Below are 288,358 nucleotides of genomic sequence, written 5' to 3'. Positions count from 1 at the left end.
TTATGATTTCCTCTAGACATTCCTGGTTTGTAATTTTGTGTTTTCTGTTAATCCCATTTCTTACACGCCTTTATTCCCTGTTACCTGTGTCATTTGCTGCATTTGTACATTTTCTCATATCATCAATCAAATTTAATACCATTAAATTTTTCGTCAGTGGTTCAAATGGTTCAAATGGCTCTGAGCACTATGGGACTTAACATCTGTGGTCATCAGTCCCCTAGAACTTAGAACTACATAAACCTAACTAACCTAAGGACAGCACACAACACCCAGCCATCACGAGGCAGAGAAAATCCCTGACCCCGCCGGGAATCGAACCCGGGAACCCGGGCGTGGGAAGCGAGAACGCTACCGCACGACCACGAGATGCGGGCTTTCGTCAGTGCTTGACAGGACATCACAATGAAACTGTAAACGAAATAACCTCCTGACACTCTGCAGATTTACAGGATATCAGTATAAGATTTCTTTTCTGAACTTAAATTTAATATCTCATGTGTTATCCAATGCCTTGTCTTTTTGTTTTGTTGTTACTCTGGTGTCTTCATTGTTTAATCTCTCAAGTGTATTTCTTTCGGCTATTTCTGTCAGTTGTTGCCTAATGCTCTCTTTCAAACTCTCAGAAGCCTGTGATTGTGTCAACTTATTCAGGACTCAACAGCTTAGTTTACTATATCTATCTATATCCGAATCCCGCTCCAGCTACTGCCGGGTCTGGGTGCTGACGAGTCCTCTCCATTTGGCTCGGTCCTCCCACCACTTTTCTTCCTCCACTTGCTGCCATGTCACACCTCTTCTTTTTACAGATATTCTCACTCCCATTTTCCACCGTGTTCTTGGGCGCCCTCTAGGTCTTTTCCCATCCATCTTTAGTTCTTCCATAATTTTGGGGAGTCTCTGCCCATGCATCCTCTTAACATGCCCATACCATCTTAATCTCTTTCTTTCAATTTCTTCTCTCATACTTTCTTGTTTGAGGTCCTTTCTAATCTCTACATTCCTTACTCTGTCCATTCTTGCTTTTCCCTTAACTGCTCTGAGAAATTTCATTTCCCCTGCTTGCAGTCTGCTCCAGTCCCTTTCTGTCTTTGTTCATGTTTCTCCACCATAGGTGACAATAGGGATGTAATAATTCTTATACACAAGGAGTTTGGCTCTTTCTGTAACTTCATTATTCCAAATCAGATGTTTTATTGTTTGGTAGAAATTGCCTCCCTTCTGTAACCTCCTATTAATTTCTTCCATCCCTAGATGTTTCACTCCCTAAATAAGTGAAACTTTCTACCACTTTGAGGGGTTCTCCATTCAAGGTAATATTTCCGTTGATTCCTTTCTCTCTTCCAAATACCATTACTTCACTCTTATCTTTATTTATTTTTAATCCATACCTTTTCATTATTTCCTTCCACGCATCGAGCTGTAACTGTACATCTACCTCTTTATCACCCCATATTACCATATCATCTGCAAAAATCATCTTTTTGTCTTTTTCTTTTACTATATCTTTAACTGCCCTATTCATTCCCTCCTTCACAACATTAAAAAGCGCAGGAGATAGAATACTTCCTTGCTTAAGTCCTTGTCTTATTTCGAAGTATTCAGAGTTCCCCAATGGTGTTCTAATTCTACAATTGTGGCCTCTGTACATTGTCTTTATAACATTAATGTATCCATCTTCTATATCTATCTTCTTCAGTTCTTCCCAGAGTCTTTCCCTGTCAACTGAGTCATATGCCTTTTCTATGTCTATAAAAACCATTATCACCCTTTTGTTATACTCCCAACTTTTTTCCATCAGTTGACGGATAGAAAATATCAGGTCGATCGTGCTCCTTCATTTCCTAAACCCATGCTGTTCTTCACTCAGCTCCTTTTCTATCTTTTCACTTATTCGATTTAGTAAAATTCTTTCAAAAATCTTGGCTGTATGACTCATGAGGGTTATTCCTCTGTAGTTTTTACAAAGTCTTTCATTGCCTTTCTTAAAGATGGGAACAATGTCTCCTGTTCTCCAGTCGTCAGGTATTTTACTATTTCTCCACACGCTTGATAGTACTCTATATAGCCACTGCATTCCCACTGGACCTGCTGCTCTTATCATGTCCACTGATACTTCATCAGGTCCTGTGGCTTCCCCCCCCCCCCCCCCATTCATCTTCTTCACAGCTTTTTCCATTTCTTGCCGTGTAATTTGTCCTAATTCTGCTTCCCAGCTTCTCTTAATTTCTCCATGATTTGTTGTTTCCTCATGTACCTGCTCCTCAGCGTTTAACAGCTTCTTAAAATGTTCTTTCCAGAGATCTTTTATATTCCCTGGATCTTCAATAATGGTACCGTCCTCTGTTTCCATCTTTACTGGTACTTCAGAAGCCTTCCTTTTATTTTTCATCATTTTATAGAACATTTTCTTATTGCTCTTCACATCTTCTTCAAGTTTTTTTGTAAACTCTTCCCATGCCTTTTTCTTTGCTGTTTCCACTATTTCTTTGCACTTCTTCTTTTCCTCTATATATCTTTTATGGTCTTCGTCATTTTTAGTTTTCCACCATTTTCTCCATGCTCCATTTTTTCTTCTAACTGCTTGGATTGTGGTATCATCCCACCAACTTGTCTGTCTTATTTTTTCCTTTCCAGATGTTCGGCCACATACTTTTTGTGCTGCTTCGACTAAAGTGCCTAAAGTGCCTTTTTCTACATCGCAGAAAACTTCTTTTGGAAATTTTTGTGTTATTAATTCTCTGTACTTCTCAGCACATTCACTCTCCTTCAATTTCCAATCCCGTATCCTCATCACTTTCTTCTGTTTTATATTTTTCACACACTGATTCATTTTCCATTGTCCCACCAGTAATCTATGGTCTCCATCTGCACTCACACTTTGAATTATCTTCACATTTGTTACTTTCTCTCCCCATTCCCTATCTACTAGAATATAATCAATTACACTCTTCGTTCTTCCATCCCAACTGTATCTGGTGATAACATGACTTTCTCTCTTCATAAACCAGCTGTTTGCTACTTTCATTCCATTCCTCTGGCACAAATCCAGGAGTCTTTCCCCTTCTTCATTTCTGCCTCCATATCCACAACATCCCAATACTTGCCCAAATCCCTTTCTGTCTTTGCCTACCTGTGCATTAAAATCTCCCATCACTATATTAGCACTCTCTATATGGTTTTCTAACACATTTTCAAAGTCCATCTTCTCTTCTTCGCTACATCCCACTTGAGGTGCATAAATCTGGATTACTTTTAGTGTTTCTTTTTGGAATCTCGGGTTTAAGATTATGATCCTGTCTGATATATTATGAGCCAGGTTAATGATTGTGTATGGTGCCACAATCAAAGGGTACATTTTTATCAGTCTCTTAATCATCTGCGGAATTAGTAGGTACTTGTGCTACTGTTCTGGATCGTAAATTTGTGTCTGCTTTGGCTGTGATGATCCGTTCACTCTGCTGTTTGTAGTAGTTTACCAGCATTCTTTTTTCTCTGGTTTACTGCTGGATATTCTCCTGCCTTAACTCTACTTGATTTTGAGTTGACAATATGCGCTTATCTGACTGGAAATCCTGTTCCTTCTACCACCGCACTTGACCTAGCAGCAAACTACCCATTTCTCCAACCTACCTACCGGAGTAAAGGATCTAACGTTCCACACTCCGATCCTTAGAGCACCAGTTTGGTTTTTCCCGAACAGAAGATGCTCGAAAAGCCATCGCCTAGAGATCCGAATGGGAGACTGTTTTATTTCCCGAGTATTTTAGTCCTGAAGATGTTGTCATGATTGAACCACACAGCATAGCTGTGTGTCACCGGGAAATTTTCGTTCCTCCACGCACAATGGCCACTACCCACGGAAAATGTCATACAGACGGTTCCGTAGATAGCAAAAGCGGAAAAGTACGAGAATTATAGCACAATCAGCTTCATAATACATGCATCTATGTTTCTGACAAGAATAATATACGGAAGAATGGAAAATTAACATCTGTTAGATGTCGATCAGTTGGGATTTAGAAAAGGTAAAGGCATCAGAGAGGCAGTCTTGACGTTACGGTTGACAATGAAAGCAAGATTAAAGAAAAATCAAGACACGTTCGTATGATTTGTCGACCTGGAAAAAACGTTCGACAGCGTATAATTGTGCAAAATATTCGAAATTTTGAGAAAAGTAAGGGTACGCTATAGGGAAAGATGGGTAATATACAATATGTACTAGAACCAAGAGGCAATAACAAGACTGGAAGATCAAAAATGAAATACTTGAATTAAAAGTGGTATAAGGAAGGGATGTAGTCTTTTACCCCTGCTGTTCAAGCTATTCGTCGAAGAAGCAAAGACAGAAATAAAATCATGGTTCAAAGTGGAATTAAGATTCAAGGTGAAAGGATATCAATGATAAGATTCGCTGATGACATTGCCTTCCCCATGAAAGTGAAGAAGAATTACAGGATGTGCTGAATGGAAAAAAAAACAATCTAAGGGTTCAAAATGGCTCTGGGCACTAAGGGACTTAACATCTGTCGTCATCAGTCCCCTAGAACTTAGAACTACTTAAACCTAACTAACGTAAGAACATCACACACATCCATCCCTGAGGCAGGATTCGAACCTGCGACCGTAGCGGTCACGCGGCTCCGGACTGAAGCGCCTAGAACGCTCTGCCACACCGGCCGGCAGAGTAATAGAAGGCAGATTTCAGACTACCTAATAGATCAAAAGGAAAATTTCTGTTCCCACACCGGCCGGCACAATCTAAGGAATATAGAATATGGATTGAAAGTAAATCGAAGATAGACGAAAGTAATGAGAACCAGCCGAAACAGGAACAGCAGGAAACTTAACATCAGAACTGGAGATCGAGAAGCAGATGAAGGTAAGGAATTCTGCTACCTAGGCAGCAAAATAATCCATGATGGTCGGAGCAAGGAGGATATAAAATGTAGACTATCACCGGCAGAAATGTCATTCCTGGCCAAGACAAGTCTACTGGTATCAAAAATAGGACTTAATTTTAAGACGAAATTTTGGGACTGTACGTTTGGAACATAGCATGGTACGGTAGTGAAACATGGACTGTGGAGAAACCAGAACACAAGAGAATAGAAGCATCTGAGACGTGGTGCCACAAGAGAATGTTGACAATTAGGGGGACTGATAAGGGATGAGGAGATTCTCCGCAGAATCGGACAGGAAAGGAATGCATGGAAATGAGTGACAATAAGAAGGGAAAGGGTGATAAGATTTCTGTTACGACATCAGGGAATAACTTCCACCGTAGTGCAAGGAGCTGTAGAGGGTAAAAACTGTAGAGGAAGACAGAGATTAGAATACATCCAGCAAATAATGGACGATGTAGGTTTCAGTTGCTACGCTGAAACGAAAAGATTGGCATAGGCGCAGGATTCGTGGCGGGCCCCATCGAACCAGGAATCAGTCAGAGGACTGAATCAATGGGGCCGCCGAGTAGAAAGCCGAATAACAGTCAACAGTATCACATGCTGTCACCCCGTGAGTCACTGCTAACAGATAAGGACACTGAAGCAAAGTATTGTGATCAGAAAACTTACGCCCCCACCTTTCCTCCCCTTGTCGCCCAAGTATAGAGGTCCACTAAAAAACTTTGCTTCAGTTACAAGAACAATATACACAGTTTCTGGAATTCTTGCTTGAATCCAGATCTAATCTCTGGAGCGACCTCAGTTTTCATGTAACAATAATAGTTTTTGTAAATGTTTGCGGCCATGGGATTCTGCAGACATTTATCCCGAGGGGATTAATTCCCATTTTTGATGTAAATGAATTAGTCAGTTTCGAGATGTGTCATGACAGAAGAACTAAATTTTATAGGTTAAAAAAAGGTTATTATACGTCCAAGAAACTGATGGTTATCTATAATTCATGAGAATTATATAGTGAATAAAAACTTTGTATTTCAGATTTAAGGAGTGGGGGTCATGTGTCCCCTCCTGCGCACTATTGTGGACACCTATTGTTGCAACGATCTTTGTGTTTCATATATGTGAAAAAATGACACGCTCGTAACAAAGCTTCCAAAAGCAAGCAGATGAATATAATTTGTCACTAATAAAGGAATCAAATATACGAGAAACAATGTAAACAAAAGTAAAGTAACATAGTTACTTATAGTCTGCCTATGTATGCAGAGGAAATGCGGATACGAGACAGTGTAGAGCAGGGGCGGGCAGGAATCCTGCACATGCGCGGTGCACTTGCACACGTGCAGTTAACAGGTGTTCCGCGTGCACACAGGGGCAAGCTGGCCACCCGCTTATCTCCCATCCCCACCATACCTTCTGTCCGCTCCTTCCTCTGTAATGCGTTTTGTTTCCTAGCTTGCTTTATTGAGTGAATCAATAAGGTTAGTAGGAGTGCTTGAAAGAAATCATGGTTTGAAAGAGTACCTATTACCTACGATACGTTTTATTTAATTATCACAGGTGGAGTTTACAATACGTTTAATATCTGGAACAAAATTTCTACATACAGACAAACACAAACAGTTATGTAAATTTTCATCACTGATGTTTGCTCTTAACCGAGACTTATTAATTCAGCAAATGGTTTTCCAGCTCTCGCTATATTAAGCGCAGTCTTATAACTTGCACATACCGCTGGGCTATTATTCTTGTCGTCCTGAAAACTTGAAAACAGTGCTCCATAAAATGTTAGATCAGTTAGATGAGAGACATGACGAGAGAAAGTCGCAGATCTCTCGTGACAACAGCAACTACGACAAATTCAAATGGCTCTGAGCACTATGGGACTTAACTGCTGTGGTCATCAGTCCCCTAGAACTTAGAACTACTTAAACCTAACTAACCTAAGGACATCACACACATCCATGCCCGAGGCAAGATTCGAACCTGCGGCCATAGCGGTCGCGCGGTTCCAGACTGTAGTGCCTAGAACCGCTCGGTCACTCCGGCCGGCCAACTACGACAGATTCATGTGGTATCGTCAGATCTGTCTTCTTAAGCTCAGTCAATTCCCCATCTGCTCAGAATCCGACAATAAATTGTACTCGTCCTTGTGAAATTTATTATAATGGCCTTCAATACTAAACTTCCGTTGACCAGCGAGAATACTGCCACATATTAAACATTTCGAATTTTCACGTTTTTGCACAAAGAAAAAATGATTCTCCCATTACTTTTTAAAAGATAGCAAATCTCCACTTCTCCGTTTCTTGAAATACAACGTTCACTACATATTGCTTGCTTCGCATCAACGTCCGCAGCTTAGCCTGGCACTACACTGCCGCAACCTGCCGGCTGTCGCCACAGCCCCGGTCGACGCCTGCACGCGAGCAGCACACGTGCAGCGCTGTGCGCTCATGAGCCGCGTGCAACGTTTGCCCGCCCCTGGTGTAGAGTATGCTAGATTACTTCATGTAGACTACTGCTTAGAATTGCACAGAGACGAATAACGAAACTGTTTCTCCTGGAAGTAAAGCGGATTACTGAAGTAGATATTGGATCTTTGGAAATTTATTTTTAAATATTCAAACTGGACGCAGAACTACTGTAAAATCATTTCGAATTGGTCTAAATGTGCTACGTACAAATGCAAATTCATAATCTAGAAAATTGATAATAATAAGTAATACATAAAAATACATGGGCTTCTCACATTAATGTGATCACTGCCTACGTTTGGCGTCAACGTACAGTAATCACAGATGACAGGTGGCGGCACTAGATATGGAGGGTATGAAAAGCGTTTTGGGTGACATGGAAAGCCGGCCGCTGTGGCCGAGCGGTTCTAGGCGCTTCAGTCTAGAACCGCGCGACCGCTACGGTGGCAGGTTCGAATCCTGCCTCGGGAATGGATGTGTGTGATGTCCTTAGGTTAGTTAGGTTTAAGTAGTTCTAAGTTCTAGGAGATTGATGACAGACGTTAAGTCCCATAGTGCTCGAAGCTATTTGAACCATTTTTGAGGCGGAAAATATTGCAATCGTCGTCGCAATACGGAAACGGAGCAACTTATCTGACGTCCAAAAGGGTATGAGCATTGGCTTTCGTGCCAAGATAGGAAACATTTCTGGACCGAAAAAATTTATAAGCTATTCACGTGCTGCTATCCTCAAAGTATACCGTGTATGGCAAAATGGCGCTATCCAAAACTGGCATTGGTGGAATTGTGCTGCACCACGGGCCATAGATGACAGGGGTGAACGCCTGCTGCGGATATGGTGAAGAGACGTGCAACTGTTGAGCAGCCGGCGGCCCAAATGACCTAAAGGACTACCAACAGTGTCTCATCAACGGCCGTTCAGAGAACGTTGTTGCGTATGAGCCTCCGGTGCGGGTGCCTGGTTCATGCACCTTTACTAACTAGAGTTCAATGACGACGAAGGATGGAATTTGCACGCCAGTTCCGAAACTGGACGTCCACTGAGTGTCAATTGGTAACCTTTTCATATCAATCAAGTTTTATGCTCCATCGGCCGTTGGCGTATACGACGGGAAGTATGCGGGCCGGAGGAGGCAGCGGTATGGTCTGGATAATGTTTCCCTGCGTGCTCTCCATTATGGAAGGTGCAATGGATCAATCTATCCTTGGGACCACGTCCACACCCACAAGCAGTCGGTTTTTCTCGCCAGCATGGCGTCAACCAGTAGGACAACGCAACGTGTCACACAGCTCGCAGGGTACGTGCGTGGTTCGAAGAGAACAGGGATGAGTGTACTGTACTCCTCTGGCCACCAAAATCCCTGAATTTAAATCCAATCTAGAATCTGTGAGACCATCTCCATCGGGCTGTACGCTTGATGGATACTCAAAGGAGAAATCTATGCAGCTCGCCACGGCACTGGAGTCAGCATGTCCCCACATCCCTGTCGGTACAGTACCTTCCAGGACCTCACTGATTCTCGCAGCGATCCGCTCTGCAAAAAGTGGCTGTGCAGACTTTTGACAAGTGGTCACATTAATGTGACTAGACACTCTAAGTGACGCACGTAAAACCAATTCATAAAAGTAACAAACATGTATAAGGGAAACTGAAGATGTGTTTTTTATTCATATAATCATCTCTGTCTCGTACGAACAATGACCTTTCTTCCTCGGACACTATGCCTTCTTCGTTTCCTTTTTTTAGGGGGAATCATTAGTCATTTTACTGGTTTGATGAGTTCCGGCATGACCTCCTCTCCAGTGCCAATATCTTCATCTCAAACTGTGGTGTCACCGCCAGACACCACACTTGCTAGGTGGTAGCATTTAACTCGGCCGCGGTCCGCTAGTATACGTCGGACCCGCGTGTCGCCACTATCAGTGACTGCAGACCGAGCGCCGCCACACGGCAGGTCTAGAGAGACTCCCTAGCACTCGCCCCAGTTGTACAGCCGACTTTGCTAGCGATGGTTCACTATCTACATACGCTCTCATTTGCAGAGACGACAGTTCAGCATAGCCTTCAGCTACGTCATTTGCTACGACCTAGCAAGGCACCATATTCAGTTACTTCCAGAATGTATTCTGAACAGATAAGATTGTGAATCATGTACCGTCAAGCGCTACGTTCATCACTAATGGATTAAAGTTAAGTATAAAACTGATTACGTCCGCTTTCTGAATTCTAATTCCTTGTCATGTTCCAGACCTCACGTCAGTATAGTCCTTCCCCCCTCACGCCAGCCTGCGTGAGCTAAAACGCATGCATTTCGGCCTCATCTCGTAACACGGTGTTGGCTCTTGTGCCAACACAACGCAAACTGCTTTTGCACCAAGCGTAAACAGTTGTTTGTTTCGTATATTCCTATCCCTGTCTTCCATTACAATTTTCGAAATCTACTGCTCCCTGTAGGACTGTACAAGCTATTTCGTGATATCTCAGCACACGCCATATCATCCTGTACACTTTTATAATGAATATTCTACACACATTCACACCTTTTTCGTCGCCGTGTCTGTGGGGAACCTTATTTCTCATCTTGCCAGTCCATCCAATTTTTAGCATCCTCCTGTAATACCGCTTCCTAAAAGCATCGGTTCTCTTCTTTTCCGATTGTCTCACAGTGCAGCGACCCCGCACGCATTGACAGAACTCTGAGCTTCTACGGTCGCGTGATTACTAAAACAAATGTTCAAATTAGTTTTTGTACGCAGGTCCTGCATTGTATACGTGTGAAGTTCCGGCTTGTCCGATTTGCTGTGAGAGGCGCTTCACGGCGATTCGTGGATGTTTTCTCGGCCGGCTCGTGACCTCCCGGCTCTGTTTCGCTCGTGACTGGTTCGCTGCGCTTCTCAGTTGGCTGGACACATCCGCGCCGCTGCCGGCCTCGCTCGCTTTGTTTCTCACACTACGGTGCGAACGCCTGCCGCACGGGACTTCTGTGGATACCGCTGTCGTGCTGGTTCATCAGATGACTCCTGTGGAGTATATTTAGTACGGGAAGAAAGCATGAAAGAGACAATGAAAAAGGACTGCAGGAACACCTATTGTAAATATCTGCTGAAAGCTACTTACAGGCGGTGTGGCAGAATATCTGGTGCTACATAAGAATAGCATCTAAATCTGCAGGTACATGACTACTTTGGAATTAACAATTAGGTGCCTGGCAGAGGCCTTATCTTTCTATGTGAGCTCTGATTTCTTTTAGTTTATTACAATGATCATTCTTCCATATTTAGGCGGTAGCTAACAAAATATTTTCGAATTCGGAGGAGAAAGCTGGTGATTGAAATTTCGTGAAAGACCCCTGGAAAAGAAAAACTGTAAATCAGATGATAATTCAATAAAACAGTGTACTGAGCACATTGCTTGCGTAAAACATGCCCCAATATATGAAAATATCAAAGATAGCTGTAAAGAACTAGAAGGAGTTAAGGTAAGAAAATAACTGAAGAAGCATAAAAGACAGCTGGGGCCTAATTCACAATTCTGTCTACGGCAGTCAGGATTTCGTCTATAAAGTACCAAATTTTGAAAGCGGAGTAAGTTAGATACAGCAAGAAAAGATATGATATATAAAGATCAGTGGGTGTAACAACGCAAAGAACTTTATTCCCGGGAGGGAGAACGAGAGGGCGTTTCAGGATAAGACGATGGTGAATATAATGTTTAAAATGAATTTTAAAATGCGAAACATCCGTACGAGACGAAATAACAGTAGAGAAATTATTGAAATATGGTGTGGAAAACAGCAAAACTAATATCTTTGTTCAAGAAAGCAACTGCGAACATCATAAAATACACAGAGCTATAAGTACCCTTCCCTCAAGGTATGAATTGTATGTAAGAATAATTAATAGCAGGCGTAAAATAATTTCAGAAATTCTCGTTGATGAAGATCGCAAAAAATTACAAGTAAGTTATTCCTCACAAATAACAGAGTAAAGGCAAGACTTGCAAAGAGACACATCTCCTGCAGTCTTTGCAAAATTATTTGATAACGCAAAGAGAATAAAACTTTTGACCGTAGTGGAAAATAGCGTATATCCTTCGAATCTACAAAAAACCCTAGAAAGCCTTTGAAAGGAACTGAACAATATAAGAAACTAAGTTTATATCGTTTTATATCCTGCGCTCAAGTTCAGGAAAGTTTCTGCCAAAATATTTTTGTTTAAAAGACAAGTTCTTCTTTAAAAGAATCCATTGCGCTGGTGCTATGAACACTTCTGGACTTATTTAATAAACCATATTCATTAATCTTATCTTTTATACCGAAATCGTGTCATTCTATTGTATCATATCTTGAAATCTACCCCAATTTGTGCTTACTGAGGATTTCACTCATACACATACGTTACGTGCGTAAGGAAGCCAGATCTGAAATAGTTAAGCAAAAATGATTAAGCTAATTTTAGACATCTCACATCAGGTTGTCACCTTTTTCGTCGCAAAGTAAGTGTAGACAGACGAGATACCTCAGGATATTTATCTGATTGTTTTACTGTTGGATTATTTCTGATATATTGTTTCCATTCTGGTTCATTGATCGTTGGAATTAAGAGCCAAACTCAGTGCCAAATTCGACTGCTTGAGCATTGAAATAATATGCAAATCTCTCATTACCCTCCTGGGAAGGCTCCGATGCAGATCAGTTTTCTTTGCTTAATTGCCGGTCGGGGTGGCCGAGCGGTTCTAGGCACTACAGTCTGGAGCCGCGCGACCACTGCGGTCGCAGGTTCGAATCCTGCCTCGGGCATGGATGTGTGTGATGTCCCTAGGTTAGTTAGGTTTAAGTAGTTCTAAGTTCTAGGGGACTGATGACCTCAGATTTTAAGTCCCATAGTGCTCATAGCCATCTGAACCATTTAACCGGTTTCGGTTGATTAACAACCATCCATCAATTAACAGAAACACACAGAAAAATTGTCTTTCATTTTATGTGAAGACCTCCTAACAACATTAAAGAAATGATTTTTCTTACAAAAATATCAAAACATTAAAGTAGTAAAATATCTACTGTGCGTACACTGTAATTGGTGCTTAAACACGCGACCACCGTGGCTTGCCTGTTGTAACTGACAGTTGGTACACGAGGACACACACCTACAATTTTGAGAAACAAACGGAAAAAGAAATATCGTTATCATGATACTTATAAAACAATGGAGACAAGCAGAAAAACGTACATGTAACTTACGACTCAGGTAGGTATAAAAAATCACTGGTTAAAATGTTTTTTACGAACGATGTATTCCAAGTAAAGATGGAAACTTATTTAATGCAATTCTTAACCAGCGTTATAGCTCTAAGATCAATCAATAAACTGAGCTTCCACAAGTTTTTGACACTACGGCGGTCGCTTCAAAAGATGGTGACAGTCCCTTCCTTTAAGTGATGATCTGATGCGGTAGTGACAGCTGTACTTACTTAGAAGACTTGTACCCGTCTAATCCATGCAGGGTCAAATAGAGCCTGACGCTGCGCCCTACACCGGACCGCAACGAACATCTGCTGTCCGCTACTGTCTCCCCGTGCGTCGCCCACACAGTGCTGAGACTCCGCGCCTGCCAACCGTCAGCCTGCTTCTGTCTGACAAACGATCCTCCTCTCTCGCGTCTCTTTCAACACTCGCTGGCCCCACCAAGAAACGCTTCACTAGTCAGTCCTCTTCCACCCTCCTTATTTACGTTAATACCTTAGATCCTTGGGTGGTTCAAATTTGTACAAAAACCTTATAAGTTAAGTCCCATAGTGCTCAGAGCCATTTGAACCATTTTTCTTAATTCTAGCGCTATGAAATGCGTAGTACCACGTGGATATCGATGATAAGTGCTTGAACAGTGCAGTGTTGTGTTAATGAAGGTGATTATGGGAATGAGAAGAAACTGCCTTAGTCAAGGTCAACACCCCAACCTATGGACCACCGTTTGCAGTGGCAAGTCCTTTCGCTCCACGAGACCTGTGGAATGAGGTGGAATTAAACCCAGGGCTCGACCTGCCCACTGCCCACTGCCCACCGCGCGATAAAATACCATCTGGTTGAGCTGCAGCCACGTGATGTGGCACTGAAATTATAAGAGCGGAGCAGAGAAACGAATGAAGAAATTCTAGCAACGATAAGGGCTGCAAGAGGGGAAATTCACTTTCATAGACAACTTAAAGGGCAGATTGTTATGACACGGCGCCTTGTAACGACCGTCTCGTTGACGTCAAAACTGGCTGTCTGTTTGCGTACTAACGTCGTGAGCGTGTATGAAAAGTCGTTGATGGATGTAGAAACCACGAATCAGCGACTAGGTGTCTGATGTCCACGCCTCATCACGGAATGTGGACGTAGGCGGCGTATCTGCTCAAAGCAGGACAGGCGGTGATCTCTGGCAGATCTGACGACAGATTATAATGCTGTGCAGGCAGAAATGGGGGAACATACCGTTCGGCGCACATTATTGACTAGGGGATTCACAGCAGATGACCCCTACGTGTTCTCCTTGTTGACACAACGAAACATTTTTTTTATGGCTACAGTTGGCACAGGATCGTCGAGATTGGACGGTTGAGCAGTGGGGACGTGTTGCCTAAAGGGATGAATCACTTGTCTTGTTACACCAGGTCTGTGGTCGTGTCCAGATATACCATCAACCTGGCGAACAAATGTTGCACCATGGACGCTTGCCAGGAGGAGGGATCGTAACAGTAACTAAGTGTCCGTGACTATTGATCGAGGAACATAAGAGTGAACTTTTGTCTATATCTTGGCCACCAAATTCCCCTGATCTGAAGCCGACAGAACACATCTGGGGTGCTACCGGATGCCGTCTCTGCCCTCACAAACCGCTGGTCCGTAATTTACGGGAGTTGCGTGTCTTCTCAAATTCGTGCTACGCAGAATCGCCGATGTATTGTGTTCCAGAGATGTAGCAGCACGCTGTTAATTAGGCGGTCATGAAGTTTTCGCTCATCAGAGCTGGTCAAAAAGAAGTTAAGCCTGAAATAGCAAACGATTAGTACTCACCACCTTATCATCCTCTGCCCGTGCCGTCAGATGTGATCAGCACACTCCTTTCTCTTAATCTTAGAGGCTCTACTTTGTCTCCAAATAGTTCTCAGGGGTCCGAGTACGCCTTCTTCGAACCCTCCGACCTAGGAAACAGCCGTGACAGCATCAGGAAATGAATGCGACACGACGTTCAGACATATAATCCGATCAGCTACTAAGTTGGATCCCAAATACTGATGATAAAAAGAATACATTTTTTTAATTTATTGGCTTTCGGAACGTGTTCATACAACCATCTCAACACTGGAAATGTTATTCTGCAGCCTGTTTTGACAGTTCATATCTCACATTAGCTTAAGTCGTTCTCTTGTATGAAGTAACATAAGCTTAACAAAGGACAGGTTCCGATATTATACAAATTTGACGTCCACGTATACCGAAACGAGTAAACAAAGCGAGTATGTAACAGTATACACAGTGGTAGTTTGCTATAAAAATCCTAGTGGTAACACAATAAGAAACGATAAATCGCCGTTTATACACTTCAATCCATGTTAATGATTATGTATCTAAAACAGCAATAAATGTTCCTTTGTTCTCGTAAGAACTGTTTCAAAGCTTGCGTTACAGCCTTGAATACATGCGCTAGTCAATAAGTACCATCTAACAGAACATGAGAACAGTTTACAAGAAACACGTTTGGGTATTACAGCTTTACACGTACGTACACCAGTATTCAGACCCATACGTATAGGAAGTGAATCGTGACAAACATTCATAGACTGAGCGTTCCATCTCCTGCTGAGTACCAAGTGAGAATACAGTTAATTAATTGTGCTTAGATTTTCTCCTGGCATCTAATTACCAAGAGCATTAGATCTGCACAGCAGGAAGCTGTATAGGGATGTCGGCACTGATGACGTAGAATAAAATTGTTTGCCACTAAATTTAGAATTACCTGCCTATTGATTGGGGGTCGCCTTCTGACACATATCTAATATTATATAAATATCTTGTACTTTCTGTTATTACTTTGGTATTTAGATCACAAAAGACATCTACAGTTTCACACACTAACCAACCGGGTCATGACTGGCAGGTCACAATTAACTCGCAGTAGATTGACTGAAAACTTCCAAGACAAATTCGTATTACATCATTATCCTTTAAATTAAGTCCACGGTATGAAATTCGTTGCGTATTGTGAACTTACTAGTTAAAGCTGGCTTTGGCTGAAAGACTTGGCAACTATCGAGCTCTCGGCAGCCCAAATCAGGTGAGTCCCCCCTAGTCTGCAGAATGCCCCTGGGCTGAAGAATGCTATAAGAGGAAGGGTATACGGTTGTGGTTATTCTGAATGAGTCAGATTCAGCTATCACAATATATTATACTGACACCCTCAACTTTCATTAAGAGTGGTGAGGGAAGTAATACTTCCACTTCTACTACATATGCTCGAGCATCGCTTGCTTGAGGACAATTCTTTCAAATAATCTATATCTATCATTTGCAACAAGCTTACAGTAGCTTCTTTCCATATATAACCAGAACTAGGAGGAGCATGCTTTCAGAGATATGAGCGAAGGTGCTGGATTCCGAGAGACGAGGAAAGATGGAGAGGACGACCTGAAGTATTAGAAACAATACAGAAAAACACGGCTGAAGACCGCAAATCAGGCAAAAGCCTAAGAGAAATCTTTATCCAGCAGTGGATATTTAATGACGTGTTACACCTGTTCAACATTAACAACAATTTTAAAAACAATTAAGCAGTTGGTTCAAATGGCTCTGAGCACTATGGGACTGAACATCTGAGGTCATCAGTCCCCTAGAACTTAGGACTACTTAAACCTAACTAACCTAAGGACATCACACACATCCATGCCAGAGGCAGGATTCGGACCTGCGACCGTAGCGGTCGCGCGGTTCCAGACTATAGCGCCTAGACCCGCTCGGCCACCCTGACCGGCCATTAAGCAGTTGTCTACATTTGAAAGTTATTCGCAAGACTGAAAATCCACGACTCTGAGGCACTTGGCGAAAAGGACGAACTGTACTGTACTGTGTAACTGCGTCGTATGCCTGAAATGTTACAGTCGTACACACAATAATTTCTGTTTATATAGTACCAGCTGCTTCCGACCAACCTATACCTAAAGGAAGACGACGGAGAAGTAATATTACCGCCAATCTGGCCGATACACCAGACAAGAGGATGTAACAGTTACCGTTTACCACTGACGGATCTTCTATGACTTCGCCACCACCACCACACAGCTGCTGACAACATCGTGCATAACCTGACACGCGTGGATAAATTCCCTCTCTCGGTAAAAGTTCGAGAAACTATTTCAACCATTTTAAATATAATTTCGTTTACCAAACGAGGGTGACTTTCAACAAACGTTGTTTGCATTAATTGACACTTTGAAACGTCCCCTTACAACAATTATTCTTGACTGTGCTTAAACTGACACACAATATTTTTAGCGCAACGCAATCTGACTTTCAAAAATCTCTACAAAAGAATGGCCCTGACTAACATTAACCTATACCTTTCACAAATCGCTTACCTCACAAAAAACTTGGTTACTCGAACTACTGCAATACAGTGAGCGCCACTACTGCCAGCTAAATAAAAGTTTCAAACTACGGAAGGCACTAACTACTGATAGGGATAGTTAGCAAATGAAAGATTTTAATAGAGAACAAACAATGTATTTACCTTAATAGTGTTGAAAAATCATAATATACATAACAGTTCATGACGTACAGTCTTACAAATTTCAAAACTCCGCCATCTCTCTCCTTACATCCACCACTGCTGGCGGCTCACCTCCAACTGCGCAACGCTACGCGCTGTTCACATCCAGCTGCCGCTGCCCAACACTACAATGGCAGACAACAATGCAAACTAGCCACAGACTGCACACAGCACAGCCAGTGATTTTCATACAGAGCGCTACGTAACGTTGCCAATAAGAAAACATAAACAGCCTACTTACATAGCCCCCACGCTCCCCACAAGAAATTTTACAAATTGTTTTGGGCAGTGGCCAATAATGATTTGATAAAATTTTTCATAGTTACAATAACAAAGAAATCAACACTTATTGATACAATGTTGGTCAAAAGCTAAAATTTTCTCACAGTCCATAAAGACAGTCCTGATCATTCATCACAGTAACATTGCAGTGTTTTTCTCAAAGTCTGAGCAGTAAAAGAAAATGCACACGGAAGTAGTGGATTTCCATGCAATCTTGAAGAAGTAGTGTTGTCCTTCCAACGGAAAGACAGTGCTGACTCTTGACATGCAGACAGGTATTGGTCCACAACAGAGCAAACCCACAGCAGAGTCAGTCGAAATTTTGAAGAGTATTGGTAGGTAGGTCATCACAGAGCTGACCCACTGTAGTCCTGGTAGAGATTGCGGTACTGGTGGGCCACCAGAGGTGCAGACCCACTTCAGTCCTTGTAGAAATAATGGTACTGGTGAGTCAGCAAAGGCGTAGACCCACTGTAGTCCCTGTAGAAATGGCCAGCAGCCATCTGTTGTGACTGTGCAGGTGCACAATCACCATTGAAGAGTCTTGCGGATAATATAGCAAGTCCATAAACCACCACTTGTGCACTCACAAAAAAAATTTTTTTTTTAATTGTCCTTAAAACCAGCAATGCTGTTATCCAGTCCCTTGCTGAATTATTAACACACGTGCAAACACTATGAGTCCCTACTTCTCACATATTGTCCATATACTGTGACCAACAGAAACGTGTGCACTGAAATGGAACTTACAAGTTAATAATATGATGAACTGGTGTCAATTAGAATTTTATAACATAAGAATACAATTAAAAAGGTACAAAATACATCATTAAAGAACATAAAAATACAGATAAATCTGTAGTAGTACAGGCTTTACAAAAGAATAGAAATAAACAGATACATCAGTGTTACAGGAATTATGACATACATACATGCATAAAGGTCAGAATAACTTTTGAAACATCAACTTCACACATGAGCATTAAAACAAAACAGAATAAATAATGTCTAAACATCTTTACAAAGTAAATAACATATTATTAGAAAAATTCTACAACATAACTCTTATTAGCTAAACACATAAAGACAGGAAAAACACAAATATAGAAGAGTACACAAACACATATGGGGATAATACAATGGAAAGGACAGGGTTCGTTTTCGGTGTAACATTTGGTACTGCAGTCCAACCCAAAACTTCATTCCATATATCGTCCCTCTTATTTCAACATTTGCTCCAGCCAAAAAAAAAAAAAAAAAAAAAAAAAAAATCCTATCCAAGCATGCTTTCTGTATTCTGTTCACATCCTCTTTCAAAAATAGTTTTTCTCCACTGGGCACTACTTTTTTGGCCAAACCATTTTCTTATAGCTTCTCAATGCATTTCTTCCGATTCATCATAGTTAGTTTCTTATATAGTCTACCCCCTCTTAAGCTAACTTAAATCTACTGAGCTCAGATATATATACCAAGGGACGAGGCAATGCAGCAGCACATACAAATTAACACAAACAGCAAGGACAAAAAAATACAAATTGGCAAAGTAAGCAACAATATTACAACAAATATAAGGCAATGAGCGGCAAACAAGAAAAATAAATCAGTAGTAAACTGGCTTAGCAGAGTAACACAATGTCAAATTCAGTAACACTATGCCTGGCAAACAGCAGCAGCAAATGCAATAACTTATATCTAAACATGACATAGCCCAAGCAGAAAAAATATTACACTAAAGACAACAATGCAGACAAGGGAAATGTATATTCACATCTTAATGTCTATGTAATTAAAGTGGTGCACCACAAGAAGTTATTCTACCAAAAAAATTACCAAGTAGTTGAAAAGAAAATTCCGTAAGCAATTCCTGTGAAGGGAAATGTCTTTTTATGCTCCTTCGTTTTTTTGAATAGATCATAAAATTATTTCCTGGATCTGTAGGCATAAAATATTTATATTAGTACACCTATTAAATTTTATTTTAACCAATGCTGCAGTGCAGCTAGAAACTAGATATTAAACAAAACGAGTAAATAAATACATAAAGCAAGCCACATGGCATTTCTCTCAACTAGCAAGACAATAGCCGTGAAATGTTTCTCATCGTTTCATTAGGCATTTTAGTAAATATCATAAATTAAGAGTTCCACAGTATAATCATATGTTTTCAAGTTTGAGCGTGTCGTATTTGCGATGCTTTCTACAAAGGAATGTCAATAGCGAGGATAATGGCCACCCCTTTTTTTTTTCTACCTGTGCCTCTGAAAAGGCACACACTAATGGCTTTTTCTCCAGGCGTCTGACACAGCTGGATGCCGACGACACATTACGTGCAGGTGGTCACTTAACTTTCTTACGGAAATATTTACGGCAGCAGTTTCCGCTACAGTGACAGTCTCATATAAAAATATTTCACAGGTCAAGAATTTGCGTTACAAATCTGTAGAAACAAAATCCTATTGACATAACAGAGTCCAAAAAATTTTCGTCGGCATTGTAATACATTCACGCATTTACATACATTTCATAACTCTTAAAGTACGATTCTTGGTTTCCAACAACCTTTTTCACAAATCAGAGTCCCTAAACACTACTCATTATTCCTTACCTTATTCGTCGACACTTCTTCAATATTTCATCATAACAGATAAGTAGCATACTCAAATAACTCATATAGCATCAGCTTATTGATCATAAACATACCTCAACAGCATAATACACATCATCATCGTAATAATAACATCATAACACCTCAGCCAAATCTCAAAATCGTTGTAGCTTCCTCCAATAGTTTCAAAACCTAAAAAAATTCTCTGCTCATGTCAGTAGTGTCATTTACCTCAAACTTACTTTAAAAATCATGCTCCCTTGCCAAATACATCATTCAAAGCTCTCATAGTATCACAATGGTTCCAAAAAAATATGAACAGTTCACAAAGTACAGACAAAATACAATTTCATAAATGTGAAGTTACCCAACTGTGTAATTGCGTAAACATGTGTCACTGATGTAGTAAAAAAATGTTTATCTCTCAGTTAAATGATCAGATAGCTGTGTAATTTGTGTGTTAGAGAAATATGGTACCGATGTGTAAAGTTGTATAAGCAAATCCCATATTAGCTAGGGCTCCTTGTGCTTGCCGAACACATGGTACACAAAGTAGGCATGTACCCCCCTGAGGATTGATGTAATTATACCTTCAAGTGTTACAGATTACAGCAATGGAATGAAATGTATCACGGAAAACTTTCTTTGTAATTAAAAAATCTTAAAAAATAAATGTTTTAAGTACAAAATTAATCACTCAAATGCGTGTCCTGTATCGCTAAATGTGCGTCTTGCTGTAAGATAATTCTGTGGAAGTGTCGTAGTTATCGTCCTCTGTACGCAAAGTTCTGTTGAAGTAATGTACTTACCTCATCATAAACGAAAGTGAAATTCTTTGCGTATAGATATCGTGGTTATTACGTACCTTACCGTGAACAAGAAAGTACTATAATGCAACGTATTGTTGTGCTACAGAAAAGGCTGTCTCATTGTAGCTATACCACAAACGTTACTACTAAAACATGTTTTACTTTCCAGAATAATACAGAAAAACTGTGCAGATATAAAACAGAAACACTGAAAAAGCAACATTGTAAATTGTCACTCATTAGTAGCATCGTGATAAAATCGTGTAGCTGTCAAATATACCAAATACTATGTCATCTTTAACCTCACAGAAAGTATTTCAAATCCAGAATGTATTTTCAAGTAAACCAAAATGTTGCATTAAAATCTCATTAGCAGTAGTGGTAAATGTTCTAAGTATGTGAACCTTATAGTCGTTACGTAATCGTGCAACTAACAAGCAAGAATGTGCAAATAACAACACTGTGTCGTCTGTTCACTATAACAATGCATTCGTAATTACTGTCTAAAAATGTTCCCTAGGTTCTAGACTGGATAGTTAACTTCAAAACATTGTTGCATGTTAACAGTTTCTCAGTGTGACAAATTGTACTAGTAACATGAAGTGAAAAATTTTATGGCAAAGACTAAGTTAAAAAGCATATTATCTCTCGATAAACGGATTTACACGTGAAATGTGGTGCAATCCTTTACTCTTCATAGTACTCAGAGTTTCAACTTGAACGCAGTTATCATGCGGTATACGTCGGTAAAGAATACTGGAATTTTTCTCAAGGTTAGCGTGTATGTTATTTTTCTCTTAGCCAGCCAGCGCACGCGGCTGCCTGGGGTGCGAGTCATTGTCTGTTTCTTTGTTGGCGCGCGTCGTTATTGGGATTAGGAGACCTAACTTCTACAAATTCACCTTGTCGAGCGTGCCCTGCTCTGTTTGAATACCGCCAGTTCTGATGGAATTCAGGTCTGTCGTTACGATCATATCGTCTGTCGACATGTCGGTAGATTCCATTGTTTCTTTCTTGTCGGTCACGTGGTGGAGAACTTCTCCCTGAATCGTAACTGCGCGCTGGTCCGTTGCGTCTAAAGTTATTCTGTCTCCCTTGATAATAGTTGTTTTTGTTCCCATATTGTCTGTTTCTATGGTAATCTCTGTCATATTCACTACTACGGAAATGCGATTCTTCTCTGTAACTATTATTACTCTGCCAGTGGTTGTCATATGGGTGGTGTCTGCTTTGGTCACGATTTACGTTGTAAGAATAGCCTTGTCGTGTCCAGCTATTATTTCTGTCATCGCGGAATTGTGACAGATGTGACCTGTAATTGTTGTGTTCCTGTTTTCGCGTTCCGCGATTGTCAGTGTCAATTTCCAGTTCTTGTAACACTCCCTGAAAAGTTTCAATGTCGTCTTTGCAACGTCCTGCTAAAATAATATGTCGTAAATGTTCAGGCAGTTTGATTAAGCAAATGCGGATGAGTTCTGAGGGGCTGTATGGGTTTGAAAGATACTGATTCTTAAGCAACATGTCTTCAAAATATTTCATAAGACTGAAAATTCAGATTATTCGAAACGTTTCATCATTGTGATGCTATGTTTTACTCGGTCTTGTGTAGCTTGAGACCAATACGCTGAAAGGAAGGCATGATAAAATTCTCCTTCACTGTGACAATCGTGAATGACCGATCGCATTCTTACAGCTGGTTCATTCTCCAAGTAGCCACACATAAACTCTAATCTGTGCTCTAATGACCAGTTGGGAGGAAATCAATGAGAGAATTGATGAAGCCACGCTTGTGGATGAATGTCGTTGCCGGAATTCTTAAATGTTTTGAATTTACGTGTAGTAATGAACAGCTTATAGTCAAAATCATCATGTCGACGAGTCGCATATCGGTCATTGTTACTTCGTGTCGGCGGTTCCATCTCAAAATTCGGTGCACCTTGCCAATTTCTTTCATAACTTCCGAAATGCCCTGTGTTATTATTTTGTAGCTGTTCCGTATTTCTATGTCCCTCTTCCCGTATTGGAGCGCGAGTGTCCTCTGAAATATGTAATTCTTGTATTACTTGTGCCAACTGATCTTGTACATCCCGGATTACTCTTTTGTATTGCCTATTAATTTGATTCTGATTTTGTTTGAATTTCTTAATTTGTTCATACTCTTCTGTGTCAGTGATGGCTACAGGTCTTGTGTCATTCAGATCATCATCTACCTTTGCAAATAAGTTAGTGAACTGATCCGAAAGTTCGGCTACTTTCTCTGATAGTGTACTTATTTCCTCAGTGTGTTTTTCTGAACCAAGTTTCAGAGTGTCCATTTGTGTTGAAATCGTATCTACTGTGTCCTTTAAGTTTTCCTGAGTTTTTGCAAGTTGTGTAACCGAATCGGTAGATGCAACTGAGTCAATTTTAGCTTGCAAGGTCTCATGATTTTCATGAACAATAATTTGCAGTTCTTTTATGGCTGCTTCGTGATTCTGTAATGCATTTTCATACCGCGAAAAAATAGGTTGAAAATGCTCACAAATTTGTGTTTTTACGTCATTACAGGCTTTTTGACATTTCGATTCAATGTTATGTAACTCAGTAGTTAAATCTTCACGTGTTTGTTCAAGCGTGGTGTGAAGATTTTGTTCCATTGCATCTAACTGTTGCTGTGTTTGTCTCTGATTTTGTTCCATTGTGTCTTAATTTAGAAGCTTTTGCTGTGTTTGTCTCTGATTTTGTTCCATTTGTTGCATTAATTGCAATAATAATGTATTAGTGTCTCGAATGTGTTTCTCTCTGCTTTTTGGCAGTACATTTTCACCGGCAACATTCACGTTTTGACAAGCAGAAAATGTGTCTTAACTCATTTGAGAAAACGGTTAGGACCCAAAACCTGAGTCTACAGTATTTGCAATATTGTGTTCTGTCATTTCGGATTCCTGAGGCGAGCTGTTGCCGACCGATCGATCGATAATGCTTCCCTGTTCACTTATTGTTTCACTGCCTGCACCATTATTTGCAGCCCGCTCCATTTCCCTATGCACAATTACCATATTAATACTTTGAACATTAGTTAATTCATTACTCTGCGGCGCTAACACACTGCTTTCGTCTTCACTGTCATTACTCAGTTTACTTTGAAGCCTATGCCTACTACAGTAGTACAAGTTTATATGCCAACTAGCTCTGCAGATGATGAAGAAATTGATGAAATGTATGACGAGATAAAAGAAATTATTCAGATACTGAAGGGAGACGAAAATTTAATAGTCATGGGTGACTGGAATTCGTCAGTAGGAAAAGGGAGAGAAGGAAACATAGTAGGTGAATATGGATTGGGGCTAAGAAATGAAAGAGGAAGCCGCCTTGTAGAATTTTGGACTGAGCATAACTTAATCATAGCTAACACTTGGTTCAAGAATCATAAAAGAAGGTTGTATACCTGGAAGAATTCTTGAGATACTAAAAGGTATCAGATAGATTATATAATGGTAAGACAGAGATTTAGGAACCAGGTTTTAAATTGTAAGACATTTCCAGGGGCAGATGTGGATTCTGACCACAATCTATTGGTTATGAACTGCAGATTGAAACTGAAGAAACTGCAAAAAGATGGGAATTTAAGGAAATGGGACCTGGATAAACTGAAAGAACCAGAGGTTGTACAGAGTTTCAGGGAGAGCATAAGGGAAGAATTGACAGGAATGGGGGAAAGAAATACAGTAGAAGAAGAATGGGTAGCTCTGAGGGATGAAGTAGTGAAGGCAGCAGAGGATCAAGTAGGTAAAAAGACGAGGGCTAATAGAAATCCTTGGGTAACAGAAGAAATATTGAATTTAATTGATGAAAGGAGAAAATATAAAAATGCAGTAAATGATGCAGGCAAAAAGGAATACAAACGTCTCAAAAATGAGATCGACAGAAAGTGCAAAATGGCTAAGCAGGGATGGCTAGAGGACAAATGTAAGGATGTAGAGGCTTGTCTCACTAGGGGTACGATAGATACTGCCTACAGGAAAATTAAAGAGACCTTTGGAGAGAAGAGAACCACTTGTATGAATATCAAGAGCTCAGATGGCAACCCAGTTCTAAGCAAAGAAGGGAAGGCAGAAAATTGGAAGGAGTATATAGAGGGTTTATGCAAGGGCGATGTACTTCAGGACAATATTATGGAAATGGAAGAGGCTGTAGATGAAGATGAAATGGGAGATACGATACTGCGTGAAGAGTTTGACAGAGCACTAAAAGACCTGAGTCGAAACAAGGCCCCGGGAGTAGACAACATTCCATTAGAACTACTGATGGCCTTGGGAGAGCCAGTCATGACAAAACTCTACCATCTGGTGAGCAAGATGTATGAGACAGGCGAAATACCACACAGACTTCAAGAAGAATATAATAATTCCAATCCCAAACAAAGCAGGTGTTGACAGATGTGAAAATTACCGAACTATCAGTTTAATAAGTCACAGCTGCAAAATACTAACGCGAATTCTTTACAGAAGAATGGAAAAACTGGTAGAAGCGGACCTCGGGGAAGATCAGTTTGGATTCCGTAGAAATGTTGTAACACGTGAGGCAATACTAACCTTACGACTTATCTTAGAAGAAAGATTAAGAAAAGGCAAACCTACGTTTCTAGCATTTGTAGACTTAGAGAAAGCTTTTGACAACGTTAACTGGAATACTCTCTTTCAAATTCTGAAGGTGGCAGGGGTAAAATACAAGGAACGAAAGGCTATTTACAATTTGTACAGAAACCAGATGGCAGTTATAAGAGTCGAGGGACATGAAAGGGAAGCAGTGGTTGGGAAAGGAATGAGACAGGGTTGTAGCCTCTCCCCGATGTTATTCAATCTGTATATTGAGCAAGCAGTAAAGGAAACAAAAGAAAAATTCGGAGTAGGTATTAAAATTCATGGAGAAGAAGTAAAAACTTTGAGGTTCGCCGATGACATTGTAATTTTGTCAGAGACAGCAAAGGACTTGGAAGAGCAGTTGAACGGAATGGACAGTGTCTTGAAAGGAGGATATAAGATGAACATCAACATAAGCAAAACGAGGATAATGGAATGTAGTCAAATTAAATCGGGTGATGCTGAGGGGATTAGATTAGGAAATGAGACACTTAAAGTAGTAAAGGAGTTTTGCTATTTAGGGAGTAAAAGTACTGATGATGGTCGAAGTAGAGAGGATGTAAAATGTAGACTGGCAATGCCAAGGAAATCGTTTCTGAAGAAGAGAGATTTGTTAACATCTAGTATAGATTTAAGTGTCAGGAAGTCGTTTCTGAAAGTATTTGTATGGAGTGTAGCCATGTATGGAAGTGAAACATGGACGATAACCAGTTTGGACAAGAAGAGAATAGAAGCTTTCGAAATGTGGTGCTACAGAAGAATGCTGAAGATAAGGTGCGTAGATCACATAACTAATGAGGAGGTATTGAATAGGATCGGGGAGAAGAGAAGTTTGTGGCACAACTTGACTAGAAGAAGGGATCGGTTGGTAGGACATGTTTTGAGGCATCAAGGGATCACAAATTTAGCATTGGAGGGCAGTGTGGGGGGTAAAAATCGTAGAGGGAGACCAAGAGATGAATACACTAAGCAGATTCAGAAGGATGTAGGTTGCAGTAGGTACTGGGAGATGAAGAAGCTTGCACAGGATAGAGTAGCATGGAGAGCTGCATAAAACCAGTCTCAGGACTGAAGACCACCACCACAACAACAACAACAACAACAACAACACTAATTACACAAACTACAAGAAAAAATCAGAAGATTCCAGTGAGTTAACCTGGCAGGGTCGCCATATGAAACGTCCCCTTACAGCAATTATTCTTGACTGTGCTTAAACTGACACACCATATTTTTAGCGCAACGCAATCTGACTTTCAAAAATCTCTACAAAAGAATGGCCCTGACTAACATTAACCTATACCTTTCACAAATCGCTTACCTCACAAAAATCTTGGGTTATTCGAACTACTGCAATACAGTGAGCGCCACTACTGCCAGCTAAATAAAAGTTTCAAAACTACGGAAGGCACTAACTACTGATAGGGATAGTTAGCAAATGAAAGATTTTAATAGAGAACAAACAATGTATTTACCTTAATAGTGTTGAAAAATCATAATATACATAGCAGTTCATGACATCCAGTATTACAAATTTCAAAACTCCGCCATTCTCTCCCTACATCCACCACTGCTGGCGGCTCACCTCCAACTGCGCAACGCTACGCGCTGTTCACATCCAGCTGCCGCTGCCCAACACTACAATGGCAGACAACAATGCAAACTAGCCACAGACTGCACACAGCGCAGCCAGTGATTTTCATACAGAATGCTACGTAACGTTGCCAATAAGAAAACATAAACAGCCTACTTAGAACTTCTGTCGATTCTTGATGGAATATTTTATATATTATGAATGAAAAAACACACAACATTGATTCTCAGCTATTACGCCATCGTCAGGCAAAAGATAAATACGTGTAATTGTGAATTTTTTGTGCGATCGAAGATTTTTTAAAAGTCCAACTATAGAGTATCTAAGTTGGTCTCGAAAGATAACAATTGTTAATAGTCTATTTGATTTAGGACCAAAACCAGATGATTAATTTCAGTAAATACGTGATGTAATACAATTAGGTTAAATAAAATATATGATACATTAAATAACAACAAATTACAACAATTGTTCTGAAAAGAAAAATAAGTTGGACAGTACAGCACGTGAAATTTGGTAACGTGTTCCAATAGGGTGACTGAACAAGATAATCTTGTCCTTAAAAGGTCCAATATTACAAACAGTTTCAAATGGTTCAAATGGCTCTAAGCACTATGGGACTTAACATTTTACAAACAGGAACAGTATGACAAGTGAGACTAAGCAGATAAATGAAACATCTAGTAAGACCTCTTTACCAATAATTACTTTTTGTGTGTAAAATTGTCTATATGCTTGTGCAATGGTACATGTAATTGATATTTTGATTGAGGATCAAAGAGTTCATATGCCAATATTTATACTCTCTGTACAAAGAAATGAGGACATGGCCTCCAGTTTTTTAAAGGGCAGGTAGGCGATGCCTGGCTGTTCACTTTTGTCTCTTACTATCCTGATCTTGACATGCAAGCTTCTTTCTCTGTAGCTCTGAATAATTTCTAAGATAGTTAACTAACTTTTATTTGAAATGCGTTTGAATACTTTATTACGCTACCAGTCCACATTTTTATGTCCATCATTGTACTGCTAGTTCCATTTTTCATCTTTTAATTGGGGTGACGCAACATTTCAATGTGGTGTCGATCCACATTGTCGTGTTTTGTCAATATTTTTTTTATTTTACCGTACAGCTTGAACCTGCAGTCATTCGAAGAAGATCTTCGATGATTTTAACTAATTTCAGCACATAGAACGATTATCAGATCGTGATATGCCAACTGCATTTTCAAAAATTCCATCGTTCCACGTCTTTAGTTGCGCTGGTTCCGATACCAGTCCGGGAGAATTAGAACGTCCATTACTTAACTGCTTTGGTACTTATTTAGCGAGCCGAGGTGGAAGCTAACTCACAGTCTGTAATAGTATAACGTACAATTTTAACAGAGCCAGTGGAACTACAGTTACTGAACTAAAGGGAAGAAAAGGACATGTGCGAAGGGTGGGGGTGCGAGAGGTAGTGGGGGGGGGGGGTGTAATTTAAAAAGTTGCCTGAATCGGGCTGTTAGCAGTGTCTGCAGTTAGAAGTGCGAGCAAGGGAATTGCATCTAATCATTCAGTACTGAGCTTGCGATAGTGGATATATGTTAAGCAATTGTAATTACTTGAAGGTATTTCATCTTCCTTGTTTTTAGATGTTAGTAAGACTTAAGCCGGCCGGTGTGGCCGAGCGGCTCAAGGCGCTTCAGTCTGGAACTGATCGACCGCTACGGTCGCAGGTTCGAATCCTGCCTCGGGCATGGATGTGTGTGATGTCCTTAGGTTAGTTAGGTTTAAATAGTTCTAAGTTCTGGGGGACTGATGACCTCAGATGTTAAGTCCCATAGTGCTCAGAGCCAGTAAGACTTAATGTAACACCTTGAAACTGTGGTCTTCTTTAAGCACAGATCTGCAAAAATAGACGCTCCTGTTCTAATCCTCCAACTTGTGTGATGTCCCTTGAAGCGGATGGATGTTTCCCTGCCAAGCAGGCCTATATAAAATTACAAGTGTTTTTTCTATTTTTCACTCTTTTTCCAGGCGTGAAATGCTGTCTTTACTATTGGTAAAAGAATGTTCACTGGTGTTGTCCATGTGAAATTATGGTTTGAAGTTCTGGACTTATTCAGTTAGACTTCTCCTGAATACAGAACTGACAACCTTCTATTAAGGTCTTAAAGTGGTGGGTAAAGAAGAGAGAAGACAGATTGTTGTTGTTTGCTTTCATCTACAACTACATTTTCATCTACATGACTAATCTGCAATGCACACTTAAGAATCTGGCAGAGGAGTCATCGAATTACCTTTAAACTATTTCCTGCCTTTCCACTCTCAAATAACGTGCGGGAAAAACGAACTGTTAAATTTTTCTGTGTGAGCTCTGATTTATCTTATTTTATTATGACGATCGTTTTTCCCGATGTAGATGGGCGTCAACAAAATATTTCACATTCGAAGGATCAACTTGGTGATTGAAATTTGGCCATAACGAAAAACATTTTCGTTTTAATGACTGCGAATAACTCGCGTATAATATCCGTGACCTATTTCGCGATAATACAAAACGAGCTGCCCTTCTTCGAACTTTTCTACGTCCTTCATCCGTACTGCATTCTGGAGATAGCAGTGTAGCCAATGCTTGATGCTACTTGTCTGATTGTATTTAATTCAGTTTAGAAGTTGTCAGCATTCATGGGGATGGGTATTAAGCGATGTACCATTGAACAAAGGACAACACGTTGTGCTGTGATTTTGATAGGTAATTTTACATATTTCGTTGTGGCTTCCAGGCTCCAACTAATCAGAAAGAAGCAGGTTATTTCTCACCGGTGCAAGGTATAAACGAAATGAGAATTTTAAATCTGACATCTACACGTTTACAGGAACTTACGTTTACGTTCTGAAACTCATTATACTGCAGCGTTCTCTAAGGTTACTTGGTTTTGTAGATACAATGGAACGAAATTACAATTTTGTTGATCCTTTTTTCCAAAGATATTCAAGGGAGTTTTGTAAACTACATTTTTCAGGGTTTTGTTTACTACATTCGAACTTGACCTTTAGAGTAATTTTGGTACTAAAACAAGTTCGTCCGAGACTAGAATCTTTAAACTTTACTTCAATATGTCTCCGAGTCAAAAATTAACGGTCAAAATGCTATAGTTAAATCCTTTCAGAGAAGGATTTCGCTATAGATGTGGCCTAATCTCTGATTAACCCTACAGTTTATACTCTCTGCAGCACTGTCTAGTTCAGTCCGGAACCACGCGGCTGCTACCGTCGCAGGTTCGAATCCTGCCTCGGGCATGATTGTGTATGATGTCCTTAGGTTAGTTAGCTTTAAGTAGTTCTAAGTCTAGGGGACTGATTATCTCAAATGCTAAGTCATTTAGTGCTTAGAGCCATTTTTTGGGCACTGTCTCGTACCACAGATGTTATTTCTTGACTTCTGAATATTTCTCCCTTCTTCTTATTAGCATTTTCTATATTTTTCTTTCTTCGCTGATACTGCGGAGAACCTCCTCATTTCTTGTCTCATCAGTTGATCTAATTTTCAACATTCTCCTGTAGCACCACATCACAAACTATTCGATTCGCTTATTTTCCGGTTTTCGCACTATCAGTGATTCACTAATATACGATGATGTGTTCAGAACGTACTTTCTCAGAAATTTCTTCCTCAAGTTAAGGCCAATGTTTGATGCTAGAGGAATTATTTTGGCCAGGAATCCTCTATTTCTCTGTACTATTCTGCTTTTTATGTCCTCTTTGCTTCCGTTATGTGTTATTCCACTTCCAAGGTTGCAGAATTCTTTAACCCTGAGTACTTGGTAGTCACCAATTTTGGTGTTAATCTTATAACTTATCTCATTTCTGCCACTCCTCACTACTTAAGTCATTCTTCGGTTTACTCCCACGCCATAGTTCAATAGCTCCTCCGATTCTTTCTTACTTTCACTCAGTAGAGAAATGTCATAAGCGAGTCTTACCATTGATACCCTTTCATCTTGTACGTTAATTCCACTCTTCAACCTTTCATTTATTTCTGTCATTACTTCTTCGATATACAGACTGAACAGTAGGGGCAAAGACTGGATGCCTGCCTCACAGCCTGTTTAATCCGAGAACGTCATTGTTGGTCTTCCATTCTTATTGTTCTCTAATGGTTCTTGTACGTAACGCATATAACCCTAATTTACCTATAGCTTACTCCTATTTTTTTCAGAACTTCGAATATCTTGCACCATTTTGGTTTGTCAAATACTTTTTGAGGTGAATGTGTCCTCATTTTTCTTCAGCTTTCCTCCCATTATCAAGTACAAAGGAACTGCCTTTCTTGTGCCTTTATCTTTCCCAATGCCAAACTTATCGTCATCTAAAGGTTCCTCAGTTTCTTTTCCAATCTTTTGTATACTATTTTTATGACCAACTTGGATTCAAGAGCTGTTAAACAGACTGTGCCACGGTTCTCACACTTATCTCTTGCCGGCCGGGGTGGCCGAGAGGTTCTAGGCACTACAGTCTGGAAAGCGCGACCACTACGGTCGCAGGTTCGAATCCTGCCTCGGGCATGGATGTGTGTGATGTTCTTAGGTTAGTTAGGTTTAAGTAGTTCTACGTTCTAGGGGTCTGATGACCTCAGAAGTTAAGTCCCATAGTGCTCAGAGCCATTTGAACCATTTTGAACATATCTCTTTTTCCGAAAGTGTGATTGTATGTCTCCAATTTCATAGATTCCGCACCAACTTGAACAGCCCCCTTTTTGACTCCAATGTTGTATTGTCAATGTATTTCGTATCGACTCGAAATTATTCTTGTATCATGTCATTAGACAAGTCCCCCCTCCCCCTCATAGAGCAGTATTTCCATCTATAGGGTGAAAAGAATTTAAACCGACAAACTCTGGGAGGCTATAGGGGACATCAAAACAAATATTTTTCCCTAATGTCATTTTTTCCTATGAGGAGTATTTAAACCGGTAGAGGAAGATTTCTCTGGCGACAAATTAATTAAGCCAACAACCACTTTTCCAATTTCATTTACAGTAGATTTTCAAAAATGCCTCCATTGACACGTAAACAAAGGTTACACCGTCGGATAATGTTCTGCATGACACGGGCAAAAATCCCAGGAGTATCCTGAATTGTTCCTGCTGTTGCCACTATCCGGGCAACCAGATCCTCTTTTGATGCAACAGGAGTTGCATAAACAAGGTTGGGCATCTCTCCCCACACAAAAATGTCCAGAGGGGACATATCTGGGAATCGAGTTCTGAATTGGCAGGACGACCTCTGCCAATCCACGTTTCTGGGAACCGTCGGTCCAGGAATCGATGCACACGACGACTGAAATGTGCCGGCGCCCCGTCATGTTGGAACCACATGCGTTGTCTTGTAGGGAGCGGGACGTCTTCCAGCAATGCTGGCAATGCTCTGGCGATAAAATTGTAATAGTACCTGCCACTTAATGGCCTAGGTAGCAGATACGGTCCAATTAAACAGTCCCCAACAACACCGACCTACACATTATCGAAGAACCGCACTTGATGAGCGCTAGTAACTGTGTGTGGCATGTGGGTTATCCTCACTCCAAACATGCGAATTGTGCATGTTGAAGACTCCATCACGACCGAGCGTTGCTTCATCAGTAAACAACACAGAGGATGGAAATGTAAGTTGTATTTCACACTGTTCCAGGTACCACTGCGAAAACTGTACTCTGGGTGGAATCAACTGGTTCCAGGTTGTGGGCACGCTGTCAGTGAAATGGACGTAACAATTGCTCTCGCGGACTGTTCTTACATTCGTCTGATTCGTCCCCATGTTACGTGCAATTGCACGAGTGCTGATTGAGGGATCCCGCTCCACATGCTGCAAGACAGAGCTTCCTCAAATTGCAGCTTTCTTACCGCGAGACAGCGTCCCTGTCCAGGTAATCTGCTAAATGACCCGCTCTCATGCAGATGTTGGTACACAGCAGCAGAGGTCATATGATGCGGGATACGGCGATTAGGATATTGTTGTTGATAAACCCGCTGTGCATCTCGTCCGTTGTGGTGCGCTACGTAGTACGCACCAACCATATTAGTGTACTCACTCCAGGTGTATCGCTCTATTAGTAAACAGAGGCAACGCACCACTACATTGCCTACAACTGAACAGCGTAATACGCCCTCTAACAACTGAAGAGCGTAATACGGCCTCCACCGGTTTAAATAATCCTCATAGGAAAAAATGACATTACGTAAAAATATTTGTTCTGATGTCCCCTACAACATCCCAGAGTTTGTCGGTTTAAATACTGTTCACCCCGTATACACTCTCTGCTCTGCGTGTAACAGTGGAATTCCTACGCTCTTGTTTTAGTTTCACCTAAAGTTATATCAACATTTCTGTATGAAGAATCAGTCCTTTCGACGCTCATTACTTGTCGTATCCTCACAGTTTCCCTGCAGCTATTTCGCCTTGGTCTGTCTGCACTTCCTATTTATTGTATTCCTAGTGACTTATACTGTTGTATTTCTGTCTTTCCCTGAACATTTTTACAATTCTCTCATTCGTCGATTATCTCAATTTGATCTTCAGTTATCAAGGATTTTTTCGTCATTACCTACGTTGTACAAATGTTTGTCTCTCCAACTTCTGTGATTGCCACTTTTAGAGATGCCTGCTATGGTATCTCATCATTTGTCAGTTGTTCAGCACCTCATTTCTTTTCACAATGATTCTTCGGCATGATTCTCTTAACTTCAGTCTACTATTCATCATTACTAAAATGTGATCCGAGTCTACTTGTTTCTGGGCAAGCACTACATTCCAATATCTGATTTCATGCACTCTTACAAATATAATGGAACAGTGCATTGCCTGGAAGGATGATGCTTTGATCGGCGGCGGTGGTGGCGTGCGTAAGCACGGTTCAGCATTCCAACTGCTGTAATTTATTTCTTCCTTCCATATCCCAACACTATACAGCAATGCCCAAACATTCCACGGTGCATTAACAAGTCGAGTGCCGCACGTTCTTTGATGGATGTTTCACTGTCCGGCCAGGCCGGCGATGGCGGTAGGGGTGAAGCCCTTCTGTGATCTCTAGCGGACACATGGAGTCAGTCTTGCGGATCTGCTGTGACTCTGTAGTCCTTCACCATGTGCGTCTTTTCAGGGGCGCATACGGCCCTGATTTATTTTAATGGAAGACAACGCCCGGTCACTTAAAACAGCGCACGTGGAGAAGCTGCTGGAACGAGAGGATATTGAGCGAATGAACTAGCATGTCCATTTTCCGGACCTAAATCCCGTTGAGCATAAGTGGATTGCTTTTTGGAGACATACTGCCGTATGTCCACATGCACCAACAACCATTCAGGAGTTCTCAACCGCACTGGTGGAGGAGTGGAGCACCTAGTACAAGAACTCCTTACCAACCTTGTAGCCGGCCGCTGTGGCCGAGCGGTTCTAGGCGCTTCAGTCCGGAACCACGCGGCTGCTACGGTCGCAGGTTCGAATCCTGCCTTGGGCATGTATGTGTTTGATATCCTTAGGTTAATTAGGTTTAAGTCTAGGGGACTGATGACCTCAGATGTAAAGTCCCATAGTGCTTATAGGTATTTGAAGCAACCTTTTAGCCAGCGTGGGAGATCGTTGTCCGTGGTGATCACACATGTTCCGCCTTTTGTTATATCCAGGGGACCATCATAAATTGTGGTGCCTTCAAAGTAATTTTTGTCTTTAGTAAAAGTGTCATTTCCGTCGTCTCATTGCGTAATTCTTTCAGTTACTTTCTCTACTATACCCGTAGATGGGATGAACATGGACAGACAAACAAATGATTAAAATTTCAGATGAAATATATGATTTATTCAAGAGAAACAGCTTCACAAATTGGGGAAGACAATAACGCGTTGGTCCATCTCTGGCCGTTACTCAAGCAGTTATTCGGCTTAGCATTGACCGACGGAGTGATTGGATTCCTCTCGAGGAAAATCGTACCACATTCTATATCCAATTAACGCGTTAGGTAGTTCAAAATCCCTAGATGGTTGGAGGACCTGCCCATAATGCTACAAACGTTCTCAACTGGGTACATATCCGGGAACTTACTGGCCAAATCAGAGTTTGCAAGCCCAAAGAGAAGCAGTAGAAACTCTCGCTGTGTGCGGGCGGGCATTATCTTGCTGAAATGTGAGTCCAAGACGGTTTGCCGTAAAGGACAATAAAACAGGGGCAGGATATCGTCGACATACCATTGTGCTGTTAGGATGCCGGGGATAACAACCAAAGGTGTTCTGCTAAGAAACGAATTGGCAATGCAGACCATCACTCATGGCCGTCAGGCTATATGGCAGGCGACGGCCGGGTTGGTATCCCACCACTGTCCATGGCGTCTCCAGACTCGTCTTTGCTGCTCATTGGGGCTCAGTTTGAAGTCTGACTAATCACTGCAGAGCCCGCATCTCGTGGTCGTGCGGTAGCGTTCTCGCTTCCCACGCCCGGGTTCCCGGGTTCGATTCCCGGCGGGGTCAGAGATTTTCTCTGCCTCGTGATGGCTGGGTGTTGTGTGCTGTCCTTAGGTTAGTTAGGTTTAAGTAGTTCTAAGTTCTACGGGACTTATGACCACAGCAGTTGAGTCCCATAGTGCTCAGAGCCATAATCACTGCAGACAATCAGACAATTCTGTTCCAGTCAATGAGATTCCAGGCCTAAGATATGCCTGGAGACGCGCTGGACAGCAGTGGGATACCAACCTGACTGTCGCCTGACAGCCGGCCGCTGTGGCCGAGCGGTTCTAGACGCTTCAGTCTGGAACCGCGCGACCACTACGGTCGCAGGTTCGAGTCTTGCCTCGGGCATGGATGTGTTTGATGTCCTTAGGTTAGTTAGGTTTCAGTAGCTCTAAGTTCTAGGGGACTGATCACCTCCGATGTTAAGTCCCATAGTCCTCAGAGCCATTTCAACCATTTTTTTGCCGCCTGACAACAAGCAAAAGTGAAGGTCCGGATGTCATTTATCTTCATAGCAGAGCCCTTTTGGCTTTCATCAGTGGCACCCTTATAACAAAGCGGTACGTCGACGACATTCTACGCCACGTTTTGTTGCCCTTCATGGCAATCCACCATGGGCTCATATTTCAGCGAGATAATGCCCGCCCGTATAAAACGAGAGTTTCTACTACTGATTGTCTTCGTACTTGTCAAACCCTATCTTGACCACCACTGTCGCCGGATCTATCCCGAATTGAGAACGTTTGGAGCGTTATAGTAGGGCTCTCCAACTACTTCAGAATTTTGACCATCTTACGCACCATCTGGGCAGAATTTGGCGCGATAAAGATCAGGAAGGCATCCAGAAACTCTATTAACCAATCTCTAGACGAATAACTGCCTAGATAAGGCCCAGATACGGACCAATCAGTTACTGACTTGCTCAGTCTGTGAAACTCTTCCTTTTAAATAATTCATACAGTTGTGATGAAGTTGTAATCATTTCTTTGTCTGTCCACGTGCATCACGTCTACCGACTTTTTTTGTCTTGGGATGTTAATGTGCGAAATACAGCTATTTAATATATGTGTATGCAGGTAAAGCCGCAGGCAGAAAGCTCCCAGCGTTTGGATTAAATCTGTAAAAATCCGTTCTCATCACAGAGTCAATTCATATTACATGTTCACAAGGAGGGACAGCCGAAAAATTTACTTGCTTTTGTTGAAGAAATGAGAATCGCAAGAAACTTAACATTAGAACTGGTGATCATAAGCAGATGAAGTTAAGGAATTTTGCTACCCTAGCAGCAAAACGACCTATGATGTGCAGAGCAAGGAGGACATAAAAGGCTGACTAGACCTCGCAAAAAGAGCATTTCTAGTCAAGAGTACTAGCGTCAAACATAGGCCTTATTTTGAGGAAGAAATTTCTGAGAATGTATGTTTGGAACACAGCATTGTGTGGTAGTGAAACATGGGCAGTGGGAAAAACTGTAACACAAGAGAATCGAAGTATTTAAGATGTGATGCTACTGAAGAAAAGGAAATTAGGTGGACTGATAAGGTAAGGAACGAGAAGGTTATCGGCAGAATCGGCAAGGAAATGAACATATGGAAAACACTGAGAAGAAGAAGAAGAAGGGACAGATGGTGGGACATCTGTTAAGACGTCAGGGAAGAACTTCTCTGGTACTAGAGGGAGATGTAAAGGGCAGAAACACTAGAAGAAGACAGAGATTGGCATACTGCAACAGATAATTCAGGACGGATGTTGGAAGGGCTACTCTGAGATAAATATGTTGGCACAGGAGAAATATTTGTGTTTTGCGGGGTCGTATTGAAGCAGTCAGAGAGAATGATGAAAAATAAAAGAACACGAGGAAAGATGATGATTTTTGAATATCCCTAACCAATGCAATAAAGCTTTTCATATCTAATTTACTGCACAAACCATCATTCTTCTTCTGTTATTTTGTACATGTATCTGTGGCTGTTTTGTGTTTGTCACCTACTTAGAAAAAAGAAGAGCCATTATAACGCGTGCCGGGTGCAGTTAGTGGTCAGTAATTGTTTAAGTATCTCTTTCGTGTAGTACTATGTTTCTACCTGTAGTACACTGCGCCGACCACTGCAGAGACGCAAGCCTGACGGTGTGTGTCTTCTCTGGCCTGGCGGTAAACATCCTTCGCCAAGCGCGCAGCAGTCATTGTGTTATTGCAGGGTAGACTGTTTCTGCAATGCTCTGAGGTGTTTGGATATAGAAGGAAGAATTATATTAGAGAAGCTTGCTTGCTGAACCATACTTGCCCAAAGCTAGTGAACGCCATCACCGTCGCAGCTCAATACGTCTTCACCTCCAGGCAGTATACGTTTCATTAGATTTGTAAAATCGGGATCAGTAGCTCCTTTGCTCCGGTCTAATACAATTGTGGAATTTAATCTCATTGCATTACAAGACAGTTATTGACCTTAGTCATGTAACCTGTGCTAGAGTCATATTCCTAATCCATAAGTTATCCGAATGTCAATAAAGTTTAATCTAATTATGCATCAATCCGAGGCTTATTGCTTCTTAAAGTGCAGATAATATAGCCCTGCTTCATCTCCATGGTGTTGACATTCTAAAGGCTAGCGACTGACTGTTGGTTGCTCCTCTACTAGCGCCATTACGGCTTTTACTTTGGTGCGCTAATCACTTGAGGTACAATTAGGGACAGCCCTCCAGTTTTTCGTTCCCGAGTAATATAGTAGTGATAATATAGTGATATACAACAGGCTCTAGATACCGGCTCCCTGGTTGATGCCATGTCTCTCGACTTTCGAAAGGCGTTTGACTCAGTTCCGCACTGTCGCTTGCTACAAAAAGTGCGCGCTTACGGTCTATCCGATGGCATCGATGGCATATGCGGTTGGAGAGAAAGTTTTCTAACAGACAGGAAGCAGTATGTCGTCCTGAACAGGGTGACTTCATCAGAAACAAGCGTAACTTCAGGTGAGCCCCAGGGCAGCGTAATAGGTTCTCTGCTTTTTACGATTTACATAAACGTTCTGGTTGATGGCATTGACAGCGGCCGTAGACTGTTTGCCAATGATGCTGTAGTCTACAGGAAAGTAGTATCACACGAAAGTTGTCAACAAATCAATGAGGATTTGCAGAAAATAAATGCGTGGTGAAATGACTGGCAGTTAACTCTCAATATCAGTAAGTGTAACCTACTGCGCATAACAAGGCGAAAATCACCATTAATGTGCGAGTACAAACTAAATGCCCAGTCTTTGGAAGCGGAAACGTCCGTCAAGTATCTGGGTGTGACTATTCGAAATGATCTCAAATGGATTGATCAGATTACACAAGTAACGGGTAAGGCGAACTCTAGATTACGGTTTATTGGTAGAATCCTGAAGCGATGCAGTCCTTCAACAAAGGAAATAGCTTACAATACGTTAGTTCGTCCAGTCTTGGAGTACTGTTCGTCTGTTACAGTATACCGTTACCAGTTGGGTCTGATTCAAGAGATTGAGAAGGTGCAAAGAAGAGCGGAAAGATTCGTGATTGGTACATATAGGCATCGCGAAAGCGTTTCAATCTCATAGAAAGTTTGAAGTGGGACACTCTTGCAGACAGACGGCGCGCTAACCAGAAGGGGCTGCTCACTAAATTCCGAAATCCCATCTTCACTGAGGATGTAGAGCATATATTATTACTACCAACTTTCAAATCGCGCAATGATCACCATTCAAAGACAAGGGAAATTAGAGCTCATACTGAAGCGTTCAGACAGTCGTTTTTCCCTCGCGCGATCCGCGAGTGGAACAGACTGGGGGGGGGGGAATATGACTCTGGGCCGAATTGTGCCCTCCGCCACACACCGCTCGGTGGCTAGCAGAGAATATATGTAGATATGTAGATGTAATACACATCTACGTGTCGATTCCTATGCATGAATTTGTAATTTCATTCATAAACCACACACAAGAAATATTCATCATTACGACAAATAGTGAAAAATTATATACATTTATAAACAGACAATGATAACAGAGCAATAGCTATATTAGTGACACACTATACTGGTGTTACAGAGTCTCTTTAGCATTTGCGAGAACGTATTATACATTATTAGTATAGTAGCGAATATTTACGATATTATTACAATATGACTATTTTTGCACAAATGCCGTTCCCTGAGTCTTCTGTGTTAGTGATGCAAACACTCAGGTTATTTATTTCGTTTTAGGGAAGCCTGAGCTCTAGCTTTTCTACTTCTGGTAAACAGTATTCCTATACTGCTTCACGGAGTAAGACTTTACTCTTTGTAACTGTATAGGTTGAGATCTTGCTAAGATAAATGTGTAACTGGTTATAAAGTGTTTCCAGCTAATTTTATTCACTTAACATTCTCTGCTTTACCTGTTTCACAGTGTTCAAGATTCTCGAGGAGAGCTTTATGGCGATCATCTTAACTGACGACACAGCATCCTTATCACACCTGTAGTGGTGCACTCTATACGACTCTACAGTTTCTTGACGTGCGTCTTTTGTAATCTCTTCCCTTAGAGGACCCACAGCTTTCCTCAAGATTATTCCTTGCAAGATACCGTACTTGTCATTTTTTTCTTTTGTCAGCAGTCTGTCTATCTGTGTATTGCCGTAAATCATCTCTTCTTAGTTTCTGCTAATCTTGTTATCTCTTTGTCACTACTACTCTCAACATCCTCTAAATCTGTTTCGCCTCTACAAGTTTTACCCACTACCGCTCCTTTCTGAGTACAGTGGCAAATGTCTCACCAACCAGTCCCTCCTTATACTAAAGCCCTTCCATACATGTCTTTCGTCAAGTATTGCCTGCAACACATTTTTAGTTTAATTTATATATTCACTGAATTCTCAACAGGCGTCGATACAATCGCATTCAAATGCTTTCAGTTTCACACTTTCCTCTAGATTTCCCGTGGCTCCCGATTCACTGATGATTTAGTCTACTTTTCGCCCTCTCTATAACTTCATTTCCTACACTGTATCATTTCCAATTTTGTGTACAAAATATACAGCCCGTTCCGTTCGCCGTTTTCTAATTTTAAAATGACTATTTTGTTATTAGTATCTGTTTTCTTTCGAAACGATGTTGCTCATCTGCCACTGTGCATTATCCACAACGTTGTAAGAATTGAGATTGTGTTACTCCAACATACACCTGCCAAGTCTTCACCAGCATCAAAATACGCTTGGAAGTTGGACTTCATAAACCATAATTGCTAGTCCAGTACCTTTTCCTTTCTGAAAGCAAGCCAGTTTTTGTTAAATACTTCTTCGTTTTTCTTCTTCTGGTCTTCAGTCTGCAAGAGTGATATGTCAGACTGATAGTGCGACTGTTTTTACATTTATTCGCTCGTACCTTTATTAGCGACTCGATGATGATAATGTTTTCTGGTGAATGAAGTGACCTTGGGGGTAGGGTGTTTATTACACAGGGTGAACTAAAATTTGCTCACTCAGACACCGCAGTATAGATCCTTGCATACTAAAAATACAAGATTCTTGTCAGACACAGCGTTACAGCGTTGCCATATTACCTTCATTTGACGTCCATCTTCTACCGCAAATATTTATGGGAAGAAATTTCGTAAGCGACCCAGGATGAGCCAAAATTTGTGCACTCGGACGCGGCGATTCCTTGCCAGCTGAAGGTAGAAATCACTTTGGCGTACGAGTGAGCAAATTTTGTTTCACCCTGTATGACCCTCCACGTCACTTCACTCAACAACAAACAATATTATCATGGTGTGAATTGATGAAAGGAGAAAATATAAAAATGCAGTAAATGAAGCAGGCAAAAAGGAATACAAACGTCTCAAAAAGGAAGTGCAAAATGGCTAAGCAGGGATGGCTGGAGGACAAATGTAAGGATGTAGAGGCTTATCTCACTAGGGGTAAGATAGATACTGCCTACAGGAAAATTAGAGAGACCTTTGGAGATAAGAGAACCACTTGTATGAACATAAAGAGCTCAGATGGAAACCCAGTTCTAAGCAAAGAAGGGAAAGCAGAAAGGTGGAAGGATTATATAGAGGGTCTATACAAGGGCGATGTACTTGAGGACAATATTATGGAAATGGAAGATGATGTAGATGAAGATGAAATGGCAGATACGATACTGCATGAAGAGTTTGACAGAGCACTGAAAGACCTGAGTCGAAACAAGTCCCCCGAAGTAGACAACATTGCATTGGAACTACTGACGGCCTAGGGAGAGCCAGTCCTGACAAAACTCTACCATCTGGTGAGCAAGATGTATGAAACAGGCGAAATACCCTCAGGTTTCAAGAAGAATATAATAATTCCAATGCCAAAGAAAGCAGGTGTTGACAGATGTGAAAATTACCGAACAGTCAGTTTAATAAGCCACAGCTGCAAAAAAAAAAAAAAAAAAAAAAAAATACTAACACGAATTCTTTACAGACGAATGGAAAAACTAGTAGAAGCCGACCTCTGGGAAGATCAGTTTGTATTCCGTAGAAATACTGGAACACGTGAGGCAATACTGACCCTACGACTTATCTTAGAAGAAAGATTAAGGAAAGGCAAATCTACGTTTCTAGCATTTGTAGACTTAGAGAAAGCTTTTGACAATGTTGACTGGAATACTCTCTTCCAGATTCTGAAGGTGGCAGAGGTAAAATACAGGGAGCGAAAGGCTATTTACTCGAGGGACATGAAAGGGAAGCAGTTGTTGGGAAGGGAGTAAGACAGGGTTGTAGCCTCTCCCCGATGTTATTCAATCTGTATATTGAGCAAGCAGTAAAGGAAACAAAAGAAAAATTCGGAGTAGGTATTAAAATCCATGGCGAAGAAATAAAAACTTTGAGGTTCGCCGATGACATTGTAATTATGTCAGAGACAGCAAAGGACTTGGAAGAGCAGTTGAACGGAATGGATAGCGTCTTGAAAGGAGGATATAAGATGAACATCAACAAAAGCAAAACGAGGATCATGGAATGTAGTCGAATTAAGTCGGGTGATGCTGAGGGAACTAGATTAGGAAATGAGACACTTAAAGTAGTAAAGGAGTTTTGCTATTTGGGGAGCAAAATAACTGATGATGGTCGAAGTAGAGAGGATATAAAATGGAGACTGGCAATGGCAAGGAAAGCGTTTCTGAAGAAGAGAAATTTGTTAACATCGAGTATAGATTTAAGTGTCAGGAAGTCATTTCTGAAAGTATTTGTATGGAGTGTAGCGAAGTATGGAAGTGAAACATGGAGGATAAATAGTTTGGACAAGAAGAGAATAGAAGCTTTCGAAATGTGGTGCTCCAGAAGAATGCTGAAGATTAGGTGGGTAGATCACATAACTAATGAGGAAGTATTGAATAGGATTGGGGAGAAGAGAAGTTTGTGGAACAACATGACCAGAAGAAGGGATCGGTTTGTAGGACATGTTCTGAGGCATCAAGGGATCACCAATTTAGTATTGGAGGGCAGCGTGGAGGGTAAAAATCGTAGAGGGAGACCAAGAGATGAATACACTAAGCAGATTCAGAAAGATGTAGGTTGCAGTAAGTACTGGGAGATGAAGAAGCTTGCACAGGATAGAGTAGCATGGAGAGCTGCATCAAACCAGTCTCAGGACTGAAGACCACAACAACAACAATAACTGATTGTGACGTTTATCTGTTACCACCTACATGCCTGAGAAATGTCTTCTGTGTTTAACAGGGGGTCGAAGTAACCATAGTGATCCTCATTACACTGATTTTACTTGGGCAGCTGTGGAGAGAATTAACCTAGTCTCGACAATGCACCTTGCAGTTGTTTTCCGCTAAACTACTCTAGATGCTTTTACTGTCTCAAATATTTTTCATTTAATTTCACCAGATTCTGAAATTCAGTTTACCGTTTCATCACATAGTCTTTTTTCTGTAACTTCGTTAACACAAAAAGTACTAAATTATTATCTGATTGTGAGTCTAGGTCTGCACATTGGTAAGCTTCGCAGTCGTGATTACTCCAAGGTGTAATGGACTTTGCAACTACAGAAGAATGTAGTAATTAAATACCAGGTCCTGTAAAACTGTGTTGGATAGTTGCTGATCTTCATTATCTTGCCATTAAATGGTTTTCTGCATTCAAATATGGTAGGCCCAACTTACATTCAAAGTAAATGTCAAGTCTAAGAAATCTGATGTTACAATTACACACCACGTACAAATTTCGTTTACCGTTTCTGTGTGTATTTTCTAGCCACACAGTATTACGTTGTGTACAAAGCAAACTGTCCGTGGCCTGAACAACGTCTGCATCCCCTCTTAGTACATTCAAACATAACATCCTTTAGAAACCACTGTTCTAGGGGGACGTTAAATCCTACTACTTCATTGTGTGTAGACGAAGGACTAGTGAATATAAAGCAGTCAACATCACCAACAAGCTATTCGAACATCATAAAAAGACGTCGCTAATACTACAAACAGTACCGATATACGCGAATATACCTTTTTGACGATAATGTTTGAATATAAATTATATGTGACATTTGTACATTGTCGGTAGTTGCCATTTTAGTTTATACCTTATTACTAACGTATTAAAATTGCTACTGTCTTACTTCTAATGCACTTGCATCATCTGACGGAAACCTGATAGTGACTTGCCACTTGCATCATTTGACGGAAACCTGATAGTGACTTGCCACTAGTTGAAAAGGGTACTGGCAATAGATAGTAATACATCCAGAGGTGCTATTGAAGTACTGTTTTCTAAATATTTGTCTGACTGTGATGTACTGTAGATGATACCTTCTCATAGCTCCTGCTCTTTCCTAATTATACCTGCCTTTGTGACTTGGGACAGGGTCTTCGATATAATGAGGTGAAAGCTATAAGCTCTGTTCTCATTTCTTTTGCCCCAGCCTGAACTCTCCAGTGAGTTTTCCTTCTACCTTCTCCATCACAGTGTTCTGATAATCTAGAACTATCATATTTGCATTCTCTTTCACATCTTTCATCAGTTCAGTTGTTCCTCATATATTCTCACTATCAGCTTATGACTACAGAATGTAAATCTCTTCAGTGACATTTCGAGTCGACTTAAGTCATCAGAAGAATTATATGGTCACTGGGTTGATCACAGTGAATGTTCCTATTACTTGTCTTCTTATTCACACCGCAATATAATTTTTGACAAAGTTTCTAGTATCCTGTAATCATGTGATCAGGAAGCTCTTTTTCTTGATTCCACTTCACTTGGCTTGTTTAGTCTAACTTTGATCTACTCACGTTTTTGAGGGTTTACTTTCTCCCACCAAATTTTGTATTTCCAACATTTCACACTTCATTTTATAGAACGTTAGCATTATTAGTGCTCCTCGTATTCCACTTCTGGACATTCCAACTTCTACAAAAGAGAATTCGGTTTCTTTTCAATTTTTTTGCGAATGGATCAGTTATCGTCAGAGTAACTTATAAGACTGTGCGTCATGTCGGTGCAATTTTGTGTTTCTAGTGTAGTAATCTTCTTTCCTATCCATATCTTCATGTCGCCTTCTTTGGAGCTTTCCCCACCTAAAGACAGGACGGATCTCTGAAGTTTTGTCTGCAGTGTATATTCAATGTACTGAAGGGGAGCTTCTGATGCATAGTGGCGTATATTCTGTGAACTACCCCTTTGTCGAACACCTGTATGGTTCTTGAAGCTGTTTGCCAACCCCCATTTAAAAGTGACTTTGATGTGGTATTGGTTGGAGCAGCTTTCTTTAGAAGTTTCTAGTTCAGTAAGAAATAATGCCTGTTCGTTGAATCATGGGCCTTCAGGATGCCAATTAAAATAATTTAGGTTGTTTTAAGTACAGCTAGTTCTGTGGTTCTGAACTTCCTAAACTTCGATTGGGATTCATCAATGCAAGAGGCCATGTGTATCTCAATTTGTTTGAGTGTTGCATTTGAGAGGAACTCCCTATGTTACCAGTAGTACACGAATCCCTCTGTAGGATTAAGGTCCATTTGTCTCTTTTTTGTGTGTTGGTTGAATGAGGGCAGAGTTTAATTTGTATGTATTATTCCTGTTACGCACATGTGTGATTATTTTTTGAAGATTTACAAGAAATAAGGTAACTCCAAGCCATTATATATAATCTTGGGCCCTAAGGAAAGGATTATGAAGAAAAAAGTAAGCAACTTATGCTTGATGGGAAAGGAAAATAAAGTAGACTTATAAAATAATGCAAAATGAATAATAAAATTTGAGAGAAAACAATAATAATTAAATAAAAGAAATATTTATTACTTCAAAAGTAAAGCTTGGGGATATTTACAATTTTCCTTCTGTTATATACATTTTAAGTTTCTGCCAGATCCTATACATTTATACATTCTTTAACATGTACATGTTGTTACAAGTATTTATTAAAAATAATTACAAACATATAGTAAAAATAAGTTATATTGCAGGTTTAATATCAGCCTTCACTAGGTTTTTGGTAGTCCTTTTTACAAAAATCTGTCAAAAATAATGTTTATTCTTATTCATCAAACTAGTGTCTTTCAAAAGGAATGTGCCCCACTTTTCCTTAAAGATATGTTGGCCATATTTCCCCTGAAATATGCTTCACTAGAGCTGGTTGTATGTGAATGTAATTGTACTTCTGGCACTGACACTTTCTCAGGACATCAATTGTCTACCACTGTTACAGTACTGTTGTTTACTTCATCAGTAATTTAAAAAAAGTACACTCTATTCCCCATTTATTGTCATGTAAACAGATAAATACAGAATTAATTTTCCGGCAGGAGTCCTTTGAACATATGTCATAATCTTACTTCAGAACCAAGCAAGTATAGGTGTTGATTTAATCCCTTAAGATATTGACAAATTTGTCATTGCAGACTAGCACACCAATCTTACTGTAAACAGTGCAAATGTATTTACTGGAGATTATCACATGAGAAGCAAAGACTTTAGACTTGAAGGTTAGCTGCTATATAAGGATACAATAAAGAAGCATCATTTGAGGCATGCATCCTACATATAATGCATATGACTTTACTGAGAAGTGTGTTAGAGAGTAAATGATTGTAAGATATGTTCATGTGGTGAAATGAAAGTAAAGAGCTGGTATGTAAAATCTTAATGATAGACATACTATTTTAGAGATTAAGTTTAAATGGTATAATGATGCAAATACTCTATAAATCAACTCAAGTTTATATCTGTCTGAAAGAAATGATTAACAAATTGTTGGAGATAAGCCTGTTTCTTTTATTTGGTTTTTGTTCTGGTGGATTTTATGAACATTCAATCAATAATAAGAATGGAAATAAGTGATAGCAGAGGCTGTAATGGAGGAAACAACAGGCAGTTTTTTTAAAAAGTCCACATTTCATAAACAGTTAAATTAGTGACTTGACATTGTTTATAATACAGATAAGGACACTGGTCATACATATTTGCCCTTCCACTTCAACAGACATAAGTGTAATTTTTTCTTAATAGTTTCTGTTGTATAGCATTCACAACAAGAAAAAAATTACATAAAATATTTTCGAGACACTTGTATTTACATAAATTCAAAGACAAATAATACATGAAAACTGAAGATTATTTCATCAACTGCTGATAAATCCTGCATTTGTTCTTGGGATAAATGAAACGAAAAATTACTCTGTCTGAGCATAACAAATGTAACTGAGTTCAATTTTCATTACATGTAGCATTAGTATGATGTGTCAATACATATGCAAAATTCTTTTATTGTAATTTATTTATTTCAAACATGGATTTTAAACATTTGTTAAATAAATTACATTGAGTAGTATGGTGTAAAGTACCTTTCCATTTACCCAATTGCTGTAAAAAGCTGACAACTACTGAACAATGGGTAAAATGAAGTAGTTGTTTGATTCTTAATATAAGTCTCTGTTGGTGGTCTCAGTATTAACCTACATCTTCTTGATATAGCTAAAGAGAATAAAGAGAATATCAGATATCTTCTATATCACTTATGGAATCTTTTTCCATTTGAAAACACAGTTTCTCAGTACATAAATAATAACAGCATCAATCATAAATTTGTTAGGGGTGATATAGGTTACGTGTGGCTGCCTAAAACTCAACAGAATTGTCATTACTGACACAAGAGAAAAATGAAACTTGCTTGATGACGACTTCTGTAGCTGGTTTTCAACAAATTTATATCGCTGTAGCTTTTACTTTGCACAATGACAGAGGAACCAGTCCAGTGATACATTACATTGTCTGCACCAAGCCAGAATTCATTGCATGAATCTGGAATTAATAACCACATATTTCTATGTTTATGGATGTGAGTTGATCCAGGGATTCAATTTTGTATTTGCTCAACACACTCAGCGCTGCTGAACAGATTCACTACAGATATGAGCTAAATCATTAAAGAATACAATGATTTATAGGTGTGTTACTGAATCATGGAGATTATTTTTACATTATAGTTTGTTAAAATCAGCAAATATGTAAAATCTCGTCCTCTATTGACTAAATTACTCAAACAACGCCTCAAGAAAAGAAATATGTATACTGTTAACCAGATGCCATCTTATATTTTTGCAGCCTTTGGAAGGCAATCCAACCCTGATGTTAAAAACAGTTTATTAAAAACTCCCACAAATCTTTTGGAACAAGTGCCATAACAGCAAATGTATTTCACACACATGTTTATGTTAAATTGACCAGTGTGTTATCACATTCCATTTGAAATCACACTAGAAGCAACTTTGCTCTTTGTGTCAGAAGTGAAAGTGTATTAGATTTGAACGCTATTAAGTTCAAAGTTATGAAATTGTATGCCTTGTAATACTGTGAAGAAAGGGAGAAGAGTGATAGTTGGCCAATGGACAGTGCACTTGGTTGTGGTGAAAGTAGAACTCGCTTATGCGTTCAATAAAACAGCTATTGTACAGTTTCTTATTTCATTTCCTTGGTTTCAACGATTATTGGCTGAATTTAACTATATTTTTAAATAACTGGATGCATAAGAACCCAGAAACAACGCGCATGATGATGATTCGAATTATTCATAGCATTTGCAATAAACGTAGTCACTATGCCTGCAAGTCCAGTGTCAGTGGCATTATTAATAACCACAACATGGCAATGTACAGAACGTAGACAATCGTTAAATTTTGGTCATTGAGAGTTGGGCGTACTACAGTGTAGATAAAACCACATCCCAGAACACTGCAGATATGTTTCTTCCACGTCAGCTTCCCTGAATAATGATGTTCATCAGATCCGTTGATATATTTAGCCCCTTTCCTCATATGTTATATTCAGCAACACGTCTGTCAGGTTCAAAATCTGTTTTGTTCACTTGCAGTATACTTCTGGGACAGAGAACTCTTTTGAGGATGCTATAGTTTCACAAAGCACCAAATTTAACAAGTGCCAGAGTACTCAGCTTTTTTTTCCTTCCTTTTTTTTAGTGTCTCAGTTTTACAACTGATAATGCTTATCCAAACGAAATCAATAAATTCACTATTGAAGCTCCTTCCTCGTCCTAACAACTGTTTGCTACTCAATGAGCAGCTGAGTTGACAGGGCTCACTCAAAGTCATAATCCTCTGACGGTGATCTCTACCTACCATACTGACGGTAAGATTGTCCTGTTGATCTGCGTGTGAATGTAGTGATGGACTTCTTAGAATAAGTCTAAATTTATCACGTTATGTAATAGTGCTAGGACAAAGTTGTTGGCTGAAAGACTCCATCACTGACGCATTGTAACCAAACGACAGGAGTTTCTCGAGGCTGTCACTGACAACAGCTCATGCTGATGTACACTTAGTGGACCAGACCACAGTTGAGAAGAAGACTGGGGTGGTGTGCTCGATGAAGGGCGTCTGCAATACATCTTTACATGTTTGGAACTTTTTACTGTAATTCTCAAAGTTATCACAGCATTTGATGGGAGGTAGGCTAATGATGTAAGATAGTATGCTTGCCATTCTGCCACTAATAGGTATTGCCCAAGTGACAGGTTATGTATTGGGACAATTAATGGAGCAGTTCTTCAAGGGAGTCCTAGACAGTCGCCAGTGCTGAAGTACATCCATCGCAGCAGAGTGCAGTTCTGAAGAATTCCAGATTGGTGTACTCGATTATGCAGTGTGCTTGCAGTAATTTTGATGGTGTGTGTACTTCTTACAAGGTTATCACAGTACTTGATGGTGACAGGAGAGGGTTTTAGTCTGGTTGCTCTTTATTTTGGCACTGACACCTAGTGCCCAAATGGGAGGTGACGTTCAGCGCCAACTATTAGAACAGCTCCTCGAGTCCTTGACAGTCGCCCATGCTCTCCAGTGGACGAGACCGCGATTCAGAAGAACCCGGGGTTGGTGTGCTCGATGATGCAGCGCTTGCAGTACTTCTTGACAGCGCGGTAGCCCTCGATGGAGATCTGGCAGTCCTGGATGTTGAGCTGCTGGAGGCCGCGGCAGTAGTAGGCGACGCACTGGACGCCGCGGTCGGTGACGAGGTCGCAGCTGCGCAGACTGAGCTTCTTGAGGTTGGGGCAGCTCTCGGCTAGCGCGCGCAGCCCCGCGTCGCTGACGTCGCACTTGCCGATGTCGAGGGCCCGGAGGCGCGGGCACGAGCGCGCCAGCACGGCGATGGCGTCGTCGCTGACGGCCTCGCAGCCGCGCGCGTTCAGGTAGCGCAGCTTGTAGCAGCGGCGCGCCACCACCTTGAGCCCGGCGTCAGACACCTGGTCGCACTTGGCCACCGACAAGTAGCGCAGCGTCGCGCCCAGCTTGGCCAGCTCGTACAGCCCGAAGTCCGTCACCTGCGTGCAGTCCGACACGCTCAGCTCTCGCAGCATCGAGCAGAAGCTCGGCACGTACTTGATGCCCGCGTCTGTAACAAACCAACAGGACAACGTTCCAATTAGCCCTTGGACCTATTGCGGGCTGGTGGCTGTGGAAATGGATTATCTGCGAAGAAGTGTGACAACATCAAGATTCTCAACTACATCCCTACACTGCATTAAGTGCTGAGCAAGAACAGACTCCGTTTACTAACATAAATACACATACACACTCTAGGCTTTCAGATTTTGTCTGTAATATATCGTACAGAAACAAATTAAAAATATTCTTGATCTGTGTGATAAAAGTGGCCAAGGATGTTTCACAATTATTTAAATCCACCTCTGCAAGAAGAAAAACGTGTGCTTTTTATCAAACCCGTTTGCTTTTATTCACTTAAAGCAACTAAGCACCAACACACAGTAAAGGACTGCTTAAAGACCATAGAATTATTGGAAAGTGAACACTATCGAAAAACATCGAACACGTAACACAGAAAAAGAAAATCTTTGCCTGCTACCTTCCCATTTCTCTCTCTCTCTCTCTCTCTCTCTCTCTCTCCCTCTCCCTCCCCCCCCCCCTCTCTCTCTCGTTCACTCTTCCTCCCCTTCAACCCACTGTTCCTTCCCCTAGTTTATGTTCACTGTTCACTGCCTTCAACTAATCTTTGTCACCACCAGCATCAACCATTCTCCAGTTAGATCAGTAACTCCAAACACTACTCCTTCGTGCAACTCATATAGACTGTGCAACAGAATTATTTGCCATACGTTGCGACGCACGAGTTTGAAACTTGGCTCAAAGGTCCCTACAGACTTCCTGTGTAATCGTGCAAAAACACGGCGCCCTTGCGACGTCACACTCGGGCTTGGCATGCTTCAAACAACAAGATGTCGACACAGGCGAAGAAAACACCAAAGCTCAAAAGTTCATGTGAGTGGTAAGTTGGGTCAGTGATGTCTCATTGGCACCAAATTTCATCACAATTCTGCCCAACGTCACCGTGGCCGGGTTACACGATGAAGAGGTCGTTATAGTCCGTCTTACCCACGCTGGGTATCGCTGGTTCTGAATTCCATCGTCCAGACGTCAAAAGAAGGGATGAAATGTGCGTGAGAGGAGCTGCGACGACCTTCTCATGGTAGCATTGAGCAGACTTGTGGCGAAATTTGGTGGCAGTGCGACATCATTAATCCCCTATACAGATCACATGAACTTCTGAGCTGAGACCTTCTTTCGCATGTGTCGACACTTTGCTGTTTGAAGAGTCGAAGAGCCCGAGGGAAGTCACGGAGCTCCACGGTTTCGCACCATTCCAGAGGTAGGTCGTAGGCACCTTTCCACCAAATTTCAAACTTATGCGTCGGAATGGGAGATAATTACGGGTTTCGAAAAAGTAATCTTTTAATTTCGTTGCGCAGTGTACATAAATACAAACATACAACAAATCACAGATTAAAAGAACGTTTTCTTGTTTTTGGATTAAGTGAAAACCAGAAGCAGCAAGTAAGTTTTCAACAATACACAAAACATACAGACATGTTTTTAACAAGGAGAACGGAAGCAAAGATAAGTGGTGCAACATTGGATCGTCAAGAAGTGTGCAATGCTGCACGCTAAACTGAAATTAGGCCAAAAGCTATCAGTGTGAAACGCAAGAATATGCATGCATGCAAAATTCCCAGATGTAAGAGGAAATTAGGCAGATATGCAGCAAGTAAAAATGAAGTTCAATATGTTTTTGAACGCACGTTGCTAGACTACAAAGCAAAACAAAATTATGAACCTGTATCGTTCCATATCATTGTCTATGTTTTAAATAAATAAAATGAACCGCGAGGAATAAACTAAGCATTTTTAGTACCTATGAAGACTGCTTTGAAGTACACTTAATAATTTAAAATAGCTCGGACGCTTCTCGGACGATGTCTAGAGAGGCCCAGAATTCGCTCTCAGCAAATAGTTTACTTCTTGCTCTCACAAAGATCATTTTTTGCGACACTTGAATTCTTATATCAGTTACTTCCCAATATATTTACTGTTTCTCTAGCGGACAATAACAAATTCTGTTTCAGCTGAACTGAAATCTGCGGAAAGACAATCCAAGAAGCAAAAACGGTTTTGCAAGTAGACTTTTCCTCCTCGTCCTGGTTCAGACTGGAGTCTGTCATGCCGTACCCTGTAAGGGTGCCATCCTATTATTGAAGAAGCAGAATTAGGGGAATTAGAGATTAACAGGCCTTTGGGGCTATCACTAAGACTAACTAATTTTGTTGATATAAATTAACTAGTGGTTATATGTGAGTTTCGGTGTTGCATGAGGGGTACCAAGTAGACAGTAACGACGAGCTGGTATAGAGGTACTGCCTATAATTATTGCTGATCGCAATGACGATGAATTCAGAATTTTCGCCAAGATGACTTTCCCCGTTGTTAAGAGCGTCCTACATGCCGTTTGAACGGTGTATGACCACACCAGAGAGATGACACAGAAGTAGATCTGCCCGTTAGAGGTCAGTGTTTTACAACCCAAATCAAGTAAGCAACTTGCCCAAAACTGTGCAAATGGGCATATTAGATTGGCTATGAGAAGTAAAGCCTCTGCGCAGTCGGCCGTATTCTCTGAAACCGCAACTGTTGACTAAACCCCACAGTAAGAAATTTGTGGTAAGGTCTTATGGGACCAAACTGCTGAGGTCATCGGTCCCTAAGCTTACGCACTACTTAATCTAACTTAAACTGACTTACGCTAAGGACGACAACACACAAACACCCATGCCTGACGGAGGACTCGTACCTCCGACCGGGGGAGCCGCGGGGACCGTGACAAGACGCCCTAGACCGCGCGGCTACCCCGCGCGGCCCACATTAAGAGCTCTGCCTTACTGAATCCAGTTTCTTCTGCTACCAAGGCGCGCTTCCGAGCTTGGTACAGTCTCAGAGCACATACTCCTGCTGTTTAGGCGCCATGTGTGACGTTGCAGCTGAGTGCTAAAGGCACCAGAACGGCCGATAATAGATTGTCAGTTAGCCGAAGAAACAGTTAATAATCTCGTTGCCATTCAGCTACAACAATTACAGCATCAGAAATTACGATTGCAACTCATAATTACGATTAACACCCCCATGCCGCCGCTGAGGTAATCTTCCACGTGATACTGCCACGTGCCATCATTACTGTCTCTCTGGTTCGTCCTAAATTACGTGTTCTCTTTCTTTATTTGTGTCCTCTGATTAGTTATGTGGGTAGTTTTGTTTGACTGACGGAGCGTTGTCCACTGGTCAAGTAATAACTTGCCAGTATCCAGCCTCTTTTTTACCTATACCAGAGCCTTTTTATTCTGTTCAGTTCGTAGGTTCGTTCATACTAGGTCAGTAATTTACTCAAGTAGGAAGTGGTTTAACAGCTCTACTTGACGGCTAAACTTCAAGTAAGCAAGTGCGCGTTCTACAAGATTTAGTTGGCAGTCAAGTGTTGGTTGTTGTCGGTGATTCGGAAGTGAGAGTTCGCAGCAATGGTTATACTGTAAGAGGTGAAAGAAGAGACTGAAATTGTAAGGAAGAGAATGAAAAAGTGGGCACGAAAATTAACTGGCCGAAGAGATTAGCAGGTCGCATCAAATGTGCTTCTGAAAGAACTCGCAAATAAAACCTAGTGTAGTGATATTCACCTAAGACAAGCGGTATCTGCAGAAAGTAAACTGCAGGCAGTGTTGTACATTCTTGTTGCTAGGTGTAGTTTAAGGATCCTGACACGTCTGTTTCGACTAGAGATGTCAACTAATCTCCTTTTCCTGGAACTGCGGTATTCCCATCGTCTTTTTCAGTACAGAGGACGTTTCACATTCCAGCAGCCCTTCCTTCTCCACGTACAGAGAAACAAACTGAATCGTTGTATCGTCACTTCAACGAACCATGATTCTGATCCACAGTAAACAGATGAATGAAAAGAGAGAACGGAACGACGACAGATGATAAAGTGTGTCACTAAACAGACAGTATTTACACTCAGTGGCGCGCCAGTGGTAAGTGAACTGGACTGGGAAAAGCTGCTGGACCAGCTGCTATTCAGATTACTTGATCGGGCCGTCCAAACTGTTTTACTTTCCATCTTTGCTAAACAATATTGTTCAGACATATCTGGTTACTAAATTACTCGTCACTTAACTAAATTATTGACCTAGTGTGAATGTGCTTAGTGGTTTATACATTTGAGAGAGTTTAGACCATTATACATATTTAATTGAGTCTGTGGTCGACTCTTTGTCAAGCAGATTTGTGCTACTCCCTTTCCTTCTTAACCTATCATTGTGATTGTGAAGACAACGTCGTATTACGCCTGTAGTTGCAGAACGAACTCGATGCTTTAGGATCGGTCACGGCAGGGAGTAGGATAGTGGGTGCTCGTTTCCAAGTCGCATAGCTGGAAACGCTTTTTCACCTTTTCGCAAATCATGTACTCTGGTGCAAAAGTCTTCGAAAGTTCCCATCTCATTAAGAACGAAGCTGTAAATCGCAAAGAGCACTAAGGAAGTTAGCAACATACGTCTTTAGTGACTATCGCTACAAATTACCTCATTAACAACATTCAACGATTAAAAGTACTTGTTAGCTGGTTGGCAAGTAGCAATGTTCAATGCCAAAACCGGTGAGAAGTAGTTATGTACTATATTTAATGATAGAGCTAGTTAAGCAGTCACGAAAAAACATTGATCACACCCACAGATAAGCAGACTGGTCTCTTTGTAGCGCTATAGGTGGTGTGGAACTTATACCAGACATGTGACCCTTATCCTCATCACAGTGAAGCGATGTGTGTGTGTGTCAGCCTGTTGTACGGAAACAGTGCGGTAAGATGTGGAGGCGTCAGGGAGTTACAGTTACCTCATTATTAATGAAGTTTCCTGGTTTATTATGAGTATCAACGCGGACTGCCCAACGTATCTACAAGGAATGGTGTACCACTCATAACCATAACAAAGTTAAAAAAATGGCAGCATAATATAGTGGCTGGAAGAAGACTCATGGGATATTATTGAACCTCGACTGGGCCGCTAAATCGTCCGATATTTGTCCCTGGGTCTATTTGGAACAGCAGGTGAAGTTCATGGGGTCCCCGGTTCGATTCCCGGCCGGGTTGGCGATTTTCTCTGCCCGGGGACTGGGTGTTTGTGTTGTCCTCAACATTTCATCATCATTATCATCATTCGTGACAGTGGCTACATAGGACTGTGAAAAAATTGGACTGTATAAAAGTGGGGACTTTGTAAGGGCGCTGATGACCGCGCAGTTGAGCGCCACACAAACCAATCATCATCATCATTCCTGAAGTTCGGTAGCTCTAGGAAATGTAATCTTCTAGCAGTGGCTTTAGCTGGATACATCACGGCTGAAGAAACTTGCGTACTCTCCTCCTGAAGGAATCGAGGCGATTATAAAGCCGACAGGCGGCGTCACGCGTTGTTTTTCTCGTGTCTCCTGCTCTACTTGTAAGTGTAATGGTGTAAGAGGTGGGACCGACCTGTGATCTGGACGCAGCGGCGCAGGTAGAGGTAGACGAGCTGCGGGCAGTTGCGCACGATGACGCGCAGGCCCGAGTCCTCGACGGCCTGGCAGTCGGTCAGGTCGAGGTACTGCAGCAGCAGCCGGCGAGGCGGTTCCGGGCCGGGCGTCACGCCGATGCACGACACGCGGCAGCAGCCTGCGGGCAGAGGACATTCTGATAACTTTCTAACCGTATTCTGTTGCGCTGGTTCTACAGGGTTACTCACAAAGAAACACCTGATTTAATTTACTTTTCTTTCATGAACTATACATGTAGGTTGAAGAAACATTCGCACACTCTTAACTTCGCAGCGTGATTCTCCACAAACTGGAAATACAAAAATGTCTCACAAAATTTCATGCTGCACATGTTTCTGGCAGATTCGATTGAGAGTTTGCAAAGTAATCTTTCAGAGCTAGATCAGAAATGTAAGGACTATGGTATGAAGAAAGTAATGTCAGTGGGAAAGAGATATAAACGGATTGAGTGCCAAATAGGAGGAACAAAGTTAGAACAGGTGGACGGTTTCAAGTACTTAGGATGCATATTCTCACAGGATGGCAACATAGTGAAAGAACTGGAAGCGAGGTGTAGCAAAGTTAATGCAGAGAGTGCTCAGCTACGATCTACTCTCTTCTGCAAGAAGGAATTCAGTACCAAGACTAAGTTATGTGTGCACCGTTCAATATTTCGACCAACTTTGTTGTATGGGAGCGAAAGCTGGGTGGATTCAGGTTACCTTATCAATAAGGTTGAGGTTACGGATATGAAAGTAGCTAGGATGATTGCAGGTACTAGTAGATAACAATGGCAGGAGGGTGTCCACAATGAGGAAATCAAAGAAAAACAGGGAATGAACTCTATAGATGTAGCAGTCAGGGGTCATGTTACACGCATGGGAGAAGCAAGGTTACCCAAGAGACTAATGGGTTCAGCAGTAGAGGGTAGGAGGAGTCGGGGCAGACCAAGGAGAAGGTACCTGGATTCGGTTAAGAATGATTTTGAAGTAATAGGCTTAACATCAGAAGAGGCACCAATGTTAGCACTGAATAGGGGATCACGAAGGAATTTTATAAGGGGGACTATGTTCCAGACTGAACGCTGAAAGGCATAATCAGTCTTAAATGATGATGATGATGATGATGATGATGACATGTTTCTGGCAGTAAATTGACATTGCCCCGCGATCTGAGGCGCCTTGTTACGGTCCGTGCGGCTTCCCCCGTCGGAGATTCGAGTCCTCCCTCGGGCATGGGTGTGTGTGTTGCCATAGCGTAAGTTAATTTCAGTTAGATAAAGTAGTGTGTAGGCTTAGGGGCCGATGACCTCAGCAGTTTGGTTCTTTAAGACCTTACTACAAATTTTCAATAAATGGACATTAAAGATTGGCAATCTGGCAACACTGTAATTACATGTGCAGTAACTACCTCTCTCAGGAGACACCTGATTTGCTGTGTTGTTGGTGCGGTGGGTAGTGTTTTGGGTTATCGTGCAGGAGGTCGAGCGTTCGAATCTTAATCGAGTCTTATTTGTTTTTATTTGCTGATAGTAGTCTGCGTGGTACGGTATCTGGCGCCTTAATCGTCATAGAGCAATTACAGTGGGTCTTCTGCAAAACATTTTCATTTACATTCTAGGAACACAGAAATGGAAGTGCAATCGTTTTTATTGGTCAGTTTTTAAATAGACCTTTTTCACGTCGTGGACACCACTGCATCTACTATATTCCAAACCTGTTTTCTGTGTACCGTCCGCCAATGGTCCTGTTGATTAATACCAACTATTATTCTTGCCACGTTCAGGTTCTAAGTTTCTTTACGCCTCACGTCATCAGTAGGGCTAGCAATGTGCTTTGCAAATAATTTCAATGAGACCATTAGGGGAGGGTACTGAGAAAACAGGTTTCGAATCTAGGAGATGCAGAGGGGCGAAACAATTTGTGCACAAGACGTGCAAAATGCTTCTTTAAAAGCTGAGCAATGAAAACAACTGTATTACATTTCTGTGTTCGTAGTACGTAACTGAAAATGTTTTGCAGAAGACCCACCGTAATTGCTGTATGACGATTAAGACTCCATATACCGTACCACGCAGATTACTTTTAGCAAATAAAACCAAATAACCCCGAGCCACAATCGAACCCTCGACTTCCTGCACACTAAACCAAAACGCTATCCACTCTACCAACTGTGTGCATAACATAGGCACTTAGACTCCTTTGGACAAGACAGAACCTGAAGTTTTCATTACCACGTTAACATTCTGATTATTGCGTATATGACCGCTAGAGTGCTCATGGCAACTTTTCTGCGTTCTTCGTGATTTAGAAGTTTCAGTGCAGAGGATTTGTAAAGGAGGCAGTTTAAGTTCCCCTTTTACCAAGAACCCCGAAGAGCCCTGACCAACCTATGGAAACAGATCACAGCTCTGGTGAAATCGGTAACGATAGTGAAAATTTCTCGTGTATGGGACGAGTTCAGATTCGATTTTGGTGTTTGTCGTGCAGCAAAAGGGGGCACAGCGATAACTTATGGACTTGAAAGCTTCTTGTTTCCGTCTGTATACATGTTATTTATATTCAATTTACATTCCAATGAATGATAATTAATTTACTTTCTGAATAATACTGTGGATCTATACAGGGTAGCCAAAAACACTCTGAAAAGCTTCTAAGCCTGTTACAGAATAGGTTCAGCTGAGAAATAGTTGTTAAGAAAAAATTCGATACGTTGCACTGTTTCCGATTTAACTGGGTATGAAGTTGGCCAGTTAGGTCGTCGCACGCGCAAATTCAAGCAGCTTGCCAGAGATGGTGTTGCCAAGCGTATTCTTCATTTTGATTCCTCAAACTGAACTACAGAGCGATACAAAAATTAGGCACTGCACGGTAGCAAGGACTGAACTCACTACCGTCCAATGGTTTCCAGTGTCTTGTGTTTTTCAGTTTCTACAAAGAACACGCTTGGCAACACCGCCTCTGGCTGCTCGGATTTGTGTGCGCAATGACCTAATTGGCTAACTTCCCGTTCCACTACCAGCCGCCCCCACTTTCCTGTTACCTTCCTAATTCACAACTGTGTGGGCGGCAACGACCATTTTATTTAAATAATTATTCAGGATATTAATTTGCGTAGCCTGCCCGAGTTGCCGAAGACTTTTCGTATAAACATATCTTATGATAACGATGATTTTATGATTTTTCCAGTTTAATGGAAATAATAAGAGTAAAAACAATAAGAGAACAAAAATAAAAGTGATTACTAACAAAAATAAAAGAGCAGTAATATAGTATGTTACAATCATGTCCCAGTTATAAAAGGTGTGAGGTATCCATATGAGTGCTAAAAGGAATCCGTTAAACATCGGTTACACGACAAATCAATCAAATCTAAAGGCAGTAAATTCAACTGAATTCCTAGGAATTACTACTACAAACAACTTAGATTGGAAAGGACACACATAAAATCGTGTGGGGAAGGCGAACCAAAGGATGTGTTTTATTGGCATAACAGACGATGCAACAGATCTACTGAAGAGACTGCCTAAACTACACTTGTCGGTCCTCTTTTGGAGTACTGCTACGCCGTGTGGGATCCTTACCAGACAGGGTTAACAGAGTGCATCGAGAAAGTTCAAAGAAGAACAGCGCGTTTTGTATTATCGAGAAATAGGGGAGAGTGTGTCACGGACATTATACAAGATTTGGGGTGGACACCATTAAAATAAAAGCGTTTCTCGTTGTGGTGGGATATTCTCACGAAATTTCAATCACCAACCTGCTGCTCCAATTGCGAAAGCGTTCTGTTGACGCCGACCTAGATAGGAAGAAACTACACACATAAATTCTGCACCGACATCGGTAAAATCTGATTCACGAACCCTGTACAACGCCTGTATAGGATTTTTATTTTATAAATAAAGCCAAATGATTTTACGGGACACGGTAGAGCTCGAACTGCCGTCTCCCATCTCGGTTGCCAGCTGTTAAGTTTTATGATACACATTATACATGTACCAAAGATTATTGGCGTGTCAAATACAATTACAAACAATCGTACAAGAGATGGAAGGAAAATAGAAACAATGTGTTAGGTAACTGTAATTGTATTAAATGTTTGTGTAAGTATCAGTATGAGCTCGTTGGATGTAAGTGAGAAGTAGTCCTGGCGGGGTGTATGAAACTAATTACAAGACTGACGATGCCCCCACCTCCCCGCCGACCACCACAACAAAGTTCGATTTCACAGTAATGACCATTTCGTGAGATGTGTCTGGCAGAAAGAAACGGAATACATGGCTCTTCCTTCTCAGTATGCCCTCGGAATTTTAATGATAAGTCTACGCAACGCATAGCAACTCTTCTGTAGCGTCAACCACTAGAGTATAGCATTCCGTGAGGCTCCCGTGCTTATGACATTAAACAGTGACGAAACGCACAGTTCTTCTTTAGCCTTATGAGTTAACGGTCCCAGAGCGATGAGATGCATTTAAGAGTCGGTCCGATGAGTGTTTTTTAGCCTCTTTCTTTTGTGCATGAATGGTCCTTGTAGTTTTTCTACAAATGAAGTAGCGTGTGTGTATTACAGATTTGGTTCTAGGTAGAAGCTGCGGAAATCGGAGTTGGGCTCGTTTACCTCTCTCTCACGTACTGCTGTCTTCCATGACTGTCGCCATCAAATATGCGAGTTGTCGCAACTAATATCTGCATTTTAGGGGACTTAGCAAATTTCAAAAGGAAAGTTCAACATGGGTGTCCAACTTTGTGCATAACAGACATGAGAAATCCTTTGTAGAAACGGTAGTGCTGAGAAATAGTGATGTCGGCAGTTAAAAAAGTTACTGAGAAAAATAAATATTTTCTCATTCCTCTCCTTTTATTTCCTTGCCCAATCAGCTGCATTTTTTTTTTCAGTTTAAATGCAATCTATTTCGAATCCACAAGGTTTCGTCTTCAGGCGGGAATCACTGAACATTCGCAACACACATCATCTGATGTAGACCGTGAAGAACCTCTGTAACCATCCATATATCCACGACTACTAATATACCTGAAATGACAGATTAGGAAATGAATAAAATTATTTATTTTCCTCGTTGAAATTATAAAAAAATCCATGAGTGTCTAAATTGAAATGACTGATTTGGTAATTACGACAGTCAATCACTAAAATAACATTCATTCAGTCCACTACTGATTGGTTGTAGTGAAAACCATGATCAGATATTCTCAGTTACACAATATAATACAGGTGGTGGAGGGTGTCATTGTGATACAGATGACCATACGAACACAAAAGGATTTCGTGATGATTACTGACTGTCAGAGATAATGGACGAGCGTAAATACATCAATTTGAGGTAAAGGACCCTGTCCGCGAAAGATCGAGTAGAAAGTTATAAGCGAAAATCGTTCTGATACCTCTGACAGTGGAATACATGTACCGATTGTTGCTAATATTGTAGGACAGACAGAGAGTTGGTGGTATGGACCAGAACAAGAAAAAAAGTCTAGTAAACATAGGCTCCAAAATGCATACATTAAGAGCTGTGAGCACTTGTTCATCCTCGTTACTTTGCAATACATCTCTTCTTCTGCAAGCCCTTTAGTTTCCATATTTTTGGGGGAGGTAATACGGACCAAAACGAGAAAAAAGTGTCTGGTGAATATCGATTCTAAAATGCATACCTTAAAAGCTATGGAAAATTGTTCAGTAGAATATTGGCAACAACATCACCAGTAGGTGTATTTCACTGTCAGTGATACGCGGACGATATTCTCTTGTAACTTCCGACTCTAGTTTCCAGACCAGGGTTCCTTACCTCAAATTGATACATTCCTTAACGTCATCACGGAATCACCCTGTAATGTACGAGGGCTATTCGGAAAGTAAGGTCCGATCAGTCGCGCAATGAAATTCACAGTGAAAATCAAAAATATTTTATTTGCAACAGTTTGCTACACCTTCCAGCTACTTCTCTACGTAGTTGGCGCTTCGACTTACATACCTGTCGTGGCGTTGTACCAACTTTCCGTTACCCTCGTCAAAGATGGCAGCCGCATGTACTTCCGCCACTTCTCTACGATGGTCTGCAGCTCGTTGTCTGTCCCAAAATGTTGTCTTTATAGCTGGCGGTTCATATGAGCAGAGAAGAACATCAGAGGGGGGCAAGACTGGGCTGTATTGTGGGTGATCAAGCACTTCCCATCGAAACCACTGCAGGTGCGTCCCATTGCCCCTGTAGTGTGTTGCCGAGAATATTATCGTGAAGAAAAAAGTGCATTACAGGTACGTCATGTGGGGTTGCATAAAATCAGGGAAAACCTTGCGTCGTGAACATATACGAGGGCAGTTCAATAAGTAATGCAACACATTTTTTTTCTCGGCCAATTTTGGTTGAAAGAACCGGAAATTTCTTGTGGAATATTTTCAAACATTCCCGCTTCGTCTCTTATAGTTTCATTGACTTCCGACAGGTGGCAGCGCTGTACGGAGCTGTTAAAATGGCGTCTGTAACGGATGTGCGTTGCAAACAACGGGCAGTGATCGAGTTTCTTTTGGCGGAAAACCAGGGCATCTCAGATATTCATAGGCGCTTGCAGAATGTCTACGGTGATCTGGCAGTGGACAAAAGCACGGTGAGTCGTTGGGCAAAGCGTGTGTCATCATCGCCGCAAGGTCAAGCAAGACTGTCTGATCTCCCGCGTGCGGGCCGGCCGTGCACAGCTGTGACTCCTGCAATGGCGGAGCATGCGAACACACTCGTTCGAGATGATCGACGGATCACCATCAAACAACTCAGTGCTCAACTTGACATCTCTGTTGGTAGTGCTGTCACAATTGTTCACCAGTTGGGATATTCAAAGGTTTGTTCACGCTGGGTCCCTCGTTGTCTAACCGAACACCATAAAGAGCAAAGGAGAACCATCTGTGCGGAATTGCTTGCTCGTCATGTGGCTGAGGGTGACAATTTCTTGTCAAAGATTGTTACAGGCGATGAAACATGGGTTCATCACTTCGAACCTGAAACAAAACGGCAATCAATGGAGTGGCGCCACACCCACTCCCCTACCAAGAAAAAGTTTAAAGCCATACCCTCAGCCGGTAAAGTCATGGTTACAGTCTTCTGGGACGCTGAAGGGGTTATTCTGTTCGATGTCCTTCCCCACGGTCAAACGATCAACTCTGAAGTGTATTGTGCTACTCTTCAGAAATTGAAGAAACGACTTCAGCGTGTTCGTAGGCACAAAAATCTGAACGAACTTCTCCTTCTTCATGACAACGCAAGACCTCACACAAGTCTTCGCACCCGAGAGGAGCTCACAAAACTTCAGTGGACTGTTCTACCTCATGCACCCTACAGCCCCGATCTCGCACCGTCGGATTTCCATATGTTTGGCCCAATGAAGGACGCAATCCGTGGGACGCACTACGCGGATGATGAAGAAGTTATTGATGCAGTACGACGTTGGCTCCGACTTCGACCAGTGGAATAGTACCGTGCAGGCATACAGGCCCTCATTTCAAGGTGGCGTAAGGCCGTAGCATTGAATGGAGATTACGTTGAAAAATAGTGTTGTGTAGCTAAAAGATTGGGGAATAACTTGGTGTATTTCAATGCTGAATAAAACAACCCCTGTTTCAGAAAAAAAATGTGTTGCAATAATTATTGAACTGCCCTCGTAGTTGGCAGGAGACACTATTGTTCTGGGCACCTTGACGTGCTCACTGTGTGCTCAGAATTGAAAAGAGTGATATTACACGATCGACAGGCACACTAGAGGCATTGTCCAACACAACTGTGCAATGCTTCATCGGGTTTTCACTGTCGTTTCCATTTCGCGACCTGTCGGACCTTACTTTCCGAACAGGCCTCGTACCATCCAGTGTTAGTATCATTTGTGCTCAGTTTCCCTCAGATGCCTATCTTTTGGATTAACTCAGTCTACGTACATTTCACGCTGTCTCATCAGTGGACCTTCAGCAGGCAACACTGTCGCTGTCAACCTTCGGATTTTCTTTTTTCCTGGCCTTATCACATACCTTTACTGGGTCGGCATGTTAATTATTAGGTTTGGCGATGCTGATGCTAATGGATGGCTGGATAGGCTTCCTGTAGATGGGGTGGAGTTTGTGTACCCCGCGTCTGGTATTAGCCTGTGCGCAAATGTGCGGGTTTTCTAAATGTTTACGAATCGTGTAACTAAGGCGAGATGTGGGTACCAGCGCAGTATTCACCTAGTCGGATGTGGTAACCGTCTAAAACCTGGCAGCCTTCGTCGTTAATCCAACGAGCGGATTCGGTCTGGGAACGTCATTCAGTTCAATGCAACCAGGCGAGACAGTGCTTTTGCGCTCTCCTAAGACTAAGTTATTTAGATTTTAATAACAGTTGATTCAGTACTGACTGCTCATCAAAATACCTGTATTACTGTGTTATTAAGCGTACAGTTAAAGGTTTCACTTTCATTTATATACACTCCTGGAAATTGAAATAAGAACACCGTGAATTCATTGTCCCAGGAAGGGGAAACTTTATTGACACATTCCTGGGGTCAGATACATCACATGATCACACTGACAGAACCACAGGCACATAGACACAGGCAACAGAGCATGCACAATGTCGGCACTAGTACAGTGTATATCCACCTTTCGCAGCAATGCAGGCTGCTATTCTCCCATGGAGACGATCGTAGAGATGCTGGATGTAGTCCTGTGGAACGGCTTGCCATGCCATTTCCACCTGGCGCCTCAGTTGGACCAGCATTCGTGCTGGACGTGCAAACCGCGTGAGACGACGCTTCATCCAGTCCCAAACATGCTCAATGGGGGACAGATCCGGAGATCTTGCTGGCCAGGGTAGTTGACTTACACCTTCTAGAGCACGTTGGGTGGCACGGGATACATGCGGACGTGCATTGTCCTGTTGGAACAGCAAGTTCCCTTGCCGGTCTAGGAATGGTAGAACGATGGGTTCGATGACGGTTTGGATGTACCGTGCACTATTCAGTGTCCCCTCGACGATTACCAGTGGTGTACGGCCAGTGTACGAGATCGCTCCCCACACCATGATGCCGGGTGTTGGCCCTGTGTGCCTCGGTCGTATGCAGTCCTGATTGTGGCGCTCACCTGCACGGCGCCAAACACGCATACGACCATCATTGGCACCAAGGCAGAAGCGACTCTCATCGCTGAAGACGACACGTCTCCATTCGTCCCTCCATTCACGCCTGTCGCGACACCACTGGAGGCGGGCTGCACGATGTTGGGGCGTGAGCGGAAGACGGCCTAACGGTGTGCGGGACCGTAGCCCAGCTTCATGGAGACGGTTGCGAATGGTCCTCGCCGATACCCCAGGAGCAACAGTGTCCCTAATTTGCTGGGAAGTGGCGGTGCGGTCCCCTACGGCACTGCGTAGGATCCTACGGTCTTGGCGTGCATCCGTGCGTCGCTGCGGTCCGGTCCTAGGTCGACGGGCACGTGCACCTTCCGCCGACCACTGGCGACAACATCGATGTACTGTGGAGACCTCACGCCCCACGTGTTGAGCAATTCGGCGGTACGTCCACCCGGCCTCCCTAATGCCCACTATACGCCCTCGCTCAAAGTCCGTCAACTGCACATACGGTTCACGTCCACGCTGTCGCGGCATGCTACCAGTGTTAAAGACTGCGATGGAGCTCCGTATGCCACGGCAAACTGGCTGACACTGACGGCGGCGGTGCACAAATGCTGCGCAGCTAGCGCCATTCGACGGCCAACACCGCGGTTCCTGGTGTGTCCGCTGTGCCGTGCGTGTGATCATTGCTTGTACAGCCCTCTCGCAGTGTCCGGAGCAAGTATGGTGGGTCTGACACACCGGTGTCAATATGTTCTTTTTTCCATTTCCAGGAGTGTATTATTCCAGAAACCACGAAAAAAACGCAAAGTCACCCTGTCGCATTTTTGTTTATGTTTTGGCGCAGTAAACTTAGAGAACCCGGTTTAATTGTTCTGTTTTTCTTTTGCAGCACTGTAAGTGCCGTATCTCTACTCATCACTGAGTTTATTTTTCTGGAAAGTAGCGTAAATCTTAAGTTGTTTCATTCATAAACATTTGAATTAAAAGTCACATTATATTATGAATAAGATGGTTAACATACTACAATTTAAGAGCAAACAACGAAATTTTTACATTATATCCTACACCAGAAGCGCTTACCTCTAGGACTCATTATTGCAACTCCTAAATAACGAAAATTCGTATAGTGTAAAGTGTGTTAAGTGATTTAATTCTATTCCTAGGGGCTTTAATCTCTGTTGAAAAGCGCAATAAGTGTGGATGGTGTCGTAGGATGGTCAGACACGCAACAGTACGTGTAAATTGTGGGCTGGAGCTTCACTAGGGTGACTAGTGGGGAAATGAATGGGGAACTCAGTGACGATCTCTCATCGATTTTAGGCTCTGCAAACAAGACAAGAGAATAGCTGAGCAGGAGGCAAAGAACTGTGACCTTCAAGCTGAATTAGAACACGCGAACTCTGAAGTGGGTAGGTTGAAGGGAGAAAAAGCTCGTGGAACCGTGTAAAAGTAACAAGCAACGGGCTAAAGGGGAACAACTCTTCCCCATCTTTATCTATATTTCAGCTTACAGTATCGAATAAATTCGACTTGTTACCTGAAGCTAAGAGGGGAAGAGTATCATCGTGCTGTATGTCACAGTGGAGTGCAGCAGAATTTTAGCAAAGGAACTAAGTGTAGGTCAGTATCAAAGGAGAGCATGAAAAGAAAGAGTCTTGTAGATATGTGGTAGCCGTGGTAGGGGCGGTGACCAGGTGGTACAGGACAAATTAGGAATAGGGTACCAGGCCACAAGTACTGTGAAGTCAATACTAGTCTTAGCCAAGTGATGAAAGATATAGGGAAACTGTGCAAAGATTTTGACAAAGAGGATAGGGCTGTTGTAGTACGTGGAGCAGGGAACAGCCTGGCTAAGCACAGTGATGACGGTACTAGGGGTGACCTGGATGAAACAGCAGTAGCAATTACACAAAGAAATGTGTGTCAGGTGGAGTCGGGGAAATTTGTTTTTGTAGTGATCAGCACATAGAATTGTGTTGTGAATTAATACTGAAAAAATTCGGTTCTAACTGTAGCTGTACACAGAGTACTGAATTTTTTATAAGGAATGTGGATTCCTTACTGTGCTATCTGTCAGACGGCATCAAGCTGTTAACAGGCTGTGGTGACTTCAGTGTAGATTTTTCTTAAGGATTTTGATGGGAAAAATGATCTGGAAACAGTATTTGCATCCTACAATTTCATCTCCATAACTAACTTTCCAATACGGGTGGATAAAGACAGTAGGACCCCAACTGATACTGTTTTCTTTGGTGAAGCTCAAAGCAAGAAAATAAGTCTTTACCCAGTAACAAATGTTCTCTCTGATCATGACACACAGTTAGAATAAATAAGATACTTCTCGGTGTAAATCAGTTAGAATAATTAATGACTGAAGGATACATATTTTTAAGAATAGTTTAAAATACATGACCTGGGGTGAACTTCATAATGAACCAAATGCTACTATAAAATTTAATCTAGTGCATGATAAATTGATCTCATTATCTGAAAATAGCTTTCTGCATAACCTTAAAATTTCTCGGGGTCACTAGAAGGATTAAAGTATCTTGTGAATAGAAAAGGAAAATGTATCTGTTGACAAGAACAAGTAATGCTCCTGCTGTAGTTATACATCACAAAACCTACTCAAAATTAATAAGAAACGTATAAAAAAAATCAAGGAACATACACTCGATATCAGAAATCAGTAATTCTGGCAACAGCCGTAAGGCTATGTGGAAGGTAGTGAAATGAGAAACAGGACAACCAGCCACAGAACGGGAAAACATCAGTATTGAACTGAATGAAGAGACTATATAAGTGATGAATCACAAGCATCAAATACACTTAATAATCATTTCTTAAATGTGTTAAAGGATAGGGGCAAACAGTTCAAGAGAAATATCACAGCTGTGTGTTGAAAAAGCAACTCTCATAAAACTGAGTCATATGAATATCACCAACTGCTCACTGTGAAATTAAGAAAATTTTATATTCTCTCAAAAATAATAGCTCATCTGGATTTGACAGTCTTTTCAATACAGCACCAAAGATTTGTTCCCATATAATATACTCTGATTCATCTAAAATATGCAATGCATCACTACTCAAGGCATTTTTCCAGAGGGACTGAAATATGCCATTGTTAAACCCCTTCTTAAGAAAGATGATAGGATAGATGTCAACAACTATCGACCTGTTTCACTACCGACATCATTTTCCAAGATTTTTGGGACGGTATATTCTAGAATAGTATCTCACCTCAGCGACAATAATATCCACAGCAAATCACAGTTTGCATTTTAGAAAAGTTGCTCTACTGAGAATGCCACTTACATGTTCACTCACCAAATTAAACAACAAAATAGTTCCGGCTGGTATTTGCTGCAACCTATCTCAGACATTTGACTGTGTGAATCACAATATTCTCCCGTATAAACAGAAGTTTTATAGGACTGACAGCGTAGCTATCCAACAGGTAATGTCATATATATAACCAAAGGAATGCAGAAAGTTGTACTTATTCGACCTATGTACTTAAGGGACGTTATTCTGACTGGGAACAAGTCACATATGGGGTTCACCAAGCCTCAATCTTAGGTCTATTATTGTTCCTCAACTATGTGAACGATTTTCCTTGTAATGTACAGAAAGCAGAATCAGTTCTTTTAGTAGATGACACTAGTATTGTAATCAGTCCAAGCATATATACCGCAACAGAACATTATTGTTAACCGTGTATTTGACTGGCTTTCTGTAAATGGACTCGGATTTAATTTTTTTTTTAAGTTACAATATATTGATTTCCGTACAGGCAGAAGTACTGCACCAATGATAAGCGCAATGCATGGTAAAGCAACAATACATATGGTGGAAATTTTAAAATTCTTAGGTGGCCATATTTTTGATCAGAATTTAAACCGGAAAAAGCGTATTTTGGAACTCCTAAACGACTTAGTTCAGAGACATTTGCACTGAGAATAATTGAAAATCTTGACGAGATACAAATTAATAATTTGAAGTATTTTGTGCATTTTCAGTCAATAATATCATATGGGGTAACTCATCTGTAAGAAAGAAAGTCTTCATTGCTCAAATTAGTTCTGTACGAATAATATGCAAATTTCACCCAAGATCATTTTGTAGATATCTGTTTGAAGGCGCTAAGCATTTTCACTATGCTTCACATATATTTACTCCCTCATTAAGTTTGTTGTAAATAATTACAGTACGAAAAGAGAAAATAACAATCATTGTGCCACGTTCATGTTGTCTTCAGCTCAGAAAGGGGCTTACAATGCAGCAACCAAAATTTTTGATCGCTTAACCAGCGATTTAAAGTGGCTGACAGTCAGCAAAGTAAAATCTGAAACGAAACTAAAAAATTTCTCCCTGGCAACACATATTCAGCAGAAGAGTTTCTGTGGTGAAAGATGGTGGGTAGGAATTATTAACTCACATCTGTATATTTAATAATAATATTGAAACAAACTTTGTGCAGGATCAGCACGTAGGTATATTTACAAAATAACTGCGATGTGATTGTAATGACTCATTCCACTTCATCCGGTTTATCATACAAATGGTCAAGGGAACGTGAAACTGATTCGTGCCTCCCCGAGTGCGGGAGGCAGCTTGCTAACAGGTCATCAACCTCCTAATTTTCCTTGGAAAATTACAATATACAGGGAGACATCCCGTTGGCAGTTCGGCCTGCGTGCGCTCAGGAATACACAGAAGCGTCTTTTCATTTGGTTGTTATTAGTTTCATGCGAACTTAAGTATCAAGACAATCATGATTCCTAAGATGGTTTCATGATGCAAGGCAGATTACAGATAAGACCGTCAGCGGAACGAAACTTCAATAAGTCAGGAGATTCTCGTCCAGCGGTAACTATGAGATTGCCACCTGCCTTCTGCGAAATAATGAGCCTTTACGACACCGAAGCAATTACAGAAGCTTTATGGTGGCCGTTTCGATAAAAACAAGTCTTGCTTGTAAGGAGGGAGTCTCACATACAAGGAACGTTCGCACACGTAACTGCAGAAGACTGCGAGTGCATGCAGATCCACAGCATCAGTAAATGGCATTCTGTTATATGTGGCGGGGAATGGACAATCAGTAGGTTATATGAGCCGTTGAAGATCAGCTACTGCGGCTTCCCACGGCTGAGGAAACCCTCGCCAGAGACCAGTGTCGCTATCTGGACTCCCATCGATGCTCCAGGTTCGGTATGTTGCCCTCAGTGGTAGGCAATGTCGGAAACCACACTACAGACGGATAACGAAGGTCCGAGCATACGGAATAGGTTACCCTGTATGTAAATGGCTCTAAGACTTTTTAAGTAATGAAGCCCAGTACGCTGTGTTGGACGGCGATTGTTCATCAGAGGTACGGATATCGCGTGAGGAGAGCCCCAGAGAAGTGTTACAGGACCGCTCTCATTTTCTATATACGTAATCACTCTGACGCCGGCCGCGGTGGTCTCGCGGTTCTAGGCGCGCAGTCCGGAACCGTGCGACTGCTACGGTCGCAGGTTCGAATCCTGCCTCGGGCATGGATGTGTGTGATGTCCTTAGGTTAGTTAGGTTTAAGTAGTTCTAAGTTCTAGGGGACTGATGACCATAGCAGTTGAGTCCCATAGTGCTCAGAGCCATTTGAACCAATCACTCTGACGGATAGGGCCAGCAGTAATCTTCGATTGTTTTCAGAAGATGGCATAGTGTCCTAATCAGTGTCATCTTTATTTGACTGTAGGACGGTATAAAGGTGACTTGGACAGAACTGCCATTCGCTTTGATCAATGGCGACTTACTCTGTATGTGCAAAAATGTAAGTTAGTGCTGAAGGGTAGGAAAAACAACCCAAAAAAGGTTCGAAGGCCGTATTAACGGTGTGCTGCTTGAGACAGGTACGTCGATGAAATAGGCATAATGTTGCATGGAATTTAACGAGCACGTTAAGTCGGTAATAGAAAAACAGAGTGTTCGGTATCGGTTTATTGAGAGAATTCTAGGAAAGTGTAGCTCATCTATGAAAGAGACCGCATACAGTTCTTGAGTACTGATCGAGTGTTTGGGATCCCCATCAGATCGGATTAAAAGAAGACACTGAAACAATTCTGAGGCATACTGCTAACTCTATTACCTGTAGGATCGATCAAAACGATGCTCCACGAACTCAAACAGGAATTCCTGAGGGGAAAAAGATGTTCTTTTCGCGAAACGCTATTGTGAAACTTAACCAGGTAGGCATTTGCGACAAACTGCAGGATGAGTCTATTGCCAACAAAGCACATCTCGTGTAAGGAAAGAGATATCACATCTTGTATGGAAGAATATAGACAGTCGTTCTTCACTCCCTCCATTTGCGAGCGGAACAGGAAAGGGAATGACTGGAAGTGGTACGAGGCATCCTCCGCTATACACAGTGGGGTGGCATGATGACTGTGTATGTAGATATGGAAGGACATGTAGTGGCCCAGATTTATTTGAAAAATCCCGGGGCAATGTAAATCACGCACGACAGAGGCCGTTCACGAGACCCCCTTTCGTCAAATTCCTTATAACTGTTCGCCAGTCTGGGATACTTACAAGGTTGAATTGACAGTAGAGACAGAAATGGTCAAACGAGAGCCGCAGGATTCAACACAGGATTGTTTAGTAGGTGTAAATGTGCCAAAGAAATGCTCTGCTAACTGCCGTAGTACATATTGCTGTACATAAATACACTATATGATCAAAACCATCCAGACACTCCCAAAAACATACTTTTTTCATATTAGGTGTATTGCGCTGCCACCTGCAGCCAGGTACCCCATATCAGCGACCTCAGTAGTCATCAGACATCATGAGAGCAGAATGCGGCGCTCCGTGGAACTCTCGAACATCGAACGTGGTCAGGTGACTGGGTGTCACTTGTGTCGTACGTCTGTACGCGATATTTCCATACTCCTAAACATCCCTAGGTCCACTGTTTCCGATGTGATAGTGAAGTGAAACGTGAAGGGACACGTACAGCACAAAAGCGTACGGGCCGACCTCGTCTGTTGACTGACAGAGACCGCCGACAGTTGAAGAGGATCGTAATGTGTAATAGGCAGACATCTATCCATATCATCACACAGGAATTCCAAACTGCATCAGGATCCACTGCAAGTACTATCACAGTTAGTCGGGAGGTGAGAAGATTTGGATTTCATGGTCGTGCAGCTGCTAATAAGCCACACATCACGACGGTAAATGCCAAACGACGTCTCGCTTGGTGTAAGGAGCGTAAACATTGGACGAGGAACAGTGGGAAAACGTTGTGTGGAGTGACGAATCACGGTACAAAATGTCAATGTGGCGATACGATGGTAGTATGTGGTTATGGCGGATGCCCGGTGAATCTCATCTGCCAATGTGTCTAGTGCCAACAGTAAAATTCGGAAGCGGTGGTGTTATGGTGTGGTCGTGTTTTTCATGAGCACCTTGTTGTTTTGTGTGGCAGTATCACAGCACAGGCCTACGTTGATGTTTTAAGCACATACTTGCTTCCCACTGTCGAAGAGCAATTCGGGGATGGCGACTGCATTTTTCAACACGATCCAGCACCTGTTCATAATGCACGGCTTGTGGCGTAGTGGTTGCATGACAGTAACATCCCTGTATTGGACTGGACTGCACAGAGTCCTGACCTGAATCCTACAGAACACCATTAGGATGTTTTGGAACGCCGACTTCGTGCCAGGCCTCACAGACCGACATCGATACCTCTCCTCAGTGCAGCACTCCGTGAAGAATGGGCTCCCATTCCCCAAGAAACCTTCCAGCATCTGATTGAACGTATGCCTGCGAGAGTGGAAGCTGTCATCAAGGCTAAGGGTGGGGAAACACCATACTGAATTCCAGCACTACCGATGGAGGGCGCCACGAACTTGTAAGTAATTTTCAACCAGGTGTCCGGATACTTTTGATGACATTGTGCACATATATTCCATTCTTTTTCTTCAGGCAATATATATACAGGGTGATTTGGTGCCTGTACCGATAGGATTTATGCAACCCGCAACACCTTCAAAAACAGGCGTGAGATTTTCGTATTCTCTCGCTCACTATGCACAAACTATTAGTCGTACAAAAAAATGAAAGTGGCCTTTCTTTAGGAAGATTAATACACTTAAATTTTGTACTTGGATACGTTTTCACTGGAGTCCACGGTTTTCGAGGTATTCAAGAAAACGTACTCTGGTACAGAATTTAACCATATTAAATTTCCTATAAAAAAGTTCTATTCATCTTTTTCTGTCAGACTAATGGTTTGCACGCAGCGAGCGAGAGAATATGAAAATCTTACGCATGGTATTTGAAAATGTTGGAAGGTGTATAAAAACCATGTGTAGGGTCAGCTGAATCACTGTGTAGTACGTATATGGTCCAGTCACATTAATGAAATAACTTCCTATGTTCGACATCAAAGTGGATTAACCAACCATTCACAGATGGCTGGTGGCAGCACTACTAGTGGAGGGTATAATTTGTCACAGGTGGATGTGGACGACAGTGCAGCAATTGTCGTAACACAGAAGAACAGCGATTTATCTGAGTCCAAGAGGGTACGATCATGGCTTTCAGGTCAAGGGTGGAAGCATTTCTGCAATGGCTAGGCATGTAAACTGTTCGTATGGCCACCGTGATTGAAGTGTACCATAGATGGCAAAATGGTACTACCCAAAACTAGCACCGAGACAACTGTGATGCTACAGGAGAATACACGTTCAAGCGTCGACCAACTGACAGCCCAGGTGGGCCAAAGGGCTACCAACAGTGCCTCCTCAATGATCATTCAGCGAACTTTGCTGTGTATGGGCCTTTGCAGCATGCATCCATGCTGTTCATCGACGACGAAGGCTGGAATTTGCAAGCCAGTACCGCAGCTGGACGTATACTGAATAACATCAGGAAACCTTTTCAGCTGAATCACGTTTTATGCTCCATCGGCGTCAAACGTCTGAAAGCAAACACACTCAACAACTGTCAGACGGGTGCAGGCCGGTGGAGGGAGCGTTGTGGGCTGGGGAATGTTTCCGTGGTGATGTCTAGTCATTATGGAAGGCCCAATGGATGAACACAAGACCATGTCCGCTCCTACATACAGTTTGTCTTTCCTCGGCATTATGATACCTACCAGCAGGACATGCTGCTTGCAGTGTAGGAGAGTAGTTCAGAATGATGAGTTTACCGTACTTTCCTAGCCACAAAATTCACCAGATTAAAACCCAATAGACAATCTGTGGGACCACTTCGATCAGGCTGTTCGCGCCGTGGATCCTCATCCGAGGAACGTACCGCAGGTGGCCACGGCGCTGGTGTCGGCATGGCTCCAAATTCCTGTCGGTAGCTTCTAGAACCTCCTTGACTCTCTTCCCGTACGTCTCGCGCTGCGGAAGATGGTTATGCAGTTTTCTCATAGATGGTCGAATTAATGTAACTGGGCAGTATATACATATACACACTGCCTGGCAAAAAAGATGGAACACACAGAAGATATAGTCAGATGTCAACGTAACTCTGTGCAAATACATCCCATCGGAGGGTGTTTAAATGATTAAAGTTGCGGCTCTCTGTGACAGATATGGTTCAGATGGCTCTAAACATTATGGGACTTATCATCTGAGGTCATCAGTCTCCTAGACTTAGAACTACTTAAACCTAACTAACCTAAGGACATCACACACATCCATGCCCGAGGCAGGATTCGAACCTGCGACCGTAGCAGCAGCGCGGTTCCGGATTGAAGCGCCTAGAACCGCTCGGCCACATCGGCCGGCCCTGTGACAGATAGACAGGCAGCATATACACGGGGCGTGCACAGATTCAGATGACGTGTGATCACTGAAGGACAGAGAGATGCCGTGTACTCATGTGAGACAATGTTATTACCTGACAGATTTGGACAGAGGCCTTATTGTAAGTCTTCACAGTAGGCACAGTAGGCAGTTCAGCTGAAGAGGAGTGGGCATCTCTACAAAGGGCAGTCACAGAAGCTGTACAGACAAATGTAGGTACATGTTAGGCAAATGCGAAGAACCTTGGGTAACGGAAGAAACACTTCAGTTGATTGGCGAAAGAAGAAAGTACAAAAGTGTTCAGTGGAAGACAGGACTACAGCAGTATAAATAACCTAGGAGTGCAGTAAATGGAAAATGCGGGGCAGCTAAGACGAAACGGCTGCAGGGACACTGTGAAAAAATCGAAGAAGGAATGGCCATTGGTAAGAAAAAAATGGTTCAAATGGCTCTGAGCACTGTGGGACTTCACATCTCAGGTCATCAGTCCCCTAGAACTCAGAACTACTTAAACCTAACTAACCTAAGGACGTCACACACATCCATGCCCGAGGCAGGATTTGAACCTGCGACCGTAGCGGTCGCGTGGTTCCAGACTGAAGCGCCTAGAACCGCACGGCCACAGCGGCCGGCACCATTAGTAAGACTCTTGCAGAATGTATAAAAGTCAAAACAACAAACGATGAAATTAAAAGGAGGAACATCACGTTAAGAGTGCAAAGGGAATTCCACTGTTAAACCCAAAGGACTCATAGGCAGAAGTAATAAACATAAGGCATCCGACTTGTCGGATGAGATAAAAGAAGAAACTCGGGTCTATAAGAAATGCATAGGCGATCCAGTATTAGGGCCAGCGTGGAACAAAGCTTTGGAAGACCTACTATCGAATAAAGCAGAAAGGATGGATCACACTCCTTCAGAATATCAAAAATCGATGGTGGATGTGGCAACCAAGTTGCTGCTTAGAATCTATGAGACTGGAGACATACCATCATACCTTCGGAAAAATGTCATCCAAACAATTCCGAAGGTGGTAAGAGCAGGTAAGTGTGAGGGCAATCGCACAATCAATTGAACATTTCATGCATCCAAGTTACCAACAACAATAACACGCAGGATAACGGTAAGAAAATTGAGGATCACTTATATGACGATGAATGTGGCTTTGGGAAAGGTAAAGACGCCGGAAAGGCAGTACTGGTGTTGCCCTTGATAGCAGATGTAAGAATTAGGAAAAAAGAAGACACATTCATAGGATCGGTTGACCTAGAAAAAGCGTTCGACAATACATAGTGACGAAAGACGTTCGAAATTCTGAGAAAAATATGAGTCGATACGTTCCATCCGGGTTCCTGCAGGACTATTCAAATGGCTGAAGCTGCTGCAAAAGTACGTGCTCGTCGGTGGGACATGGATGTACCCTAAATTAAATGTTGCACTTACTGTTCACCTCTAAACTCGGTAAAGCTACTGCCTGCTGAGACAAAACAGAGGGCGGACGGACAGACCGCCACGGCGCTGTCTGAGCACCAATGACCATGACACATGAATCACTAACACTAGAACTTCTCAGTATGAACATATTTTCCCGCGCGGGATTAGCCGAGCGGTCTCAGGCGCTGCAGTCATGGACTGTGCGGCGGTCCCGGCGGAGGTTCCAGTTCTCCCTCGGACATGGGTGTGTGTGTCTTTGTCCTTAGGGTAACTTAGGTTAAGTAATATGTAAGCTTAGGGACTGATGACCTTAGCAGTTAAGTCCCATAAGATTTCACACACATCTGAACATTTTTTATGCACATATTGTACCCTGGTGGCACTGAACACAGTCTTCGTGCGAGCGGATTTTTTCCAGCAGTGTAGATGTATTTAGTTAATGATAGGAGTTTATTTCTTTGTTCATTTGTGTAAGTATGCATGAGACTATTGACGCCGCATTATTGTCGCAGCCTGCGTAAATGATTATGTACTCATGTAACTGAAACATTGTGTGTATTTCTTTCATGCCAACATAATGAACTTAGAAGTAGATATCCTCGATATAATGAACCAGCTTAAATCTCTTAATAAGTCCTGTTCGGACAGTATACCAGTCAGGTTCCTTTCAGAGTATCCTGATACAATAGCTCCATACTTCGTAATCACATACAACAACTCACTCGTCGAAAGGTCCGTGGGCAAAGTAGCACAAGCCACACCAATATCTAAGGAAGGAAACATGACTGATCTGCTCTATGACAAACCCATATCACTTACATCGATTTGCAGTAGGATCTTGGAACATTGTTCGATCATTGTGATTTAGGTGGAAGAAAATATTTATTGACAAATGGCCAACACTGATTCAGAAAATATGGTTCCTGTGAAACACAATTACCTCTTTATTGCCGGCAGCTGTAGCCGAGCGGTTCTAGGCGCTTCAATCTGGAACCACGTGGCTGCTGCGGTCGCAGGTTCGAATCCTGCCTCGGGCATCGATGTGTGTGATGTCCTTAGGTTAGTTAGGTTTAAGTAGTTCTAAGTTCTAGGGGACTAATGACCTCAGATGCTAAGTCCCATAGTGCTTAGAGTCATTTGAACCATTTTGAACCTCTTTATTCTCACGAAGTAATGAGTGCTATCGATATTGGTTCAAATGGCTCCGAGCACTATGGGACTTAACATCTGAGGTCATCAGTCCCCTAGAACTTAGAACCACTTAAACCTAACTAACCTAAGGACATCACACACATCCATGCCCGAGGCAGGATTCTAACCTGCGACCGTAGCGGTCTCGCGGTTCCAGACTGAAGCGCCTAGAACCGTTCGGCCACTCCGGCCGGTGGAGAATTGTACTTCGTTGATTTCTTCTCTTGGTCGTCAGAAAACAGTGTTATTGATGTATGTGAAACAGTTAATAACTGTATTGTATCTGAATTAGGTGGTATTTTTAATGTAGATGTGAATGAGAGCCGTGAAATGACCGAGGTTAGTATATCTGAGACTGGTAGCTTATTGCAAATGAATGTAGGTGAGGCACGTGACTTTGATAGTTCAAAAGATGTCCAAATGTGTGTGAAAGCTTATGGGACTTAACTGCTAAGGTCAGCAGTCCATGAGCTTACACACTACTTAACCTAAATTATCCTAAGGACAAATACACACACACCCATGCCCATGGGAGGACTCGAACTTCCGCCGGGAGCAGTCGCACAGTCCATGACTGCAGCTCCCTAGACCGCTCGACTAATCCCGCACGGCTTGTAGTAATGGACGTAAAGTCATCGTGTAAGACAGAAGTCATATCTGACGCTCCCCATGGTAGTGTTATAGACCGTTATATTCTTGATATGCATAAACGATGTAAGGGACAATCTCAGCGATCTTCTTACACTGGCTGCACATGATGCTGTCATTTGCAGTCTTGTAAAGTGAGCAGATGATCAAAACCAATTGCCAAATGATTTAGTTAAGATATCTGTATGGTGCGGAAAGTGGCAATTGACTATAAATAATGAAAAGTGTGAAACCATACTGATGAGTACTAAGGGAATCCGCTAAATTTCGTTTACACGATCTAAAGGCTGTAAATTCAACTAAATACTTAGCTATTACAATTACAAATAACTTAAATGTTGTGGGGAAGCAAAACAAAGACTGAGATTTATTGGTATAGCACATATAAAAAGCAACTAGTCTACTAAAGAGATTGCCTACACTACGCTTGTCCGCCCTCTTCTGGACTACTGCTGTGCTGCATGGGATCCGCATCAAATATGGTTGACGGAGGACATCGGAAAACTTCGAAGAAGGTAAGCTCGTTTTGTATATCGCGAAATAAGGGAGAGGGTGCCACCACGGATATGATACGCGAATTGGGATGGCGGTCATTAAAACAAAGGCGTTTCTCGTTGCGACAGGGTCTTCTCACGAAATTTCAGTCACCTACTTTCTCCTAAGATTGTGAAAATATGTTTTCGTGCCCACTTACAGACAGAGAAATCATCGTCATAATGAAATAAGAAAAATCGTACTTCTCACGGAGAGATTTAAGGTTCGTTTTTCCCACATGATCTTCGAGAGAGGAACGGTGGAGAAATAGTGTGAGGGCTGTTCAATGAACCCTCTGCCATGCACTTCATTGTAAATTGCAGAGTAATCACGGAGGTATTGATACAGACATAAGCTATAGGGAAAACTGGGTAATATATGTAGGACTGTCAAATGAAACCGAGACAGGTGGAAAAAAGAAATTAAAGTGATTACTATTTCAAAAGTGATCACCATTATCGTTGTTGCATTATACTACTGTGAGAAAAGTCGCGCATCACGTTATCAGAAGCAAATCGATGGCCACGAACATCTTTCTTCGGGGCTCCCAAAATACGGTATCGCCTGGGGATAGACAGGACTGTGTGGAGGATAAGTAAGGGATCTCCAGCGAAATTTCTTTAGCGAAGTCGAAACATCAGGTAGGCCAGCTCAGGGAAAGTGTTGATGACCTTTCTCTTTGACTTCAAGGAGCCGCTTCACATTGACTTTATGGAAAACGGCGCCACATTTAACGCACACAGATAGGCTTTCTGTAGACACTCCGTTCCCGATGGGGTGGAGTGTGTGTACCCAACATCTTGTATTAGCCGGTGCACAAGTGTCCGAGTTTTCTAAACATTTACGAATCGTGTAACTAAGGCTTGATGTGGGTACCAGCCCGGTATTCACCTAGTCGGATGTGGTAACCGCCTAAAACCTGGCAGCCTTCGTCGATAATTCAACGAGCGCATTCGATCCGGGAACATCATTCAGTTCAATGCAACTAGGTGAGACGTCAGAGTTTTTGCTCTCTCATAAGGCTAAGTTATTTAGATTTTAATAACAGTTGATTCAGCGCTGACTGCTCATTAACATACGTATATTTGTTCTTAAGCTTACTGTTAATGGTTTCACTTTTATTTATATATTATTCCACAAACCACGAAAAGATCGTAAAGTCAGGCTGTAGTTGCATTTTTGTTTATGTTTTGGCGCAGTAACCTTAGAGAACCTCGTTTAATTGTTCTGTTTTTCTTTTCCAGCACTTTAAGTGCTGTATGTCTATTCATCACTGAGTTTATTTTTCTGGAAAGTAGCGTAAATCTTACATTGTTTCATTGAGAAGCATTTACATTAAAAATCACGTTATATTGTGATTAAGATAATTAACAGACAGTACAATTAAGGTGACGATTGTTTTAAGAGCAAATAATGAAATTTATACATTATATCCTACATCCTAAGCGCTTACCTGTAGGACTACTTCTTGCAACTCGTAAATAACGAAAATTCATGTAGTGTAAAGTGTGTTAAGTGATTTAATTCTATCCTTAGGGGTTTAATCTACGTTGAAACGCGTGATAAGTGTGGTGGGAAATCCGGGTTCGAGTCCTAGTCAGGCACAAATTTTCATTGTCGTCATTCTAATATGCAACCGAATTTGGTTCATATTCGTAACTGCGAATGCATTTCAGGTAAAGACGTTCTCTCAAATGCGAGTCCAGTCTTACCACTGCTTCACATGGAATTTCATTGTCCTAATACCATAGACACGGATTTACAGAGCCCTTTAGCGCTTCTCACATCACCGTTCTTAAGTACTAAATTCAGGAATTTCTGTAGCGAAGTGATCCCGTAGTAAGACGTGGTTCTCGGCTGTCCCCGCTGTCGACCTTTGTACGTCCGGGCCCGTACGCCACGCCACGGCCAGCTCAGCTCGCGTTGTGGGCTGACACGTATCGCACGGCGACGGCGACATTCCTGAGCGCGGCGTTTTGTGCGGAACGCCGAAGGCCGGCTCGGTCCGCCGCTGTGTGGGCGTGGGCCGCCATTATGTCGGATCGCGGCGTCATTACGGAGTGGGGAGTATTAATCGGGCGTAGCCGGCGGGGCATTTAGGACGGCAAGCGCTGTAATTACAGCGGGCAGAGCTGCTAAGTGACACGCCCCGGCCCGGCGCGGCCACGGCAGGCGCCATTGTCGCTTCACACGCCCCCGCACCGGCATCACGCGTGACGGCACGCCTCGGCTCGCGCGGACACGCGCAGGATCGTGGGACGCGGCCTCCTACACAGAAAACCAGCTGTCTGCGCATCTCGCCAGTGAGGGGAAGAAAGGAAATCAATACGAGAGCGGGGAAAATAACAAGGAGATAAGGGTTTGGAATCAAGTGAAATTTGGTGCCTGTTACGTTGCTACACTTTGCCAACGAATAACTGACATCAAGCGTAGAGTTCATGTGTGGAACATTTTTGGTACTGTGACTTGTCTGATATACTTTTACCGCTGGGCAGAAGAGTACTGGTATTGTTGAAGTAGTAATTAGGCCACCAGTGATGATAGGGTGGGGTTGGGAGAGGGAAGATGTGACTGCACATACGCTCCGTTTCACAACGCTACGGACAGTGATGTGGACTGTATCCTTCCACTATCCTTCATACCTACAAAATCTTGATCCGATTTATCCTCTCTGACGCCAACATCGCCCGTGCACTATCTGATGAAAAGTATCCAGACATCTATAATGGACATTAGTGAGGGGTGTTTCGTCCTTCAGCTTTCAACAGCTTCAGCTCTGCTGGGGACACTTTCACTGACGTATTTGAGTGTCTGTGGGGCAATTCTTCAAGAGCCAGAGAAGGTAGTGACGTTGACCGCAGGGATCTGGAGAGAAGACGACGTTCTAACTCATTCCCAAGGTGTTCCATTGGGCTGAGGTCGAGTGGCTGGACAGGTCAGACAATTTCAGGAAAGTTACTGTCCACAGAGAATTGTCTCACAGATGCTGATTCCAAAAAGTTTCAAATGGCTCTGAGCACTATGGGACTTAACTTCTGAAGTCATCAGTCCCCTAGAACTTGTTGTTGTTGTTGTGGTCTTCAGTCCTGAGACTGGTTTGACGCAGCTCTCCATGCTACTCTATCCTGCGCAAGCTGCTTCATCTCCCACTACCTACTGCAACCTACATCCTTCTGAATCTGCTTAGTGTATTCATCTCTTGGTCTTCCTCTACGATTTTTACCCTCCACGTTGCCCTCCAATACTAAATTGGTGATCCCTTGATGCCTCAGAACATGTCCTACCAACCGATCCCTTCTTCTCGTCAAGTTGTGCCACATACTTCTCTTCTCCCCAATCCTATTCAATACTTCCTCAGTAGTTATGTGATCTACCCATCTAATCTTCAGCATTCTTCTGTAGCACCACATTTCGAAAGCTTCTATTCTCTTCTTGTCCAAACTATTTATCCTCCATGTTTCACTTCCATACATGGCTACACTCCATACAAATACTTTCAGAAACGACTTCCTGTACTTAAATCTATACTCGATGTTAACAAATTTCTCTTCTTCAGAAACGATTTCCTTGCCATTGCCAGTCTACATTTTATATCCTCTCTGCTTCGACCATCATCAGTTACTTTGCTCCCCAAATAGCAAAACTCCTTTACTACTTTAATCTAATTCCCTCAGCATCACCCGACTTAATTGGACTACATTCCATTATCCTCGTTTTGCTTTTGTTGATGTTCATCTTATATCCTCCTTTCAAGACACTGTCCATTCCGTTCAACTGCTCTTCCAAGTCCTTTGCTGTCTCTGACAGAATTACAATGTCATCGGCGAACCGCAAAGTTTTTATTTCTTCTCCATGGATTTTCATACCTACTCCGAATTTTTCTTTTGTTTCCTTTACTGCTTGCTCAATATACAGATTGAATAACATCGGGGAGAGGCTACAACCCTTTCTTACTCCCTTCCCAACCACTGCTTCCCTTTCATGTTCCTCAAGTCTTATAACTGCCATCTGGTTTCTCTACAAATTGTAAATAGCCTTTCGCTCCCCGTATTTTACCCCTGCCACCTTTAGAATTTGAAAGAGAGTATTCCAGTCAGCATTGTCAAAAGCTTTCTCTAAGTCTACAAATGCTAGAAACGTAGGTTTGCCTTTCCTTAATCTTTCTTCTAAGGTAAGTCGTAAGGTCAGTATTGCCTCACGTGTTCCAGTATTTCTACGGAATCCAAAATGATCTTCCCCGAGGTCGGCTTCTACTAGTTTTTCCATTCGTCTGTAAAGAATTCGTGTTAGTATTTTGCTGCTGTGGCTTATTAAAATGATTGTTCGGTAATTTTCACATCTGTCAACACCTGCTTTCTTTGGGGTTGGAATTATTATATTCTTCTAGAAGTCTGAGGGTATTTCGCCTGTTTCATACATCTTGCTCACCAGATGGTAGAGTTTTGTCAGGACTGACTCTCCCAAGGCCGTCAGTAGTTCCAATGGAATGTTGTCTACTCCGGGGGCCTTGTTTCGTCTCAGGTCTTTCAGTGCTCTGTCAAACTCTTCACGCAGCATCGTATCTCCCATTTCATCTTCATCTACCTCCTCATCCATTTCCATAATATTGTCCTCAAGTACATCGCCCTTGTATAGACCCTCTATATACTCCTTCCACCTTTCTGCTTTCCCTTCTTTGGTTAGAACTGGGTTTCCATCTGAGCTCTTTATGTTCATACAAGTGGTTCTCTTCTCTCCAAAGGTCTCTTTAATTTTCCTGTAGGCAGTATCTATCTTACCCCTAGTGAGACAAGCCTCTACATCCTTACATTTGACCTCTAGCCATCCCTGCTTAGCCATTTTGCACTTCCTGTCGATCTCATTTTTGAGACGTTTGTATTCCTTTTTGCCTACTTCATTTACTGCATTTTTATATTTTCTCCTTTCATCAATTAAATTCAATATTTCTTCTGTTACCCAAGGATTTCTACTAGCCCTCGTCTTTTTACCTACTAGATCCTCTGCTGTCTTCACTACTACATCCCTCAAAGCTACCCATTCTTCTTCTACTGTATTTCTTTCCCCTATTCTTGTCAATTGTTCCCTTATGCTCTCCCTGAAACTCTGTACAACCTCTGGTTCTTTCAGTTTATCCAGGTCCCATCTCCTTAAATTCCCACCTTTTTGCAGTTTCTTCAGTTATAATCTACAGGTCATAACCAATAGATTGTGGTCAGAGTCCACATCTGCCCCTGGAAATGTCTTACAATTTAAAACCTGGTTCCTAAATCTCTGTCTTTCCATTATATAATCTATCTGATACCTTTTAGTATCTCCAGGGTTCTTCCATGCATACAACCTTCTTTCATGATTCTTAAACCAAGTGTTAGCTATGATTAAGTTGTGCTCTGTGCAAAATTCTACAAGGCGGCTTCCTCTTTCATTTCTTAGCCCCAATCCATATTCACCTACTACGTTTCCTTCTCTCCCTTTTCCTACACTCGAATTCCAGTCACCCATGACTATTAAATTTTCGTTTCCCTTCACTATCTGAATAATTTCTTTTATTTAATCATACATTTCTTCAATTTCTTCGTCATCTGCAGAGCTAGTTGGCATATAAACGTGTACTACTGTAGTAGGTGTGGGCTTCGTATCTATCTTGGCCACAATAATGCGTTCACTATGCTGTTTGTAGTAGCTTACCCGCATTCCTATTTTCCTATTCATTATTAAACCTACTCCTGCATTACCGCTATTTGATTTTGTATTTATAACCCCGTAGTCACCTGACCAGAAGTCTTGTTCCTCCTGCCATCGAAATTCACTAATTCCCACTATATCTAACTTCAACCTATCCATTTCCCTTTTTAAATTTTCTAACCTACCTGCCCGATTAAGGGATCTGACATTCCACGCTCCGATCCGTAGAACGCCAGTTTTCTTTCTCCTGATAACGACGTCCTCTTGAGTAGTCCCCGCCCGGAGATCCGAATGGGGGACTATTTTACCTCCGGAATATTTTACCCAAGAGGACGCCACCATCATTTAATCATACAGTAAAGCTGCATGCCCTCGGGAAAAATTACGGCCGTAGTTTCCCCTTGCTTTCAGCCGTTCGCAGTACCAGCACAGCAAGGCCGTTTTGGTTATTGTTACAAGGCCAGATCAGTCAATCATCCAGACTGTTGCCCTTGGAACTACTGAAAAGGCTGCTGCCCCTCTTCAGGAACCACACGTTTGTCTGGCCTCTCAACAGATACCCCTCCGTTGTGGTTGTACCTACGGTACGGCTATCTGTATCGCTGAGGCACGCAAGCCTCCCCACCAACGGCAAGGTCCATCCTAAGGACACCACACACATCCATGGCCGAGGCAGGATTCGAACCTGCGACCGTAGTTGTCGCATGGTTCCAGACTGTAGCGCCTAGAGCCGCACGGCCACCCTGGCCGGCAATTGTCATACTGACACAAACAGTCATCTAATTTGAATTGTTCGTCTACTCCATGCAGTACACAATGCTGTAAAATGTGCTCATACCCTTCCACAATTGGCGTTTTTTAAAATAAAAAAGGCGGCCACCGCTTACCACTGAAACTATCCCCATACTGTAACATCATCTTCTCCGTACTTCGCTGTTGGCACTACCAGGGGCGTTTGAATAGTCCGTGTAAAGTCCGATAGATGGCACCACCGGCGCGTATAGAGGTCATGTTTATTTAGTAGGATCTTTGGAAAGAACGCACACCAATTTTCAGCCATACTGGTCTATTTCTTTGTGTTTGGCATTTGTATGAATCAAGGAAGTCGAGTGATTGTCAAAAAATGGACGAAAACTTTATGAAAGGCAAAACACCTCAGGAGACTAAAGAGAAGCTTGATAAACACTACGGTGACTCTGCGCCTTCAATTAGAACAATTTAAAAGCTGTTTGAAAATTTTCGGAGTGGCCATATGGGCACAAGTGTTGCTGAAAGTGGAGGTTATGATTCCAGAAATCATTGATAAAATCCATGATATGGTGATGGATAGCAGAAGAGTTAAGGTGTGTGACACTGCTAGTGCTATGGGTATCTGGGATGAACGGGTACATAATATTTTGCATAAACATTTCGACATGAGAAAGCTATCCGCAAGACGGGTTCCGCGATTGCTCACGCTTGACCAAAAACGGAATCGTGTGAAGTGTTGCAAGGATGGTTTGCAGCTGTTCAGGAAGAATTCGCAGGACTTTAAGCGTCGTTTCGTCACTGTGGATGGAACATGGATACATTACTATACTCCTGAGACAAAACAACAATCTAAACAATGGGTTACCAAGGGAGAATCTGTTCCAAAAAAGGCGAAGACCATTCCTTCGGCCGGAAAGGTTATGGCGACTGTCTTTTGGGATTCGCGAGGGATAATCCTCATCAACTATCTGGAAAAGGGTGAAACAATTACAGGTGAATATCATTCATCGTTATTGGACCGTTTGAAAACGGAGTTGCAAGAAAAACGCCGGCGATTGGACCGCAAAAAAGTAAAAATGTCATTTTGCATCACGACAATGCACCAACACACACCTCAGCAGTTGTGGTCGCAAAATTAATGGAAACAGGATTCCAACTCGTTTCACATCCCCCCCCCCCCTATTCTCCAGACTTGGCTCCCTCGGACTACTATTTGTTCCCCAATTAGAAGAAATGGCTGACAGGACAAAGATTTTATTCAAAGGAGGAGGTGACTGCAGCAACTAATAGCAATTTTGCAAACTTGGACAAATCCTATTATTCGGAAGGGATCAACAAATTAGGACAGCGTTAGACGAAGCGTATGAGTCTAAAAGGAGACTATGTCGAAAAATAAAAAAGGTTTATCCCAAGCAGGTTAGTAGTTTTTATTTTTGCACGGACTTTTCAAACGCCCCTCGTACACATGATGTCAAGCATTCACAAGACCGAAGCCCTTCCATAGGACTGCCACAGTGAATAGTGTCATTCATCACTTCAGATCACTCGTTTCCAGACATCCACTGTCCAGTGGTGTCGCTCTCCATACCAACTCAGAAACGTGTGGCTTATAAAGAGCTTCTCTGCCACTGCAGCCTTCCTTTTAACTCTTACGCTCGGTCAATGTGCTAGCTAGACTCGAGGTAACACTCTGTAACTCACCAGTGATTCCTTCCGTTAATTTCATTCGATTTCGCACAACCATCCTACGGAATGCTCGACGGCTCGTGTCTTCACTTGATGATTGCACCGTCAACAGTCGACGTGGTCAGTTTTAGAAGGGTTAAAACGTATCTGATGGACTTCTTATTCAGGTGACATCCGACGATCAGTCTACGTGCAAAGTCACTGAGTTCTCCTGACATTCTGCTGTTACTGCTCCTCTGCTCATAACACAATACTGCCCGCATCTTTTTATACAAACAACTAGTTGTCAATTCTGCATTGCATACAGAAAGCCGATGCTTTTAATCTGATAGCATCTATCTGCTCACTCCAAGTTCTATCGCTTCCTCTAGATGCACTCCGCCGTGCCTTCCGCGTCTGTTTACCTTCACCCAAATGCATCGGTTACCACCTCATCAAATTCCCACAGCTCCTCGCCCAATCTGAATGCATCCGTCTATGTTACTCCATCGACAACTCGAATCAAACCACGTCATCCCCCTCCCATCTATACGGCACCACAAACAACTGAAGCACTTAGAAGGGGAAAAGGAAACGAAATGAATTTTTATACGGACTGAGCGGGTATGTGATCTTATTTCAGTGATTATGAAATCACACTTCGGAGTATGAGCTCACTTATGATTATAACACTGCACCCCCTCTGGTATGGATGCCATTACTGAGTCGGTTGGGAATGGTGTCATAAAACCGTTGACTCCTCTCCCGAGGTAATCAGAACCAAAACTGTTGTAACAGCTCCTTGATATCCAGGATACTGGCACTAGGGCGGTCTGAGCCGGTCCAACGCATGTTCTATCAGGAGCAGATCTGGGGATCATGCTGGCCACGGAGTACCTCAACAGACAGTGTTCGCAGAGACACTGGTCATGTAAAGACGATCATTGTCTTGTTGTAAAATGGCACAATGGTACCATCGCATGGAAAGTAACATATGAGGATGCAGGACGTCCGTGACATACTGTTGTCATCAGATCTCGTTCAGTCACTAACAGCCGCGACCTGAAGTCACGCCTGATGTCTCCCCATACCCCACGACTCCAGGAGCAACACCGTTCAGCCTCTCTAAAACACCTGAAGAATGGGACTCATCGTCGAGTCAGTGCAGAACCGCAACTACTATTGTGGACAGATTGCCACTTCATTCAGCAGCACGAGCACGACATCACTTCCAGTCGCAGCCGTTTGCAACAGCAGCCTACACATGGGACGTAATTTCCTAATCCGACCACTGCTAGCCCCTGATTAACAACACTGAAAACGTACACCACTAATGCGCTCTGGTGGCCTTCCTAACCGTCACAGAGATCGTTTCTGTACCAAATTACATTGACATCTGACCATGTGTTCTGAGTATTTGTCACTTTTTGTCAGGCATGTATGTTGCCTACGTGCTCAAAGTCAATCTGGAACCTCGCACTTAACGATAGTTTATCAAATGACCAATTCAAATACTGTAGCTTTACATCAGAAAGGTTTCAGCTTTAGTCTGTGTACAGATCTGTGAGTGAATGCGATTGGCAGCCAAAGTGTGGTAGTGCGGTCGGTTCGGACGGCAGCCCTCTCCCCCCTCCCCCCCTTCCCTGTCACCTGAACGAAACTGCGCACGACCCAGCTGCATTGTTGTGAAACTGAAATATATTTTGATTTTCACTCATAAGACGAAAATGGGATGCGCACTACCGATAGGAAACGTCGCCATCGATAGATTTAAAACATCGACATATCAATAGCACTATTGGCTATCGCCTATCCCTAGTTTAGCTAACTTCAACTACTGTAAATCGTTGACATTCATGAGCTGTTGTTTCGTTAATCTCTTCAGTTCTTAATTGCAGTTCAGTTTAATGTAAGTGCCGCCGTTTATTGTTTTATGTTCACTATTATAACAGTCTAATGACCTGTTTAATGCTAGCGCTGGAGTCGTTATTTGGAGACTGGTAGATCTTTGGGGCTGGACTATTTCACTTTTTCACAGGGCAGCGAGGAGCTGAACATCATTACAAATGACATTAAATTAAATCAAATTAAATGCGAAAAATACGTTCGGGTTTACTTGTGTAGCCCAAAATCCGCGTTGATCAACATAGATGTCACCAAAAAGGCGATGGTTGCGTTAGAGGAGCATCTTTTCAAATTGTATTAATTGCGCAAATCATAATTTTACAGGAAGCAAAAAAAAAAAAAAAATATGTCAAAATTATCGAGTGTAAGACCTAAGTATTTAGCTTACGTACCAGAATCAGTCATGATCGAAATCATTTCCCACTGGATGAACGCGCGATTTGAATTTTGAAATTGCACTTACTACTTTTTGAACCAGTTCACACAGCGACAAACGTTTTGATCCATGTTTACACGTAATATGGCTTGAAACGTTCATTTCAATTTTTGTTTTCAACAGTTTATCGACATACCAGTTTCTTAACATCGGGTAATCCAGTTTATCAATGGAATTTCCATTGTGCTTTTCCTCTTAACGCTCTTTTCCTCTTAACGCTTTCCAGTTCTTCATCATATAACTGAGTCTGCGATCTTGTTCCACTTTGTTCCGTATGCTGTGAGATTTTTTTTTTTTTTTTGTTTTCTCCAGATAGAATACTGTGATGCTTCCACACTTGAATCTGCCTTCTTTGTTATTACAAGGCGGCTAAAAATTACTTAAATGTGGATTTCGGTTGAAGTACCTAAAACGAAGTACGTCTCGTCAGATCCTAACTGCAGATAGTAAAGCTCAATCAAAGTATAAAAGCATACATTTGTGCAATTTTTCCCACACAAATAACACATGGATGCACTAACACAAATTTCACTGAAAATGATCATTCGTAAAATATATCAGGTGTATTACTTACTGAGCTTCATTTTTACGCTGTCTTTTAGTTTTAGCAGCTTTAAATCTCATTCTGCTTCCTTCCCGTAGCTCTATCGCGGGTATATATCTCTCCGTGGTCATCGAAAGTCCACATGTATATAATTAACAGCGTACAGTGAGCTGTAAGATGAAAATGTGGAAATTGCAAGCAAAAGAGCGCGGTAATAATGCAGGCTGGGAAATTTGCCATGAACATAATACATATTGGACCGTCAGCTGCCATGTACGTAATACAATTTGATCCGATCCATGTCATTCAACACTAAATCTTACTCAACAGCGTTAAAGAGCTTGCCACAACTGGGGTGAAAACGCATCAAATTGTACTTTGATCTCTGCTGCATTTAATACGTTTTGAAACGGTGCTCCTCATTTCTTTAAAACAGTTGCTCAAAATTCTATTATTAGTGACCCAAATGGCAAAATAGCGCCTAGTCTGGTCACCCGAATAGTACTCAGTTACGAAAACCTGTCGATGGAGGGGGGGGGGGGGGAGGAAGGAGAGCGGAGCGCAACGGAATATGTGATGACAGCACATTCCACAATTCGTTTGTTTCTAAAAGGTTTTTTTCCGCGGGCTGTTTCGATTCGTTAGAGCTGACTGCGACCTGCGTCAGCCCCCCCTCCCCCATCCGCTACTATAATAATTGAAGTCAGGAATTCCATGTACCATTTAATCTTAAAATGTGCATGCATTCATGGACTATCAAATAACCAAACATGCATAATTAAAGGAAACCCCTGGAGCATCAGAATTCCGTCTTTAGTTGTGATGCATTTTATTTTGAAAGAATACACCACACCCAGTTTTCTTTCCAAAATTTCCACCGACAGGGGTAGCTCTGCAGCTTGTGGCACTGAGATAGCCATCCCTGTTCTTGGACACGAGGTGGTTCGAATCCATCCTTCGGCAATCTTGAAAATAGTTTTTTGTGGTTTCCCATTTTCAGTTTATGCAAGTGCAGGGGTTGGTCCCGTGCTACAGGCCACAGCAAATTCCTTCCGAATTCGTCTCTTTCCTGAACGATACAAATTCTCTTAAAGATAGTTGAATGAAAAGGCTTCATCGAAGGGGAGTCAAACATTATGATGTCTTCCAGTTTTACTACAAGAACGATGTTCTACAATGAAATTTCTTTTTTGTAATATCCTTGGAACACCAAATGCAACCATCACAGCTCTAGCGTATTTGTAAATAAAAGTTAAACAAACGACAACATACGTTGTACATTATAGAGGGCTTTTTTAGCATCAAGGCTGTATAACCATATTACAATGGATAAATACAAACTGATTTATGAGTCTAGTTGAAATCAATGCGTGAATCAATGTTAAGATCACGAAACTGTACGTCACAGGATTTGTGTATTCAGTTTTGTTTAATATATAACTGTGTCTACTACAGTTTCAAGTTGGCTGTTGAAATAATAATTTTAAAAAAAGTTCTTGATAAAATAAGGAAATTGCAAAGTTTCAATTAAATGAAAGGCACTTTAACAAAATATGAGACTAAAGTGAGGAATCTGGGATACTTTGATGTGGTGAAGGAATTCTAAATTGGTTTCAGATAATTCATTTGTTTAAATACAAGATTGTTGCAGGTGAAAAATAGCTATTCACAAAAGAGATTTGAACCTATTTAGTTTTATGAGCGAACGCTATACTAGAAGAATGAGCAAGGGTAATGCATTATATTATAATGTTAATTAGTTTGGCAATAGAGTGAAGTTATCATATTGCCAAAAAAATATTTAATTGTGAATCTGGTTATTTATGAGCTACATACATTGCGTGTCATACTTTTTTAAGAAAAGCTTTTCTTGCTTAAGTTTAGACGAGATAATACTTGAATGAATGCCTCCCGAAATAAAATTATGTATAAAAATTAGAAAATAGATAAACGTAAAAGAATAAATGAAGAACATGAGCCTTTTTAATATCCTCTTTAACAAAAAGGAAACTCCCGCCACCACCATTTGGCAAAATCCTGGCTATGTCCTTGCACACCAGTTTGAATTGCGCAATCCATCAACGATTTTCTGTAACTTGCTCTCAAGCAAGACCGCTCCTTATTTGCATAGTTCGACTTAAACAGGTGCGACGCCTGCTGAAGTCCGAGGAACGGTCCGGAGCGTATTTCTCGATCGGATTCTGTCTCCGTGGTATTCGTTTCAGCACAACACTATGCTTGCCTCGTACCTGAAACACCCTACCTGTATGTATGCTATGTATAAATTTGTGCTACGCCGTGATGTGTACTGAGGTATCTCCCTTCCTTTGTTTGTTTTCACTTCCCTGTTCAGTTGGGTGTACCAGTAACGTATGAAGCGTTTACCGTACTTCTTGGGAAAACGCCCGTGGTGTGGTGTGGTGTGTAGAAGAAGCAGGTACTCACTGTTACAGTGAGGTGAGGTGAGGGGCGACGCAAGCCGTGTCCAGCGACCGGCAAATACACACACACACACACACACACACACACACACACACACACACGCCCGTCCACCGCGACACACACTTTATGACGTTTTCCTTCCTTTCATTTTCCTCTAGTGCGGAAATACGGCGCTGTTATGCTAATACCGGGCTAATTGATTTTTCGATGCTCGGCCCGCACGATATTTGCAGGTGTTCGCGTAGTGAACAACGGGCCCCTTACGGGAGGAGCGTTAAAAAATGGAAACATTACTTTGGTACCCGTGTTCGAGACACTCGCCACTAAATCCTGCGTCGCACGCAATTTCGCGCGCGTCGTTCGTTTTGTTAACCGCGTCTTTACGTCTGCTGTAATGGTCCCGACTCCCGACTGCCCGCGACACGTGTCGTACGTCACCCGTGACCTGCTGCTCGTATTTACATCTGCTGCTGGCGACATACGTGATTATTTCACGCTACTGCTTGAGTTCCCCTCTCTGTAATTAGTTTAAATGAACTTCAGCACAACATCTGTCAGGGCTAATTGAACGACGAAATTAATAATTAGCTGTTAAACATCGGTTTGCCTCTGTACCACAGTCTGGAATATCGATCCTTTTCTCTGTCGTGGATCCAGTTTTCTTATTGTTTTTGTACAGATTACTTTCGCGAGATGAGCTACAGTTACAGCTGCAGCAACTGGACAGCATCGTTGAACGCTCGGTGGGGATGGAGTGTGGAAAGGCAGCGTAGGATGTGGAAATACCGTTTCCGTCAAATGCTGGCAAGAAGTGTGGCTCCGTATCGTAATATTTTTAAATATCATGTTGTTAATGCTTCCCTCATAGAAGTTGCTCTGGCGCTAAATGTGGTGTTTACCTTGGGTTGTATACCGATCAGACAGGACATTCGGTCATCCACCTTATGGAACGTTGGTCCATCACTGACACCCCTCGAGGTGGTGCAGTATTTAAGACACTGAGGTCGCACTGGGGAGGTCAAGGTTCAGATACGCATCCAGGTACACCGAAGAACTGCAGTAGTCATTACTGTCATGTAACTTTAGAGGAAAATAGAGAATCTATTAGATAATTACCAGTTTTATCATGCTGAAATGTGAGGACACCATAAAGGAAGATCTCACATTATGCTCGATAATGGAAGCAAGACCTAAGAAGAATCAGTATCAGTGAACCCTGCTCGAAATAGAATCGCATGGGACAAAAATAACTTTCCAAATTGGTGAAATTTCCGGATTACACAAAACTCACCAGGCTACACAAAATTTGTTAGGCATCGCGCACAAAAGTATGAATTTCTAATTATCCAAGTATTTAAATACTTCCATTCCTGTACAGTAGATTTCATTTACGGTATATTTTAAAACAGAACACTACATTATTACAATAACCAATAAATATACTGCATTTTTGTACTTTTACTTTAATTTTTAATTCGTTTGATGTTGAGGTACAATGATATTATGCCTGTGTTCATTTGCTTTATACGAGGGCTATTCGCAAAGTAAGGAACAATAATAGGTCGCAAAATGGAAACCACAGTGAAAATCAAATCTGTTTTATTTGCAACGGTTAGCAACACCTTCCAGCTACTTAGCTACACAGTCGTCGTTCAGACTTAGACATCTGCCGTAGCGTTGTATCAACTTTTCAAATCCCTCGTTATAGAAGACAGCCGCCAGTGCTTTTCGACAATTTTCTACTCTGGCCTGCAGCTCGTTGTGTGTCAAAATATTATCTTCATACCCAGCGGTTCATCTGAGCAGAGATGAACCTCAGGGGTAGCCAATTACAGGCTGTATTGTGGGTGATCAAACACTTACCATCGAAAACGCTGCAGGAGCATCTTCATTGCTTCTGCAGAGTGCAGCCAACAATCGTCGTGTATAACGAATCGCATGACAGTTATGCTACGTGGATTGCATATCTACATTTACATCTACAACCATACTCCGCAAGCCACCTGACGGTGTGTGGCAGAGGGTACTTTGAGTACCTCTATCGGTTCTCCCTTCTATTCCAGTTTCGTATTGTTCATGGAAAGAAATATTGTTGGTATGCCTCTGTGTGGGCGCTAAGCTCTCTGATTTTATCCTCATGGTCTCTTCGCGAGATATTCGTAGGAGGGAGCAATATACTGCTTGACTCCCCAGTGAAGGTATGTTCTCGAAACTTCAACAAAAGCCCATACCGAGCTACTGAGCGTCTCTCCTGCAGAGTCTTCCACTGGAGTTTATCTATCATCTCCGTAACGCTTTCGCGATTACTTAATGATCCTCTAACGAAGCGCGCTCCTCTCCTTTGGATCTTGTCTATCTCTTCTATCAACCCTATCTGGTACGGATCCCACACTGGTGAGCCATATTCAAGCAGTGGGCGAACAAGTGTATTGTAACCTACTTCCTTTGTTTTCAGATTCCATTTGCTTAGGATTCTTCCAATGAATCTCAGTCTGGCATCTGCTTTACCGACGATCAAACTTATATGATCATTCCATTTTAAATCACTCCTAATGCCTACTCCCAGATAATTTATGGAATTAACTGCTTCTAGTTGCTGACCTGCTATATTGTAGCTAAATGATAAAGGATCTTTCTTCTATGTATTCGCAGCACATTACACTTGTCTACATTGAGATTCAATTGCCATTCCCTGCACCATGCGTCAAATCGTTGCAGATCCTCCTGCATTTCAGTACAATTTTCCATCGTTACAACCTCTCTATATACTACAGCATCATCCGCAAAAAGCCTCAGTGAACTTCCGATGTTATCCACAAGGTCATTTATGTATATTGTGAATAGCAACGGTCCCACGGCACTCCCCTGCGGCACACCTCAAATCACTCTTACTTCGGAAGACTTCTCTCCATTGAGAATGACATGCTGCCTTCTGTTATCTAGGAACTCCTCAATCCAATCATACAATTGTTCTGATAGTCCATATGCTCTTATTTTGTTCATTAAACTACTGTGGGGAACTGTATCGAACGCCATACGGAAGTCAAGAAACACGGCATCTACCTGTGAATCCGTGTCTATGGCCCTCTGAGTCTCGTGGAAGAATAGTGCGATCTGGGTTTCACACGATCGTATTTTTCGAAACCCATGCTGATTCCTACAGAGTAGATTTCCAGTCTCCAGAAAAGTCATTATACTCTAACATAAAACGTGTTCCAAAATTCTATAACTGATCGACGTTAGAGATATAGGTCTCTAGTTCTGCACATCTGTTCGACGTCCCTTGTTGAAAACGAGGATGTCCTGTGCCCTTTTCCAATCGTTTGGAACGCAGAGCTCTTCTAGAGACCAACGGTACACTGCTGCAAGAAGGGAGGCAAGTTCCTTCGCGTACTCTGTGTAAAATCGAACCGGTATCCCATCAGGTCCAGCGGCCTTTCCTCTTTTGAGTGATTTTAATTGTTTCTCTATCCCTCTGTCGTCTATTTCCATACCTACCATTTTGTCGTCTGTGCGACAATCTAGAGAAGGAACTACAATGCAGTCTTCCTCTGTGAAACAGCTTTGGAAGAAGACATTTAGTATTTCGGCCTTTAGTCAAAATCTTTCGCCAGGCCCTCATACTTGGCGGGAGACGCTAATTTCTAGCCATCTTTACGTTCTCACTGTGAACTCAGAACTGAAAAGAGCGACATGATGTGATCGACGGACGTCCTAGGCACAGTGCCCAACGCATCTGTGCAAAGCTTCATCAGATTTTTACTGAATTTTCCATTTCGCGACCGATCGTTCATTACTTTCCGAATAACCCTCGTCTCGTATTTCACGTTCTTCGTCGCATCTCAAGAAGGGAAACCTGTTTGAATTTCCTTTTCAATTTTTTTTATCTAGCAATTTTTTTGCACTATACCACAGTTCTAATAGCTTGGGAGGATTTCTGTGTGCTGCAAATTGCAAGACAGTGTTTATCCATGCAATAGCCTCTTCAGACGTATTAACTTTTTAAGGACATCATTTTGCTCCTCTTCTTCTTCCTTTCTTTCTCCCTGATGATTTTCTGTGTTGCGGATTTCTTTTAAATTTGTTGCTGAAGTATAGTGTACTGAGTTGACAAAGGTCGTCACTTCGATTGTAGTCATCTCCACTACATGAAAAATCTCTCATTTTAATTAACACAGCAAGTTCTGCTGCATTTTCTTAAGCTTTGAGGGCCACAGAAACGTTTCGTCCTTCACCTCCAAATTCAGCTTTGTTGAAGCAAATAGTACTAGTTTCTGGCTTTATTTCCCTTACTACCAAGCCAATCCAACTTACTGCGTCTAGAAACTGCAAATGCACTTTCCGTTTCTTCTACACTACGAATAAGAGACTGCGTCAGTAACCGCCTATGTTGGGACTTGAAAATGTAAATAACACTCCGGTCCATGGGTTGTGTGAGGCAGGTTGAAGCTGGCGGGAACAAAGCCTGCTTCACGTTTGATAACTTGACTTTCGGGTGGCAGCTTGCACTTTCTAAGAAAAGCAGGGCTCGGTGATTTATTCTTTCCATTCTGGCATTGAAAGATCCCAGCCATTCTTGCATAGGGCCACTCACCATCTACATCTTTTTATAGCTTCGCCATGTGACTGGAAGCTTACTGACGCCTAAGTTTTTGAAACAACGCGGTTTTGCCGCCTTTCCAATCATGAGTGGCTTTTCGATTTCACGTGACATGTTTCCACACAGCGGTACAATGAGTCTCTCCTTGGGAATTTTACCGCCGGTGCACTATTCACTTCGAAGACAGTGCACGATAAAACACTCGCATTTCATCCGCACTGAGCACGTCTTTCCGGTCATAGCTCTCAGTTACGCTGTACGGTATTGTCTTTATTCTGTTGCTACACATTCCTAAACATAGTTAAATTCCCCACAAGCTTCATTCCACACGATGTTGTGCCTAGCTTTGAAACTGTTCAGCCTTTCTGTGAATGCCTTAAACTCCGTATTTCTAAGCTATATAACGAGTTTCAGAGCCTCACTCTGCACCATGCGTCCAGACAAACGTAAGCTTTTTGCCCGCGCACTTACTAACCATTCCCACAGTGTCTTGTTAATTTGTACATTTCCCGTCTTCTTTGCCTTTCTTTTCATTTGCCCGTTGCCTTTCATCCACTAATCCCTATCTTACACTTGTTTCTTAAGGTATCATGAATTGGTGTTTTATCGCATTTCAAACGGAATATTATTTCGCGTCTTTCTTACTCGCTTCGATTACCTTAACCATTCCGTTAAATGTTAGCGACACATACTTTTTGTTCTACAACATGTTATCACTTAAAATGCTCTTGGTCAACTGAAACTGGCAGAAAATAATGCTAATGCATTCTTTGGAATGCCTGGCCTTGCAGGGTGAAACCATTGTTTAACGGAACAACACCCACCTCTTTCACTGCGCAGATTGCAGCAGAATGTTCGTAGGTGCACAACAATGTTCCAGTGTGCGCCCGCGCATCTCAATAATAATGGGAAACGAGAAAAGCCAACAAACAAAGCGTTAGTGAACGAGTCATTTCCTTTGATGTACCGACCCTGCGCGGAGCTTGATCGTTGTTGCACAGAGCGGGGCAGTTTGATGTCCTTTCCCGCAGCGCAGGCCTGCGCCGAACCCCTATTCTTGGTTTTGCGCCGCGTAACAGCATTGTCAGCGCCGTACAGTCTTCCCGTTAAATAGAGACCTAGCAGAGTCATGAATAACTAATGTAGACCGTAATGCAGGAGTACTCTACAAGTTCCGCAATATACAATGAATTATGAATTAAGTCTTAAAATTTGCATTCCGTTTCAGCTTTAGGCACGTTCCACTTTACATAAAAAATTAGCATATCCCTTAAATACTATCGACCGTCTCTCAGACCGCTACTAATTTTTGTGTCGAGATATTTCTCACACCCCTGCAAAGGCAAATGGACTCTTTCATGTACCTTCCTATTGGCTGTCAAGCTACCCGTGCCAGCATACTTGCATTGTTGCTGCTCTCTGTTTCGTAATTATTAGCCTTGAGAGGTGTCACAGACGTACCATAGTGTTTGTGTGCCGCGTTTTCATTGCGTGCTACTGTTTCTTCATGGCTCGAAAGCTGGGCTTTCTGTGCAACGTGTGTTATGTGAGACAGATGTCTTCACTTGCAAGATGAGCCTCAGACACCGAAAGAAGAATTCGAAAATCGAAAAACGTGCACCTTTTCCCCTCCTCGTCTGAAGAGGAAAACAAGGCGTCCATGTCAACAGCGTGGTGTTCCGATTTGTTTGGAGTGTTCCAGGAAGGCCTGCGTGAAGTGTTTGCAGGTGGAAATTGACTAAAGTATGATTCTGTGGCACATGAGAACAAGTATTTAGTTTTTACTTGTAATTTTAGAAGTAAAATGGTGGCAAAGTTTATCCATTCATAGACTTATGGACTGAAATATTCGCTCTACATTGCAAAGTGAGTCGTAAACTGATAGCTGACTTCGCACACAATTTACCGTAAGTCATATCGGATTTTTCCTCCTAGTTATATTGCCAATTTGTAATATAATGCCTCTGATGAAAATCTATGTGTGAGTAGAGAGATAACTATTAGCTGTTATTTTCTTAACTCGTAAAATAAAAATATACTCCAGATTTCGCTTTGTTTTAGTTGTCGAAGTGTTTAAAATACCGCAGTGTTTGAAAAAAAAATCAAATTTCTACAAAAGCCACCTCTAAGAAGTGTAATGAATGACTGGAAGTCAAGAAACTATATATATTCAGCAAAATTCTGGTTTGATATATAAAATAGAAAAATGTGGTCTGTGAGACCCCTCCATAGTAATTGTGTTCCTGTGAATAACCATAGTAGTTAAGGGATATGAAAGTGTATTGAATGCTTCCGGACAGACGGTTTGGGCATAGTTCCGAATTATACAACTTCCGCTTTGATCAAGTTATTCTGTACTTCAGCGTATAAAAAGCGTGCCATGATATAAAGTGTTGCAGGAAGTTTGAAACTATCAGAAAAGCATGTATAAGCTAAAACGAAAAGTGGGTAACATAAAATACGTATGACATCAAGAAGCAATAACAATGAAAGGCCACAAGAAAAGTGCTCTGATTGAAAAGGGCATAATGTATGGATACAATCTTTCTCCTCTACTGGTCAAGCTGTATATCTAAAAAGCAATGAACGAAATACAAGAAAGATCTGGGACTGGGATTAAAATTCAGGGTAAAAAAAATCTATGATAAGATTCACTGATCATTTTGCTGTCAGCTGTGAAAGTCGGGAAAAATCACAGTATCTATCGAACAGAAATAACAATATACTGAGGACAAAATATGGATTAACAGTAAACTAAAGGGAAATGGAAATATTGTGCAGCAGCAGAAACAAGATCATAGGCAAACTTAATATCAAACTTGAGGCCGATGCAGTGTACATAGTAAAGGAATTACGCTGCACGAAAGCAAAATAAAGCATTCCAGACAAAGTAAAGACGATATAAAGAGGCCAGGACAGGTAAAGGAATCATTTATCACCAAGATAGACCTTCATTTCAAAAAGATATTACCGACAATATACGTCTAAAGTACAATACTGTATGGAATTAAATCGCAGAAGAAGAGAACCGAAGGATCTGAGTTGCAGTGTTACGGTAATATACTGCAAGTTAAGAAAATACATGACGACATTTTTCGCTGAAACGTCAAGGAAAGAAGGGACAGGATGATAGGATATGTGTTGAAACATCACAGAACAACTTTCATGTTATTAAAGTGAGAGGGTAAAAATTGTATGTGAAGCAGAGCTACAGAAAATATACACGGTGTTTCACAATTCATGTTACAAACTTCCAGAGGTTGTGGAAGGGGCTTAGTAAATCAAGTTTTACATAGAACCCTTGTCCACAAACAGTTCGTTCCTACGTTACAAGGAGAACAAAAGCTACAATTGCGTGCTATATGTTTCTTACGCGGTTCTCCTGTTATGGCATGCTACCCATATTCATGAATGATACGATGACACGATGTCACGTGATAACCTCCGTTTCCATCTGCCTTGTTTATATGCTTCTTGGTGATGCATTGCGGTGACTAGTACTGCAGTAAAAAATGGTTCAGATGGTTCTGAGCACTATAGGACATATCTTCTGAGGTCATCAGTCCCCTAGAACCTAGAACTACTTAAACCTAACTAACCTAAGGACATCACACACATCAATGCCCGAGGCTGGATTCGAACCTGCGACCGTACCGGTCGCGCGGTCCCAGACTGTAGCGCCTAGAACCGCTCGGCCACCCCGGCCGGCTCTGCAGTAAAAGGGTGCCTGAGTACACCAATATGTTGTTAATTTACGGTGAAGCTCGCCGTAGTTGAAGAGAAGCTCACCGTCTGTACCACGAGTACTTTCCAAATCGTGTGACTCCATCTCACACCATGCTTGCGGGAAAGTGAGAAATTCATAAGTGACAGAGCAAACTGTGGTGTTCCTAGAAGGCGGCGCATTCTTATTTTCGCCGGTCGGAGTGGCCGAGCGGTTCTAGACGCTTCAGTCTGGAACCGCGAGACCACTACGGTCGCAGGTTCGAATCCTGCCTCAGGCATGGATGTCTGTGATGTCCTTAGGTTAGTCAGGTTTCAGTAGTTCTAAGTCTAGGGGACTGATGATGGTTCAAATGGCTCTGAGCACTATGGGACTTAACATCTATGGTCATCAGTCCCCTAGAACTACTTAAACCTAACCTAAGGACAGCACACAACACCCAGTCATCACGAGGCAGAGAAAATCCCTGACCCCGGGGACTGATGACCTCTGATGTTAAGTCCCATAGTGCTCAGAGCCATTTGAACCATTGTCATTTTCGAAGTGTAGGTGCTTCATCAAGTTGAACAAAACCGATCGACGATTACTCGAGCAATTGCACGTGACTTACATGTGTCTAACTCGTCGTGACTTACATGTGTCTAACTCGTCGGTCTGGCGTGTTCTGCATAAACAGAAACTGCAGCCGTATCACCCTCAGAACGTATATGCCATGTTCCCCGGCGGATTTTTTTGCCACGTGTCAATTTCTGTAACTAATTGTTTCAGAGATGTGTTTCCAAAATGAATTTCTTGCGCCGACAAAGTGAATTTGAACAGGGAAGATGTTTTGTACCCTGAAATAGCAACATTTGGCATCAAGAAGATTTCAGCACACCTTCGGCATGAGTGTCTGAGCAGGAATCTGCGATGGTCTTCAGATTGGGCCGGACATCATTTCTTCCCACCTAACGGGTGCCAGGTATTGATATTCCTGCAACAAGTGCTGCCAAAGTTTTTGGAAGAAGTTCTAGGGGCATTCGGCACGATTTGAGGTTCCAGCATGACGACGCGGCAGTGCACTTTGCACTTCGCGTCTGAAACCATCTGAACGTGGTCTACGGGGAGTCCGGTGGATCGGCTGATGTGGACGACTACATGCTTGGCCGCTAAAATGCCCAGATCTAACACTTTTGGACTTTTTCTTATAGGGCCACATGAAAAGTCTTGTTTGCGACACCTATGTCCAGTTCGAGGAAGATCTGATAGCAAAGATCATGACTGCGCCAGAAGTGGTTAACCACACATCATGCATGTTGGACGGATTTATGCGAACTTGCTACGCAGATATGCTGCGTGCAGTGATCTTGGTGCTCGCCATGTGGAACAGCTCTTCTAATATCACAGTAAACAGGAGTGAAATCTGTACGTCTTGTTTTCTTTGTGACATGGAAACTAACCGTTGCCGGACGTGGGTTCCCACGTAAAACTTGATGTACTAAATCCCCTCTACAGTTTCTAGTGGTGTGCAACATGAAATGAAAAAGATCCTGTATGAGGACGCTACAAGTACTGGCTGCTCTGATGTGCAGAGATTCGCATAGGAAAGGAATGGACCTCATAAAACCAGTGAAGAAAAGAACTGGAACAGAAACCTAGAGAGGATACTTTAATCCCCATTACCTTTCCAAGCGTCCAGAAAAAATATTGCAGCCAACCATTCACTTGCATAAGGTGAAAACTATTTTTGCCTCCGGTAAAAAGGCGATCACGTTTTGGGGCTCACCGGATATCATCATGCCTGATCACTTTCAATAGGGCGAAATGGTGACTAGTTCTTGTGCACAACGTTGTCTGATCGTTTGCAAAGTAATTTGGCGGAGAAACGAGTAACGTTAACGTGCAAGCAGTTCTTTCACTACGACAGTTCGTATGTCTACGCATTAGTCCTTATGATTGTCAAATTCCGTGAACTGGGTTTAGAAATCCTTACACACTCTTTTCACCAAATGTGTCTCTCTGTGACTGTTGTACGCTGTATGATCACAAACACGATCTAGAGGGAAGAATTTTTCGTTTTAACTAAAAAATTATGCATTTTTGGTGCGAAGTTCTATGCGAGATGGGGAAGAAATTTCTTTTTTTGCAGGAATAAAAGACTAGATCAGGTGCACCAGACGCAGAACGTTCGACAAAAACTACTGGAAAGGTTCTGCTATTTTTGAAATAATATTTTTTCCTCAAAGTTTTCAAATATGGTGCAGTACTGTTGAAAGCTACCGAGATGAAAACCTTCGAGTCTTTTACACAGCGAGCAAAACACCGAGGGACGAGTTTCACTAATGTCAGACAAGAAGCTTAATATTGCCGAAAAACCTGAGAGGAAAATTCAAACAGAAACCTGTTCTTTTATTAAATAAACTCTTATACTGGCATATTTTTTTACTAAATAAGATATTTAATATTTATAAAACAATAAACTGGTAGCCAAGATCGCAGGAATTCTTTTTATTCCTGATTACCGGTTTTGGCGAAACTAAAGACTCCATCATCGGATCGAGGAAGGACAGAAAACACTATAAAAGTGGGCTTGGATTCCACTTATATGACATGTATACATATAAATTTAATTACGTACCTTTGGACACATACAGGTTACAACATCAAGGCAAACAATGGTTATATTAATAGTTGCCTATAACACGTAGCCCTTACCAAATTGTCGTAAGTAGCACAAAGGCGTCCAAGAGAGATGATATTATTAATGTGAAGTTTCTCTATCACATACAAGCGCAAGCTAGGTACTACCGCAACTCCGGCTCTGTTCTTACACTACGGGCCGCGTCGCGAGATGGAGCCAGCAGAAGAAGCGCCAATGAATGTCAGCTCGCGTCATAACAGGCACTGCGTGTGTGTTAACACTACGTCATTAGGGTTTGTACATAATTCTAGACATAACTGTATCACGTAAACATATACAAAGCTTATGAAAGCTGCAGACCTACACAGTTGCACATCTGCCTGGTCACATATACGACATATCGAAAAGCAAATGCAAATTTCATGAGAACTGCGGAATTACAAAACTGTACATCTGTCTGGTCCTATACGTAATAAGATACGATCATACATAGATCTTTTTGGGATCTGCAGGGTTATACACAGCGCATCAGTCTGGTGATATATAAAACCTACCGAGAGTATATACAAATTTTAAGAACATTACAGGGTTACACATTTGTAAAGCCTGCGTGTTATAGGCAACTATTAATATCACTATTGTTTGCGTTGATGTTGTAACCTGTATGTGTCCTAAGGCATGTAATTAAATTTATATGTATACATGTTATATAAGTGGAATCTAAGCCCACTTTTATAGTGTTTTCAGTCCTCCCTAGATCCGATGATGGCGGCTTTAAGTTCGCCGAAACCGGTAATCATGGAATAAAAAGAATTCCTGCTATCTTGGCTACCAGTTTATTGTTTTACAAGCATCTACATCGCTCCCACATGAGCATAATGTGCTCCCTACAAAAATTTTATCTTTAGTTTGGCTAAACAGTTTTTGAACGAATTTGAACCACGCGAGGATCTGAGGTAATAACGCAAATAAGAAGGGTGAAAGAGGACTGACTAGTGAAAGCGTTTCTTGGTGGGTACAGCGAGTGTCGAAAGAGACGCGAGAGAGGAGGATCCTTTGTCAGTCAGAAGCAGGATGACGGTTGCCAGGCACGGAGTCTCAGCTCTGTGTGGGAGGCGCACAGGGGGGCAGTAGCGGACAGCAGACGTTCGTTGCGGTCAGATGGAGGACGCGGCATCAGGCTCCATTTGACCCTGGAAGCGCCTAAGTTGCATGGATTAGACGGGTACAAGTCTTCAAAGTAAGTACGGCTGTCACTACCGCATCAGATAGTCACTTAAGGGAAGGGACTGTCACCATCTTCTGAAGCGACCGCCGTAGCGTCAAATACTTGTTTGAAGCTCAGTTTATTAATTGACCTTAACGCTATACATCTACATCTACGTTTATACTCCGCAAGCCACCCAACGGTATGTGGCGGAGGGCACTTTACGTGCCACTGTCATTACCTCCCTTTCCTGTTCCAGTCGCGTGTGGTTCGCGGGAAGAACGACTGTCTGAAAGCCTCCGTGAACGCTCGAATCTCTCTAATTTTACATTCTTGATCTCCTCGGGAGGTATAAGTAGGGGGAAGCAATATATTCGACAACTCATCCAGAAACGCACCCTCTCGAAACCTGGACAACAAGCTACACCGCGATGCAGAGCGCCTCTCTTGCAGAGTCTGCCACTTGAGTTTGCTAAACATCTCCGTAACGCTACCACGCTTACCAAATACCCCTGTGACGAAACGCGCCGCTCTTCTTTGGATCTTCTCTATCTCCTCCGTCAACCCGACCTGGTTCGGATCCCCACTGATGAGCAATACTCAAGTATAGGTCGAACGAGTGTTTTGTAAGCCACCTCCTTTGTTGATGGACTACATTTCCTAAGGACTCTCCCAATGAATCTCAACCTGGCTCCCGCCTTACCAACAAATACTTTTATATGATCATTCCACTTCAAATCGTTCCGTACGCTTACTCCCAGATATTTACAGAAGTAACTGCTACCAGTGTTTGTTCCGCTATCATATAATCATACGATAAAGGATCCTTCTTTCTATGTATTCGCAATACATTACATTTGTCTATGTTAAGGGTCAGTTGCCACTCCCTGCACCAAGTGCCTATCCGCTGCAGATCTTCCTGCATTTCGCTGCAATTTTCTAATGCTGCATATTCTCTGTATACTACAGCATCATCCGCGAAAAGCCGCATTGAACTTCCCACACTATCTATTAGGTCATTTATATATATTATGAAAAGCTATGGTCCCATAACACTCCCCTGTTGCACGCCAGAGGTTACTTTAACGTCTGTAGACGTCTCTCCACTGAGAACAACATGCTGTATTCTGTTTGCCAAAAACTCTTCAATCCAGCCTCACAGCTGGTCTGATTTTCCGTAGGCTCTTACTTTATAAGGCGACAGTGCGGAACTGTATCGAACGCCTTCCGGAAGTCAAGGAAAATGGCATCTACCTGGGAGCCTGTATCTAATATTCTCTGGGTCTCATGAACAAATAAAGCGAGTTGGTTATCACACGATCGCTGTTTCCGGAATCCATGTTGATTCCTACAGAGTAGATTCTGGGTTTCCAGAAACGACATGATACGCGAGCAAAAAACATGTTCTAAAATTCTACAACAGATCGACGTCAGAGATATAGGTGTATAGTTTAGCGCATCTGCTCGACGACCCTTCTTAACGTTGGTTAAGAATTGCATTAAATAAGTTTCCATCTTTTCTTGGAATACATCGTTCGTAAAAAACATTTTAACCAGTGATTTTTTATACCTACCTAAGTCGTACGTTACATGTACGTTTTTCTGCTTGTCTCCATTGTTTTATAAGTATCATGATAACGATATTTCTTTTTCCGTTTGTTTCTCAAACTTATAGGTGTGTGTCCTCGTGCACCAACTGTCAGTTACAACAGGCAAGCCACGGTGGTCGCGATCAAGCACGCGCGCCAGTTGGTCACACTAACAGTAATTCTTTGACGAGCCTTTGTACATTGAAAAGTTATGCTTCTTAGTGACGCTGTTGTAGGGAACAGTGTGTTTAGGCACCAATTACAGTGTACGCACAGTAGATATTTTACTACTTTAATGTTTTGATATTTTTGTAAGAAAAATCATTTTTTGAATGTTGTTAGGAGGTCTTCACATAAAATGAAAGACAATTTTTCTGTGTGTTTCTGTAGATTGATGGATGGTTGTTAATCAACCGAAACCGGTTAAATGGTTCAGATGGCTATGAGCACTATGGGACTTAACTTCTGAGGTCATCAGTCCCCTAGAACTTAGAACTACTTAAACCTAACTAAGCTAAGGACATCACACACATCCATGCCCGAGGCAGGATTCGAACCTGCGACCGTAGCAGCAGCGCGGTTCCGGACTGAAGTGCCTAGAACCGCTCGGCCACAGCGGCGAAATCGGAGATCGTCTAGTTGTTATTACAATATATTGCAATGAAGTCCATTAAAATTTATAAGTAATCTGATCTGTTGCTATTTCAAAATGTTCCTTCATTGTGGTTATGTCATCTGGAAAAGCTAAACAGCCTATTTCCACACCATTGTCCTTAGACTAGTCCTTACAAGTTCAAACAGGTCTCGAAGTTTTATATCGTTGCAGCATATTTTGCCCAACACGCAGCTGAGCAAGAGTAATGAGAGTTCCTATCCTTGTCTAGAGCGTAAACGGTCTTGAAATGGAGCAAAAACTGCCCCCGACATGTAGTATGCTGAAACTCTAATAAAAATAATGAGTGTCCGAGGTGAATGCCGCCTCGTGAGCGTCAAAACTACGGACTGTCAGTCCCTCTGAAGTCCACCGACTGTACGTCACGACGAGCAGTTCTAAGGATATCTCAGCGTACGCTCTTAACAAATGAGTGCTTGTTTGCTCCGCCTGTCTGCCTCGTAAACAGTACCACAGCATGTTCGTTAGAGAGTAACAGGTTGTCAACATGTGGACCGGACAAGTTCTCAAAGCATTACACTTGTTAGGCGCGCCGTCTGTGACTGTAAACAAGCCCCGCAAGTGCTACACTCTCGGGGTCCTACAATCCTCGACGAATTCGATGGTGCTCGGGAGAATTAAGCTGATTTAAGCTATAGTTGTCTCGAAGAGATATCGGCGCTGCGGAATTATTTATATCAGTATGTGCTATCGTTCGCACTAAGGTGCTTACCGTAAAGAGCTTTTTCGTATACTGCAGCGGACCGTCCAGGTTTGCTCTAAAAGAGAAACTAAACGTATAGCTGCATTATCGCTTCCCTCACAACATTTCTCTCTCTCTCTCTCTCTCCCTCTCTCTCTCTCTCTCTCTCTCTTAAGTTACTATGAAACAAATTTGCTGTTCTCTTTGTCTTCTGAATTTACCACCGTTCCTTAGCAAATGACTACCGGATACAACACACCAAAAGGAGCATTTCTCTTAGTCACTTATGCCGCCGCGAATAGGACACGTACGAAGCCGAAGACAACTTGCAGCAATGTGCGAAATGCGGGTACCAATGCAGTTACTCGTGGACCGTACATAAGCACAAATCTTCATTTACATTTACATTTATTCTCCGCAAGACACCTTACTATATGCGACGAAGTGTACTTCCGTCACCGCCGTACCCTCTTTCCTATCCCTGCCCCTCTCCCCCCCTCCACCCCCCCTCCTTTTCCGTGGGAAAAGCGTCTGGCAGTAAGTCACCATACAATTTCTAATTTCTCTATTTATCCTTTCAAGGTAATTTCTGTGGGAAAAGCGTCTGGCAGTAAGTCACCATACAATTTCTAATTTCTCTATTTATCCTTTCAAGGTAATTTCTGTGGGAAAAGCGTCTGGCAGTAAGTCACCATACAATTTCTAATTTCTCTATTTATCCTTTCAAGGTAATTTCGCGAGGTGCAGTCTGTCTGGGACATTTCATATTGTCTGACACTTCTTAAAACGCACGAAATTTTAACAGCATATCTCTCAGTGGTGCACACCGTCTCGCTTGTAACACCTACCAATGGAGTTTAATGAGCAAATCCGTAGCGCTGTCTTGCTTACTAAACGTACACTGATGAAACGTGACGATCTTCTTAAGCTGTTTCGTAATTCCTCTACGAATCCTGCTAGCTAAGCTTATGATACTGCAGTTGCTATTGATTTAAAATTAGTAGCCAAGCATTTTATATCTTGAACGCTGTCATTCCGTTTATGTCTGTTAAAAAACAAATATTTATAGCGATTGCAATTTCGAAGGTTTGACACTTTTAAGCCTACTGAAAGTAAACGTAGTCGCCAAATGAAATACGCTGGTATTAAAAACGAAGTAATGGAATACTTACATAAATATGGTGTCTGTTCTTTTGGACATGTCCGAAAGAACGGACACCATTGATGACCTACAGCCGTCTAGAGCCAAATTAAAATTATATACTAATACCTTCAGCTGCTGACGGGCTTTGATATATATCAACGGGGACATGTGAAAATGTGTGCCCTGACCGGGACTCGAACCCGGAAATTCTGCTTACATGGCAGACGCTCTATCCATCGTTCTATATTGTTCGTTGAATTTGCTCGTGGCAGGCGTCCGATGCCACTCGTCCAGGTTGTTCGTTGATCCGTTTACTCAGTTTTTTTTTATTACAGAGGGTAGCTAAGCCCTCTGACCGAACACGCTGAGCTACCGTACCGGCGACTGGGACTCGAACCCGGGATCTCCTGCTTACATGGCAGACGCCCTATCCATCTGAGCCACCGAGGGCACAAAGGATAGTGCGACTGCAGGGACTATCTCGCGCGCCTCCCGGGAGACCCACATTATCACCTTATATGTCCACACACTACATTCGCAGTGTCCCTACCTAACACACTCATTATTCGTGAAAGACATTCTTACCAAGTCCCGTAAGAGTTCGGGTAATATGTGTGCGTACTCCAGTTCCAGTACAGCACTCGTAGCTGCCGCATCGCGGTCGCGAAGTGGGGACGAGGCAGTTTCAGATAAGTTTCTACAGTCTGACGATAATTGATGGATTTTTAGTTTTAGCTTGACGATGTCCACTATGGACAAACGGTAGTTACTTTTATTCTGAAGAAGGTTGGGTTATCCCGACTGAAGCCTAGGTAAATCTAGGTAATCTGTGCAACTGAGGCTGTTGATTTTTAAAATTAAAATTAATATTCATACAGTTGCTGACAGGGCCGCGAAATGTTGAAAGCAATTAAGAAATGTCCCTCGTTCAGAAACGCTTTTCGTGCCTCTCTACTTCGACCATCATCGGTCATTTTTCTGCCCAAATAGCAAAACTCATTTCCTAATCTAATTTCCTCATCACGACGTGATTTAATTCGGTTACATTCAGTTATCCTTATTTTGCTTCTGTTGATGCTCAGGTTCTATATTCCTTTCAAGACGCTGTCTATTCTGTTTAGTAGCTGTCTCCGACAGCGTTGCAGTGTCATCGGCAAACTTCCAAGTTTTTGTTTCTACTCCCAGAACTTTCATTCCTACTCCAGTTTTTGTCTTTGTTTGCCTTTACTTCTTGCTCATTATACATATGTAGAACATTGGGTATAGATTACAGTTCTATCTCACTTCCTTCTCAAACACTGCTTCCCTTTCGTGGCCTTCAACTCTTATAACTGGCCTCTGGTTTCTGTTCAAGTTGTAAATAACCTTTCAGTCCCTGTAATTTACCTCTGCTACCTTCAGAATTTACAAGAGAGTATTGCAGCCAACACTATCAAAAGCTTTCTTTAAGTCTACAAATGCTATCAACGTAGGTTTGCCCTTTCTTAATCTACGTTCTAAGAGAAGAGAAGGGTTAGTATTACCTCGCGTGTTTCTACATCTCTCCGGAATCCAAGCTGATCTTTCCCAAAGTCGGCTTCTACCAGAGAGACCGGAAAAGATGATAATCAGAAGGGGCTAAGCCGGCCGAAGTGGCCGTGCGGTTAAAGGCGCTGCAGTCTGGAACCGCAAGACCGCTACGGTCGCAGGTGCGAATCCTGCCTCGGGCATGGATGTTTGTGATGTCCTTAGGTTAGTTAGGTTTAACTAGTTCTAAGTTCTAGGGGACTAATGACCTCAGCAGTTGAGTCCCATAGTGCTCAGAGCCATTTGAACCATTTATAGAAGGGGCTAAGTCTGGAGAATATGGAGCGTGAGGAAGTGGTTTCCATTCAAGTTCGAGAGGCGCAGGCCCTGTATAACAAAACGATTAGTTGTATGAACGCGTGGTGTCTGTATCTTCTGGGAGAAAGGAAAGGGAAGAAGATCGTGACTTCATCCGAAATCAGTGGAGACGTTTGGAAATGTATACCAGGCCAGGACTGGAACACTGGATCTCCTGCTTGCTAGGCAATTGCGTTAGCTACTGCGCCATCCGGACACATCGTAAATGCTCGGACTATCTCGTACCTTATCTGACAGAATCACATTCCCACCTAGCACCACCTGTCCACAGTCCCCGTCCAAGTTCTCCATGTTCGCTAATTTTAGATTCCCGCTGGAGGTCGAACGATATTGTGTATCCCCACTGAAGGTTTGGATTAACTGCCCATTGAGGGGAATCAGTTGTATGAATGGTTCAAAGGCTCTGAGCACTATGGGACTTAACTTGTAAGGTCATCAGCCCCCTAGAACTTAGAACTACTTAAACCTAACTAACCTAAGGACATGACACACATCCATGCCCGAGGCAGGATTCGAACCTGCGACTGTAGTGGTTGCGCGGTTCCAGACAGTAGCGCCTATAACCGCTCGGCCATCCCGGCCGGCAATTGTATGTATGCATAGTGTCTGTTCTTTTAGACATTCCATATAATTTATTCACCTCGGTGGACAATGAATCTACAAAATTCAGTACGGATGCGAAATCACGTTCAGCCTCTGGCTGGAAGCTCAATGTAGTTGGCATGGAGCACATTGACAGGGGCTTTAATTGGGTCGCGCTAGGTGGGACTGTAGGTCTACCGAGAGGCGTGTTGAGATAGTCCTCGCATTTGTGATAAAAACTGTGTCCGATTGGCGCAGTGATTATGGCAGCTGCCTAGAACGCAGGAGACACCGGGTTCGAGTCCCGGTTCGGCACACATTTCCACTCGTCGCCATTGATTATGTATAAAGTCTAGATCCAGCTGACATCAACAGCTCCTTCCGTTTCCTTTCCATCTCAGTTTACGTAAGATAGTAATTAGTGCAGCGCACACTGCCAGACGACCAGGTCGCCGCGCCACGCCGCAGTTTCCGCCAGACTTGACGCAACAGGTGTAGAGCAGAGCTGGGTCGCGGCCAGGTAGCGGGCGGCGGCGCGGCTCGGGTTTCGCTATCGGCAGCCGAGAACAGACCGACAGGGCCCCGGATACCATGCGATCCGGCTGCAGGACAAAAGACTCGCTTCAACCGACAAACTGCCGTGGCCCGCAGTCACCGTGCCGGCACCAGGGAGGGCGCGGAATCTCTCAGTCCAGCGCAGAGGCGCCGTTGGTTTATTGCGCAATAGTGAAGCAACTGAAATTACTTACTAAAAGCAAATTTTACAGTCCAAACTCTGTACCAATCAGATTCCTTTCAGAGCATGCTGATGCAATAGCTACATACTTTAAGTTAGTATACAATCGCTCGATCTTCGAAAGACCCGTTCCCAAAGTCTGGAAAGTTGCACACGTCACACCAATATTCAAGAAAAGCCATAGGAGTAACCCACTAAATTACAGGTCCATGTCATTAACAGGACTTTGGAACATATGAATTACTTCGAAAAGAATGGTTATTAACACACAGGCAACATGGATTAAAAAACATTGTTCTTGTGAATCGCAACTAGCCCTTTACCCACACTGTTGAACACTACCGACAAGAGGTTTCAAATTGATTCCGTATTTCTCCATTTCCAGGAGGTTTTTGTCACCGTACCTCAGATGTGGGTTGTAATCTGATTACGTGCTTATGGAACATCGTTTCAGTTATGCGACAGGGCCCGTGATTTCCTATTAGAAAGGTCACAATTCGTAGTAACTGAACGAGTAAAACAGACGTGATTTCTGGCTTCCTTATCTGTGTAATCGATTTAGGAGACAATCTGAGCAGCCGTCTTAGGTTGTTTCCAGATGCTGCAGCTCGTTTATCATCTAGTAACGCCATCAGAGTATTAAAAACAATTGCAAAACGATTTAAAAAAGATACCTGTATGGTGCGAAAATTGGCAGTTGACTCTAAATAACGAAAAGTGTGAGGTCATCCACATGAATGCTAAAAGGAATCCGTTAAACTTTGGTTACACGAGAAGCCAAGCAAATATAAATCACGTAAATTCACTAAATACCTCGAAATTACTATTACGAACCATTTAAATTGGAATTGGCACAGTACTTACAAGGGAACCTCCCCATCGCACCCCCCTCAGATTTAGTTATAAGTTGGCACAGTGGATAGGCCTTGAAAAACTGAACACAGATCAATCGAGAAAACAGGAAGAAGTTGTGTGGAACGATGAAAAAATAAGCAAAATATACAAACCGAGTAGTCCATGTGCAACATAAGCAACATCGATAGATTGAACTCAGGAGCCCCGTGGTCCCGTGGTTAGCGTGAGCAGCTGCGGACCGAGAGGTCCTAGGTTCAAGTCCCCCTTCGAGCGAAAAGTTTTATTTTCAGACAATTATCAAAGTTCAGGCACTCACACATAATCAACTTCGCTCTCCAAAATTCCAGGACATGTTCAGATTTGCTTGGACATAGGCAGGATTTGACGGTCTACACACGGAAAAATTTGAAACATATGTTTTGACAGAGCACAGGGGAAAGTGTGCGACTGCGAAACTGTTGGATTCATTTGTTGCAGTTTATGTGACAAACTCTTATGTTTTCATCACTTTTTTGGGAGTAATTATCACATCCACAAGAAAACCTAAATCGGGCAACGTAGAAGAATGTTTTTACCCATTCGCCAAGTGTACAAGTGGGTCGACAACATATTCCTGTCATGTAACGCACATGCCGTCACCAGTGTCGTATAGAATATATCAGACGTGTTTTCCTGTGGAGGAATCGGTTGACCTATGACCTTGCGATCAAATGTTTTCGGTTCCCATTGGAGAGGCACGTCCTTTCGTCTACTAATCGCACGGTTTCGCGGTGCGGTCGCAAAACACAGACACTAAACTTATTACAGTGAACAGAGACATCAATGAACGAATGGACAGATCATAACTCTGCCAAAATAAAGAAAAACTTTTCGCTGGAGGGGAGACTTGAACGAAGGACCTCTCGTTCCGCAGTTGCTCACGCTAACCACGGGACCACGGCGCTCCTGAGCTGAGATTATCCTTGATGTTGCTTATCTTCGCATGGACTACTCAGTTTGTATAATTTGCTTATTTTTTCATAGTTCCACACAACTTCTTCCTGTTTTCTCGATTGATCTGTGTTCAGTTTTTCAAGGCCTATCCACAGTGCCAACTTATAACTAAATCTGAGGGGGGTGCGATGGGGAGGTTCCCTTGTTAGATGCAACAGATCTACTAAAGAGACTGCCTACATAACGTTTGTCCGTCCTCTTTTGAAGTACTGCAGTGCAATGTTGGATCCTTACCAGATAGGAGTGATGAAGTATATCGAGAAAGTTCAAAGAAGGGCAGCACGTTGTGTATTATCGAGTAATAGAGGAGAAGGTATCAACGGACAAGATACAGGATTTTGGGGTGAACATCATTAAAACAAAGGCGTTTCTCGATATTTTCACGAAATTTCAATCACCAACTTTCTTCTCGGAATTTGCAAATTTTTGTTTCCGCCGATCTCCACAGGGAGAAACGATCATCGTAATGAAATAATGAAATCAGGGCTCGCCCGGAATGATATAGGTGTTGGTTTTTCTCGAGCGCTGTTCTAAAGTCGAATAGTAGAGAATTAGTGTGAAAGTGGTTCGATGAACCCTCTGTCAGGCACGTAAGTGTGTTTTGCAGATAGCCATATAGATGTAGATGTAGATGAATAAGAGGGCATTAAAATGCATTTGACAGTCTTGCAGGAGATGGTACATATGTTCGGAAACAAATACTTGTTGAAATGTGGGCAATTTAGCTTGTGTCCAGAATGTTAAGTACTTTGTGGTACAGGATTTCTTCTCATTGAAGTTCATTGCTCATTTCTTCTTTGTTCTGTTTTGCTCTAAACATCTAGCTGTGGCCAGTAGGATGCAGAACTGTGACAAACTTAAAAAAATAGTTGGTCATTGACTGCATACACAGGTATCTAGCAGAATACTTCGTGTTCGGAAGAACCTCTCATGGTATATATTTTCCGTAAAGAAACTGATAAGGAAATAGAAATTACTGTACAATAGGTGTAAAACAAAGTACAGGGCTATAAGTAGAGATACTGATTGAAACGTGTTTGGCTGACGGGAGACCAATGGGTGAAGCTTTTATCGACTACCGCAGTAGAATCTTGAAAAAATCTCACGCAAACCACAAAGAAATTCTGGTGACATTTAAAGGAAGTTAGTGTCCTGTCATCTAAATCCTTGATATCCATCTGTTCTAGAATGTTGCAGTATGTTGTGAGCTGTAATGCAGTGAGGTTTCTAGAACAGAATGGTCTCCTCCACGCCAACCAGTGTGGGTTCCGAAAACATCGACCATGCAAAACCCAACTCGACCTTTTCCCAAGTGTCGCCCTCAAAGTAGTGGATCAAGGTAGTCAGGCTGATGTAATATTTCTTGACTTCCAACAAACATTTGACATATCACCACACCTATACGCTTGTGTAAGGTATCAAGCGATACTGACTGAACTGAGGATTAGTAGCTACCGAGGATAAAGTGCCATCGACAGATGTAGAAGCAACTTACGATGTGTCCCAGCAAACTCTGCTGGAACCTTTTCTGTACATGTCACAGATTATATTAATAGTAACATCAGACTCTTTCAGATGATGCATTTGTCTGTTATGAAATACTGTGTAAAAGTAGCTACACAAATATTCACTTACTTGTTGATAAGATTTCAAGGTGCTGTAAAGACTGATAACTTGTTTTAGATGGTTAGAAAATAAAATGTGGCACTTTACAAAGCAAAAAAATAGCTTCATACGGCTACAATATAACGCAATATCAATAAATCACGATTGAATTCCGTCAACTCATATAAATATCTGTGCGTAACAATTTTTAAGGATATGAAATGGAACACCGGTAGGATACAATGAAAGTGCAATCCGTCTACGAAGTACATCGCTTACAATACACCCATCCTCTGAAATACTGCCCAAGTACGTGGGAGTCGCACCAATAGGACGAACAGGTGTTATGAGGATATACAGAGAAGGGCAGCACGAATGGTCACAGGTTTGGGTGTCCCGTGGAAAAGTGTCACAGAGATGCTGCAGAAACTGAACTGGCAGACACTTGAGGATTTACGCAACTATCCCGAGAAAGCCGGCTCATGAAGTTTCAGTAACTGCCTTTACACCATGTCTCTAAGACTATACTAAAACTCCTCACGTATCGCTCCCATAGGAATCCGAAGATCAGATATCACTAATTACAGCATGCACAGAGGCATTTAAACAGACATTCTTCCCGCAGCCCATAGGTGAATGGAACGGGAAGAAAGACTAATAATTGTTACAATGGGGAGTAACCTCTACCATGCTCTTCACAATGCTGTTGTCAAACGTAGTATTTACATCCATCTCTTACATAAGTCATTCCGTACGTACTGACTTGAGAGTGTCATGGCATCAAAACAACATTATCGATTGAGTGGAGTGTGAACAGAGCAAATAGTGAAATACGGTAGTATTACACATTGTTGCTCGGCGTCTTTTCTTTTTCCCAGCCGCAGTTATACAAGTTGTATAGCTTGAAAATTTTGTAGCTTAAATACCATCTTTTGCGACTGTAATGAAAGCCATATTGAGGACAAACGAGTTTCGCTTTATTTTAAAGCGTCTTAACAGGTCAAGTGTGACAAATGTTTTTTTTGCAGTTTTGTCTGCTAGGATCATGAACAATCGACATGCTTTAACTTACTACTGTAAACAGTATTAATTATTAGCGTTACTCGCTGTTTTGTGGTGCTTAACGTCTTTCTTCCTTTTCTTCTACATATATGTCATAGATTTTAGCACACCTCACTTTCACTACCATGAAACATATTCACCTTTTTGTGTTCAGAAGAATTACCGCTATCTCGCTGCTTCGAGTACTTTGTTTTGCTATTGCTGGGTTGCTTGGTAGTGGTGGGAGCGTCTGCTATTGCTCAGTGCGTGTGTTGGTGTTTATTTCTTTCGACTCATGGATGGGGGTGTGTTTATATTTTTCTACGGGCGCGCGTGTGTGTGTGTGTACGGGCGCGCGGGTGTGCGTGCTCGCGTGCGTTTCGCGTTACAAATAAAGTTATTTTTAAATCGGAATTTTACGTGTCTGTTCGATAGCGTAGTATGAATTTAGTCTACTGCAATGCTCGTAAGATAGATATTCAGAGGGACAGTAAAACTGGAAGAGTAACCTGTACTTCTTCAGCCACTTAGTAGTACTACTGCATGGCGTTAGCTGTCAGCGTGGGCCAAGGAGGTGCTACCATGCTAGAGTACTTCGTCTTTGACTGTTCCTGTTAGTACATATCGATAGAACGAATATCGCGCTAGACTAATTTCGGACCGTTCTATCGAATGGGCACGTAGACCTTTGCTTTAAAAATCATTTCGTTAGTAACGACAAACAAACTGCCGCCTTCTGTAGACGTTGGACGTCGCATTAAAGGCGTGATGAGCACTGGGTGTTTGGCGCGACTGCAGTTATACATTACGAAAACGAAATTGTAAATATCTGCCAAAACACAAGAGAAAATGCGTCCGACGACTCTTAGAAGAAACACCCGGAACATCCTACCTTCTGTGTGTGTAAAACAGAAACATATCATCCCCACTTTATACACATATGGGCAGAGAGCTATTGATCCGCAGTTCACAACTTCCTCTTTATCTACTGACGAAGCGAGATTCAGGCAGAGTGGGATAATGAATTGCCACAGTAACCGCGTGTGCAAAACGTCATGCGATCATGAGGCAAGATATCAGACTCGCTTCGTTTTTAAAGTGTGGGCGGGAGTTGCGGGTGACACGTTCTGCATAAAATATACTCAGCAAAATCATGAACACAGAATACCTCGTACCAATACTAGCGTTTTTGTTGGTTTTTGAGGTAATTAACGAGGGAAAAACTATTCACTACACGTCCCTATACGAGCCCTTACCTCTCAAATGTTATTCTGCGCGGTGTATGATAGTAACAGAAGAACTGTCGCACAGTCGCCCTCTATTACGAGCCCTCTAAATTTACCCAACTGCCTTTCACAAGAACAACCCTCCCTTCCTGCCAACGATTCCTGCTTACGTTCCGAGGCCGTCTTTGCTACAATTCAGTATGCATTACACTGACCTGACATGATTGCAGCAAGTACGACTCTCTTTACAGATGCAATGCACTTCTCCAGGATTCTTCTTCCAGATCTAAGCCTTCCATTCACCTCACGCATTCGGTTTTACGTATTCGTCCCCTTTCATATAGCTTCCTAGTACTTCACTTAAATGAGAGTGTTTATCTATAAGAGGTGCTCCAGACTTTCGTTGGTATTCTTGTAATCGGATACTATCAAGTTCTTTTTCTTTGCTGTATGTATTATCTTGCAGCTATCAGCATGTAAAGGAATCTGAAGCCCTTTACAGCAGTTGGAAATGTTGTCTACGGCTTTGTGCATTTCCTTACAATTGTGACAAGATCTGCGACATAGTTTCGTTCACACAGTTTTCTAAATTGATCGTGTTGCGTACGTGAACATTTCTTTTATAAACGGGTAAACTGGAATACTGTGCAGCCATAAAATTTGTTTTGAACTGTTATTCACCGGCAGAAGTTCATCGAAAGTTACCAAAAGTATGTGGTTAAAAATTATAAGACTGCATTTAGATGTAGAACGACTTATCTCGAAGGTGATTATCGGAAAGCAGGTCCGAAAGCTACTACCAAGGAAGAAAACATTGAGAGATTTCTCAGTCTGGTGTTGGACGATCGGCAAGTGAATGTGCTCGAACTAGGCGACGCCATAAGTCTATCAGAAGAGAGAATAGTAAACATCTTGCGTGAAAAAGTAACTATGAGATAGCATTGTCTACGATGGGCCTCACGTTTGTTAACCACTTAACAGAGCCAAATGCGAAATCCGACTGACGGAAATGTTTCAACCCTACCACAATAAAGAAAAAAAAGAAACAAAACTGTTTTCATTACGCGATTTGAAACTGTTTATTGTTTGTGTGTCTACCACTTCGTCCAGAAGCGAAATAATAATCATCTTTCCTCTAAGTAGGTCCGTTTATTAAGTTAAATTTTCTGTCTCATTCTGAAGTTAAGTTTCATATTCATGTGATATATTGAATCCTACGTATTTGTTCTAATATTTTTCATTGTTTTACAATATCACATCCAATTTTTATTCTTCTTCCTAACGTCAAAACCTTTGTTCTGCTCTTTGATATCTTTTAGTTCTACGAACAACAGGTGAATTTCGTATTATAGATTATTTTCACTACTAGCAACAGTCATCTGGACATATGCAAACGGAATCGTGGGTAAAGCAAAAGCAAAAAGATCTTGTTTATATGTATATTAAAAAGCACTGCCAATAAAATGTTCCCCTGGCTTAAAGCTAGGTTAATATTCTGCCATTTCATTACTTTTCACTGCAACTAAAATATGTAAATATTTGTACGTGCTTTTTATAAAAGTTGAAGGAAACCATTGTTATCGAGTATCTCTAACAACGGGCCTCTTATACACGATTAAAAACTTTATTTAGATTAATGAAGACTACCCATGTCTCCTGGTTGTGGTCCTTTTAATCAACAATTTGCTTCAAGCTAGTTATGTATCAATACAACTCCTTGCTTTCCTGATTCGTGATTGCTCTTCTTTTAAAATAGTTTCAGCATCCCGGCGGGGTCAGGGATTTTCTCTGCCTCGTGATGACTGGGTGTTGTGTGATGTCCTTAGGTTAGTAAGGTTTAAGTAGTTCTAAGTTCTAGAGGACTGATGACCATAGATTTTATGTCCCATAGTGCTCAGAGCCATTTGAACCATTTAGTTTCAGCACTCTCGCTGATTCGTCTTGTGGAGGTTTCTAGAGAAGGCCCGTACCCGTAATTTACAACGGATCGCTCATGTAGAGTCACGTGAGCTCTGCAACCCTCAATGTATTCATCTGCAGCTATCAGTGTCAAACACACCCACTGTAAAATTTCACGCCCATAATGATATTCCTTCCGAAGCTGGAATTTTCACAGCCAACGGTGTGTGTACCGTTAAACGTGTTGTCGTTATCACCGATAAACAACTCAGGTTTGCGATGAGCAAGAAACTGACTTACATACGTGAAAAAGAAATATTTTTTGTAACGAAGTGCTGCAGCTGCATAAGAAAGCGAAACACTGAACGAGCATCATGAGTAAAACAGGCTTCCCTCAAGTAGTGTGTGGTGCATAAGAAGTATGTGACGTTAAGCCTGAAGGTATGTCATGCGGGAAGACTTCTCGAGCGCCAGTAGCGTTTCAAGTCGACTTGCAAATTACTAAAGCTTCGCAACTAAAATAACGCAGCGCACACGAAAAAAGAGACAAGTGGGTCCAACTTGTGAAGATGATAAAGTCAAAGCTACTTCAGTTTGAAGGGATTATTAATGAGACCAGCAGAAGAAAACTGGTTGTATGAGAGAACGGCAGGACGGAGTAAGCAACACACGCGTGCTGATTGCTTGCCAGCAATTCCAAACGTCATCTCGCGTAGCTCTAATTTCTTGATCGAGCCATTCCACTGCCATTCATCAATTGTGCTCGTTATAATAATAACGGATACCATCCCCCTTCTGGCTTTCCGTGACGTTCGTATTCATGGATCTGCAATCTTTTTACATATTCATAGTGCACATCTACATCTACACTCTGCTAGCCACCAAGCGGCGTGTGGCGGAGGGCACAATTCGTGCCAAAGTCATATTCCCCCCCCTGTGTTCCACTCGCGGATCGCGCGAGGGAAAAACGACTGTTTGAATGCCTCAGTACGAGCTCTTATTTCCCTTACCTTTGAATGATGATCATTACGCGATTTGAAAGTTGGTGATGATAATATATGCTCTACATCCTCGGTGAAGATTGGATTTCGGAAATTAGAGAGCAGCCCCTTCCGTTTATCGCGTCGTCTATCTGCACGTGTGTCCCACTTCAAACTTTCTATGAGATTTGTAACGTTCTCGCGATGGCTAAATGTACCAGTCATGAATCTTGCCGCTCTCCTTTGGACCTTCACAATCTCTTGAATCAGACCCAACTGATAAGGGTCCTATACAGAAGAACAATTATGACTGGATGAACTAACGTGTTGTAAGCTATTTCCTTTGTTGAAAGACTGCATCGCTTCAGGATTCTACCAATAAACCGCAATCTAGAGTTCGCATTACCCGTTACTTGTGTAATTGATCGTTCCATTTGAGATCATTTCCAATAGTCAGACCCAGACACTTGACTGATGTTACCGCTTCCAAAGACTGATCATTTATTTTGTGCTCGTACATTAATGGGGATTTTCGCCTTGTTATACGCAGTAGATTACATTATGTGACGTAGCATGTGAAAGTTGCTGGATTTGGACGGGTTACTCCTGTAACTGAAATATCAGATCTGAAGATGGTTCTGAATGAACCGAAACCGGTCATATGAATAAAAAATTTGCAATCAAGACGAATTTTAAGTAACATTATAAAATCACTGATTGCTGTTATCCCATAAGACATTATGTCTGTTTTTGCAGTAGATTACACTTACTAATATTGAGAGATAACTGCCAGTCATTACACCACGCATTTATTTTCCGCAAATCCTCATTCATTTGTTCATAACTTTCGTGTGAATACTACTTTCCTGTAGACTACAGCATCATCGGCAAACAGTCTAAGGCCGCTGTCAATACCATCAACCAGATCGTTTAAGTAAATCGTAAAAAGTAGAGGACCTAATACCTGCCCTGGGGCGCACCTGAAGTTACTCTTGTTTCTGTTGAAGCTACCCCGTTCAGGACGACGTACTGCTCCCTGTCTGTTAGAAAACTTTCTATCCAACCGCATATGTCATTTGATAGACCGTAAGCGCGCACTTTTTGTAGCAAGCGACAGTGCGGAACTGAGTCGACCGCCTTTCCAAAGTCGAGAAATATGGCATCAACCTGGGAGCCGGTATCTAGAGCCTGTTGTATATCATGCACAAAGAGGGCCAGCTGTGTCTCGCATGACCGCTGTTTCCTAAAACAGTGCTGGTTTCTGCAGATGAGCTTCTCAGAGTCTAGAAAGGTCATTATGTCTGAACACAAAATATGTTCCATGATTCTACAACAAATCGATGTCAGTGAAATTGGCCGGTAATTATTTGCATCCGATTTTCTACCCTTTTTATAGATTGCTATGACGTGGGCCTTCTTCCAGTCCCGTAGAACTTTCTGCCGTTCCAATGATCTCTGATAGATGACGGATAAGAATGGTGCTATATTTGTAGCATAGTCAACACAAAATCTTACGGGGATACCGTGTGGGCCAGATGCCTTTCTGGCGTCTAAGGATCTTAACTGTTTTACGATGGCGGATACACTAAACACTATGTCATCCATCCTTTCGTTTGTTCATTAATTGAACGGGGGAATGGTGCTGCAGTCCTCTATCGTAAACGAGTTTTTGAAAGCTAGGTTTAGAATTTCAGCCTTCTGTTTATCATCATCAGTTACATTACCCGTTCTGTCAGCAAGAGAAAGTGTTGAATTATTTGTAGCGTTCATAGATTTAACGTACGACCAATATTTTTTGGGGTTATTTTTAGAATCTGCAGATAAAATATTGCTTTCAAACTCGTTAAAAGAGTCTCTCATTGTCCTTCTGACAGCTGCTTTCATGTCGCATAATTTCTGTTTGTCAGCGGGACAGTGGCTACGTTTAAAACGACTGTGCAAAATTCTCTGCTTTCTCAGCAACTTCCTAATATGTTTGTTGTACCAAGGTGGATCCTTTCCTCCCCTATACTTTTGCTAGGTACATACTTCTCTAGCACGTGATGAACAATACCTTTACTTTCATTGGATTCCAACACATACATTGTCTTAAACATGTGGAGTCCACCTTATGCAGACGGCAGAGTACCGTAAATTTACTACTTAGAGAACAGAGACCAATAGTTGGAAACTAACATACAGTACGATGTGTGGAATGAGCAAATCGTATGCGAGACACGTATGTGAATTACTTATGTTTCATAACACAAAGTAAGACAAGGATAATGGAATGTAGTCGAATTATCGGGAAATCAGATGATGCTGATGAATTTAACTTAAGAAATGCGATGCTATAGTCGAGACTGCGAAATCGCAGCCCTGTCAGGTCGTTGCGCTGTCGCGAGCTTTAAACTGGGAAGCGCTGACTGTTGCAAGCGAAAACAGTAGCCGTCTACAGAGCTGTGATAACACCGAGACGTTATACCATAGAACTCTCCACAAAGCCGGCCGCGGTGGTCTAGCGGTTCTGGCGCTGCAGTCCGGAACCGCGGGACTGCTACGGTCGCAGGTTCGAATCCTGCCTCGGGCATGGGTGTGTATGATGTTCTTAGGTTAGTTAGGTTTAAGTAGTTCTAAGTTCTAGGGGACTTATGACCTAAGATGTTGAGTCCCATAGTGCTCAGAGCCATTTGAACTCTCCACAAAATCGCGTTACGTTATTTGTAGAGGTAGGCGTGCTTTGCTGCTGCGCCCAGCCCACTGCAGCTGTCAGGGATCATCTTACGCCAACTCAACTATAAAAGTGGTGGATCAGATTTGCTATTTGAGTAGCAAACTAACACGAAGGGCGAAGCAGAGAAGATATAAAATGCGCACTGTCCATAGTATGAACAGCATTTCCGAAACAGAGAAATTGGTTAACATCGACAAGCCTGGGTAGCCGAGAGCGCTAACGCGGTGCTTCCTGGACTCGGGTAAACGCGCCGGCCCCGGATCGAATCCGCCCGGCGGATTAACGGCGAGGGCCGGTGTGCCAACCAGCTTGGATGTGGTTTTTAGGCGGTTTTCCACATCCCGATAGGTGAATACCGGGAAGGTCCCCACGTGCCGCCTCCGGTACACGCGTTGCAGACATTTGAAACACGTTCGCACTATTTCACGATTTACACTAGACGCAGACAGCTGGGGTACACTGATTCCATCCCTGGGGTATTGGGTGGCGGCAGGAAGGGTATCCAGCCACCACTAAAACTAACCTTGCCAATTCCGTTGTAACCACGCCGACCCTGCTATCGCTGCAGGACTGTGGTGTAAGCGAAAGAAAAAAAAAGAAAAAAAAAGAAGGAAGTGGTTAACATCGAATATAAACTTGTCAGGGAGTCTTTTCTGAAGGTCTTTGTATGAAGTGCAGCCTTGTACGGAAGCGAAACGTGGATAATAAGCATTGCAGACAATAAGAGAAAATAAGCTTTGAAAAGTGGTGTTACAGAAGGATGCAGAAGATTAGACTGGCGGAAAGAATAATAATGATGATTTACTTAATCTAATTTTAGGAAATAGATATTTGTGGCACAGCTTGATTAAAATAGTGGGTCGGTTGGTAGGATTCATCCTGACGGCGTCGAGGAATCGTCAGTTTGATAATAAGGGGAAGGGTGGAGGGAGACCCAGAGCTAAATACAGTGAACAGTTTCAAATGGATGTAGGTTGCAGTAGTTATTCTGAGATGAAGAGGCTGGCACGGGATAAACTATTGTGGAAGGCTGCGTTAAACTAGCATTGGGACTGGAGATCACAAAAACAAAATAATACACTACTACATGAGGGAATGGCGTGGCGATTACATTCTTAGACATTTTCAAGTGACAAACAGTTCAATTCTTGCAACTTCAGCTATCAGTTTTAATCCCCGTGTACCCCTGGTGACAGTTAACCAGTACGTAAAACAGAAAAATCTCTTTAGCTTACAGAACGCGCTCAAGTAGTGCATTCATGAATACCCTTATAGCTACAACTTGATAGGACACCAAAAAACTATTTGTATGAAATAGCAACTTCGGTATTGACGTACAGTTGCGAAATTAATGAGTATCGAATATTTTGGAATATTTTGTAACGGGGAATTAACGAGCCACACATCCTGCGAAGGTATTAAAATCTACGTAATTATGTATGTAGAAGGTCAGATGCTACACAGAATCTTAATCATGAACCACTTTCGTTTCAGGTTAGGTTAGGTTAGTGTTGTTTAACGTCCCGTCGACAACGAGGTCATTAGAGACGGAGCGCTAGCTCGGGTTAGGGAAGGATGGGGAAGGAAATCGGCCGTGCCCTTTGAAAGGAACCATCCCAGCATTTGCCTGAAACGATTTAGGGAAATCACGGAAAACTTAAATCAGGATGGCTGGAGACGGGATTGAACCGTCGTCCTCCCGAATGCCACTTTCGTTTCATCGGCTCTTAAAATAGACAGCAGATGATCTGGAAAGCCAACAGCAGCGATGACACCTTGATATACAACACGTTCTGTTTAAACGTCCTGAATACAGTCCCGTACAGCGCAAGCACTGCGTAAAGGCGGGCCAGCTCCGCAGACGAGACAGCCCTGTCTCAGCAGCTCGAAGGAGGAACGCCGAGTGCTGTTGGGAATTTTCCTTTCGCTTTTACGGCAGAGGGGACAGGAGGTGATGGTAAATAAATGTAAATGTCGTGTGACTAGTGCCTCCCGTCGGTCTCGCGAAGTAAGGGCATGCGACTCTGTTGGTGGTCATCCGTCCATCCGTTGAGGGGCTCCGTGATGCTATTCGAAAGGAGTAGTCTGTGTGTGGGTACAGGGTTTCATCCTCTCTCTTCTCTCATCATGTTCAACACGAACATGGCACTGCGTCACACACACGCCATTATAGTCATTTACAATCAACCAGTACCCTTTCGCAGTAGACTCTCATGTTTCTCGAAGGAAAGGTGCCTACGGGCGAGGAGGATAGAGAAAACCTTTCCAATTAGGTGGCTGAACTCATGATACATGATACGACTTTACTTTTAGGGGAAGAGCGTGCCATGGATATGATACGAGAGTTAGGGTGGCAATCATTAAAACAAAGACATCTTTCGTTGCAGCGAGATCTTTTCACGGAATTTCAACCACCTACTTACCAAAACAAAAAAAAAAAAGTTCAAATGTGTGTGAAATATTATGGGACTTAACTGCTAAGGTCATCAGTCCATAAGCTTTCACACTGCTTAACCTAAATTATCCTAAGGACAAACACACACACACCCATGCCCGAGGGAGGACTCGAACCTCCGCCGGGACCAGCCGCACAGTCCATGACTGCACCGCCTCAGACCGCTCGACTAATCCCGTGCGGCTCACCTACTTACCCTTTCGTATGCTAAAATATGCTGTTGATGCCATTCTACATAGGGAGAAATGGTCATCGTAATAAAGTAAGAGAAAGTAGAGCTCGCATGGAAGGATTTAATTGTTATTTTTCCAGTGCGATGTTAGAGAGTGGAAAGGTAGAAAACAGCATGAAGGTGGTTCGATGAACCTTCTACAAAGCACTTACGCAGGCGGAGTAGATGTGTAGATACAGAAGCAGATGTAGTTTTCGCGAAACTCTGCTGGGTAAATTCAGCGAGCCGGAATTCGAGGAAACTTTTGGGGCTATTCTAGTATCACTGTCTTGTACCTCGCGTAGGGATCATGAAATCAGATAAGAGAGATTGTGGTGCTTACAGAAGCGTATAGTTAATTTTCGCATGTTCAGTACGCGAATGGAATAGAACAGGAAATCGATAATACAAACTACTGTCCGCTAAGCGCTGTACACTGGCTTGCGACGAAATTATGCGTATGTAGATGTTGTGAGCTGCGTATCGAGAATGCTTTCTCAGCTGGTGTCGTTAAGGTGACACTCTAAAGGTGACACTCTACATTTTCGCTGGAAATTCCAGAACAAACAGCAATAGTCGACGGCATAACACTTTTCGTAACCACATTGACGGACACTATAAAGCGTGGCCGACCACCTTTCTTTAAGTGTAGGACGAAACAAGTCCCTTACGATTGGCAGTGTATGCAGTCTGCCTTTCTACTATGTGCTGCAGGCGGCGTGCACGTCTTTAAGTGCCTTCATTCCTTTTTGCGGATCGGAAGCTTTGAATTGGTGACCCCAGGCGACTTGGTGTCATTTCCGAACGTTGGCCAGCGTGCGGAAGGCGTGAATGAGCCTTTTTGCTGGCCGGCTGCCGCAGCCGCATCTGCGCGGATAATTCAGCCAGGGGCAAACGAGTTTCGCATGACTGGGGGCCATCGCTTTTCGTGTCTCCTCATTGAGTGAGCTCTGCATTTACCTGCACGCTCGCTTGATTTGTGCTAGTTCGTTTACTTCTTTACTGCCCTTACATCGCATAATTCACACCTTCTTGCCTGGGCGAGGAACCAGTTCTATCTCTCTGTCTTCCCTTTTTAGAAGCTGATGCAACGCATTTAAGAAGGAAAGAACTGAAGTACGATAGTAATGATCGTGCATCTGGCCTAATGACGTTCTGCGTGGTAAGCGAAAATTTTACAAGCGTTTTAGAGGAATTTGCTTACTGGTTGCAATAAAACACATATTACGTACTCGTGCTTCTTGCACAGCTATTATGTATAATCAATAAATAGATACGAAACTTGCGATTTACTGACTTTTACATCGAAAGCTCACGTAGTACAATTAGTCGTCTATTCTACTAAATTTTGCATCCCAGTTTGTTTATTTCATCTCTGCAACACATAAAGGTACAATATCTACAACAATATTAAAAAAAGCATTCTGTCTTCAGGCCACAAGTGGCCCATCGGGACCATCCGACCGCCGTGTCATCCTCAGCTGAGGATGCAGATAGGAGGGGCGTGTGGTCATCACACCGCTCTCCCAGTCGTTACGATGGTTTTCTTTCACCGGAGCCGCTACTATTCGGTCGAGTAGCTCCTCAGTTGGCATCAAGACGCTGAGTGCACCCCGAAAAATGTCAACCGAGCACGGCGGCGTGGACGGTCACCCATCCAAGTGCCAGCCACGCCCGACAGCGCTTAACTTCGGTGATGTGACAGGAACCGGTGTGACCACTGCGGCAAGGCCGTTGCCTATTTATAAGAATATAGTACGAAAAAAAACAGTATAAAACATACAGCAAACAAACACGCTTAAAAAACTTATAAAACACAAAAGTGTATAACATATCAGCACAGTATCGGACGACGTTGCATGCTTTTGCATTTCCCACTATCAGATCAGCAGTTGATCACGTCGAACTGAATGGCATTGCATTGTAGTGATCCAGTGGTGAAACAGCGGCAGTGCTTACGTGTATCTGTTGAAACAGATCCTGTGAGAGCGCTCTGTATCGCTGTCTATTGGCGCTTTGTGGATTACGCATTGCGAAATATTGTCACTACGTGGTCCGGTTGAAAATTCCTCAGCTTTTTAGATAAATAAACACTTTTTACGACGTGAAGTTGGGAAGGAAAACATAGGTACAAAGAAGGTAGCTGCGAAGAAACCATGGGTAACAGAAGAAATACTTCAGTTGATTGATGAAAGGAGGAAGTACAAACATGTTCCGGGAAAATCAGGAATACAGAAACACAAGTCGCTGAGGAATGAAATAAATAGGAAGTGCAAGGAAGCTAAGACGAAATGGCTGCAGGAAAAATGTGAAGACATCCAAAAAGTTATGATTGTCGGAAGGACAGACTCAGCACACAGGAAAGTCAAAACAGCCTTTGGTGACATTAAAAGCAACGGTGGTAACTTTAAGAGTGCAACGGGAATTCCACTGTTAAATGCAGAGGAGAGAGCAGATAGGTGGAAAGAGTACATCGAAAGCCTCTATGAGGGTGAAGATTTGTCTGGTGTGATAGAAGAAGAAACAGGAGTCGATTTAGAAGAGATAGGGGATCCAGTATTAGAATCGGAATTTAAAAGAGCTTTGGAGGACTTACGGTCAAATAAGGCAGAAGGGATGGATAACATTCCATCAGAATGACAAGTGCGAAAATTATCGCACGATCAGCTTAACAGCTCATGCATCGAAGCTGCTTACAAGAATAATATACAGAACAATGGAAAAGAAAATTGAGAATGCGCTAGGTGACGATCAGTTTGGCTTTAGGAAAAGTAAAGGGACGAGAGAGGCAATTCTGACGTTACGGCTAATAATGGAAGCAAGACTAAAGAAAAATCAGGACACTTTCATAGGACTTGACGACCTGGAAAAAGCGTTCGACAATATAAAATGGTGCAAGCTGTTCAATATTCTGAAAAAAGTAGGGGTAAGCTATAGGGAGAGACGGGTCACATACAATATGTACAACAACCAAGAGGGAATAATAAGAGTGGACGATCAAGAACGAAGTGCTCGTATTGAGAAGGGTGTAAGACAAGGCTGTAGCCTTTCGCCCCCACATCGAGGAAGCAATGATGGACATAAAAGTAAGGTTCAGGAGTGGAATTAAAATACAAGGTGAAAGGATATCAATGATACGATTCGCTGATGACATTGCTATACTGAGTGGAAGTGAAGAAGAATTAAATGATCTGCTGAACCGAATGAACAGTCTAATGAGTACACAGTATGGTTTGAGAGTAAATCGGAGAAAGACGAAGGTAATGAGAAGTAGTAGAAATGAGAACAGCGAGAAACTTAACATCAGGATTGATGGTCACGAAGTCAATGAAGTTAAGGAATTCTGCTACCTAGGCAGTAAAATAACCAATGACGGACGGAGCAAGGAGGACATCAAAAGCAGACTCGCTATGGCAAAAAAGGCATTTCTGGCCAAGAGAAGTCTACTAATATCAAATACCGGCCTTAATTTGAGGAAGAAATTTCTGAGGATGTACGTCTGGAGTACAGCATTGTGTGGTAGTGAAACATGGACTGTGGGAAAACCGGAACAGAAGAGAATCGAAGCATTTGAGATGTGGTGCTATAGACGAATGTTGAAAATTAGGTGCACTGATAAGTTAAGGAATGAGGAGTTTCTACGCAGAATCGGAGAGGAAAGGAATATGTGGAAAATACTGATAAGGAGAAGGGACAGGATGATAGGACATCTGCTAAGACATGAGGGAATGACTTCCACGGTAATAGAGGGATCTGTAGAGGGCAAAAACTGTAGAGGAAGACAGAGATTGGAATACGTCAAGCAAATAATTGAGGACGTAGGTTACAAGTGCTACTCTGAGATGAAGAGGTTAGCACAGGAAAGGAATTTGTGGCGGACCGCATCAAACCAGTCAGTAGACTGATGAAAAAAAAAAAAAAAAAAATACGACGTGAACCTGCTTCACACCAGTACCGTTTCTCGAATAGTTTCGGAGTGAATTGTTTCAATTTCTGAAATGGAATTCTGGAAAAGACGAAGACACAACCGTCATCGGGTAAAACTATGCTGAGTGCTTCTATGGGAGCACCGTAGTGCAGTGCTGACATATCATGCTTATAAGGAGAAAATCATCAGAGGCGCACACACTACCGACATCTCCTTCCTACTTTACGGGAGACTGTGGAGACGAAGCAAGGCGCAAAGCTGTCCAAGGGATTGTTTTTGCTGAAAGAAATGCTCCGGCTCATCTTGCAGAAGACACAGTGATACGTGCTGCTTCTTTGGGCTATCAAATTTTGCTTCACCTCCATGTTTTCTTAGCGACTTCTTCCCCTTTCCTAGATGAAGAAACCATTGGGTGGCAGGGCCGCGGTAGCCGTGCGGTTCTGGCGCTGCAGTCCGGAACCGCGGGACTGCTACGGTCGCAGGTTCGAATCCTGCCTCGGGCATGGGTGTGTGTGATGTCCTTAGGTTAGTTAGGTTTAAGTAGTTCTAAGTTCTAGGGGACTTATGACCTAAGATGTTGAGTCCCATAGTGCTCAGAGCCATTTGAACCATTTGAACCCATTGGGTGGCAGGCATTTCCAGAATGATGGCGAGGAAGCCACGGATGCTCCGAGGACGAGAAGAAGGAACGTTTCAGCACGAGCCCGACAATGACTGAATTGAAAACTGAACGACGTAATCGTGTAACTGCGGCGGGACTTGGGTGTCAGTCCATCACGTAGTCAGGTGTGCGAAACAGTCTAAAAACCACACGGAGGTTGGCCCGCACGTTAATCCTCGTCGTTAATCCGCCGGTGCATTCCATCCGGGAACGTCTCACCTCCCCAGATCCCAGAAAAAGATTCTTTAGAAATCTTTACCAAGGCTTGATGAATTTCTGTTGTCGTTAAGCCATCCGAAATAAGAAAAGGATAAGACAGTACGCTCGTTTATTCATCTGAAACACACGAAAGGCGACTACAGAAAAAATGCTTACTTAATAAATTACTTCATAAATACACGCATCGAAAACAGAACTTTGCTTGCATCAACGCCATGTCCCCGCCAGGCCAAGAAATTTTCACCTTGGCATGCAGGTGGTTCTCGTTGCTTATTTAGCTTCTTAATTAGGTATTTGCATTTGATGTGGAGCGTGTCGGTAGGTTTACAAATAACACACATTTTCTCTACGAAAACAGATTTAAAAGCAGAACATTAAATAGCTGGAATTTTGCTTTACTCTTAAAAATATTTAACACGACAACACGTAGACACTACCTGTTCATAAATTAATAAATCCACTCGAAGATGGAAAACTGATATCTCTGACTCACTTTTCTTTGCGTATAAATGCAGAATTACCCCAGAAATTTATTCCTGATGGCATTAAGAAGTAGAATTATGCACAGTAAGCAAATATTGTGACACTTTTATCAGCAATTCTGCAAAATCTTCTTAAACTCTAGCGTCTGCGAAGATCTGTGCTATATCCCATCAGTTCAAAAAGTTTCGAGATTGGATTAATAAAAAGTAGATGATAGTTAAGATGCTGGTTTCATTGCTTCGGGTATTCTGCATAGTCACCTCCCTCCCCCTTTAGTACATGAGAGTACAACACACCGAACGTTCATACGACCATGTGAAACTACCAGATAAATTATTCTTTGTGATGTTTAACTCGCAAGTCACATTGGCTTGAATGTAGGCTATGTCGACAAACCGTTGATTCTTCAAGTGAATATTTGCACTTTGCCGTTTCGTGGTTTTGACAACACGAAGTCCTGCCACGCGTGTCGATTTTTTTCCAAATAAGAACTGTCCGCGTTTTGCATTTCATTGAAGTCGCGGCAGCGTCCGCGCTTCTTCGTTTTTGTTCGCGAGTCGAGGTGTGCGGGACGAACTTTGCGCCGGCCTGAGTGGCCGTGCGGTTCTAGGCGCTACAGTCTGGAACAAGTTCGAATCCTGCCTCGGGCATGGATGTGTATGATGTCCTTAGGTTAGTTAGGTTGAATTAGTTCTAAGTTCGCCGGCCGCGGTGGTCTAGTGGTTCTAGGCGCTCAGTCAGGAACCGCGCGACTGCTACGGTCGCAGGTTCGAATCCTGCCTCGGGCATGGATGTGTGTCATGTCCTTAGGTTAGTTAGTTTTAAGTAGTTCTAAGTTCTAGGGGACTTATGACCACAGCTGTTGAGTCCCATAGTGCTCAGAGCCATTTGAGTTCTAAGTTCTAGGGGACTGATGACCTCAGAAGTTAAATCCCACAGTGCTCAGAGCCATTTGAACCATTTTTGAACGAACTTTGCACACGCTTATCTCTTCTTCAAAACATTTTGAACAATGTCTTGAACATCCGATTTAGAATTCCTCCATTGCGATTTCTGACGCAACAACGTTGACTCACTACGGCCGCACGTCTACTACTTAAACGCTGCCTGGTCACAACTGACTCGATGAATGCACCTCTGTTGTTTGCAATTGTTGTTTGGAAGTGCCCCGTAGTTGCTGAGGTGACGTCTCTTACAAGCCAGGAATAAAATTAGACTGGTAACATTTTGGCTGGACGGTGTATGTTTTCCAATTTAAGTTCTGCGCATTTAGGAACTTTGAACACTAAGTTCCATTTAATCTACTTTTACATCTATATGACTACTATGCGATTCACAGTTAAATGTCTGATAAAGAGTTTCGTTGAACCACCTTTCCTATCTTGTCTGTTATTATTGGTATTGACGTAACTTGCATTTTAAGAACTAAGAATGTAGATGTTAATATTACGTAGTTTTAAGTTGGTTTTGTTATTGCATCTTATCATTCTGAGCTGTAGAACAGAAGATATGTTGCATAACCATCAGATTTTTGTCAGCGTTACGTGAAAGTCTTCAGTTAGAACTTCCAGGCTGAGACCCTGTGGGCGACATGCATCTACTACTTCCTGACGTTTTGTCTCCGACTGCGGGAGAGATCTTCAAAAATAGAGGGTTGTTACAATTAAACTTTCGTTACTGCAGCCAGTGTGGAGTGAAAACCGTTTACCGTATGGGTACACAACTTCACAGGAATGATGTTCGACAATGCGCTGCAGGATTTGCGTTATTAGTAGTAGTTAGTGTCATGACACACCGTTAGGCACCGTTAGTGATATGGCTACGTAGAGTTGAAGCACAAGTATCAGTGTTGATTACAGTTGAAGGCAGTCAACATGGGTCTGAATGAGGTGAGCAGAGCTTTACTCGTAAAGTTTTTTTATCAAAATAATAGCAACAGTGCTGCTGCTATTCGCGGGTATCGATGCATTGAAGAAATACGGAGTGGTCCTCTTCCTGCGCTAGTTTGAAGAAAATTGTTTAAGAGTTCGAATTAACTGGCGATTTGGGAACTGCTCCTGGGAGAGGCCGATGGACATTTGCGTCACAAGGCTCTGAAGAAGTTACTGTTGCCACTGCTGAGAATGCAGGACGCAATGTGCGATCTTCACAGTGTACGAGCTGTGTCACGACAACTGAACATTTCGTGGCCCGACGTTCGAAAATCGCTGCGAACAATTGTGAAATCATATCTCCAGTGTCGTCTAGGCTGTCGTGGATGCAATTAGTCGTCACACTGAGCAACGTTTCTAACATGGAACGCAAATATGGTGCGCAATTAAGATATGTGTTTCTTTCAATGGGTTATTCGTTACTTCCTTCCGAATGTCTTTAAAAATGTTTCCACAAAGTTCCATTGTCCTACGATCACTCGTTTTCCACGGGTGTCATTTCAAGTAGCGTGTAACGCCGGAAATGCATATCCTCCTATTTCCATCTATTGCACTGCAAATTTTTTTCCTTATTTTGTTACCTGAAGATATAACATTTCTGTGCCTTTATGTATTGTAATTGTTTTACTACTTTATTTACTATGCATTTATGTCGATGTATAATTGGTTTGTTTTGTAAATATTCTTTGTATTTTGCGCTGGGTCTTGCCTAGGGAAAACTTTGCTATCGAACGAATACATCGATAGGTCGTGTGGAGAAGCAAAGTGTTTAGGATCTTTGGTAGTGTGAACTCTGCCGCGTGGAGCGCGGGCTGAAAAGAGAGGGTCTGGCTGGGGTAGTGCAGTGGAGCAGGTGTGTTGTGTGACGCTCCCGCGAGTTGCCGCGCTTTCGGGGTTTGGCAGCATGTAATTGCGCTCGACTTGCGATGATAGTTTCTGACACGGTGTCGCGGACGGGAAGCATTAGCTGGCGCACATCAAGAGCCCGTTTCGCCTGGTGACCGTGACGAAAAGGAGGCGCGCCAACATGCAGCTTCTGCAACAGCGACGGCCGACAATGAGTGACTGTCGCCAACTTCTCGATCGACGGCTTCAAACCTTCGATAAACCAACAAGGAAGACTGGAAGCACGTAAAGTTTTAGAACTGTATGGCAGACCTCAGCTTTTAAAACTGTTCAAATCACAAAACTACAGCAACGTAGCATGAACCTTTGTTGCTCATTGTCGCAATTGCATTACCAAGCAGGGTCCCTTCCTTTTCCAGAATGAGCCCGAGTGTCGTTGAAATTCAAACGCCAGCATTATAGCAATATTGTTCTATTTCCCTGCTTTAATTTCAAAGTTCAGTTAAAGTATTCATAGCTGGCTACAATATTTAGATTACACAAGCACAAATTAAGAGTGCGAGTTTTGTTACCGTATTTTAGCTTACCTGTGACTGCAGCTCAGCTTGGTACGTACTAAATTTTACTATTGTTAATTGTTCAGAATCATTTAATTCAAGTTCAAAGTTAAATCTCTTATTTCTAAATTGCGTAGATTCAAGTAGCTTTTGAAATGATTGTTGAGGTAGTCCAAGACTAACCGTATTTTACTGAATTTCTATGTGCTTCAGAAACAAAGCTCACTATTAACTTCAGTCACTAAATTAACTTTCGATTTTCCGGTTTTATTAATTCTTTTGCTAAATTAAGTCAGAGTGTAGCGAAATTTATTACTTCTGGCAAACTTTCAGTTTTCACACTACACGTGTCAACCTTCAGTTGCCACGCTTCTAGTGCTAATTATATGTGTAATAACCTTTCTTTTTCAGTTACTATAGTAATTGTCCATAGGACTGGCGACCGTCATTTCCCCCAAATCTCAAATATCTAATTACCGCTAGTTAATTGTTAACGTAAGGCCGCAGATTTACTTTCTTTATTAACTTTACCCCTGTTCAAAATTAATTTCCACCAGTTTCATTTGCATTTTTCCTTTCATTTAGATGTAACCCTTTCCTCCCTCTTTACCGACAGATTAACTTCGGTGACGATTGCTTTTCCCGAATTTCCATTAGGTACACGCGATTTAATTTTTCACTGTCATTAAGGTCGATAAGTGAGGGGGAGGTTACAAGCGGAAGTTTAATTTCAACCACCGTGGAAAACGAGTGGCGTAGCATCTGAGCCCGGTACCTATAGCTGAAAATAAACATCCGCTGCGAAAGCCTATATTGTATGATGATGTGTAAGTTGTATGATTTTCTGTACACACCAAAAATTTACTTTGTATACGTAGTAAAAACTGAAGCGGTCCGAACATTGAACCATGTGGAACTCCACTATTTGTACAGAATCAGAAGAGGATGCGTCATGAGAACTCCGTAAGCTTTCTAATATAGCTTCGTGTTTCCAATCAGTTAAATATGATGTGAACCACTTACTGTACTTTGCGTCTAAGAAGTGAAATGTTACCTTGCAGATGTGTAGAGGCTCATTCCGCTTCACTGTAGCACGTTGTCTGGCTGGCTTATACGACGACCTGCACCGGCCATTTCGCTCATCTTTTACAAGGTAGCGCGCCGTTGGGGGGGCGATACGTGTGACGCTTTAAAAGAGGCCGGGCTGCCCCCAGGAGACGGCCGTAAACGTCTAAATGCCGGCTGTGACGAGCAGCGGAGGCGACCGCTCGCGCCGCGGCAGTTCGCGTTATTAATTTTGTATATCTGAGCGCCATCGCCACACTTAATGCGGATTCCGGCACAAATTAGCCGGCACTACTCTGTGTTTACCCGCGCGCCGTTCAGCGGGCTGCGCGCTCGCCCACTGCTGCGGTAATTACGTGCTGGGCGCCGATCGCGGACCCGCCGAATGTCTTCCCGGATGCGGCGGCCGCGAGTCAGCGACCCGCGCCCCGGTTTCCGGGATCTGCTGCTGCTGCTGCTGCAACGTCAGGTCGTCACCGCTCGCCAGGCACCTGCCCACACCTCGCAGGCAACTCCTTTCTTCTTCAGCATCTCCCTCGAAACTTCTTGCAATACTGTCTTTTCCGAGCGCAATATTCAACACTGTACCACATGTCAGCCAATAACGAAAATACAGAGCCATACTTTCACCTGGTGGCAGAAATTGGAATACTTTTTTCCGCATACTCCGAGAGCGCAACGATCAATGAACATACACTATGTGTATCCGGACACTGGCTGAAAATGACTTACAAGTCGTAGCGCCCTCCATCGGTAATTCTGGAATTCAATATGGCGTTGGCCCATCCATAGCCTTGATGACAGCTTCACTCTCGCTGGCAGTAAGGTGCTGGAAGGTGTCTTGGAGAATGGCAGACCATTCTTCACATAGTACTGCCCTGAGGAGAGGTATCGATGTCGGTCGGCCTGGCACAAAGTCGGCGTTCCAAAACATCCCAAAGGTGTTTTATAGCATTCAGGTCGGGACTCTGTGCAGGCCAGTCCATTACAGGGATGTTATTGTCGTGTGATCACTCCGCCATAGTCCGTGCATTATGAACAGGGGCTCGATCGTGTTGAAAGATGCAATCGCCATCCGCGAATTGTCCTTCAACAGTGGGAATCAAGAAGGTGCTTAAAACATCAGTGCAGGCCTGTGCTGTGATGGTGCCACACAAAACAACAAGGGGTGCAAGCCCCCTCGCCGGCCGCGGTGGTCGTGCGGTTCTAGCGCTGCAGTCCGGAACCGCGGGACTGCTACGGTCGCAGGTTCGAATCCTGCCTCGGGCATGGATCTGTGTGATGTCCCTAGGTTAGTTAGGTTTAAGTAGTTCTGAGTTCTAGGGGACTGATGACCTAAGATGTTAAGTCCCATAGTGCTCAGAGCCATTTGAACCATTTTTTTGCAAGCCCACTCCATGAAAAACACGATCACACCGTAACACCACCATCTCCGAATTTTACTGTTGGCACTACACACGCTGGCAGATGACGTTTACTGGGCATTCGCCATACCCACACCCTACCATCGGATCGCCACATTGGCATAGTGCACCGTGATTCGTCACTCCACACAACATTTTTCCACTGTTCAATTGTCCAATGTTTACGCCCCATACTGCAAGCCAGGCGTCGTTTGGCATTTACCGGCGTGATGCGTGGCCTATGAGCAGCCGCTCGACCTATGTAATCTAAGTTTTTTCACCTCCCGCCTAACTGTCATTGTACATGCGGTGGATCCTTATGCAGTCTGGAATTCTTGAGTGATGGTCTGAATAAATGTCTGCCTTTTACACATTGCGACCCTCTTCAACTGTCGGCGGTCTCTGTCAGTGAACAGACGAGGTCGGCCTGTACGCTTTTGTGCTGTACGTGTCCCTTCATGTTTCCATTTCACTATCACATCGGACAGTGGACCTAGTGATGTTTAAGAGTCTGGAAATCTTACGTACGGATGTGCGAAGCAAGTGACACCCGATCACCTGACCACGTTCGATGTCCGTGAGATCCGCAGAGCGCCTCATTCTGCTCTCTCACGATGTCTAATGACTACTGAGGTCGCTAAAGTGGACTACCCGGCAGTAGGTGGCAGCACAATGGTCCTAACATGAAAAACATATGTTTTGGGGTGGTGTCCGGATACTTTTGATCACATAGTGTACCTACGATGTTTTAGCGTCCTGCAGTGTATGCAGCAAGCATTGCAGAAGTCGAAACACCGGAAGTTCAATTATGGGACTGGCTCAAACTTCCTCTTTTCTTACAAAAGTCAGTATCTACATTAACGATTGCAACACCATCAGGACAAGGTCTTTTTATTGACAAGTGAGGTGACAGGTAGTTCAACATTGTTGCAGTATATCATAACAAATGCAGACCACAGTAAAGGGTGCCCAAACAGTCGCATCATTACACAGGGTATCCCCAGCTCCTCACCCCCGGCCGTCAGCTCTGACGGCAATGCAGGTCTGCGTCCTCAGATACAAACGACCACAAAGGTTTCGCATGGTATCCTGCGATTGTCGCAAGTATCTTGCAATTCGACAATGGTACTTGCAGGCCGTGGAGCGCGAGTAAATTCCCACTTCATCATTTTACATACCTGTTCAATTGGTGAGAGATTCGGTAATCTTGCTGGCCAGGGCAGTTTTTGTACACCACGAACAGCACGTTCTTAACAGCGACCGTATGTGGACGTGTGTTGTCCTGCTGTAAAAGCACATCACCTTGCTGTCGAAGAAACGCCAGTAGCACGTGTAATGTCGCAGGCACTGGTTATTTTTACTCTACACGAACACCAAATGTGACCGCGAGTTGTAACTGATGCCCCCTTCTCCACTCGCCCTGGCAGGACCTTATAGCTCGGGATTGGACACGTGTGTCGTGGGAGAATACACTGAGGAATAGGCAGCTCACTAGGTCTACATTTGAGTAGCCATGACTGGTGGTTCTACGCGCTTCAGTCTGGAACCGCGCGACCGCTGCGGTCGCGATTCGAATCCTGCCTCGGGCATTGATGTGTGTGATGTCCTTAGGTTAATTAGGTTTGAGTAGTTCTAATTTCTAGGGGACTGATGACCTCAGATGTTAAGTCCCATAGTGCTCAGAGCCATTTCAACCATTTTTTGACTGGCGGTGTCGTGGCGTCATTGGCAGCCTGGCCAGATTAGACATGTCCTTAGTCCTGAATCGAGCAGACGGTCCCAGTGGACCTGGCGACGCAGCAGGTGCAACATGTGCCCAGATTTCGTTCCTGATAATGTATGGTCGGCCACCGCTGCTCGCACAAAGTGTCGATTTGAACTTGTGTCTGTAATACGTGGAGTTCAAGTCTACGGTGGGGGGGATGTTCCACAGATGACTGTCGAAAGCAGTGTCACGCCACCGATGCACTGTGCCCAACATGTTCAGCAATCCGTTGATACACGCATCCATCTTCCCGTAGGTCCACATGGCTGAAGCTGTTCAACAGGAATATGTATTCGTCGGGGGGGATGCGGTAGTACCCTAGAATGTATGTTGCAACACTGTTCATGTCTTGACTCAGCACAGTTACTGCCTGCAGAGTGAACACAGAGGGTGCACAGAGCGCCATCTGATGGCCAATAATAGTGAGGAATGAATCAATAACACTACAGACCGTCGTTACGCACATATTGTAGCCTGGTGCCAATGAACACAGTAGTTCGGTGTGCTGCATTTTTTTTCTCGAAAATCTGTATTACTAAACAGTTAAAAATGGTTCAAATGGCTCTGAGCACTATGGGACTAAACATCTGAGGTCATCAGTCCCCTATAAATTAGAACTACTTAAACCTAACTAACCTAAAGGCATCACAAACATCCATGCCCGAGGCAGGATTCGAACCTGCGACCGTAGCGGTCGCGCGGTTCCAGACTGTAGCGCCTAGAACCGCTCGGCTACTCCGGCCGGCTAAACAGTTAAGCCAGGGGACATTCCCAGTAGGTACTTGCCTGAACCAACGTCTCCCAAGAGGCATAAAAATTTGATTTTCAATATTTCAAGCAGGTATTGACCGAATTTAAAATTTTAAGATGATTTCACGACATACACCAAACACGTTAAGAGCTATCATGTTACGAGTATGTTAAACATTTAACACAAAGAGCCAAGTATTACACCTGTAAACAATGTGTATGTCTTGACACATTGTAGCTCAAAACTAGCAAATTACCCAGGTTATATCAGTCCAGTATTTGAGACAGAGCTTTTAGCGATTTCCATCAAACTTTGTATATAATTTCAAAACTTTATTAAACTTTTTCCCGCTGACACCCGTCACAGAACCATAAAAGGAAAATAATTTATAGCTCACTATATTTTCGCTGTTCATGCACTAAACCTGTAACTTCAGGCATGATGTTTCAATTTAAATCTATCCGCAACGCATTTAGCAGATTTTTACACATATAGCACTGGATATACTTCCAAAATTATATCACTCTACAATACATAGTTCAGAAGATGTGACTTTTTTACATGGGAGTTGGATTCTTTAAAAAATCAATGGTGTCGTACTAGATCGGTAATGTTCAACAGCAACCAAAGTCATGGGAATGTAATGGGACCTTTCCATACACATAATCTATTTCACTGATAGGATGAACTGTATTATCAGAGTACGTCGCTGACGGTACTGTAGTCTCAATGAAAATATCGTCGTTAACACTTGCTTAGTGCCTCCATTGCTAGGTAGCAAATCGGGTAACAAGTTTTCTCCAGCGAACTGGATCAGCTGCCGGGTTTTTAGCTTCGTGTTCATGCTCTGAAACTCCTGACTGCGGCCCATTTAAGTGGATTAGGGACAAACCGACTCCAGGCTGAAGGCGGCTTCCCTACCCCAGAAGCAGACAGTGTGGGAGTAGTAGGTGTAGCGACAGGAAGAGCACACAGGAAAATTAACGTTACAGTACAAAATAACAGCTTTGATTTTGTATCGTACCCGACGAGGGTCTGTACTTTACCCGAATATAGTAATTTTATCAATATGACATAGTCGTATTGAAGAAAATCATGGTTAAAAAATAAAGGCGCAAACAGTGGTCAGGAGCAGCATTGATTTTGTATCGTACCTGACGCGGGTCTGTACTTCAACCAAAGATGGTAATTTTAATAAGAGGATAGATGCGTGTTGAATAAAATCATGGTTAAAAAAGGCGCATGCAATGGTGAGGAGCGGACACAGAGGTGTACAGTTATTTTTATAAATGAAAAATCACAGAATAGTGGATATTCTGTAGTACTGTAGAAGTTCTACAATTTTGTGCTTTTCATTTATAAATGTGAAGCTGTTCTACTAAATAACATTGAAGGAATCGATAAGCCTATGGTTCCTCTTCCCTCGCTCAATATTGGAAAAGAATAGGATAGAAGCTCTTTAACATTCGCACGAAGTACCCTGCGCCGCACACTGTACAATGGCTTGCGGAGTGTGTACTTACATACTGCTGAAGAGGGACGGACGGGGGTGGGGCGAGGCCAAGGAAAGGAAGCAAGAGCTCCGCCGCTAAGTGGTCAGTGTTTGTGACTACTGCACGGAGGACCAGTGTTGGATTCCCGGTACAGTCGTAGATTTTTCCTTAGTGATAGTATTGGAACGGGGTGCGCTCAGTCTCGTGATACCAGTTGAGGAGAGACTTGAATGAGAATTAGCGTCTCCTAGGTCTGGGAAGCCGACGACAGCCGTGGGAGGGGTGTGCAGACCACACGCCCCCCCCTCCCCCCCCCCCCCCAATACTACATTCAAATGACGCCATTGGCAGTGAATGATTCGGCAGCCGGTCGGTGGGCCAGTAAGGCATCCTTTTATGTAGAAAACACCAGTTTCTGTGGTATAATGCGAAAGAATAGCAACGTTCTCTATTACTTTGGCATAATAATGGTATTACGTTTTTGTTAGATTAACGAGAAATAATCACAGAACATTAACAAAATTCATCAAAACCAATTTTTTACGGCAGAGTAAGAAAAAGAAAGCTAACTTCGTAGATAAAATTCTCGAAGGAACGCAACAGCAAGTGAATGTTAACAAGCATATTAAAATCTGCAGCCTCACATAGCTCACACAACAGAATATACTGAACTGTAGCATAGTGACTAAGAGTAAATCAAGTTCCTATTAATAACTCAAGTCGAAAGAAGGCGCCCTAAACAACTATACTCATATTACCCAATAGAGGATACAAAACTCTCTCAAGAAAATGTTAAAAAAGAGAACAAGAGAACCTCTGAGGAGATGAAACGTTAGAACATTTAAAAAACAGCAGGCACAGGGATACATTAGTAAATGACCCAAAAACCTCGCAAGATACTGAGCGACGACAGATCACCAAATGGGGCTTTTTAAGATATGAGCACAAAATCATACGTAAAGAATAATTTGGCACGTATCGATTCAGGTAAAGTGCAACGTATGATCAGAAACTTTGCATTACATGAAGAACATACTAGAACGTGGTAATATAATACTATGGATTCTATGGTTGTTCTAGTTTCCCTCGACATGTCGTAAGAAAGTTAGTGAAAGTAGCGAGTGAAAGTTTACTGAGCTATTAGGAAACGCTATTATCAAAAATGAAATGGGCTTACCAGCCATTCGAAGTTAGTACATGTATCGACAAACGAGTAGAGTTATTCTGCCGTGACGATGAACACTTACAATAGACGATAAGAAAGTTAAGCGACTAGTTCACGACCGTTTTCCGACGGGGAACGATGAAAGTGAAAGCAGCATAGACCACAGGTCTGTAACGAGCCACAAGGAAAGAGAATAGACGATTGAATAGGAGTACAAAGAAGTATTAAGTCGACGCTTAAGCAGTAAAATCGCGATGCACGTTCCCGGTAACTGCTTTTGCTCTAAAAACTTAGAATAACGAAAGTAACGATAATGTAAACGTTACGGTTCAGCACAGTTGGCTGTATTTCGATGTAAATAAAGAAAAGTGCAAAGAATGGTCTGCAGACGGTTTTTACCATACTATATCATTTCGGATAATACCTCACGGAAAGCGTTATACGATAGCGTGCTGAAGCGTAATTACTGCGGATTTTTTAAGTGAAAACTCGTCAAACATTTTTAATAAAACAATCGTTATTAACATTCCATAGTTTTAGTCTTCATGTATATTGTTACACTGGCGACGAACAAACTGCTACCAAGGAGAGACCAGTTCAGTGATACCGTAATTACAGGGTTGACTGACGGAGCCGCAACTTCATCTCTGTCTTCACCGCTTCATTACTATTGAAGTGAAGTCCTTGAAGTTGCTCTTTAACTTTTGGAAACAGATGAAATCGGATGGAGCCAAATCTGGACTGTATGGAGGATGATCGATAACAGCGAGCCCAAGGTCTCTGACTGTTACAGATGTCACAGGGCTCTTGTGTGATCTAGAACTGTCATGCTGAAGGAGAAGGTACACCATGTGTGTGAGAACTCTTCGAATTCGAAACTCGATTACAGACAGCTTTCTGTTTCTTGCGCACCAACATAGTTACGTTACAGACCCACATGTTACAAGCTACAATTATAGCGGCAGAGGAATGAAACTTGAGTCAGCGAAGCAGGAAAGTCGACGGATTGACATGCATGACATGTAATTCCTCAACCGAGACTGAAAAAGGAAATCTTCTGAGGTCTCACGTTTCAGTAAGCCCTCGTACATGTTACGTCGAATCCACCGAATCTACCTCTTGCCGCTATTATTCATCGCTTCTCGCGGTTGTAAAACTATCCTCTTTCCTTTTCGGAAAAGTTAAACATAGGAATAGTTGAATAAAAATGCAATGGTATTCTGCCTCTACATAAGGCTGCCATTATTTCTGGTGTATCTTGCTAACTTCTCTATTAGAGCAAACTTTGTTGAATAGTACAGGGTGGTCGCAATTAAACTTTCGCTACTTGAGCCAGTGAACCGTATGGATACCTAACGTTATAGGTGTGATGTTCAGACTGTGCACCGCGGGATTTGCGTTGTTACTAGTATTAGATGAAGATGAAATGGGAGATATGATACTGCGTGAAGAGTTTGACAGAGCACTGAAAGACCTAAGTCTGAGACTTATCTTAGAAGAAAGATTAAGGAAAGGCAAACCTACGTTTCTAGCATTTGTAGACTTAGAGAAAGCTTTTGACAATGTTGACTGGAATACTCTCTTTCAAATTCTAAAGGTGGCAGGGGTAAAATACAGGGAGCGAAAGGCTATTTACAATTTGTACAGAAACCAGATGGCAGTTATAAGAGTCGAGGGGCATGAAAGGGAAGCAGTGGTTGGGAAGGGCGTGAGAGAGGGTTGTAGCCTCTCCCCGATGTTATTCAATCTGTATATTGAGCAAGCAGTAAAGGAAACAAAAGAAAAATTCGGAGTAGGTATTAAAATTCATGGAGAAGAAGTAAAAACTTTGAGGTTCGCCGATGACATTGTAATTCTGTCAGAGACAGCAAAGGACTTGGAAGAGCAGTTGAATGGAATGGACAGCGTCTTGAAAGGAGGATATAAGATGAACATCAACAAAAGCAAAACAAGGATAATGGAAGGTAGTCTAATTAAGTCGGGTGATGCTGAGGGAATTAGATTAGGAAATGAGACACTTAAAGTAGTAAAGGAGTTTTGCTATTTGGGGAGCAAAATAACTGATGATGGTCGAAGTAGAGAGGATATAAAATGTAGACTGGCAATGGCAAGGAAAGCGTTTCTGAAGAAGAGAAATTTGTTAACATCGAGTATAGATTTAAGTGTCAGGAAGTCGTTTCTGAAAGTATTTGTATGCAGTGTAGCCATGTATGGAAGTGAAACATGGACGATAACCAGTTTGGACAAGAAGAGAATAGAAGCTTTCAAAATGTGGTGCTACAGAAGAATGCTGAAGATAAGGTGGGTAGATCACGTAACTAATGAGGAGGTATTGAATAGGATTGGGGAGAAGAGAAGTTTGTGGCACAACTTGACTAGAAGAAGGGATCGGTTGGTAGGACATGTTTTGAGGCATCAAGGGATCCCAAATTTAGCATTGGAGGGCAGCGTGGAGGGTAAAAATCGTAGAGGGAGACCAAGAGATGAATACACTAAGCAGATTCTGAAGGATGTACGTTGCAGTAGGTACTGGGAGATGAAGAAACTTGCACAGGATAGGGTAGCATGGAGAGCTTCATCAAACCAGTCTCAGGACTGAAGACCACAACAACAACAACACTAGTATTAGTGTCAGGATTTGCCGTTAGGCGCAGTTACTGGTACGGTGATGTAGGGTTGAAACACGTGCATCAGTGTGCATTACAATTACGGAATGTCAACAAGGACCTGGATAACGCAAGCAGAGCTTTGTATTGTATTGTATGGAACCGGGGACCTAGAAACGACGGAGAGGCTTCATCCCGCCGTAGCCCCACAATACGCTACAGCAGTCCACTCACCCCACCGCCGCTCCACACCGAACCCAGGGTTACTGTGCGGTTATGCCCCCAGTGAACCTCCCCGCGAACGTCTCACACCAGACGAGTGTAACCCCAATGTTTGTGTGGTAGAGTAATTATGGTGTACGCGGACGTGGAGAAAGTGTTTGCGCAGCAATCGCCGACATATTGTAACTGAAGCGGAATAAGTGGAACCATCCCGCATTCACCGAGGCAGATGGAAAATGCCTTAAAAACCATCCACAGACTGGCCGGCACACCAGACATCGACACTAATCCGCAGGGCGGATTCGTGCCGGGGACCGGTACGTCTTCACGCCCAGAATGCAATGCGTTAGACAGCACGTCTAACAGGGTGGGAAACCAGAGCTTTACTCGTAAAGATGTTTCATCAATACAAAAGTAATAACGCCGCTGCTGCTCTTCGTGAGTATCGACGCAATATAGTAATACGGAGAGGTCCTCTTTCCACACCGGTGCTGAAGAACACGGTTCGCCTGTTCGAATTAACTGGTGATTTGGGAAATGCTCCTGAGAGAGACCGACGGCCAATTGCGCCACAAATTGTTGAAGAAGAAACTGTTGCCATGGCTGAGAATCCAGGACCGAATGTACGACCTTCAAGCAGTGCACGAGCTGTGCCACGGTAGGTTAACATTTCATGATTCACCCTCTGAAAAGTGCTGCGAACAATTGTGAGATGATACCTCTAGTGCGGTTCCAGGCTGCCGTGGATGCAGATGCTCGTCACATTGAGCAACATCTGTGACCATGAACGTAAACACGGCAAGCAATTAACGATGGTTACCCTCTCCTGTGGAAACTATAACGTGTTCCTTTCAGTGACTTAATCGTTGGTTCTCTTCAACATATTCTTACAAATGTTTCCATAAGGTTTCATTGTCCTACAATCAATCGGTTTTCATGGGGTGTCGTGTCGCACTGACGTGTCCTGAGAGGGAGTGGAAGGACTGCGTTGGTGCGCGTCAGAGAACTTACTTGGCATGAGGTCTCGGTGGTGTGGGCCGCCAACTCCTCACTGCTCCGTGGTAGAGAAGGCCGCAAGGTGAGCTAGAGTACGGAACTCGGATAGGATCTTAGGGAAGCTTTCATGTATGAACACTCGATGTATAGAAGGATTATACTGGAAGTACCCATGGCACTTGTGATTTAAATAAGATTCTATATACAGTCTCCAATGATTGTCTATCTGGCTATGCAGTTGCCATCCCTAACTTCCCAAACCTAAGTCCTAATACAGAAGAGGCGAGCGCACCAGACTAAGTGTCAGCTGTGTCGATTCAGCCTAAGTCCCTACTTGTTGCTGTGCTCAATACTCTCCTGCAACTCTTGCAGCATCCCGACGCCGACTAACGTGGACCGGCGTCCTAGGTACCTCACTCCATCACTGTCCTTCGATCTAGCGGCTATCCGCTTTTATAGGGGGTAGTGCACCCGGCACCACTTGTTCTAGAAGGTTCTAGCACCCCCGAACTTTGAGCCCTGAGTAGGCTAGTCACGCGGCAGCATGTGACGCCTACGTGATGAACTAGCCATTCTCCACTGTTTGCTGTGTCCAAGGGTTGCCACTAACTGTGCTTGAGCCTCGTGATACTGCATACTCCGCTCTTGTTAGTCGAGTACACATTACACATGAGATAGTCTGGTCACGTCCGCCTCGCTTGATCTGTAGCAATAATTTTCCAGCCTACAGCCTACATGATTTTAATTCTATCTTCTACTATTCGCGACAGGGGCCTTCAGAAGAAGCGTAAGTTCAAATGGTTGAAATGCTCTGAGCACCATGGGACTTAACATCTGAGGTCATCAGTTCCCTAGAACTACTAAAACCTAAGGACATCACACACATCCATGCCCGAGGCAGGATTCGAATCTGCGAGCGTAGCGGTCGCGCGTTTCCAGACTGAAGCGCCTAGAACCGCTCGGCGACACCGGCCGGCGTAGCGTAAGTGTAATTTAACCACCTTATACTTACTGATGCATCATACATGTATGTAGTAAACTAAAACTCAAGTCCTCCAAATCCCACTAACGTAACTCGACCCGGATTTTGATACCGAAATTACAAGATTCATACGATCTCAGTGTCTCGTACTGAAGCGAACCGTTACACGATGAATATGAACTATGTCACTGATTTAGCAATTTGGCACTATTTATTCCAATTACGTATCTTCGATTTTGGCTTTATCTGTTCTACATCCAAACAATGCAAATCATTGTGAAGAGCATGGCAGAGGGTACTTCGCATCGTACCACACGGTTCCTTCTCGTTCCATCCGCGTTTGGGGAGCTAAAAGAATGAAAGCCTGAACGCCTCTGTGCATGCTGTAGTTAGTGTAATCTTGTCTTCGTGCTTCCCACGGCAGAGATACGTAGAGGTCTGTAATATATTCCTAAATTTCTCAATACTGTTTGAAGAAACTTTGTAAGAAGTCTTTCGCGGAGTAGTGGACGTCTGTCTTCAAGACTCTCCCAAATCAAGTTTTTCAGTGTACTGTGGGTCGGACGATCCTGTGATCATTTGTGTGGCCTTGCTTTGTATACGCTCAGTATCCTCCCCTGGTATGGGCCCCGCACACTTGACCACTATTCTACTACGGGCTGTCACACACTTGAACAACATTCTAGGCTTGGTTGCACGAATGTCTTGTTAGCAATCGCGTTTGCAGGCCGACCGTATTTTCCTAATATCCGACCTATGAACCTATGGATGTAATCTTGATAATGCTAACCAAAATTAGTCTCTAGTGTTCTCTTTTGCATCATCACACAAAAGAAACTCGTCCAATAAGACCCGTTGGCGCTGTTGACTGGCACCGGTTGGACCCCTTCGAGTAGTGTTAGATTTAGAGGTGCCGCAGATTCACTGTTAAAATTGTCTGCGGGGCAGCACGACATTGACAGAACTGCCAGATGAAGAAAGTCAACGGTGACAGCTAATTTTGCTAGACGTTTGCATACGATCTCCATAAAACAAGAGTCCAAACTAAGTGTCTAAAGATCACAAAATGAATTTTTCACGTCACCAGCGGAGTTTGCTACTGCGGTTCTTCGTGACACATTTAAAATATTTTCCAAACCATAACTTGAAACCAGGCTCCTGCCCTTCGTAGACTGTATTTTCAGCCGATCGAAACAAATGCAATCCTGATGGACCTTCTCGCATTATTAAAGTGCCAATCGGCTACTCTTCGATCGATGGTACGTAGGTTTACAAAACTATGTCTTTGTGGGACTTCTTCAAATGGTTCAAATGGCTCTGAGCACTATGGGACTTAACTTCTGTGGTCATCAGTCCCCTAGAACTTAGAACTACTTAAACCTAACTAACCTAAGGACATCACACACATCCCTGCCCGAGGCAGGATTCGAACCTGGGACCGTAGCGGTCACGCGGTTCCAGACTGAAGCGCCTTTAACCGCACGGCCACACCGGCCGGCTGTGGGACTTCCGATTTCCAAGGAAACAAGATATTAACTACACATAATGTAAGAAAGCGAAATTGTAATGCGAACTGGAAACTTTCTTAGGTCTCTCCCAGAAGAATTTGTGACATTGCGTGCAGTTTCATTCGGAATTTATGCGATACTACATACTGACCGACGCAGTGCTTCGAAGATTAAATAAGAAGCGTTTATCAGCGGACCCGGATCAATTTATTGCACTGCTAGACCTACAAAATGGTCGTGATAATTGTCGTCCTTCCCTCACTGATCCTTAAGACAGAGTTAAGCTTGTCGGTGTTCCAAAACCAATGACAAATGCCTGAAACTTCCTGGCAGATTAAAACTGTGCGCCTGTGTCTTCTGCAGGCAAGTGCTCTACCTACTGAGCTACCCGAACACGACTCACGACCCATTCTCACAGTTTAGTTCCACCAGTACCTCATCTCCTCAGGAAACTTCGTATCAGTACACACTCTGCTGCAGAGTGAAAATTCATTCTAGAAAGAATCCCCAGGCTGTGGCTAAGCCATTTCTCCGCGGTGTCCTTTTTCCCAGGAGCGTTAATCCCGCAAGTTCCGTAGAAGAACTTCTGTGACCTTTGGAAGGTAGGAGATGAGGTAGTGGCGGAAATAAAGCTGTGAGAAAGGGGTGTCAGTTCGCTCGGGTAGCTCTGTTCGTAGAGCACTCGCCCGCTAAAGGCAAAGCTCACAGTTTCGAGTCTCGGCCTGGCACACAGCTTGAAGTTTGATATCAATACACACTGAGCTGCATATTGAAAATTAATTTCTGAATTAATGCCCTGAAGGTATCTAACTGGTTTCAGAAAAAAAATCCGAGATTCGTCCGGTGGACTGGAAAAGTGCAATGGTAACAGTCAACACAGCCCCTCCAGTTGATTGTTAGAAGAAACTTCCGCTCCACACGAGAAAACAGGATAGCAATCGATAGATTAAAAGTCACACGAAAACACGAAATTTTAAATTTTTGCGGTGACAACTGTAATTTATTGGCTTAAAATAGACTTTCACAAGTCAGTCTACTGTGTTAAATACCGCACCGGCTTCAACTAGTGACCGAACAACAGTCTGATGAGAGGTGCCTTCCTATCGGGTACTAACACACTCATTAAACCGCAACACTCGCCTACAAAACTATAAAATGACTAATTACATTTCAGCGCCCATACACAAGAACGTACTCGTAAATTCTTGAAGGCTTGTATTGAAAAAAAAAAAATAGATCAGGAATGTCTTGTTTCCTTGAAAATCAGAAGTCCCACAACGACATCGTTTTGTAAACCTGCATATCATGGATTGAAGAGTAACCGATAACTCGCGACTTTGAAACATCTCCGAACTAAATGAGGCAAAACTTGCCTCCTACACCCATGTAGTCGACCGCTGTGGCCGTGCGGTTCTAGGCGCTTCAGTGCGGACCCGCGCTTCTGCTACGGTCGCAGGTTCGAATCCTGCGTCGGGCATGAATGTGTTTGATGTCCTTAGGTTAGTTACATTTAAGTAGTTCTAAGTTCTAGGGGAGTGGTGACCTCAGATGTTAAGTCCCATAGTGCTCAGAGACATTTGAACCATTTTTTTTACACCCATGTAGGGTGTCGGCCGATACCTTGTTTCCGTGGGATATTGACAACCCCCGACATTGCTTTTATCATGCTGACCTTCATCCAATCAACGCCAGAAGCAGTATGGTGACACTTTCTTTGATGATATCCAGCGGGGCTGCATATGCCACTCGTTTGAAAATCTCTACTTCCTGTGAGGATTTTTCACGAGTTTGTTTCGAGTAGGTGTTGGAAGACGTTTTCCTACACGAGGAAATCACTAGGCCTTAAGCTAGCTTAGAACAATCCAAGCACAAACCACTTTAGATGGATCAAAGAAAGACTAAACTTTCAGCTCCGAGATGGAAAAAGTCTCTCCACCAGTCAAGAGGACTATTCCATGGCGTGATCAGGAATGACACATTTCAAAGCAATATCAAAAGCATAGGGCAGGAAGGCTAGGATGCTTAGGAACAACAGGGAAATTGGAAGAGATTAGAAAAGCTGTACACCAGAGGTTCTGTAGAGATAACCACGTGGGGATGGCGTATTCGGGATAAGGACCTCAGGTCACGACGGACGTTTCCAGTGATTTTACTGCCCAGCTGTTGCCGCCTTTTCTTTCCTTTGCTTTCTCTACTCCCTGTTTCAGAACCTTCGGAGCCGTCTCAATTGGAATGTGAGATTTGCATGTGAAATTACAAAGCTCGTTGCCTGATTAGCATTGCATATCGCGGGCAGGGGCAGGCATCGCAACTAATCACTTAGGCACGATCCGCCGGCCAAATAACAAGTTGTCACACACGCTCAGCAACGCTAATACGGATCGACCACAGGGCTGTGACGTTCCGGACCTTGACGGAGTACCGAGGGAAGCGTGGCGTCGCGAGTTGTGACTCAGGTCTCGTAATACGAGCCTAAGGGCGCTGCGGTCGCCAGTGAGGGTGATTTGCATCTAAAACTCACGACTGGAGCTTTATTCGTGCAAAAATAACATCGAACCAGTACGATCAAAGTGCACAAAAATCTGGGCGAAATTACAGCTTCCACCCTTCCTGCATTTCCCCAGTCTCCGAACCCCTTGTCTCTCTCTTCCTCTTCCTCGCACTTTCACTCGCTCACTCTCTCTCTCTCTCTCTCTCTCTGTCTCTCTCTGTCTCTCTCTGTCTCTTCCCTCCCTTCGTCCCTCCCTTCCGCTGTCACACAGAAGACACGCGTGCACACGCATAGGGCGTGTTAGTTAAGTTAATTAAGGGAGTTTTTTCGAGACAGTTGAAAGTTTTGCTGCAGGTTCGCTCATGGATGTCTTCCATATGTCTTCCAAATTGAAAGCTGGAGGTTTTGTGAGCAAAAAAATTAAAATAGTTAACAACGGTAGAACGCCTAAAAATGAATATTTGTCTTGCGAAGTATGCCGAAGCAACTGTGACAGTAAGGACAAGTAGTTATCCTCCAGAAGTTTCCACGAAAGTAACATCCGAAACCTGACAAGAACATGCATTTTAGGGCGAAATTGTTTAACACACATGCTGACGAACTTAAACACAGCACTTATTTTCAATGAGGGCGTTTGGTTTAATATCAGTGTTTTCTTATGGCAATAAACGTCGCAATGTCAGATATTTGAAGAAAAGCATTTTTATACCCATTAGCTGTATATATCTAACTTTATTCTTCATCGGTTTCGGTTTCTACAACCAACATCCTGGACGAAATCAATCCATCAGATGGATCAAAAGTACGTACTTCTCATAAATGACTCACCAGCATACTAAATACAACCATGTTCCTCAGTAGTATGTAAGATAAACATATTTCTGCTGAAGTCATAAATCACGACATTAGCCAAAATATGTGTATTTTGCGTGCAACTGAGACACGTGGTTGTATTTGGTATGCTGACGCGTTATTTATAAGCAGTATGAGTATTTGATCTATCTGACGTACTGATTTTCGTCTATGATGATGGTTATAAAAACGAAAACCATTGAAGAATAACGTTTCATACGTACAGCTGGTGGCTGTAAAGATGATTTTCTCTCCATTTTTAACAACTGTAGCAAGTTACCTACATAAAGTAAAAATCAGATATTTGGTGACAGGACACGCATACGTCCTGAAACCTTACCTTCTTGAGTGAGTCAAATGATTAGATATCCTATATGAGATTACCGTCCAACTGATTCAGCTCTTTCAATATTTAGGTCATGCATTACATGGATTCGTAAGAAATTGTGGCGATCAGAGTAACCGCTGATCTGATTTAAACAAATCCTTAACATCAGTTTGTGCCATCTCATTATCGAACAGCAGATACTGCTGAGCTTCTTCAAAGATATCGCATTTCATTGGCTGCATACTTAAGTTAGGTAGGAGAAAACATGTCCCACTGATTCCGCGCTTTACTATGGAATGACAGTTCACATCTCAGCTAAATAGAGGAATGTTTAAGTACTTTATACGGACTGGATTCCGAGCAGTCCGTTCTACGTCTTGGTGCTCAGAATAAAAAGTACAACAACAAAAGTGTTCGATTCGCCACACACCTTCTTTTTACTGGCTTCATGCTGTAGCTTCACGGGGCTGGGATGTTAATTTTTGGATTCAGCAATGTTAATGGCAGAGGGAGGTGCTGGATTGTCAAAACACACGTGCACACACACACACACACACACACACACACACACACACACACAGTTCCCTCCACTACCGCCGGCCGTGGTGGCCTAGCGGTTCTAGGCGCTACAGTCTGGAAACGCGCGACCGCTACGGTCGCGGGTTCGAATCCTGCCTCGGGCATGGATGTGTGGGATGTCCTTAGGTTAGTTAGGTTTAATTAGTTCTAAGATCTAGGGGGCTGATGATCTTAGAAGTTAAGTCCCATAGCGCTCAGAGCCATTTGAACCATTTGAACCTCCACTACCAAACACGATTCCTTATGCATCAAGATGTGTCCTACCAACTGAGGCCTTCCTTTAGTCAATTTGTGCTATAAACTTCTTTCCCCCAAAATCGTGTCAGTTTCTCCTAAATAGTTATAATAACTATCCACTTAACCCTCCGTATTCCCATGCAACATCAAATTTCAAAAGTTAGTATTTTTTTCCCAGTGTGAAATATTTCTCGTTCACGTTCCGTTTCCATACAATGTAACACGCCAGACAAATACCATCAGATAAGACTTCACAACATTTAAATTTACATTCGATGTTTTTTCATAAATTGTTTGCTTGCTATTGTCAGTCTGCATTATATATTTTCTCTAATTCGTCTAACCTCAGTTACTTTACTGCCCAAATAGTAAAACTCTTCTTCTACATCCAGAGTCTCATTTGATTATCTAATTCCCTCAGCATCGCCTGATTTGATTTAACTACGCTCCATTACCCTTGCTTTACTTTTGTTGATGTTTATCTTGTAATCCATTCCGTTAAACCGCTCTTCCAAGTCTTTTGCTGCCTCTGACAGAATTAACAATGTCATCGACAAAACCTCAACATCTTAATTTTTTCTCCTTGATTTTTAATTCCTTCACCAAATTTTTCTTTGTTTTCTCTTACTGTGCACTCAGTTTTTAGGGTGAATAACATCGGAAATAGGCTACAACTCTGCCCCACTACTTGTGCAACTACTGCTTCATGTCCTTCGACTCAGTCGACAAATTTTATTTGTATTTTTGTGTTCGTTTTGAGTGAACATGCATTAGTGAACTTGCCGTTTTGTTAGTTTTGACATATGTTTTCAGTGCTGTCGTTTAGACTGTCAACAGCTATAGAAATTCTGCATCGGTGTTTTTCTGTGTTCATGTTGTGTCATGGACGGAACACCACGAGAGATTTCCGGGAAAAGAAAAGCGAAGGAAGAAAGAAGCGATTTGATCCCAGGGCCGTCTGAGGACTGAAGTCTGGATCCCTGGGGTCGCAGTCTGACACCCACTTAGCCAACCAGCCACACCCATCATCACGTACGGGTCTCGAATTAATGGAATGAACCGAAGCCCTCAGCTCACGTGCGCCCAAGCGGCCGCCGTGGCGACCGGAAAACGAAGAAAGCGAAAATAGTCGTTCCCAGGCGCACGGGGGCAACGCTATAAACCATGGCAATCTACAACATACGTAAGCCCATCACCCGACAGCACCAATTTCACGAAAGCAAATTTACTCTGCGCGCACACGCGACGCCGTTACATGAGTATTTTGACGCCACTGTATTAATCGCCGCTTTCTTACCTGCAGGGGAGCCAAATGCGACGAGTAAAAAATACCCGAGCTTGCGCAATTCCTCCGGCCGGTCTTTCCAGCACTTATACTCATAAATTAGTGAAACATGGAGCACGGACGACGGTCATGTTAAGCCTTACTCGTGGCATCGTGCATGAATAACAGCGCAGCAGGCTTAGACCCGGCGTTTCGCGTGTGGATCTCCTTGACTCACGAATCTGGCCTGCCGGCTTACTAGGTAAATGTCAGCAACAAATGCAGACGCTTGTGGTTCGTTTGTCGATCTTACTGAGGCATTTCTGTGCTACACGGCGGCAGTATTACCTTGCAATTGCACGCATGTCAACACCGCAAATAAATTTATAACGCTCGGGAGCTACTTTTGTAGCAAATTGTTTCACTACCCTGCCATATTTGGGAACAGTGCTCTTGACTGTGTTGGTTGGAATACACTTCCTGAAATTTTGAAATTGTTAGGGGTAAAATATATCTACAACTAGTGCAGGAACCAGACGGCATTTATAAAGGTCGAAGCCTACGCATCGTAGCCTATGTTCAATCTACACATAGAACAAGAAGTAATGCAAATTAAGGAATAATATTACACTTCAGAGATAAGAAGTGAAAATCTTAATGTTTGGTAATTCTGCCAGGGATGCAAAGGATTTGGAAGCTCTGTTGAACAGGTAAGTCTTTAAAAGACATAGTATATGATCATAAGTAAAAACAAGGGTATTGTACTCGAATTAAATTGTCTGGTCTGAATAAATTACATTAGGGGACGGCATTAAAAGTAGTAGACGAGTTATGCTATTTGACAGTCAAAGAAGCCGACGACAGCAGAACTAAAAAGGATATAAACTGTAGAATGGTTCAAAAATGGTTCAAATGGCTCTGAGCACTATGGGACTTAACTGCTGAGGTCATTAGTCCCCTAGAACTTTGAACTAGTTAAACCTAACTAACCTAAGGACATCACAAACATCCATGCCCGAGGCAGGATTCGAACCTGCGACCGTAGCGGTCTTGCGGTTCCAGACTGCAGCGCCTTTAACCGCACGGCCACTTCGGCCGGCTGTAGAATGGAAACAGCAATCAAAGTGCTTATATTTTAACATAAAGTATAGATTTAAGTGTTAGAAAGTAATTTTTGAAAGTATTTGTGTAGAGTGTAACGTTATATGAAAGCGTAACGTAGACGATAAGCAGTTCAGACACGGTGAGAATGGGAGCATTTAAAACGTGATTTTAGAGAAGAATCGATAAGCATGTCCGGTAACTGAAGAAGAGTCACTGCGTTCCATTGGGAAGAAGGGAGCATTTTAAGGCAACTTCAATACCGGGAAGGAAGGTATGTTAAAAGGACACTGCTTAAGGCATGAAGGGTTAATTAATTTACTCATGGAGGGAAGTGAAGGGGATAAAATTGTAGGAGTGCTACGACTGAATATTGTAAGCAGGTTCAAGAGAATGTTGGTTGCAGTAGTCATGTAGAGATAATGAAACTGACTCCGTATGAATTAGTGTGGAGAGAGAGATGAACCCTGACTTCAGATCAAATACAACAACTTAAATTTTAAGTTAATTAAATTAAAAAAGCAGTAACTTGATAAATCAGTAACGAATTTAAGCAGTGTGAAAACATATATATGTTTCAAATTTAACATCAATTTTGTTCTAAAATGTTTCGCGGATATAGGAGCGCATTTGAACTCGTAGTGCTGACGTCACACCCTGATTATTCTAAAGCGCTGAAACAGTGATGAAAGCGCCCATATGTCTGCGACAACGGTAACGAGTAAGAGAGATGGAGTAATGTAGTTTTTAAGAGTGCGAGAATGATCTATTGTAGATGCAGAAGCTCTGGGGTGGAACGGAAACGCTAAATTCGTGAGCTGCGAAACTGACTACAATGAAATTTAACTACAATCATGACACACTGTACCTCATTCAAATAGAAAATTAAAAATCTTAACATAGTACAGATCTTCAGCAACTATGAATTGTTCAGAAATTAAGAAAATCAACCTTGAGTTGCAAGGTAAAATTTTATTAGTTTACCTAGGTTTCGATGCCAGTAATGGTATCTTCTTCAGAACAAAAATTAAAACAGAATAAAGACGCATAGTCATAAGATTATGTCTGTCAAAACTAAAAACATTAAGACAAACGTAGACAGAGCTATGCCGGCCAGGAATAAGAGCGACACGTAAGCCACAAGGAAACTACTCGCGAGGCCTAGTTTTGCAACTGTTTTAACCCCCACATTGGACTGTGTCCTTCCTTGCCTCTGATCCCCCGTATTTTCCTGTCCATCACATTAAACAACCCTTGAATTTACGTCCATATAACAAATTAGACCGTACCATTGCTCACTTCTTATACTATATTGACCTTTATACTGATATATTTCTAATCTTTGAGTACAATATTAGCCATCCGCTGGTGGCCGAGCGGTTCTGGCGCTACAGTCTGGAACCGCGCGACCGCTACGGTCGTAGGTTCGAATCCTGCCTCGGGCATGGATGTGTGTGTTGTCCTTAGGTTAGTTAGGTTTAAGTAGCTTTAAGTTCTAGGGGACTTATGACCTCAGCAGTTGAGTCCCATAGTGCTCAGAGCAATTTGAAGTACAATATTATCTCAGGTTTATTTGTACATACTTTCTTTGTATGTATTTCAATATGTTTGTATTTATTGAAATAATCATCAGCCAGTCGAAAAAACGAAATTTTATTTCCCTTACCGCTTTCAGGCACCTAGTGCCTTTATTGAGAAGGTTACAATCGTCGCCTTATTTGCAAGTGCCAAAAATAAGATGTATACAGCATATTGCTGTGCTCACAAGGTTCATAATTCCTGTACAGAAACTGTATACGGAAATCACACAACAGGTGCAGACATCATGCCAGAACTTTGTTTTGTGCAGCAGTTTGCTGGTTATCACTCACTTTTAGCACGATGTACGCACCTGTTGTTTGGTTTCCTTGTATCATTTTTGTACAGGAACTATGAACCACATGATCACGGAAATGTGTGCATCTTATTTTTGACTCAGGCAAATAAGGCGATAATTATACCCTTCTGAAGAAGGGCACTAGGTGCCTGAAAGCGGTAAAGGAAAAGAAAAAAAAATTCTTTTGTGCCGTTGGTAGCGTATTACTTCTATTAATATTTCAATATCCAGAATTAGATTTTCACTCTGCAGTGGAGGGTGCGCTGATATGAAACTTCCTGGCAGATTAAAACTGTGTGCCGGACCGAGACTCGAACTGGGGACCTTTGCCTTTCGCGGGCAAGTGCTCTACCATCTGAGCTACCCAAGCACGACTCACGCCCCGTCCTCACAGCTTTACTTCTGCCAGTACCTCGTCTCCTACCTTCCAAGCTTTACAGAAGCTCTCCTGGGAACCATGCAGGACTAGCACCCCTGAAAAAAAGGATATTGCGGAGACATGGCTTAGTCACAGCCTAGGGGATGTTTCCAGAATGAGATTTTCACTCTGCAGCGGAGTGTGCGCTGATATGAAACTTCCTGTCAGATTAAAACTGTGTGCCGGACCGAGACTCGAACTCGGGACCTTTGCCTTTCGCGGGCAAGTGCTCTACCATCTGAACTACCCAAGCACGACTCACGCCCCGTCCTCACAGCTTTACTTCCGACAGTACCTCGTCTCCTACCTTCCAAACTTCACAGAAGCTCTCCTGCGAACCATGCAGGACTAGCACTCCTGAAAGAAAGGATATTGCGGATACATGGCTTAGCCACAGCCTAGGGGATGTTTCTAGAATGAGATTTCACTCTGCAGCGGAGTGTGCGCTGACATGAAAGTTCCTGTCAGATTAAAACTGTGTGCCGGACCGAGACTCGAACTCGGGACCTTTGCCTTTCGCGGGCAAGTGCTCTACCATCTGAGCTACCCAAGCACGACTCACGCCCCGTCGTCACAGCTTTACTTCCGCCAGTACCTCGTCCGGCACACAGTTTTAATCTGCCAGGAAGTTTAATATTTCAATATGCTTGCGACAAATTATTAGTTTGTGTATAGTTCGGAGACTGTATGTACACTGCGCAATGTAATTAAAGGGTCACATTTTCGAAACTGTAATTATTTACCGTTGCGACGCATAAGTTTGAAATTTGGCTCAAAGGTGCATAAGCCTTCCCGTGGAATGGTGCACATGCATAGCGCCTTGCAACGTCACCCTCAGGTTCGGCGACGCTTCGAACGGCGAAGTGTCCAACATGTGGAGAAAAGGCAACAGCTCAGAGGTTCACGTGAGCTGCCAGATGGGTTATTGGTGTTACCTTGGCATCAAATTTCACCACAATTATGCCCAACGCCACCGTGGGCGTGTCACACGATGAGATCTTTACGCCCCCCTCATACCTACATTTCACGTTTTCTTATGACTCTTCCGCGATAAAGGTCGTAACCGCGACGCTGAGCGTTGAAATCACGCGGTTTCCTTACGGGTGGCCGAGGAAAACTTATCAGACACACCATTGGCGAATGCCAATGGTACGCAAAGTACCCTGTGCCACACGCTCCGGCCGCGAGTGGAGTGGGTTGTGAGCCTACGGACAGGGGAGACATGAGGTGATAGCAAACTGTCTACGCTAGTTAACAGTGCAAGCTCAGAGTGTTACTGTATTGAAATGGGGGAGTGCAGTACCGTGAATGTTTACAACGGTTCTTGCGAATTCAGTTGGTTTTCATCTCTGCACGAATTTGTGTTAGCACCCGGCTGTGTGAATGTTCGAAGGAAACCATGGTGTATGTATCTGAGAATACTCAAATTTCTAGGAGGGAATGTATTGTGGATACAAGCGCTCTACTCGACGAAATACGGAATGCAAGCGGCACGTCCTTAGTGTTATCTATTGCTGGTGCCTTAATTATAGACTGTATTAAGGTGGAAGTTCTTTCAAAGGAGTAAAACAAGCCATTCAATGTAAACTGTCTAATGCTTAATATTGTGGCAGGCAGCTATTCAAATTTCGATTATTTGCCCCTGTAATATCTTTAATTAATAAATGTTAACCTATAATTCTGTACTTTATTAACCCAGTTACTTCTCACACTACCGACCTGTAGTACATGAGTATAGTTGTAGAAAATCAAGTAGTGCTGGAAGAATACGTATTTGATGCATTCTGTTTAGAATCTCAGCCGGTATATTGAAGCAGACGAAAATATGCTCTCAACAGCTGTAGAAGTTTTCACCCAACAACTTTATATTTGTTGCATACGAACAATACGCCATGCATAGTGGGCGGATGAGGAGCTTTTGGAAATATCAGTCTGCGTGTGTCAGCGTAGGAAAACAAGTAAACATAAAGTGGAAATGACTACAGCAATCTAATATGTCTGATGCTAACAGATCAAAGGACCTACAGGCTGAAATAGGTGAGAACTGTATTCGACACTGTTTCTCTGACAGATTGTACATGTTGGTTGTGCTGCAAGGAAGGAATGCCCGTCGACGATGAGTCATTAGAGGTGAAGCAAGCTAGGACGAAAATGAGTAAGGAAAGCAGTCGCGTTCTTTCGAAAGAAGCCATCCCGGCATCCGCTTTAATTGATTAGGGGAACCCACGCAATACCTAAACCTACCTAACCGGGAGGTGATCGGAACCCCTCTCCTTCCGAATCCAAGTTCAGCGTCTTAAACAATGCGCTATCTCGCTCAGTGGGTACACTGCATGGCTACACTGCATAGTCCTGCACTAGGAGAAGTCTGCTACTATTATTGCTGTACTGTTACCTGATGCAAGTACACTAACACCTATATGACGAAAGGCTAAAGAGTTTTTAATTTTATTTTACTGAATTTTTGATGGAAACAATACAGCTATAACAGCTGCCTGTTAAGGTTAGAGAAAGCAGTTACATCAAAAATCAACAGCTGCTTTATAAATGTAAAAATTTACAAATGTCAGTATTTGATGCGACGTAGATATACATCTCTTCTTGCAGATAACGAGCTATTAAACTGTAAATTTCGTTGTTTTTAATGAGTAACAACAAGTAACTCATTAACGCTTTAATATTTGTTGGCGCTGGAATCTGCAGTTTTCCAAAGTTTTCCCACCGTCGCTTATTTTGTTGTGGAACATATTTAGAACATATCAAAATAATGCGGTGAAGGCCTACGTCGTCTTCAGAATGATCGATGCATGTGGGAGAGTCTACGATTGCGATCCTATAGCGAGATGCAGGAAAACATCCATGTCGTAACCTTATTCGAATAATTGATGTCACACGCCTCCTCGGAAGATTCTTTTGGCTGTATCACGGTTTTTTTGGGATATTGCACTGGATTAAAGAGGACGAAAACCCCTCCTTTTCCTGCTGCGGTATTTGCCACTGCTGTTCCTATTACAAGTACGCCTATTCTTGAAACGTGGAAGCTATACTGCATTCTCTTCTTTGATGCTGTACTTTGCAAGGTCGTCCACTACTTCACACTGCTGAATGTTCGAGAATCCTTTAACCACAATAGACGAACAGCTTCATTTTCTTTCGCCGCGCAGGATTAGCCGATAGCCGGCACGGTAGCTCAGCGTGTTCGGTCAGAGGGTTACGTGCCCTCTGTAATAAAAAAAAACTGAGTTAATCGATCATCAACGAACTTAACGGATGTCTTACGACGTCCGCCCCGAGCAGACGCAACGAACAAAAACGAACAAAATGAGAATTAAAAAAAAAAAAAAAGCGGTCTAGGGCGCCGCAGTCATGGACTGTGCGGCTGATCCCGGCGGAGGTCCGAGTCCTCCCTCGGGCATGGGTATTTGTGTTTATCCTTAGGATAATTTAGATTAAGTAGTGTGTAAGCTTAGGGACTGATGACCTGAGCAGTTAAGTCCCATAAGATTTCACACACATTTGAACATTTCATTTTCTTTCTGGGTTTCACTAAAAATCCACCACGTCATAAACGCAGCAGTTATCAGATTACCACTCGGTACACTCTAATTTATCAAAAAACACACCTGAGCTTTGTTAGAATTAATGTTTTGTTTCTTCTTTTGATTCCAAACACAAATGCGGTACTTCTGTAGTATAAACATTACTTAGGAGTGGTAACAAAATTTTTTTCGCTCGCTGCAACGCAGGGCAATAACATACACAATTAACATCCTGATATGTTTTGTATCTGTCAGTATATACAGGATGTCCCAGCAGGAATGGTCAGTATTGAGGGATATGACAGGAACACGTATTTAAAGCAAACTTAGTTTTGATGTATGCCCTATTCCGAATGGTTTCCGATATAGAACACATTTAATGTGCATTTGTTTTTGGGTTGGTGGCGCTAGCGTATGTATCTTACCCACCCAACCTCTTTGACGTTTTATTCTAGCTAAACCTACGTCGTTGCTTTCATCCTAATTGCTCGGTATGTCTTTCCGCATTAAACTAGCCCGTTGTACTCGCAGTTGCCCATGACGTCTTGTGAGTGAAGTTGTGTGAAGTTTTGAGAGAGTATCAAAGAGTTGCATCGGGTAGCTGTATTTGTACACGCGCTGGCTTGAATGCCACACATCTACACTAATGATGCCTATGCAGATATGGTGTATTTTTGAGGGCTTCTGTGATGGTGGTGCTCCTGCTGCTGTCTAAGAATACGGTCGGCGCTTTCCGACAAGTCGCATTCCTGACCTAGAGGATTTACCAGAGTTTTCAACACATCGCGTGAAACAGGTATTCTCCCAGTTCCCATTTATTTCTAATGAACGCTTAGTTCAAAAATCTATGCAGGAACAGCATCACAGTGATGAAATGGTATAGCACAGTCCAACTACCAGTATAAGGCGACTTCCTGCACGTACTGGTGTCCCACGAACACGAGTATATGTTAAAAATGCGTGTTTTCCAATGGATGTTTTGCAAAACGCTTATTGTAATGCTTACTAACTGTTGTACATGTGTAAACTTGGCAATGTACTAAATAATTTAGAGAATAAAGAAGACTGTACATTGAAAAGAAGTGGGGCTCCTCCACGCCCGCACTAAAAGGCGTACTGCCACCTCTGCGTTTCGTAGTAACATTTATCGAGGAGATCTCAGGATCGGGAACTGTGGTTTGTCCGTGCATCTGGGTAGGGTTATTCACTAATACAGCCTATGGAGGGATAGGAAGTGATCGAAAAGCTAGAAAGAAGAATGGGTTTAAGGACAGAGGGAAAAATGTGCCAATGCAAGCGCCAAGGGAAGAAAACGTCTGCGTTATTCTGGATGGGTAGTAACAGCAATAGCGGATTTCTTGCTATTTGCGACAGATTATGTAAGAGTACGTTATGTTAGTTGTGGATATGACGCAGCTCGATACCATGCTACGCCATCTATTAAATGTGTTCTATCTCGGAAACCATTCGGAATATGAAGGCTTTTGCTTCGAATGATCGTTCCTGTCATGTCCCTGGATATTGACCATTCTTAAAAAATGGTTCAAATGGCTCTGAGCACTATGGGACTTAACATCTGAGGTCATCAGTGCCCTAGAAATTAGAACTACTTAAACCTAACTAACCTAAGGACATCACACACATCCTTGCCCGAGGCAGGATTCGAACCTGCACCGCAGAGGACGCGCGGTTCCAGACTGAAGCGCCTAGACCATTCTTCCTCAGACACCCTTTACATGCAGTAAATCTACTCATCTGCTTTTCAAGTAATTAATTACATTGTTATGGACGTTAAACTGAGTATACATTCTAAATGGTAACTAAAAGACGTCAAGTTGGTGGACTATTGTTTCATAATCTTTACTAAACGCTGGTAACTTTCGGTCCTTCAGTATCAAAGGAAATTTGAATCTTCGATAGAGGAAACCTTCAAGCCTGAGAGCCTTAAGTACTACCGTGCAGGTCTCTGAGACGCACTGACAAAACCCAGTGGATTTCGCGGTTCACCAAAAGAGACCACCAGTGCACAAACAGCTCCTCGAGAGAAGGAGGAAACCACAGGTCAGGCTCTTGCATAAGTTAGCAGATCAGAAAACTGATAAAAGCGGGAAAAAAAGAATGTTCAAATGTGTGTGAAATCTTATGGGACTTAACTGCTAAGGTCATCAGTCCCTAAACTTACACACTACTTAACCTAAATTATCCTAAGGACAACACACCCATGCCCGAGGGAGGACTCGAACCTCCGCCGGGACCAGCCGCACAGTCCATGACTGCAGCGCCCAAGACCGCTCGGCTAGTCCCGCGCGGCTAAAAAAGCGAAAAAAGTTCCGTCTTAACAAAGCTTATTAGATTTATTGCAGCCTGCGGGCGAGGCAAGCCGTAAAGAACTGGAAGGCGTCACGAAGCTACCGGTTACTGCGGGGATGCATAGCAGGCTGGGTCCACGTGAGAACAGCTATACCCAGTTTTTGCGGCGTCGTACCAACTCCGCGAGAAGCGAGTTATGAAGTGCCATACAGTAACGGAGACTGAGTCGCAGGGAATGACTTTCGTTTGGGCCGCCCATTAAACACGTGCGGGAAACTAGGAACAAAAGGAGGTCGGCTGAAACAAGTGTTTCGGACCGTAAGAGGCCCCGCGGCTTCATTCTCGGAAGCGCGGCAATTAAAATTATTCATACATACTTCCCGAACATATAATTGCCGTTAATTGACGGAGGCGGACAAAAGTTCTCTCACTAGCGCGGCGCCCATCTGGCTTCTAGAACTTCTTGCGACACTTCTACGGCGGCAAAAAAGCAGGGAACGGCGGAGAGGAAGGAATCGCCTTCCGGAATGTGCCGTCTCGCTCCGCATTGTGCACTAATGGCAGTAGGAGTCCGGCAGACAGTGTAATGTTAGGTGGTGCTGCCGTGCGCTGCCGGTCGCTCCTCCTGATTTTATTTTGCGCGTTTGCAAGTGTGCTCGGGCGCACCGGCGGCATCAAAGGCTCGCCCTGGGAATCTCGTGGCTCTAATATGAAGGAAGGCATGTAATATAAAACATAAGGCAGGCGGGCGGGCGAGAGCCGCGCCGGGCGGCAGCAAACAGGTTCCCCGTGTAACAGGACCTAGCGAGCCAGCTAGCGAGCGAGCGGCATTCTGCAACGCCGGCCCAGCCACCGGGACACGAAGCGACATCGGGCGGGTTCGGCCGCCGTCGGATGCGCCAGTCCAGTCGGCAGTCGCCCGCCGGCCGGCCGACAGCAGTGTTGCCAAGCGACGCGGACCAACAGCTGTTCTTTCCCTCCAGGACGCAGTCTTTCAGAAATCTACTCGTCCTGCTCCGGGACGCGGAGATCGCCATCAGCAGAGAGAGGTTTGGGCCGATGGAAAATTGCTGTCTGCAAGTCCCATAACCGAATCAAGTCCTTATTCTTAAGTATTATAGACCACTCTAAGTGGAGCTGTGAAGGCACAACCTGAATTATCGTGTGCTTAAGTCTGACCTCGTCATTCACATTCCATAAACTACGAAATTGGAGGTCGTCCATGATTTTAATACAATATCGTCTGTAATAAACTTTATATCCGCCTTAAGTTACAACTTATTGTCGTAATTATTGAAACTAACTGTGCAATTTTCTGCAGATTATTTCGACAACATTGGGAAGTCAGATGAAGTTGTGCGGCAGGTTGTTCAAAATGATTCCAATGGCTCTGAGCACCATGGGACTTAACTTCTGAGGTCATCAGTCCACTAGAACTTGGAACTATTTAAACCTAACTAACCTAAGGACATCACACACATCCATGCCCGAGGCAGGATTCGAACCTGCGACCGTAGCGGCCGCGCGGCTCCAGACTGTAGCGCCTAGAACCGCTCGGCCACTCCGGCCGGCGCGGCAGATTGTCGTCACATCTTAGCCTTACAATTCGTTTATCAAATATATATTAATCCAACACAATATTAAATCATCTTAATGTGCTACACGTATCACCCTAATAAGCATTGCATTTTGTATTGCAAATATTTTCAAGAGATGCGTCGATAGAATCGTACAGTGCTTTGGTCCTCAAAAAAAGAGTTCAAAGGTTAAAATGTATCTACACAAATCCAGTATGGAACCAATAACAAGCTTTGGAGGTGAGTCCTGGGAACTGACAGAAAGAAATAAAAAAAGAATTAAGAGTTTTAGAGATGGACCACTCGTGAAAAGCCTCTACAATTTCCCGACTTGCTCATGTAAGAAAGAAGGAAATAGGGTTCAAATGGCTCTGAGCACTATGGGACTTCATTGCTGAGGTCATCAGTCCCCTAGATCTTAGAACTACTTAAACCTAACCAACCTAAGGACATCACACACATACATTCCCGTGGCAGGATTCGAGCCTGCGACCGAAGCGGTCGCGCGGTTCTAGACTGAAGCGTCTAGAATCACTCGGCAAAAGGAAATAAGGCAAAGGACACCGACTCGTTATAGTGCTAATGATAGGATAGAAGAAAGATAGCTAGTGTGCCTAGGCAGTAAAACAACCCGTAGCAAGGAGGATATCAAAAGCGCTGGCAAAAAGGGCATTCCTGGCCGAAAGAGTGTATCAGTGTGAAACATAGATTTTACTTTGAGGAAGAAATTTCTGAGAATGTATGTTTGGAGCACATCGTTGTACGGTAGTGAAACGTGGACTGTGAGAAAACGGGAGTAGAAGACAATCGAAGCATCTGAGATATGGTGTTACAGGAAAATGTTGAAAATTAGGTGGACTGATAAGGAATTCAGAGGTTCTGCATAGAATCAGTAAGGAAAGTAATTTATGGAAACACTGACAAAAAGAAGGGACAGAATGGAAGGCCATCTGTAAAGACATCAGGGAATAACTTCTATGGTACTACAGGGAGTTGTAGAGAGTAAAAATTGTAGAGGAATACATCCAGCAAGTAATTGAGGATGTAGCTTGCAGGTGCTGCTCTGAGCTGAAGAATTTGGCACAGGAGAAGAATTCGCGGCCGGCTGCATCAAACCAGTGAGAAGACTGACGATAAAAAAAAAAAAGAACTTGTTCTGATCAAGTTGTTGAAGGCGTGAGGGTGATGGAGGTCTTGTGGTGGACTAGAGTTCCTTGCGGTTATGAACAATGAAACGGAACAGAAGAATGAGCCAAAGGCAACGGCTTAACTAGTGGCAACCAGCGTGATAAGCAAACACACATATAGAAATTTAGTTTAGCAGTGAGTCAAAGGTCTGTGCTTCACTTTCCAGTGTCAAATGGTTCAAATGGCTCTGAGCACTATGGGACTTAACATCTGTGGTCATCAGTTCCCTAGAACTTAGAACTACTTAAACCTAACTAACCTAAGGACATCACACACATCCATGCCCGAGGCAGGATTCGAACCTGCGACCGTAGCAGTCGCGCGGTTCCGGACTGCGCGCCTAGAACCGCTAGACCACCGCGGCCGGCTTTCCAGTGTCCCCCCTTTTCCACTTTCTTACTCTTTTTTTAAAGAACCGATTAAAATCTAATTACACTCGACGCCGGATCTCTAAATGCGTCGTGTAATATAATCAAATACAAATAACTGTGATCGAAGGCCTTGGTTAATAGTCTTTCTGTGTGTTTAAGACATTCACGTCCGCTACTAAGCATTTTGGATCAAGTTGGGTGAATATATCAGTCTCCAGCTTAAGATCTTAGCGAAATGACTCCGCCAAAAATTTTATTTATACAGGGTATCACACCTAACTATGCCACCTCATATATTTCCGAAATGAAATAAAATGTAAAAAATGCAATTGGCCAAAGATACACCTATGTCAGGGGTTCACACAATGGGCAGGAATACAGAATCCTTAAATGTAAACAATTATGACTTTCAACACAATGGTGTTTAGTGGCACAAATATGGTTTTTTTGTACAGAAATGAAAACTAGAGGTACAATTAGAGACTGCTAATGGTTTTCACTGTTCGGAACTTCATACTTTCCGAAATACGTACACTTTAATGGATGGCAACGGCGCCACAGTTTCTCTCGTAATGTGCAGAGGAGGGGTTGACTACAGCAGACGTCATGCTACCTGCATTACGGCGTTACAGTACCACGGCAGAAACTGTGGCACCGTTTCCATTATTTAAAGTCTAAATATTCCAGAATGATATGACCAGACGAAACGACAATTGTCGAGCTATAATTGTGGGTTCTTTGAGTGCTTGGGGAGATGACTCATCGGAACTAAACATACGAAATACTAATCTACTTTATTACGTGAATGATAAAAAGATTTACTTAACTTCATGCAATCTTTTGCCGCAGGAGTGTTTTGTAATTTACAGCTGTCATTGACTATTAAAGCATTACTTGATGCATACAGCAACTCTTCTTGTGAAGTACAACGTCGAACATTTACAGAAGGACATACTTGTCTGAGACTTAATAACGCTTTAGAACTATTCGATGATGTTGCCTGCTTCAGCTGAGATCACGAACTGGGGCAGAGCGCTTCCATGCTCGGCTCAACATTGACTTCCATGCAAGGGCCCTGCTGTACTGAGAGAGAAGGCGTGTCTTCTTCAGCCTCTCCCATTCGCTGTCTGTGGTATCGATGCTCGTTGCCGACTGGGGTGTGATACCGCGATCCTTGGATGTTACGACACAGAGGGTATTACGTTTAGAGCAGTGAAACCAAGTCTGCCGTCGCTGATTGTATCTCTAGTTTTCATATCGGTAGAAAAAAACATACAAGAGCCATTTAAAAAAAAAACGTTGCATTGAAAATGATGATTGTTTACTTCTTGGGATTGTGCGTCCTGCCAACTGAGCGAACAACTGACTATCGCTAACCAATTGCATTTTCTACATTTCGAAAATATATGAGGTGGGACGCCATGTATATTTAACCCAATCTTCTTGTCACGTAGAAGAAGGTGTAATCAGATGAATGACGAACACTAACTTCACTTAACGAAGGTTTTTTCAGCACTTGCACATACAAGAGCGCGAAGCGAACTGCCTCCGGCCAGAACACATATGGTATATATACAGTTACAGAAGGCAGCACAGGATCAAGTAGGCAGGCAGCAGAGGATCAAGTAGGTAAAAAGAGGAGGGCTGGTAGAAATCCTTGGGTGACAGAAGAAATATTGAATTTAATTGAGGAAAGGAGAAAATATAAAAATGCAGTAAATGAAGCAGGCAAAAAGGAATACAAACGTCTCAAAAATGAGATCGACAGGGGTAAGATAGATACTGCCTACAGGAAAATTAAAGAGACCTTTGGAGAAAAGAGAACCACTTGTATGAATATCAAGAGCTCAGAAGGAAACCCAGTTCTAAGCAAAGAAGGGAAAGCAGAAATGTGGGAGCAGTATAAAGAGGGTCTATACAAAGGCGAGGTACTTGAGGGCAATATTATGGAAATGGAAGAGGATGTAGATGAAGATGAAATGGGAGATATGATACTGCGTGAAGAGTTTGACAGAGCATTGAAAGACTTAAGTCGAAACAAGGACACGGGAATAGACAACATTCCATTACAACTTACGACAGCCAGTCCTGACAAAACTCTCCCATCTGGTGAGCAAAATGTATGAGGCAGGCGAAATACCCTCAGACTTCAAGAAGAATATAATAATTCCAATCCCAAGAAAGCTGGTGTTGACAGATGTAAAAATTACCGAACTATCAGTTTAATAAGTCACGGCTCCAAAATACTAATGCAAATTCCTTACAGACGAATGGAAAAACTGGCAGAAGCCGACCTCGGTGGAAATCAGTTTGGATTCCGTAGAAATGTTGGAACACGCAAGGCAATACTGACCCTACGACTTATCTTAGAAGATAGGTTAAGGAAAGGGAAACTTACATTTCTAGCATTTGTAGACATAGAGAAAGCTTTTGACAATGTTGACTGGAATACTCTTTTTCAAATTCTGAAAGTGGCAGGGATAAAATACAGGGAGCGAAAGGCTATTTCCAATTTATACAGAAACCAGAGAACAGTCATGAGGGTAGAGGGGCAGGAAAAGGAAGCAGTGTTTGAGTGAGACAGGATTGTAGCGTATCGTCGATGTTATTCAATCTGTATATTGATCAAGCAGTGAAGGAAACAAAAGAAAAAATTGTAGTAGGAATCAAAATCCATGGAAAAGAAATAGAAACTTTCAGATTTGCCGACGACATTGTAATTCTGTCAGAGACAGCAAAGGAGCTGGAAGAGCAGTTGAACGGAATGGAAAGTGCCTTGAAAGGAGGCTATAAGATGAACATCAACGAAAGCAAAACGAGGATAATGGAATGTAATCGAATTAAATCAGTTGGTGCTGCTGATAGAATGAGACTAGGAAATGAGACACTTAAAGTATTAGATGAGTTCTGCTGTCTGGGAAGGAAAATAACTGTTGATGGTCGACGTAGAGAGGATAGAAAATCTAGACTGGCGGTGGCAAGGAAAGCGTTTCTGATGGAGAGAAATTTGTTAACATCGAGAATAGATTTAAATTTCAGGGACTCCTTTCTGAAAGTATTTGTATGGAGTGTGGCCATGTATGGAAGTGAAACATCAACGATAGTCAGTTTAGACAGAAAGAGAATATAAGCTTTTGACATCTGGTGCTACAGAAGAATGCTGAAGGTTAGATGGGTAGATCGCGTAACTAATGAGAAGGCACTGAATAGAACTGGGGAGAAATGAAATTTGTGCATAACTTGACAAGAAGAAGGGATCGTTTAGTAGGACACGTCCTGAGGCATCAAGGCATCACTAATTTAGTACTGGAGGGAAGCGTGGAGGGTAAAAATCGTAGAGGGATACCAAGAGATGAATACGCTAAGCAGATTCAGAAGGATGTAGGTCGCAGTACTTATTCGGAGATGAAGAGGGTTGCACAGGATAGAGTAGGATGCAGAGCTGCAACAAACCAGTCTCTAGACTGAAAACTACAACAGCAGCATCGTCCATCAGTGTTGCATGTCGCCTGACACTGCGTAGGCAGTTCTCACAACCATGGAGGTCACTACACATCGGCATGTCGAAAATAAAAGTATTGTGTACAGACATAAACATAGCTATATTACGCCTATTATAAGGATTCATGTTCACCACCAGCTTTCGGAGTTACATGCCTTGTACATGGCACTTGTCCTCATTGTGCTATAGATTGTGGGTTAATAGAGACCGTCACGACCGATGGAAAAGCCTTATGTCATACTGTATAATATGACAGGATGATTACCGAGCAAGCAGATATAATGATGCGTTTGTAAGTAACGTAAGTTTATTTTACCACAGTGGCACACCCAGATGCAATTGACATGAAGATGATAGTCTTCCATGTTTTTTGGAGTTATTGTTGCAAAATTCATTTGTAACCTGTGGCTTCTGCCCCGAATGCCGCTAACAGCCACAAAGTTCTCTTACATTAGATGTTTATTTGAAACGGACTTCAAAAGGTTTTTTAACGGATTGTAGGGAGCGCGCTTACTGCTAGTGTTCACAGCTACATTCTTGTGCTTCTCTACTTGTACAACAGTAAAGTTGTGACACACCTAAACTCTATTTCTCAAACTCATTAAAACAATCTGCACCACAAACGCTTTGTCACTGTCGTTTCCATAAATTATATTTCTCACAGGGTTTTAATTCGTAATTTTTTTCCGTCCTGATGTTGTTCCAAAGATATGCGTGTGTTCAAGTTCTAGATAATCTTGCGCCCTTGTGTTTTATTCCTACTGCTTTCAGAATTTCAGAGATTGTATTCCAATCCCGATTATAATAAGCTTTCTCTAAATTTATGAATTCTTTGAACACCGGTTTGCCTTTCTTCAGCCTGTCTTCTAAGGTAAGTCCTAGGATTGGTATTGCCTCACACTTTCATACATTTCACCGGAATCTAACTTCAAGTTCTTTCAAGATTCGTAAGCCAAGTGTTACCAGTTAATAAAATCTGCACTGTGCAAAATGCCGTAAAACAGCTTCCTCTTTTATTCCCTTCCTCCAGTTCACATTAAATAGAATTTTTCATTTTCCTGCTATTGAATTCCATCCCCATTACAAATCAGTTTTCGTTTCCCTTTAGGATCCAGACAATGTCTTTTGTGTAATCACACATTCTTTCAATCGTTTCATTATCTGTGGCGTTAGTAGGCATGTAAACGTGTACTACAGTGCTCGCGTGTTCACATCTGAGTGAGGTGCCAGATGCTAAGTACGTGCCGGCCGGTGTGGCCGAGCGGTTCGCCGGCACGGTAGCTCAGCTTGTTCGGTCAGAGGGTTATCTGCCGTCTGTAATAATAATAATAATAATAAAACCTGAGTAAATCGATCAACAACGAACTTTAGGCGCTACAGTCTGGAACCGCGCGACCGCTACGATCGCAGGTTCCAATCCTGCCTGGGGCATAGATGTGTGTGATGTCCTTGGGTTAGTTAGGTTTAAGGGGCTCCGGAAAGGCTCAAAATCACGAAAAGTTCAATTTTTACTTTTTTGCGTTTTCTGAATCTGCGGACTATTACCTTTTAATAGATATATAATTTATTCAATTCCGAAGACTACAACTATTTTTAATTTTTTTTTTAAATGTGTTCTACATGGCCGTGACCCACTGTGGCGCTGTTAAACTGCTGTCAAATGGTGTTATTATTAATGTCCGTGTTCATCAGGTACATTTTAGTGATGTGAGATAAAGTATGTGTTGTGGCTAACCTGTGATGGTTCAATATATATCGTTGGTGTGATTGTCGATTGTTTCATGTTTATTTACTCTGTCGTTATCTCGAAAATATTCGTAATTAATTCTATTTCTTGAGTCTCTGTTTTGTTGAAGTATAATAATGAGTAAAAGTAAAGTTATTAGAAATCCTCTGAAGGCTTTTAAGAAAAGGAGAAATGTTGGAAAGCCAAAGGTATGTGTTATTACTGTAAACGGCCGGCCGAAGTGGCCGTGCGGTTAAAGGCGCTGCAGTCTGGAACCGCAAGACCGCTACGGTCGCAGGTTCGAATCCTGCCTCGGGCATGGATGTTTGTGATGTCCTTAGGTTAGTTAGGTTTAACTAGTTCTAAGTTCTAGGGGACTAATGACCTCAGCAGTTGAGTTCCATAGTGCTCAGAGCCATTTTTTTTATTACTGTAAACAATAAAGACGATGAAAATCCCCAACATAGCTTGTGTCCCAAAGAAGAAGACAGTTGGTGTAAATATAACAAAGGATTGCTAACTGGTGAAGTGTACACTCATAAGCATAGTCTGCCTCATGCAATAATGGAGGTGATAAAACCTATTTTCAGAGACTTAGCAGCACTTGAACTGTTGAAAAAGTGTATTCACGGAAAAACTCAAAACCCCAATGAAAGTGTAAATAGTGTTATATGGTCGAGAATCCCCAAGACTGTATTTGTTGGAATAGAAACACTTCACTTTGGTGTGTGTGATGCTGTTGCGACTTTCAATGATGGCAACATTGTAAGGTGCAAGGTATTTAGAAATATGGGAATGAAGATAGGTTCTAACATGGTACGAGCGATGCTTGCTTTAGACAAGGAACGCTTTCGGGCTGCAGACAGGGCTGTAAAGAGTCTAGAAATACAAGCAAGAGTAAACAGGAGGAGGAACAAGAGGAAGCTGGAGGACGAGTTTGCAGAGGATGAAGATAATCCATCCTATGGACCTGGAATGCACTAAAAAGTTAATCCAATCTTTGTCGCTCGATTCCCAAAACTTTTATTTTCTCATACTAATTACATGTTTTCTAAGGATCTTGCAAACATATTTGTTTCAAACTTTCAGTAAATGTTACACAGTACCTTCTGCATAATTTAACACAGCCTTTTTCCAAAAAACTGTATATTTTTGAATATATAAATAAAAAATTGCAAAAAAATGTTGTGAATTTTCATTACAATTGAAAAAAAAATCATCTTTAATAACTGAACTAAAATTTTGTAAAATCCCTGTGTTAAGTTGTAGCCCATATTCCAATAAATAATCTGTAAAAAGTTCAACTTCCTACCTCAAATACGTTGTGAGGAAAGATGTAATTTATAAGCGTTATTTTAACATTGCAAGTATAGGGCGTTCCGGAGCCCCTTAAGTAGTTCTAAGTTCTAGGGGACTGTTGACCTCAGAAGTTAAGTCCCATAGTGCTCAGAGCCTTTTTGTTAAGTACGTTTCTTGGTTCCCCAGCCATAGCTCTGTCCTGTCACTGGTTGCCGCTTTAGATGGGAACGCGAAATCGGCGTGCCGCCCTGCCGCGTTCCAGTCTAGTGGGAACCGACCCCAGTCACTGCAGCGTTTATAGCGCCAAGTGCGTGCACAAGCCGACCAGCGGAAAACGCGGAAAGCATTGTCTAGGGGGCAACTCATTCCGTGCGTGCGGGTAGCGCGAGGCGCACGAGAAAGACAGGCCGCGGCGCGTTTCTCACAGCACGTGACACTGCAGATCTTAACGAGTGCCAGCAGGCGTTTCCGGCAGGGAGGGAGTAACTATTTCAGACAAGTTTAATAATTCTGTACTGTGCGTTATATGAATGCGAGCCCTCGATACCATACAACAAAGTTAAGACCTTCAGTGGGTACCTTTTCGCTGACAGTGATTTCTGTGGGCCTAGTGTTCGTTAAGTATGGCTGACAAGGCGACTGGAGTGACGTCACAAGTCCATTACGGGTCCCGTATTTCTCGTGGGCGCGAGGCTGGCAAGTGACGCCACAGGCGAATTCTTAGCGGTTTGTCGGGACATTTCCTTTCATATGTGGAAATTAAGAAAGAGAGAGAATATTACACAGGTAAAGCACTCATACCATTTCCTCCGCTAGTCTCAGCAACAGTCAACCAGAAAAACAAATACAAAGAAGTTCCTGTAGCAGTACTTGTATTGAAAGCTGTCCCTCCCTTAAAAATAACTGCAATGGTTTGTTTATGTTTAAACCGACTTCAATCAAAATTATAATGTGCTCCTCGATGTCAAAGTACTATATAATTACTGTTTTAGGGGAACAGCATGTATCTCGGAGTAACATTCTGTCCTTTAGTCCAAAAGCATTTCTCAATAGCTTTTTTGTCTGGTTATTAATTCAAGAAGAGAGTTAAATTTCTCGTGAGTTATTCGATAATGCCAAAATCTCTCATCTCGACAGCCAAATGCTGTCGATGACACCCTTTCTTGTGCTGCTAGGATCCGAACCAGTTGCTACCGCATCGACTGTCACGTCACTAACTTCCTCTGAGTAAGGCAGTAACTTGCTGTAGTTAATGCATTGGACTCGCATTAGGTGAAGGGGGTTCAGATCCCTTAGGATCATATAATTTTAGGTTCTCCATGTTTTCTCTAAATGCGTCGTTGAATACATTGAAGAGACCACGGTAGATTTTCTGACCCCTCTTTGTACAATCCGAGCTTGCGTCGTATCTCTGATTTAGCCGTCGACGGACATCTAAACCAAATCTTCGTTTTACAACCAGTTGCGTTAGAGTAGATTACGTTAGATATACTTCTTGTTCCGTAAATCAATAACGAGGAGATCGTCAAAGACGCAGAACGTGCCATGAAACAAGAGCACAAAATGTTTTATATATACAAAAAAAGACATATGGTAATTCTGCTACCAAAGATTTTCATTTAAGAAGTAATACGCAGCTTGTTAGACTCACGTAAAAGTACGTATACTGAAGTGAATAAGATAGTTCTAAGGCTGTTGCAGCCACACATCAGCAAACATATTAAGAGAAAACCGTTATTAAACACTTATTTAGATTTCTCTCATTATTGCACTGAAGGTGTGCAGAAGTCAGGTTTTACGCAACGCTCTTGTTATTTGACATTATTAACAATAATATATACAGGGTGTTTCGTAACTCAAGCGACTGTAGATGACACTTAGTTGATAAAATTTTGATAAGGAATCCGTGTCCGGAAATGTATTGCCTCGATATAAAATTAGTTTGAAGAGTGTACCACTTTCAATTCTTTCACTTCACGGTATGCACACAGCGGAGACAACAAACTCTGGACATTGTCCTCTACAGCAGCCCACAGCTGGGGCAATGTTTCTAGTACTCGCCGGGTCCCCTTCAAAGTCGAGGGTACGGAGTGTCCGTGGAGCACGTCAATCCACCTTGCTGCGAACGTACAAGCTGTCCCCAACCGTTGTTGTAGTCGGACGAAATTGGTATGTGATGTCATAATTACAACAGGGCGTGACTGCGGCCCACTCTTCTCTGTCTCAGAGCGTACCTTGGAGATTTGGAAGTGATCCATTCTTCAAATCTATTTTTAATATTCAAACCCACATTTCCAGACAAGGGTACCTATCAAAATTTCATCTACTAAGTCTCATCTACAAAAGGAATCGCGGAACACGTTTTATATTAATTCTACTAAGAAATTCGTCAGTAGAGTAAAAGAAGATGCCTTGTCCGTTAAACCAAAATGTTATTTGTAGGAAGAGTTTTCATAGCTGTTTGCAAGTTACTGGAAGTGTGTGTTTATGAATACTGGACACCTTTCTGGGTGAAATTAATGAGCTGGGGACCTAGAAACGACGGAGAGGCTTCGTCCCCGCCGTAGCTCTCAGTGGTTCACAACACCACAACAGCCTACAGCAGTCCACTCACCCCACCGCCACCCCACACCGAACCCAGGGTTATTGTGCGGTTCGGCCCCCAATTGACCCTCCAGGGAATGTCTCACACCAGACGAGTGTAACCCCAAACGTTTGTGTGGTAGAGTGATTATGGTGTACGCGTACGTGGAGACTGCGCATTGTGTAACTGAGGCGGAATAAAGGAAGCCGCCTTGAAAACCATCCACAGACTGGCAGGTGGCCGGCACACTGAACCTCGACTCTAATCCGCCGGGAGGATTCGTGCCGGGGACCGGCACGACTTCGCGCCCAGAATGCAGTGCGTCAAACCGAACGGCTGACCGGGTGCGCTGGGTGAAGTAAGTCGCTTGAAATCTTTAAGGTGATTATTCTGCTTTCTAGCAGTGATTCCTTGAACTGAGCTGTTGGTCCGAAAACAAAGTATGTTAATTACGACAAGTTTCGTGAAGGCACCTCTGGAGGACGTTATTGAGTTTGCATTACAAATACTTCGCGTTACGACCTTTTGGAAGCGTATGTGAAGCTGCATAGGACAATAGGCAATGAAAGTAATCAAAGTGGGGTAGCTTCTTAATTTGTTTGACAACATCCAAAATGACAATAAATATTCGTGTATGCTTTTCAGCGTTAGCGACAACAAACGCGAAGGACTGTTCTAGACTCTCGCGGCTCTAGGCGCTCAGTCCGGAGCCGCGTGACTGCTACGGTCGCAGGTTCGAATCCTGCCTCGGGCATGGATGTGTGTGATGTCCTTAGGTTAGTTAGGTTTAAGTAGTTCTAAGTTCTAGGGGACTGATGACCACAGATGTTAAGTCCCATAGTGCTCAGAGCCATTTGAACCATTTGACTGTTCTAGAGGCCTATATCTTCTCCCTTTCCTTATGTTTCTGTCCCGCATCGGAGCAGGGTGGGCCTGGTTATTGTCGTATTTGGCATAATTAGTTTAAGGATTGGCCAGATGCCGTCCCTGTCGCCAACCCGTTAACCCGCGGGACGAAATTAGTGTACCCCAACTGTCTGCGTTTAGCCTTATTCAAGTAAAAGTGAGCCAAATAAAACTACCAGACAATACCTTAGACTATCACAGGTAAGTGTAGACTATGGTAGTTTTCCTAGTAGCTTGGGTCAGATAATATTTACCGCGTTACTTGTATAGTAGGTGTGTTGAGTACCTATCGGGCATTACCTCATTTCAATCGCTTTTTTGCGTGTGCGATCAGTGTCTTCTTAGGTTCCCCAAGAAACCGGAAGCCGTGAATATATAAAGGGCCGTGTAATCTACGAAAAATTTTGTTCTACATAGTTATCTTCCTGACTGTTACTTAAAAATGACACTTACTTATAGCAAATTTGAATCTGTCAATATTTAATTCAGATTTTATTCGAAAACTGTTCGTTTGTAATATGAAACAGAGGCATGTTGTAGTAAAAATTGAAAAAGAAACCCGAAACCGAAACATATTACACATCTCTTCCGTCAAGCTTATATGAAATATGTTTCTTGTATTCATAAATAACTTTCTCACTTATTAGTTATAAGAGGAAACTCTTGCCTTTGATCTCGACGAAGAACCTTCTATTGAGCACAAAAAAAAAAAAAAACAATAATCATACAGATCTTGTGTGATCGGAGGCTTTCCCGGCGTATGTATTGTTTCCAGGGCTCTCACGTGTCCAGCCCGATGGACACCCGAGGGCCCTGGAAACCATACAGATCTTATTTATGTTTATGCATGTAAAAATTATTTGTATCAAAAGTAACTGCTTTGGTTATTTAAAATCGCAGAAGTTCCACCATCAGCTAATTTTTATTACTTGTTGTTGTTACTGGTGTTCTGGTCTTTAGTCCGAAGACTGGTTTGATGCAGCTCTCCATGCAACTCTATCCTGTGCAAATCTCTTCATCTCCGAGGAACTACTGCAGCCTACATCCTTCTGACTCTGCTTACTGCATTCATCTGTTGGCCCCCCTCTCCGATTTTTACACACCACGCTTCCCTCCAATACTAAATTGGTGATCCCTTGATATCTCAGAACGTGTCCTACAAACCGATCCCTTCTTTTAGTCATGTTGTGCACAGATTTTTGTCTCCCCAGTTCTATTCAGCACCTCCTCATTAGTTACGTGATCTACCTATCTAATCTTCAGCATTCTTCTGTAGCACCACATTTCAAAAGCTTCTATTCTATTATTATCTAAACTGTTTATCGCCCATGCTTCAGTTCCATACATGGCCAAATTCCATACAAATACTTTTCGAAAAGACTTCCTGACACTTAAATCTTTAGTCGATGTTAACAACTTTCCCTTCCTCAGAAACGCTTTCCTTGCGATTGCCAGTCTACATTTTATATCCTCTCTGCTTATACCATCATCAGTTTGTTTTTGCGCAAAGAGCAAAACTCATCTAATTAAGTGTCTCATTTCCTAGTCTAATTCCCTCACCATCGACTGATTTAATACGACTGCATTCCATTATCCTCCTTTTGCTTTTATTGATGTTTATCCTATCTTTTCAAGACACCGTCCAGCCCGTTCAACTGCTCTTCCAAGACTTTTGCCGTCTCTGACAGAATTACAATGTCATCGACAAACTTCAAAGTTTCCATTTCTTCTCCCTGATCTTTAACTCCTATACCTATTTTTTCTTTGTTTTCCTTAACTGCCTACTCAGTATACAGATTGAATAACACGGGGGATAGGCTAGAGCCCTGTCTCATTCCCTACTCAATCACTGCTTTCCTTTCATGCCCCTCGACTCTTATAACGGCAATCTGGTTTTTGTACAAGTTGTATAAACCCTTTCACTCCTGTATTTTCCCGTTCCACCTTTAGAATTGTCAAAAGCTCTCTCTCTCTCTCTAAGTCTTCAAAAACTATAAACGTAGGTTTGCCTTTTGTAACCTATCTTCTATAAGAAGTCGTAGGGTCAGTATTGCCAGGGGTGCTCCTACATCTATTCGGAATCCAAACTGATCTTCCCCGGTGCCGGCTCCTACCAATTTTTTCCATTCTTCTGGAAAGATTCGTGTTAGTATTTTGCAACCGTGACTTATTAATCTGATAGTTCGATAACGTTCACATCTACATCGGCAGCTACATGGTTACTCTGCAACTCACACTTAAGTGCCTGGTAGAAGGTTCATCGAACCATTTTCATGCTACTTCTCTACCATTCCACTCTCGAATGGCGCGTGGGAGAAAGGAACACCTAAATCTTTCCGTTCGAGCTCTGATTTCTCTTATTTTATTATGATGGTCATTTCTCCCTACGTAGGTGGGTATCAACTAAATATTTATGCATTCGGAATAGAAAGTTGGTGATTGAAACTTCGTAAATAGATATCCACGCGAAGAAAACCGCCTTTGTTTCAGTGACTGCCACCCCAACTCGCGTATCATATTAGTGACACTCTCACCCCTATTGCGCGATAACACGAAACGAGCTGCCCTTCTTTGCACTTTTTCGATGTACTCCGTCAATCCTACCTGGTAAGGATACTACACCGCACAGCAATATTCCAGCAGAGGACGGACAAGTGTAATTAGGCTGTCTCTTTAGTGGGTTTGTCTCATCTTCCAAGTGTTCTGCCAACAAAGCGCAGTCTTTGTTTCGCCTTCCCCACAATATTATCGATGTGGTCTTCCAATTTAAGTTGCTCGTAATTGTAATTCCTAGGTATTTAGTCGAATTGGCAGCCCTTAGATTTGTGCGATTTATCGTATACCCAAAATTTATCGGATTACTTTTAGTACCCATGTGGATGACCTCGCATATTTCTTTGTTTAGTGCCAATTGCCACTTTTCCCACCATACAGAAATTCTCTCTAGATCATTTTGTAATTGGAATTGATCGTCTGATGATTTTACTAGGCAGTTAATTGCAGCGTCATCTGCGGACAATCTAAGGGGGCTGCTCAGATTATCACCTAGATCATTTATATAAATCAGGAACAGCAGAGCTCTTATGACACTATCTTTCGGAACGCCATATATCACTTCTGTTCTACTCGATGATTTATCGTCTATCACTACGAATTGTGACCTCTCTGAGAGGAAATCACGAATCCAGAAATCACGAATCCAGTCACACAACTGAGACGATACTCCATATGACAGCAATTTGATTAATGGTTGCTTGTGAGAAACGGTACAAAAGCCTTCTGGAGATCTCGGAATATGGAATCGATCTGAGATCCCTTGTCGACAGCACTCATTACTTTAGCTGTGTTGCACAAGAACGACATTTTCTGAATCCGTGTTGGTTATGTATCAATAAGTCATTTTCTTCAAGGTGATTCATAATGTTCGAGTACAGTATATGCTCCAAAATTCTACTGCAAATTGAGGTCAGTGATATGGGTCTGTCAGCACCTGCTTTCTTTGGAATTGGAATTATTATATTCCTCTTGAAGTCTGAGGGTATTTCGCCTCTCTCATACATCTTACTCACCAGATGGGAGAGTTTTGTCAAAGTCTGTCAGTAGTTCTAACGGAATGTTGTCTACTGCCGGCAGGGGTGGCCGAGCCGTTCTAGGCGCTACAGTCTGGAACCGCGCGACCGCTACGGTCGCAAAATGGTTCAAATGGCTCAGAGCACTGTGGGACTTAACATCTGTGGTCATCAGTCCCCTAGAACTTAGAACTACTTAAACCTAACTAACCTAAGGACAGCACACACATCCGTGCCCGAGGCAGGATTCGAAACTGCGACCGCAGCGGTCACGCGGTTCCAGACTGTAGCGCCTAGAACTGCACGGCCATACTGGCCGGCGCTACGGTCACAGGTTCGAATCCTGCCTCGGCCATGGATGTGTGTTATATCCTTGGGTTAGTTAGTTTTAAGTAGTTCAAAGTTCTAGCGGACTGATAACCTCAGCAATTACGTCCCATAGCGCTCAGAGCCATTTGAACCATTTGTTGTCTACTCGCGGGGCCTTGTTTTGACTTAAGAATGCAGCTTATATTTATTAAGTATATAGAATACACTGTGAACCAATAGCGAACGATTTGCGGTTCTAATTACGAGCAAAACAAAGAAACAAACAAACAACAAAGAGAAGTCATCGACTCCCAGTTTCTCTCTCACAGATTCATTTATGTTTCTTTCACTACCACCTCTACCAGTTATCCTACCATTTACTACCTCATATATATGTTGTACCAAAGCGAGCGAACAGTAGCTTTGCTAGAGTGCAATCTAGGGACAAAGTTTTCTAAATGTGGGACTTGGGTAGCGCCGGCCGGGGTGGCCGAGAGGTTCTAGGCGCTACAGCCTGGAACCGCAAGACCGCTACGGTCGCAGGTTCGAATCCTGCCTCGGGCTTGGATGTGTGTGATGTCCTTAGTTAGGTTTAAGTAGTTCTAAGTTCTAGGGGACTGATGACGTCAGAAGATAAGTCCCATAGTGCTCAGAGCCATTTGAACCATTTGAACTTGGGTAGCAGCCGGGCATTCACCTAGAAGGTTGCAGGAAACCGTCTAAAAACCACATCCAGGCTGGCCGGCACACCAACCGACCCTCGTGGTTAAACCACCGAGCCGATTCCATCCGAGGACCAGCGCACCTCGCCGTCTCAGAAGCGGCGCTGTTACACGCACTGCCCTCTGCGAGGTTTCTAGAGGCTGTTTACAAACAAAATTTACCTTTCTAGCAGCACCTCAGCACCTAAAGTTTTGCAGAACGCATTATGGATGTTCTCGTAGGCTTCTAGAAAGCATTTGTTTTCGGTGTGGCCGAAACGCAACGGCGCGTATGCACAACTGCCTCCGCCACACGGCTGCATCACGATCGACGTAACAGTGTTCGGAATAAATGAGGCAACAAAACGGCGTGCGTACGCATTTTGTAGCGCAGGAGCGTTCGTCAGAAACATTAATGCATACAAGCGTGCGGGAAACTCAATACGGAAAGATAAAACGCCGCGAGCGCCGGCCGCGGCGGGCGGTGGGGCTCTCATCTTACAAGTACGCGACACGTCAGCCGGCGCGGCCACGGGCGGCCGCATTCCTGCACTCGCCTCCAATGTTTACGTCTGCTGTTCGAGCCTCCGTCCGCATCGCCGGCCCGCGGCACCGCCGGCCGACAGCTTTTTGCTCGCCAAGGCTACGGAAACGAGCGTTTCGCAGACGTTTCACTTCTCACCACAAAGAGTGAAACACACGACTCCCAGCAGCGATAAAGTCTGCTGAAGGAACTTCTGACAGCGGTAATTCTGACATGTTAATGACGACACGCCTCTGCAATGCTGGGCTCAGGTTTCACCCCATGTGAAAAATCGAAACACGATGCAAGTTGAAATAGCGTTGCTCTGCCTTCGTGATTCCGCGCTTGTGGTATCTGATAAACATGGCATCCGCTGAGTTTAATCCGATTGAAAGGATATTCTGGGACGCCTCCTCAGGTTGAGGCTTTTAACTGATCAAGTAACAACCCACACCTATGTTTTTTAAGACTTGGTTGCATATCCACTGCATCCAAGCGCTGGTTCACACTAAAGCCGTCGTCATACGGGGCGAGGCAGCTAACATTGACGTGGACGCGGGCAGGACATCCGGCCCACGAGAGAGAGCGCCCACGCGATTTTGCGCTCTCAGCGCTCTCCAGCGGCAGTTAGCGGATTTATCAAACCACACAGTTTGATTACAAAAATGTTTGCACGTTAAGTTCCTACGTTAGCTCTGTTAAACCCCATATCTGCTCCCTAGTCCATATGCTTGTCGTCCGCAGCTCGTGGTCGTGCGGTAGCGTTCTCGCTTCCCGCGCCCGGGTTCCCGGGTTCGATTCCCGGCGGGGTCAGGTATTTTCTCTGCCTCGTGATTACTGGGTGTTGTGTGATGTCCTTAGGTTAGTTAGGTTTAAGTAGTTCTAGGGGACTGATGACCATAGATGTTAAGTCCCATAGTGCTCAGAGCCATATGCTTGTTATGTTGATCTGTCTGTAGTATACATACATAAAAAGTTCAGTATCGATGAATATGTCTGCCATCCCCAACTCGCGTATCATATCCGTGACACTCTCTACCCTGTTTCGCCATAATAAAAAACGACTTGGGCTTCTTTGAACTTTTGCCATCTACATCCATACTCCGCAAGTGGCGGAGGGTACCTCATGCCAAAATCAGACTGCACAACAGAACTCAGAAGAGGTGCAGGCAGTCTCTTCAGTAGACCTGTTGCATCTTCCACGGGTTTCACCAATAGATGGCAGTCTTCCGTTAGCTTTCTCCGTAACATTATGTGATGATTCCAGTTTAAGTTGTTTGTATTGTGATCCCTAGATATTTAGCTGAACTGACAGCCTTTACATTTGTTTAACTTGTAACCGAAATTAACACATTCTTTCTAGTCCCATGTGTGTGACGCACACTTTTCGTTATTTGGGGTAAATTGCTACTTTTTGCATCTCACAGATACCCTGCCTAAATCGCTTTGCAGTTGCTTTTGATCATCTGATGACTTTACGAAATGGCAAATGACAGCATCACCTGCTGACAATCTAAAAGGGCTCTTCAGCTTGCTTCCTGAATCGTAGATATAGATTAGGAACAGCAGAGGGCCTGTAACACTTGCATAAGGAACGCCAAATATCATTTCAGTTTTGCTCGATGGCTCTCCATCGTTACTGCGAACCGTTACGTTTCTGACCGGAAATCACGAATCCAGTCCCACAACTGAGTCAGTACTCCATAGGCACGCAAATTGATTGGAAGTCGCTTGTGAGAAACACTATCAAAAGCCTTCTGGAAATCTGAAAGTATGGAATCAGTTAGATATCCTCTATCGATAGCACTCAATACTTTGATTGAATAAAGAACTAGTTGCGTTGAACAAGAACTATATGTTCTGAATTCGTGGTGTTTTTGACAATAAATCATTTCTTCGAGGTAATTCACAATATTCGAACACTGATTTGAACCCAAAAAGTTGAGGGGCCCCAACGATATCACTCAACTGTGCAGCTGACCGCATCACTGTAAAAAACAATGAGAAAAGTTACAATATAAATACTTTATTCAGAACGTTCTGGTGTCATACCAGGAAACTGTCTGGTTCTAAGTTTGTCCTTGCAAAGAAACAGGCAGGAACCAGCCACTGATAATAACGTTGTTTACTTACGCAAACAGCGCCGTAACCGTTCTCGAACCGACACGTTCATCTGTTAACATTTATGTTACATCTGTCGTTGTTTACATTAGTTGATGGCTATATGTTTCCCAACAACAAATGTAAAAACAAGAAACGTAACACAAAGTACAAAGCTGTCTGGAGATGAACCTATCGGTTCGAAACCGGTAATGAGGCTGTTTGTGTATATAAATAATATTATTAACAGTGCCTGACTGATGTTTTCTTCTTCGCACGAAACAGATTGTATTTTCTACACAGCCAGTGTCTCAAAAATATGTTTTCGAAAAAATAGCAGGAAGAAAGTTTCTTTTCAGGTGCTGTTAATAACGTGATGTCTGTGATAACACAAGTACAGAAATGCAGCAACAATAAAAATTGTCACATTTTTTTAAAATTTTGGAACTCTAGTAGGAAGCAGAGCTTGACACGAAGACCATGTACTATCTCCTAACGCATGCCTGGAAGAGTTTTTTTTTTTCATGCTTTGGCACCTGGATCACGTCTAGAGAGTGTAGTACAATACCGAGAACACATCATTACTAAAAATGCATTTTGTGAAGAAATGGCCACAACAGCCTTTCACATTTTCACTCTTCGTATACTCTGACGAAAAACAATTGCAACACCGAAAAATAATTAATGTAGAATAATGAAATTTTGGGGATGCATTTGTCTAGGTAACATATTTAAGTGATTAACATTGTAACATCATAGGTTAATGTAGCGCAAGATAAGCCACTGAAAATGTGGAATGTTGGTACAATAACCACCAGAATGTTTAATGCAAGCATGCAAATGTACATGTATTGTGTGGTACAGGTGCCAGATGTCAGTTTGTGGGATGGAGTTCCGCGCTTGTTTCACATGGTCAGTCATTGTACAGGTGCCAGATGTCAGTTTGTGAGATGGAGTTCGCGTGCTTGTTTCACATGGTCGGACATTATCAATACAGGAACGGTTAATGCAGTTTGTGGATGGCGCTGATCTCCATGTTCTCGATTGGAGGGAGACCTGGTGATGGAGCTGGCCAGGTCAACATGTCGGCATTCTGTCGAGCATGTTGGGTTACAATAGCGGTATATGTTGGGTTACAATAGCGGTATACGGACGAGCGTTGTCCTGTTGGAAAACAGCCCCTGGAATGCTGTTTATGAATGACAGCACGACTGGTCGAATCGCCAGCCGTAGGTACAAATTTGCAGTCAGTGTGCGTGGGGTGACCACCCCAGACAGTACCTCCACGTAGGTCCAGCGTGTCTAGCACTCAGACAGGTTGGTTGCAAGCCTTCAAACGGCCTCCTTCTAGCCAACATTGGCACCGAGACAGAACCACCTTTCATCAGAAAACACAAGAGGCCTCCACCTCGCCCTCCACTGAGGTCACGCTTGACACCACTTTAGTTACAAATGGCGGTGGTTTGGGGTCGGTGGAACGCACTGTACAGGGAGACTGGCTCGGAACTGTCCTTGAAGTAACCGATTTATAACAGTTCGCTGCGTCACTGTGATGCCAACTGCTGCTCAGATAGCTGCTGCAGTCAAAGTACGATGCACCAGAGCCAGACGCCGAACAAGATGGTCTTCCCTGTCGTAGTGCCACGTGACCGTCGGGCCCCCTGTCTTCTTTCGACCGTACATTCTCGTGACCGCCGCTGCCAGCAATCATGTACAGTGGCAACATTCCTGCCAAGTCTTTCTGCAGTATTGAAGAACAAACATCCAGCTGTTCGTAGCCCTATTACACGACCTCGTTCAAACTCAGTGGGCTGTTGACAATGGTGTCCTTGTCGCCGGCCGCGCTGGCCGAGCGGTTCTACGCGCTTCAGTCTGGAACCGCGCGACTCCTAAGGTCGCAGGTTCGACTCCTGCCTTGGGCATGGATGTGTGTGATGTTCTTCTGTTAGTTACGTTTAAGTAGTTATAAGTTCAAGGGGACTGATAACCTCAGACGTTAAGTCCCATAGTGCTCATAGCTATTTGAACCATTTGTCCTTGTCGCTTTAAAGACATTCTTGACTAACAGCAACTCACCACGTCTAATTCCAAAAGCAACTAACGCTTAGTACCGTTGCAGCGCCTATTTAGAGCAAACCAGATTTGTATACCCGCAGTAGAGCTACCAGCGTCACTGTTATGCGACTGGCACGATCTACATCTAAATCCATACTCCGCAAGCCAGCTGACGGCGTGTGGCGGAGGGTACCTTGAGTACCTATATCGGTTCTCTCTTCTATTCCAGTCTCGTTGTTCGTGGAAAGAAGGATTGTCGGTATGCCTCTGTGTGGGCTCTAATCTCTCTGATTTTATCCTCATGGTCTCTTCGCAAGATATTCGTATGAGGGAGCAATATACTGCTTGACTGCTCGGTGAAGGTAAGTTCTCGAAACTTCAACAAAAGCCAGTACCGAGCTATTGAGCGTCTCTCCTGCAGAGTCTTCCACTGGAGTTTATCTATCATCTCCGTAACGCTTTCGCGATTACTAAATGATCCTGTAGCGAAGCGCGCTGCTCTCCGTTGGATCTTCTCTATCTCTTCTATAAACCCTATCTGGTACGGATCCCACACTGGTGAGCAGTATTCAAGCAGCGGGCGAACAAGTGTACTGTAACCAACTTCCTTTGTTTTCGGATTGCATTTCCTTAGGATTCTTCCAATGAATCTCAGTCTGGCATCTGCTTTACCGACGATCAACTTTATATCATGATTCCATTTTAAATCAATGCTAATGCGTACTCCCAGATAATTTATGGAATTAACTGCTCCCAGTTGCTGACCTGCTATATTGTAGCTAAATGATAAGGGATCTTTCTTTCTGTGTATTCACAGCACATTACACTTGTCTACATTGAGATTCAATTGCCATTCCCTGCACCATGCGTCAATTCGCTGCAGATCTTCCTGCATTTCAGTAAAATTTACCATTGTTACAACCGCTCGATATACCACAGCATCATCAGCAAAAAGCCTCAGTGAACTTCCGATGTCATCCACAAGGTCACTTATGTATATTGTGAATAGCAACGGTCCTACGACACTCCCCTGCGGCACACTTGAAATCACTCTTACTTCGGAAGACTTCTCTCCATTGAGAATGACATGCTGCACGTGGATCAAATCTAGAGTGTGCAGTAGAATACCGAGACATATAACCATTAAAAATGGATTTTGTTTTCGGATATTGGAATAGATATGATCTCTCATTTGTGCAAACACTCCTACAAATTTCGTTTATGTCGCACAATTTGGTGTTGCGATTTTTGTTTCTGCGAGTGTATTTATTTGGCAACACATGGCGGTCACGAGCTTCCCCCTCCTCCACCCCCCATCCCAGTCTCCCCGTTTCTCTCCCTCCCTCCCTCCCTCCCTCCCCCCCCCCTCTCTCTCTCTCTCTCTCTCTCTTTCTATCTCTTTCATCAGGGGGTAATAGAATGATAAATAAAGAGAAAATAAAGCCTATGTTAGTTTCGGCGATTCTAATAAGATGACTGACAGGTACACTATACTCAAAAGTAAAAGGCGACCAGGTGCAATCCTGAAAGTTCAACTGAAAAGCTGCTACGCCGCTGTTGCTATTCCTGCAGTTTCCTCCCCCCCCCCCCCCCTCTCCCGACTACCTCTCTCCCAATGGAACGGAGTAAAAAATACCACCGAGACTTTATTCTCGTCCCCCGTGTAATACTAGCTGAAGCGAAGTAGACGCACGTCCGTATAATGCACTGCTAGAGTGGCCACAATGCTCTCAGCAACGCCTGTTTTACCGCGAGCGGGGCAGAGAACAATGTCGAGCTGGAACAACTTGAGCAAGCATGGCTCGCAGTAAAACGCCTCCCGGAGTACACGAGTTGAACTGTCAGGCTACACGGGTAGGCCGGGACGGCGCCACTTAAAGCGCATTCCTTGGCCTCTTCATCCGCGCAGAGTGGACGCCCGTCCCATTACTAGGCGCGCCATAACCCGCGAATACCTCAGATAACGCCGGCTATCCCCCCTCCCCCCCCCCCCCCTGGACCGCTCTCACGACTGTATTTCAATGCGCGTGCGCGCCTGTCGCCGTCTGTCCAGCAGCGGAACTGAATGTTGCTGTCCCGCCATAGTCTGCGTGGTTTATCTGCAGGCGTCGCGTCAGCCGGATATGTAAACAAGCGAACAACGCGTGCCGACAGCGTGCGTAAATCTGCGAAACGAGCCTTTCCCTTTACTGTTGTCTCGTTTTGATGCCTCTGCACCGACTGGACGGACAGATAATATTGGCCGACATGCAATACTATGCGAGGACACTCGTGCGCTCCCGAAATCCGGCAGAACATACTTTTGGCATTCATACACATAACCACATTTTGAATGACTTGTTGGTACCCATTTTCTTGCCGTGTGCTTAATGAACTAGCTTTGTTTCTTAACTCAATGGAGATCTTTCAGGGCCCGCGCTGGGTAGCCGTGCGGTCTGAGGCGTATTGTCACGGGTCGCGCGGCCTCCTCCGTCGGAGGCTCGAGTCCTCCCTCGGCCATGGGTGTGTGTGTTGTCCTTACCATAAGTTATTTTAAGTTAGATTAAATAGTGTGTAAGCTTAGGGATCGGTGACCTCAGCACCACCACCACCATGTCTACTCGGCGCACTCACACTGGACAATAAACGAGCGAAGGAACTAGCTAGCTGCATGAGCGACGCCCCAACCGGCAACTATATTAATCGCTAACTTACAACTAGCGCCCAGGTAAGGTTTTGGTTTCGATGGGTAACTTAAAAGCTTTCTTTCAGATGGAACCGCAGCATGGATTAGGTAAGTGAATGACATATTAAGTATTTTTATGTTTTCTGCTGCGCACTGATTTCATTAGTTCGATATTTACATACGACGAGTCTGGTTTAGGCAATTTGCCATTTTCAAGTAATTGGTTCAAATGGCTCTGACAAGGGAACCTCCCCATGGCACCCCCCTCAGATTTAGTTATAAGTTGGCATAGAGATAGGCCTTGAAAAACTGAACACAGATCAATCGAGAAAACAGGAAGAAGTTGTGTGGAACTATGAAAAAAATAAGCAAAATATACAAACTGAGTAGTCCATGCGCAAGGTAGGCAACATCAAGGAGAGTGTTGGCTTACGAGCGCCGTGGTCCCGTGGTTAGCGTGAGCAGCTGTGGAACGACAGGTCTTTGGTTCAAATCTTCTCTCGGGTGAAAATTTTAATTTTTTATTTTCAGATAATTATCAAAGTTCAGGCACTCACACATAATCAACTTCGCTCTCCAAAATTCCAGGACATGTTCAGATTTGCTTGGACATATACAGAATTTGACGGTCTACGCACGGAAACATTTGAAAACGTAAAAAAACATATGTTTTGACAGAGCACAGGGAAAACTGTGCGACTCTGAAACTGTTGCATTCATTTGATGCAGTTTATGTGACAAACTCTTATGTTTTCATCACTTTTTTTGGAGTGATTATCACATCCACAAGAAAACCTAAATCGGGCAAGGTAGAAGAATCTTTTTACCCATTCGCCAAGTGTGCAAGTTAGGTGGGTCGACAACATATTCCTGTCATGTGACGCACATGCCGTCACCAGTGTCGTAAAGAATATATCAGACGTGTTTTCCTGTGGAGGAATCGGTTGACCTATGACCTTGCGATCAAATGTTTTCGGTTCCTATTGGAGAGGCACGTCCTTTCGTCTATTAATCGCACGGTTTTGCGGTGCGGTCGCAAAACACAGACACTAAACTTATTACAGTGAACAGAGACGTCAATGAATGAACGGACAGATCGTAACTTTGCGAAAATAAAGAAAGTAAAATTTTCACTCCAGGGAGGACTCGAACCAAGGACCTTTCGTTCCGCAGTTGCTCACTCTAACCACGAGACCATGGCTCTCATCAGCTAATATTCTCCTTTATGTTGCCTATCTTGCACATGGACTACTCAGTTTGTATATTTTGCTTATTTTTTCATAGTTCCACACAACTTCTTCCTGTTTTCTCGATTGATCTGTGTTCAGTTTTTCAAGGCCTATCCACTGTGTCAATTTATATCTGAGGGGGGTGCGATGGGGAGGTTCCCTTGTGAGCACTATGGGACTTAACTTCTGAGGTCATCAGTCCCCTACAACTTAGAACTACTTAAACCTAACTAACCTAAGGACATCACACACATCCATGCCCGAGGCAGGATTCGAACATGCGACCGTAGCGGTCACGCGGTTTCAGACTGTAGCGCCTAGAACCGCTCGGCCTCCTCGGCCGGCTTCAAGTAATTCTGCAATACAAAATATACAGCTCTTTTGCATAAAATTATAAAAAAAATGTAAGTTTGATGGCTTACGTCTATTTTCGAAGATACTGTATTTACATTTTATGTGTCACAATATAGTGTCTTGGAATGTCTGTTGAGATTATTTCTCAGTTTCCGTGCTGTTCAAGTTTGTCAGAACTTTGTGTATTGTATGTACCTTTCCTTTCCACTTTGTTTGATAGCACAGGGTGATTCTGTGAAGATATTATAAACTTTCAGAGATTCCGGAGAAGGAAAATGTATCAGTTTGAGGTAAGTGACCCTGGTCCAGAAACGACAGAGACGGAAGCTATAAGCGAAAGTCGTTCTTATGACTGACAGTGAAATGCATGTACCCGTACTGTTGTTCCCAGCCGGCCGCGGTGGTCTAGCGGTTCTAGGCGCGCAGTCCGGAACCGCGCGACTGCTACGGTCGCAGGTTCGAATCCTGCCTCGGGCATGGATGTGTGTGATGTCCTTAGGTTAGTTCGGTTTAAGTAGTTCTAAGTTCTAGGGGACTAATGACCACAGTAGTTACGTCCCATAGTGCTCAGAGCCATTTGAACCATTTGTTGTTCCCAAGACTGTAGAGGAGGCAACTTCCTGAAGTGGACAAAAACGAGAAAAATGTCCGGCAAATACGAGATCTAAAAGGCATACCTCCAGAGCTATGGCCACTTGTTTAGTACAAGAGATGTGTTTCACAGTAGTAAAACAAGAACAAGTGCTCATAGCTCTTCGGGTATGCATTTTAGAGCTCATGTGCAACAGACTTTTATTCTTCTTTTTGTCTATACTACCACTTCTGACACTTACTTACTCTACAGTCTTAGGATAAACAGCACCAGTAAAGGAATTTCATTATCCGAGATTTTCGCTTATAACTTTCGACCCGATCGTTCCTGGACCAGGGTCTCTTAGCTCAAATTGATAGGCTTATCTTTTTCTCATCATCCCTGAAAGCTTGTAACATCACCGTGGTATCATCCTGTGTAAAGAGCAGTCAAATGAAAACGAGACGCACAGAAAAAAGTGAGTAAACTGTTTTATTATCAAATATAATCGTCATAGTTGTTAACAAATTTATCCCACTGTGAGACAAGACTATCAATGCCTCCATGATAAAAGTTTGCGGCTGCCTACGGAACCATGTTGTCCGTCCACATACTGCCAAGCTTGTTCTGGGTACGCTGTAGAATTTTCCCTGGGAAGCCCTTACACATCCTCCAAACAGTCCCGATCTCTTCCTATGCGATTTCCAAATTTTTAGAGTCCGAAAGAAAGAGATTTGTGGCCGCCGATCTGCTTCGGACGAAGAGGGGATTCCTAGGTACAGTCGTGCCTCCGTAGGCAAGCGGAACTTTCTTCCATTAAGGCACTGACCGTCTTGTCTCACAGTGCGTTGAATGTATTAACAGATATGGGCATTCCTTTTGAAATAACAAACAGTTTACTTACTTTTTTCGATCTGTTTCACTTACTTTTGACAGCCAGGTGGAGTGGACTGTGTTGTCAAAAGAACCTATATGCAAAAGAGTGATTCGTGTTGACTGTAAAGAGAGTTGTAGTCTTGTCGTCGACAAGTGAAGTTATGTAGTGGTCGGCTATGTGGTTAAACATGAAGTGTTGCCGGCAGCCAGTAAAGATTTATTTCGCACCCTAGTTACGAGCAATATAGACCAGTTACGCAATAGTTAAATTTTATCTATTGTTCATTTTCGAACGAAAAGTACAATGATCTCGTGTGTGAACGGATTATTTTGTTCGTGGATTTGTAGATCACTTATTGATGTGAGCATGCTGCTTATCGATGTGAGCAAGCGACTTTGTGACGACTGTGTTTCATTACCTTAACCAATGATAACAACGTGAATAAAATAACTGACATCCCTACTGAAATTTCGACTTCGTCAGTTAATAGCCTGCGCCTGAATATCAGAGCCCCCTGTAGTAGGAATACATTTCAACCTAAAGTACCTGCTCAAGATCGGACGCCTAGCCTCTGACTGCGCTGGGATAATTACTTAGAGTGAAGACGTCACGTCAGTAAAATTTACAGAACTTTTCGATCTTATCCGATACATTAAGATCAAACCGCGACCCCCACACACGCACTACAAATCAGACCAGTACATTCGACACAGTGATAATATTTGTAGAGGGAAGGTCGCACCAAACAACAAGTTCAAATGGTTCAAATGGCTCTGAGCACTATGGGATTTAACATCTGAGGTCATCAGTCCCCTAGACTTAGGACTACTTAAACCTAACTAACCTAAGGACATCACACACATCCATGCCCGAGGCAGGATTCGAACCTGCGACCGTAGCAGCAGCGCGGTTCCGGACTGAAGCGCCTAGAACCGCTCGGCCACAACGTCCGGCTAAACAACAAGTATAACCGCCAGAACGTTTTTCAGCGAATAAAAGGGAGAGATAAGTCACTTGTTGGGAGTCACTGGGACAGACAGTAAACAAACAAATGTATCAGGGGATTGTTCTAGTGGATGGTGAGAAGAGACTGTAATGAAACTAAAATAGTTGTCGGTGGGAGCGTATGGTAGATGGACCGATGAAATTTGGTGGACTTATAAAGATAGGGAAAGATCGAGGCGACAACGTTGTGTAAGGGTGCCAGCAAAACACACGCAGGAGGAGTACGGATGGGTGAATCTGAAGACCGTACTACTCCATGGAGAAGTTTGGAGGCCTTCATCCATCAGTGGCTGTCAAGTGGACGATGGTAACAATTATTACGATCCTATAAAGATCTAAAATTATATTAAAGAATCTAATAGGAACAGGTACCTCACTGTCACTATGTCGGCTGTGACGCAGGAAGAAATTTCTGCTATGGAAGTTCCGAACAAATTCTTGACTACCAACCTAGAGGGATCCTTAGATTTAACGCTATCTATTGAACAACTACAAAAAGGCTACAAAAAGAAGGCCACTCCAGAGACAAATATGAAGTCTTGAAATGTCATGACAACACCTACAATGCTGCATAGATCTGAAACTGGGTTCGCACACAAAAGGATCTGAGCAGGATACTCGTACAGGCTAAATAAATGAGGTTTCGCCGTAGTGTTAATTGATGTACCAGTGGAAATCGCTTAAAAATGCAGACATTATAAATGAATTGCAAGTTTTTCAAGATCTAAACAGTAAGAGGTGGTGGGAACATGTAGATGGAATGCATGAAAAGAGGCTTCCAACACCAATTCTTGACTACAAACCTAGAGAGACAAGGCAGAGAAACGGAAACTTCCTGGCAGATTAAAACTGTACGCCGGACCGAGACTCGAACTCGGGACCTTTGCCTTTAGTGGGCAAGTGCTCTACCAACTGAACTACCCAAGCACGACTTGCAACCCACCCCCACAGCTTCAATTCTGCCTTTCTTCCAGGAGTGCTAGTTCTGCAAGGTTCGCAGAAGTGCTTCTGTGAAGTTTGGAAGGTAGGAGACGAGGTACTGGCAGAATTGAAGCTGTGGGAGCGGGTCCTGAGTCGTGCTTGGGTAGCTCAGTTGGTAGAGCACTCACCCGCGAAAGGCAAAGGTCTCGAGTTAGTCTTGGTCCGGCACACAGTTTTAATCTGCCTGGAAGTTTCATATCAGCGTACACTCCGCTGCAAAGTGAAAGTCTCATTCAAGATAGAGAAAGACCACCAGAAGAGATGGCTGGATCTTGTTGACTGAAATAGGGGAATTCATCAAATCCATGGAATGAGAAGTCGAAGAGGAAGTAGTAGTAGGACGAGGAGGAGGAGGAAGAGGAGGAGTCATGTAGTGAAGCTTTAAAGTTGGAAACTCAGCTACAATGCAGTAATACATTACTGGCCATTAAAACTGCTACACCACGAAGATGACGTGCTACAGACGCAAAGAATAAGATGCTGTGATATGCAAATGATTAGCTTTTCAGAGCTTTCACACAAGGTTGGCGCCGGTGGCGACGCCTACAACGTGCGCACATGAGGAAAGTTTCCACGCGATTTCTCATACACAAACAGCAGTTGACCGGCGTTGCCTGGTGAAACGTTGTTGTGACGCCTCGTGCAAGGAGGAGACATGCGTAGCATCACGTTTCCGACTTTGATAAAGCTCGGATTGTAGCCTACCGCGATTGCGGTTTATCGTATAGCGACATTGCTGCTCGCGTTGGTGCATATCCAATGACTGTTAGCAGAATATGGAATCGATGGATTCAGGGGGGTAATACAGAACGCCGAGCTGGATCCCAACGGCCACGTATCACTAGCAGTCAAGATGACAGGCATCTTATCCGCATGGTTGTAACGTATCGTGCAGCCACGTCTCGATCCCTGAGTCAACAGATGGGGACGTTTGCAAGACAACAACCATCTGCACGAACAGTTCGACGACGTTTGCAGCAGCATGGACTATCAGCTCGGAGACCATAGCTGCGGTTATCCTTGACGCTGCATCACAGACAAGAGCGCCTGCGATGGTATGCTCAACGACGAACGTGGGTGCACGAATGGCAAAACGACATTTTTTCGGATGAATACAGGTTCTGATACAGCATCATGATGGTCGCATCCGTGTTTGGCGACATCGCGGTGAACGCACATTGGAAGCGTGTATTCGTCATCGCCATACTGGCGTATCACCCGGCGTGATGGTATGGGGTACCATTGGTTACACGTCTCGGTCACCTCTTGTTCGCATTGACGGTACTTTGAACAGGGGATGTTACGTTTCAGATGTGTTATGACCCGTGGCTCTACCCTTCATTCGATCCCTGCGAAACCCTACATTTCAGCAGGATAACGTAGTACCGGATGTTGCAGATCCTGTACGGGCCTTTCTGGATACAGAAAATGTTCGACTGCTGCCGTGTCCAGCACATTCTCCCGATCTCTCACCAACTGAAAACGTCTGGTCAATGGTGGTCGAGCGACTGGCTCGTCACAATACGCCAGTCAATACTCTTGATGAAGTGTGGTATCGTGTTGAAACTGCACGGGCAGCTGTAGCTGTACACGCCATCCAATCTCTGTTTGACTCAATGCCCAGGCGTATCAAGGCCGTTGTTACGGCCAGAGGTGGTTGTTCTGGGTACTGATTTCTCACGATCTATGCACCCAAATTGCGTGAAAATGTAATCACATGTCAGTTCTAGTATAATATATTTGTCCAATGAATAGCCGTTTATCACCTGCATTTCTTCTTGGTGTAGCAATTTTAATGGCCAGTAGTGTATATCGTGTCTTTGCGTTCCAGAGTGCGCTCTACCCTAGAGCGAGCGTGTGGACCCGCGAATGGGGACGGAGTGAGGCAGCTATCAGCCAGCTGGCTGCAGGTGGAGGAGCCTCGTTAGCGCGCGGCCGCCGTGCTCCGTGGCGCGCCTCGCTGAGCCGTATGGGGCGCCCCGGGCCGGCGCCAGCGTGCGGCAGCGCTCGCCCCTGGCCGGCGTAGCGGTCTGCGGGTCAGAGGTCGGCCGCCCTGGCCGCGCCGGAAACGGCTCGACGGCAATTACCGCACCGTTACTGGGCGCGAGCGCGGGCACGGCGCCACCAGGGGGCGCGGCCGAGATGCGGGGGCCAGGCGTGGGAACGGCGCCACCACTAGGCCGAAACACAGCTAGGTGATCCACGAATCACATCTGCAAGCCGCCAAAAGTTGCCGTTTCGAAAATGTTAACTTACGACCAGTTTAAACCACAGACCATCATCACGTCGACACGCTGTTCTAAACGTGGCGTACAAAGGCGGTTCATGGAGATCAGACACCAAAGTGTGATGGCTCTCGATCTTCCACCATAATCGAGTCCATCAACATGAGGTGGTAAATATGAGGTAGCCAAGGAGGTGGAAACGTGGGTTCTACTACGCCGAAACTGCTTGGCAGCTACAACAGGAAAAGACAATTAATTAGGAGGAGTAGAAAATAAGAAAGTATTTATTGAAACTTCCTGGCAGATTAAAACTGTGTGTCGGACCGAGACTCGAACTCGGGCAAGTGCTCTACTAACTGAGCTACCCAAGCACGACTCACGCCCCGTCCTCACAGCCTTAATTCCGCCAGTACTTCGTCTCCTACCTTCCAAACTTCACAGAAGCTCTCCTGCGAACCTGTGACGACGGGGCGCGAGTCGTGCTTGGGTAGCTCAGTTGGTAGAGCACTTGCCCGCGAAAGGCAAAGGTCCCGAGTTCGACTGACGGTGCGACACACAGTTTTAATCTGCCAGGAAGTTTCATATCAGCGCACACTCCGCTGTAGAGTGAAAATTTCATTCTAGAAACATCCGCCAGGCTGTGGCTAAGCCATGTCTCCGCAATATCCATTCCAGGAGTGTTAGTTCTGCAAGGTTCGCAGGAGAGCTTCTGTGAAGTTTGGAAGGTAGGAGACGAGGTACTGGCGGAATTAAAGCTGTGAGGATGAGGCGTGAGTCGTGCTTGGGTAGCTCAGTTGGTAAAGCACTTGCCCGCGAAAGGCAAAGGTCCCGAGTTCGAGTCTCCGTCCGACACACAGTTTTAATCTGCCAGGAAGTTTCATATCAACGTACACTCCACTCTACAGTGAAAATTTCTTTCTAGAAAGTATTTATTACTTAACTTTGCTGTAGTTCTTGATCAGTTGGTTTACAATTATAGAAGACGCGACTAGACTAAGCGTCCGTAGAATGACATAATTTACAAGTCACAAATGTTGCAGAGACGAATTAATATCTCGTAATCTTGAATGTCGAATCCGATGAATTTGAAGACTAACTTGGAACGGGGCTACAAAGACTTGATAGCAGCAGTGACTGAGCTGCAGACGATGACTAACATCGGCGCTGGCTGACCACTGAGCGCGGCTACGAACTGTGGACTGGCACAACTGCACTACTCTTCTGCTGCACATGAAGTGGCCTAGCGGCGCCTCGCGGCGAGCGTAAGTACTGCAACTGGTTGTGTACTCTTTGGCTAACACAGCCGTTATTCTGTTCCGTTTATCGAGAGAATCGCATCCAGCGGATCCATTTCTCAGGCGGCAGTGTGGTCGTATGACTGACGACATCACAAAGTGAAGTACAAGGTGATTTTGCTAAATGGCGACAAAGTGCAGGAAACGTTCCACGACAGGATAAGCAGCAATTCGTTGGGAAACGCGTTCCAGTGGAGATACACTCACTTTAAGATGGATGTAGAACATCCTTGACAGTGATCGCCACATTCGCACCAGGCTGGCGGTCCACCAGTATGGAGTAAACCCTGGCGATTGTGAGGAACTTTTCCAAGACAGCTACCGCTACTCGTGTCTGTTACGACGTTTGCAAGCCTCATTACCTGCGGACCTGCCTCTACGCCGACGGGTTTGTCGTTGGTTCGTCGCACAGGCCACTGACGTGATGGGACTTTGTGTCATTCCTCCTATTCACGGATGAGTCTGTGGTGTACGGCTTGGTACACAAGGATAAGGAGAGGTGATCTACAGAGTGGTGCAGCAGCTGACACCGAAGGAAAGCTGAGCGGGAGCAGAAATGATCAGAGAACAAGCAAATACAGTGAACAAAAGCATTACTTAACTGGCAACCTTCTCCAAGTATACGAAGACTCATTGCAAGTAATGCAGCAAGTTATAGAGTACAGCTGATTCAATAGCGACAAGGATGAGACTCTCTGAACTCGAGCATGAAAGATGGTGTCAGAGCCGTAACAAGGCGGAATCTGGATAGCATCATGTAGGGAAGAAGCTCCGAGCGCTAGTGGGCTGTGTGGCTTCCGCCGGCTATCCTGTGTCGCGACGACAGAGGGCGCTCGAGGTACGGAGCCAGTGGGTGCGAGGCTCACGGGGTGCGCACCATTGGGTCCGCCAGACTCCGCGCGACCGCTAAAGGCGTCTGACGGATCTTGCAATTCCACTGCAAACTTTGAGACGCCGATAGGGTGGTATCGATACTTGATTCCACAGTCTACCTATATGGGGGACGGTATCGTCAACCTTCACAACACTCACCTGTGGGATACGGAGAATCAGAATGACATGATGGCAGCGAACCAGAAGCACCGTTTCAGGCTTAATCTGGGGGTGGGGATTTTTTTGTCGACTGCCTTGTGGGACCGGTCATCCTTCCACAACGCCTCACGGACAAGGCATATCTGCACTTCCTGTGCCTCCCCTGCTGGAAGTCATGCATTTGTTGATACAGACAGTAATGTGGGTTCTACATGCAGATTTTCCAGCTCATTGCCCCTTTGAGTGTGGAGTTTAATCTAGTAAAGACACAACTTTCCCACTTGCCAGATGTATTCTGATATGTGTTTTCTATCGTTGAAACCTGCTCTGTCTAGGATCATTTACCTCCACCTTTAAGTGGGCGAATCTCACTTGGACCACATTTTCAGCCATGTGTCCATTTTTTTACCTTTTTTTTCTTCTCTGGGATCGTTCCCTGCGGTTTGTCTTCATGTACTCCCCCTGCTTAGCTGAGTGGTAACGAGCTTGCCAACAATGTAGCGGGCCCGTGTTCGATTCCCATCCGGGTTGGAGATTTTCTCCACTCGTGGACTGGGTGTTGTGTTGTCCTCATCATCATTTCATCCTCATCACCGGCAGGCGAGTCGCCCAGAGTGGCGTCAACTGAAATAAGACTCGCACTCGGCAGCCGAACTTCACCGGATGGGGCCTCCCAGCTAACGATCATTTCACTTTTTATGTAAGTCTGCAGGCTTTCGTGGCCGTTGTCACGGAAGTTAAAATCTTCTGGGTTATTAGGCCGCGTCATGTTTCTTCTAAAATGTTCGACGTTTCGACCCCTCTGCTGGGATCTTCCTCAGGATCTTTTGGTGTCTAGTGTTTTAGCAGTAGTGAACACCAAAAGATCCTGAGGAAGATCCCAGTAGAGGGGTCGAAACATCGAACATTTTAGAAGAAACATGACGTGGCCTAATAACCCAGAAGATTTTAACTTCATTTCACTTTTTGTCTCCATTTATCAAAATCATTCTGTGTTCATGTCGTCTCTATTGAGCACCAAGGGCTATACGTCGAGTTGTGTACTGTACAGTATAAAAACCATCAAGATCAGTCGAGTAGTTGAGTACTCTGGTCTGTTGTAGTGTAATCTGAAAACTTTTGATTTCCTCAACTGTTCAGGATACTGAAACGAGGTTCGTGGTATGTGACAGCTGTCAGAGGAGCAGGTAGTTTTGTTGTATGCTTAACCCATTCCCTTCATTTATTAACCGATACACTGATGTGATTATATTCTTTCTTAACGGAATGATACACCTTTTTAACACCATTCGAAAACTGCTGTAAAGACTGGTACAGTAATGTAACCTTTCTTAATGTCCGATTTGGAAATTTTCGCTAAAGTATCCGTGCAATCAGCTAAAACTGAATGCAGTAAGACGTCTGACCTACCCTACGTATTCCTCTTTGCCCTATTTTACACGACAAAGGTACAAGGTCAGCTAAAATTGTTGTACTTTACAAAATGCATTTTATAAAACATGGAAACATTACAAAATTGTTGTGACTGGAATTATATGCTAACTTTTAGAATATCGCAGGGGGCTTAGGAAACCTAATTATGAGGTGTGTACATACTCATGTTTAAAGGAACAACTTTTGTGGAAGTAAGTAAACATAAAAATGCAGCTTAGCATGAGACCTCTACTCGGATATTTTTGCTAGAAGTTTAACGCAACATTAACGACATTAAATCATTGTACTCGACTTCGTTAGGAGCTTTCAAATGCCGATAGAACTACACCATCCCATGTTTTAAAAGTGTTTCTTGCTTCAGTATCTCGCTTGATGAAAGAGTTAAGTGGATTAAATATGCAACAGAATTTGCACCTGTCTACGTACTTTCATTCGAGGAAAAGCTAGTTTCGATATCTGGAACCGTCCATGAAATAAGAGGGGTGCTAGTTTTAAGTGGGTCACGCTTACTGCGGGTCGCTTGACGCACGGTTGTAGTGACTACAAAAAACAGGTTACAACTTTGGATAAGTGTGAGAACATGTTCATGGTTCTCCAGTGCTTATCTGCACAATACAGTGTGCTCTTAAATCTCACTTACACGTGTGATGTCATCCAACTGTCCTTCCATGCAGGCATGATAATTATCTATGACTGAAACTAGCCGTGTATAAAAAATTACTAATTCATCAGCTTTTGGCGGTGGGTCGACACGCTAGGAAAGAAGTTATTCTTCGCGTGTGAGAAATCGTTCCATTGCAGATATGTTCAATTGTGTTTCCATCCCGTCCTGTACTGGCGTTCTACCCATAAAGAAGTGAGGCAGTAAACGAACCACCTCTTGCCCCGGGCTTCCCTATTCGCTCTCACGTTTCAAATGGCTCTGAGCACTATGGGACTTAACATCTATGGTCATCAGTCCCCTAGAACTTAGAACTACTTAAACCTAACTAACCTAAGGACAGCACACAACACCCAGCCATCACGAGGCAGAGAAAATCCCTGACCCCGCCGGGAATCGAACCCGGGAACCCGGGTGTGGGAAGCGAGAACGCTACCGCACGACCACGAGATGCGGGCTTCTCACGTTTCGTCCCTCACTTTGCAGGAAAACAAATCGTAAATACTTACACGGTGCGTGTAACTCGAAAACAAGATCACAGAGATGAGGCGCACATTTCACGGAGTGAAGGGTTCTGTTGTCCGGCGCTTTGTTCGCAGCTTTTTGCCACTCGTTGCCGGGCTTCCACGAGGCACGCTACACTTATTTACACCGTTCGCGCCCTGCTGCGATGAATACGTCAATAGCGTGGAAAAGCACAAGAAAATGAGGACGCTTACTAGAGATGATCGATACAAAAGCGAGCGAAACTAATCGCATTCTCATTTTAGCTTTTAACAGTCAACACTCCTCTCTCAAGAAGCAACACTCTTGCCAAGACGGAGAATCGAAGTAAAATTTGTATTAGACGTACTGTAGAGACTCTGCTTACAAGGGAACTTCAGATGGCTACAATCCAACAAAATATATGTGTCTTTTCTGTCACCCGTCAAGGTCATTTAACTAAAATTCTGCTTTTACGTACAATTGATGATTGAAAGTTAACAAACGTAGAGACTGCAGAAGCATAGGTCGCTGAAGAAACCGAACGACGTAACGGACAATCACTAGCAGACTCACAGGAGTCAATAATGAGGTATTATTTCGCTAAACCTTATCATTTGCTTGAAACAATAAATTTAAGACATGCACTTCCAGAATCATATTTTCTAAGGTAGAACTTGTTGTGTTGTCTTACGGTCTTTCTTTATTCGCCACCGAAGTGTTAATGTGGAGTTGCAAAGGAATTGATCAGTGCACAGCGGAATGGAACAATATGCACACATGACAAGGAAGACTCGTTAACATGCTACAACATTTTCGTTGCTTGCAGTCCTCAGTAATCCAATATAGAAAGCGCAGCGCGGGTTCGATTCCCGGCGGGGTCAGGGATTTTCTCTGCCTCGTAATGACTGGGTGTTGTGTGATGTCATTAGGTTAGTTAGGTTTAAGTAGTTCTATGGGACTGATGACCATAGATGTTAAGTCCCATAGTGCTCAGAGCCATTTGAACCAAAGCCGCAGTGAGTACTTGATTACATCCTTTCGTGAGCCGTTCTATTCTGTTTTAAGCATTTCTTTGGAATTTCACATTTGCACTTCGATGATTAATAAGAAAAAAAACAATAAAATAACAGAACTTATGTTCTAGGAAAGTATGGATTAACATTTAGTGTTTCAAGGAAATGTTTGGCTTTTTGCCAAAAAATACATCATTTATGACTCTTGTGAGATTTTGCTTATAATTTTCTGTTACGTGCTATTGTTTCTACAGCGACTTTTGGTCTTTCGAATCTTTAAACTTCATCCATCAATTGAAAGAAAATGCACAGTTTTACAGACACAATCCCGTATTTCAAAATCATTTTAAGACTAACTGTAACGCTTCCTTTTATTATGGGAAATATCAGATTCTGCTATAGTGCGGATTCCATATTATACCCAGTTTAAATCCTAAATGAGCCAGCTGGGTCACAAATCTAAGGAAGCGATGGTAGCACCATCATTACTAAAGCAGTGTAGGGTTTAACGTAGCCTTCTAATTTACGCCCACTCTATCCTTTTCTGACCTAAGATTTACCCACTGCTTCTATTGAGATGTCAGCACAAAAAACTTTTGCTGTAATAACTGTTGCCCGCCAAATAGCTAGCACATACAGAATTTTCAGTTATAAAAGAGAACAATATTATGGAAGCACCGATGCAAAGAAAAGATCAGTGAAGTTGTAATTTACATATGATACAGAGTTGGTATTACATATTTTTTTAATATTATAATACTTACACTATGAATGCAGTCATGTAATTACAGAGTAATTAGGACAGAAAATGTATTCTTAAACAAGGAAACAATTTTTGCTATTTAAGCATCACTGATAATTCGACTACAGAGTCTTAGAAGGGAACTGACATTGCTGAACTTTGTCGTGTTTTTATGTAATTCTAAATTTGTTGTGATTCTTAGAAGTTTCTGTTTTCTTTTTCTGTATTATCCAGCAACACTGCAGTATTAGCAGCAATGTGGACTGAGTCATCTCGAATAGTCGTTCATATTCAGAAAAAAGGAGTAGTTAGTACCAACACACCAAGTTGTGTGAGATCATATCATCTTGTTACAAGAAGTTAAGCTGCCTTCACTGGATGCGAGTAAACTTTTGAATTTTGTTGGATCGTCCATGTGCCTTTGAATGAAAGTATTGCACATGTGGCACCACGTGAACCCCATGGCTTTAGTTCCGTCAATGCAGCGCCTTCTGTTTGGGTACAACTTGCTCGTGAGCATCTGAGAGAATGCAGTGCAGCAGCGCAAGAACGAGTAAACAAGGCACAGGTAGGTGTTAAGCGTAACTAATCTCATTTTACGACATGATGCGGCGATTACGTGGCTCGCTTAAAGGCACCGCCAAATTTGGCCTTCCGGTAAATTTGAGAGTAATGAAGTAATGGCTGGCCGTAATGAGTTCCTTATTCGCCATTACCGTATACGCAGCGGTGTGCCAAAATTACGTATTCCAGTGGATGCCAAGGTCCTTAAAATGTTCATAGTATACAGTCGACACACTGGACATTATTTCACGAAAATTATATAAAGCCTGTCCATCCGTCTTTTAATCCTCCTCTTCTTCTTCTCGCAAACAGTCTATGGCTGATGCCGCTCCTCTGTCCCCAGTCGCCATCTTCTTCTGTCTTGACTTCCCCCATTCGTTTTCGTAGCTTACATTACCTCCTCCACATGATTTTGCCAGATGCGTCGTGGGCGACCTCTTTTCTACTGCTGGGATGGTATCGATCGGAGTATCCTATCTGGTATCTAGTCTTCATTCATCCTATTCACATGGTCAAACCACATCTGCTGTTTTGTTGGATGTCTTTACAGATACCCCTATCCGTTTTCATCGTTTGTCGGAATACATTTTTTATCGTATCCTTCCTAGAATAGCATCAACTTAGTCTTAAGTAATCCATCTCAGTGGAAAGCAGTGTTTTTTTTTTTACTAATGTTCCAGACTTCCCTTCCATACAGAACTACACTCAACTCCAACGCAATACTATAGTGTTTTACATTCTCTTCTTCGTTGGTCTTCTTGTCTTTTTATCTCACAACCGGAGTTCACCGCCCTTGTTGCAGCACGTCCTTTATTAATACTTCTAGTGATTTCATCATCGCTTGTGCTCTTTTTAAGAAATAAAAAATCCAAGATATTTTCCCTTTTCCGCACCTACGACCACTTCTCCCTCTACCTTCAATCTATTTACTTTTTGCGTTCGAACACTAAGTACCCACAGCTCTTCATGTTCATCTTCAGGCCAGCCTTGCTGTATTCCTCTTTAAGCTTTCTTACCATGTAGCTCAGATTATCTTCATCATCTGCTAGTACGCACCTGTCACCTGAAAATACGAGCTAAATGTCTTGCTGTCCTCTACTGTCACTCCGATAATCTGGCATTTTCTGTGCCTAGTCTGCAGGATTGCTTTTATATACAGCTTAAGAGTGATGGTGGCAGCCCTCATCCTTGTCGCAGACCCTTAGTCACCTCCAAGCCTGCTCTCCAATGTTCCCATTCCTTATTCTCGCTGTATTATTTTCACATAGTTTCATAACAGCCTTTAGCAATCTTTGATCCAACACTATCTCTTTCAACTTTTTCCAAAGTTTGTTGGTGGGTACCTAATCGTATGCTATCTTCACGCCGGCCGGAGTGGCCGAGCGGTTCTAGGCGCTACAGTCTGGAGCTGCGCGACCGCTACGGTCGCAGGTTCGAATCCTGCCTCGGGCATGGATGTTTGTGTTGTTCTTAGGTTAGTTAAGTTTAAGTAGTTCTAAGTTCTAGGGGACTGATGACCTCAGAAGTTAAGTCCCATAGTTCTCAGAGCCATTTGAACCATTTTGCTATCTCCACGTCAATGAAAGCAACTAGCGTCTGAAGTGCAATCTTTGTGTGTTTTTCGCAGATTAGTTTCATTGAGATGTGTTGTCCATTACCGATCTTACTGCTCTGAATTCTGCTTCCTCTTCGTGCTGCTTGTGACTTGTTTCTTTCTCTTCCAACGAAAGGGATCACTGCCGATCCCCTATAATTATTATGATCATTACGTTACCCTTTCTTATGCACCGGTCTTTTGTAACATGCTTTACATTCCAATGGAACATCTCCAATTAATAACAGCCTCCTTGGCATCTACAGCTATTTCGGTGAACCAGACTTCACCAGCTATTGATATACTGATCCATATCCTGGTACCTTCATCTTACAGATCCTCACAGCCTGTTGAAGAGCTTTTATATCTAAACACCATAATTCCATAATTCCTCCTGCTGGATCATCACCTCACATCTATCTGATCGTGACTAATATTATTATGATGTAGTTTGTGACTAGTTTTAATCATGGTCGCGAAATTACTGCCCTAGAAAAAACAGTAGCAAAAAACAATTTTACTTACGGTATTTTATTCCAGGATATTCAGACCCTTTGTTAGATGCTAATTTTCCTCCAAGAATTTTATAATGTTTGAGCGAACGTGCCATCTCTAATAACTTCGACAACAAAGATTCATTTATACTCTCTCGTTTGTAATTCCGCTGCCAAAGATGAAGCGTGAGGCATTGAGGCACTGAAACGTCGCGAAGATCTCTCCAGTTAGTTTAGTCCCTAAACGTGTTAAGGCTTTCCCCTGTTTAGTGAGACCACGTAGACCTAGAGGTACGCAGAAGTCTTGTGTTTACTAACGGACGGTCCCAGCTGCAGCTATAATCAGGGGATGCAAGAACAAATCGACGGTGATCGTATGTCTGCCTTTCGGAAAGGCGCGGTGAATTATTTTACAGGGCCGCGGCGTTTCGGATGAATTATAACCGCCTAATAACGAACAAGCCGACAGCCAGCGGCGTCCGCTTCGTCCACAATTTATTTGCTGTTATTGCGCCTAATCACTTCTGTTTACAGTTAAAGATCTCAGAACGGTAGTTAGGGGCCCGAGTGCTCAGAAATAAATTACGCCGGACAGCAGTTATGGGGATTAAAGTGCCCATTCCACAGACAATCGCGCAATAATAATGACATTAAATTTCGTATAAGTCTTGACAGTTCTCTCGGAGGCTTAAGACGGCGAGCAATTTTAACTTCAAGGAGGGTATTAGGGAGACCGTGACCACGTTTTTGCGCGGAGCTACGGTGTGAAGTTATGGCGCGAGGTAGCAACTGAGGTGAGCGGTAGCGTGTCGCCGTTTCATTTGCTTTCGGCTTTTGTGCGGACTCTTCATGCCTGCATCCAGGTCCTCGGTTCTCGTCGACTTCTCACAGCCACCTTATAGACACAGAAAAAAGCTCGAGGAAATATGTTACTACTCTTGTCGGATGGAAGGGTATTGCAATTTCCTGACGTTTTCCGTAAAGCTAACTAAATTTCTAACCGCCTACGACGTTTACATTTACGTAAACTGTGGCTCATGCACGAGAGCGGTGAGTGTTTGATTAGTTCTGGCATAAAATTTGCTGAACGTCGGTTATATTATACGGAGCTGTGTAAAAACTTGCCACGGTCGCTCCTCAGACTAAACAAGTGTATTACACGCACCTAAATGTCTTCACTAAGGGTATGAAAAGAAATTATTTCAGTCCTCCGCATGCAGTTTTCTCGAGGTTTTACTAAGTGACTTCAGACGAATGCTGGAACGATTCCTTCAGAGAGTAAGTTGGTCCTCCACCCTAATGAAAAATGTCCCTCTGGTTTCCGTCAGTTTCTGCAATTTCTTGACCTGTAATATAACAGAATAATTTTCCTTCACACACAAAACTTTTTGTGCAGAATTATCTTTCATTGGAGAACCTCTCCAAAAGAGTCACTGGCAGCTGTTCCCTGATGAAGTTTCTTGGTTTCTTCAACTGTTGTGCTTCTTATGCACGTGTTAGCTTGCTCGTGAAACGTGCAAACTTCCTGTAATCGTCTTCGACTGAGTCCTGAAGACAGATGAGGTAGCTGACCGTTTCTTTAACTGAATAAAACTGGTTAAATTCTATCAATAACGCATACATTTGAATCATACTTACATTTTTTACAAGACGATATGATTAAGCCTTTATATTATGGCTTTATATTCGACTGCAACAGCAAGTCATTTGTTTTTTATGCAATGTTACCCCACCTACATCCTCTCGTAATTCTGGAATTATTACTAAACCTTGCCTCCTGCAACGCTCATCACAGTCTAAAATATAAAAAAAGAAATGTCTGTCTTACGCGTAACGCACAGAAGTGATGTTCTCTTTTAGTGAGATGCCACTTGGATATATATATATATATATATATATATATATATATATATATATATATATGGGTGGTCCGATCGTGACCGGGCCAAATATCTCACGAAATAAACGTCAAACGAAAAAACTACAAAAAACGAAACTTGTCTAGCTTGAAAGGGGAAACCAGATGGCGCTATGGTTGGCCCGCTAGATGGCGCTGCCATAGGTCAAACGGATATCAACTGCGTTTTTTTTTAAATAGGAACACCCATTTTTTATTACATATTCGTGTAGTACGTAAGCCGGCCGGAGTGGCTGAGTGGTTCTAGGCGCTACAGTCTCGAACCGCGCGACCGATACGGTCGCAGGTTCGAATCCTGCCTCGGTCATGGATGTGTGTGATGGCCTTAGGTTGGTTAGGTTTAAGTAGTTCTAGGTTCTAGGTGACTGATGACCTCAGCAGTTGAGTCCCATAGTGCTCAGAGCCATTTGAACCATTTTTTGTAGTACGTAAAGAAATATGAATGTTTTAGTTGGACCAGTTTTTTCGCTTTGTAATACACGGCGCTGTAATAGTCACAAACATATGGCTCACAATTTTAGACGAACAGTTGGTAACAGGAAGGTTTAAAATACAGAACGCAGGTACGTTCGAACATTTTATTTCGGTTGTTCCAATGTGATACATGTGCAAGTAGGCTGTTTAGGTTTTTTTAATGGTAACGCCACGTAGCGCTCTGTATGAAAATCACTGGCCGTGCTGTGTGCAGTCTGTGACTGGGTGGCATTGTTGGAATTTGCCATTGTAGTGTTGGGCAGTTGGCTGTTAACAGCGCGTAGCGTTGCGCAGTTGGAGGTGAACCGCCAGCAGTGGTGGATGTGGGGAGAGAAATGGCGGAGTTTTGAAATTTGTAAGACTGGATGTCATGAACTGCTATATATATTATGACTTTTGAACACTATTAAGGTAAATACATTGTTTGTTCTCTATCAAAATCTTTCATTTGCTAACTATGCCTATCAGTAGTTAGTGCCTTCAGTAGTTTGAATCTTTTATTTAGCTGGCAGAAGTGGCGCTCGCTGTATTGCAGTAGTTCGAGTAACGAAGATTTTTGGTGAGGTAAGTGATTTGTGAAAGGTATTGGTTAATGTTAGTCAGGGCCATTCTTTTGTAGGGATTTTTGAAAGTCAGATTGCGTTGCGCCAAAAATATTGTGTGTCAGTTTAAGCACAGTCATGTATAATTTTTCTAAGGGGACGTTTCACATGTTCCTTTGTGAACTTATCATTTCTGAGAATGCATGCTGTTACAGCGTGATTACCTGTAAATACCAAAATAATGCAATAAATGCTCAAAATGATGTCCGTCAACCTCAATGCATTTGGCAATACGTGTAACGACATTCCTCTCAACAGCGAGTAGTTGGCCTTCTGTAATGTTCGCGCATGCATAGACAATGCGCTGACGCATGCTGTCAGGCGTTGTCGGTGGATCACGATAGCAAATATCCTTCAACTTTTCCCCCAGAAAGAAATCCGGGGACGTCAGATCCGGTGAACGTGAGGGCCGTGGTATGGTGCTTCGACGACCAATCCACCTGTCATGAAATATGCTATTCAATACTGCTTCAACCGCACGTGACCTATGTGCCGGACATCCATCATGTTGCAAGTACATCACTATTCTGTCACCCAGTGAAACATCTTGTAGTAACATCGGTAGAACATAACGTAGGAAATCAGCATACATTACACCATTTAGATTGCCATAATGCCGCACCTTACAATAACCCGCCAAAGTCGCTGATGTTCCACTTGTCGCTTAATAGAGCGCGTGCAAAAAAATCTGTCATCGTCCCGTAATTTCTGGTGCGTAGAAATATGAAACTGGTGCAATCGATGTTGATGTAGCATTCTCAACACCGATGTTTTTGAAATTCCCGATTCTCGCCCAATTTGTCTGCTACTGGTGTGCGGATTAGCCGCGAAAGCAGCTAAAACACCTACTTGGGCATCATCATTTGTTGCAGGTCATGGTTGACGTTTCACTTATGTTTCCTTAAATAACGTAACTATCCGGCGAACTGTCCGGACACTTGGACGTCGTCCAGGATACCGAGCAGCATACATAGCACACGCCCGTTGGGCATTTTGATCACAACAGCCATACATCAATACGATGTCGACCTTTTCCGCAATTGGTAAACGGTCCATTTTAACATGTATCACGAAGCGAATACCGTCCGCACTGGCGGAATGTTACGTGATACCACGTTACTATACGTTTGTGACTATTACAGCGCCATCTATCACAAAGCGAAAAAAGTGGTCCAACTATAACATTCATATTTCTTTACGTACTAGACGAATATGTAATAAAAATGGGGGTTCCTATTAAAGAAAAAACGCAGTTCTTATCCGTTTGACCTATGGCAGCGCCATCTTGCGGGCCAACCATAGCACCATCTGGTTTCCCACTTCAAGCTAGACGAGTTTCGTTCTTACAAGGGAACCTCCCCATCGCACCCCTCTCAGATTTAGTTATAAGTTGGCACAGTGGATAGGCCTTGAATAACTGAACACAGATCAATCGAGAAAACAGGAAGAAGTCGTGTGGAACTATGAAAAAATAAACAAAATATACAAACTGAGTAGTCCATGTGCAAGATAGATTACATCAAGGACCATATGAGCTCAGGAGCGCCATGGTCCCGTGGTTAGTGTAACTGCCGAACGAGAGGTCCTTGGTTCAAGTCTTCTCTCGAGTGGGAATTTTAATTTTTTATTTTCAGTTCTACGTGACAAACTCTTATGTTTTCAACACTTCCTTGGGAGTGATTATCACATCCACAAGATAACCTAAATCGGGCAAGGTAGAAGAATGTTTTTACCCATTCGCCAAGTGTACAAGTTAGGTGGGTCGACAACATATTCCTGTCATGTGAGCACATGCCGTCACCAGTGTCGTATGCAGTATATCAGACGTGTTTTCCCGTGGAGGAATCGGTTGACCTATGACCTTGCGATCAAATGTTTTCGGTTCCCATTGGAGAGGCACGTCCTTTCGTCTACTAATCGTACGGTTTTGCGGTGCGGTCGCAAAACACAGACACTAAACTTATTACAGTGAACAGAGACGTCAATGAATGAACGGACAGATCGTAACTTTGCGAAAATAAAGAAAGTAAAATTTTCGTTCGAGGGAGGACTCGAACCAAGGACCTTTTGTTCCGCAGTTGCTCACTCTAACCACGAGACCATGGCGCTCATCAGCTAATATTCTCCTTTATGTTGCCTATCTTGCACATGGACTACTCAGTTTGTATATTTTGCTTATTATTTCATAGTTCCACGACAACTTCTTCCTGTTTTCTCGATCGATCTGTGTTCAGTTTTTCAACGCCTATCCACTGTGCCAGTTTATAACTAAATCTGAGAGGGGTGCGATGGGGAGGTTCCCTTGTTAGTAGTTTTCTCGTTTGATGCTTAATTCGGTAGTATTTGGGCCGGTCACCATGTGGTGTATATATGGGAAGAAGCTAATTTAATACATTACCGAGCATGGATGCAATGTGGAATATTCCACACTGTTGTTGTGGTAAGCTACTGATGAAAATAGTTTTCCATTGCCTTACTCGACCAGAGAGGTTTTTTTTTATTAGTAATTTAATTTAATGTATATTTCATTCTTTGAGACTACAATGAAATATAAATAAATAAAATAAACCTAACTAAATATATCTGTGTAATTTCTATCTATAGAGCCGCAAATAAAATCCTCGTCCTAAAGTAACAGAAAAAGAATGAATGAAATTTTTTGTGTCTTACTGTTTCGTATGCATCGCGTTGTTGCTTGCTGATTGTACACGAGACATTGAGTGTACACTAAAAAGGACCGTTTGACTGGTGAGGGAGTGTAGCTGAAATGTACGGAAACCTTTCTCGTAGAAACTGGGAGAAAGGCGTCTCGCATCTCAAACAAACTCGCTTAAAGAACTTCAAGAACTGGCTTTCAGCCCACAAACTATGAATATTCTCCAACCCCGCTACGTATCAGTTCGGCAGAGAAGGTGCAGATAATACTGGCCAAATAACTTCTCTGACAGAGACCTACAAGAAGTTATTGTGCTCACTCTCCTTTAATGAATGGAGCGGGAATAAACCTTTGTGTATGATACAATGAAAAACACGCTCTGTCAAAAACTTGACTGTGATTCGCTGAGCATATATGTCGATGTAGGTGCAGTTGCCGGCATATTACAGCACGAGGACAGCAGCTTAGCTGACTTCCCATCCGATAGCGAGATCACAGTCGACAGAGCACGTGCCCTCGCTCCATCAAATGCAACGGAGTAGCTTAGCGTGTAATATCGAACACTGGTGAACGTCACTACCCTTAGGGTCATATACTGCCGATGAACATATCACTTTATGAGTTACACTAGATCAAAATTTACTCATGAGTTACGAAGAAAGGCTTCCTGTAAGTACACAGGATTGTTTGAATTATATTACGTGTTTCGAGAGCACGCTCCCATTACCATGCGCACTTACATTTACATTATATTTACATAATGGCTGACACATCAAGCTCTTTATGTCTTTGTAGATATGTCCAGCTTTGGGCCACTTACAGTAACGTTTGATTCCTGTAGTTCGTAAGTCACGTTTTAACTGCTGTGCTTCTTTATGGACATCTCTTCGGTTGATTGAGTGTCATACATTTATGACATGGGATAAATGTTTCAAATACTCAAGTGCCACATTTCTGAACAGATGTTAAGGGCCTGGACATAGTGCGCTCCAGTAAAAGCACCACTGTCTAGGGCCAGCAGTGTCATTTTTTATATTTTTTTGAAAATGATATTCTGCAGGCTAAAGCAGCATATGATTGCAGAGAGTTTAACAACTCGATTTAATAGCTGTTTTGTAAATATAATTTCATTAAAAACGTACGTAGTGATGAGGATATGTAATCTTTGTAGTGCCACTGACATGAAAATATCCGGTGTAAAATATCATGTTTCTTTAGTAAAACTTACCTTCTGAGGCCCTGTTAAGGCTGTTTAGCTAGTAAATTTTGATGTATCTCGTACAGAAAGAGACAACGATTCTCATCGCCCTTTGTTACATGCGTTCTGAAACACAAAAACTGACCTCATGACCACAAAGATATTCAGGATCGAATATTGAATACTCCCGGCAGTTCTTTAGACGAAGGGTAGGATTTGACATGTAGGCACTGTTCGTGGAGGCCAAGGGATTTCATTTGTTGCCTTAGAATATGCAGAAACGGAATGTTTCTGTTTCCCAAGTGTCTAGCATGGTACATCATTCATGCGTGTTCTTAGCATTTCAGCTATCCAGGCATTACTTACGACCCGCCCTCAAACCAGTTCTGCTTTTCTCATACATCCAAAGCTTCAGATAAACCCTTGTGCATACCTTTAACTGCTGGCAGAAAGGATATCATGGAGAATTGGCTCAGTCTCAGCCTAAGAATTGTTTCTAGTCTGTTATATACTATGTCATTCACTGATATAAGAGCACATCATCTTTCGCAGCGTCTACAACCAGGAAAACCATAACCTACTTTCTACCCAAAATGATGAACGATGTTTCTGAGGGACATATTTGAAACCTGTACAGAATATGTTAGGCTGCTTTTCAGAAGAAGAGATAAAGTGAAAAATTTTACGAAATTTTATATTTCACTTGTTTATAGGAATATATTGCGAAATGATTTACGGTGTGCGAGTCGTGAAACGCAGTTACTCTCGTATGCTTTCGAAAGATTTTATTTCTGTAAAAATCGTCAATGGATATGTAAGGATCAACTGACAATCGCTACCTTGGCAGTCCAAGGGAAAAAAAAAAAATAAAAAAAATAGATTTTTCTTCGTTGCGTTCTTCCCCTTTCCTCTCCTGTCCCCCACCTCACTTTCTTCTCTCTCTCTCTCTCTGTATCGTTAACGGAATTTAATATATGTCAGGAAGGAAAGGTATTCGGAAGGACTTGGCTCTGGCCAGTGTTAAGGGACCATTTGCCTAAACTGAAAATAGGAAACCACAGAACACCAATTTCAAAGTTGCCTGCGGATAGACTCAAACCACCTCGCCTTCAGAATGCAGGGATTGCAAGCTCAACGACTCAATCGCAGAACTACCCAAGTCAGTGGAGAATTTGGAAAAACTAGTTGTTGTACATTTTCTTTTAAAACAAGATAAAATGCATCAAAACAAAAGATTGATTTCTGACACTGCATGTTTTCCCTTTAATTGTGCCCGTTTACTCGTTTTATAGCCTATGAATGCAAGCATATTTGAAGTTCATATATTTAACTTACCATACCGCTAGCATACGAATCAGAATCGGTTTCCCTCTTCTTTCATGTTACAAACTTATCCATAATTAGAAACTATCACAACACTACACAGCACAAAACAACAAACAGTAGCACTTACATTAAATTCAACTGCAAATAAGGACTGAACTGATTCACAATACGACAACTGCGCTCAAGCAAGGGCAAGAAGTGATCTTGGCTAGAATAGGGATGGGCGATAGCCGATAATGATATGGATGTAAAGATAGTTTAAATGTATCGGCTGCCTTGCTATCGATAGTGTGTATTCTTTTTTTTTTTCGTTGTATCATCAATCAAAATATCTTTAAGTTTCAGTACACGGCAGCTAGGTCGTGTGTAATTTCATTTAGGTGATAAGGGGTTCGGAGCCGCTGTACTTCCCCTTTGGCTATATCCTTACCTCAAAGAATGTAACCTACGAAAATCTCGTTCGAGCAGTCTACGCTCAAATGGTTCAAATGGCTCTGAACAGTATGGGACTTAACATCTGAGGTCATCAGTCTCCTAGAACTTAGAACTACTTAAACCTAACCAACCTATGGACATCACCAACATCCATGCCCGAGGCAGGATTCGAACCTGCGACCGTATCGGTCGCGCGGTTCCAGACTGAAGCGCCTAGAATCGCTCGGCTACAGCAGCCGGCGCAGTCTAGGTCCATAGGAGACCGGAATGATGAGAGGAAATAGAGAAGCGCGTTTCGTCAGAGGTTCGCTCAATAAACGCAGAAACATCAATCAAATGCTCAATCAGCTCCAGTGGCAAACGCTACAAGTGATTCATTGTGCACCAAGATTTGTTTTGCTGTTAAAATTCCAAGAGCATAGATTCTTACAAGAGTCGACCCATATATTGCTTCCTCCTATACTTATTCCGCGAGAAGGACATGGAGAGTATAATGATGTAAACTGGAGCTCACAAGCAGGATTGTCACCAATCGTTCGCACCATTCGCGACTACTGCAAGAAGAGGGTAGGGGGAGGACAATTATACACGGAGTATCCTCCACTAAGAGCCATAATGCGTCTTTTGGGGTATACATGCAGATGTGGAAATGACTGTACTCCACAATCGCACGTCCCGTGTAGATATCACGAGAATAAGATCGGGGAGGTTACGCAGCGCACAGACGCATATGGATGATAATTTTTCCGTCGCTCAATACGCGAATGGAACACGTGAGAAAAATATATTGGTAGGAAGTACCCACAACAACGCACTGTGCAGTGGCTTGTGAGGAGTACATGCAGGTGTATAATAATTTATCGAGAATGGACACCAATTCAAGTCAAAATATCTTACCGGCAAAATATTGGTTTCTTTACCAAATGAGCATTCCTCGAGAACTAACTAGGTAGACAGGGCGGTGGGTGTCTCGTCGTCTGCGTAAATAAAACGCCAGGAAGTTCCAAGCGCTCGCTCTCAACACTCAGCAAACATCAGTGGAAGAAATAAAATACGACCGCATCGCAGCAGTACGCTGAGCGGTAGTGCCGCATCCGGCGCATGCGCCCCTCGCGGGAACTGCCCGGTAGCAGCAGGCGGCCTCGTTAGCTCGGAATAAATTGCGGGCTCGGGTTGCTCTCCTCTCAACTGGCCGCTTAATTTCTTCGCACCTGTCGCCGTCCCACCTAATCTCCACACTCCCCGCACCTCACAACAAAGAGACACTCGGCCGCTCGGCGTATCCTCTCACACGGGGCGTGAATGCCGCCGTGGACGCGGAGCTGGTAGGGTTTTGTGACGTCAGAACGCACAACTCCACTTCGAGGAGCATTCCCAGGCGTGAAAGGCAAATAAGACGCATGAGATTTTTGCTTTGTGAAGAGAAACGCGGCTAATGAGATGGTAGATCGCTATCTACTTGACAAGCAGAACTTAGGACACGCCATACTGGATTACAGCGTTTGCAGTTGAAGTTGGTATTGGGTGCTTTTTGTACCGTAACTTACTTTCTATGAATGTATGCTGTTTCGAAGCACTGACAAATCGAGGTTTTCTCGTGTTCGTTACCATTCGTTAGGGTACCGGACATCAACCGGTGAAAATGCAACCCTTATAGGATCATTTTCTTGTCCGTTTATCTGTCTGTTCCTCCGACTGTTTAGACCCCTTTTCTCAGGTACAGGTAGAGGTATAAATTTGAAATTTGTGTCACATACTAAGATCTACGGTCCTTGGTGATGTGAAACATCTAAGCTTCTATGTCAACGCAATCAAAAGATACTGTCATTTATATCAAATATTTTGACACTCGCAAAACCCATGTACAAGTAGGGCATGGTGGTCTGGTGGTGAGTCGTGTGCTTGGGAAACGAGAGGTCGTGGAGTGGAATCTCTGTCGAAGCACGGATCTTTTAGTCTTCGCATTAACCTAGCCTTTACTCCTCAACGATGAAGGGTGCCGGCAGAAACAACAAGTGTTTCGGTTGGGGTAGGTTAGGGACAAGCAACTTGGCGAAGTGGTGTCCAGTAAAAAGGTATATGACAGGCCATTATCTATGTACAGATTTAAGTTTGTATGGAATCATCAGAGCGCGAGCCCTACTCGCACTTGTACACTTTTTTTTCTAGTAACATCATGGAAAATGACAAATCTGTAGTTAGAGGTTGTTCGTATTATACACTCCTGGAAATGGAAAAAAGAACACATTGACACCGGTGTGTCAGACCCACCATACTTGCTCCGGACACTGCGAGAGGGCTGTACAAGCAATGATCACACGCACGGCACAGCGGACACACCAGGAACCGCGGTGTTGGCCGTCGAATGGCGCTAGCTGCGCAGCATTTGTGCACCGCCGCCGTCAGTGTCAGCCAGTTTGCCGTGGCATACGGAGCTCCATCGCAGTCTTTAACACTGGTAGCATGCCGCGACAGCGTGGACGTGAACCGTATGTGCAGTTGACGGACTTTGAGCGAGGGCGTATAGTGGGCATGCGGGAGGCCGGGTGGACGTACCGCCGAATTGCTCAACACGTGGGGCGTGAGGTCTCCACAGTACATCGATGTTGTCGCCAGTGGTCGGCGGAAGGTGCACGTGCCCGTCGACCTGGGACCGGACCGCAGCGACGCACGGATGCACGCCAAGACCGTAGGATCCTACGCAGTGCCGTAGAGGACCGCACCGCCACTTCCCAGCAAATTAGGGACACTGTTGCTCCTGGGGTATCGGCGAGGACCATTCGCAACCGTCTCCATGAAGCTGGGCTACGGTCCCGCACACCGTTAGGCCGTCTTCCGCTCACGCCCCAACATCGTGCAGCCCGCCTCCAGTGGTGTCGCGACAGGCGTGAATGGAGGGACGAATGGAGACGTGTCGTCTTCATCGATGAGAGTCGCTTCTGCCTTGGTGCCAATGATGGTCGTATGCGTGTTTGGCGCCGTGCAGGTGAGCGCCACAATCAGGACTGCATACGACCGAGGCACACAGGGCCAACACCCGGCATCATGGTGTGGGGAGCGATCTCCTACACTGGCCGTACACCACTGGTGATCGTCGAGGGGACACTGAATAGTGCACGGTACATCCAAACCGTCATCGAACCCATCGTTCTACCATTCCTAGACCGGCAAGGGAACTTGCTGTTCCAACAGGACAATGCACGTCCGCATGTATCCCGTGCCACCCAACGTGCTCTAGAAGGTGTAAGTCAACTATCCTGGCCAGCAAGATATCCGGATCTGTCCCCCATTGAGCATGTTTGGGACTGGATGAAGCGTCGTCTCACGCGGTCTGCACGTCCAGCACGAACGCTGGTCCAACTGAGGCGCCAGGTGGAAATGGCATGGCAAGCCGTTCCACAGGACTACATCCAGCATCTCTACGATCGTCTCCATGGGAGAATAGCAGCCTGCATTGCTGCGAAAGGTGGATATACACTGTACTAGTGCCGACATTGTGCATGCTCTGTTGCCTGTGTCTATGTGCCTGTGGTTCTGTCAGTGTGATCATGTGATGTATCTGACCCCAGGAATGTGTCAATAAAGTTTCCCCTTCCTGGGACAATGAATTCACGGTGTTCTTATTTCAATTTCCAGGAGTGTAATTTGCGGCCACGCGGAGTGGCCGGGCGGTTTGCGGCGCCATGTCATGGATTGCGCAGCCGCTCCCGCCGGAGGTTCGACTCCTTCCTTGGACATGGGTGTGTGTGTTGTTCTTAGCATAAGTTGGTTTAAATAGCGTGTAATTCTAGAGACTGATGAGCACAGCAGTTTGGTCCCTTAGGAATTCACACACATTTGAACATTTTTTTATAATTTGCATGTTACAGAAATATGTCGCTTCAAGGCACCGATGCATTTAAGATTTATCAAACAGGCGACGTTTTTTGAACTATTTGTAAAAAAATAAATGTTATGTAATGACGTATCTGCGGGCAAAGGCTTAAGATCCACGATAAAACACACTGACTGAACTAACGTGTGTCAGTTTTAGTGTAGCGTAGAGAAACTCAGTTTGTGAAGTGAAACGCTGCAAGTTTGTATCCTAATTTATGAAATTACATTTTTAATTCACAGTGATGATCTCTTTCATTTAAAAAGTGTGCTCTGGCGGATTCGATGTTATGTGCGAGGGCGTGCTGAAAAGTAAAACCTCCAAATTTTTTTATGTGAAAATTTTAAATAAAACAAACGTTTTTAACATTCTATATCTCTATTATTTATGTCTATATTTTTATTTCTCAACATAGTCACCATGGCGACGAACACATTTCTACCAACGAGAGACGAGTTTCTTAATACCGTCACTGTAGAAACTTGGACTTTACTGTCGGAGCCACAACTTCATCTCTGCTTGCACCGCTTCATCACTATCAAAATAAAGTCCTCGAAGGCGTTCTTTAAATTTCGGAAGCAGATGAAAATCGGATAGGGCCAAGTGGCAACGTATGGAGGATGATCGATGGCAGTGAACCCAAGGTGTCGATTTGTTGCAAATGTCGCAGCGTTCGTGTGTGGTCTCGTATTGTAATGTTGAAGGAGAGGGTGCGTCATGTGTTGGCGAAATCTTACAATTCGAAACTCGGATTATATGATGCTATTTCTCATGCACTAACACAGTTAAGTTACACATCACCATCGGTCCCTAAGCCTACACACAACTTAATATAAGTAAACTAACTTACGCTATGGACAACACACACACACATGCCCGAGGGAGGACTCGAACCTCCAACGGCTAGCGGCAGAGTGTGCAAATATGTAGACAAGAAGAATACAGATGTAGACTGTTAACGTTTGTTTTATTTAAAAAACTGTTAGAGTTTCCAGTGAAAATGCGAGGAAATACTTTCCAGAACGCCCTTTTATGTACAGGGTGTGGCGCGTATAAGTGCAAATTCTTTTATTGGTGACTAAGAATAGCGTATTGAACAACATGACATCAGTATTTCCTTATTAATTATAGCTATTGCGAGTAGTGTGTTTTTATGTTGGTTAATACCTCCAAGTAAGTGTGGCAAAGGAAAGCCATTAATTTCCCTGGGCAGCAGGACAAATGTGGAAATATGGATGCGCAGACCCAAAACGATTAGTCCATACTGACTGTTGTAGTCCACATAGTGGTGCAGTTAGGAGCGTGCAGAAAACATCAGGCAGTAGATTACGTGACGTTTTTGTGGGAAGACTGTCAGATGCAGAGAGAGAGAGAGAGAGAGAGAGAGAGAGAGATCTAACACACTGAAGCAGGTACATATTAAGGTACCAATTATCACAATGTCGGCACTTACACACCTAACACCCTGTATAAGAGAGCGTTCGGTTCAGGAGTGAGTTTGGCCAATGTTGTGAATGTCCCAGGGAACACGGACCGTGAATTGTAAGATTACTGTCTACGTCACTGGCTGATACCCCTGCAACTCAGCACGGTGTATACTAAAGACAGAACAATGCAGCTAGCATATGGACATGGGCGCAAGTATGAGTTTTGAAGGACCCAGAGAAGAGCAGTGTTTGCACAATGTTAATAGTATAGCATGCAACGTTCCTATGCCAGCAATTCGCTGTCCAGTCCATCAACGTGTCCAGATTTTTTGTCTTCGATGATCGTTAACTAAGCTAAAGTGGCTGTTTTACGCGGGTCCATTTTCATCAACAAACAGCTTGATTTGCACTCGAGACGTAACTGGCAGTTGCCATTGGAAAGCGCAGGGTCGCGCATCATCTTGAGAAGATCGTTTCTGAGTGTGCCTCAGCCACAATGGAAACCGCGTTTGGGTTGGTTCACGTTTAGAAAGGTGACCATGTGAGGAGGGCTAAAGCGGAGGGTCTCTCCCACTCTTTAAAAGTTCATGGGATTCTCATTGTACAGAGAGCAGCAGCAGCTCTTCCTGAAATTCCAAGAGTCAACGCCTCTTTAAACCTTCTTACTGAACAGGTCACGTTTGCATCGACCATAGCTACATATGTGAGTAGTGCTGTTACAGACTTGAGCTACTGCATTTTTTTTTCGAAGAATACATTTAAAGAAACAGCTTCACAAATCGGGCAAGTCAGTAACGCGCTGGCCAAACTCCGGCGCTAATGCAAGAAGTTATTCGGTTTGGCATCGATTGATAAGAGTTGTTGGGCGTCCTCCTGAGGGATCTCGTGCCATATTTTGTCCAATTAGAGCATTAGATCGTCAAAGTCTGAGATGGTTGGAGGTTATTGCATATAATGTTCCCAGTTTGGGAGAGATCAGGCGACCTTGCTGGCCACGGGACGGTTTGGCAAGCTCGAAGACAAGCAGTAGAAACTCTCGCCTTTTACAGTGGGCATGTAAGCTCAGGATGTTTTGCCATCAATGGTAACAAAACGGGGCGTAGAATATCGTGGACGTAGTGCTGGCAGTCACGGATGACAACCAAAGGACTGCTATGAAAAGAAATGGCATCACAGAGGACCACTCAAGGTTGTCAGGCCGTATGGCAGGCGAGAGTCAGCATCGCATCTCACCGCTCTTCAGGACGTCTTCAAATACGCCTTCGGCTTGCAGTCTGATTGGAGTATGATTGACTTCAGTGATGAGTTCCGCTTCGAAACAAGCTGCGATGAGTTGTGAATAAGGTAGAAACTTACAAGTTGCAAAAAATCTGCTAAAGAAACTGCTTGCACTCCGTTTGTCCGTCGTCTTCTGTAGTATTACTGCCAGGCATGGGATCCATTACAGATAGGATTGACGGAGGACATCGCAAAAATTCGAAGAATAGCATCTCGTTTTGTATTATCGCGAAACAAGGAGACAGTGTCACAGATATGTTGACGTGGTAATCATGAACGCAAAAGGGTTTTTCGTTGACGCGCGGTCCACTCAATAAATTTCAGTGAGAAACTTTTTCCTCCGAAAGCGAAATACAAAGATAGAAGGACGACGTACCACGAAGGAATTATTCGAATGGGACGGAAATCGGTACAAGGGATGTACATGAACAGAAAAACAGATGATTTCAGTTTCAGAACATTTGGATGATTAATTCAAGGGAAAGAACTTTACAGACTGAGCAACTCAATAACGCGTCTGTCCATCTGCGGCCTGCACGCAGCTGTTCGGTTTAGCATTAACAGATAGACTTGTTGGATGTTCTCCTGAAGGATGTAGTGCCAATTTCTGTCGCACAGGCGCTTTAGATCTTCAAATCACGTCATGGTTTGAAGACCGCGTGCATAATGCTCCAACGTTGTCAACTGGAGAGCGACCCGGGAACCTTGCTGGCCAAGGTAAGCCCAGGATGACTTGCCACGAAGGGCAACGAAACTGGGCGCAGAATATCGTCGACGTACCGCTGTGCTGTTAGGTTGTCGCGGATAGCAGACAAAGGGGCCTCGCTGTGAAAAGAAATTGCAACGCATACTACCACTCATGTTTGTTAGGCCGCGTGGCAGGGGACAGTCAGTTGGTATGCCACCGCCATCCAGGGCGTCTCCACGCACGTCTCGCTGGTCATTGTGTCTGAATTTGAAGTGGTGCTCACCACTCAATTAATGTCAGTCAGCAACTTTTTCCTCCGAAAGCGAAAATAAAAAGATAAAAAGACGACGCGCCACGAAGGAACTATTCGAACGGGACGTAAATCGGTACAACTGATGTACATGACAGAAAAACAAACGATTTCAGTTTCAGAGAAATTGGATGATTAATTCAAGAGGAAGACGTTTACAGATTGAGCAACTCAATAACGCGTCTGTCCACCTGCGGCCTGCACGTCTTCAAATGGCTCAAATGGCTCTGAGCACTATGGGACTTAACATCTATGGGCATCAGTCCCCTAGAACTTAGAACTACTTAAACCTAACCTAAGGACATCACACAACACCCAGTCATCACGAGGCAGAGAAAATCTCTGACCCCGCCGGGAATCGAACCCGGGAACCGGGGCAGGGGAAACGAGAACGCTACCGCACGACCACGAGCTGCGGACCCTGCACGTCTATGAGATTCCCGGCGGAAGACGTGTATGGAAACACCCCGGTCAGAGGTGGGATACCAACGTGACTGTCGCCCCGCCATAAATAACCCAACTTTTCTGAAATTCGAGTCGTTTATTTGTCTGTACATCTACGTTGCGTCTACCGATTTCCGCCCCATTCGACTAACTCCTTTTTGGTGAGACTTTTTTATTACTTTTTTTTGTCTTAGAGTCATTTCGTTGGCTGCAATCTATGTAGGGAGAAATGAACATTGCAACAAAATCAGAGAAATCAGAGCTTGCACGGAAAGATGTAGAGGCTTATTCTCCTCATATGTTATTCGACATTGGAACAGTCGTGAAATAGTGTGGCAGTGGTAATGAGCATCCTCTTCCAAACACTTAAGCTGAATTACAGCGTAGTCACGCAGATGTAAACGAGGCGTCGAACATCTTATCAGATCGTGCTGTGGTGTAAGGATGAAAGGGTTGCGCATGCTCGGCCACGCCGCCCCCGGCCCCCACTGACTGTCCCGTACTGTGAGGCGCACCTGCGCTCTGTGATGGCTGTGCAGCGCGTCCTCTGGCGGCGTAAAGCCGGCATCGGACACACTCACGGCCCGCAGCCGCGGGTCGGAGCTGTTGGCGCTTGTGCGGTAGCTGTCAGCGGTGCGCACAGCGGCTTGTTAGGCGCTGTTATCTCGACACGGGAAGCCACTCGGCAGCTCTCCCTGTCTCTCTCCGTCTCTCTCGCGAGCGCGCTCTCACGCGGCGAAAATACGCGTCGATTAGCCAGGAAGCACAGCCGCCCCTCTGGCCCATTCTCTGCCGCGCTGATACGGCAGCCGCAGTGTTCAACGCTTAAGAGGAATTATAATTGGCGCCAAGTGCCTGGCTGGCCAGCTAACGACTACCGCGAGGCTCGCATTCCGGAACTATCTGCGGAATCAATTTGGCTCTCGTAACCTCGCTCGGGTCTTCGCTGGGCGTTGCTACTTTAACAACGAAGTATGTCTTCACTTTACGGTACTTTAATGTATTTGCTCGGTTTGAAGCTGCCACCAATATTATGAAACAGGAACGTCATCAACAGGAACAGAAAAACGAGTTTTTGCCATTGACATCATTCGTGGAGAGCAATAACAAAATAGGAAAATGAGTTTTCACCATTCACCTTTTTTTGGATAGCAATGAGAGAAAAGAAAAACGAATTTTCGTCAGTTTGTCGGACTCGGACGCCGATTTTGTGTTTTAGACTATCGAGAACCGTTCCAACCCTGACTCAAAATCCCATTGTCACTGATGTTCCTCCTGTTACTTCCTATGATTACAGCTAGATATTTTCCCACGACGTATGAGGAGGTAGCACAACTGATAAAGCATCTGGGAGGAATCGTAGCTTATACTCTGCCAGAGTGATATAATATCCGTTCCCTACACCATAACACCTGCGCCACCAAAACGACCGTCGTCGACAATGTTCCTGGGAGCATAAAGTGTTCCCACCTGTAGCCATATGACCGTTTTGGTGATATAGGTGTTACGGTGGGGGTGGCAAATGCTGCACGGGCGCACTGACATTCAAATCTCCGAACACGGTAGACCTACACTCATCAATCAGGATTATTGTAACACCGTACTCCTTCCCGATATGCGTCTTTTCGGGGGAGCTTTCGACCCTGACTTCGTTTTTATGGATCACGATGTGAGACCGCGCCGAGCAGCGCAGGTGGTGGAGCTCTCTGAGCGGAAGGACATTCAGAGAATGGATTGACCTGCCCGTTCCCTACCTGCTCCGCACTGTCCCATCGAATTAGCTAGCATCTACAGATAGAGAACCCAATGAACAGATTTGCAAAGCGGGTTGCCGCCGCGCCTTCCCGCACACTTGCTGTCATTAAAGTGCACGCACTTACTGACGTTCGCTGCATCACAAACTGTGCCCGTATTGGTGTGAGTTAATAACTTGGAGAAATGCTCTATCCACCAATGTATGTCTGTTTTCTCTGTGGCTAGTACACTCAATTGACAAACGTCACGGGTTGCGAAGATGTCATTTGTACACAGGTGATAACATGTGAAAAGGTTTCCGAAGTGGTTATGGGTGCGCGACGGGAATCGACGGCCTGTGAACACGGAATGCTAGACGCGTGGGACATTCCATTTCGGAAACCGTTAGGGAATTCAGTATACCGAGATCCATAATGTCGTGAATGTGTCCAGAGTACCAAATTTCAGACATTACCTCTCACCACGGACAACGTATTGACGCATTGGCCGACTGCCTTCAGTTAAGCGACCGAGAGCAGCGGCTTTTCCACAGAGTTGTAAGTGCTAACGTGAAATAACAGCAGAAACCAATGTGACACGGTCTAGCGGTTCTAGGCGCTCAGTCCGGAACCGCGCGACTGCTCCGGTCGCAGGTTCGAATCCTGCCTCGGGCATGGATGTGTGTGATGTCCTTAGGTTAGTTAGGTTTAAGTAGTTCTAAGTTCTAGGGGACTGATGACCACAGATGTTAAGTCCCATAGTGCTCAGAGCCATTTGAACCAATGTGACACGTACGAGGAACGTATCCGTTTGAACAGTGTGGCGAAATTTGTCATTAAAGGGCTTATGGCGGCAGACAGTCGACCCGAGCGGCACGACATCGCCTACAGCTCCTCTCCTAGGCTCGTAACCATAGCGGTTGGACGCTTGAAGACTAGATTTCATTTGGTACGAGATTATGGTCAGGTTCGAGAGCAGCGCAAACCCAACGAAGCCACGGACTCAAGTTGTCAAAAAGGCGCTGTGCAAGCTGACGATGGCTCCATAAATGTGTCAGCTGTGTTTACATGAAATGGATTGGATCCTCTGGTCCAACTGAACCGGTCATTGACTGGAAATGGTTGTGTTCTGCTACTTGGAGCCATTCACGAACTGCATGTTGCCAAACCACGATGGAATTTTTCATGGATGACAATGCGATGTATCACTGGGCCACGATTGTTCGCGACTGGTTTTAAGAGTATTCTGGACAGTTCGAGCGGATGATTTCGCCGCATGAATGCCATCGAATGTTTATGGGACGTAACCGAGACGTCAGTTCGTGCACAAAATTCTCTCCCTGCAACACTTTCATAGTTATGGACGGCTATAGAGTCAGCATCGCTCAATATTTCCTTCTTTCGTCGATCAACTGAAGTATTTCTTCTGTCACCCATGATTTTTTCGCAGTTGCCTTCTATGTACCTATATTTTTCTTTCCAACTTCTGTAATAGCCCTTTTTAGAGATGTCCTTTCCTCGTCAACTGTACTGCCTACTGTGCTATTCCTTATTGTTTTATTTATAGCCTTAGAGAACTTCAAAGCATATCTCGTCATACCTTAGTACTTCCGTATCCCATTTCTTTGCCTATTGATTCTTCCTGTCTAATTTCTTAAACTTCAGCCTAATCTTCATCACTATTAAATTGTGGTCTGAGTCTATATCTGGTCCTGGGTACGTCTTACAAATCATTATCTGATTTCGGAATCTCTGTCTGGCCATGATGTAATCTAACTGAAATCTTCCCGTATCACCCGGCCTTTTCCATGTATACCGCCTCCTCTTGTAATTCTTGAGCAGAGTATTTGCTATTACTAGCTGACATTTATTACAGAACTCAATCAGTCTTTCTCCTCTCTTATTCCTTGTCCCAAGCTCATATTCTCCTGTAACCTTTTCTTCTACTCCTTCCCCTACAACTGCATTCCGTTCCACAATGACTATTTTATTTTCATCTCCCTTTACGTACTGTCTTATCCTCTCATTATCCTCACATACTTTCCCTATCTCTTCAGCTTGCTTCGTCGGCATGTATACCTGAACCCTCGTTGTCGGGGTTGCTTTGCTGTCAATTCTGATAAGAACAAACTTATCACTGAACTATTCATGGTAACACACTCTGTCCTACCTTCCTATTCATAACGAAACCTTCTCCAGTTATACCATTCTCTGTTGCTGCTGATATTACCTTTTACTCATCTGACCAGAAATCCTTATCTTCTTTCCATTTCACTTTTATATCCACATTGAGGCTTTGCATTACCCTTCTCATATTTTCTAGCTTCCTTGCCACATTCAAGCTCCCAATGTTCCACTCGTAGCACCTTATCCTTTCGTTGATTACTCAATCTTTTTCTCATGGTCACCTCCACCTTGGAAGTCCTTTCTCGGAAATCTTTGCAGTGAAGGAGAGTAAGTACCCTAGTATATTGTGAAGACTCCACCATACACCAAACGGTGACTAACTGATTTGCCTGTAGGTTAGATTCGGAGCTTTCGGTCAGTTGAAAATGGAAGGGAAATGAAACATCAGCTGCAGTGTCGGGGAGGCTGAGGTGACTTTGTGAGACCCTAGGCAGCTTAAAATTCGTAACAGTGGCCTTAGAATTTGTACACTAGTTTTCAGAATCTAATTCAAGTTTCATGTTCGCTAGCCAAGCTGGATCCGCAAAATCAGATGTCATCCGAAGGGCAGTGTACCACTGGAAGCAACTTCGTCTGCTGTAAAGCTACTGTGGATGTCCATGCCAACTTTTACTTAACTATCGCTCGAGGTTCCGATATAAATCGGCCATTTTATCTGCTGTACTTTGTCTAGAATATTCTTTGCACATAATCTGTGCCTACATCCTCATTTCGGACTGGATCAGGTTTATGCTCAGTGTGTAAAACCAGGTAAGACTTGTACATGCAGCCGGCCGCGGTGGTCTCGCGGTTCTAGGCGCGCAGTCCGGAACCGTGCGACTGCTACGGTCACAGGTTCGAATCCTGCCTCAGGCATGGATGTGTGTGATGTCCTTAGGTTAGTTAGGTTTAAGTAGTTCTAAGTTCTAGGGGACTAATGACCACAGCAGTTGAGTCCCATAGTGCTCAGAGCCATTTGAACTTGTACATGCAGGAAAAAGAAGGGAGAGAGAGGAATAACGCCTGTATAAAAAACTAAATAAGTAACTTCGTACTAGCTGGTCCGGCTGGTAGTGCATTGGTGACTTTGAAGACGTCAACGGCACGTCCAATAAAAGAGGATCCTTTCCGAACGGAGGAAATGGTGAAAGAGGCAACCCTGTGTTGTGAGGGTAATAGAGAAGTAGGTTTCATGGAGATTCCACAGGTGATAACATCATCGAACGTCATCCATTGTATAGTGGTAGTCGATATTTATAGTATTCTTAATTATCAAGGAGGTAAAAATAGCTGGTCTGATTCAGGTACTAACAAAAAATTAAGTCAGACAAACTAGCAATGAAAATAATTTTAGATATATTAAAAAGCTTATCAGATCATCATTTATGAGTGAGCGTTTTTCTGTTCCTGGAGCCTAATCACACTTTCAGAAAGTGAAAGAAAAAGAATAAATAAATTTTTTTACTGTGTATTTAAAACTCATCTCTGCAACTAATAAAAATATGTAGCTATTTTACTATAAGCGTTTCGTTTTATTAATTTAAAACTTCAGTGGTCTGTTATCACAGTTATTTACAATATTGGTTTTGTTGTACATTTAAAATTGTTCGTGTCATAAGTTACTGATGACTGATATTTTTTTCTTTTGCTTACGGAACTTTCTTTTCGTTTCTGCTTACACCTGGAAGTACCGTGAGCACTCCCATTTTTCAGGTATTCCTCTCTTTAGCGGTTCGTCTTCGGACCTACTTTCTTTTCGCCTTGAATCAATACATATTTCGTAATGAAAAGTAAGGCTAAATATTGCATTACTATAGTAATATTGCTTATTTAGGTTCCTATGACGAAACGCATGCTACACTATGTTGTTTTATTTAAAATCTTCTTGTGGACATTGCAGATCTTGTTATTTGGCTGGTTACTAAGAAAAACTGTAAAAATTCCGCCTGATGCAAGACGCAGCTTTATAGTTTTGTTTTCACTCAGAAATGAACAAATCATGCAAAATGCCCGTGTAACGACAACAGAAAAAGAAATAACCGTGTTAACACGACACAAGCAAAGGAAAAAGCACGACAACATCAAAACCCATGACAAGCTGTAGACTGTATTAGCGTACAGAACTGATAGGTTCATGTGAGAATGAAAATAAACATAAAAACCACTGAAGATATCACAAAAAGAGATGAAATATGTCTGGGTGAATACAAAACAATAAAACGGTGCCTTACATAAAGCGGTAATCATTTCCTGATTTGTTTATGTTGATATGCCTTTATCTAGTTATGTGAATAGGCTGAAGGAGTAGTGTGGGGACTATATTACATTGATGTAAGGAACGTTATTAGATAAACACCGAATCTAAGAGATAAGTTGACAGTTCTAAACATAAAAATACATAGACATATTTTCAATGAGAGATACGAAAATGAACATTTGTTTGCAACAGCGTTGTAATATTAAATCGCTTTTTACGTCAATAACGTGTAGCGCAGTAAATCAAAATGAGAACAGGACATAGTCAGGCGTAACTGACAAATGCACACTCAAGTAAACCCTTTGGATGTAAGCACAGAATGTGAAAATGCAGTGAGTGAAAAATCGCTCTTGAATAACTTACGAAACAAACCATTTTTAGGTCTACACCCAAGTCAGAACTGTAAATAATTAACTGTACAGCAGTGACGATTCCTTAACTCAATAATACGAAATGCACATGGCAAGATAATTAGGTTTCTTTTAGGAGTTGCATAAACTGGTTTGAATACCTTAAGTAATCCTGGCAACTAGGGATATCGTGACAAGTGTAGAAATTAAAGCTTTGCTTATACTAAAACCTGAAAGACTTATTTGTGTGTAAATGCAGAATTCACAGGAACTTTCTCGATAGAGACTAAGAGTGTATTGTGCTTAAGCGTCACTGGAATTCGCACAGAAGGCTGCCTTGTTTCGGAAATACCCTTGTTCGGAAATACCACAGGTACTTTGAACGCCAGTGATTTTGCAGTAATGTTTGTTAGCGCATTACGGAAATTATGCGCATAGTCCGCTGCAGCAGAAAATACTTGGAATAGCACGTACGATAGCGACGGTCGCTTTCTTCAGCCACCGCAGTTCGAGAGGACGATAAAACTCAATTTGCTGCTAGCGCAGGTAATGGGTCGTATTTAATACAGCACGCACTCAGGGACGCCTAACCCAGATTTATGAAACTATTCGACAAGGCGTATTAAGTGTTTCCAGTCAACATTTAAGTCCAGCTGAGACCGTACGGCCGAGCGGGCAGACCTGTTAGTACGACGGTGCGCGTTCACTCCTGGTTCATTATTTATCGGCGGACTGTCGTCTGCGCCACCGTACACTATCCAGTTACTTGCATAACAATGTAGTATTTTACAGTAATTTTTCAGCCGCCATAGTTAACCACGGGCTTACTGCCACGGTTATCCGGTCTATCTATAACCATTGAGCACAATGTGCGACACAGCTGCATTAGTTTGCAGCCGTATTTCTCGGCTACTGTCTGAGCAGCAGAGAGGTGACCCACATGGTCAGCTTCCAATAGCGCTGAGGCGAATCGCCTCTGATGACGCAAGCGTATTATGCAAGGACTCCGGCTCCACGATGGAAGCGACAGCCGAGGCAATAAGCACAGGCCTTTAATTGATTCTCAACAAATAGTCTTCTTAATAGCCATTGTAGAGATAACCAGCTTTTTACAGAATGAATTTCCACTCTGCGGTGGAGTGTACGTTGACCTGTTCGTATAGTGTAATGTGCAGCCGTTTTCTTGGGAGCCTAGAGTGTGAGACAGCACTAACTGGTGCACCAGTCAGCCTGCGTGTAGTTACTGGGCGGTTTCACACGTTTGTTTCGGCAGCCGCTCGGCTTGTACCCAATTTCCGTCTCAGAGAATACGGTACTGAACCAGTTAAAATACGATCACACACAGAACAAAGTTTATTCAGTTCACAGGCAGGTGGCCCAAAAATAGGCGGAAATCACAGGCGGCTGCCTTCTATGACGAGGGTATTAGAAATGGTATGTCTAAGTTGGAGCAGCGCCTACATAGATAAATAGCTGGAATTACTTTTGAATGCATTGCGGGAACAGCAGTGATCAATGTCTTATGAATAATTACTATTAAAAACAGTCTTGATCACGATTTATTTAACAAGGTGACCGGTTTCGACCACTACTGTGGTCATCTTCAGACCATTGAGTAGGAACCTCTTTCTGTTGGTCTGAAGATGACCACAGTAGTGGTCGAAACCGGTCACCTTGTTAAATAAATCGTGATCAAGACTGTTTTTAATAGTAATTATAAATAGCTGGAAGGTGTAGCTAAATGTTGCAGATGAAACTTTTTTATTTCACTGTTTTGAAACATTTTTTTTATTTTGACTATGGTTTCAGGTTCACGACCTATCGGAGATTGAAAACAGAAAAAAAAAACAGCCCTCGTATTCCCGAACAGATTATCAAGATACTGTCACATAATTCCCAGGTGAGTTATGTTCCTTATCTTGCATTCACACGACCGTAGGATGTTGAGTTTTCCTCCATGGTACATTTTCACCCCTTTTTCTTGTGGCATAGCGCCCACAGCTTGTGGTCTTGTGGACAGCGCTGCTGCTCTTACATCGTCGGATCGATTCCCGGCCGAACTGGGGATTTTCTTCCCTCTGGGACTGCGTGTTTGTTTTGTCCTAATCATTTCAACCACTCTTCATCGACGTGCAAATCGCCGAAGTGAAGTGAAATATAGAGACTTGCACCAGGGTGCCGAACTGCCCCAGACGGGGTCTCCTGGCCACAATCCAATACCATCATTTCATTTCATTTCTGGCACAGCGTGGTCGTACTTTCTTGCGTTGCCTGATCCTTCACTTGTTGTTTGTTGTTGTGGTCCTCAGTCCTGAGACTGGTTTGATGCAGCTTTCAATGCTACTCTATCCTGTGCAAGCTGATTCATCTCCCAGTATGTACTGCAGCCTACATCCTTCTGAATCTGCTTAGTGTATTCATCTCTTGGTCTCCCTCTACAATTTTTACCCTCCACGCTGCCCTCCAATACTAAATTGGTGATCCCTTGATGCCTCAGAATATGCGACTATTTCTTTATTATTGACATTGAAATGCATATTTATCAAACTGTCGGTTGCACTGACGTAATCGGTTAATATGACAATCTGCGGACGCGCTAGAAGTAATTTACAAACTATGTAAGATAGTTTGTTCATATTCTTCAATTGTCGCACGGCATCTCCGCCACCGCGCAGTGACCAATCACAACGAATCCCCACCACTACCGTAGTCTCATTCACTATCGCGCCACATGTGCAGCTATGAGCCAAATTATTTTGTGCACACTCTGACTGTCGTGTAGTTGTTGGTCTCATTATTACATTTACTGTGGTGTCACCGCCAGACACCACACTTGCTAGGTGGTAGCTTAAATCGGCCGCGGTCCATTAGTACATGTCGGACCCGCGTGTCGCCACTGTCAGGATCGCAGACCGAGCGCCACCACAAGGCAGGTCTCGAGAGACGTACTAGCACTCGCCACAGTTGTACGACGACATTGCTAGCGACTACACGTACGAAGCCTTTCTCTCATTTGCCGAGAGACAGTTAGAATAGCCTTCAAAAATGGCTCTGAGCACTATGGGACTCAACTGCTGTGGTCATAAGTCCCCTAGAACTTAGAACTACTTAAACCTAACTAACCTAAGGACATCACACACATCCATGCCCGAGGCAGGATTCGAACCTGCGACCGTAGCGGTCGTGCGGTTCCAGACTGTAGCGCCTTTAACCGCTCGGCCACTCCGGCCGTAGAATAGCCTTCAGCTAAGTCCATGGCTACGACCTAGCAAGGCGCCATTTGTACCATTGCATGTATCTCAAGATAGTCTCACTTGTATCATCAAGAATGCTGTATACCAAAGGACGATATAAAAGTTAAGTGTTCTAGTAGCTACGTTCTTTTCTTTATCACATTCATTACGAATCCTGTTCCAGACTTCGCGCCAGTCGGCGTGTGTGTACGTGTGCCCTTTCGGCTACCCGTCTCTGTGGACTGGCTGCCTTGTCAGTCCACTACATTTACAGCCTCCGAAGTATTTCACAATCAGCGTTGCTATCTTTATCATTAATAAACTAGAAATCAAACGGCACCTCAGTCAGCTATTTTCCACTCTCACTGTCTTTTGAGCTTTACGTACTTCAAAGTGGTAATATACAAGTGAAGCAAGGAATGAAAAGTAAAAGTGGCAAAGAAAGAAGAACTCGAAATCCGAACAAGACATGGTCGATGGTACAAAGTTTTTGAATAAAATTAGAGAAAACCTCTTCTAACTGCACTGTAGTAAAGAAACGGCACATGAAATAAACGTAGATCACTGGATAAAGGCAGTGAATATACGACAGCTGAGGCGCACGCCTACATCGATATTCCCCAGAAGCGCTATACAGCAAAGGAAACATGGCTATTACAGATCAGGACCACCACTTGAGAAACACGTGCAGATTTCGTTGTTGTTGTCAGAGATGATTCCTCCACTTAGAATGCACTGTCAACATAACTTGCTATCACATCACCGGAGGAAACAATAAAATTATGCGGCGTGCATGGTGATGCTGCGTCCCTTGACGGCGGGAAGGCTTTCCTTACATTCAACAGCGTATCCTAAAAGAGAAAACGCAAGCTTTTTCCAAGTATTGGACTAGATTTTTGAGTGGATTCTACTTCCTATGAGATCTCAGAAGTCTTTCTTCACAGGACGAAATAAACATACATGAAAGTAACTTTAGCAGTACATCAAGGCAGTATTTTGGGCCGTTAGATGTTTCTATACACGATTTGTAGGGTAACATCAGAAGCTCCTTGACGATGGTCGCGGAGAACACTGGAAAGCTTACTGAAAACAGCAACAACCGAGAAGTAATCGTACAGACTGACAAGTAGTTTTACGACGACTTAAAGCCTGCCGGTTCTAGGCCCTTCAGTCCGGAACCGAGCTGCTGCTACGGTCGCAGGTTCGAATCCTGCCTCAGGCATGGATGTGTGTGATGTTCTTAGGTTAGGTTTAAATAGTTCAAAGTCCAGGGGACTGATGATCTCAGATGTTAAGTCCCATAGTGCTTAGAGCCATTTGAACCTTTTTGTGACCACTTAAAGTTACCGGCAGGGACATCAGATGCCACGTAGAGAGTCACTGGAGGACTGTCAATGATATGCTATTCCCCAACGAAGAAGTGGATTACAAAACACTCGTTCGACGGACTCCTTCTGTATTGCTCCGCAAACTGTGAACTTCACCACTTTTAACTTATACAGGAGATAGAGACCCAAAGAAGAGCTGTGCTTTTCGTCACAGTATCATTTAGTAAGCCTTGTGATGCGGCCAACGAATTCTGGTGGCAGACTCTGCAAGACAGGCGTTGAGCATCACTGAGAGGATTACAGTTAAAGTTCGGAGAGCGTATGTTTCGAGAAGAGATGGGAAACAAAGTACCTCCACCCACAAGTATCTCGCTAGACACGACGACGACGACGATGACGAAATCAGAGAAAACACAGAAGATACGGAATTTTACCGTCAGTCGAGCATCCCACCCATTATTCAACAATAGCATATGAAAGGAACGAAAAGATACAGGTGCGAGAACTGCCCTCCGCTGCCGCCGTAAGAATACCTGTTGATGGATATATAATTTGGTGTTCATGATGACGTCGCACCATGGTGATTCCTGAGAAGATATTGAATAATTGGTCTGTTTTTATATCATCCTGCTTTTGGAGAGATAAACATATGGTGTCGAGCCGAAACTGTGAGAATTCTGCTGAACTAAGAAAGGCAGTAACGCACTGGTCCAACAGTGGCCTTTATGTAAGCAGTTATTCGGCTTTCCATTGATTGATAGAACTGGCAGATGTCGTCCTGTGGGACACCGTGCCAAATTCTGTCTAATTAGCTCGTTAGGTAGTCAAAATCGCGACATAGGTCGGAGGCCCTGCCGGTAATGCTCCAAACGTCCTTAACTGGGCAGAGATCCGGCGACTTTAATGGACAAGCTACGGGTCAGCGAATAGCAGATGGCAACCAAAGGAGTCCTGCAATGAAAAGAAGTGGCACCAAGACCACCACTCTTGGCTGTCGGGCCGTATGGCGGACGACAGTCGGATTGGTATGTAATCGCTGTATGCGGCATCTCCCGACACTGCTTCGGCCTTGAAGCTCTTTGATTGGAGTAGAATCGTCTTCAGTCATGAGTCGCACTTCGAAGACAGCAAAGAGGTATCTGTAGACATCCTGGAAGGAGATGGGATATCAGCCTGATTGTTGTCCGCCATATCGCGCGACAACCAGGAGTTGTGGTCTGGAATGCCACTTCAGTTCATAGCAGGATTTCTTCGCTTGTCATTCCGAGGCACCCTTACTGCACAACAGTACATCGATGATATTCTACGCCCCGTTTTCTTACCCCTCATGGCAAGACACCCTGGGCTTACATTTCTGCTAGATAATGTGAGAGTTTCCACTGATTATCTTCATGGTTGCCATATCTTACCTTGGCCAGCAAGGTCCTCGGATCCTTCCTAGATCCAGAAAGTTTGGAGAGTTATGGGCAGGGCCCTCTAACTGCTTGCGACTGTGACGATTTATCGTGCCATTAGATAGAATTTAGCTGGATATCGCTCATGAGAACATCCAACAACTCAATCAATGCCAAGCCAAATAACTGCTAGAATAAGGACCAGAAGTGCACCAAAGCGTTACTGACTTGCTCAATTTGTGAAGCTCTTTCTCTTGAATAAATCAGTGTAAGTGGAGCACAGACGAATGGGGGTAATTCTTGCGGAGATAAAGGCCGCAAACTGAGAAATACCATGACATAAGCGACTTTGAAAAAGGGAAGGTCGGTATGGCCTATCACATGGGAACGACCATCTCCGAAACAACAGAGCTGGTCAGCTGTGTCGTACTACTTTCGTCAGCATCTATGGAAAGTGGCTGAAAAAACGGTGAAACTACGAGCATGCCTCATCACAGAATATGGAGGTCAGAGGCTTTCCCTCTCTGTAAAGCAGGATAGGCTGTGCTTTGTGATAAGACTGACCATAGAGCGTACCGTTCAGCGTAGATTACTGAACATTATGCACAACAATAGGCGATCCCTACGTGTTCCCTCGTCCATCAACTGACACCGCCAGTTACAGGTGTGGCATGGGCTCACAGAGACTGCACCGCGGATCGGTAGCAACGTGTTGCTTCGTCTGATGAATCATGATTCTTGCTGTTCCACGTGGATGGTCGTATTCGGATACGCCGTCATCCAGGCGAATTGTTCGTCGAAACATGAAATACGCCACGGAGACAGGTCGGTGGAGGAAGTGTTGAGCTAAATGCTACATCCGCCTGGGATTCCAAGGAACGTATGGTAATTAATTTAGAGAGATCTGCTTCAGTTGTACTAATTATTTATTCAGACCACGACCAGTTTTGGGATTTTAAAATCCCATCTTCAGGTGTAGGAAATTATTGTATCTGGTATGACACAACATGCGGTTGTGCCAATCAATGCAAGAGCTCCAATCAATGCATGTTTACAGAAACTGTCGGCTTCTGGGCAGCCGCACAGTAGGAACCCCTACTACTACCGCCATTGATACTAATCAAAGGCGCCACGACAGACGTGGGCTGCGTGAACATTGCTGCAGGTTTGATGTTTTCTCCGACGCCAACGACTTTTTCCAGAAGAACATTAAGCCAGCTTGGATTAATAATAAGATTTTTTGCGATGGGTTATTCAAAGCTTGCTTTTTTTTTCATTTTATTCATGCCACATGATCAGAATCGTTTCATAATAGTTTCAGTAGCGCGACAGAAGAATCACGTTACAGACCACCAGATTCGCCTGATACAGAAGAACGCACCTATGACTCTGCTGGACTCTAAATCCGTGATCAGAATCCACAATCTCGTAACTGGCGAGAACCGCGTGACATGTGCGTAGGCATTCGGTGCTACATACCCCTTAAAATCTATAAAGGACTTGTCGAGTCCATGTCACCCACAACTGCTGCTGTGATGCGTTCCAGTGGTGGTTCGAGACGCTATGAGCAGGTGGTTATAACGTTTTGGCCCATCACTGTATAAAGACCTGAACACCATGGCAACTGTCCAGTAGTAACCCTGCTTTCTTTCCCGTAACGGTTGAGCTGCCTCGGCGGGTGCCGGAGTTAGGCGAGGAGCAGCAGAGGCGCATCTGGCCAGCCTAGCTCCCCAGGATTTATTGGTGTCTCCGCCAGGAGCAGGTCTGACTGGGCCAGCCGAACGGCCGTGGAAGGGGGGAAGGCGCTTATCTGATGCGCACCACCGGACAGCGGAGGAAGTGCGATAAAGCAGGTGTACACGTGTGAGTGTGTGTGTGTGTGGGGGGGGGGGGGGAGGGGCAGTGATCGTGAACTTTATGTCGCACGACACAGCGGGACAGGCGTTGTGTAGCTCCCACACAACGAGTTACTGTGCCCTCCTGCGGACAATTAGCTACCGAGGTACGAGGAATGTAAAACGCTGTGGAGAGTCGGCTGCCTGTCGCCCTTGTGGCTGCACCCATCGTAGGCCTTTGATGGCACCGCTCATGTTCTACAGAAAATTCCATGGTTTGTCCTTCCAGACAGACACATCTGAATTCAGTGAGAATTACTCCGACTCCTTCATGTACCGCGACATTTCACTGCGGATGAACTAGGTATTAAAATCCATGGAGAAGAAATAAAAGCTTTGAGGTTCGCCGATGACATTGTAATTATGTCAGAGACAGCAAAGGATTTGGAAGAGCAGTTGAACGGAATGGACAGTGCCTTGAAAGGAGGGTATAAGATGAACATCAACAAAAGCAAAACGAGGATAATGGAATGTACTCGAATTAAGTCGGGTGATGCTGAGGGAATTTGATTAGGGAATGAGACGCTTAAAGTAGTAAAGGAGTTTTGCTATTTGGGGAGCAAAATGACTGATGATGGTCGAAGTAGAGAGGATATAAAATGTAGACTGGCAATGGCAAGGAAAGCGTTTCTGAAGAAGAGAAATTTGTTAACATCGAGTATAGATTTAAATATCAGGAAGTCGTTTCTGAAAGTATTTGTATGGAGTGTAGCCATGTATGGAAGTGAAACATGGACGATAACCAGTTTGGACAAGAAGAGAATAGAAGCTTTCGAAATGTGGTGCTACAGAAGAATGCTGAAGATAAGGTGGGTAGATCACGTAACTAATGAGGAGGTATTGGATAGAATTGGGGAGAAAAGGAGTTTGTGGCACAACTTGACTAGAAGAAGGGATCGGTTGGTAGGACATGTTGTGAGGCATCAAGGGATCACCAATTTAGTATTGGAGGGCAGCGTGGAGGGTAAAAATCGTAGAGGGAGACCAAGAGATGAATACACTAAGCAGGTTCGGAAGGATGTAGGTTGGAGTAGTTACTGGGAGATGAAGAAGTTCGCATAGGATAGAGTAGCATGGAGAGTTGCATCAAACCAGTCTCAGGACTGAAGTCCACAACAACAACAACATCGTCTCACAAAACTGAACCGTTAGCACATTTATATGACATGTATTTTATCCTTTAAACGCATTTTTAAACAAGGAATAAATGCTAATCATTGTTTTATGACGCACATTCTTATCTACATATGCAACTGTACTCCGTAAGGCACCGTAAGGCGTGTGGCGCAGGGTACATCGTGTACCTCTGTCACTTCTCCCAATTACTGTTTCAGCTCCGAATTGTTCACGGGAAGAACGATTATTGGTAAGCCAGCGTGTGAATTCGAACCTCTCTAATTTTACCTTCATGGTCTTTTCGCGAGATATACTTTGGAGGAAATAATATAATATTCGACTCATATAAGAACGTACGCTCTCAAAACTTAAACAGTAAACGACAATGCGATGCAGAACGCCTCTTTGGCAGGATCTGCCACTGCAGTCTGTGACGATTTCGCGTTTAATAATTTAACTTGTAACGAAACGCGCTCTTCTTCTTTGGATCTCCTCCGTTGCCTGTACCACTCCTCTTGGTTCGGTTCCCACTGTCCACCGACATTTAAGTACTGATCGAACGAAGGTTTTCTAACCCACCCCTTTCGTGGTTGGACTACATTTCGTGATTGTTCTTTCAGTGAATCTCAGTCTGGCATCTGCTTTACAAGTGGTTAGTTTTGTGCTGTCGTTCCACTTTAAATCGCTCCGTGCAAATACTCTGATTAAGGTGATGTAACTGCTACCGGTGATTGTTCTGTAATCGTGTTGTTATACAATAAAGAGTGTTTCTGCCTGCTTATACACAACACGTTACATTTCCTTACTTTGAGAGTCAACTGTTAATCCCTGCACCTAGTATCTATCCTTTGCAAGTCTTCCTGCATTTTCTAGCGTTGCGACTTCTCTGTACACAACAGCATCATTCGCAAAAGGCCTCATGCAACTTGCAATGTTACCCACTAGGTGACTTACATACACTGAAGAGCCTAAGAAACTAGTACAGCTGCCTAATATCGTTTAGGGCCCCTACGAGCATGCAGAAGTACTGCAACAAGACGTGGCATGGTCTCGACCAATGTCTGAAGTAGTGTTGGAGCGAACTGACACCATGAATCCTGCAGGGCTGTCCATAAATCCTTAAGAGTACGAAGGGGAGGAGATCTCTTCTGAACAGCACGTTGCAAGACTTCGAGATATGCTCAATAATGTTCATGTCTGGGGAATTTGGTAGCCGGTGGAGAAATGGTTCGCACGCTGACACTTGTTGACGGGCCAGCATTGAAATCTGTAGCAATATGCGGAAGGGTTGGACTTCTGTCACGTTCAACGATTCTCTTCAGTTGTGGCTGGTCCCGTTCATGCATATTCTGAATGCAGCGATGTCGGAGATTTGATATTTTACTGGATTCTTGATATTCACTGTACACTTGTGAAATGATCGTATGTGAAAATCCCCACTTCATCTCTACCTCGGAGATGCTTTGTCCCACCGCTCGTGCGCCGACTATAAAACCACGTTCAAACTCACTTAAATCTTTATAACCTGGCATTTTAGCAGCAGTAACCGATCTAACAGTTGCGCCAGACACTTTTTGCTTATACAGGCGTTGCCGACCGCAGCGCCGTATTCTGTGTGTTTACATATCTCTGTATTTGAATACGCATACCCATACCACAGTTTCTTTGGCGCTTCAGTGTATAGCGAGTAAAGTAATGATAGTATAACAACCCTTTGGGGAATGCCCAACTTTACTTTTACATCTGAAGATTTCTCTCCGTTAAGGATGGCATTCTGTATTATCTTCGCTAGGAACTCTTCAATCCAGGCACACAGCACGTACGATACTCCGACACCCGCATTTTGTTCTTTGGAAGACAGCTCGAGACAGTACCGAACATCTTCGGGAAGTTTAGGAACAACGTATTACGTAGGGTGTCGGTACCTTTGGCTTCCGGGGTCTCGTGCCCGTGCAGAATGAGCTCCGTTCCACACGAATGTTTTGCGGAATCCATTTTGTTTCGGACAGAGATTTTCGGTTTCCACAACTGTCATAATACACTACGAGAAAAGGAGAATATTGACATCAGCGAAATAGGCACTTAGTTTTGTATGTCTGTATGGCGACCTTTCTTGTAAACGATAATGACTTCGCTTTTGTCCCATCACTATGCTAGAAGAGCAGTAAGTTTTTCCGCATACTCCGTCAAGTCCCCTTTGTAGAGCGATTTTAATTTATTTTCTGTCCCGTTGTCACTTATTTCAGCACATGTTATTTTGATGTCTGTACGACGATTTAAAGGAGGAGCCAAAGTACGATACTTACTCATCAAAAAAATGGTCCAAATGGCTCTGAGCACTATGGGACTTAACATCTGAACTTAGAACTACTTAAACCTAACTAACCTAAGGGCATCACACACATCCATGCCCGAGGCAGGATTCGAACCTGCGACCGTAGCGGTCGCGCGGTTCCAGACCGAAGCGCCTAGAACAGCTCGGCCACACCGACCGGCACTTATTCCTCAGTGAAACAGTTTTGGTAAAAGAAGTTGCACTATGATTCAGCTTGGAACGACGAAACTTACATTTATCAATTGTTATCAAATGTGAAGCTGGTAGTGGTATAGAGAAAGTATGTTTAGTAGCCAAATATATGCGTAATGTGCTACACTGTATAACGGTCGATCAAAATTTTTCCGCTTGAGGGCGCTGCTGCAGCGGGTGTGCAACGTAGCGCGACTCCGATGCGGCTATACACATAAGCACCGACATACAGGCAAGGGATTAGTGTGGTCTTCAGCTCTTCCCGACATGCGTGCGGTAAATGTGGAGACTTTAACTATGGCGACGTTATAACCAAGTGCGTCCAAACAAGACCAATATGCTGTTACTCTTTTCTCTGCTGCCGATGGAAAACCACGGTAAGACGTCCATCCGACAAAGAAGAATGTATATGGTACAGCATGTCTAATGAAAACCAACGTTGTGGAGTGGTGCGCCGACTTCCGTCCTTGTCGTGGTTCGACACAACACGCCGGTCTATCTGGGAGGCCAGCCTCATCGAGTATGGACGAGTGAAAGACGAACGCCCGCCTCACAGTCAAGGTATCTCCCAGTGTGATTATCACGGCTTCCGTTCCTTACGAAAGGCCTTGAATGGTCGACGGTACCAGTCGAACGAGGATGCGCAGTTGCTGACTTCTGCACACAGCAGGACACGGCGATTTAACAAACTTCTGACATCACCCTGGTGCGTCGATGGAATGGCTGCATCGATGCTCACGGCGATTTTGCCTGATTCCCTTACCTGTACAGGATGGCAGCCAGTCAAGGAATATTTTAGGGGATTGGTTTAAGAAATTTACAAGTTTTCTCCCAGAGTAATTCACGCCGTGTCTACGTGACACAAGTCGCTTGCCTTTCGAAACCGAGGCGGTTCTGTCCAGTTAAAGCTGCTGACAGGAGACGGCCTGAGCCCTCTGCTGAAACTGCTAGCGAATTCACGCCATTGATTTTAGCCAGCAGCGTGCGCAGAATACCGATCACGTGTGTGGACGCCGGAGCGTCCTGCGGAGCAGAACGTACGTGCTTCTCTCTCTTGTAATCCAGACCTCGAGCAGAACAGACGTCTTCTTGGAAGGAAGAGCCTCTGGCTCTGCCTTTCACGACCGGCCACCAATGTAAATTAACATGAACCACTTCTCCTTCCGTTGCCCGTTTTAATTAATTATTCGACCTCATAGACTGGCCTAAATCTTTTAACTTCCGACCCTAGGCCCGCCCTTTGTACTCCGTATATTGAAATATATCATGTTGATTGTACTTAATTTCCTGTTTTTTCATTTAACGGCAGCCGTGGATGCCCACTATCAAATCTTGACCGCTCGACCTCCTGCACACTGCCGCCACGAGGCATATTTAACAGCCTTCTTCCCCCTTCCCTGCCAAGCTATACATTAACATCGGTTGCAGAAGTCCCTCGTAAACTTCCCCTAACTTTACATACCGCTTTTGAATTGTACCCTCTTCGAATGAAAACTTTTTGATCTTCCCTTATACTTCAGGTCTTACGGATCCATCTTCGGGTGTATTTCATTTATTTACATATCTTTCTTCACCATTGATCTAGCTGTTCACTTTCAGTCGGTGGAATCGGTAGTTCGGTTGCGTTAATCAGCTGAAGTTTTTTCGGGTATGTTGATAGCTGGAGAACACTTTTGTGATGTTCTCTATCGGGAGACGTCATATACTGCCTATGTAGTTCGATTACCAAATACCTGTAAGGTGCCTGAAGATCGATTATTCTACATTGAGATAAATACACCCACATTGAAAATATAGTAACCTTGAACAATTATTCACAGATTTTCGAAAACTATGACAATTTGTCGCTGGTCAATGTAAGTGACTAATTTGTTAATAATTTGTTTTAATTTGAAATTTGGCACAATCACAAAATGCTTCAAAACGTTAATCTACATCGGCCTACACTGGCCATTATCAGAACCGTTGGCTGCTTGCATTGTACGGTTTTTATGACGGCCAGTGTAATCGGATACATGTTAACTTTTTGAATGGTTTTATTGGTTATACCAAACAAAATAAAATATTAACTCACTTCTGCTCCCTCAGCTTTCATCAACCCAGTATCGAATTAATGACAGAAAATAAGGTAACAGACAATTTATTTATCCCGACACTCAAATTTCATTTCGGAAACATATCTCATATGAAGCTCAGCTTGCCCTTTTTTTTGTACGATGTCCTGAAAAATATGGATGAAAGCAAACAGGCAGACTCCATTATCCTAGATTTTCGGAAAGCTTTTGACCCAGTGCCACACTGCAAGGTTTTAAGGAACGTCTGAAAAGACGGAATAGGTTCTCACGTATATGAGAGGCTCGAAGATTTTTTAATTAATACAATACAGTATGGTTTCATGGACGGCGAGTATGCAGCAGAGGTAAAGAGATCCTCAGGAGTGCGTCGGGGAAGTGTGTTTGAGCTCACAAACGGACAGGTTGAGCAGCAACCGGCGACTGTTGGCCGGTGACGCTTTAGCGGACGAGAAAGTACCGTCACTGACTGTCCGTACGAGGATACATGGTGACTAGGATATAATTTCTAATTGGTGTGATGAATGAGCAAAAGCTCAAGTTACTGCAGATGAGTAGGGGAAATGTTTGAATACAGGATTAGTTGCGTAATGCTTGACAAATCCGCGTCGATTGCATACCTGGGAGTAACGTTGCAAAGAGACACGAAATGGAACGAGTACATAAGATCGACTCTGGAGATGGCAGATTGTCGGTGTGGGCTTATTCTGGGAAATTGTAACTCTTATATAAAGGAGACTACGAACAGAACACTTGTACAGCCCAATCTTGGGTAATGCTCGAGTTTGTTATGATCTCCAGTGGCTTGGATTAAAGGAAGACATCGAAGCAGTGAGGAGGCGTGCTGTTATATTTGTTCCCGATAGATTTGATCAACACATGAATACTAAGGAAACGTTTCGTGAGGTCAAATAAACACTGGAAGGGAGAAGACATTGTTTTCGGGAAATAATACTGAGAAGTTGAGAACCGGCTTTTGCGCCTGATTGAAGAACGATTTTGCTATCAGCAACATACATCCTGCCTAAAAACTGCGGACATAAAGTAAATCACGACTCGTACGAAAGCATACAGATAGCTGTTTCTCATTTAGAAGTGAAATAGGAAAGAAAATAGAAATGGTACGAAGTATTTAGGTTATGTATATGTAGTGGCAGGTGTAGAAGGAAAGAAGGAAGTGTTTAACGTTCCATCGATGAGTAGGTCGTTAGAGACGGAACAGTATCTGGAATTGGGGAAGGATGGGTCAGGATACAGGTCGACCCTTTCAGACGAGCCATCCCAGCATTCGGCTTAAGAGGTTTAGGGAATTCACGGAAAATCTAATTCTAAATGAACGGACGGGTATTTGAATCACTGTGATCTGGAATGCGAATAAAGTGGCTTATCAGTGCGCACCTCGCTAGATTTCATCCTTGTAGCGCTGTTCCAGACTGTAGCGCCTAGAACCGCTCGCCCACTCCGGCCGGCATGCAGCCTGAAATGCAACGTTATGGACATTTCCACAGAGAGTTTTAAACGTAAATCAAGGCGAAATTCGATATCTGTTTCTTCAACAGCTGGGAAAACACCATTTAAATATCGCCTGACTTTAACGTGGGAGGGATTCCCATGCTGGAACCATAATGATTGCCTGAGTTCTACCAGGACATTCTCCAATATTTCCCACAATACTTCACGGGGAAAGGTACGGTAATTTAGTCCAGTGAGCGGGTTGGGCAGAAGCTATGGCCTGAACAACAACAGCAATCATATTTATCGTAAATCTCTGTTGATGGTGGGTGAAACGCATTGCCTAACTATTTTCTGTCTCCGAAACGTAGCTACTGTGGCTGTTGACTGTTCCTTTCCTTGTGAAGACAGCCTCGTCAGCGAAAGAACAATATGTTTGGAACCAGGGATTTTAAAATTGGCGCAGACAGCATTTGCAGAATTCCACGCGCTGGGGTAAGTCATTAGTTGATAGGTCTGGTACGTTCTGATACTTGATAGGACGCATGCCCGTCTCGTGTAGGACTTCCCACACATTGGCGTTGGAGGTATTTAGTTTCTTGTCCTTGGCTAGGGATCGCGTACTTGTACTGGGGTTGTCCTCAGTTTGCCGTAATACAGGTTCCACAAACTGTAAAGTTAGCACACTGCGAGTTCTTTCAGTTTGCCATCGGTCTGGTCTAACGGACCCTGTTTCATGAAGTTGACTGTCAAGTATTTGAAATGTGACATGATTTGCTAAGCTCCTCTCTGGAAATCGTTCTGCATACAGGTACCTCGATGCTCGACTGTTGCAACGTCCCTCCTCAAGAATGAGATGCATATCAGCTAAATTACTTAGATTGTAAGCACCCATCAATAGCGTGTAAACATCAGTAAAAACTTCCTTGTTCAACACAACATAAGCAATAATAATGTGAATTTTTTAGTCAGGAATGTGGAATGAAAACTTACACTTCCTAGGAATAAGGTGTAGTTGTGTTGGAATTCGAACGTCAACGTGTTGCATACGAAGCAGTCAACGCAATATCAACATTGTTCCAAGAACATTCTAGTGTCAAATCCTTCAAGAACCCCTATCCGAGGTGTGGGGCACCTATAACGTTTCTGTCAAATAACAGAAATGTTCTTTTTATCTCCTTTAATAGCTGCACAAATCTGTGTAGTTAGTTTTTACACCGCGTATACAAATATGGTTGACTCGAGGACAGTGAACCTTCGAAAGCAACGAGAATCCATGTTGCACTTCATAGTGGGCTGTCATTTGTGAAAGGCACAACAGGCTGATGTTCCGATTATGAATAGACAGATACCTCTAATAACTCGAATAATGATTGAAACCAATAGCTGTATTGTAAACCAAGGTCGTTTATTCAAAACATGCTACCAGTTTCGACGCTGTTGGTTTCAGTTACCATTATTCAAGTTATTCATGCCCGGTTGCCCTCCCTCTGTCCTAAATGGATTAACAGAGGCCTCTAATAACAGTCCAGGTGGGAAATATTGTCATTCCTAAAATACTGCAATACTGATTGCGCAAGTAAATAGAAAATGTTTAAGACTAAAGATTGCCTATCGCCGTTCCAATCGAGCTGAGTCAGTTGTTTAACCCATACATCTACATCTAACTCTACATGATTACACTGCAATTCACAGTTAACCGCCTGGCAGAGTGCTCAATGAACCAGCTTCAAGCTGTTTCTCTATTCCACTCTCGAACGGCATGCAGTGAAAACGAGTACTTAAACGTTTCTGTGCGAGCTCAGATTTCTGTTATTTTATCATGGTGATCATACCTCCCTATAAAGATGGACGCCAAGAGAATATTTTCACACTCGAAGGAGGAAGTTGGTGATGGAAATTTCACGAATCTATACTCTGAATCAGGACTGGAGGCTTTGCCTTTATTAAGCAATTTAAGCTGCTTCGCTACACCAAGGATATCTACTTCTAAGTTACTTGTGTTGTCAGCTGTTCTAGATTGGAATTCTGGAATATTTTTATCGTGTTTTTTCGTGAAAGAGTTTCGGAAAAAGCTTGTTTAGTGATTCGCCTTTAGTGGCAGTGTCATCAATAACGTCAGCATTGTTATTTTTCAGTGAAAGCATTGATTGCCTCTTGCCGCTGGCGTACTTTACATATGACCAGAATCTCTATGGATTTTGTGCCAGATTTCGAGGCAGAGTTTCGTTTTGGCAATTATTAAAAGCATGTCGCATTGAGGTTCGCGCAAACTTTCGAGCTACTGTTGAACTTGGTCAAACTTTGGCATTTTGCGTTCTTTTAAATTTGCTTCTACAACAGCATACTGGCCCGTTTTATTTACCTTGGCGGATCATTACCACCGCTTGAGGCGTAGCGCCGTATACCGATCCTGCCTTGGAGGCGGTTAAGTGGGAGATGTGTCTCAGAGCTGGATAGTGCCAGATGGTGACGCGAGACTGGATGCGCACGTAATTTATGTATCAGCCGATAGAGGACAATATTGGATAGGGGGACTGTGATTTTAGTTTCGATTGTGCCCACTAGAGGGTACTAAAATAATAGAATGTTTTTCATAAACTGTTCTAGTATTTTCATAAAGTGTTATTATGTCTTTGTTGTGTATGTAAAGTGTTATAAATGTGTTTTAGCAGTATGAATGATGCGTGAGTGTGGATTAAGGTTAATATGAAGATAATTATTTAAGGAGTTATGTAGTAGGATTTAGTGTGGGAACATTTCGAAGAAGTATGGATGTGGACAAAGGGTATTTTTGTAGAATAGATTTGTAAAGTAAGTTTATGGTAAAGGGAAAGTTATTTCAGGCATAAATAACAATAGTAAATAACTTTATGCATAAGCAAAACTTCAGCATATTAGATAATTACGTCGGTAAAAAGTGCAGTCGTTAGGTTTACTAATTTGCGAATGGTTACGCGGATTGACGCGGGCGAGTGTTTTTTTGCTATTGGCTGTTGAGTAAACTGACTAATAGTAAAGCAATATTCTTCGCGCGCCTTTCTCTGCTAGTAGAGAAGACTTACAGTATTCTAGAGAGGAGTGGGAGCCTAGCCATGAAACAGTTCGGACGTGTGTAGTAGTAGTTCCGACGGAAACGATAAGTTGCCGGATCTAGCAGTGTGTCATACATCGAAAGTGTGGTAAAGTAACGGCATAATTATTCCGATGGGCGTGTAGATATTTCGGAGCAGGTCGGTGGCTAAAATCTGTGACTGCATTAGGTACCGACATACTTAATATTTGGCCAGCATTCTCAATCAAAAACAATCAGTATTTTTGTAGCTATTACGTTTTCGGAAAATGCAACACCATAAACTTGCTAACATGAGTGAAAGGGATTGTGAGTGACTATGTTAAGACAAGCACGGGCTTGGCAGTGATACTTGTTCACCTAAGTTTCAGAATATATTAATCGAGGACAAAATTTCCAACCTTTCATTTCTTGTGAAACTTTCTCCCGAAACGTAGATTAGTGACTTAAATTGCAGCCTGGTTCACGTCGAAGTACAGTAGGTTTCACTGGGCTTTCCTACTGATGATCTGCTGAGACAATGTTCACAGGTAGGTGCATGTCCGTCGTAAAGGGACGGAAAAGAACCGCGCCGCCGCACGCTTATTAATTTATTTGGTATACAGGGAAAAATTGTAGAGACTGACATACTCTGAGAGGTTACACGGGACACCGAAGAAAACTGTCGGTTCAAGAATCGATTCACAGGACGACTGGAATGCGGCGGTGGCCTGTCACGCTGGAGCCGCACGAGCTGTCTTGTAGCGAGTGGCACGTCATCCAGCAACTCTGGCAATGCAGTAGTGATGACCTGGTAATGATACCTGTCATTTAATGGTGTAGGTAGGGGATAATGGCTCAATTAAATAGTCACCAACAGAATCTACCCACACATTCACGTAGGGCTGCAACTGATGAGCGCTACTAAGTGTGGCTTGTAGCTTAACCTCACTCAAAACATCGAATTGTGCATGTTGAAGACCCAATGACGCCAGAAAGTTGCTTCATCTGTAAACAGCACAGAGGACGGAATATTAGGACACATAATACGCTGTGTCGGGTACCACTGCAAAAGCTGTGCTTTGAGTGGATAATCATCTGGTTCCGGGCTGTGCACACGCTGGAAGTGAAATGGATTAATAATTGTTCACGAAGGACGTTTCTTACATTTGTCTGATTCGTTCTCGTAGTATGCACAATAGCACGAGTGTTGAGAAGGATTACGCCCTTTGTGGGTTTAATAATGCTCACATGTAATTGTGAAATTAGGGAAAAACGTTTGTTTTGGTGTCCTGTGCAAACTCCGAGAGTTTGTCGGTTTAAATAATTTTCACGTTGTACACTACTGGCCATTAAAATTGCTACACCACGAAGATGACGTGCTACAGACGCAAAATTTAACCGACGGGAAGAAGTTGCTGTGATATACAAATGATTAGCTTTTCACAGGATTCACACAAGGTTGACGCCGGTGGCGACACCTACAACATGCTGACATGAGGAAAGTTTCCAACCGATTTCTCACACACAAACAGCAGTTGACCGGCGTTGCCTGGCGAAACGTTGTAGTGATGCCTCGTGTAAGGAGGAGAAATGCGTACCATCACGTTTCCGTCTTCGATAAAGGTCGGATTGTAGCCTATCGCGGCTGCGGTTTATCGTATCGCGACACTGCTGCTCGCGTTGGTCGAGATCCAATGAGTGTGAGCGGAACATAGAATCGGTGGGTTCAGGAGGGTAATACTGAACGCCGTGCTGGATCCCAACGGCCTCGTATCACTAGCAGTCGAGATGACAGGCATCTTATCCGCATGGCTGTAACGGATCGTGCAGCCACGTCTCGACCCCTGAGTCAACAGTTGGGGACGTTTACAAGACAATAACCATCTGCAAGAACAGTTCGGCGACGTTTGCAGGAGCATGGACTATCAACTTGGAGACCATGGCTGCGGTTACCTTCGATGCTGCATCACAGACAGGAGCGCCTGCGACGGTGTAGTCAACGACGAACCTGGGTGCACTAATGGCAAAACGTCATTTTATCGGATGAATCCAGGTTCTGTTTACAGCATCATGATGGTCGCATCCGTGTTTGGCGACATCGTGGTGAACGCACATTGGAAGCGTGTATTCGTCATCGCCATACTGGCGTACCACCCGGCGTGATGGTATGGGGTGCCATTGGTTACACGTCTCGGTCAGTTCTTGTTCGCATTGACGGCACTTTGAACAGTGGACGTTACATTTCAGATGTGTTACGAGCCGTGGCACTACCCTTCATTCGATCCCTGCGAAATCCTACATTTCAGCAGGATAATGCACGACCGCATGTTGCAAGTCCTGTACGGGCCTTTCTGGATACAGAAAATGTTCGACTGCTGCCCTGGCCAGCACATTCTCCAGATCTCGCACCAATTGTAAACGTCTGATCAATGGTGGTCCACCAACTGGCTCGTCACAATACGCCAGTCACTACACTTGGTGAACTGTGGTATCGTGTTGAAGCTGCATGGGCAGCTGTACGTGTACACGCCATACAAGCTCTGTTTGACTCAATGCCCAGGCGTATCAAGGCCGTTATGATGGCCAGAGGTGGTTGTTCTGGGTACTGATTTCTCAGGATCTATGCATACAAATTGCGTGAAAATGTAATCAAATGTCAGTTCTAGTGTGATATATTTGTGCAATGAATACCCGTTTATCATCTGCATTTCTTCCTGGTGTACCAATTTTAGTGGCCAGTAGTGTATATCGCTCAACTGCCGTCGATACTATGAATTCAAGTCACATCTGGTCTACGCTTACATAGTCAGAACGATATCGCAACGATAATCGTTGCTCCTGGGATCGGTCGAGCTACCGAGGCTGCACGAAAATCGCATCGTGCCCCAAAATTACTACTGTAGCGGTGCGGTTGCATCCTTGCTTTGCAGCTGTTTATCTCCTGGACGGTAGAGTGGCGCGGCGGACTTACCGGTGAGGTCGAGGTGCTGCAGGTTGGCACAGCGGGTGGCGACCTCGGCGACGGCGCCGGTGGAGACGCTGGCGCCGCAGCCGGCCAGCTGCAGGTGCGTCAGCAGCGGGCAGCGGCGCGCCGCCAGCACCACGCCGCGGTCCGTGGCGCGCGCCCCGTCGCTCACCAGCAGCCGCTCCACCGCCGCGTGCACGCCCAGCCTGCGACACAGTCACCACCACCACTCTCCTGTAGCTCCACCAACACCACAGCTGCAGCTGACTCACCGTCACCAGCCTGGTATGCACAGTATGCCCATCACCAACTGCATCATCGCCTTGCTGTAGCATCGAAACTCAGCTGTATGTATGTCACCAGCTACCTGGCTTGTGTAGCTGTCCCTACAATTACATCACCAAATCACCAACTTGACAGGCCTACATACACAGATCAAAAAAAAAGTTTTGCATCACCTCTTTTCCGAGAGTTCCGGAACCAGTGCATAAAATTGGAGTAGAGATCTTCATAAACATCATTTCCGCCCTTTTTATTGCTCTTGAAAACCACACATTGCTTGTTGTACCACCGTACAGCGAGACCTTCAGAGGTAGTGGTCCAGATTGCTGTACACACCGGTACCCTGTAGCACGTCCTCTTGCATTGATGCATGCCAGTATTCGTCGTGGCATACTATCCACAAGCTCATCAAGGCACTGTTGCTCCAGATTGGTAGATGAAATTACCACGGGAAAAGACATGCACTGCTTGGAGATACAATGAAGGTGGTATGTAATAATAGAGACGCGGCAGCAGATCAAGGTTCTCAACGATGAGATACACAGAGGGGTGTTGAGATCTGATTTTGTGGGAAACATGGTGAAGGTTCAAAATAATTCAAATGGCTCTGAGCACTATGCGACTTAACATCGAAGGTCATCAGTTCCGGCCAAGCGGTTCTAGGCGCTTCACTCTGGAACCGCCCGACCACTACGGTCGCAGATTCGAATCCTGCCTCGGGCATGGATGTGTGTGGTGTCCTTAGGTTAGTTAGGTTTCAGTAGTTCTAATTATAGGGGACTGATTACCACAGATGTTAAGTCCCATAGTGCTCAGAGCCATTTCATCCGTCCCCTAGAATTTAGAACTAGTTAAACCTAACTAACCTAAAAACATCACACACATCCATGCCCGACGCACGATTCGAACCTGCGACCGTAGCGGTCGCGCGGTTCCAGACTGAAGCGCCTAGAACCGCTCGGCCAATCCGGCTGGCACTGGCGAAGGTATTCCACGTGTTTGAGGAGGTTGGGAGATTTATAATATGGCACAGGACATGATTTGGAAGGAGTGGGAAAACCCGGGAGGAGCCAAAGCCCGTGCTACCTTATCATAGGTAACTGTTCCGATATTCGGGACGCTCAGTAACAGTCACGGCCCGCCGACTTTAAAGCGGCCGCCGCTGTTCTGCTCCTCCAGTTGGGTGGCCCTGGTTGCTCCTTGATGAGCGGACAGTTACGTCCTGAAAAATGATGACTTGTTTCTGGAGGAACCAACAGCAACTCTGTGGCGGACATCACTTTTGATCTGGACGGGTTAAGCAGCAATGTGTGGGGGACGTGTTGTGGGTGTGAATGGGGAAGGAGGGTGGGGGAGGGGGTGTTGGAAAGGTTAGAGAGGCTGCCCAGTGCATGCGAGGGTTCTTTGCCTACACAGTGTATTCGGCCCGTCTTTTATGAGCTGCTACGATGCTTGTGTAGAGTGACAAATACAAGCTGTCATTCGTATTGTGCTGCTACAATTGATTCTGATCCTTTAAGATTCTGTTGGGTGCCAGTTACTATTATTGCCACACTAAGTGCTGCTAATTTTAAAACTTGACAGACTTTATTGAAGCGCATTTATTGCAAGACAGCTCAAATTAGATTTATTAGTTTTAAGAAAACCAGTTTAATTATTTACATTTCTATATTGCTTGAGTTTTATTTGCAGGCATGTAAATAAATTTGAAAACAGTTGAAAAAATTCCGTTGGTCACAACCGAGCCCAGCCTTCCACTCTACATCTTGACTAATTGGCCTGTTAAATAGTGGTAAATGGTAAGTATTTGACCCGTGGTCTAGGGGTAGCGTCTTTGATTCATAATCAAAACGTCTTCGGTCCCGGGTTCGATCCCCGCCACTGTCTGAATTTTGATAAATAATCAGCATTGGCGGCCGAAGACTTCCGGCATAAGAAGTCAGCCTCATTCTGCCAACGGCCTTGTCAAAGAGAGCGGAGGAGCGGATAGAGTTTCAGGGCACTCTCTTGTCCTAGGGGTGGGAAATTGCCCCTAAAGGCGGAAGAATCAGCAATGATCAACGACATGAGGATGCAGAAGGCAATGGAAACCACTGCATTAAAGACACGTAACGTGTATCCACAGGACATGTGGCCTGTTATTGAAGAAGTGTCATGATGATCTCTCCATTGGCAAAAGATTCCGGAATAGTCCCCCATTCGGATCTCCGGGAGGGGACTGCCAAGGGGGAGGTTACCATGAGAAAAAGATTGCATAATCAACGAAAGGGTAACGTTCTACGAGTCGGGGCGTGGAATGTCAGAAGCTTGAACGTGGTAGGGAAACTAGAAAATCTGAAAAGGGAAATGCAAAGGCTCAATCTAGATATAGTAGGGGTCAGTGAAGTGAAGTGGAAGGAAGACAAGGATTTCTGGTCAGATGAGTATCGGGTAATATCAACAGCAGCAGAAAATGGTATAACAGGTGTAGGATTCGTTATGAATAGGAAGGTAGGGCAGAGGGTGTGTTACTGTGAACAGTTCAGTGAACGGGTTGTTCTAATCAAAATCGACAGCAGACCAACACCGACAACGATAGTTCGCAAGCTGAAGATGAACAGATAGAGAAAGTGTATGAGGATACTGAAAGGGTAATGCAGTATGTAAAGGGGGACGAAAATCTAATAGTCATGGGCGCCTGGAATGCAGTTGTAGGGGAAGGAGTAGAAGAAAAGGTTACAGGAGAATATGGGCTTGGGGCGAGGAATGAAAGAGGAGAAAGACTAATTGAGTTCTGTAACAAGTTTCAGCTGGTAATAGCGAATACCCTGTGCAAGAATCACAAGAGGAGGAGGTATACTAGGAAAAGGCCGGGAGATACAGGAAGATTTAAATTAGATTACATCATGGTCAGACAGAGATTCCGAAATCAGATACTGGACCGTAAGGCGTACCCAGGAGCAGATATAGACTCAGATCACAATATAGTAGTGATGAAGAGTAGGCTGAAGTTCAAGACATTAGTCAGGAAGAATCAATACGCAAAGAAGTGGGATACGGAAGTACTAAGGAATGACGAGATACGTTTGAAGTTCTCTAACGCTATAGATACAGCAATAAGGATTAGCGCAGTAGGCAGTACAGTTGAAGAGGAATGGACATCTCTAAAAAGGGCCATCACAGAAGTTGGGAAGGAAAACATAGGTACAAAGAAGGTAGCTGCGAAGAAACCATGGGTAACAGAAGAAATACTTCAGCTGACTGATGAAAGGAGGAAGTACAAACATGTTCCGGGAAAATCAGGAATACAGAAATACAAGTCGCTGAGGCATGAAATAAATAGGAAGTGCAGGGAAGCTAAGAAGACATGGCTGCAGGAAAAATGTGAAGACATCGAAAAAGATATGATTGTCGGAAGGACAGACTCAGCATACAGGAAAGTCAAAACAACCTTTGGTGACATTAAAAGCAACGGTGGTAACATTAAGAGTGCAACGGGAATTCCACTGTTAAATGCAGAGGAGAGAGCAGATAGGTGGAAAGACTACATTGAAAGCCTCTATGAGGGTGAAGATTTGTCTGATGTGATAGAAGAAGAAACAGGAGTCGATTTAGAAGAGATAGGGGATCCAGTATTAGAATCGGAATTTAAAAGAGCTTTGGAGGACTTACGGTCAAATAAGGCAGAAGGGATGGATAAGATTCCATCAGAATTTCTAAAATCGCACAATCAGCTTAACAGCTCCTGCATCGAAGCTGCTTACAAGAATAATGTACAGAAGAATGGAAAAGAAAATTGAGAATGCGCTAGGTGACGATCAGTTTGGCTTTAGGAAAAGTAAAGGGACGAGAGAGGCAATTCTGACGTTACGGCTAGTAATGGAAACAAGGCTAAAGAAAAATCAAGACACTTTCATTGGATTTGTCGACCTGGAAAAAGCGTTCGACAATATAAAATGGTGCAAGCTGTTCGAGATTCTGAAAAAGTAGGGGTAAGCTATAGGGTCATATACAATATGTACAACAACCAAGAGGGAATAATACGAGTGGACGATCAAGAACGAAGTGCTCGTATTAAGAAGGGTGTAAGACAAGGCTGTAGCCTTTCGCCCCTACTCTTCAATCTGTACATCGAGGAAGCAATGATGGAAATAAGAGAAAGGTTCAGGAGTGGAATTAAAATACAAGGTGAAAGGATATCAATGATACGATTCGCTGATGACATTGCTATCCTGAGTGAAAGTGAAGAAGAATTAAATGATCTGCTGAACGGAATGAACAGTCTAATGAGTACACAGTATGGTTTGAGAGTAAATCGGAGAAAGACGAAGGTAATGAGAAGTAGTAGAAATGGGAACAGCGAGAAACTTAACATCAGGATTGATGGTCACGACGTCAATGAAGTTAAGGAATTCTGCTACCTAGACAGTAAAATAACCAATGAAGGACGGAGCAAGGAGGACATCAAAAGCAGACTCGCTATGGCAAAAAAGGCATTTCTGGCCAAGAGAAGTCTACTAATATCAAATATCGGCCTTAATTTGAGGAAGAAATTTCTGAGGATGTACGTCTGGAGTACAGCATTGTATGGTAGTGAAACATGGACTGTGGGAAAACCGGAACAGAAGAGAATCGAAGCATTTGAGATGTGGTGCTATAGACGAATGTTGAAAATTAGGTGGACTGATAAGGTAAGGAATGAGGAGGTTCTACGCAGAATCGGAGAGGAAAGGAATATGTGGAAAACACTGATAAGGAGAAGGGACAGGATGATAGGACATCTGCTAAGACATGAGGGTATGACTTCCATGGTACTAGAGGGAGCTGTAGAGGGCAAGAACTGTAGAGGAAGACAGAGGTTGGAATACGTCAAGCAAATAATAGAGGACGTAGGTTGCAAGTGCTACTCTGAGATGAAGAGGTTGGCAGAAGAAAGGAATTCGTGGCGGGCCGCATCAAACCAGTCAGTAGACTGATGACAAAAAAAAAAAAAAAATTAGGGTACCCTGTAGTTTCAGCCAGTTAGTACGTTTAGTCTCACGTGTCCTTTGGTGCTTAGTTGCTCAAGATTTCAAGTTAGTTTTTCATCGAGCTAATCCAGTGTAATTTAGTATTTAAGATTTGTGGATTTGATGGTTGTTAATTATGGCGTAAAGGTTCCTGGGATTAAATGCTTGCTTGGGTAATTTTCCCTATGATTATTGCTTAGTTTTCGCTGGATTGATGGTACCATACGATTAACCAGGATATTATGTTTTCCAGATAGAGATGGATGGATAGTTGGCGTGAAAGGAGGGTAGGAAGGACTGCAAGGAGGACAATGTCTCCGGCGTATTAGAATAGGTATGCACGTGGCGTTCTTTTTGGGACGTCGACAGTATACATGAGATAAAGGCGCGGTGTTAGTATACTGCTTTGTGCACAGCGAAATTTTGTAATGGGGATTTAGTTCTTATACAGTGTGGACGACTAGTGAGAAAGTCTGCAATTATACAGATTTCACTGTTTGGAAGTATCTACCAATGGAGTTTGAAAGAATGCGAATATGTTTTGCTCCACATTGGACTGGGGGGAATGGGGGCTGGTTTTCTGTGGCTAGGAATGGGGAAATGACGTTGGGTTGGAAAGTGGGATGTATAAATGAAGGCGAAGAGATGGTAGAAGATTTTTGGGAGCTAGTGGGAGCCAGTTGATATTGGCAGGGATAGGTGCGGTGGGTGTGAAGATGAAAGGAGATTGAGATGGTATGGGCACATTAGCAGCCCTTGATTGGAGAAGATTAGGGAGGTTTTGATCTGCGAAGTTGCAGAATGTGTAGTATTTGCGAAGATGATCGAGGAATCAAGTGGTACTAGAAAAGGAAGATGGATATTAAGGGTGAGATGGAATGCATGGCATTCTAGTACGTGTCAGGAATGCCAAAGTTTTGGGGAAGTAGAGCTCCCGGCTAAGGTGGCAAAGCTGAGAATGGATCCAATAAGGTTTTCATGGGTGTAGAGCATTGTCTAAGGACGAAATCCTCATCTATGGTCCGTTAATGTTGTACGAGGGGCGTCCAGCAAGTAATGCAACATTTTTTTTTTTCTAAAAGCAGGTTGGTTTTCTCTGGATTCCAATACACCATATTATTCCCCACTCTTTTGGTTGCAAAATCAGAGCGACGGCCTTATGTCACGTTACTTGGAGACCCTTCATGGTTGCATGGTAGCACTCTACTGGTCGACGTTGGTTCAAATGGTTCAAATGGCGCTGAGCACTATGGGACTCAACTGCTGAGGTCATTAGTCCCCTAGAACTTAGAACTAGTTAAACCTAACTAACCTAAGGACATCACAAACATCCATGCCCGAGGCAGGATTCGAACCTGCGACCGTAGCGGTCTCGCGGTTCCAGACTGCAGCGCCAGAACCGCGCGGCCACTTCGGCCGGCGTCGACGTTGGAGCCAACGTCTTGTGCAACAATAACCTCCCCATCATCCACGTACTGGTTCCCGTGGGGTGCATCCTTAATTGGGCCAAACACACGGAAATCGCCTTTGACGATATTCGACGAAAAATTGTCACCGTCAGCCTCAGAACGCGCAAGCAATTCCGCACATGTGATCCTTCGTTGATCCTTATAGTCTTGTGTTAGGGGGCGAGGAACGCAGTGGGCACTCATACACTCCTGGAAATAGAAAAAAGAACACATTGACACCGGTGTGTCAGACCCACCATACTTGCTCCGGACACTGCGAGAGGGCTGTACAAGCAATGATCACACGCACGGCACAGCGGACACACCAGGAACCGCGGTGTTGGCCGTCGAATGGCGCTAGCTGCGCAGCATTTGTGCACCGCCGCCGTCAGTGTCAGCCAGTTTGCCGTGGCATACGGAGCTCCATCGCAGTCTTCAACACTGGTAGCATGCCGCGACAGCGTGGACGTGAACCGTATGTGCAGTTGACGGACTTTGAGCGAGGGCGTATAGTGGGCATGCGGGAGGCCGGGTGGACGTACCGCCGAATTGCTCAACACGTGGGGCGTGAGGTCTCCACAGTACATCGATGTTGTCGCCAGTGGTCGGCGGAAGGTGCACGTGCCCGTCGACCTGGGACCGGACCGCAGCGACGCACGGATGCACGCCAAGACCGTAGAATCCTACGCAGTGCCGTAGGGGACCGCACCGCCACTTCCCAGCAAATTAGGGACACTGTTGCTCCTGGGCTATCGGCGAGGACCATTCGCAACCGTCTCCATGAAGCTGGGCTACGGTCCCGCACACCGTTAGGCCGTCTTCCGCTCACGTCCCAACATCGTGCAGCCCGCCTCCAGTGGTGTCGCGACAGGCGTGAATGGAGGGACGAATGGAGACGTGTCGCCTTCAGCGATGAGAGTCGCTTCTGCCTTGGTGCCGTGCAGGTGAGCGCCACAATCAGGACTGCATACGACCGAGGCACACAGGGCCAACACCCGGCATCATGGTGTGGGGAGCGATCTCCTACACTGGCCGTATACCACTGGTGATCGTCGAGGGGACACTGAATAGTGCACGGTACATCCAAACCGTCATCGAACCCATCGTTCTACCATTCCTAGACCGGCAAGGGAACTTGCTGTTCCAACAGGACAATGCACGTCCGCATGTATCCCGTGCCACCCAACGTGCTCTAGAAGGTGTAAGTCAACTACCCTGGCCAGCAAGATCTCCGGATCTGTCCCCCATTGAGCATGTTTGGGACTGGATGAAGCGTCGTCTCACGCGGTCTGCACGTCCGGCACGAACGCTGGTCCAACTGAGGCGCCAGGTGGAAATTGCATGGCAAGCCGTTCCACAGGACTACATCCAGCATCTCTACGATCGTCTCCATGGGAGAATAGCAGCCTGCATTGCTGCGAAAGGTGGATATACACTGCACTAGTGCCGACATTGTGCATGCTCTTTTGCCTGTGTCTATGTGCCTGTGGTTCTGTCAGTGTGATCATATGATGTATCTAACCCCAGGAATGTGTCAATAAAGGCTTCGTGTATCGCCGCCACCAATCGAAACTTCATGAAACCATAGGTGATGAAGCAGGAATACTGCAAGATGTCCCACAACATATTCTGCATGTTTTCAACCGAAACTGTCAGAGAAAAAAAAAGTTCCATTATTTATTGAACGTGCAACGGCATGGCCGCAGTGGATACACCGGTTCCCGTGAGACCACCGAAGTTAAGCTCTGTCGGGCGTGGTCGGCACTTAGATGGATGACCATTCAGGCTGCCATGCGCTATTGCTATTTTTCGGGGTGCGCTCAGCCTCGTGATGCCAATTGAGGAGCTACTCGACCGAGTAGCAGCGGCTTCGGTCAAGAATACCATCTTACGACTGGGAGACCGGTGTGCTGACCCCACGCCCCTCCTATACGCACCTTCCACTGGGGATGAGACGGCGGTCGGATGGTCCCGGTAGGCCACTCGTGGCCTGAAGACGGAGTGCTTTTTTTTTATTGTAGGTCCCTCGTAACTTTAGTCTATTGTGGATTTTTGATTGCTGGGGCGCAGTGGTAGTTTCCGATCTCGAGTAAGTCAACAACATTTGAGAATGTTAGTAACACGGATTGGGTGGTTATTGATACAAGTGGGGCAGAAGTCAGGAAGAGGAAAGCTGCGGGACTTAGGTCCTGTGAGTGTCGTCTGGGTTTTGACATGACTGATTACGAGATAGCAGAGGTTATACAAGTAGGTGAGGTTATTGAGGTAGATCTGGAGGGAGAAGCTTCTCGAATTTGGTGGAGGGCGAGGAAGGTGATGTCGTCGGCACACGACAGCGGATGGACGCGGCGCACGTAGAGAGAGTGGAGTACGTACCTGCGGAGGACTGCCCGCAGCGCCTTGTCGGCGCAGACGCGGTCGCCGCGCAGGCGCACGACGCGCCACAGCTGCGGCTGCCACGCGAGCACGTTGAAGCGGCGGCAGACGCGCGCGCATGCGCTCAGCTCGACCGCGTCCAGCCACGAGAAGATGCGCACCACCGCCTCGTCCGGCAGCCGCTCCCACGGGTTGCGGCACGACGACGACGACGCCTTCGTCTGCAACAGTGTACCGCAACACTGACGCAAAACCGGAACACGAGTCACTGGGGGACAGCATCCGTTATGACATTTTGTATCGTACTCAATAGTGCCGTCGTCCTCATTTTGCTGCCCAACTGGTGAAATTCCTGACAGTTTCGTTTCCCAGTCTAAGTCCTCCAGCATCACTTGACATAACTGGACTTTACTTTTATAGGCCTTTATCTTAAAACACATGCCCCTGTAGCATAACGCGCAGCGTGTTAGCTTTCAAAATGGTTCAAATGGCTCTGAGCACTATGGGACTCAACTGCTGAGGTTATTAGTCCCCTAGAACTTAGAACTAGTTAAACCTAACTAACCTAAGGACATCACAAACATCCATGCCCGAGGCAGGATTCGAACCTGCGACCGTAGCGGTCTTGCGGTTCCAGACTGCAGCGCCTTAAACCGCACGGCCACTTCGGCCGGCTGTTAGCTTTCAAGATATGAACGATAAACGTATCACATACTGGGCAGTCGAAGTGTTGTTTTTAAGCGATTCATATTCGCCTGAGATAATGCAACCCCCAAAAATATAAAATCCAACAACACACAGAGCAGAGATTGCACGATTTACGAACGACACACAGGACTTCTCTCCCTTGGTTACCTTGACGAATGTGGCGCCAAGAAGGGCATGCAGACACTTAGTTAAGTAAGAAATAGATATTGCTGTTACTTATTCTTGTCCTATACCACTGCAGTGTCCTTAGTGGCATATTTTCATATTGTTTTAAAATTTTGATTATACCTGTTATGTATTCACGTGTAAAATGTTTTAATTGTGGTTTTAATGTTTTGACTAGAGCGATGTCGCTCAAATATCCTTTTAACCACATGTAAGGTAACAGTTTCTTCTGAAGAAGGCGGCCCTAGTTGGCGTTGAAAACTAGTTAAAGAATTTTAATTGTATTTGCAACCGGTTGGCTGGAAATTTGTGACATTGTGATTATTACGGTTGCTGAGGGTGAGTCACCTAACGTTACCGCTGGATATATTTCGTAAACCACATCAAATACTGACGAACCGATTCCACAAACCGAACGTGAGGAGAGGGGCTAATGTAATTGGTTAATACAAACAATAAAAAAAGGAACGGAAGTACGTTTTTTAACACAAACCTACGTTTTTTTAAATGGAACCCCGTTAGTTTTGTTAGCACATCTGAACATATAAACAAATACGTAATCAGTGCCGTTTGTTGAATTGTAAAATGTTAATTACATCCGGAGATATTGTAACCTAAAGTTGACGCTTGAGTACCACTCCTCCGCTGTTCGATCGTGTGTATCGGAGAGCACCAAATTACGTAGGGATCCAAAGGGAACGGTGATGGACCTTAGGTACAGAAGAGACTGGAACAGCACATTACGTCCACATGCTAACAACTTTTTATTGTTTTTTTTCACTGACGCACATGTACATTACCATGAGGGGTGAGGTACACGTACACACGTGGTTTCCGTTTCCGTTTTCAATTACGGAGTGGAATAGAATGTGTCCTGACATGTCAGGCCAATAGATGTTCAATGTGGTGGCCATCATTTGCTGCACACAATTGCAATCTCTGGCGTAATGAATGTCTTACACGCCGCAGTACATCTGGTGTAATGTCGCCACAGGCTGCCACAATACGTTGTTTCATATCCTCTGGGGTTGTAGGCACATCACGGTACACATTCTCCTTCAACGTACCCAACAGAAAGAAGTCCAGAGGTGTAAGATCAGGAGAACGGGCTGGCCAATTTATGCATCCTCCACGTCCTATGAAACGCCCGTCGAACATCCTGTCAAGGGTCAGCCTAGTGTTAATTGCGGAATGTGCAGGTGCACCATCATGCTGATACCACATACGTCGACGCGTTTCCAGTGGGACATTTTCGAGCAACGTTGGCAGATCATTCTGTAGAAACGCGATGTATGTTGCAGTGCTCTCCGATACACACGATCGAACAGCGGAGGAGTGGTACTCAAGCGTCAACTTTAGGTTACAATATCTCCGGATGTAATTAACATTTTACAATTCAACAAACGGCACTGATTACGTATTTGTTTATATGTTCAGATGTGCTAACAAAACTAACGGGGTTCCATTTAAAAAAAAACGTAGGTTTGTGTTAAAAAACATACTTCCGTGCATTTTTTTATGGTTTGTATTAACCAATTACATTAGCCCCTCTCCTCACGTTCGGTTTGTGGAATCGGTTCGTCAGTATTTGATGTGGTTTACGAAATATATCCAACGGTAACGTTAGGTGACTCACCCTGTGTATATATCAACTTTTTTACGTCGCCAAGGGACCGTAACCTTAATATGCGACAAAATTCAGCTTGCTATTACACACCTGTTTCTGATAAAAAGGGTTTTGAACAGTCAGACAAACAGACGGACACCAGTATCGATCCCGAAGAGATCCATTTTTACCGGTTGAGGCACAAAAGCCTAATACAAATAAAAAGAAAGCAAACAAAGTTCCGCGTTCTGGCCCTAGTAGGCCATTCGGGACCGACCGACCGACCGCCCTGTTATGGGGTCAATGGGATCACTGAATGCGGTATGGAGGGGCGTTGGTTCAGCAAGCCGCTCTCCAGACCGTTGTGGGCTTTCTCGACGCCGGATTCGCCACTTTTTGCTCATTTAGTTCCTCAGCTAGGATCACGAGGCTGAGTGCTACCTGTTCCAGTCATCCCACCAAGGAAAAATCACTGGCAGTACCAGGAATCGAAGCCAGGTCCTCCGCACAGTAGCCGGACATACTGACTACTGAGCTAAAGAGGCGGAGAAATTGTAAAAAATCGGGCCGCTTACTAGGCGGTATAAACGATATGGAAAAGAAACACAGGCATTTATCGTATGAGCTCTTTCCCATACACTGCTCATTATGTCCAACTGATCTTACTATAATTTCCCACCTGCCAATGATTTCCAAATACTACAACCAGATAATTTTTCATAAGGTATCCTGGAATAATGCTGCGAGTGGAACGGATGTAGTGGAAATCCGTGCAATTGGTATATCAATTAACTTTACTGTGATAAAATAAATTAATCGATGATTAAATCAGCGACGACACAGTCACATATAATGCTACGTATGACATCTGTACAAATATGCTGAAACTGCAATGTGAAGAATGTTCTTGTCGTGATCTTCAGTCCAAAGACTGGTTTGATGCAGCTCTCCATGCTACTCTATCCCGTGCAAGCCTCTTCATCTACGAGTAACTGCTGCAACCTACATTCTTCTGAATCTGCTTAGCGTATTCAGCTCTTGGTCTCCCTGTACGGTTCTTATCCACCGCGCTCCCCTTCATTACCTAAAATGATGATCCCTTGATGCCTCAGGATGTGTGCTACCAACAGATCCCTCTCTTTAGTCACGTTCTGCCACAGAGTTTTTGTCTCCCCAGTTCTATTCAGTACTTCCTCATTAGTTGCATGATCTACCCATATAATCTTCAACATTCTTCCGTAGCGCCGCAATTCAAAAGCTCCTATTCTCTCCTTGTCTAAACTATTTGTCGTTCATGTTTCACTTCCATACATGGCCACACTCCATACAAATACTTTCAAAAAAGACTTCCTGATACTTAAATCTATACTCGATGTTAACAACTTTCTCTTCTTCAGAAACGCTTTTCTTGCCATTACCGGTCTACATATTATATCCTCTCTACTTCACATCATCAGTTATTTTGCTGTCCAGTCGGCTTCTATCAGTTTTTTCAATCCTCTGTAAAGAATTGGCAAGTATTTTGCAACGATGCCTTATTAAACTCATATTTTGGTAACTTTTTACTTGTCAGCCACTGCTTTCTTTGAAATCGGAATTGTTACATTCTTCTTGAAGTCTGAGGGTATTTCGTCTGTCTCATACATCTTACACTCCAGGTGCAAGAATTCTGTCATGGCTGACTGCCCCAAGGCTATCAGTAGTTCTGACTACAAGGGCAGTATCATATCTTACATCTCACCTTCGTCTACGTCCTCTTCCGTTTCTATAAAATTACCTTCAAGTTCATCTCCCTTGAACAGACCTCCTATATACTCTCTCCACCTTTCAGCTTTCCCTTCTTTGCTAAGTACTGGTTTGCCGTCTGAGATCTTTATATTCATTCAGGTATTTCTCTTTTCAGAAAAATTCTCTTTACTTTTCCTGTAGGCGGTATCTGTTTGCCCCTAATGAAATATGCTTCTAAATACTTACATTTGTCCTCTAGACACTCCTGCTTAACCATGTCGCGCTTTTTATCAATCTCATTTTTTAGATGTTTGTATTCTCTTTCGCCCTCTTCATTTGATCCATTTTTATATTTTCTCCTTTCATCAATTAAATTCAAAACTTATTGTTTTATACCAGGATTTCTACTAGGCCTTGTCTTTTTATCTATTTGATCCTCTGCTGCCTTCACTGTTTCACCTCTCAAAGCTACCTATTCGTCTTCTACTTTATTCCTTTCCCCGGTTCTAGTCAACCTTTGCCCAACGTTGCCTCTGAAACTCTCAACAACCTCCGGTTCTTTCAGCTTATCCAGGTCCCATTTCCTTAATTTCCTACTTTTTTGCAATTTTTTCTGTTTCAATCTCCAGTTTACAATCAATACATTGTTGACACAGTCCGCATCTGCCCCTGTAAATCTATTACAATTTGAAATCTGGTTCCGAAATCTCCGTCTTACCGTTATATAATCAATCTGAAACCTTACGGTGTCTCTAGGTCTCTTCCATTTATACGAACTACGTTCATGATTCTTTAACCTAGAGTTAACTATGATTAAACTAGTGTCTGTGCAAAATTATAGGAGGCGGCTTCCTCTTTCATTTCTTTCCCCTAATCCATATTCACCTACTAATTTTCCTTCTCTTAATTTTCCTACTATCGAATCCCAGTCCCTCATTGCAATTAAATTTTCATGTCTGAATAATTTCTTTCATCCCATCATTCATTTCTTCCATCTCTTTATCATTTGCGGAGGTAGTTGGCAAATAAACTTGTAATACTGTGGTAAGTGTCTATCTTGGCTAAGATAATGCGTTCAATATGCTGTTCATAGTAGCTTACCCACATTCCTATTTCCTTATTCATTATTACACTCACTCCTGCATTACCCCTGTGTAACTCTGTATTTATAACTCCGTAATCACCTGACCAAAGTCCTGTTCCTTCTGCCACCGAACTTTACTAATTCCCACTACATTTAACTTCAACCTGCTCATTTGCCTTTCTGAACTTTCTTACCCACATGCCCGATTAAGGTCTCTAATATTCCACGGTCCGACCTGTAGAACGCCAGTTCTAATTATCCTTATCACGACATCTTCATAAGTAGTTCCAACCCCCCACTCCCTCCCTAAATTCGAATGTTCAAATGGTTCAAATGGCTCTGAGCACTATGGGACTTAACTTCTATGGTCATCAGTCCCCTAGAACTTAGAACTACTTAAACCTAATTAACCTAAGGACAGCACACAACACCCAGTCATCACGAGGCAGAGAAAATCCCTGACCCCGCCGGGAATCGAACCCGGGAACCCGGGCGTGGGAAGCGAGAACGCTACCGCACGACCACGAGCTGCGGACAATTCGAATGTAGTAGTAGTAGTAGTAGTAGTAGTAGTAGTAGTATGGTATTCTGCCTTACGGCAGGTCTTGTCATGGGTTAAGCCTCTTCCACTTTTGTCTGTACATAGCCAGTCTTTTCATTTCTGAATATTAGCCTCATTTGATACTGTTCAGCATCTGATATCTTCTTTTTCCTCTTCCCTTTTTTCCCACCGCCATTCCTTCTATTCCTTCCTTCAATAAACAGTGCCTCCTGAAACAATGTCCAATCCAGTTTTGTTGTCGCTTTCTGATGACTTTCAGCATGTTTCTTTCTTCTTCAACTCTTCTTAATACTTCTTCATTCCTTACTCGGTCTCCCCATTTCACTTTTTACATTCTTCTCCGTATCCACATCTCTAGTGCCTCCAATCTTCTTTCATCTTCCTTCCTCAATTTCCAGGTCGCTGCACCATACAGTGCCTCGCTCGAGATGTGACATTTGGCAAGTCTTTTCCTCAGATCTTTGTTTAGTGGTCCACAAAGTAATTTCTGTATGCTCTTGAATCCTTCTTTTGCCGTTACAATTATTTTTCTGATTTCTGTTGAGCAATACTTATCATCCATTATTACACTACTCAAAACGAACCTCTCAACATACACCCGTGCTTTGTGGTTGCACCTATGATGTAGCTAACCGTATCGGCGAGACACGCAAGCCACCCCATCGCCAGTAAGCTCCATGATTCATGGGCTAACAGCCAACAGCTTCATCATTATCAAAGTGAAATCCTCGAATGTATTCTTTAAGTTTTGGAAACCGATGAGCCCAAACCCCTCTGACAAAACTTGGAATTTGTTTCTGGATATTTTCTGGGGTTATTGCACAACTGTAAGTCGATACCGATAAAACATAACATGTAATCTTAAGTGGTTTATTCATTCTCGAGACATACATGGGAGGAAGATATGTTTTCCTGACTCTAGTTGCAACGTAAGCTCCCGGAGTTTCAGGAATAAGCTTCGCCGTGGTGCAAAACTCTCTTGTGGCGTCTGCGTCTTGGATTAGTTTGTTGCAACCCTCCGCAACGCTCTCGCGCTTAATAAACCATTCCGTGACAACATCCACCGTTCGTCTCTGTCTATTCCTCAGAGTGGAACAATACTCAGGAATCTCTCGAACGGCTGTTTTCCTGGCAACTTCTTTTGTGCGTGAATTACTTTGCTTTGGGGTTATTGCGATTCATGGCAGTCTTTCATCAGTTTTTTGGACACTGAGGTAATTACACTTTAGGTATTTTACGTTTGTTAATATTTCAAATGGTTCAAATGGCTCTGAGCACTATGGGACTTAACATCTGAGGTCATCAGTCCCCTAGAACTTAGAACTACTTAAACCTAACTAACCTAAGGACATCACACACATCCATGCCCGAGGCAGGATTGGAACCTGCACCGTAGCGGTAGCGCGGTTCCAGACTGCAGCGCCTAGAACCGCACGGCCACACCGGCCGGCCTGTTATTATTTACAGAGTTTTATCGCCAACAGTGAAATCCAAAATAATAGAGCTCTTAGCCTTTCGAAACCCAATACGTTACTTTTTACGTCTAGAGTCAACTGCTGGTACTTGAAACTTATGTCTGACATATTAGTCTCGTTTCTTTTGTGTGAAGGTAGTATTTGTCACTTAATATTCATTATATTAAGTATGGTAATAAAGTGTGTTTTATTTAAAAAGCTTTAAGAGTTTTCACTTAAAAATTCGGAAACACTACATTTTATCACGCCGTCGTATATCTGACCTTCATTACAATATAATTACAATAAAACGATACTGGTGTTATGATACATCAGTTTTATTGTGGTTGAAGTATATTTTTCCTATAGCTGTGACCGAGTGGTTCTAGGCGCTTCAGTCCGGAACCACGCTGCTGTTACGGTCGCAGGTTCGAATCCTGCCTCGTGCATAGATGTGTGTGATGTCCTTAGGTTAGCTAGGTTTAAGTAGTTCTAAGTTTAGGGGACTGATGACCTCGGATGTTAAGTCCCATAGAGCTTAGAGCCATTTTAAGCATTTGAACCAGAACGACGTGGAATGGGCTTCACTCATCTTTAAGAAGTCAGCTAGGTAAATATTAAAGTAATTAAGTTATGCCATCAAGAGCCGTACATTATACCCAGTATTTGCTAGATGCGTAATATCGCCCACCGACTGTCTCGCCGAAGAATGAAATTACGACGTCGGGTGTAACCAATGAAAGAGCTGAAGATGATTCCAATAACACTTATTCCTCGAGCTTACCGAGTCGTGCTGTTGTGGTACTGACCAACGTTACCTTCATCAAGCTGACGCATTTTTCAGCAAATACGTGACCATGACGGAAAGCACTTGCAATAATGCCCGTTACGTCGGCCAATATCACAATATTATGAAGAGGACGCATGCGTATAGAAATGCTACTGGAGCTGACAACGACGGTCGTAATCTACATTCAAGCTGGTTGCAGTCATAAGTGAGGTTTCTCAGTGGAACGGTCCCATATTTTTACAAGGATTAAGGAAAGTATCACACGTGAGACCCTGGTGTCATTCGGGGAAACACAGGAAACACATTAACAAAACCAGATCAAAAACAGAACCATAATCTTGCCATACTATTTCTATTCTGTACAGAGTTCCTCTTACACATTCATGACTTTTATGTATATTTCATTTCGTTTTTTGTTAATTCTTTAGTTCTTTCGTTTGAAAATTTTGTACCCGGAATTCTGGAGACTATGTATTGACTAGTTCTATGGTAAAGTCATTAGCTCGCATGTTCGACGCAACCTGATAAATAAATAAAAAATTGTAAGTCATATTTTATCGCTACGCTATTTTCCACTCCGCAAAAAAGAAAAATCATTCTCATTTAAAAGGGAAAGCTTCAACAGAGAATGATATTTTTGTCGCGTGACATTTGTAGCAGTGGCTCATTGACGTCTTCACACAGCCAATTGGGAACGGAAATAAAAGAATATTAGGGGACTTTTCAGTACCGAATGAGTTCCCCATTTCTCAAATTCAACCACAGGTTTCTGAATAAAGGAATCGACTGAATACATCACATTCACAGAGCAACATCAAACTTTTTTGGTATCGGCCACGTTCCGTAATTGCAATGTAAATTTTGGGATAACTGGCGTATAAGATTGTCTGATTTAGTTTTGTGGGTCATATCTTAGTGGTAGAGAGTCGCCCTTTATAAAGTAACATTTACAGGCGTATTTTTGACATGAGTACTAGCATTTAAAAAACGTTCTTTTTTCCGGATCATCGCGGCAAAAACCTGGTAAAGATAAGACATCTACCAAAATGAAAATAACATAAGAACGGCCATAAAATTAGCGGAAAACGAAATTACCACAAGTGCCGACTATCAAACGGGCCTTAGAGAGGGAATGGGTTATATAAAAGTTTTATGGCACGCCGATGACTCCATTTTATTATCAGACCATAGATTTAATCCTGTGGTTTTTATTTCCGTCAAGCGGAATTGTATGCTTGAAATACGATTATCTCTGCCGTCAAGGCTAAAGGAACGGCACTATTACAGTCCCAAAAAATCCCGTAATTTGGTGGTTTATAATGCCATGACTGAGAAGAACCCAGAAGTAATCCTGGGATAATTGGACGTAGCCACGTGGCGCTAGATACGAATGTTCGAATAAGGGAAGCCAACGTAGTTCGCTTTTCAGTATGACAAAACCAAGTAGTGGGACTGTAAAAGGCATAGATTTATGTCACAGAAACAGCTGTCAGTTCGGATAAAAGAGAGACCGCAGCTATAGACGTGTGATGAGTTGCATTTCCGCGCTAGTGCTTGAACAGGTGGGCCGTATTCTTTTCTTGATCCTGTAATGGCCGTTACGAGACGAAAGCGAATTTTGTGATGGAATGCAATTCTTCGGCTTCACAAGTAATCACACTAGTTTTATTAGACTAGTAAGTAATAAGACGCTGGAAAAAACAGAAAGCGCTAGGACTCCAAGAGTCGTAATTGGCCACCCCCAAGTAAGAAACTATTGAAACTTTAGAATGTTTCCGGATAATATCTGAACATAAAATTTTCGTCAAAACGTCCAACACCGATTTCTATGAAAGAAATTTTATTGATAAATAATTACTAACATGAAACAACATGGCTCATTCATTTATTACACTTGTATTTTTGAGTACAATGATTAATTATTATGGATTACATTTCAAAATGGTAGACATATGGGATTCACCACGAAAAGTCGTAAACATTCTGCCACACGATGACCTCAGGGTTGAATTTAACTGCGGAATAAGGAAAATAAAAACTCTCAGCAGCTTTCGGTGGTTATTGTCTACAGCGAAAGTCCAATATCATTTTAATGTCTCCTGCATCGAAAAATACATTCTCACCATTCAAATACTGTACAAGTGAAGACGATAGCTTCGATCTTCTCACGATATCCGAACAGACTCCATCCCAGATTCTTTATGTGCAATGGAAGATGCAGGATCGGTGACCCCCGCCCCCCCCCCCCCAGCCCACACACACACACACACACACACACACACACACACACACACACACTGCTGAAAGAATTTCGTTGTTGCATCTAATACAAGAGTTAGTAAATGTTTTTCTAAGCACTCCACCTTGCGAGTAAGAGACGGCCTTTATAAAATATCGTATACAGGGGCATTAACTCTTTGTCTAAAATTTTGAACACTAACGCCAGAGGATGAGACTTTACATTCGACCGGGACGCACCTTTCATTGCAACCATTTTAGAATTTTATCCAATCCAAAAACTATTTTTATCTTTTTATTAGTATAGCATGAAATTTGCAACATGTCAGAATATAACTCCTATTGAAACTAAGGCATACTTTTAATGTGAATTTAAGATATATATATATATATATATATATATATATATATATATATATATATATATATGTATATTTTGTACTTATACTGTACACAATCGTAATTTTTGGTGTCTATTATGTACGTATTTAAATAAGGTGATTACAAACAGCCTGAAAGTCTTGTAAAGGTGCTGCTGCGGAGATTAAGCTGAGAAATAAAGATTAAGAAAAAATTCCATACGCTGCAACTTTTCCACATTATTTGGCACTGCAGTTAATCAGTCAGGTCGTCGTGCGCAAATTCAAGCACCTGCACGTGCTAAAATGCGGTAATGCACTGACGTCTGTGGGTCCGTGAGTAACCATTTGTTGAAATGCTCATTAACAGTTAAAATATTCCTTTTTTGAAAGTGATAGATTTAAGATAGGTGAGCAGCAGCTACGTATGTTCCTTAGAGGAAACCAAACGAAGAACACGTTTGGCGACACCACCTCTGGCAGCATGTTTGAAAATTTGCGCGAGTGACGAACTTACTGGCAAACATTAATGATAAATAACTAGGAAACGGTGCAAAGCATGGAATTTTTGTCTTAACAATTACTTCTGATGGCAAACTGCCCTACAACACGCTTACAAACTTTTCAGGCAGTTTCCGAAAACACTATACATCCAGTACAATATGCATTAAACCCTGCAGTTTCAGATCGAGACCAGCCTGGGTAGCCGCGCTCTCTAGTGCGGGGACTTCCGGGATTCAGGGAGCAGCGCCGGCCCGGATCGGATCCGCCCACCCAGCGTGTTAACGACGAGGTCTCGTGTGCTGACAAGCCTTTATGTGGTGGTTAGGTGGTTCTCTACATCCTACTAGGTGAATACCGATGTGCTACCCACGTCCCAACTCACTTACTGTTCGCCAACACCTTCTCATACTCTCAATGGGGTAACACTAAATGCAAACAGATGGGATGCACAAATACCTGTCCCGGGAGGAGAGGGGCAGGTGTGGCTACTGTTTACCGTTAACATTGCCAAATCTAGATTAACATGCCGACCCTGTGAAGCAGAAAAAGAAGAAGAAGCGTGGTAGTTTCAGCTTCACTCGCAAATAGCCTGTATGGGAAAGCCTAATCCGGTAGCGGACTAAAATGAAGTTCACATCAACAGCTGGACCGTTGTTTCCTTAACTGATTATACAGTTGCGGGATACAAGCACTCTCCGAAAACTAAGGAACTAATAAGTACAGGAAGACCTGCGGAGGATCGAAGATAGGTGCACGGAATGTCAGTTGACACAGATCGTAAGCAAATGTAACGTATTGTGCACAAATAGGTAAGAATTTCACTATTGTAAGGATTTGACTATTGTTAGTAAACCACTGAAATCTCCAACAACCGTGAGATATTTAGGAATAACTGTCTTGAGCGACTTAAACTAGCATGACCACATAAACTAACTGTGGGAAAAGACGGTAACAGCCTGAAATTCACTGGAACAATATTGAGTAATTGTGCACTGCCAATCATGTTACTGTGACCACCTGTAAAAAGCCTGAATAACCACCTTTTGAGACACAGAGCGCTGCGAGAGCTGTAGGCAAAGAGTAAATGAGGTTCTGCAAGGTTGTTGTTTGTTGTCGTCTTCAGTCCTGAGACTGGTTTGAAGCAGCTCTCCATGTTATTCTATCCTGTGCAAGCTTCTTCATCTCCCAGTACTTACTGCAACCTACATCCTTCTGAATCTGTTTAGTGTATTCATCTCTTGGTCTCCCTCTACGATTTTTACCCTCCACGCTGCCCTCCAGTACTAAATTTGTGATCCCTTGATGCCTCAGAACATGTCCTACAAACCGGTCCCTTCTTCTAGTCAAGTTGTGCCACAAACTTCTCTTCTCCCCAATCCTATTCAATACCTCCTCATTAGTTATGTGATCTACCCATCTAATCTTCAGCATTCTTCTGTAGCACCACATTTCAAAAGCTTCTCTTCTCTTCTTGTCCAAACTATTTATCGTCCATGTTTCACTTCCATACATGGCTACACTCCATACAAATACTTTCAGAAACGACTTCCTGACACTTAAATCTATACTGGATGTTAACAAATTTCTCTTCTTCAGAAACGCTTTCCTTGCCATTGCCAGTCTACATTTTATGTCCTCTCTACTTCGACCATCATCAGTTATTTTGCTCCCCAAATAGCAAAACTCCTTTACTACTTTAAGCGTCTCATTTCCTAATCTAATCCCCTCAGCATCACCCGATTTAATTTGACTACATTCCATTATCCCCGTTTCGCTTTTGTTGATGTTCATCTTATATCCTCCTTTCAAGACTCTGTCCATTCCGTTCAACTGTTCTTCCAAGTCCTTTGCTGTCTCTGACAGAATTACAATGTCATCGGCGAACCTCAACGTTTTTATTTCTTCTCCATGGACTTTAATACCTACTCCGAATTTTTATTTTGTTTCCTTTACTGCTTGCTCAATATACAGATTGAATAACATCGGGGACAGGCTACAACCCTGTCTCACTCCCTTCCCAACCGATGCTTCCCTTTCGTGCCCCTCGACTCTTATAACTGCCATCTGGTTTCTGTACAAATTGTAAATAGCCTTTCACTCCCTGTATTGCCACCTTTAGAATTTGAAAGAGAGTATTCCAGTCAACAATGTCAAAAGCTTTCTCTAAGTCTACAAATGCTAGAAATGTAGGTTTGCCTTTCCTTAATCTATTTTCTAAGATAAGTCGTAGGGTCAGTATTGCCTCACGTGTTCCAACATTTCTGCGGAATCCAAACTGATCTTCCCCGAGGTCGGCTTCTACCAGTTTTTCCATTCGTCTGTAAATAATTCGCGTTAGTATTTTGCAGCTGTGACTTATTAAACTGATAGGTAAAGGTAATGATTTGGAGCTATGGTGACTCCAATACCCTGTCCAGTTGCTTTAGACTTATCGGTTGAGGACCCATGGAGCGAACACCCACTTGAGTTGGTCCCACAAATTCTCGATTCGGTTTCAATTCCGGCAACCTGGTGGCCAGACGAGTACTGTAAAACCACCCTGGTACTCTTCGAACCAGCCACGTACGCTGCGAACTGTGTGACAGGTTGCATTGTGCTGCTGGTACATGCAATCGTTCCGAGCGAAAGCAAACTGCGTACTGGAACGGACATGGTCCCCAAGGACAGATACATACTTGTGTTGATCCAGTGTGCCTTCCAGAATCATAACTCTCCCTTCTCCAGGCTAGATCTTTGCTACAATTGTTGCAGGGTGTTTGCTTTCAGAAGTTTCACGCCATACAAGCCTACGGTCATCTGTCTGATGGAGGATAAAACACAGATAAAGCCACCTGTCTCCACCTAGTGGACGTCCGACTGCGGTGTTTGCGTGCAAATTCCAGCATTCGTTGCCGATGAGCAGCAGTCAGCATGAGTGCATGACCTAGGAGCCTGCTGCGGAACCAATGTTGGTACCCCTTGGTACATATTGGCGGTCAGTTGCTTAGCAGTTGCACATCTATTCGCCCGCACACATTTCAGCAGGAGTCGTTCATCCTTGTCATCTATGGACCGTGGTTCATCACAGATGCTTCAGTGCCGGTTTTGGATAGCATCATTTAGCCTTCCACGGTGTTCTTTAACAACGATGGCACGCGAAAAGTTTAAAAACATAGCCGTTTCAGAAATGCGTCCACCCTTGGCATGAGAGCCAATGATCGTGCCGTTTTGGAAGTCAGACAGATAGCGCTTTTCCCCATTACGACAATGACTGCACTGTTTCTCCGCATCCCACCAACACGCTTTATATACTCTCCCCTGCCAGTGCTGCCTCCTGTCGACTATGGGTGGTCACAGCACGTTGACGTTGAACGTTGGCAGTAATAGCATTAATGTGACTCGACGGTATATTTCATCCATGAGAGGTAGCTTGCAAAACTCTTGTTCGAGCGATTTTGAGAACTGCTCACAAGCCTTATTACGTAGAAAAGATCTAACAAACACAGGCCCGATTCGTCACTGGATTGCTAAGTAGGCGCGAGAGTGTTACGGGGATACTCAACAAAATCAAGTCGCAGACGTTACACGAGTGGCTTTATGCATCATAGGGTGATTTTACAGTTCAAACTCAGAGAGCGTTACTTCCTGCCACATACGTCTTGCGAAACGACCACGACGTAGAAATTATTACGAGCTATTTTCAAATGTAGAGGGATGGGTGAAGCCGGCCGGAGTGGCCGAGTGGTTCTAGGCGCTACAGTCTGGAACCGCGCGACCGCTACGGTCGCAGGTTCGAATCCTGCCTCGGGCATGGATGTGTGTGATGTCCTTAGGTTAGTTAGGTTTAAGTAGTTCTAAGTTCTAGGGGACTGATGACCTCAGAAGTTAAGTCCCATAGTGCTCAGAGCCAATTGAACCAATTGGATGGGTGAAATGGTGGTGACAATGGATGTAATCCACGTACCGTAAGGTAGTTTGCGGACTATAGGTGCAGACGTAGGTCGATTGACAGTTGATATTTGTGGACTTAAATTGACGAACAAAGAACGGGTTTACTTCACTACAGCCGTCGAGGATGTAGCTTTAAATACACTACGTGATCAAAAGTATCCGGCCACCCCCAGAAACATACGTTTCTCATATTAGGTGCAATGTGCTGCCGCCTACTGCCAGGTACTCCATATCAGCGAACTCAGTAGCCATTAGACGTGAGAGAGCAGAATGGGGTGCTCCACGGAACACACGGACTTCGAACGTAGTCAGGTGATTGGGTGTCACTTATGTCATACTTTGTACGCGAGATTTCCACATTCCTAAACATCCCTAGGTCCACTGTGTCCGATGTGATGGTGAAGTGGAAACGTGAAGGGACACGAACAGCACAAAAGCGTACAGTCGACCTCGTCTGTTGACTGACAGATACCGCCGACAGTTGAAGAGGGTCGTAATGTGTAATAGGCAAACACCTATTCAGACCATCACACAGGAATTCCAAACTGCATCAGGATCCACTGCAAGTACAGTGAGAGGTAGGCGGAAGATGAGAAAACTTGGAGTTCAAGGTCGAGCAGCTGCTCATAAGCCACACATCACGCCGGTAAATGCCAAACGACGCCTCGCTTGGTGTAAGGAGCGTAAACATTGGACGATTTAACAGTGGAAAAACGTTGTGTGGAACGACGAATCACGGTACACAATGTGACGATCCGATGGCAGGGTGTGGGTATGGCGAATGCCCGGTAAACGTCATCTGGCAGCGAGTGTAGTGCAAACAGTAAAACTCGGAGGCGGTTGTGTTGTGGTGTGGTCGTGTTTTTCATGGAAGGGGCTTGCACCCCTTGTTGTTTCGCGTCGCACTATTACAGCACAGGCCTACACTGACGTTTTAAGCACCTTCTTGCTCCCAACTGCTGATGAGCAATTCGGGATTTCAACACGATCGAGCACCTATTCATAATGCACGGTCTGCGGTGAAGTGGTTACACGACAATAACATCCCTGCAATGGACTGGCCTGCACAGAGTTCTGGCCTGCACAGAGTTCTGAACTGAATCCTATAGAACACCTTAAGGATGGTTTGGAACGCAGACTTCGTGCCAGACCTCACCGACCGACATCGATACCTCGATACCTCCCCTCAGTGCAGCATTCTTTGAAGAATGGTCTGTCATCCCCCAAGAAATCTTCCAGCATCTGATTGAATGTATGCTTGCGAGAGTGGAAGCTGTCATCGAGGTTAAGGGTAGGCCAACACCATATTGAATTCCAGCAGTACCGATCGAGGGCGCCACGAACTTACAAGTCACTTTCAGCCAGATGTCCGGATACTTTTGATCACATAGAGTACGTTAAGCACATTCCTTTCAAACATATGCTAAGAGCTCTGATAATATAATCATCATATCGATGTGATTCCCCTCCTTCCACCTTTGATCACAGAACTGTAGTGATTAGCTCGCTGCATAAGCCAGCTAGTCACTCACCTTGCTGGCAGGCTCGACCCAGGGCCCCGGCGTGGAGGGTCCCGGGCTGGGGGAGACGAGGGTGTGGTAGCCCTGATCTAGAGACGGCGACGCGCGGCCCAGCTTGTGGTGGTAGGCCTGGTGGTAGCAGGGCGGCGGCGGCGACGGCGACGGCGACCTGCGGTTCAGCAGGTGGTAACTCTGCTCCAGCTGGTGGTGGTAGCCCTGGCGGTGGTCCAGCGCCGGCGACGACCTCCCGAGCTTGTGGTGGTACGCTTGGTGCTCCAACGACGGCGACGCGCGGAGCTGGTACGCCTGTAAGGAAACCAAGTGCGTGAATCTAGTACAGCCCACTGACTGTCAGTTGATCACTGCGATCACCGAGCGCAAGTTAATGGGATCCATAAATAACGAGTGCCTTGCAGGTAGCTGGAGTCGAGAAGCTGTGAATTGTCAGTTGGCGTTTGTAAACGAGAATGTAAATAACAAGATCTGTTAGTGAAATATTACAACAGTAACGTTCTTGGCAAATAAATGAGGAGAGGAAGGTTCACATTCAAAAGGGCGTAAGACAGGGATGCCGTCTTTCTTCCCTGCAGTTCACCGTATACATCAGCAAAGAAATGATGGAAATAAAGTCGTCGTCGGTGAAAGTAAGAAAAAAAATTCAGAACTTCTTGAATGGAATCACAGTCTAATGACCACAAATACGGACTGAAAGTTAAAGAAAGACAGAAGTAATGAAGAGTAGCAGTCATGACATTAGCAATGAACTGAACGTCAGAATTACAAATCACAAGGCAGTTGAACTGAAGGAGTTCTGCAAAAATCACGCATTCAGGACGATGCGTGGATGTAGGAATAAATGAGCACAGTGAGACATGAGATCACTCGCTAAAACAAGTTATCAGCATCAACGAAGAGGAAGAAATTTCTGAGGAGGTGCGTCTTAACACAGCACTGTACTGAAGTGGATCACGGAGCGAGGGAAACCGGAAAGGAGGAGAATCTGAGCGTCTGAGTATGGTGCTACAGTAAAATGCTGAAAATTAAGTCGACCCGTAAGAAATGAAGAGGTTCTTAGCAGAATAGGCGAGGAAAAAGCATGTAGAAAACACTGTCTAGAGAAATGGACTTGATGATTTTACTACACCAGGTAGTAACTTGCGTGGTACTAAAGGAGCAAAAATTACAGGGCAAAATAGAAGTTTGAATACCTACAAGTAATAATCAAGGAGGTGTACGTAAGTGCTACTCTGAGATAAAGAAGTTGGCACAGTCGAGAAAGCCAAATTAAACTAGTCAGAAAGCTGATGCAAAACAAAACTGATGCACAAGAAAACGGAATAAATGTCCTACATACGTGGGATGCTTTTCGGATATTTGTGTATGTGACAAGTGCACAGTTTGACTGCCGATTTTGAAACCTCTACCACTGACATAAATTTATTCTTAGTGATATAACAGTACAACATGAATTTAGAATGCTTGCAATTTAAAATGTCCTGCACTTGAAAAAGGCATCAAGTACGTTGTTGCCATTTTCCTTCGTGAACATTTCAAGTCTTTTACGGAAGCTAGGCATTTCATCTTGCTGGACTGCCTTAGAATTCGATTAACTTCCTGTCGGATTTGATGTTTCAGTTCCTGGATAGTGCGTGGTGGATCTCACAGTAAGATCCGACATTCAAATAACCCCAAAGATAGAAATGACATTCTGAAGGGTCACGGGATCAGGAAATGTCCCCGTTCTTGTAGGTGAAATGACCAAAAATGAGGAAAGATGCTCTGCAGCACATTTATGGAATGCTGTGAGGTATGACACGTCGCCCCGTCTTGCTGGAAGAATGTGTTTGCAGTTACAGGAATATCAGCAAGCTGTCGCTCTAGGAAATAGTTCAACATGTCAACTTAACGTTCTATATTCACAGTAACACCATTGCGCGATAGTCTTAAAAAAAGGTCCTATGATTCCAAACGATGATACTCCGCTCGTGTTTCTGACTGTGAAATGGGATTTCATGAAGCATTTCAGAATTTTCACGTGACCAGTATGTAAAGTTTTGCTTGTTAACTAAGCTTGACACAGAAATTGGCGTCGTTGCTCATGATCAGACTGTCGCAAAAGCCTGGGTTGTCTTTCATGAGTTCCTACAATTTCCGGTAAAAGCGTAGTCTCTTTAGGAGGTCGTCCGCACTTAGTTTTTACATTATCTGAATTTGTATGGGTGGTATTGCAGTTCGCAATGTTGCCCTTACACTGCGGTACGGTATGTCAAGCTGCAACGCACGCTTGCGGGAAAAACACCTGGGACTTCGGTTGAAGGCTTCTTCCACTCTCGCAATATTTGTTTTTTGGAGAGAGTCCGCCTTGAGCAAAACACAGTTCCTTATCTTTCTTTTTATGCCCCATAGATGTTTCCCTGAAGTTACAGCGTCACCAGTGGGTTTTATGTTATCTTCTTGTTACATGCTCTGGATTTTCTCGATTTTATGTAATTCAATGTAATTGTTTTGTTTCAAAGTTTGTCATTTTTGCCGGTTACCCTGTTATCTTCCTGTGAAGACCTGCAATAAGTAACTTTTCGTGTCACTGTTTACAAACAGAAACAAGATGGCGGACAGCTTGTTCCGAGTAGCTCTGTTGTTTGTAAACAATGACACGAAAAGTTACTTAGTGCAGGCCTTCACAGGAAGATAATAGGGAACCAGCAAAACTGACAAACTTTGAAACAAATCAACTAAGATGAATTACATAAAATCCAGGAAATACACAGTATATGGCAACAAGAAGATAGCATAAAACCCACTGAGGATGCTGTAGCTTCAGTGAGACACGTCTGGGGAATAAAAAGAAAAATAGGAAATTGTGTTTTGCTCAAGCTGGACCCTATTCAGAAACAAATCTAATTGCAAGCAAACACGGACAGGAGAGATTCAACCTCAAGATGATTCTTGAAACACGAGCTTTACACTTACACCCCTTTTTCACGCCGTATCACCGTTTCGTCATAGTTCTGTACTCATATTTTGATATCATGTGCCGACAGGACTGCGGCATGACATGCGAGGTTGTAATAAGCACGAAACAGACGATACGCGGCCGAGTAGCTGTCGTTGTTTTTTTGTAAAACGACGACTTGACGGCAACAGCGCGATGTTCACCTGTCCCAACTGCATGTCAACTGAACACTGATACCAGGGTCAATAGGTTGCCGAGATGGCACCACTCAAGTTTTCTGACGTTTCCTAACGTAAGGTGCTGTTTTCAGGGTTGCCAAATCGCCCGTTTCATGTATAAGATTCTGGCAGTTAATAATTTGTTGTTGGAAACTGTTGCGCTGTCAAAATATTATTCTGTTTCGGCAAACGTGATCTGATCCGTAGTAGCGTTGCTAATGGAACTCTATAAGATGGAATTTATGAAGCGGTTTTGCTTTGATATTAATTTTGATTACATGGTTATTGCTCGCCTGTTTGTTCTGCCCGTACCTGAGCCTAGGTTAAGGAACGAACTTACGTTCTGTAACGACTCGCATAACTTTACAGCTGATGCCTGCCGTTCCAGAGTTCGCGATCCAGTCAACCTACCTTACTGACATATTGCAGGGACGCTCCCAGAAAAAGTCTCTCTGCTTGAAATGGTTACCTTACGTCAAAAGGTTATAATGAATTTTGACCAGGGTAGGGGACTGTTAAGACAACAAGCATTAACATACAAAATTATGTTGACAATTTATTGAGAATACGCAGTGGCGTATAAACGTGTTGTTTTGTCTTGTGATATCCATTTACTGACTTGTTTGTGTCTGCCACCATACCACAAAGAGTCCTCACGGAAAGCCGAAAGCTTCGAAAACGACCTCCCTGCGTACTCAACATGAAGTTATGGCAACCATGGAAACTTCATCTTTACTGAGAACGGAGTTTAATCTTACTCGTAGAACCAGTTGGACTGTGTAAAGTTACTTTCTCTGTTACGCAACTCTTGGAATAAAGTCATCGGAACACTGCCCCCTACAACTGGATGTTTTCCTGCACACCTTGACAGCATAAGCAGAATATTGTTCATTCGCTGAGAGCGCTATACCGCTACCATCGGGTCATAAAAGGTAAAAGCACCGATATGAAGAAACGAAACGTCACAAGACGAAGCGCATAGCGGGTTGATCGTGTTTTGTCACTCATTTAGTGGCGCTAAGAGTGTATGCACAAAATGCTATTTGGCGCGTGGGATGCAGACTGCTTATAGCATCTTCCTCTGCAGTCAGAGGACTGGATGAAATTTTACAATATGGATCAAAGAGCGTACTGACAGCACTGAAGCTACAAAATCCACCTCTGATAATTACCTGTTAACATGCACACTTAATCTCGATAGCATAAGTAACAATTAATAGGTCCTCTAGTAAGTTAAAGACAGGGTCACGAACGCCCTTGAAGAGATCGACATTTACAACGTTTGCAATAACTAACCTGGAAATTTCCGCTACGAACAAGAACAGTTTAACAGGTACGCGGTTCCCTCCACGTTTACAAACGTCCTTAAATTGGCCACCGTCAGGTTAAATAAATAATTTTCCATGACATTAGTTTTGCTCTTTTTTTAACCTGCCGTTTCGTCTGTTTCCTTACGTTATTCTTTGTGGTGACGTGAAATTTATTCCGACATTACTGTTTGTTAACCACTTACTCAATACGCACAAACGAAACGGTTATTGCATTGTAGCTGACTCCAGTTTGAACCACGAAGAACTTTGCTCGATTGTGTACAACATCAAGAGCTCTCTTTGGGGATGCTGAGCCGTGCGCGGCTCGTGGTCATGTCGTTTATTGCTCGTCATCTTGTTTCTGTGGTTCTGTCGCCTTGTTTTTCTTTTAATGCGATTTACTGGCGTCACTAGGTTGCTGGTTTGCTTGCTCGTGAGTGACAGCAGCAGCGCTTATCGATAGGTGCACTGTCGTACCATCTCTGGATCGACCGCTAGTATTTCCGGGTCGTCGTCTGTCGAGAGTTGAGTCCGGACGCAGCGGCAGTGAAGTCGGGGACGGAGCGCCTGTGAGGTGCGAACAGCTGGCGACGCACATGAACTGACCGACGGAAGGAGATTGGAGCGGGACGACCGTTGGTTGGTCGTTCGGGTGGTCGTCTCATCGGCGACGTGTATTTGGTCTTTTGACCGTTTCTGGGCCTCGTCAATTGATCATCTTGCCGGACGTGGGTCGGTTCCTTTCTTGTGCGGAGACGTCGTGGCCAATGGGCAAGAGTTACCTCTGCACGGTTGGGTCCGAGCCAGTGTACCCGGGTCGCTGTGTCTCCGAATTCCGAACGAACATCGATCTGAGTGGGGTTGCCGACACAGGTAACTTCAGTGGGAACGGCCTGGGTTGGTCGTTCTGTCGGTCGTCTCATCGGACGACGTGTATTTGGTCGCCGACCACTAGTGGAAACTTTCTGTGTGTCGAATTGATTCGTCCTTGTTGTTCCTCAGTGATTGCTTTTCCGATTGTTCAAGTTCTTGGGTAAGTGTATTTACATGGAACCGGGTGCAGCTTCTGTGATTTCCACGGAGCAGATCAATGCTGTCTGCTTACTGGAGTACTGAGTCGGTCGGTTGAAATAGAGCAGCGAGTGTGTCGGGTGGAAGGGAACTGATTAGGTTGTTGGTCGGTTCTTCAGCCGTCCCTAGGTCGTGTTGCCACCCGATTGTTTAGTGTTGAGCTTGGCTGCCTGTCTCACCTAAACTGTTGTTAGAGTTTCCTCCCCAGGCCGACCCTTGGAACCCTTCTGAGCACCACTGTTTGTTGTTTGTGATTGTAATTTTTTTTTGGTCGCAGGTAGTGTGCCAGGCCTTCAGCCGTGTATTAATATTGTCTGTTTTATGTTCAGTATATGGCCTTTAGCCGAACTTCATGACAACTTTAAGGTTAGGCCTTCAGCCGTGTTTCATTTAAAATTCTTGTTTCTCTGTATTTAGGCCTTCAGCAGCGTTTGTTTCAGAATCTGTGGCTTTAATATGTAAATCCTTGTCTGTAAGGTTTCTCTTTAATTATCTCAATTTTTTGAAACGGCCTTCAGCCGTGTTCTGTAAATGTTTATCTTAAGGTTGTATTTAATTATTCTTGAGCAATTGGTTGGGCCTTCAGCCGACAAGATACTTCAAGTTTTCTGAAGGGGCTCCGGAACGCCCTATACTTGCAATGTTAAAATAACGCTTATAAATTACATCTTTCCTCACAAAGTATTTGAGGTAGGAAGTTGAACTTTTTACAGATTATTTATTGGAATATGGGCTACAACTTAACACAGGGATTTTACAAAATTTTAGTTCAGTTATTAAAGATGATTTTTTTCAATTGTAATGAAAATTCACAACATTTTTTTGCAATTTTTTATTTATATATTCAAAAATATACAGTTTTTTGGAAAAAGGCTGTGTTAAATTATGCAGAAGGCACTGTGTAACATTTACTGAAAGTTTGAAACAAATATGTTTGGAAGATCCTTAGAAAACATGTAATTAGTATGAGAAAATAAAAGTTTTGGGAATCGAGCGACAAAGATTGGATTAACTTTTTAGTGCATTCCAGGTCCATAGGATGGATTATCTTCATCCTCTGCAAACTCCTCCTCCAGCTTCCTCTTGTTCCTCCTCCTGTTTACTCTTGCTTGTATTTCTAGACTCTTTACAGCCCTGTCTGCAGCCCGAAGGCGTTCCTTGTCTAAAGCAAGCATCGCTCGTACCATGTTAGAACCTATCTTCATTCCCATATTTCTAAATACCTTGCACCTTACAATGCTGCCATCATTGAAAGTCGCAACAGCATCATACACACCAAAGTGAAGTGTTTCTATTCCAACAAATACAGTCTTGGGGATTCTCGACCATATAACACTATTTACACTTTCATTGGGGTTTTGAGTTTTTCCGTGAATACACTTTTTCAACAGTTCAGGTGCTGCTAAGTCTCTGAAAATAGGTTTTATCACCTCCATTATTGCATGAGGCAGACTATGCTTATGAGTGTACACTTCACCAGTTAGCAATCCTTTGTTATATTTACACCAACTGTCTTCTTCTTTGGGACACAAGCTATGTTGGGGATTTTCATCGTCTTTATTGTTTACAGTAATAACACATACCTTTGGCTTTCCAACATTTCTCCTTTTCTTAAAAGCCTTCAGAGGATTTCTAATAACTTTACTTTTACTCATTATTATACTTCAACAAAACAGAGACTCAAGAAACAGAATTAATTACGAATATTTTCGAGATAACGACAGAGTAAATAAACATGAAACAATCGACAATCACACCAGCGATATATATTGAACCATCACAGGTTAGCCACAACACATACTTTATCCCACATCACTAAAATGTACCTGATGAACACGGACGTTAATAATAACACCATTTGACAGCAGTTTAACAGCGCCACAGTGGGTCACGCCCATGTAGAACACATTTAAAAAAAATTTAAATATAGTTGTAGTCTTCGGAATTGAATAAATTATATATATTAAAAGGTAATAGTCTGCAGATTCAGAAAACGCAAAAAAGTAAAAATTGAACTTTTCATGATTTTGAGCCTTTCCGGAGCCCCTTAAGATGTTTTTCTGTCGTACTGTGTAAAAGCTTATTTTTAAAGCCTCTCCTTTATTATGTAAAGAAAAAAATTTTTATTGGGCCTTCAGTCGAAGAATTAACTTGAATTTTCCTTAATTTGACCTTTAGCCAGAATTTGTAAATGCTTGGCTTTTAAAGAATTTCCTTAGCTGATCTGAAATATTATTTCGGCCTTTAGCCGAGAAGATACTGTAATTTGCTTAAGTAAGGCCTTCAGCCGTACTCTAAATCCTGGTGTTTTAAAAGCAATCATTCAAATTTATTCTGGAGAAGTTACTTGGGCCCTCAGCCGTGAATTGATCTTTGTTGTTTTAAGGAGAAAACTGTGCATTGGTTTGAGCAATAAAGTTGTGTGTGTACTTGTATAACTAACAGTAATTGACCTTGGCCCCTTTCCACAAACTAATCCGCTCTGTCCTGCGAAACCAGATTTCAGATGCCTTCATTTAGTAATACTAGACAACTTAAATAACATGGATGAGTGTCCGAAGCAACTGACGCTAGCTATATTTACAGAATACATGAATTATTACTTCTTCTACAACCTGAACACATGGCACAAAAAGGAAATAGTCATCGGTTCGTCTTTGGAATAACGTCATCTGATTATTCATCATTGGCTGGGACCACAGTAATTGTGGCGATGCTACAAATTGTTAAGCAAATTTTATTTTTTATTTTTGACTTATGAAAATATACTTGTCCACCTACACTCTTATAAAACATTTGAAAGTGTTATTTTGTGTTACGTTAACTTAAAATCATGAGTGTACGCCAAATTCTAAGCGTTCCAACAATCATGTCTGCCTACTTAAGGACTCGTAAAGCCTAGCTGCAGACATAGAATTCCCTATCTGCTGAGACCACCTAACCAAAAACGCGGCCGTCACTCACTTCCAACGCCATAAAGTGGAACCATCCAAAGCACAACCTCAAGCCCTCTGTTGCTTTTGCTGTCTCTAGTAAATGATCGCCATACAAACAAATATAGAAAACCACCCATTTGTTCCCACTGCAAACCCAACAAGTCCACAAAGATTACCTTAATCTGAAAAATTCTCCATCTTGTACCTCCTGGACTCTCGTAACTGCGAGGCCAAATCTCTCGAAATAATTCTGAACTCTCTGTCAGAATCCGCGAAGTTGATACCACTATTCACCGCTCACACACCCTCCAGCCCATTATTACAGCTGAAGATACAGTCTCACTTGTTAGGTCAGCACTCCAGAACGTGTATCTGCTGCGCCTCTCTCTAGGGATCCCACATTCTCTCCAAGACCAAACAGTCCCTTTCCTCTCATGATTTCTATTGCCTACTCATCTTTGACCTCGAACTAATAACTAAAATTACCCTTCCTTAAAACGATAAGCTGCCCTACTCATTCCATTCCACACAAAGGCTGCAACCCACTTTTTCGTTGCCAGATTGACATCCCATCAATCTCCTTACAAGTACACCCCATCGATCAATTCCTTCCCAAATAGACATCCCATATGCTTTTCCCTATAACATCCTCTACAATACATCGAATAGCACAATCACTACCCACAATCACCAGGAGTCCCGATCATGTCATTCTCATAATAAAGAGAATGCACTTTTCATCGTTCTCATTGTGACGTAATAATTTTCAACTTCTTAAATTAATTTACTTAAATTTATAAATTTCATGTAACCCAATAGCCGCTTTCAATCCAGCCCCGATGTGGGGAATGCAAAGAACTGTTAAACAGAAAAAGATCTAGCTAAAGTTTTGTGTCTCATGAAGTTTTCCCGGAGGATCGAATATTGCGTTATTTTCAGAACATGAATTAAAAATATCCTGGATGCAAGTATTAAAGAAGAGATGAAATAGCTGCAGTTACTTGACTGGTATGTGCTTGGCACGTAATGGTGACGGTAGACATATTTTAATGCAGCCTCAGGTCAAAAGCCATTCCATGGTACCACTTTTAATTATTCGTCGTTTAGCAACGTATTTGTAATATCTTTGAATGTCTACTTATTTTTCTTTATAAGGCACTTGAAAACAACTCGAAACCTACAAAGACACCGAATTTTTGTGATTATGAGACAGTAAGAAAGTGAGTTAAAAAAACTTCTGTACATCCAAACAGTGGCATAGCTGGGGTAACAGGCGGCCAGAACAAACTCCAACTTTGTCCCTCTCCCCATTCCCTGCCGAAGTCACTCTATTTTTCTGACCCTCAGCGCTGCTTTTAGATTCTATTTAGCATATCAGCAAAATGTTTACCATGCAATTCAAGACATTGAACAACACACAGTGCAAAGTCGCATTACTTAGAGCAATAACGCATTTCCTTTTTCGTTGTTACATGGATCGTCAATGCAAAGCCATAACAAAGAAAATAATATTCGCAAAGTGTACTTTTTACACTTTCGTTGCGTTAGCTTACTTGATATAATGGCTCCGTCTGCATACAAGGGAGGGATAGGCCTTATGGAATGAAATCCAGCGTGTTACAGAAGTTACATTTAATTGTGAAAAGGGTAAATAACTTGTATAAATGTTTCATGCAGCACTGAATGCATATATCTTCAAGTTTTATTCCCGCCTAACACTGTTGGTTGCCGAGGTTCCCGCTAGGTAGCATGTGCGAATGAGTTATTCCTACAGTCATCACGTAGTCGTACAATGGTGCAGAGAGTCCAGCATGTTGTATGTGGTTTCATGAAACCAAATCCGCTACTACAGTTCAGGACTAAGCTACCAAACCAAAGCAATTATTAATCAGTACCGTCGTTCCATCAAAACTGCGTAGGAATTTACCTACTTGGACTGGACGTGGTGGAACAATATCCTGACCACCATAATCACCCGAATTAACCCCAGTGGTCTTCTGTGTATGAGGTTCCGTTAAAGAGAGAGTGTTTGTCGTCCGCTTCTGGGAAACATAGACGACAACGGATAATACAGGCGTTTGTCACCATATATCAAGACTTGCTTTATAGAATTTGGCACGAAATTGATTACAGATGAGATATTTGTTATGTTAAAAATGGTAGCCACATTGAACGCTTGTAAATAAGGCTTTTAGATATACAACATTCAGTGCTATGGAACACATTTCTGGAAGTTGTTTACCCTTTGCACAATTAAAAGTTATTTCCGTGTAACAAATATGCAAACGCCCTGTATTGCTCGGCGTAACCCATCCGAGTTTCCTGGTAATTTCTTTACAAACTGCCATCGTATGTTTTCGAGACTTGCGGTCTTTTGTGACCTTCTACTTCATATACTTATTCTCTTTTGAAAATTATTCTACTCCATCTTCGCGTGGTAGTACAGCAACCTTCGATCGCTGCCATCTAGATAACAGTCGTAGGTTGCAGAATGTTCTTTATTAATTCAAGAGTATATCGCCTAGATAGGGCATCATCAGGCTATCTGAAAAATATAACAGGACGACGACATTACAATAAATCCGGCTTTGTGTTGTCCTGGACTACTATAAACGCAAAATAAAGCTTCAAGAACCGACCGAATAAAATTTTTCATTTTTTAACGTGAGTTAAAATTGGTTCAAATGACTCTAAGCACTATGGGAGTTAATATCTGAGGACATCAGTTCCCTAGACTTAGAACTACTTAAACCTAACCAGCCTAAGGACATCACAAACATCCATGCTCGATGCAGGATTCGAATCTGCGACCGCAGCAGCAGCGCGGTTCCGGGCTGAAGAGCCTAGAACCGCTCGGCCACAGCGGCCGGCGTTTGACGTGAATACATTACATTTCTCTAAGCAATTTTATTCGGTAAGTTTTGAAGCTTATTTCTCTTTTATTGTAGTCCAGACTAGGACCCCGCTGGATGTATAGTAATTTCGTCATCCCGTTATATTTTTCAGATAGCCTGATGATGCACTATGCAGGTGAAACGCGCCGTTCTTCAGTTTATTAAGAGCATTGTGCCACCTACGACTGTTTTTTAAATATTATTCTTATTCTTCCCCTGCTGCATCGCCCTTCCGCTTCCCCTCTTCTTCAGCCCTTCCTCACATTTTTCTCCTGTCGCAAAACTGCTGGTCGCTGGGGCCGCGCGTCCCGGCTGCCATATCCTAGTCACGTGGCAAACGTGAATGAACCCACAGTGTCTCCAAGGATGTCGCTTTTTTCTGATAATGTCAAGAGACTGGTGAGAAGTGAGCAGCTGGGGACTGACCTGGGAGTCGGCGGCGGAGGCGTGTCCGAGCTTGTGGTAGGCCTGGTGCTCGACGGCGTGGTACGGCTGGTGGTAGCCGGGGTGCGGCTGCTGCTGCGGCTGCTCCAGCTGGTAGCGGTACGGCTCGAAGGCGGGCGACGGCGACGGCGACGGCGTGGGCGACGCGCGGCCCAACTTGGCCAGCGGGCACACCATGGGCGACAGCCGCCCCAGCCGCCCTCCGCCGCCCGCCGCCGGCGGCACCGGCACCGGCGGCTGCAGGCCGGCCCCCACGGCGCCCCGCGACGCCAGCAGCGCCGCCCCCGCGCTGGCCACGGCCCCGGGGCCCGTCGGCTCGCGGCCCACGTGCGACATCTCGCCGGGTCACCACCTGCAGGACAGCACCAGTCGTCAGGGACGTGTCGAGCAGAAAGAGGCGAAAGTGGCGTGTAACACGCGGTGGTAAGTCAGAACATCATGAGCACAGCCCGCCGCGACACTGGATGCCGCCTGGTGGCATGCGATGCGATAACATAAATATGTAAGAGGACCAGACACCGACTGGAGACCACCCTAGCGAAGATGTGAGCTGCAAATGGGGGAATCCATTGAGGTAAGCGTCTTTGACAAAGGACATATTATTACTACGCAGAGCCTGTGATCTAGTATCTCGGAAACGGCGGAGCTGGTTGAATGTTCACGTGCTACTGTCGTGAGCATTTACGGAAAGAGGTAGGAGGACAGTGAAACTACCACTAGGTGCGAAATGTTTCGACGTCCACAACTCTTCACAGGCATTGGCGTTCGAAGGCTTGTCTCCTCTGTAAAGTAGGACAGACCGTGATCTGTGGTATTTTCGCCGAAAGAGGGCAATGCTGGTGCACGTCAAGTATTTCGGAGCACACCATTTGTCGCACATTGTCGAACATGGAACTTCGCACCTGACCTCCCGTAAGTATTCACATGTTGACCCAACAACATCGTCAATTACGATTTAGTGGGCAAGGGACCGTCGGAATTCGACAGTCGATCAGTGGAAATTTGTCGGCTCTTCGGGTGAATCACATTTTTGGTACACTAGGTCACTGGTCGCCTCCACAAACGCTGCCATCGAGTTGAAAGACGCCCCGAAATGTGCAGTACGTCAAAGACGCAGGCTGGTGAGAGCAGTGTTATGCTGTGGGAGACATTCTCCTTCACTTGCATGGGACTCGAGATAGTAATCGAAGATACGCTGATAGTTGCTTGGTTATCTTACCCGACGGCGATGACCTGGCTGGCTCTGAGCACTATGGGACTAAACATCTATGGTCATCAGTCCCCTAGAACTTAGAACTACTTAAACCTAACTAACCTAAGGACATCACACAACACCCAGCCATCACGAGGCAGAGAAAATCCCTGACCCCGCCGGGAATCGAACCCGGGAACCCGAGCGTGGGAAGCGAGAACGCTACCGCACGGCCACGAGATGCGGGCGGCGATGACCTGTTTCAGCAGTATAATTGTCAGTGTCTCGAAGATAAAACGGTGCTATAGTGGTTTGAGGAACATCATAGTGAACTCTCGTTGATTTCTCGGCGACCAGTTTCGCCCGATGTAAATCCGTTGGAACCCATCTGGGTCGCTATGGGGAGCCATCACGGCGTACGCAGATAAGTGGACAGATGTGTACGCGAATTACATGACCAATGCACAGACTTCTAATGCCACATGCCTCTACAAACTTACCAACTAACTGACGGATCCCTGATCCGCAGAATAAGTGAAGTATTTCGTTCCAGAAGCGATTCATTAGTGTACACTTCATGCGTCTGAGGTATAGTGAACACTGATACAAAAGGAATTAAAAAGCGAAGTATGATGACAGGAAGAACAGAACCTCTGGTCAGATCAGTACAGCGTTTCCAACAAAACACAAATAGGG

General features: G+C 43.4%; 1 protein-coding gene across 1 annotated transcript; it reads right to left on the bottom strand.

Moving 5' to 3' along the window:
- Positions 1 to 45,860: 45,860 nt before the first annotated feature.
- LOC126260650 (F-box/LRR-repeat protein 7-like) lies at positions 45,861 to 286,680 on the bottom strand (the record flags this gene model as incomplete). Its single annotated transcript, XM_049957987.1, has 6 exons — positions 45,861 to 50,440; positions 55,913 to 56,092; positions 248,909 to 249,108; positions 257,997 to 258,217; positions 274,657 to 274,950; positions 286,453 to 286,680. Coding segments are annotated over 6 exons (1,659 nt in total), but the record flags the coding sequence as incomplete, so codon positions are not given.
- Between the last annotated feature and the right edge of the window lie 1,678 nt (positions 286,681 to 288,358).

The sequence above is a fragment of the Schistocerca nitens genome, chromosome 5 (assembly GCF_023898315.1).
Source record: "Schistocerca nitens isolate TAMUIC-IGC-003100 chromosome 5, iqSchNite1.1, whole genome shotgun sequence".
NCBI lineage: Eukaryota > Metazoa > Arthropoda > Insecta > Orthoptera > Acrididae > Schistocerca > Schistocerca nitens.
The sequence above is the reverse complement of the archived record's forward strand: the minus strand, read 5'-3'. Positions and strand labels throughout refer to the sequence as shown.